The 207,682-nt window shown below is 45.0% G+C and overlaps 1 protein-coding gene and 2 long non-coding RNA genes across 6 annotated transcripts; 1 reads left to right on the forward strand and 2 right to left on the reverse strand.

The window, feature by feature from the left end:
* Positions 1-267: 267 nt before the first annotated feature.
* SKI (SKI proto-oncogene) lies at positions 268-165,079 on the forward strand. Of its 4 annotated transcripts, none has more exons than XM_075018196.1 (8): positions 268-1,285; positions 91,259-91,306; positions 147,991-148,116; positions 148,640-148,755; positions 151,865-152,133; positions 152,855-153,156; positions 156,178-156,408; positions 160,919-165,079. In XM_075018196.1, the coding sequence occupies exons 1-8, from the start codon at positions 374-376 to the stop codon at positions 161,105-161,107; spliced, it is 2,193 nt and encodes a 730-aa protein (XP_074874297.1). In that variant the 5' UTR covers positions 268-373; the 3' UTR covers positions 161,108-165,079. The 4 variants fall into 4 exon arrangements, with proteins under 4 accessions (XP_074874297.1, XP_074874298.1, XP_074874299.1 ...); XM_075018197.1 differs by having other exon boundaries at positions 151,865-152,127; XM_075018198.1 differs by lacking the exon at positions 91,259-91,306.
* On the reverse strand, positions 80,986-83,544 carry LOC142025576 (uncharacterized). The gene is made up of 3 exons (XR_012648679.1): positions 83,525-83,544; positions 83,389-83,446; positions 80,986-81,332 (listed from the first exon to the last, which is right to left on the reverse strand). It is a non-coding gene; the product is annotated as an uncharacterized LOC142025576 (long non-coding RNA).
* On the reverse strand, positions 144,889-198,696 carry LOC142025642 (uncharacterized). The gene is made up of 3 exons (XR_012648693.1): positions 198,290-198,696; positions 146,595-146,808; positions 144,889-145,874 (listed from the first exon to the last, which is right to left on the reverse strand). It is a non-coding gene; the product is annotated as an uncharacterized LOC142025642 (long non-coding RNA).
* Positions 198,697-207,682: the final 8,986 nt, after the last annotated feature.

A 207,682-nucleotide genomic window follows, 5' to 3' on the forward strand; every position in this document is an offset into this window, starting at 1 on the left:
GCCTCCGCCCTCCGCCAGAGAGGGTTATTTTTGGAAGTGCAAAAGATTTGGGCTTTGCAGCGGGGGAGGAATCGCAACCTTTTGGCCTCTCCCTGCACGGGCTTCCTCCTGCGGCCGCCGAGCCCCGGGGGGCTGGAGCGTGGCCCGGACTTGGCAAGGGCTGGGGGGGCCGCTTGGGGCGGGAGGGGGGTGGGCGCGGCGGCGGGGACAGTGCCCCGGGGGCGGCGCAGCCGAAGGGGGTTTGTGCCCGGCTCGCCCGGGGCGGGGTGGGGGGAAGCAGGGGCGGGCTGGGCCCTTGTGTGCGCCTCGGCCCCTGCGCCAGAAGCTGGGTGTATTCCGGGGTAGGGGGCCGAGGGGAATTAGGCGCCGAACGATGGAGACTGTCGGCAGAAGCAGCTTCCAGCCCCATCCAGGCCTGCAGAAGACCCTGGAACAGTTTCATCTGAGCTCCATGAGCTCCCTGGGTGGCCCGGCCGCCTTCTCCGCCCGCTGGGCGCAGGAGATGTACAAGAAGGACAATGGCAAAGAGCCGGCCGAGCCCGTCCTCCACCTGCCCCCCATCCAACCCCCCGCCGTCATGCCGGGCCCCTTTTTCATGCCCTCGGACCGGTCCACGGAGCGCTGCGAGACCATCCTGTCCGGGGAGACCATCTCCTGCTTCGTGGTGGGCGGCGAGAAGCGGCTGTGCCTGCCCCAGATCCTGAACTCGGTGCTGCGGGACTTCTCCCTGCAGCAGATCAACTCGGTCTGCGACGAGCTGCACATCTACTGCTCCCGCTGCACGGCCGACCAGCTGGAGATCCTGAAAGTCATGGGCATTCTGCCTTTCTCGGCCCCTTCCTGCGGCCTCATCACCAAGACGGACGCCGAGCGGCTCTGCAACGCCTTGCTCTACGGCGGCACCTACCCGCCCCACTGCAAGAAGGAGTTTTCCAGCACCCTCGAGCTGGAGCTCACCGAGAAGAGCTTCAAGGTGTATCACGAGTGCTTCGGGAAGTGCAAGGGACTCCTCGTGCCCGAGCTGTACACCAACCCCAGCGCCGCCTGCATCCAGTGCTTGGACTGCCGGCTCATGTACCCGCCGCACAAGTTTGTGGTGCACTCACATAAATCCCTGGAGAACAGGACTTGCCACTGGGGCTTTGACTCGGCTAACTGGAGAGCCTATATCCTCCTCGGCCAGGATTACACCGGGAAAGAGGAGAAAGCCAGGCTGGGCCAGCTCTTGGATGAAATGAAAGAGAAATTTGACTACAGCAACAAATACAAGAGAAAAGCACCCAGGGTAAGTGGCACCTGATTTTGCGGGGAGAAAGGGGGGAAATTGGCCTACCGTTTCAGGGATCCCCCGATAAACCAGATATGCTGCCCCCTTTCTTTCCTCTCAGAGGTATTCAGCGCTCTAACCAAGCTGTGAAATCCTACCCAATGGGCTGGTGTCAAAGAGCACTCTTAGAAACTGCTCCTTCCTCTCTTGTAGCCTTTTTTTTTCTTGGTGGCTTTTGGGTTTAATTTAAACAGGACTTAATTTTTATATATATTTTTGAAAGGTACCTTAGGGGCCCTATCCTGCTGCCCTGGGGCCCTCCATCTCCCCCCATACTTGGCACTGGGAGGGGTGACTTGGTCAGGACTTTGGGATCAGGTCCTGAATGGGGAGTATGGGAGCTGGGACCCCAGGACAAATAATCAGGACAAACTGCCCTGTGCAAGAATACCTACTGTTTCCCTCCGACTGGATGTGTTCGTAAATTGATCAGCTTTGGGAACGTACAAAATGATTCCCAACCTAGATGGGAATAAAAAGCAATCGATGACAGGAGTACGTAGGCAACAGTTTGTCAAAAGGTCAACATACTGGTAGCCTGCATTCGCGCCTGGCGTGTGAACGGAGCCGACTGCACATTGTCTGAATCCTAGGGCCAGGCTGGCTTTTGTGTAGTGGGTTTTGTATACATCCAGTGAATGAATCTGTCTCGAGACAGCTGCGGCAGCCTATGAGTTACGCCATGCGTTGTTGACTTTGCCTATCCAGACTGCTAAACCGCATTTATTTTAGGTGGTTTTTTTTCCCTTCAGTCTGAATCCCCAGCGTGTGGGTGGGTGGCAGGTCGTGGTGGCCCTGGCACCAGTCCTGATCGATGGGCAGCAATGCTACAGGGCCCTGAGAACTTCCTCGCAGACACCAGGATGTCTGGCTCGTTGCTGGTGGTGTAATTGGCTGGGGGATGAGCAGCACAAGCCGTCCCTGCCCCCCGACCAAACAGTGAAGTCGAATTAACTCATTCCCTGGCTTGGTGGGTGGACTTTCCCTTATTTTTATTGGGGATTTCTAGTTGGGAGGTGCACAGTGTTAAGGAGCAGCTCAGTCTCTTGAGAGTGGGCAGAGAGAGGTTCTCATCACTTCTGAAGTGATTTAACACTCAGCCCCACTTTTCAAGCTTATGCAGCGCTGTGCACCCAAAGCTGCGCTCACCCCCTCCCACCCCCCCTAGCTTTGGGAGGCCCAGTGAATCCAGCTTCTTGCCTCTTGCTTCTCGCTTTTTTTTTTTTTAAATAGTCATCAGTGACTAGACTCCTCCTTCCTGTGGTTCCCCAAATTCCCCTCCCCGGAGCCGGCGGCTCTGAGCTTTTGTGGCAGCGTTGGGCTGTAATGAGCCACATTATGGCCATAGTTGGAGGTGGATGTGTTTTTAATGGCTTGGCTGTCCGCTGCTAATCATGCGCTAGGGTGGCATGGTGGGATTGACTGACTGACTGGATGTGTGGAGCGGGGCAGGGCAGGAGGCTCTGGGATTGTCAGACGGGGGAAGCAGAACTTTTGGGGTGAAGAGTAACAGAGAGGTAGTTCGGGTAGTTTTATTCTAACAAAACAAAACAGTAGTCATGTAGCATTTTGAAGACTAACAAAATAATGTATTGGGGATGAGCTTTCGTGGGACAGACTCACTTCTTCAGATCTGTCAGATAGTGTTCACCTAATGCATTATTTTGTTAGTCTTTAAAGTGCTACATGACTGCTGTTTTGGGATTTTTTGGGGGTGAAGGGAGATTGTTGTGATTACAGTATCCTGCCCAGACCCCCTCTTAGCACTTCTCTCTTACTCCCAGAGAAGTATTTTGAATATTATTTTACCATATTGGTTGATTCCCTGACCTTCTTCCTTTCATGAATTTCAAACCTTAAGAGGTGTCAGGTTTTTCTCTCAGTGGTTTGTATGGAGTTTTATCCTACTGTTAGTAGTACTCAGAACCCTTAACTGGAGCCAGGTAGAGGAGTCCAGGGAAGTTTAAAAACAAGGGGCATTTTTCAGATATGGTTGCTGCATTTGGAATGCTTTGATTTATTGCATTTCTTTCTGGAGTGGGGCTGGACTTGAGCTCCCACCCCAAAAGGGATTTCACTTTCTTAGAAAGCTCTTAGCATTCCAGGCTCCAGATGAGGCCTGTGGGAAAGGTGCACAGCACCTCTGCCCAAAACAGGATCAAGGAGGTACAAATTGTGGCATCAAAAATAACGATGGCTACTTTGGAAAATTTTTGCACAAAATGCATTTATGCTGTGCAGTTCCCAGAGTGTCAGCCTTCTAAATGCAATGTTACAAGGGGGTGGGTGGTGTGCGTGGGTGCTGGGGATAGGGTAGGGAAGAGCAAATGTTTTATATCAGTTCCTGTGATAAGTTTCAAGGCTTTTGAGTTGTCTTTAGGGCTCCTGTATAAATACAGCAGAATCTTGTAGAGACCCTGGAACAACTTACCTGGCAGACCAGACAAAATTTTGGAGTTGCCTTTGCTCACTTATGTTTCCTTTTTCTTCAGCCTTTTCCCATCAGATGTAGCCAACTGGGTATCGTATGTTAAATATGTTTTGTAGCAGCATTTGCAGATAATTATGGAGTCAGTCTGGCTTGAGGGCTCCTAGATTGTGGCCAGAGGCAAATAGCATTGGAGTAAATTTTGGGTTGCCTAGCAAGGAAATGAAAGGTAGCTCTAGTGTCTAGCTCTGTGAGGTTGTATATATCACTGTTTGCCTGCGTGTTTGTGTGTCTCTGTAGCTGTCGGCATGGTGCTTATTTGTGGATAAATGGGTGAAGCATGTGTGTCTGTGTCACTTCTGGTTTTTGCATGTGCACGCTTGTGTTACTTTGTTTTGCCATATACTCATTTGTGTACCTGTGTGTGATACATGCCTTCTTTTGTGGCTTGCCCAAATTACTTTGTCTCCATTTCTATGCATGTAGATGCTGCATGCTTCTGGGATGTTTGGGGATGGAGGTGTCTCTTCTGCTCTTTTCTAGACAGTCTAAAGTGCCTTGGGTCTGTGTGATTGTGCAAGGTGTGGTGTCTGTGGTTTTGCTCCTCCCAGGAGTGGCTCTGGTCTAGGGTAGCTGCAGTGCAGGTGAAAGCCTCATGCAGGGACAGTGGGTAAAAGCCACAGATTTGAGGAAGCGCTGAACTCTGAAGCTCAACAGAGGAGGTCCTCAGAGTCTGTCACTTTTCTTCTGTCCCTTTTCTTTTTTGTTTTATTCCTTTTTATTTTCTCTCTAATCTCCGGTCTGTTTTCCCTCTGCACTGACCTTCCAGCTTCACATCCACTCCACCCTTAACCTTCACCTTCCTATCGCTTCCCAGAGCTTCCTCTTCTCTTAGCTCTTTCCTGTCCGCCCCCGCCCCCTCAGCCTGTGCCCTTGTCCTAGTCCCTCCCCTGCTGCCTCTCCTTGTCACCTGGATTCTCCCCTCCTTCCCTGCTCTCCCACTTCCTTCTGGCATTGTTTTCTCTTGTCCCCTTTCCTTTCCTGGTCTTCTGCTGTACAGCCTCTGGTTTTACGTGTGTCCCCTGTTCTTCTTTACTTTTTTTCCATTAGTATTTTCCCTTTCCCTTCTCACCCGCTATGTCTGAAATAGAATAATTCAGGACACAGCCACCAAGTTCTGAGCTGTATCCAAATATTTAAAAACTTCCATGGCTGTAAAACAGGGCCCATGAATTGAAAGCCACGATTTATTTTGGTAGAGTTGCACAGAATTATAGAAACATAGGCCTAGAAAGGATTTTGATAGGCTGTCTCCGTCAGTCACCTACACAGAGGCAGTTTTAGCCACCAGTGCTGACAGATGTTTGTCTAACCTATTCTTACAAATGTCCAATGACAGAGATTTCACAACTTACTTAGGTAATTTGTCCCTCTACGTAGGAAGTTTTTCCTAACATCCAACCTAAATCTCCCTTGCTGCAATTTAAGCCCACTGGCTCTTATTCTATCTTGAGTGGCTAAGGATAACAATTTATCCCCCTCCTTTTTATGTATTTGGAGGCTGTTATCATGCCTCCCCCCCGCCGCCATCTTCTCTTCTCCAGACTAAACAAAACCCATTTTTTTCCCTGTCTTTCCATATAGGTCATGTTGTCTAGACCCGTGGTGCCCGACCGGTTCTGAAGCAGAAGCCACTCTAGCGAACTATTCTGAGAATAGCCACATTATCCTGAAAAAATATTTATTGTTCAAGCCAACTAGCCACACTTAACTGGCTAAATAGCCACATGTGGCTGGTGGCTAGCATGTTGGAACCACAGGTCTAGACTTTTAATCATATTTGTTGCTCTCCTGGGCTTTTTCCCCCTCCACGTTTTCCATAACTTTCCTAAGTGTGGTGCCCTGAACGGGACGCAGGTCAGTTGAGGTCTCCTCTGACCAGTATAGGCCAGGTCTGGATTACCTGTGCTTTATGGATGATGCTCTTGCCCCATCCTGATTTGCTCTCTAGCCGTGTCTACACGTGCACGCTACTTCGAAGTAGCGGCACTAACTTCGAAATAGCGCCCGTCACGGCTACACGCATCGGGCGCTGTTTCGAAGTTAACTTCGACGTTAGGCGGCGAGACGTCGAAGTCGCTAACCTCATCAGCAGATAGGGATAGTGCCCTACTTCGACATTCAACGTCGAAGTAGGGACCGTGTAGTCATTGCGCATCCCGCAACTTCGAAATAGCGGGGTCTGCCATGGCGGCCATCAGCTGAGGGGTTGAGAGATGGTCTCTCTCGAGCCCCTGCGGGGCTCTATGGTCACCGTGGGCAGCAGCCCTTAGCCCAGGGCTTTTGGCTGTTGCTGCGGCAGCTGGGGATCCATGCTGCAGGCACAGGGTCTGCAACCAGTTGTCAGCTCTGTGGATCTTGTGTTGTTTAGTGCAACTGTGTCTGGGAGGGGCCCTTTGAGTCCGCCCTGTGACCCTGTCTGCAGCTGTGCCTGGCACCCGTATTTCAATGTGTGCTACTTTGGCGTGTAGACGTTCCCTCGCTGCGCCTATTTCGATGTGGTGCTGCGCAATGTCGAAGTTGAACATCGACATTGCCAGCCCTGGAGGACGTGTAGACGTTATTCATCGAAATAGCCTATTTCGATGTTGCTACATCGAAATAAGCTATTTCGATGTAGGCTTCACGTGTAGACGTAGCCTCTGTCTGCTTTCTGCCTTCCTTGCATATCTCCAAAATGTCTGACCTACTAAAGTCTCAAAAGGGGGCTTACAGCTTTTTTTTGACTGGTGGGCAGTCTCCAGTAGAACAGTGTGGGGTTTTGTCCTCCTGGCCCTTAACACTTTTTGTGGGTCATTGAACTGAGCACAATCTGATCATTCTTTAGTATCTCCCAGCCCTTGCATTTCAGATCTAAAAGGTGTTTGCTTGTTTTTTTGTGGGGTAACCAAAACTACATAGAATTGGAGACCAGTGGGATAAGAGAATTCTGTGTGCACACATGCGCACTACTTCCCACAGCAGCGCTGCAGTGTTCCCGTGGTTCAGGTCCCAGCATTTCTATGAAGTCGCTGGGAGCTAGAAGTAGCGTTCTGGGTATTGACATGCAAATGAGCACAGTAGGCCTTCCACTTTATTTAGCAGTTCTGCTGCTGCTGCAGCTGCACCACCTCAGAGCTTTTTCTCAGCTGGAGTAAGGTTTAGCCAGGTCAAGTGTGCAGCCAAATAAAAGGATGGAAATTATTCACGGTGAAATAATGCAGGTCTGAGTGACATTGTAAGATATCAGTGGCCACTTACTTACTTCGCATCTGTCATTGTACTGCATGCTATAGCCACCCAGAACTTTCCAGAGGCAGCGGGGATAAAATCCAGATCCCTCTTTGCTAGCGCAGGCCCCTGCTACGTAAATGGGAACCTTCATTGGCAGGAATGCATGACCTGTGGTGCTGCCTAGTCAGTGGCACCACAATTAATATATAGACTGTCACTAAATGGATTATGTAAGTCGGTAGGGAATCCTGCCTCATAAAGACTGCAGGATCAGGCCCAGAATTATTATCTACACCTTTGAAGTGGCTCATTGAATTATTGGGCTATTAAAAACATTGTACTTAAAAATCTTCAGTGAAAACCAAGATGGCCCTGAAAGTAGAAACTTGCCATAGCTTGAAGCAGTGGCTTCAGCTTGGTATCATTTTACAACTCAGAAGCTAAGCTCCAAAATAGGTATGAAGCTTAGAGCAAAATCCTGTGTAGTGGTGGTGGTGTCAGTGTTTAAGCAGGCATCAGCTGTTTTTTCCCCAGGAGTGGAAACTGATTTACAGATTTTGTGGATTGAGAAGTAAGAAAACGTGTGTGTGTAAGTGAGCATCTTGCAAATAATGAAATGAGAATTTTGAGCCAACTTCTGATCTTGGTTACCACAAATTAGTTCACCCTGGTAGGAGTCACTGAAGTTAGAGCTCTGATGTTTTTTAAGCAGGGATTTCAGGGACCTGACTCCCTTCTTCTTGCTCTTGTAAAAATCCCAACATTAAAACAACAGACATTTGCTCTGTTTATGGCCTATTCTGACTCACCATTTTTGTGGCTCACGGATGCAGGACTTGTCCCTTTCCAAGGCTTCAGTAAACTTCAGGGGCAAAGATAAACAGCTTGATCTGGATGCCGTTGCAGAGACCTAATATCTGAACTGCTCCTTAAAATTTGAACCTGGCTCTTGCTAGCAGGGGTCTAGCTTGGTCTTCTTGAACAGTGAGGGCATATTTTTTTTCTACTTGGGATCTCTGTTTAGATTGGTGTTTGCAAAGCATGCCATACACCATCTGGAGATGTCTGTACAAGGCTCCAGAGCATGTCTAGACAACACAGTGGTTAAAATGCTGGCAGCTGCTTGCACGTTATCTATGCAGCATCTTTGACCATTGCTAGAATGGTGGGAAATTTTCAGCTAACCCTAGTGTTGATGAGACCATTGAGTCTGAGCATGTTTTGACTAGCATGTTTTTTAGGAATAAAAAAAATCTGTGTTCACTCTGATTGGAGAAACCATGTTAGAATATTTTAAGTGCAAGAGTGTTGTTGAGAGACAGTTGTAGATAGCGTGGTCCTGATTCCAGTTTGAAAAGGATCTGTAATACAACTCAGGATAGGAAAAAAATGTGCATGTTTGCAGCACTGGCAGTGTGACACCCATGATGGTGGGAATTTGCACTAGTGGCTTGGCACATGCACTGTGATAGCTAATCACACACACACACATGCATCTCAGGAAACATCATTCAGATCCAGTGCTGTTTAAGCCATGTTTAATTCATTTCACAGATAGTAGTATGCTTTGAGCCCAGCTGCGACTCCCATTGAAGTCAATGGGAATTGTACAGGTTGAACCTCTCTAATCTGGCATCCTCCGGACCTGACTCCTGCCGAATCAGAGAATTTGCTGAACCGCAGGAGGTCAATATTGTCTAGCACATTAACAACACTTCCACTGTTTACTGGGTTCTTAGATGATAATTGGGTTAAATTAGAGGTAAACCACACCACAGAACACTGAGAGACAGGACTGGTGGCTGTAAACTTATGGGACCTTGGGAAACTTGGGCACACTCATAATAGGAGGACATCAGTCTAACTAAAATCATGCTGGACTGTGGCTGTTGCTGGACCAGAGAGTGCCAGACTAGAGAGGTTCAGGATCTGCCACTGTCTCCAGTGGGAGGATTTACTTACAGGGCCTCTGTCTCTGAGCTCTTGAAAAATAATATACTTAAGGAATGAATGCTGGTGACTTATATCACACTGCTTTAGTTTAGTAACAGAGAGAAACCCGTTCTAGTCTATGTACTTTCAAAACAAAAAGGCAGTCAAGTAGCACTTTAAAGACTAACCAAATAATTTTGTGCCATCATGTGCCAACAATGCCCAGATGCTTTGTATATTGGACAGACTTCAAACTCTCTTGGACAAAGACACAATGGGCACAAAACAGACATAAAAACACTCCTGATCTACAAACCTGTCAGCCAGCATTTTAATGGAGTGGGCCATTCTGTTAATGACTTAAAAGTTTGCATCTTATGAAAGAGGAATTTTCACAGCGGTCTGGAAAGAGAGGCTGCTGAACTCTCTCTTATATTCAAATTTGACACATTAACACATGGTTTGAACCGGATGGGAATTTTCTGGATCATTATAGGGGCTCTTTTGCATACTTGGCTTAATCTAATTCTTGGCACACACATGCCCCCCCCACCCCTCTGCTCTCTGATTTGCTCACCTTGATGATTTTTTTTCTGATTTGTCAACCTTGATTACTATTTTTGGTTCTCTGTGCCTTAAATATTGAGTCTGTTCTGGTCTGGCTATGGTCTCAAGAAGTGGGTCTGTCCCATGAAAGCTCACCTAATAAATTATTTTGTTAGTCTTTAAAGTGCTTCTTGACTGCTTTTTTGCTTTAGTTTAGTAGAATACTGCCAGTTGATAGGTCTCCTTTGTTTTGGTTGAGTGGCTGAGCAAGGCCCATAAATCAAACTGACCTCAAGATAAAGAAGCAGGATGTAAAAGCATAATAATTTGGCACGTTTGTGTGTGAATTTGTGAACCTCATTATTAAATTAATTTGACTGTTAACAAACAACATCTTTTTGGATATTTTTAATGATTTTTTTGATATTTTCTGAATTTGTGTCATATACTTTTAATGTTTGAGTGCAAAATTTTTGCATTTCATTCTGTTGTTCCAGGCTAAAAGCTAAACAGAAGTCTTCTGCCTGTAAAGCAATTGGGAGATAGTGGGACTGAGTTGAAGCTATGTTATTTTAACCTTGAAAAATTATTACTGAAGTGTGCAGAATTCACTATTGTTCATTTAAGATGTGCTGTGCTGTGTTCTCCCTCTACCTTTTAGCACCTTTGCTTTTTTTTCCCCCCAAAGAGCCAACACTCGCATTTTACCTATTTAAAAAAAAAAACAAAAAACCCAATCATCTGTAACCTAACGGTAGTTTGGGGCTAGTCTGCAGTTTCTCTCTCAAGCAGTCAGCCTACCAAGTAACTGAACCCTATTTGCCCACAAACCACAGAAATACTATAGTTTTATCAAACTCCTTCCTGTACTTTGACTGGCTGTTTAGCCATCATCAAGTGTGATCCTACATTGTCACTGGGGCATGTTTTGGCCTAATTAAACCCATTTGAATTCAAAATAGTTCTGCTGCAGTCAGCCACATTGGAGAGCAGAATCTGGAGCTGTGTTATCACTTTAACATATGTGCTTTGGGAATTGCAGATCAAAATGGGGTTTTCGTTTTCAAAAGCGTGCTGTGGATCTGCTCCTGAAAACATGCTCCAAAGGGATAGATAGTACTTTACTGTTGCATGTTGTCCCACTGTCCTCATGTAGGAAGGATGATGTCACATGCAGGCATCGGGATTTAAGATTGCTCCGAGAAGTCTAAATGTTAATTATTAAACAGGGATTTTTGAAGCCTAGGAGATGTGCCATCCAAAGCTGGTGTAAGGGCCACACTTTGCTTCCAAAACTAATTTAGATACCATAAATTCAAATATCGTTTTTATAATTAATTTGAATGGGAGTGTTTGGCTGATGGACACTGGCCTTTCTGTACTTGTTCTTAGATGAGAGAACAAAACCACCTATTGTTCCAAATTCAGGCTCCACTCCTGCCACTGTTCTGTAATGGAACTCCCCTTGAAACCAATGGGAATTCCCCTGGGTGAAGCTCTTAATGTTAGCTCAATCAATGGATGGTTGCTGTCTCATCTAATCAGGCTTTTCTCAGCCCAGGATGTAGTATTAAAGCAACAATCTGGATAGTCACCTTTTCTGCTAATTAAGGACCTGATCCTGTAGCTTGTATTCATGCTGAGTAGTCCCAGCAGTCCCATTAAAATAGATGGAAGTACACGTGTAAGTACATATGAGGTGTATAAGTAATAGTTGAAGCATCATACCTTAGGCCCAGAGTAAATGTCAAATGAACTAATCAATGACCTGTCCTTGTTATGTATCGATTTATGTGCAGTTACTTTTGTACATGTTTTGTGGAGAATGGGATCTCTTCTTGATTTTCTTTTCAGTAATATTTCTTCTGATTAAGAATGTGTGATATGGTCACCCCTGTTGTTAACACCACAATAATCTTGCTTGAACATTTGCATTGTTTATTTTTTGGTAGCCCAGCCTTCTTCGTACATCTTCCATGTCGACCCATTGAAGAATTAGGTGGTGTGCTAGAAGGACATGCACCTCTGCACCTTTGTTTTTTTGCCTCAGTCAGTGGTGTCAATTTAAAGAATAAGGTCATTCACTTGGATTGCTTCTCGATTTCCCAAGCCCTTTGCACCAGCCAGTTTGTGTAATGTCTGTCTGAAATGTTGAGTAAGGGCATTGAAATAGCAGACAGGATATTGAGTGTTAGGAAGTCTGGGTTAAGTATAACAGAGACTTTTTTTGGCTGGCACAAAGGGAGCAGCCCCTCTAGCTCAATTACAGAGCAGTTGCTCTGGAAACTGGAGTCTCTGGTCTAGCCCCCTTGGTGAGCACCCTTCCCACACGTAGATTTGCGTGTGCGTGTGTGTGTTGCTTTCTGTGAGGGTTGCATCTGCATTTCCTGAGGCAGATTATAGTTCTCTCTTGATGGCACTGAAATTGTTACACAAGCTGCAGTAATGTCTCTCTTTCTAAGGATTGCATAAGTTTAGGATGATTTCTCCACTGGGAGAATTATGCAAGTTTAAACTGAAATGTATTTAGAAAGCTTTGTGTGTTTGTGTTTTCTGACTGGCAATGCAGCAGATGATTTATTTGCCTCTTTAATTGGACAACATCTGCTGGCATTAGGAGGGAACACTGCTCCATGTCTTTTTGCTGCTGCAATCCTCATTCTCCCTGGCCCTTTTAATTCCATTCTGCTCTGCATTATATCTCAATTATGTCTATGTAGAACAGACCCTAATACCCAGGCAAAGTGAAGTGGGTCAATAGATTGGAGGATTGTCTGGACAGGGACCTCTTCTTTTTCACAGAGTATCTGTAGAGCTGCAGCACATGCCAGAGGTGCTGTTAAAATCATAAACAACATCACATGGCTTTTCTCAGTCTTTGGATTTTCTTGCTTTGATGGGGAGGTTGTTGTCTTTATTACTGGCATTAGCCAGAAGAGACCAGTTACTGGGGCTCCCCACTCTATAAATAAAAAGGGGGCTGGGAGATATTTCTGTGATGCTCATTTGATTAGTCTTGGACCATTCATAGAAAACTGTCCTGTTTGTTTTCATTGACCTGAAAACCTTACATGCTGCTCGTTGCTGAGTTGCAGGTAGTGGAACGAATCTTCAAACAGCACTTGTCTTGATAGAACTTTGAGGATATGTCTACACTGCAGTAAAACACACACAGGTGGCTTGTAACAGATGACTGAGGTGTGGGATGTAGGGTTATAAAACTGTAGTGTAGACGGGTACATCTCTACTTACTGGGAGATGGACGCGGTCAGAGTCGATCTTCCAGGGCTCAATTTGGTGTGCCTGCTGCAGATGTGCAAAATCAAAATCAGGGTTGACTGTTGATCCCTGTGTGCCTCATTCTTGCGAGGAGTGAGGGAGGTCGGCCAGACAGTAGATTATATATGCATTGATTCCAGCTATTGCAATTGTCATAGCTGGAATTACATACCTAGGATCAACTTTTAGGTCTAGTGTAGATTTGCCCCCACGTTTGGGTTTAGGTAGGAGCCTGGACTCTGGGACCCTCTCCCTAATGGGACCTTGGAGTCCTAAAGTTTACACTGCAATTTTATTGTCTTGCAGCCTAAGCACAGGACTGCAGCCATTGGTGTTTCATTGTAGTGGCGATGTACCCCAAGAAATTAAACTCTCTTTTTGTTCTGTTCTGACCCAGGCCCAAGGGTGTATGCTTGGCTGGGTCCAGTACTGCAGCCTGACTTCAGTGGGACTCTCTAGGCAAAAGGATCGGAGGGATTAGATTTCAGGATTGGGACTTTCGTCACTGCTTTCTCTAGCTATTTATTAGCAGCGACTTACAGCATGTTATTGGAGCTCTGGGCATCTTGAATTGCAGATGTGTTTGCAACATTTTTTCTAGTTCACTAAGTAAATTCTGTGGAGCATTAAAATGTATGTATTGCATAGGGATGTAGTTATTGTTACTGCAATGAAAGATACAGTTCTGTATGACTATCTTGGTGCTTTATTTGACAAGTGTCCTTTTAAAAAAAAAAAAAAAGATGCTTGTTCAGCTTTGGGTATTTAAACAGGAAAATAAGCTTTTAGCTTTCACTGCATCTAGTTTATAACCTAAAATTAAAAGAAAATCCTTGAAATCAAACTGTTAATTAGTGGGCCTGAAAAGCAAAATTTATAGTACAAGGCCAATATTTTATTGTGATTTTCAGCTGTCATTGATTTTAGTGTAGTTACTCCAGATTTATCTTGGCGTTACTGAGACCAGAATTGGTCCCTTTAGTATTCATGAGATGGGGTTTTCTTTTATGTCTGTCTTCCCTCTGGATAAAAGTATTCGAGTTCAAAGAGAGTAGGCTATAGTTTTAAAAATACTCAGCTGCATTATGGATCTGATTATCCATCCCTAACCTAGCAGCACTCCCAGTGAAATCAATGGGCATGATTGTCCTTTGCTTACACTGGCATTAATTAGTTTACAATGGTACAAATCTGGCATAAGTGAGATGAAGGTGAGGATGAATGAGTACAGACTGCAGCATGAGGTCCAGTATCGATACAGGAATCCCTCAAAATGCATGATTTCAAGTTGTGCTTAACTTGTGCTAAAGTGAGTAAAGCGCCACTCAAAGCGAGTTAAGCACAACTCAAAATCCCGCTCCCCCTAGACCTGGCTCAGCACTCCCCCACACAGCCCTGGTTCCAACCCCCTCCATCTCCTCCACCCAGCTCTGGCTCATCTCCCCACACCTCCAGCTCATCCCCACTCCTGGCTCTGGCTCAGTTCAACCCCTCCATCCCCTCTGCAGCCCTAACTCGCCCTGGGCTTAACCCCGCCCGCCACCCTCCCACAGCCCCAACCCACCTCCGAGCTCAACCCTCCCCAGCTACCCCCCTCACCTCAGGATTTACCTTTCTAAAGGAGCTCCAGGTGCTTTTGTGGCTTCCCTGGCTGCAGAACATGCTTTCTGCCAGGGAAAAAAGCTGCCCCCTTGATTTAGGTGAAATTTGAGTCACACAAGGGTGTGTGGGAATACAACTTTGACATAACTCAAGGGACTACTGTATTCCATTTTTGCCATTTTGTTACCTATAAGAAACATACCATACAATAAAAGACACCCATGAATTCCTGTAGCAGAAGTTGAGCTGTGCTTGGCTTTTTGCATTCTTTTGTCACAAGAGTTTAGTTTTTGCAAAATCAGTGAAGATTATTAAATAGAGGATGAGAGGCACATTTTCCATGGAGTTCTCTGGTGCAAGTTCAGAAGTAAAGAGTGTCATGAAATGGGATTGCAAGTGATAGAGGTGTAAGTTACACCCACTGCACATTTGAGCCGTGTCTACACGTGCGCGCTACTTCGAAGTAGCGGCACTAACTTCAAAATAGTGCCCGTCACGGCTACACGTGTTGGGCGCTATTTCGATGTTAACGTCGACGTTAGGCGGCGAAACGTCGAAGCTGCTAACCCCATGAGGGGATGGGAATAGCACCCTACTTCGAAGTTGAACGTCGAAGTAGGGCACGTGTAGACGATCCGCGTCCCGCAACATCGAAATAGCGGGGTCCACCATGGCGGCCATCAGCTGAGGGGTTGAGAGATGCTCTCTCCAGCCCCTGTGGGGCTCTGTGGTCACCGTGTGCAGCAGCCCTTAGCCCAGGGCTTCTGGCTGCTGCTGCTGCAGCTGGGGATCCATGCTGCATGCACAGGGTCTGCAACCAGTTGTCGGCTCTGTGGATCTTGTGTTGTTTAGTGCAACTGTGTCTGGGAGGGGCCCTTTAAGGGAGCGGCTTGCTGTTGAGTCCACCCTGTGACCCTGTCTGCAGCTGTGCCTGGCACCCTTATTTCGATGTGTGCTACTTGGGCATGTAGATGTTCCCTCGCAGCGCCTATTTCAATGTGGTGCTGCGCAATGTCGATGTTGAACGTCGACGTTGCCAGCCCTGGAGGACGTGTAGACGTTATTCATCGAAATAGCCTATTTCGATGTCGCTACATCGAAATAAGCTACTTCGATGTAGGCTTCACGTGTAGACATAGCTTTGGTGAGCATGTAGAAAGAACAATGATGCCAAGGGTGTAAGACTCACAGTATTTAGTGGTTTCATAAAGCTTCACCTTCTGAAGATTTATTTTAAAATCTCACCTTTTTTATTTAAGTAACTTTCTAGGTCTTGTGGCTGTGTAGAAAAGCTTTAAAATGTGTCCTCAGTAATGGCTCAAAAACCAAAAGGCTAACAAGAAAGAACCCCAAATCTAATGATTTCTGAAAAAGCCTCATGAGAATTTTAGGGGGCCACAGTTTTTGAATGGTTGAATTTGGCAACACGGTCTTATGCCCAAGGTGCATCTTTAAGGAAATCGAGGCTTTTTCAAGTTTAAAAAAAAAAAGTCGGCCATAATGAGTCTTGAATGAATGGCATCTGCACACCTGTTTAATATTAAGATCAAGCGTTCAGTACTTTGTGGCTTTAGCTTGAAATTCAAGTTCCCTTTGAGTCATCCCTTTTGTCTTTTGTTTGGGTGGAAAAAAGGAGTGGCAGCAAAAGGCCTGCAGCTAAGAAATGAAAGCGTTGGATTAATTTTTAGAACTAAGTTAGTCTCAGCATTTGGAGCATTGCGCTAGTGGAGATTTTCATGCATCTTTTTGTTTTCTTATGCGTTTAGTAACCCACAATTCAAGTTGAAAATAATGTCCTGGAAAAGATGTAAAACGTGACGTGGGCTGTATGGGAAGGATAGGGGAGATCTGAGCTCTGAATCACAGTAAACAGTAGGTAGAGGGAGAGACAAAATAGTTATGGAAAAGATTTACCTCTGCCAGTCAGTTCTTGCATATAAAAGGGAGTGGTGCTTAAAATAACAGGGTTCCCACTGGGCCAAATTCTGGGAATCCTCAGTTCACTTTTTACTTACAACCTTGTGCAGCTAAAAAATAAACCTTATCCACATTAGTCATGTTGTGCTGATAGAAACACTGTGTTAGGGTGTGATCCAAAAATCAGTTGAAGTTGATGGAAACACTGTCATTGACTTCAGTTGGCTTTGAATTAGACCTCTCTGTGGCATCAGAACCAGGTCAAGTGCCCTGCTTTAATTCAGGCAAACTCACATTGGATAAAATGCTGCTCTGGGTTACTTAGATTAACACTTAGAGTTACTTAGAGAGTTACTTAGAGTGACATCAATGGCATTAATCCAAACTTAAACCATCATAACCAAGAGCAGAATTTTCATTAGTAACCGCTTCAGAAATTGGGACTGTCTTAGCAATGGTTCGTAGTCTGAGTGTCAAATTCAGCTCTGAATTTACTGCTGGAAATCTAGAGTACCTTGATTTACTAGATTTACTGAGAGCAGAATTTGTGTTTGAAAGTATATAATGTAATTTCAAGTTTCCACAAATGAATACACAAGGGTCACGGTAGTTAAAAGGCATATATTCACCACGGAATCCAATTTTGTGCTGATTTGACACAATGGAGTTATATCAACCAGCCAGACCCACATTTCACACATTTGGTCTAACCGATATGTTGTTCCTTCATGCTGTCCTTAAGGAGCAGCTGACTCTCCTTGAGACAGACTTGAAAGCCCTTCTGTTTATGATGCTGTATTCTTCCTTTTGACAGTTGCATGAAAACAGCTTCTTTGTTGCTTAGAATCTTCCTCTTCTTCTGTTTGCTTATTTCTTCCACCTGAGATCATCATCCTCTCTGACATCACAATTAGTTGTTGTGGAGACGGTTGTGATGTCACAAAGCAAGCATTAGCGAGAGGAAAGGGAGAGTGGAGAAGATTCTGCTTTCATGCAAACTTTAAAGTAGAAAAGGTTTGGGGAAAATATACAAACCCAAAGCAGCTGCTCTTCAGAATTTTCCTTGAGGGCCCCCATAGGTCAGATTCTGCTCTTGGGGACATGGTGGAGTAACAATGGAGTTACTCCAGATTTACCCTGCAGAAACTGGTTTTGTAATTACAGAGAACACGCCAGTCTGGCTATCGGTGGTTCTCTTTTGGCAGCAGATTGCTTCTTCTGCGTAGGATCTCTTTTGTAGGCTATTGCTGTAGTGACAGACCAGAACTGCCTCCTTGGAAAACTTTTTTGAAGCATTGGTGCAGCAGAGCCACATCCAAAATAACTAGTTTTGCAAGCTCACAATTACCAGCTCAGTTGCTCTTCTTGATGCTTGATTGGACACCCTCATGCTCCTTTTTTTTTGTTTTTTGTTTTTCCCATCCAGCTTCCCGCTCCCCCCCTCATCTTCTTGTTTAGCTGCTCTGCCCCATTGCACCCTGGGATTTCCCTTTTGTTGAATGGGCTGCTTGTTTCAGAGAGAGGAAGTGAGGTCCCTGTTAGATTAGGAGGGGATGGATGGGGAATGTCCTGTTTCATATGCAAAGCACACTGAAACAAACAAACAAACAAAGCATTCAATAAAACTCTCCATTTCGTAGGTTAGCAGAGCAGCTGCTAGCTTTTGTGGGGAGAGCATTAATATTTCAAAGACTTACAGGGGCATTTAAAAATGAGCTGAAGGAGGCAACATCCCTTTGTTCAGTAGGAGTGGAGGGAAACCATATAATTCTGGGTACTCATGAATGGTGTGTACCGTTAAATTTTACTGCTGGGTTCCATATTCCAGCTCAGAGCTCTCATAGTGCATAGACTGTTTCCTAGACACTGCATAAAAGGGATGGACTGGAGTCCCCTTTCAGTTACATCATCACTCTTACCTCTCTTTGGGTCTGGCTTCAGTGGAGTTACTCCTGATCGGAGGAGAATCAGTCCCCATTCATTATTTACTTATAAAATGATAAGAATGCTGGACTCTGATCTTAGTTTACACTGATGTAAATCGGGTGTAACTCCTCTGAAATCAGTGGAGCTGGTGGTGTAAAATAGTGCAAGTGAGAGGCAAGAGCAGTACCTTGAAGGCATCTCCTTTTCCTAGTGATTGAAATTCTGTGATCCATAGGGTCAATTTCCATGAAACTGTGAAATTTGAGGGACAGGGTGCTAGCTAAATTTTATTCCTTGCACTGCTGCCTTCTGCAGTCATCATGCACTCTGCATCAGATCAACAGGAGATAGATTTTAATTCAGGAGGACGATTTAAACTAAATGTGCATATTTGTCTGGTTAACCAGACACTAATAATGACTATTGGCAAGTAACTATTTAAATTCAATTTTAAGAGTTCACCCAAGAATGGTTTTGTATATTATAAATATATAAAAATGTTTAATATTATATATTAAACCTCTGTTGTCTAAAATTGTAAATGCAAAGCACTGGCTGCCCCTCCCAATCACACTGGTTTAAATCTCAGTAACACCATTGAAGAAAAGGTAGTAGCATTTGTTTTGTGTGGTAGAATCAGGATTGTACCTAGTGTAATTTGGCTCCAGGTACATTAGGGTCCAAAGTTTTTGGTGCAACTGGAGTTATGCGTGCTCCAGGATTGGGTCCTTAGCACAGCAGGAATTAAAGCATATGTTCTTGGGTTAGTGGTCTAAGAAGGGAAATGATTAAAGAGCACAACTCATTAAATAATTAATTAGTTAACTAATTTTTCACAAGAACGTAGAATAGCAGATCCTGATTCTGATCTCATTTTGTGTTGCTTTTACATTGTTGTAATAACTTCAGTTTAAGAGAGTCACTCCTGATTTACGCTGGTCTGAGATCTTAATTTGCACCATAGATTTAGTCCCTGTGACCTCAAGATAGACAAACCAGATGCCTTTTTTGTGGCTTGTACCATTGCTAGCATTGTAAAAGACAAGAAGTGAGACAGTTTGGGAAATAACGTTCAGGTCGCAAAATACTGGTCACAAATTCCATTGTAGAGAGACTGGGGAAAAACCTGTTCTGCAAAGCTGTCATACACCTGTCTGACATGATGTATTTGTGGCCTGCATAGTGTGTTCAGATTCTGCAGTAACTCTGCTTTCATTTTAAACCATAAGTTTCTAGCCATCATGGCTGCAGCAATCACCTTTCGAACGTGAGCAGTGTGTAATCGTTTTATTGTCCTCTTCCTGCGTCTACAGACATCCCATGACAACGATGTAGAGGGGTGAAGTTCCATTTCCTCCTCTAACCCTACAGTTCTAAGTTGAAACCTTCAACTGGGATCGTAATTAAACCTACATAGTAATCTCTCACCTCTGCTGAACGAATTTGACATCCGTATAGTAGGGCTGTGTCCTTCAGTTACTGTTTTCCTTCCACGATATAATAGACCACCTAGTTAGGATATTCATTTATTTATTTGTGTAGCTGAAATTGTTTTGCTCTAGAACTTCTTTCTACCTTTCCCATGTGCTTCATGGAAAAGCATAGCAGCGATTTGTTGGTTCTCCTTGTCCCTCTTTTTGGAGCTTAGAGTTGAGCATGTTGCAGCTGGATCCATTGAAAAACTGCCCTCCTGCTAGAGAGTAACTGGAGCTGTATAGCAGATAGAGGCATTTGTGACTGGGAAGAGGAGCAGCAGAGACCGCTTGCTTGTGTTGCGTATGTTTGGTGAGCGCTTCTTGTATGTGGCTCTCAGAATGCATTTGAAACATGGGGTCACAAGGCATAGTACAGCAAAGGTACAGAGCAGAACGGATATTCAAGACTTCAGATGACACCTTCTAGTTCCTCCACAAGCTGCTGATGTGGTTTTTGGTTGCTCCCTGTTGATTTTACCTATATGTATCCTTTCTTTGCCCAGGGAGGGGTGTATGTGTTGCCCAAACTGCTTGTACTCTGGAGTTAAATGAAATGCAAATGCAGTCAATTAAGCAAGGGGTTTTTAATTAGCAGTTTTAAGTTCATGTGTGAAGTGCCTTGCCTTAATTACTTGACAGTTTTGTTGTAAATTTGCTAATTTTTTTTCCTGCAGAACTATCAAAACTGTGATTTTTTTTTTTTTTTTTTTTTTTTTTTTTTTTTGGGTAACATTCTTAAATACTGTGAGCGTCCCCCAGTGTATGTGACCTTCTTGCTTTTTTGTCTCCATTTCTAAAGTCTCTTGGAAGGTGTGGAGATGCAGTAAAACCCTGTTAATTGCCTCAGATTAAAGCATTTATTACATTTCTTTAGTTCTCTTTTAAAAAGAATAAATGTTTGGCCTGCCTGCACTGAGTTATGGGACTGTGTTTCAACACTTGCTGCAATTTTGTGGTGTAGTTATGCTGTGCTTGTGTAAGAGGTAATTTATGGAGTTTGAGTTGCTTTTTACAGTAGTGCATAATGTGTGTGCTTGATGTTTGCAGTGGAGCAACAATACTGCAGTGGTGCAAAAATAAAACCCCTTTGTAGCAAGCCTCTCATGTTCTGCTGATATGAAATTTTTGGGCAGTCCAGCACTGGACCATGTTCCTTGTTTCTAACACTCCATTCTGGCATGGCAGAGCCTTTGGAAGTTGTGCCATTCTGCTCTTTGGTTCTTCGAGGACAGTGTCTAACTCGAATTAGGAAGTCCGCCTTTAGCTTATGGAGGAAGAAGGCATCCTTGTCCCCAGTGATGGCTTAGAAGAGCATGGTGCAGAGGAAAATGCTCAATCTCAGAAAAGAAGAGGTGAACAATGCATATGACATCACATGAATTGGCCTTCCAGTTGAACAATAGCCTGAAAACAATCCTGCCAAACAAAGATGTCAGTACTTAGAGCCCTTGCTGACCTTGAGTGTCATTGTATTCTGAACTTTTAAAATAGCCCCTGCTCCTTCCTCTGTGCTTTTACAGATGTAACTGCATGGGCATTGGGGCGATTCCCACCCCTGGGAGGTTAGAATCCTGCCCTGTATTTGCAGAGTGTTTCATTTAAAAATGGAGGCTATTCTGAAATCTGACTCCTGTGAGATTTCTGAGTCAGGAGGGTCAGGGCTTTGTTCCCTCCTTTCTGTGGCCCAAGACTCAGAAGAGCACTAAGCTGGCTGTGTGAGTGCAGGCAGTGTCTCTCGCATGAGTGTCTCTGGCATGAGCAGTGACTTGGGCTACCCACCCAAGTACATATATAGGAGTCTTAGCAGTTTTGTATTCAGGCAGCAAGCTTGAGCTGTCTGTGCCTGCCATGCCCCCCACTGTACTGCTACTTTTAGTGTGCTGACTCGAGCAGAACTAGTGTGAGCCTGTCCACCTTCCAAGGCAGGTGGAATTTAAAGATTACAGGACTGAATATCTTACTACTATAAGCAGATCATCCAGTGCTGTGGCCACATCTGTGTGTTGGCTTTAAGAACTGCTGCAGTGATCTACTCCTTTTAGATGGGAGTGTGCACCAGGTAGGTGAGGTTTGACGTGGGAGCAGGACAACATCTGTGGCTTCTCCTGCCTCCTCTCTGAGCCCTGAACTCCCATCGACACTAAGTAAGTAAGTAAAGAGATTTTAATTTCTCAGGCACCTCTGCCTGAAAGCCATGAGGCACCTTCACTAAAATGCGGAATTAAAACTAAACCAAACTAGGCAGCCTGCCCAAACAAATACAGAAATGGGAGGGAAGCTGAGGATCTCAATGAGTCTGGCAGACATTAACACATGTAGCTTGTGGGGTAGGTTGAGCTCATCAAGACGAGAAGTGACTTGCTGTTGAGTCACTGAAGAGGGAATTCCGGTGTCCTGAGAAGTCCCGTAGATCAACCACAAGACCCCTCCTTGAGCTACTAGAATAGTTCTGGGTCCAACACTTGCTTCAGTTCCAGAGTCCCAGGTTTGCCCTCCAGAAATGCAGTTCATTTCCTCACTCAAACTTCCTGTTGCACATTACACAACATTCAGAATAGCTGAAGCCACAAGAAAACCCTCATCTATCCTTGCCCGTCAAGCAATGCCAATGTTTCTTATTGGCTTGTAATCTTGTGGATTTCCACAGGTACCTATTCTTCCTAGCGCATGAAAGATGAGGGCTTTCCAGAGCCCGAGAATTGTTTCAAACTCCATTCTGATCCCTCACGTCCACTTTCTCTTTTTGCCTGTGAGTTTTAGTTTTGGTTTTGGCTTGTGGAGGTACAGGAGTTGGTTAACAGATTTCTCACCCTCTCATATATATCCGATCTTCTCCTGGGTATTCCAGACCCATAGCCATCCTCCCAGGGCCTCTGTTGTCTGGGGTCCCTCTGAGATCATTTGAAGTTCAAACCTTCCTTACACCCGGCAACCCTGCTATAAGTCAGGCTGAGTGGCCTTTTTCAATAGAAAAATCCCCCCCTCCCACCTTTGGGGAAGGGTTTATAGCCCATCTGTTTTGATTTGCTTCAGGGTGAAAAATCCTCACGCTAGGAGGGAAGAATTTGCCTCCACCCTTCACAATTTTATGTACATTTCTTCAGTGTGTGTGTTAAAAAAAAATCATTATGATTCCTGCTCCATTTATAACGTTTGTGTCAGGCACCACTTTCAAAGGAGGGAGCTATGAAAGTCTTTTGGTCTTAGCCAGCTGGCAATTTGGGGCAGCCTTGGAGCCTTTTGAAAACTTTTTGACTGCCAGCGTCTGAACGCAAGGTAAGTGGTACCATTCATCCCTGACACTTTCCCTTTACCTGGGCTTTAAGGCATGCTTATACTTCTCTGCTTTGTACATTACTACAATAATAATTTTAAAGAATGTTAAAATTTCATCACTTGGCTATCCTCATAACATCAAATACTCAGAAATCTGCTATAAAACTGTGTCTACACTACAAAAATAACTTTGAAGTTGTTTACTTCGAAGTACAACTTTGAAGTAACCAACTTCAAAGTAGAGTATCTACACACACCCTACTTCGAACTAGAGCGCTACTCCATTCCGAGGAATGGAGTAAGGACTTGGAAGTTGGGCTCCCTGCTTCGAAGTTAACTTTGAAGTAAGGGGAAAATGTGGGTAGACTCTCTGTTAGCTACTTCAATGTAGTGCTTAACTTCAAAGTTAGTTCCTAGTGTAGACGCACCCTAAAATTCCTAGTACCATATTCTTGAGTCCCTTTTTGTTTAGGTGGGTATCAATCCAGAGTAACTCCCATTGAAGTCGATGATGTGAGCTATGTGTAAAACTTCTGTTGCGAGTGGAATCCAGCCCAGTCGTTGACTTTCAAATCTGTGTGCAAAAGTGACATGTCTGACAAGATTCACTGTGTTGTGAGTCACATTTCCTTATGATACATCAACCAATAGAACTAGAAATGCCACTGAAACCCTCTCATATGTACAGTTGACATATTCTCACATACCCATCCATCTCTTCTATACATAGATGTTGAATGTAGAGCATCTGTACTGAAATGCCATGCAGTAAGCAAGCAATAGAGCCATTCAGAAAACCTTGGAGCCCAGGTTCCTATGCCTTGTGTGTTTTCTGCTCAAGTATAGTTTTAATCAGCTCTTGTTGTTGGGCCAGAATCTGGGCTGTAGCTGGGCTACCCGCAGCATAGATTCAGTAAGTGCATCCAAAGGCCCTTACAAGCATAGGAGATACTTAGGGGGGATACATGGGAGGCCACATGTGCTGTGCTGCTTCCAATGAATGCAGGGATGGTCCTGAACCACCCTAGGAGTGGTGTAGCCCAAGAGTAGCTTGAACTTCCTAGCTTGTGCTGCTTTTGGGCCTCCCTGCCCCAGAGGGGAGGGGAAAGGCCCACACACCACCAGAAGTGATGCAGCCCATCCACAGGAAGAGGCAGGGGACAAGGAAGGGGTGGGTCATGGGCGGAGCCGGGACAGGAGTGGGAGGCGCCTGGGTTGTTAGTGGGCAGGGCAGGGGCATGTGCCCAGTGGCCCCCTGGGAATCCCTGCACTAGTCACCTCTGTTTGCAAGCTTATGTCAAAGAACAATGGAGTGACCAAATTTCATAGGGAAAATGAACCTGCTGCTAGGCAAGTGGCCTGTCTCTCTGGTGAAGGGCAGGTGTCTGGGTGGAGGGGCAGGGGAAGGGCGTTAGAGGACTTATAGAGGATAGCTATAGGGAAGTCCTAAGGAGAAGGAAAGATGGTGCTGTGGTCAAAGCACTAACTGCATTACCTTTCTAGTGCTGAGGTGTTTTATACAGGTGAAAGGGGCTTTTGCCAGTGTCATTGTTTCTGGTTCTCCATGTGAAAAAACATACCAGAGAAAAGTGTGTTTTGCTATCATAACTGCATCTATGCTAGGGCTTTTGCTGGTACAGAAATGCTGTCAAAGAAAAAAAAAGTCATGCGTTTGACTGACATTGCTGTGTTGGCAAAAGTTCCCTCTGTTGACCCAGCCCAAGTCTCTCTTCCTAATAGTTTCGCCAGTGTCAGGTCTTTAAGAGCAGACTTTAGAATTGTAAAGCTCTGCAGGCCGTTATTGTTATTTTAAGATTGCCTCTTGCCTTGGATCTCCTGCAGCTAAAACACCTACGCATGCAACTGCCCTTTGGAACAGGACAAAGTGGTTTGTAGCTTGGAAAGTTCCATTGAGAAAGTGGCAAACACAAGGAGATCCCAGTGGCCCTCAGAAATCCTTCCTCATCTTTGACAGCTTCTCTGTTTATCCAGAATGTGGCAGGATGTGTTGGTTCTGCCCCATCCATGTGCGCAGGTGTGAAGGGTGAGGATTGAGTGGTGAAAAGTCACTTGTGTGTGTTCTCCATGTAGAAAGAAAATGTGGCTAAGAGTCTGTTATTTAGAGTCCCAGGAGAGATTTCATTATTGGATCCATCTTTACCCTGTTTCTGTGCAGCAGATAATCCCACCCCTCCTGTTCCTCATTTCCCTATCAATTAAAGTACTCGCATCTCTCTCTGTGCCTCCTCCCCCTCCTCTTTTCGCTGTCAACTAAGATCCCTAACGTAAAACTCTCCCCTCCTCCAACATCCTGAAAAGATCAGATAGGCTCTGCTGGCGTTTGTAGTTGCAACTCTCTTGTCTTGAGTGGCGTTCTACCCATTTATACCAGCAAAGAATATTTTGTCCCTGTAACAGCGCAGACGTAGCAGAGCCACAACTGTTGTGAAGCAAAGATTAGCTGTTGGCGCCACTCAGCCATCCTGACCTCAGAGCAGGGCGTTGTTGAATGTTACGTAACTTAGCCAGTCCTTCTCTTCTTCCTCTCTCTTCCCTGTGCTGGAGGTACACATGAGCCCTTTAATGGGGGTAAAGTTGGAGACACCCAATGGATGCTGACTCCTTGCAGGGTATGGTAAGAAATTCTGCCTCCCACTTCCATGCTCCTGTCCTTAATTATAGCTTGTGAAAGGGGAGATAATGTTCTAATGCTAATCCTCTGACACTCCTCCGCTCCTCCCACTACGATAAGGTAGAGCTCAGGAAAACAGCTGGCTCCGAAAATCTCTGCAGGCACCAGTCAGGGTGTGGGGCTAGGGGCTGGGCTGTTCTGCTCACCTGATCTTCCACAAAGGAGACTTATTCATGATTAGGCAGATGGGCAACTTACCCTTCATCATGGTACCTACCACAGACAGGTGGATGCAGCACTTTGGCTTGCAGAGCCCCACATGGGGCATTTAGGGAGGGGTGCGTGTCCAGTGTGGCCTATGCCCGATGCAATGGTGCTGGGCAAGTCAAGGTGTATTGGGACGCTGAGCTAGACATTGTGGAGACAAGCAGGCACTTGGGCAGAGGTGGTGTTCTGTTGCTTCAGCAACTTCCGAGGGTGGTAGACCGGGCCTTATTAAAGGAAGGAGTGTTCCCCAGTTCCATCCCTCTCTGTGAAATTAGGTGAAGAGAAGGCCCCACTTTGTTTCTGTGCATTGCAAAAATGTGTAACTTGCAATACCGTATAGTGCTTATTGGTTGTAGTGAGTTCGTTTTGTGATTTTGCCTGTGTACTCACATGCACAAAAGAAAAGGGTTGTGGAATGACAACAGTAAATTGTAACTTACAAGTTAATGTATTGCAGATTCACAATGCACATTGTAATTGCATTTAAAGAATTTTGGTAACCCCTTAAAACTCCCATTGAGTCCTTCTGACATCATCCAATTAAAAATTATGCTCATTTCTCTTCCACAATATGCAAACCTCCATTATCTTTACTGTATAGTTGATGGATCCTCAGTCTAAAGCTTTTAGCCTGGAAGAAGTGGTTTCCACTAACAGAATTTGAGAGCCACATGAATTTAAAGCAAAACTACTGCATTAGTTCTGGTGACTGATTCTCACATCTGTCCGTCTCATAGGGTATAGATTTTAAATAATTTAACAAATGCACAGAGTAATGTCCACAGTAGCAGCTTTGTTAGAAACACTCTAGTCAGCAGACAGCCAGTCTGGGAAGAGGCTGGGATGCTCAAATTCAATATTCCATCATGTCATTTGACTAAGGGATCCTGTTAAAAGATTTACAATTCCACTAAATGTGGAAAAGAGTGCCTGCTATTAAAAATCATCCTGCTTAGGAGTGAAAAAAAGGAGAAAATAGAAGAGAAAAGAAACATTCTCAAACCTGAACTCTTGATTTCCTGTCTCTTCTTTTGGAAAATGGATTTTTTTGCAATAAAATCACATCACAAAATTTAACTTTAAAAACCAAAAATCTTGTGCTCCTTAGATGTGAAATTTCAGAGTGCTTTTCTCTGTTAATATCTGTAAAAATATAAAAAAGCAAAAAAAACAAACCAAAAAAACCCCTCCCACTACAAGCTGGTTCTTATTACACACATACCCAGTGGATTTTAAATATCCCTCAGAAGAGTTTGCAATCTAAAAACAATGCAGGGAAACCAGAAAGTTGAAGTGACTGCACACTAATATGAAAACGTGCTATTTTGTTTTCCAAACTAAGGAAATATCTACACAGCAAAGTTATCGTGGAATAGCTTATTCAAGAGTTGTTGTTCCAAAATAAACTATTCCAGAATAATGTGCCTACATTATAGGGAAGCCATGGAATAAGAGAACCTTATTCTGAAATAGGCTCGTATGGGAGAAACACTATTTTTAAATAGGGCATACCATGACTTATTTCAAAATAGGCACTGTTCCTCATGGAATGAGGTTTACCAATTTCGAAATAAGCCATCCACTGTTTTGAAATTAGCGGTGGCATTGTGCAGACCCTCGCAAAGTTATTTCAAAGTAGGAGCCGTTATACTGAAATAACTTTGCTATGTCAGCCTATCCGAAATGAGCTGGATTGCTATGGAAGGAAAATTTAATTTTGCTTTTGAAATCCTATCTGTTTCAATGACAGAAGGGATTAATAACAAGAGAGCAAGCTTCTGCCTTTTTTCTTATAAACTTTTTAACTTGGCAGTGTCCCTGCAGCAGGTCACTGTGCTCTCCAGGGGATCACATGTGTGCTAGTTTCTAGAGGCTATTTCTCTAAGCCTTGTCCAGCTTCTAAAAAGCAGCCTTTTATTCTGAGCAGGCTGCTGTTGTGGTGCCGGGACATCCATTCACAGAATTTCTGGCCAGCTCAGAAGAGGCAGACCTTTTGTTGGGAACAGAATCCAAAGCTGTCTCATATGCTGTGAAGGCGCTGACACATGACCTCCTCGTGCACACAAAGTACTAAATATAATGCCCCTTCCCAGACCTGTCACATTTCCACCCATCACCCCCTTTCAGGATCCCAGATGGTAAATAACAGCAGGAGGTGAAAAGGGAGCTTTGTCTCCATTCTCAGGCCTGTTTTAAGTATTCTGCCTCTGTCGGGTGCCCTCTGGCTTTCCCATTCTGTCTGGGAATTAGCCAGCCTGCTTCCTGATGAGCAAAGACAAGATGTCCATGAGCCACAGTAACATCACCTGTTCAAGATAAGGTTTTAAAAAGTCTTTGCTTACATTGCCTATGTGGCTGGAGTCTGTATTAGTTTTGGTGGAACCTTCCTGAAGCCCTGTCAGGTCGCCTGAGCGCTCACTGAATTCTGGTGGCACTGGGGCTGTTCACGTGGCGCTGTCAAAAAGCGAAGGGTTTCTGTGGCTCGAGGTTCCTGTATTCCCTCGGCGGTTGGGCTTTTAGAGTGCAGGCGCTCTCGTGGCCTCTAAGACAGCCACTGAAAGCCCTGCCTTCAGTGGAACCAGGACAGTTTTGCTGCGGGATGGGGCCTGTGGTAGTAGCTTGAGGCTTATGAAAGGGATGATACACGACCCAGCAGCACCCCAGTTATCAGATGCAAAGGCTGTGCGCAGCCCTTGGATCTACAGAGTACTCTTGAGCACTGCCTCTTTTCTCTGCCTATGCATAGGGGAGAGGAGTTGGGCCTCTGGAGGGAGGGGGTTTGTAACGGGAACTGCACTCAGCTCTACTACAACTTGGCACTTCCATTCCGTTGCTTTTTAAGTGGACCAATTTCACGTTAAGTGGTTTCTTACTGTATCAACAAGCACAGCAAAATTAAACTGGGAGGCAGATTCCTGCTCGCTAGAGAGAGAGTGCATTTCAGGGGCAGAAGAGCCCTGCCTCTGGTTTATGTAGCAGTTGGTAAAGTGCTTTGGGATCCTTTGGGAGGAGATATGCTATGTAAACATGATTTTTTTATTGCTAATATTGTTTACTTCTTAAAACTGGGCATCAGAATGAGGGGTCGTTACAGCCATACGGAACTGAGAGCATCTCTTTTTGCTTTCAGTGAACCTTGTACCACGTTTGCATCTGGGGGCCAGCTTCTCAGCTAGCGTGAATCTGGTGACACCCGTGAAGCTATGTTTCTGACCCTGTTTCTTTCCCCCTCTCACTTCTGTGGCTCCTGGCGAAAATCAGACATTAAAATATTCCTCTCCTAGTATGAGCTCAGGTACCTGATGGTGACTTAGTACAGGGCGAGCAAACTTTTTACATCGGGCCCCATTTTTCATCCCTTCAGCTAGCAGCCCCACCCCACTCCCCCAATCTGTCTAGCGTAATCCAAGCTGATGGAAATTTCAGTTATGTTCACATTTTATATATATATATATATATATATATATATATATATATATATATATATATATAAAAAAATATGTATAAAAACTTTTTGGCATACTTTATGAATTGGTATATAAATATGAAACGTGGAACATTTCAACATTTTTAATGAGATGGATGAGCCTAAGACCCAGCAGCCAATCGTGCTGTGGCCCCCCTCCTTATGAATTGTCATTTCCCCCCCACATGGGCCTCCCCCTGTTTTGTGCACCCCGTCTTAGTGTGAAATCAGCCATGCGCCCATGCTGCAGCTAAATGCAGAGTAATGACTTTCTTTCCAGTTTCAGTTCATTGCAGTTGAGCGGCTGGTGAACGAAGTCCTGAAGGTTTAATGAATTCCCTGGGCATTGAGGTTACCATTCTTTTGTCTATCTTTGTTTTCAGCTGCTGAATATTAATAGAGGGAGAGAGGAAGGGAGGTACAAGTTCTGGTTTCACGTCTAGTGAATGAAAAGGGGGTCTTCCCCCCCCCCCCCTTGTTTTGTTTTGCAAATATTGTGGTAGGAATCCTGCATGGTTGCCAGGGTCTTACCTAGCCCTTTAGATGCCATGTGAACATCAGCTGGAGGGCTGATGGGAGGGCTTTAAAGGGACAATGCCTTTTTGCAAGTGTCATGGTTCCAGAACCTAGAATGATGTCGCCTTTGAGCATTTGTTAATGAGCGTCCTGCTTTAACTGAAGGGAAGAGTGCCTGGGTGTGGGGGCGCTTTGTGCGCTATCTCACAGTGTAAGAAGGTTTTGCTCCTCATGTGCACAGGTTAGCTAACGCTTTCTCCTCTGGGATTCTGTGTTTTTCTTCAAGCCTACAGTTCCATTATGTAGTTAATACAGCAATCATCAAGCAAAACAGGTCTAATGGGTTCAAACCTGCAATATCCTAACTGCCCTGGACTCAGTGGGAGTTGAGGGTCCTGAGCCCCATAAGAGCACTCAGCACCTTACCTCATCAAGCCCCAATTCTGTGTCCCTTGGTCACATTGAATAAGGAATACTCAGAGTGAGAAAACTGAATCTTACATACTACAGGTCTTGATAATTTTTCTTCTCAGTTACACTGGATTTCTGTGGGTGTAATCTCCTTTGCTTGGATGGAATTATTCCCAGAGTAAGCCAGGATGTGTCAGAGGAAAGTTAGATTTCATGCACAATTGGAATAGGCCCATAAAAACTGCATAATTATGTGATAGAGACATGGTCAGCTGGAATGTTTTGGATTTTTTTTTTTTAAATCCATCTCCTTTGTAAATAGTGTGATGCCAATATTTAAATAAAGTGCTTTCAGTGTTTTGTTACACAAGGTTTTTCTGCTCCCCTGCTGATATTTATAAGGGCCTTTGCAGGAAGGGGAGAAACTGACAAATTGATTAGACACCAGAGGATGATGAAATTGACTATTTATAAGTGCTGTCAGATGCACAAAATAGGCAAATGGAAGTAGTAGTGTTGCTGGTAACTGGAATAGAGACAGAAATTTCAGTCAAAAGTGGGGTTTCCTTGTTTGTGGTTTACCCTATAACCTAAAAGCAAAGCAATAGATTATACATGGTAAGGACCATTCTGGCACTCAGAGATGCATGAACTAAATGAAGCTCAGTAGAGTTTCTGTGATGCCTGGAATCTTTGCTGTAGTAACATGTCCTCCTTCTTACAGAAAACTTGACCATTCAAGATTTAGGTCAGTTTCTTTTTTTTTTTTTTTTTTTAAACACCTTATTATGCTGTTAATCTAAATCAGGCAGTTTGTCGGAATACGTTTTTTAATTTTAGCTTCATCCATCAGGAGCTTTTTTGCAATTCTCTAAAATGAAAAGAAATCGTGTCTCCTCTTTCCTTTCTCCTGAGACTCAGCCCTTACAGGCAGACAGCCTCCGGGGTTCATTCTTTTTGTGTGACTAGCAGAACAGAGAGAGACACTGTCTGGGCCCTAGTGCTGTCATGAGAAGAATAGTGGCGCTATTACCAATAAATCTAAAGGGACAAGCTTGTGTGCTCATGCTTCAGCAGCCAGCATGCTGAATTAGTGGCATTTAGGTGCTGCTAAGAGGCTAATTGAGTCACTGGTACTTGCTGATTAGTCCAGCAAATCCAATAAGGTATAGATGGGAATGTTTATGTTTGGGTCTGTGTTCTATGAAAAGATACATGCTAAGTTTGTATTATCACCCAGTTGTTGGGTAGCCCCAAGAGTTTTAAAGCATGAAAACAAAATATTTTGGGAGTTCAATCCCTGTTTGTGCCAGTGGTTCCTTCTGAGCGGTTGGAAGAAGAGTGCCAGGGAGGTACAGGTTAAACATCCCAAAGCCAGAATTCTCTCATCCGGCAACATCTGCTGTCTGGCAGGACCGTGGATGTTACTGAACCAGAAACCTGGGACTGGGAGGTATGTAAGGAGAGCCTGATTGCCTTGTGCAGGGGAGCCAAGTGGACTTGCGTTTCTGGCCAGAGGCGACAGGCAGAAGGAGCTGTCTTCCACAGGGTCAGGACTGTGCAGGCAGCCTGGCTGGGTCTGCACCAAGCACCCATGAGTTGGGGGTCATGCTGGCAAACTGGCCAGTCCGGAGCCGGCCTCTGGACTGGCGCTGGTGCCTGCAGGACCAGGGCTGTGTCCAGTATCCTGGCCAGGGCTGGAGCTGGCCTTTGTAGGGCCTGCTGGCAGCCCAGTCATGGCAGAACTGGCGCACACATGGCCAGTGCTGTGTCTGGGTTTGGGGCCATGTCCAGCATGGGGCTGGTACCAGCCTCTGTGGGTGGCAGCCGGAAGTGGCCAAGATCTGGCATGAGGTAAAGGGAGGAGCCCCAGCGCTGGAGGTGGTGGGAGGGGGAAAAGAGGAGCGGGCAGCAGACTGGGTGGCTGGAGCAGGGTACATTCCTTTGTCTGGCAAATTCCCTCTCTGGGGCTAGTCAGGTCCCCAGGGTGCCTGATGGAAGGAGGCGCGACCTGTATTAAAATGAACCTCCCCCACCTGGAACAAAGAAACCCAAATTAGCCATAGTTCAGCTGTGTTAGCCAGAGCTGGGAGGTCTGCTATGAATAAAGTTGAAGAAGCACATACAGAGTATCAGATGGTGATCAGTGATCGCACACACCTGTGACAAAATGATTGTAGAAATTCTGGCAAATAGCCTGGACTATACTTAAGAATAGTGCTCGTCGATTGCTTCTAATATAAAACCTGGCAAATGCACAACCTCTCCTGCCATTTACCATGGTAACGGGGGCAGAGCAGAACAACAGAACTATAGTAAACTTTGTCATATCCAGCAGATCTGGGACTGGGCAGTTGCCAGATATTCAAATAGTCTGGATAACAGAGAGGTATACCTAGCAATGCATAACACTAAAGAAAAACAAGATTAGATATTAAGAAACAAGCAAAAATGTATGCAGAGTACTTTATTTACCAACAATAGTAGTAGTGTACACTGTAAATTTATACTGTATTTGCTGTATTTATTTGTATTTACTTTCACTCTACTCTACTTACAGAAAATGTAACTGAAATTGACTTATGGTTAATATGCCAGTTGCTTGAAAGTTCCGGATGATAAAATGCCAGATATGAAAGAGTTTACTGTAGATTTAAGTTTCCCTTTAAATAAAATAAAATTGAATAAAGTTGCACCAAATCCTGATATGAGTTCCTTATAATAGAGTTTCTAGGGATTTCCCTCCCCCCCATCACAATTTAAGTATAAATCTGTCTTCTGTATGCATGTAAATGCTTAAGTCCTGATTACTGCTTTTGGTTACAATACAGCTTGTAAATTATAGTGACCATGGACTTTAGTAGAACCTGACTCCAGTGTGACTGTAGTGCAGAATCAGCCGCTTGTGTTTTTATTTGACATGTGCAGTACTTCCCAGGACGTGGTTATGCTGACAGCATATTTCTGTTTATGTTTAATTTATTTGGTGGTTTTGAAAAAGAAAAGACGCATCGTAGACTAAGGATGTGCATGCGCCTAAACACTGTGAGAAAACTCTGGGAGACTGGTGATTGCTGAACTTTGCGAATGGTTGTGGAGAGATGGACAGTGTGGGGACACATATGCAGGGGTTGCTTTGAGGTTGGGGAGACAAAGGAAACTATAGAATGGCTGTAGACAGGTCAGAAGCAGCGTGCATCTCATTCCAGAGTGAAATTCAGGGATCAAGAAATTACATTCTGGGTGGGAAACAAACCCTGGCAATTGTCAGCTCTGGCATTCCTCTTTCCCCATTGAGGTATCAGTGCATTCTTTGATGATCAAGCCTGCTCTTGCCTTCACCTGCAGTAACAAGAAAATCTCTACTGGCAACGAGCACGCACCTGAGGGTTTTGCAGGAATAGTTGGGTTAGCCCAATGTTCTCAATTCAAGAATGTGTGTTCTTTGCAGGCAGCTCCAATGGTGGGTATGTTTGTTTGTTTGTTTTTTTCTACCCAAAGACCATTGAACTTTACACCAGTTTTAAAACCTGATTTCTGTTAATCTGACCCCAGTTTTAAGTGAAAAATTTGTTTTAATCTCTGTGTGTGTGTGTGTGTGTGAGAGAGAGAGAGAGAGAGAGAGAGAGAGAGAATTTCCTACTGGTGATGGGCAGGTCTGGTTTAGATCAGCTCTTGGGACTACACAGAAGTCCATTCATCCCTCATCTGAAATTGCTCAGGGTTTATTAGGAACCATTTGTTCTTGGAAATGGGGGGGGGGTGTGTTTCCCTCTCTAATAGTAATAGTGTTAAGTAGCGAGCAGGCTACTGAGCAAGGAGTCAAGCAGACCTGGGTTTTAGTCCCCTCTTACAATCAGTTTATTATGTACCCTAGTTCAGGGGTGAGCAAACTTTTTACGTCGGACCTTGCTTTTTGTCCCTGCACTTAGCAAGGGTCCCCCCTCCCCCAACTTGTCTAATGTAATCCAAATGGACAGAAATGTCGGTTATGTACGTATGGAAAAAAAACCTTTCAGCACATTTAAGAAAATGTTTGTAGAATGTAAAATCTTTATTAATTGCTATATTAATTTGAATACAGAAGCATAAAAACAGTAACAGATTTCAACATTTTTAATGAGATGGATGAGCCAGATGTGCCCCCTTATGAAATTTCACATCCCTCCACTCCCCCTCCCCCACCACGAGGGGTCCACCCCCCACTTTGTGCAGCCCTGGCCTAAAGCATGTCACTGTACCTTTGTGTGAAATGGGAATAATCATATTTCAGCTCCTGGCTGACTGGGGTGTTAGGAGGCTCTTTGTGAAGAACTTTGAATACATAAACAACGAGCTGCTTGTCAAGTGGAGGTGCTCGTTTTATTAACAGACTTGAGATGATGCTGAAGCTTTACCCCTCCCCTATTTTTGCACTCCTGGGGTGCTCATGAGCTCCTCTGAGTAGTGTAGAGTAGAACAGGTCAGCGCTGCTGATCTCACTGGCAATGCATCAAACTGCTTGGCACCTTTTTGATTATCGTGGTCACTGCGGCAGCTTGCTGCTGGAAACCACAGGGCGTGTCTTGAGTTACCTCTCTGGCAGAGGTGTCATTTCCTCTTGCAGAGTACTTTGCCTGGCCTCCAAGGCCAGTGCCTCTTGGTGAGGGACATCGAGAGGAAGCAAAAAAAAAAAAAAAAAAAAAAAACTAATGAGAAGTTGCTTGTTTTTATTCTTGTAGTTTGACAGCTGAGATTTGGCAGGGGAGCTGGCAGCTCACAGACACAGGAGGAGGTTACACAAGGGCTGTCTCTAGGGCGTCAGTCTTGTGGTGTCAGGCCAAGCTTCCTCTTTTAATCGACACTGCACTGCAGCTGTGTCACTGGAAGGGGTTTGTCAAGATTACCCGGTGGAGTGGGGAAGAAGGATTTGTAATGACAACCAAAGAAGTGTAAAGTGAGATTCTATCTCCAGCACACCTTCCCACTCCCAAGCTGGTGGTCATGGTGTGGATGGAGGCAGGGGTCAATCAGGGGTTTGGCCACAGCACATAGGGCTGCAGAGCTTCTGGGTAAAGCTGCAGCCAGAAGCAGGCAACTCTGGTACTACACAGGTAATTAAGCAAAAGTTTTTACAACTGCTGCCGTCCAGTTCTGTTTATCTGCCACTGTCTCAATCTGTGCCCTTGGGCAAGTCACTTGTCTGTGCCTCCATTACCATAATGACCACCTTCACTAGCTTGTTGCCCAGCTGCACATGTGAATTTTGAGCTCCTTCTAGGACAGTGGAAACTATGTTGGTGCAAAGTCATCTTTAGTCAACTTTTCTCCATTCTCTTTGTTACTGATGCTTCCCTGTGCATGTGTGCTGGCAGCTGCTCATGGTGTGGTCTGCACACAGAAAGGCAAGGCTCCTCAGGGGACTCATAGATGAAGACTCTTCACCTAATTTATTGACTAGGTAGGCACTGGCCAGGTACAAACCTATAATAGTTTCAGTTGGAGTTTGGTGATGTCTGTACCACAGCGCTACTGTAACACTGTAGTGTAGATGCATCTGACATGGATAGAAGGGTTTGTTTATTTTCTGCCAGTGTCATTAATCCATCTCTTTTAGAAGTGGTGGCTGATTTGAGAAAAGAATTCTTCCAGTGACCCAGCCACCTCTGCAACAGAGGAGGAGTTGACCTAACTGACGTGGTGTGAAATTTTTCCCAGCCCTGAGTGAGGTACCTAGATTGTACTTAACTTTTTAGTTTAGGGCAGAGAGGGATAGCTCAGTGGCTAGAGCATTGGCCTTGTAAGCCTGGGGTTGTGAGCTCAATTTTTGAGGGCCTGGTGCAGGTTAGAGTTGAAAAAAAAAAACTGTTGGGTGGCGGTGATAAGTCCTGCTGTGAGTTCAAGGGGCTGGACTTGATGACTTCTCAAGGTCCCTTCCAGTTCTCTGGTATGATGGCTCTGAGTTGCCAGTGTTCACCCATTTCCTCATCCTCATGTTCCTTGGGCACACAGTGTATTTCAGTCAAAAGCAAACTGACAATGTGAAGAAACCTATGCTATTGTAAAAGTGGTTCTTTCTCGCACACCCTTGCTTCCCTCCCCTGAGATGTACAAGAGTCCCATTTCCACATCTCTCATCCAGGTCTGGTCTGTGTGAAAGGCAAAGTGAAGTGTGAGTGTGTTATATGGGAGGATGGTGACACAAGAGCCTTTAACTTAGCGGAGTTGGTGCATGGGGCTTTTAAAAAAAGATGCATCAAACAGTATTGTTCACAGATTAACAGAAAGCACTCACAGACCATGGCCTTGGTGCAAACTGTGCTGAAAATCAGTATGATGGTTGTAATGTACTCCTGAATCTCCCTCCCCCTCTGGTATTTATTCTTGCAGCTGTTTTTACCTCAACCTCCCACTGACTTTCCAGGAGAGTTTTCAATGTGCAGGGTCCACGGATCTGGCTTCATTTAGTCCTGGATCTGCTTAGGCCATCTCCTGAGCATGTGGTTGTCCCTGCAGGGTTTGTCCTCTCTGCATTCTTATGCAGGACAGGAGCCTGGGACCAGTCTGCCTTTACAGTGCAGGGTTGATTGCTATCTCTCTGGCTGGTTAGAGGACTTCCTGCCCCGATTCCATGTTGTCTTCCCGGAACAGATACTTCAATTTACAATAGAATTTTTTACTCTGACCCTGCAGCCACCTAAGCATATACATAAATTCACTCTTGTTGACTGCAGTGGGGTTACTCAAGAGTAAAACTGTGCATGCGTTTAAGTGTCTGCAGGGTCAGGGCCCGAGTGTTTCTGTACTTAAGAAATTGTTCTACTTCGGGATTTTTTTAATGAATATATTTTTAGAGAGGAGCACACTTGCATCAGCAATTTATTACAGGCTGAACCTCTCTAGTCTGGCACCCATGAGGCCTGACTCATGCAGGATGAGAGAATTTGCCAGACCATGGGAGGTCGGTATTATGTAGCAGCATTACCAACACTTCCACTGCTTAGTGAAGAGAGTTGGGGTAAATTAGAGCTAAATAATAGCACAGAGCACTGACTGTTGGCTGGAAATAAACTTTATGGAACCACGGAAGACTTGGAAAAGTGGATGTCGGATAATTAAAATAATGCCGGTTTTCAGATGTTGCTGGAGGTTCAACCTGTTCTTATAGACAGGTATTCTTATATGATGTTAGTTACTGTCTGGAGAGTCAAATTATATTTTGGGGGAAGAAAAACGAGCTGTGTTGGAGGATGAGAGGGTGAAATATGAACTGTGGTTATTTTATCATTTACCAGTTTTTACTGAGCAAGTCTCTAGCCCTTGGGTGCTGAGTAAATTCTCCCCCAAACTGCAAGCAACATGCAGCGCACAAAAGGGAAAAGTCTGGTGGGTTTTCACTAGGGAAGGAGTTGCTGACTGAATTCTCTCTCCATTTCAAATTTCAGGCAGTTTTTGTGATTCATCACAGCTCTTTGTGTGTCTTTTTAGCCCGGACACGACGCTGATGTCTGAGTCACATGATCACAGTGGTGTGATCTGTACTGAGACAGATGTAATATAGTAGGAGGTGGTTATTTAAAAGGATAACAGATTTTTTGTTCCCCTCCCCCCATTGCTTTTTATCAAGTGGCTTGGTTCCAGAATTGCTTATTTATTTAAATTGCAGGGACGATAAATACCCCAATCCCCAACTAAACACCAACGCATTGATTAACATTCTCATTTGGTGCACTTGGACAAGTTTTCACATTACCATCATATCATGTGTACTTAAAATGCAGTGTGTTGACACTTAGAGCTTGATTCTCATTTACACGAAGGCCCTGTTACATTGCCCTAGCAGCGTAAAGGGCTCTTGGTGAAAGATGCCTTGAAATGGGTGCACAGCATATTTTCTGTCACTATGACAAGCATCCTACTGCCCAGGTAATGTAAAGGGGCTTTTAGTATAAATGGCAACCAGGCTTTCAATTTCTTAACATCAAGAGCAGGACTTGGTAAGTCTTCACATTACATTGAAATTTAGCCTTAAGCCTGGTCTACACCAGGGTTCTCTCTAATATTTTCCATCCATGGGCATAGTAAATTTTGTTATGTGCATCAAGGCATGTGGGGAGGTGAAACGGAGTAGAAAAAACAGTAGAAGTGGAGGTTGCCAGCGGTGGGTGGAGTGAATGCTCTGCTAATCAGCTGGACAGGACCAGAATCTCTCCTCAGCAGCCACCCAAGCACTCAGCTTACAGGGAACACTGGTCTGCACTTAAAACTTAGGTTGACCTAACTTGGGCATTCAGATCTATGAAAAATTTCTTGCTTTGAGTCCTGTAGTTAGGTCAGCCTAAACCTTAGGATGAATCTATACTTACCAGACGATTGACCACACTGTGGTTGATCTTATTTAGTTCAGTTTTGCTGTGTGTATTAAGATCAGACAAAATCAATCTCTCTGCGCTTGTCCTTTGACCCTGTTACTCCACGCTATCGTGTGGCGTAAGGGTTGTTAGCACGAGCCAGAAGAGCCCTGGACTACACTATGGTAGAAAGTTGATTCTGAGATCTCAATTCTAGCTATGCTAATGGCGTAGCTAGAACTGCATATTTGAGATCGACTTTGTTCCCTAGTGTAGATCTAGCCTTAGGGTAGACATGACTTTGTGGATGGAATCCTTCTGTCGACTTAGCTGCTGCTTCTCAGAGACAAATGGACTAATTCAATCAGAGGGTTGGCAGTGTTGGCACTCTGGTGCAGCAGCAGCATAACTGCCGTGCCCCGGCTGCACTGCTGTTGCATCCACAAACACACCCTTCAGTTTCCTGGAGAAGTGTTCTTATTCCTAGCCGGTTTCGATGCTGATCGTCTTGGTTTTGCTAAGAGCAAGTGGAAAACACTGATTGCCATGAAGCAACTCTTCATATGTAGCTTTGTAATGTGCTCCCCTTGATTGTAAAGCACTTTGGGATACACTTTGGGAGTACAGTGCTCTATGAAAATGTGAGACATTCTCGTTTTGAACACAAGGATTCTGGCTACATAAAGGGGCTACTTGTAGCTTGATTAAGATCCCAGAAATGTTGCACTTAGCTCTTTTGGGGGGAAACTGAAGGCCGCCTCTCTGTCATACCAAAAGTGGGTCATTATGATTTTAACTGGGTCATTTGAGTTTCCCTGGTTGGAGGCTTCTTTCTAGAATTTGATAGAGAGAATTTAATCTGTCCTGCACAGATTGACTATGGTGTGTAGTAATTCCTACCCTGAAGTGTCCCACTGAATCAGTGGTGCTGCACCTGGTAGTCAGTGATTACAGAATTGGGCATTTAACTGGTAACCTGATTCAGTCTAAGTGGAAGTATTGGCAGATGCACTTTCAACATCTTCCCCCTTCCAGGTTGCTCTTTTTTGGCTCATACCATGGCCCAGGATTGTGGGTAATTTTCCTGAGGTTGAGGGGAAGGGGTTTCAAATCAATAGAGCTGTGAATTCAGTGGGGTTTATTTAAGACAGATTCATTTCAGTAAATCTTGGTGTGTACATTGCTGTTCTGTGTGAGAAGCAGCTCCCAGAGTAAAATCGCAGGCCAGGAAAGCGTTAAGAAATGCAGACTAAATCCTGCCCTGTTAGGGGGAGAGAGAGGGAGAGAGAGACTCCTGTGTCTGTCTACCCTGAATGAAAAGAGGTAGTGTGTAAGAACCAAAACAAAACCAAACCACACAGCACAACTGGCCTCCTTCCACAAAGTAGCCCCCCATTCCCCGCCTCCCAGCCATGGTACCAGGAACACAGTCTGTTATTTAGAGGCTACTCTTGTGTGTACATAAAGCCTTGTGATTTGTCTCCCGAGCTGAGCGTCTCCTAGAGTTCAGCTCTTCTGGAACAAAATGTTCAAGCCAGTACTGTGGGTTCCAGCTGGAGGTTTAGCATTAATGCAGCGTCAGCCAGATGGAAATGAGGCGGAGTGGCTTCAGGGGGTGGGGGATGGGGAATTCGGAATTCCTTCCCTTTAGAGGGAAAAGAAAACAATAGCAACTCATACAGCATTGAGTGCTGTTGCCAGATGTATGTTTGTATCCAGCATGGTGCCAGACGTAGGTGTTGAGCATGCTTCAGTATTGGGTGTGAAAATGAATGGGGTCAGATTCTCCTAGTAAACTCTATCAGGTTTGGATGGATGCCAGAGTAGCAGAGAGCAGATGTTGGCACTCTGGCTGAGATTTGCAAAAGCACGTGGTGGTTTTGGGGTGCCCAGGTGGAATGGCCTTAAACCAGCCTGGTTTTGAGAGTGACGATTCCATTTTCTGAAGCTCAGGGTGCTGCTGACACCCCCCAAAAGGCTGGTTACTCATGCAAGTCTCCAGTCCTTGTTTTCATAGGTAAAATAGCCCAAATCCTGTCCTTTACCCCTGGGCAGCACTGCTCACGTGGAGGGGGTTGCTCAGGTGTAACAGCAGTAGAAAAGGTCCATCAGGCTTTTCAATCTGCTTTTATTGCATTGCTTCGTTCTGCAGGGTGCCTGTGACAGTAATTTATCATGTGTTAATGCACTAGGCTGACAGCAAAACATGCTTCTGACTCCCTGTAGTATGTGGGGGTCGAGGTAGGAGTTTTTGATCATTGGTTCGTGGGGGTTGCCAAAGTTTGATACAAGACTGTTGCTGGGATATCTGCAGAATCTCCTATTTAGGTCCCTATATTGCATCATCAGCATAAGGCTGAGCATGGTCAGGGGACGACAAAGCCTTCGACAGATCTGTGGCCCTGTGCCATAAACAGAAGAGAGCTCCTGCAGCAGCCTAATCCAGACATGTTAAAAGAAAAAGAAGCCAAGTTCTGAAATAACTGCTCCTCAGACTTGGCCTGTCATGCCTCCCCTGAATTACAGGACTATGTTCGGAATTCTCGCTTGGTACTGTTCCTCTTAGAGTAGTGTCACTCCCCCAGAGGTGGTGTAATGAATTTGGCGGGTGGCTGTTTTAAACACCAAGCCCGTTGGTTCTGCCTCTTTCCATCTTGAAGGTTAGTTTCTCATTTGGACCGAGCAAAAGCGGAACAACCCAAATGCAGATTCACTTGTTTCAGGCTTGAAGTACCAGTTCTGCTTTTGTAGGAAAAGGATTTAGTAGAAGAGAAAGCCTCCTCCTCTGCTTTCCTGGGTATTGCTCATGCTTTTTTCTTTGAAGAGGAGAGGTCAGCAGTTCTGAGCGAGGTCAGCTTCAAAGGCTGACAGTACTGTACCCGCAATACCAGATCCCTGCAGACAGATTGTGTCTAATGATTAATTTTAGATCCTTTCTGGAAACGCTGTAATATCCTGCCCTTAGCATTTCAGTGGCCGTCTGATTAAAATCAAGGGTGTAGTCAATATTGTGCAGCCTAGATTGCTGGGGCCCAGTGATCAGTGCTGGGGTGTCCCTTTGGGTCCTGTGCCAAATGTCATTCGACTTGCAAAACTGAGAACCCTGGGTTTTAATAGCAGCAAAAGCCTGCCTAAAATAAAAATTGGAATGCTGGGAAGAAACTCACTGGTTTTCTACTTAAGGACCTTGCCTAGGAAAGGTATAAACAAGGGGGATTTTGCTGTCTGATGGGATACTCAGAGGTCATTCCTCAAGGGGATTGGAGGTTTATAGCATCAAAGTTGGCTGCAGTTGTGTCAGACGCTGAACCGTTAATTAAATTACCCACATCACAGTTTCCCTGGCCAAAACCCTTAAAAGGTGTTCATCAACACTCTTGCATCTGTGGCCCAATATCTTCTGGGAGCAGCTTTCAGTTAAGGTCCAGTCATGATGAAAACAGATTTTTATATCAGTAGCAATGGCCCACTAGCAAATGTGATTTGTTGCCAGTGAGTTAGCCCTATGATGCCACCAACTTCTCTTCTAATCACTCTCTTTTTAAATTGTCTGAAAGCACAGAATTCCCTGGCTGTCAGCATTCACCAACTCCCCCAGCCGTGCACATTCATTTCTCTCCTTTTTGCCCTGTCAGTTTCCCTTGATTTGCCTGAGTGTAGGTTGCATGCCTACATTATACATCTTGTGCCTCAGTCTGCAGCTTCTAGACCTGTGTGGGGCTTCCCTAGAAATTTCACAAGTAAGTCTCGGATCGTATTATAAACAATTATGGATGAAGATATTGTTTATCATCTTCAGAACATCCCTCCTCCTCTTCTTCCTCTGTCAGGTCCTCACTGGCATCTGAGAAAAATACTGTGCTGGGAGAGCATGCTTGGACATGCTCTGTCTTGTCTGCTTCCGTGAGGTGACTTGCTCTGGAGCCTGATGTAGTTTTTCTGGACTGTTCCTTGGGGTCCTGCGTCAGTAGGCCTCCCTTATACAGAGTATTACTTATACATGTGCTGAAGTCCAATAGAAGTACTGTGAGGTGCTGTGCTGGGAAGTGTGTACATAGAATCATAGAAGAGTAGGACTGGAAGAGAGGTCGAGAGGCCACCGAGTCCAGCCCCCTGCCCTCATGGCAGGACCAAGCATTGCAGCAAATGCTGAATCAGGGGCTGAGCTGTGAAGCGAAGACACTGTATCCTTTTATTTAATGAGCTGGGTTTTGTTGCACCAGGGCTTCCCTGTGCCTGTGACAGGGAATAGAGAGGCTTCCCCCTCATCTCCCTGTGTCCTTCCTGAAGTGTTTGGGGGCAGGCTGCCTCTCTGATGAGGAGTCGCTGCTTTTAAAAGCAATGCCCTGTGCAGTATAGAGGCTGGAGGAGAAGTAATCCGCAGAAGGGCAGCCACTGATGGGCGAGAGGTTTCTTGTTCTGTCACCCTGAATTCTTGTCTGTTCCCACTGCTGCGGAAAGCTTATGTAACTGTCTCCGAAGCAGAAAAGGGGTCACTCGAGGCAGTTGTTTTGATCTGGCAGTCTCTCTTCTCTTCTCTAATGCTGTCTGGAAGGATTTGTGAGATTCCCTTTTCAAAAGGAGAGGCCAGACACGCACACACACACGTGGGTGCATGTGCTGATGCTGCTCTGGGGTGTGACTGTGGGCGCCAGAAGGCACGGCTAGCCATACAACCTTTTTCACAGAGCAGCCAGCTGGGCTTTTGCCTGTGTAAAGCTTTTATGTCTGCACCGTTCAACTTCGTCGTCCCATTGATATGCTGCACACAGTCAGTGCCCCCATTATGATAATACCCACAGCACTTCTCCTTCAAGACTCTTGGAGTACTTAAGTAAGTCTAGCACAGCTTTGTGAGGGAGGAATGCTTTATTATACCCAATCAACAGAGCCCAGATTAGAGTTCTGGAGACCTGACCGGGTCCCTCCTGCTACACAGTTCTTCCCAAGGCTCAGATTACAACCCAGGAGAACTGAGCAGCGTTCCCTCCAATTTTTTCCATCCATGAGTGGAATAAATTTTGTTGTTTGCAACAAGGCATGTTGGATGCACAACACATACTGCCCACTCTAAGTAGACATGGGCCCTCTGCTAATCCCTTGGGCAGTATCTGGATCTCCCCTGCATGGCTGCCCAAGTGCTCAGCTTATAGGGAACACTGGTCCTGACTCCCGATATATATCGTGCTGTAACGACTAGACCCAACCTGCTCCCAATCTTGGGAATAGAAGCCAGCTGTTACCCTGGCTCTGGGTCCCTTGGTTTGAGTAGCAGATGGTGGGCCCAGTAACCCAAGGGGAGGATGTAGCCCAGGCAGGGGTTAATCTGACAATTTGAAGTGATACAGCTTCAAATAACCTGAAGGTAGAGATGGCAGCTGATTCTGGTTTTATCCCTGTTCTTGAACACAGCTGGGATACTGTGGTTTTCATCTCCCTGCAAACTCCAGGTGAGAATGCACATAGGGGACAAGACTTAAAGTAGTGACAAATGGCATTTGCATCCCTCTGTTGTATGATGCCGAACTGCAGTCTGTTATTCACACAGCTTATGCTCAGCACCATCTGAAAACCAGGCCTGTGTAAGGCATCTCGGGCTGGAAATCTGAATCTGGAGGTCTCCAAAATCATTAGTCATTGCAAGAAAAGTTGGCTTGAAATCATTCTGCGTCTACACCATTGATATCCTGCTACCAGCTGCTTTCTCTTATGTCTGGTGACCTGTGATCAAATGGAGAGAAACTGGCACCTTGTTGGGGCTGCCTAGCAGTGTCTCCTGGAGTGCCTTATTGAATTAGATTTGGTGAACGTGATAGCTGACTTCAGAAAGTAGAGGGGAAGGAGGAGGACATCCTTTAAAGGTTAAAGTTGCTATAACAGGGGTCAGCAACCTTTCCGAGGAGGAGTCCTGACTTTTAAAATTACCAATAGTCCTACTTACATCCACTTAATAAATAAAGATGGAGAGGTTTATCATTTACGTGGTGGTTGGTAGCATTAGCTGGTCTTTTGTTAATCCACAGGCGGCACAGCTTTGAGCATGCTGCTGGCAGTGTGGGGGAGGAGGAGCAGAGCCGAGCTCCTGCCTCGAATGCCGATGAAAATTGGCTTATGTACCATTCTTGGCATCCGTGATGGGGGTTTCTAACCCCTTTGCTGTAGCCAACTAAAGAATAATCACCTCACCCACCCCAAAGAGGTGCACCCTTGTCTGCACTGTGGCTGGGTGAGAAACATAGACATCAAGGATGAAATTCACCTGTGTTCAGAGGGTCAGCACAAAGCTGATTCCTAGTTAATTTCTAGTTTTTAAGGCTTTTTTGAGCTTTCTGCACAGGGCTGAATTCTCTGCTAACATTGCAGTGGCTGCTGAGTCATGGTGCTGCATCAAAATTGTGTCCTTATTTATATATGCTAGTTCAAATTGCTTTAAAATTGTCACCTCAGTAGAGAAGTGACATAAATTAATCTTCTTTAGCGTTACACTAAAATAAAATAAGATGAGATTATGTTCATATAGCTTTTATATTGGCTTTGATTAATTTTACAATGAAAGGGATATTATATGAGAGTCTGGAAAGACAGACACATGGTTACTGTTTTTGATGAATATGCTCTTGTCTTGCAGAACTAGGTATGGGTTATCTTGTCTCGTCTCCCCCCGCTTCCCCCGGCCACTGACCCACCACACACATAGTTAACACACAGCTATAAAAATATATGTTATACATGTCACTGTACAGATCCCAATTAACAGGTGTATTGACAATTTCTAGCTAAGCTCACTTGTATGTCTCCTTGAAACTGTATGCTGGTACATTGTGGCCTATTGAGAAGAATTATTTAAGGGTTGAATAGGGGCCCTTACTTAACAGACTATCGGAACAGACTGAAAAATTAGCGTGGATTAGAATGCATCTTTTTGGATGTATATGTGCTGCCTAAAACTGTGCTCTCCAAGCCATCTGTGGTTCCCTGATGTATAATTGGCACATGACAGTCCTGTTGTTGCCAGTGGGGATTGCAGGCCAAATTCTGCTCTTGTTTACACTGGTGTCAGTCTGTTGATGTCATTGGAATTGCTATGGATTTACAACAAAGCCACAGCCTGTAGAATTTAGCCTCTAAACTTTTACTTCATTTCCATGCCTGCATCTTGTACTTGACTTTGTCTCAACTAATGTGGAATTACAACTAATAAACTGTTATCAAATTGTAAAAGTCTCTAGCTAGCTGAGGAGATTGTGGTGTTAATTGTGAGTGCTGGACAGATGTACAGAGTGATGCATTCAGCCAATTGTGCACCTTTGTGTGTGTGTGTGTGTGTGTGTGTGTGTGTGAGAGAGAGAGAGAGAGAGAGGGCGACTGTGTCTCTTCTACTGCATACGGGTTGGCTCTACCATCTGAGCCTGTCTAGTTCCAGTTAAGCAGCTGACTTGTCCCTTGGTCTTGCTAGGTGGTTTTTGGTTTGTTTTATTAGCCATATTGAATAGATACTTGTGCCTCTGTGACAGATTAGGGAACAAATAGAATGTTTAGATTTACCTCCCATTCCTCACCCTTCTGCAAAACCCTTGGAAGGATGTTAGGCACTTCATTTTAAAGTCCTGGATTTTGCACCCATCAGCAGAAGAAAATGTAGCTTTAAAAAATCCCAACAAACAAACAAACAAAAACAGAATGCCATCTTTACCCCTGCAGAATTACCTTAAATACTGATTTTGCCCTCTGCAGACAGAATAGATAAGATCCTGGTAGGGGTGCATATTGGTTGCATGGTGCATTTCTTTTTCAATCCTGAGGTAGGTGGAGAAACATTAAAGTTTGGATGGTTGTCAGAATGTCCAAAGCAGCTTTCAGAGTGGAGTTTCTTAAGTGTGTAAATTGCAAGTGAGAATTGGAACTAGATCAGCAATGGGCAACCTCAGCTGCTGAATGGGCCACTCTGGCCATTCTTCATCTCAATGTGCTACAAGACAGTGTACCATGCAAGAATCATTTTGTTAACTGCACCTGCTCACCTAAAACTTGTGGGGTGTGCAGAGTGACCCTTAGTTGCACTTTAATTGGATACAGCGGGATCTTGCAGTCCATGTGTGCAATCAGCACACATCACACTTCACATGCTGTTGCTTTATGTGTGTGTCACTTCAGTAATACCAGTAAGAAGAAAACCTTTGTGGATGGAAACCAACAGAATTTGGCAACCCTGCATGTGGGCTACGGTTAACAAAATGTCTTGTGGTCTGCACATAGAACCCTGGTAGGCCACAGGTTGCCCATCACTGTGCCAAATAGACACAGCACGATAATCTTTCCTGGATATAGTATTTACTTATAAAAGTGTCTCTCTCATTCGTTATCCTTTTTTGGTTTTTAACGTGTGGGTGGCACATGCAGTTTTGTGTATGTTGTTGCACTTCAGTGATGGCAGGACTTCCGAGTGGAACCCAGTCAGGAGGCCAGAGCACTGTATGGTATCTTTAGTGAAAGATGCTGACAGCGTGTCCCTTTTATAAAGGAGGATCTGGGAGAGAAGCAAGATGTGGAGCTAAAGGCATTGGTGAGACTGTACTTTTTGTTTTGGAGTTGTTTCGGCCTTGTGAACTTATTTGGGGTGTGCTAAAAGAGACACTTGTTAATCTGTTTATCACACCACTTGTAATTTTATCAGGGACTGATTACAAATTAATGCTTTGACTAGTATCAGAGAGGTACTCTTTGCAAAACAAAGCAAGCAGTCCTGTAGCACCTTAAATGCTAACAATATTATTTATTAATAATTTTAATTAATATTAATAATATTGAAATAGTACATGAGAAAAATAAGAACTCTTTTGGTATGCTGTAAGCTCTGGAACTACGCTTCTTACTCTAGTGAAGTGTGTGGGACATGCTTGAGTTCAAGGGAGTTGGGTTGGGTCCTGTAGATTGCAACAGGAACAGGATTTGACCCTGTGAATCCAATTCTGCCCTCGCAGTTATAGATGCAGCTGCTAATGAAGTCAGTGGGAGTTGCTGGCATTCAGAGCTTCTGAAAATCAAAATATTTTGTTAGATGCCTAACTCCTGGATAGACAAGATTGGTGTGGAAATACGTTTTATAGGGCCAACTTCTGTTGGTGAGATAGGCCAGTTTCTGAGCCACTCATCTCTGGGAAAAGTCCAGTACAAGATGCTACCTCACCCACCTTGTGTCACATATTGTGAGCAGTGTTCTCTGTAAGTGGGGTGCTTGTGTGGCTGCTCAGGAGAGATTCAAATGCTAACAAGCTGATTAGCAGAGTGCCCCCAGCTAGGTTTGTTCTGCTGGTGGTGCACATTCACACATGCCTCAATGCATATAACAGAATTTATTCCATGCGTGGGTGGAAGAGGTCCACACGTGGATGGAAAAGCTTAGAGGGAACATAGATCATGGGGCCAACACAGCTATTACTACATGGTGTATCGTGGAACTCCTAGATACCCATTTTAAAAGTGTTCATTTCATTTACATGCCTACATATTTATGGAGATTCCACTGAGTCCATTTGAGTTACTCCTGAATGCCACTAGTGTAACCGAGATCAAAGTCTGTCTCTGTTTACCTTGGTTTAAAGTCACACTGGAATAAGATGGGTTTATTTTCAGCAAGCAAAATTATAAGACACTCTGCTCAAACATACCCACCCTGATGCTGCAAGAGAGCGTTAGCGTGAGAAGTTAACAGGTTAAATGCATTTCATTTTTGACAATTTGAATATGCGTTGTGTATATGAGTTTGCTGTCAGAAAGGCTGCTGTAGCTCTACTAGTGCTGGATTTTAACAGCAGAGTCTTTTTCTATTTTTGAGGTGTTTTTCCTTCAAAATGGAGCACAGGCCACCAGCAGGATTATGGGTATTTTATATTATATCAGAATGAGTCATGTACGGGCTGGGAAGCCACCAAGATTTCCATGCAGAGCTGTTGAAAAATTGCCTCTTGTGGAGCCAAGAATAAAGGTTTATGTCTGTTCTTATTAAACCCTATGAACAAAAAACTGGTTTCAGAGAACAGCCACAATCTGACACATGCTCACAAGTCAGGGCATGGGGATCACATTCTGGTAGCACTGACACTGATGTAAATTCAGAGAAATTCCACTAAAGTGAGCTGTTCAGGTTTTATGGAAGATGAAATCTGTAGTCAGTGCCCTCCACCCCATCCCCTTTTTTTTTGCTGTTCCAGCACACACAGTGCATGTAAAGTTAGCCAGTACAGCCAAAAGCTGCTCTCATTCCCATTCCAGTTCAAGAGTTGAGTGGATGAAACCAAGGAGACAATTTGGTCCTTGTCTGGAAGTAACCTTTTAATTAAAAGGCAAAGCTGGATGATGTAAGGACAATAGGCCACAAATTTTAAATGTTAGTTTCCTAGTGTGTCAATTTGCAGTAACACCACTGAAGGATGCATTCTGACCAGTCTGAACAAAGAGTTTATGCTTTTGTTGTTCCAGTAATTTTGGCTTTGGTATTAATTTTTTTTTTAATAATTTGTAGTGGAAGATCCCCAGTCCAGGTCAGAGTTCCCTGTATATCAACCCATAAGAGAACACAGCTGGGAGTCCATAGAGCTTGTGATACAAGATGCATCACGAGTGTGAAGGAAAAGAGGTGGTAGACAGAATCAGAGGATGACATTGTTCAGTAGGTTAGTGCAGTGGTTCCCAACCTTTTCACCAGTGCGGACCCCGTTTTACCCTCACAAACCATTTGTGCACCCCCATCAGAGCCAGTTCTACCTGCTGCGTACACTTCATTAAATGAAAAAAGAAGCTGCAACATATGATTTTTTGAACAGCAATTAATAATATTATTGAAAGATACTTAATAATAATTGGTTGTAACTTTGCAGTTTATTTAAAGCTTATTTTCTATGATCATTTTTATTTATTTTTCCATGGATCCCCAACCTACGCTTGTGGACCCGTAGGGGACCCAGGGCTGGGAGTCACTGGGTTAGTAATTATGTAACTTGATGGTTCCAGATGACCGGGAAGTATTTAAACAAAAGAAATACCTTCTCCCCTTTAAAATACAACAAAACAAAAAACCCATTTCCCTCTACCCAGTCTGGCTAATTTCTTGTAGGTTCTCCAATAAGAGTGGATCTTGAGAGTCACTCTAGCAGGCGCCACTATAAAACATACCTAGATTCCATATACCCCACTCCAGAAATATTTTCCTGGCCAGTGTTAATTAACAAAAAACACCATGTTTTTCTCCCAGTGTTAACTTATATATAGGCAATGTGCATATTAAATTCACTAAATAACTTCCTGTGTTTTTATAAGTATTTTTAACTATTAGACTCTTTGGCACTATGAGATACATTCATGTGGTTTTTGTTTAGCATTGGGATGTAAATTACAGACGTGCAGTAAATAAGAAGGATATATCAGCACTTCTGCTGACCAGATGTTGGAGGGGAAAGAAAAAAAAATTAGAAAAAACCCATTTGTGCTAAGAATTTATTGGTGAACCCCAAGCGGATTTTACAGCAGACAGCAACGAGCAATAGCTCATTATGGTGACAGCACTGAAGTCTGGTGTTAGGGGAGTGAACTGTACCAACATGGGAACAGCACCAAATATGCAGCCAGACTCCTGGAAATGGGGAAAGGCAAAAAAGCTTATAAAGACAAAACTAGGTCTCCTAGAGAAACAGTGGCTGGTAAAAAAAAAATTCAGGAGCCTGTCCGTTTCCAGGAGAGGTGTTGACCTTGAATTTGTTTCTCCGAGAGGGGAGTTAGATAAAGCTCATTTAGGCCAGAATCTGGTGCAGAGGAAACGCTCAACTTACTCTGAAGGGAGATAGCTCTGTCCACTGCTGGAGATGAGATACTGGACCAAGTAGGCCTGATGTTAATCGTTCACTTGTGATTTCAATTGCAGCCCTATCTCCAGTGTGTAAAATGAGGAGTAATTGCATTGAAGTCAGTCCTGATTTTATACTGGTATAAGTTGCAGGAGAATCTGCTCTGCTCTGCTCTGCTCTGCTCTCAGGATTTCAGCTAGGATTTGTAACATATTTAGAGACCAAGGCTGCTCTTATTATTTGCAAGGCTGCTAGCAAAAGGTAACAGAAATACTGAAATCCTCTCAAGTCCCCAGGGCGCTTGTCTGGGGGCATAGACAGTTCAGGATGTGGACAAGAGAAAACATGCAAAAGAGCATTTCCACGACTATTGCATATGCTCAGATTTGCATTCAAATGGGAAATCCTACCCGTGCAGGTACAATACTTCTTTAAACAATTGTTTATTTTGCATGCACAAATGTGTGGTTTGCTGGTAGCGGTTGGTGACCCCATTTGGTCCTTCATGCTGTAATCTGGTGTGACACTATACTATTCCCGTGTGGAAGGCTTTTCAGTTCAGGGCCAACCTTATAATGCAATACAGCGTATACATGTGTATAAATATAAATCTGCCACTCTGCTGAAGTCAGTGGAATACACTCAATGTGAGTGGGAAGAAACTCCAACCCCAAATTAAATGCATGTCTCTGACTCGCAGGGGTTATGCTCTGGGTATGCCTCTCCACTAAACTTCAGTGGAGTTAGGTGTGCAGATCTCTGAGAGAAGAGAACCCCAGAGTTTAAGCTTGCTTCCTTTGTTTCTTCCTTTTTCTTTTTGAAAGGCCAAGTCTGGGTTATTTCTTTCTTCTTTTTTCCCTTTTCTCTCCCCTAATCGTTAAAAAGGTGGTGCCTGTGCTCATTAGGAGGGTCTCAGAGCAATTAGGTCTAACTGTCCCCCTTGATCACTATTCAGGACAGAAGCTAAAGCAGCACTCTGGGGTAAACAACAACAACAAAAAGGGTCAGACTGAACTTTATGACATGATGGTATGTTTGTATGGGGAGGGAGCAGGGGGGCTTTCAGTTGGACTGGCTATAAATCTCTTTCATTGCTGATGGGAGGGAGGGACACTGCATTTGGGGAGAATTTGAGGACAGCGGGGTTGTGAACTTTTGGGCTTTATCAGTTAAAGTGGCAGTGAGGAGGCAGGAATGAAAGTAAAAAAGCAAGTCCAGGTGAGATACTTCTAAATGGGACCATCAGAACAGGCATTGGGAGATCGGGTTAGAGAAAAGGAACTAACATTGTATTAACTGTGGGTCTTTCTCTTATTTTCAGCAAACCCTTTACTTCAGTAATTTTGTGTTGCTTGAGGATTAAGAAAACTCTGAGAGAACCTCACTCTTTGGCCCTGTGTTTATTACAGTCAGGGGGTGCAGTTCTGTTGGCTTCCGTTCAAGCTGTGCCCCTGTGCAGCACTAGTGTTGGATGTGTACAGCCAGAGCCCTGCAAATCTGTGGCTATCCTCTTTATATCCACAGGTCTCTGCAACCACAGATATGGATGCAGGTAATCCGCAGCTTGCTTTTCTAGATGGGGATACAAATTTTGTGTGCAGAGTCCTGCAGATTTTGCAGATACCAGCTTTATATCCACGGGTACCTGCATCTGCAGGTTTGGATGCAGTTATCCTCTGATCATTTTTGCAGATACCAAATTTGGATTCCTGAGGGGCTGCTTACATTTCCTTGAAAAACAACCAACCAACCAACCCCCCCGCCATAGGCAGTTTCTCTTAGAGCGGGCAATGGCTCAAGAGGGGCAGTTAGATTGTGTCAAGCCAGTAACCAAATTTAGAGATGCTTCTCAGAGAATTACGTATGGAGCTCTTACCCCCATTGATTTCTGCTCCTTAAGAGAGTGAATCTGTAAGATTTTCCGTTTTTCAGGCTGGCTCTTTCATTAGGTATTTGGGGTTGGTAGCCAATGCGGGATCTTGGGCCTGCAAAAACTGATAGGCTATGTCTGTACTACAGAGATCTTTCGAAAGGAGCCCTTCCAAAAGAGTGCATCCACATGCAAAAATCTGGATCAAAAGAGCGATCCGCTCTTTCTAAAGAGAGCGTCCACACAGCTACTGCTCTTTTGACAGAATGGGCCAGGGATTGAAAAATCAGGTGCCATGAGGACTGCTCTCCCAAAAGAAGAGCCCTGCAGAGCGTCTACGCACGTTTTCTTTTGGAAGATGCTTTCGAAAGGGGGCACTCTTCCTGAAACAGGAGTGGAAGAGTGCTTTCGAAAGGAGTGCCGCATTCTTTCAATTTACTTTCAAAATAATGGTTTTTGTGTGTAGACCCTCTAAGGGATCTTTCGAAAGAGCCCCCTTCTTTTGAAAACTCTTTTGAAAGAATTTGTTGTTGTAGATGCAGCCATATTGTTGCATATAAATCAGGAGTGAAGGCTCCAACTGCACCATGGAATCCTGCCTGTGTGAAGCCCCATGGACTGCCTTGGGTTGCACAAACTTACCTGAGTTGATTGCAATGCTGGGTTCAGGGTCTTAATGTCTAACTCCTCTTGTGTATGCATATGAGAGAGATGGAATATGGCTGGAGGCTGACAATGAAGGTGAAAGCCTAATCCAGATGCTGCATAAATAGAAGGTTGAGGGGTCAAGGCAAGGAAGGTCAAAAAGGGAAAAATCTAGAATGCCCTGTGTAATAAAATGTAAAGAGCTGCATGCAGGAAATGGACTCAAGACAATCATGCCTGCCCCAGGGCAGGTTTGTATGATTACCTACTCTTAGTAAAGGGCCACAGATGGGAACTCTGGACTTGTGGACTGGAACAGCTGTTGCCATTCTGCATGAGGGTTCCTGGAATAACACTCTGGCCGTGTCTACACTAGCCAAAAACTTCGAAATGGCCATGCAAATGGCCGTTTTGAAATTTACTAATGAAGCGCTGAAATACATATTCAGCACCTCATTAGCATGTGGGCAGCTGCGGCACTTCGAAATTGACGCGGCTCGTCCAGACGGGGCTCCTTTTCGAAAGGACCCCGGCTACTTCGAAGTCCCCTTATTCCCATCTACTCATAGGAATAAGGGGACTTCAAAGTTGCCAGGCTCTTTTTGAAAAGGAGCCCCGTCTGGACAAGCCGCTCAGCAAGTGACATGGCCACCTGCATGCCAATGAGGCACTGAATATGTATTTTAGTGCTTCATTAGTAAACTTCAAAATGGCCATTTGCATGGCAATTTTGAAGTTTTTGGCTAGTATAGACGTAGCCTCTGTGTGGATGCTGTGTATTCTGGAATAAAAGTATTTTTGTCTCAGAATAATTACTCTGCTTTGGAAGTACACTGGTTATTATTTCGGAATGACTGACTTCGGTTCCAGAACATTGTGGGCAAAGGAAGCTATTCTGGTTTTCACCATGTGGACGAGTTCTTAGTTCCCAGGTTGCAATCCTGCATTGATTTTCTGACTGGGCCTTCACTTAATGCAACTCCAGGAAAGAACTCATAGTATGCTCCTGATTCATTTTAGAACATTGGTGTTTTACCTACCCACCTCTGTTTGGAGAGCAGCTCCTCAGAGCTAGTACCTGGTCTCTGATTTGCCCATTAAAGCACAGCACACACCTTTGCTACTGTGTAAAATAGTAATGATGAATACGCCATCACTTTGAACTCATGGTAGGAATCCTTTTGGATGAGAGTGTAACTAGACTGATGCACTCTTGGACTGGAACCAACACAGTCAGCCTCTTGAGGTTTGCAGCCGTCCACACCCTTGTGCTGGGAGCGGTAAGGCGAGAATTGGCCCTCCCAGTGCGAGGTGGGTCAGTCACTGTGGACGACAGAAGATTTGCAGGCGGTGGAGGCTGCCATCTGGCAGTCGTAAAATGGGCAATACACATTTTTTTGGAGGAGGATGGTGAGGAAACAAACTGCAGACGATTGTCATGAAATCACGCCCCTTACCAGACACCTTTATGAGTCTTTTCTACTCTGGTTGGGTGTCTGTACTGAGGGTCAAAAGTTCAGGCTGTCCAGTCATGCGCCCCCACCACCACCAAAAAAAAAAAAAAAAAAGACAGGAGTTAGGCAGGGGAGCTGGAATGCAGGCTCTGTGAAATGGCTTGTCCTGACCGGCCACTGCTATTCCTTTCCTTCCTTCTCACGTACATTGTTGCCTGCATGATGTTATGGGTGGAGGCTAGACAAGCCTAGAGCTGATTGCTTGAAAACTTGGAGAACAGACAAATTAGACACAGTGTGAACTGTGTAAAACACTCTCATTAGACGCAGCAGCGAGGCTGTTTCATGAACAATAAATGGCAAGTTTAGGCTTCTCAGGGATTTTTTTCTTTGCGTGCAACCAGTAGTTTGGAAAAGGTGGTTATGTTGCTGTGCCAGACCTTGGAATAAAAAGGGCTACCCAGATTCCAGAGCTGTACAGTGTAGTCTTTTGCTACAGCTGTTTTAGACAGAGAGGGGTGCTGGCAGTAGAGCAGTTTAGGGGGAGCACTGTCCCCAGAACCAACATTTTAAGGAGGCATCTGGGTAGAAAAGAAAAAGGGCGTGCCCAATTTAATCCATCTCCCCAGTCTCACTCCTTATGGAAAGCACAGGTTTGGACAACTGTGCTGGATTCCCATCTGTTGCCCAATGCTGTGTCAGTCCATTCATGGCAGTGGCATTACCCCTAATTTACTGCAGCAGTGTAAGTGAGAAGAGTGTTTTTATTAAGTGGGCATGTTTGTGTTATGGGCATCAGAAGGACACTGAACTCACTGGGCCTTATTCTTATTTCCTTAATGCTGATGTAGAACAGGTATACCCCTACTAGAATGAGTGGAACTACACGCAGCCAGAGCAGGTCTACCCTTAAAGTGCTGCTCCACTGGAGAGCTTTTCCTGTCAGTTTAGTTAATCCACCACTGGCGAGAGGCAGTAGCTGTGGAGACTGGAGAAGCTCAACACAGCATTGTCTCCTGCCCAGGGGACTATGTCGCCATCACTGCAGGGGCATGCATTTGTCTAACTGCTAAGCTGACGTAGTTATGCTGATGTAAGCTTTCAATGTAGGCCTGGTCCCAGTGTAAAATCTGTAAGTAGTCACAGCCGGGCCCAGCACATTGTTTTTCAAAAGAGAGATGTATCAGGCATGTGCAGGATGAAAGGGAGATCACTTAAACAGTGTATAAAAGCTATGAACTGAAGATACTGTGAATGTGAACTGTCTGTAAGATGATGAATCAGCTTTTTCTAAAAGTATTGATAGGTGGATTTTCTCTCTCTCCCCCCTCACCCTCAATAATAAAGATTGTTTTAAAATGGAGTTGAATCCTGCTCACATGGCTCACTCTGCAGACTATTGTATCTTACAATACAGAATCTCTATATTAACCCGTTCACTGGAATGCAGAATACACATCTGGTCTGCGTTATTGTGGGCTGTGCTGTAATTGCAGAGAGCTACCTTGGGTTTTTATGTTAGAAATGTTTGTATTACACAAAACCCCTATTGCTGAGCACTTTCTATTAAAACAGCCCGTTTGGGTTCAATGCGCTGTCCTGCTGGGGCACTCAGAAGGCAGCATAACAGATGCAGAGCCTCATTCCCCATTGCCCCACAGACTGTGGGTTACCGACACACTAGACTAGGGGTGGTTACCCACACACTAGACAATGGTGGTTACCCTCTAGGTCTACACTAGAATTTGTGTACACTAGCATTTGTCTACACTAGAATTTTTTTCCCTTCCTGAAATTCTGCAGTTGTGCTACAGTCTTGGTGGTTCTGCCCATGGTAGCAATTGTGACAGGGTCAGTGAAGACTGGATACAGGACTGAATGACATGGTAGTTAAAAGGCTACCACTTTGTCTGAGCTAGCATGCCTCTGACTGGCAGTGCTGCACCTGTGGGAGGAATAGTGAGAAATTAAGGAAAATATCTGCTGAATAGGTTAGATGTGGAAGTTTTCTGTTGGTACACGTTGTATGTTCTCAATTCAGGACATCACATAGGCAATTTCTGTTCTATGGCCCTTATGATAGCACTGTAGCTATGATGCCATACAGGTTTCCTGTGTACAGTAGACCCCCGAGCTAATGCTCGCTTGAGTTGCGTGTATCTCGGGTTGACGTGGCTCTGCGTGGCAGGAAGTTGGCACCTGCAGCCAGCTCCCCTCCACTCAGTGGAGGTGGGCACTGACTAGTGCTGTGGGGAAACTGACCAGCGAGCCAAGCTGCCGCCCCTGACAAGAGTGGAGAAACTGCTTCTGTCCTGGCAGCAGCCTGACTATCAGCTGCCGCCCTTGAGAGGAATGGGGAGGCAGAGGCAAGAGTCAGACTACTACCCCCCAGAAGATATGGGAAACTGACCGCTGCTGATGCTGCTACTCACGGGAGACAGTAAACTCATCAGTACTCCTGTGCTGGTCAGTTCCCTGGTTCCCCCAAGTTGAGCAAATTGACTTAAGCAAGGTTGCGCAAGAATGCAACCCCCCGCGTAAGTCGGGGGTCTACTGTAGTTATTCTGGCAGGTGAGATCTGATGACACAATTAAACCACTCCTGTGACTGGTGGTAGGTATGTTGGCAGGAAACACTGTCACACTGACACAGCATTGTCCGTGCCAGCACTTTTGTCAGTGAAACTTAGGTCCGTCAGGGATGTTCTTCTTTTCCCACACCTCTGATCAACAAGTTTCACTGACAAAAGTGCAACTGTAGACAAAGTTTTCCACAGTATTTTAGCTTTGAGCAAGTGTTCAGTGATCAGTACCTTCCTGAATAGTAAACAGAGAGGTAGGTGTGTGAGTCTGTATCTTAACAAAACAAAACAGCAGTCATGCAGAACTTTAAAGACTAACAAAATAATTTATTAGGTGATGAGCTTTTGTGGGGCAGACCCACTACTTCAGATCTGGAGATAGAGCTGTATTGGGAAGCCCCATGAAAGCTCATCACCTAATAAATTATTTTGTTAGTCTTTAAAGTGCTACAGGATTGCGTTTTTGTTTTCCAGAATAGTGAAATGCTTTCCAGAATCAGACACCAAAGCTGGTTTTGTTCTTTCTAAAGAGTTTTGGTAGGAAGGCAGGGGTAAGCCAAGTTTGGAGGAAGGCTTTGCTCACTCATAACCTAACTTTTTCAAATTCTTACCTGGTTTGAGTAATTGGGATGTGTGTGAAAAGTCCATACCCTTGAGCTCTGTACTATGCTGACCTAAACCCCAGTGTAGACACAACGATGACAAAAGAATACTTCAGTTGATGGAGCTCCCCTTGCTTGGGGAGGCAGTTTTCCTACACCGGTGGAAAAACACCTTCTATCGCTGTAGGCGGTCTGCACTGTGGAATTATGCTGCTATTGTCCTCATAGTGTGAGTGTAGTCACAAAATATTGCTCTTCTTTACTGGGACAGGTGAGTAGGTTTGGTGCATCTCCATGGCAGTATTCAGGCTCCAGGTCTCTACTGAACTAGAAACAGTATTTTGCTCTTTCAATTAAGAGCATGTTTCCTAATATTTTTGCATGCAGCAGATCTTTTAACAAATGACACTAAAGATCACAGGACAGGAAGAGGAAGAAGGAGGGCGGATTTCTTAGCACTGTGTCAGTCGCAACCGTCTACCGGAAACCACAAAACCCTACCTTAATCTATGGAGACCTCCAGTCACAACATGCTGTGTTGGCCAAGTGGCTTTTCCTGTCCAGAGAATCCTTGTGTGCTCGAGTGCCAGGCTTTCTGTTCATATCCATTATTATCAATATGATCTAGGAAGCAATGGAGATTGTGTATAAGCATATCCTGCTCAGGCATGATATGGTCAAAAAGGGCTATCTCACAGCAGTTTTGTTTAAAGTTTGCTGTTACGTAAAGGAGCAAGGACATCAATGGACACAGAGGCTGTGCTGCTATTTCACTGTCTAGAGCATTTTTTATGTGGCTTCTGCCTGTTTTAGAGGACTGAGTGGGTGGACTGATAGATGCGCTGTGAAACTCCTCAGTGATTTTTCTTTCTCTCTTTTTTTTTTTTTTTTTTTTTGGCGGTGGGTGGTGGTGAATGTTTCCTTTGGTTTCACTTCACATAGTCTCACACTGCCCTGAGTATCACTTTGACATTTGGGTACACGATCTGGCTGCTCATGTGCACAGGTGTTCAAAGATGGAGGGAGAGCAAGGGCCTTCCAGGACATGTGCTTCTGGTAGGGATGTCGTCATGCTGGCTGCATTTCAAATGAGGGCATGACTCCGGGGCCTGACCTCATTCCCACTGACTGCATCAGAACTCTATCAAAGTGTTACATTACTCATGAGTTCTATGTGTGAGTTTCATTTGGCCCCACTTTTACAGGGATTTTGAAATTGGCAACAGCTTCCTGGCATGGTTTGTCCTGTTCATCTGAATCATCTTTCGTATTCTGAATAGAAATGGAGTTTGCAGACTCCTTGGGAGAACTTACACAGCAAGTTTTGTGTAAGGTGGTTGTTGAAATATTGCTACCTGTTTATTTTAATTTTCATGCAGGGAATGGAATGGGAGCAGGAAGGGTGAGCAGAGGGAGTCGGGGAGGGGAGAACTTGTATGCTTGTTAGCATGACAGCTGATGCTAATAAGAATTTGTGAGAAACCTATTTGAAATGCAGGGAGGGTTGAAAAAAATCAGAATATCAGAAACTTCTGATTGGATCCTGTGAAGTACTGAGTGCCCCTCTTCTCCGTGAAGACAATGAAGATTTAAAATGCTGAGCAGTTTGAACAATTGACTTGATATAATAAACATCCCGTCCTCCATCTTGAATATTGTGTTGGTTGCATAGGTTTAATCTGAAGTGTGAATTTCAGCCAGCATATTTGAACCACTACAGTGCCCTGTGTGTATGCTACTAATAATATTTTTTATGTCTAGTTTAATTTAGGAACATATTTAAATTAAACTGAACCAAACCACTCTTAAAACCAAAATAAGTGTATTTTCAGTGGCTAGAACCAGCTTAGCTTCGCTAGTTTGAAAACCAGTGCAGCTGTCCCTGTGTAGTCAAGGCCTTAGAACACCTTTCTTTAATCACACATTCCCCTCCTCTAAAAATGATGTTAAAATCTCCTGTTTGGTGTGTATCACACTGCTGACATGCATGACAATTGAATTGTGACTCTTGCACTGTTTAATAGCTCTCTTGGTATACAAAATGCATCATTTAGTGTAAACGACCTGGGTTAAATGGAAGAGTAGATATTCTCCCAGCCTCTCTTAGGTGCAAAGATAAACAATAAAGTTCAGATAACAGAAAGATCCCACAAAGCTGAATGTTACCTTTCAGACCTATACCCTGGGGAAGAACAGCCACTGTTGTTACATTCATAAAAAAATTAACTCTGTCCTATACCACTGGTGTGCCCCACTAATTGCAACCAACTGCAGTCACATGTCTATGATACTAATTTCTTCACTTTTACATTATATCAGATTACTATCAGATTTTTAAAGACATGCGTAACGTTTGTATGCCTTAGAATCTGCTAGAGCTTTATTTACAAAACTATTCTGAGCGCATTTTCTTGGCACAGATGAAGATGTGTTCTTGCTCTGTAATGCACAGCAATATCCTCATCAGCATGGGCTAATTGCTTTCAAAGCCATGGCTGAGCAGAAAGTGCTGGTCTGAAAGTTTATTTCAAAACATGTTGAGAGGCAGGGAACGCATATACCTGTAAAATAACCATATTTAAGGCCTAAATTGGTGGGGCACAGGGAGAAGTTTAGTGGGTGCGTTTAGTCATTGTGAAGAACTATTGTTCAGGTGGATAGATGCAACAGAGGTGATGGATGAATAGTAGAGGTTGGAGTGGTCACTCGGGAATGTGGGTTGGAGGAGTGGGGAGATTTTTCTGAAAGGGTGAAGGATGTGGATGACCCAACATCCTTGCTATTATGAGGGATTCTCTTCCTGCGCAGCTCCTTGACTGATGTGGAAGACATCATGAGGCAGAGGGGAAATACAGTTGATGGTCCACTTAAAGTAGCCAAAACAGGGAAGCCTATTAGGCTCGGTGAGCTGCAGGAAGGGGTGGAACCTTGGGCAGAAGCCGGGAGGCTGGGCAGCCAGCCCTCTGTGATGCACAGAGCAGGGCATGCCTCCTCCCCAGCCCTCAGAGCCACCTAGTGTATGCGGACTGGTGCTCCAGCAGATATATAAAAGGCCTGGGGCTCTGGCTGCCACAGTATTAGTGATGGTGGTGGTGGCTAGGAGCCTTGCGCCCCTGTGAATCACTGGGCCCCAGTGCAGCTGACCCCGCCATCCCTTCCTTCTCCCCGGCCACCAGGCCTGAGCTGAAATAATCTATTGTCACAATATTTGAATGGTTGAGAAGATTATCACATTGATCCTCAAATTCCCCCCTCCTCCTTGTTAATTCTCTCACTCTTTGGGCACACCCTTCAGTTTGTACCACTGCCCTGGATCATCCTGCCGTTGTGCTGTCAGTGTAATGCCTTCAGCTCCTTTTCACAGCACCCATTCTTTCAAACTCAAGGAGTTGTCTGCAGGAGTTATAACTGATCCCCAGACCCTCCTTCCTCCCTGGCTTCCCCAGCTCTGCAGTTGTAAAAGACCCGTAGTTCAAAAGGTCGCAGCCTTTTTTGTAAATTGCCTTTAGCTTGGTTCTCATGACTCCCATTTCATGACCACTCCCAACACTACCCTGGCATCAAACAGGTCAGGGATGTTATCTCTTTGTTTATGGCACTTGGTGTCTTTTAGGAGAATCCCTTTCTTATGAGGCTCATTTGAAAGATCTATAAATAACTCCAGCCATTTGACCTTTAACACATTTTTTATTATTTAAGGATAGCTGCATATTTACCTTACTTTTGAGAGGCAGGACCTTAAAACATCACAAAACCCTGAAAGCCTGCTCTATTGTGAGACTTCCCAGCATCCTAGAGTCACGGCCAGGGGGGAGTGGGAGAAGAACAACTAGTGAAAAAACTTGAAGTTTGTGTGTCAGGGTAGTTTTGCTGCATTTTTATGATGTGCTATTACAACAAAACAGCTTTGTTCTCCCAGTGAAAATTCTTTGTGTCATCTGCTTATTAATGCCAAGTAAGTTCTATAAGTGACTAGAGGATTTTTGCTTTGATGAGCTGGTGTTAAAGGAAAAAGCTAATGCTTCATATCATGGGACATGCAAATGAAATGCCTTTGATATTTTGAACAAAAACTGTGGCCAGTATTTTCCAAGCAATAAGAGCCTCGAGTGAGGCCCCTAAAGCCATATTTAGAGACCTAAATTAGTGACCTGATTTTTTGAAAGGGCTGTGCACTTAACAACCCCCCATTTGCTTCAGTGGGCACCAGTGAGTCCTGACAAACTTTTGGAAATTGATTCAGGAATTTCAGGCAAGCAAAAATCTTAACCCCCTGTTGAGTGAGTTACTGATGCTGTGTATAGGTTTGTCGAAAGCTTAACCTAAAATGTAAACTTTATTGCTAGTTAAAATCACTTTTTTCTGCACTAAGCAAGTGGAAGGTTATTTAATGGGATGTTAGACAGAGGGCACTTCTTTCAGAAAGTCTACTTAATTGTGATATACGGTTCTTTAACATGTTGCTGCTTGCAGCTTGTCTATACTTGCTGTTTATTTTTCTGGAAAAACCCTTTAAGATCAAAAATGAACACTTGTGAACAAAGCACAGCTATTACCGGCTTATGTGAACATTCTGTTTTGCAAAGCTTGTGATTGTGTGATCAGTTTTTTTACTTGAATTATTTCGACCAAAAAACCCATGCAGTGTAGACATGGCCCCATACAACCTTCTGCTTAGCTAAAATGGGGATGAGCAGGTAGCTAATATGGCCTCACTTTGGCTCACCATTATCATGCAAGTATGGCCATTCTTGAGGCGTGGAGGGTTTCCCATGCATGAGAAGGAAGCTTCCAGTTCTAATGCCTGACTTCTCTGAGGCAGTCTGTGTTGGCTTACATTCTTTTTCTCTCATTTTTTTCCCCCCCATTCCATGCCTGTGTTCCTCTCTCTCTCCGCTGGATCTTGGAACAGGTAAGTGATGTGCACTTGTGCCTTTTATTCAGACTGTGCTTTTGGCATTGGAAGCATCTTGCTAGATAACCGTCTTGCAATCTGACTGGAAAACATATTTTAGCCTCAGCATGACCTTACAAAAATCCACTGGAGCATATCTACTTTGTTTTAGATGAGCATCATGCGATGTCTCTCAGGGGTTGCCATGTGGCTCTGGGATCCCTGCTTGTTAGTGGCAGTAGTTTGGGAGGAGTGAGGGGACCAGAACTAATCAGATGATCTGTAAAGCACCTGAACACTATGACTGCCTATTTTTTTTTTATGTCAAGAGGCGTTTGGCCTGTTTTTCCTGTGCATTGTAACAAAACCCTAGTCATGACTTAGCATCTTTCCAACTCATGCAGCAAACTGTCTTCTGAACAGATCTTTTGGCTACTTAAACTTAAATGATTTGACTGTATCAGTGCATTTTTTCTGAGGGACAAAAGAATTTGCAAAGCTGGTGTTCTGTATATCATATGGAGAAAATAGTTGCATGCCTTTGAAAAAATAAGGACATGATCACTAGAATGATTTTTACCAAGGATAGAAGTACATGCTATTAACTTGTGTAATGTTGAGGTCCCTTTTCATATCCATTGCCGTTCACTTATAGGGCATTCTTTAAAGAGTTAGTAAAAGGAGTAGTCTTTTGCAAAAGTTGCTCTTCTCAAATAATAATGAAAAAGTAGAACAGATGTAGAAGGGTCTTTAGAGTCCAGCTTTCATTAAGGTGAAGAACATTCATTTTTCGTGGCTTACAGGTAAAAAAATTAAATGTATTCACTATTCCCCTAAGTGGAAAAAGTTAAGTTTATAAAGTACTGTATACCAGGAAGTGAGAAGATAAATGTGGGGAGACAACTCCCTTTTAATTGCTACTAGGGCCACCACAGGAAAGTCAGAATGTGCAGATGTCCCAGTTATCGTTTTCACTTTCTCCTTTCATGCTTACAGGAAAATCTCAGGATCTTCCTGACTAGAAACTCTGGTTTGGTTCTTTGCCAGAGTTGAGCTTGCAGGTGGCACTTAAATAAATAGCCGTTCTGACTTTGTCGGTTGAGAAGCATAAGATAGGAGGGGAGAGATGCATACATACTACATTGGCCTGTGTAATCTTAGTGTTGTGGTATTTTGGTTTTTCATTGTAACGCTGCTTGTTGAGGAACCTGGTTGACTTTAGGCCACAGGTCTTGTAATATGGGCTTTTCTGGGGTTTACCACTAGCGGATCAGATTGTGCTTCATTCATCTATGAATTTGTATATTTGAAAGCAACAAATTCTAATCTATCTGTACTGAAAGAAAGAAAGAAAGAACGTCCCAGTGCAAATGAGTCTCACTGTTGCCTGATACCAGATCTGATATCTGCTGGGTAGGTCTTTTGCTGGGTCACACAGCTGATTGGACAAGTTCACCAGAGCTGTTAGTCTCCTGTCCAGTGTTGGCTGGTGTGCTACACATAAACAGTAAACATTATGACATTTTAGCTGAACAAGTTATTTCTGCTCTACCACTGGCAGTCAGATCTCAGCATCTTTCCTCCTATTTGTGTGTGTATGTGCGTACATGTGCTTAGACTATATTTAAGACCTTAGGAAAGGTTGTGTGTGTCTTATCTAACCAAACAGTGTTGCCCAAGAGAGTGAAAGGTAGTAACCAGTGATATTTTGTTTCTGTTAGCTGTGTTGTCCCAGGACACTAGGGAGAGAAGATGGATGAGGTAATATCATTTGCTGTAAAAACAATAAGAAGTCCTGTGGCACCTTATAGACTAACAGATATTTTGGACCATAAGCTTTCGTGGGTAAAGACCCGCTTTGTCAGGTGTTCGCTGTGTACGTTTGAAAGCTTGTGTATCTCACACCAACAGAAGTTGGTCCAGTAAGAGATTACTTCACTCACCTTTCTCATGCTCTTTCCTGTGCTCTGCTTAAAGTACCTTAGAGGGGGGTCTGATTTTCAGAAAGTGCTGAGCAGTATTCCCTCTAATTTTTTCCATCCCTGAGTGGAATAAATTTTATGTGCACTAAAGCATGTGTGGATGTGCACCACCAATAGAAACACATGATACCCACTGTTGATGGCTGTAGGCACTCAGCTAGTCACCTGGGTGGCATCTGACTCTTTCCTGGGCAGCTGTACAAGTGCTCAGTTTACAGGGAACACTTGTGCTGAATACCTCCTCTCACATTGAGCATCCAGTGGCCACTTCATGAATCTTTATTGTGAGTTCACAGTAGGTGGTCCCAGGCCTGAAGAGCATGCCATTTAAGAGTAGAGACTGCTGATGAATGCAAACTTAAGTTATTCAGCCTGGCTCTTTGACTCAAGGTTTTGTAAATTAGATCACACGTTTACCATGATTAGTTTGTGAACCACTGAAAAGTGTTGATATCACTCTTTTAAATGCAGCACTATTATGTTATGTGGAAGGGTGGCGCAGTAATCATACGAGATCATAACTAACCTCCAGTGTTGAGAATGAATTTGACTCTCAGTTGCACACATTCAAAATAGGTCTCACTAATTGCACAAGAAAGCACTCTAGTGTCCCCAGTGGCTAGATGCTTGGTTGCAAGATTTTTTCAGTGAGGTGCAGACAGGACGGGTGCAAGAATGGTGGGGTAATATCGTTCAGCAGGATGAGACCAGGATTAAGTAATGGAGAGAAAATAGAAGCTGAAGTTTTGTTCTGGATTCTAAATCTGAATTTTCTCCTCAAATTCCAGTATTATCTTTTTCATGTGTTCCTCTCTTTGGAGAATTTTGTTGCAGGTTTTATAGTAAGTGGCTACTAGCATGTTGCCAGAGTAACCTTAGCTAATTCACTAATTTAAGTCTAGATAAATGGTGAAAGATTTAGTTATTTAAAAGAATGTCAGTCTGATGGTGGAATAAAGAAGACAGTATGAATGATTACGTGAACTAGTTTTCAGCAGGACCTATTTTGCTAATGAAGAAGTGGCCATTTCTAGCTGGTGGACAGCTCTTTGAAAGCTTGTTCAGGGGTTGAACCTGCAGTCTGAAGTGACTGGCAAAGTATAAGCTCTTGGAATGTGTAAAGAGGCAAACCATAGATAATGCTGAACTCTTAGCTGGAGGGCACAATTCAGTTCGTGTATTAATCTTCACCAGTAAAAGCAGGAGGAGGCCTCTTGTTGAGATAGGACACATGTCAGTCTATTCTAAATATTTAAACAAAGAATTTAGACTAGTGGAGGTGAGCATATGTTAAGGAGCAACTTTTCAAAGGTGCATAACGGAGAACTGAAGAAGCGATCTAAAACTATGCAATTAATTAAGGCGCTGTTTATTTCTTGAGAGTGGTCTCATATTAGTGTGTTGGTCTGATTTTTTTCCTTACCTTCTATGCTTTCTGTAAGTTACTGCACTGGTAACGAGAGCATGACACGTAAAAACTGATGCAAGAACAGAAGTGAGTATAGGTTGTTTCACTTAATGCGTGTGCAATAGTCTAGTGGAGATGTGTTTCCCTCAAGCCAGAAATAGTTAACCATGGCCAACAATAGCTAATCAGTAGACTGTGTCTTCAGAAGCTCTTCCTCTTGTGATGCCATTGAGACCTCAGGCAGTGGCTGTTTTGTGGAGCTGTGGCAACAAACAAACCAACAAATCAAGCTGCAAGAAGCAGTTGCGATTCCACGGGCGGGGAGGAGAGGAAGGATACACAACCACAAACTGGATATGCATCTCGTTTTGAAATGTTAGCAGTTTGACTTGTTACAATACTTTTATCCATAAGACCTATCATTTATCATGCATGTTAGGTCTGTCCCTCCTTTCATGATGTTACCTTACCTTTTTCTCTGGGAAGTTCTGGTGAAGTTGGGTGTTTGAAAGGAAAACACGGAAATGAATGGGTTAGTGTGGGACTTTTTCTCTGTAAAGAATGTTTTTTGATGGCCTTCATATGTGGATGAGGTGAATTAGTGATCTTTTGTATTGTATGCAGTGAATTGGGCTCTTTACAGTAAAGAGGCTTTAAAACTTAAGAGAAATGAATGTTGACTGTGAGCTGTGCTACATCTTGCATAGACATCAGGTGAGACTCTTTTGGAGTGGGTTGTTCCTCGAAGATGATTTTAAAGGCAGCTTTTAAAAAGTGGAAGTCAAATCCTAGTGAGGAAAATAGAAAGGAACATAAACACTTCCAAATTAAGTGTCATAATGTAATAAGAAAAGCCAAAAAAGATTTTGAGGAACAGCTAGCCAAAAATTCAAAAAACCATAGTAAAATGTTTTTTAAATACATTAGAAGCAGGAAGCCCGCTAAAAAAGCAGTGGGGCCCTTGGACGATAAAGATATAAAAGGAGCGATCAAGGAAGACAGTGCCATTGCGGAGCGATTAAATGATTTCTTTGCTTCAGTCTTCACGGCTGAGGATGTTACGGAGGTTCCTAAATCTGAGCCAGCCTTTTTAGGTGACAAATCTGAGGAACTCACTCAGATTGAAGTGACATTAGAGGAGGTTTTGGAGTTAATTGATAAGCTGAATAGTAACAAGTCTCCAGGACCAGACGGCATTCACCCCAGGGTTCTGAAAGAACTCAAATGTGAAATTGCGGCGTTAACAACAGTGGTTTGTAACCTATCCTTTAAATCCACTTTGGTACCAAATGACTGGAAGACGGCCAATATAACGCCAATATTTAAAAAAGGCTCTAGAGGAGACCCTGGCAATTATAGACCGATAAGTTTAACATCAGTACCAGGCAAATTAGTAGAAACACTAGTAAAGAATAAAATTGCAAGGCACGTAGAAGAGCACGAATTGTTGGGCAAAAGTCAGCATGGTTTCTGCAGAGGGAAGTCGTGTCTAACTAATCTATTAGAATTCTTTGAAGGGGTTAATAAACATGCGGACAAGGGGCACCCAGTGGACATAATATACCTAGATTTCCAGAAAGCCTTTGACACGGTCCCACACCAAAGGCTTTTATGTAAATTAGGTGGTCATGGGATAGGAGGAAAGATCCTTTCATGGATTGGGAATTGGTTAAAAGACAGAAAACAAAGGGTGGGAATAAATGGTAAATTTTCACAATGGAGGAGGGTAACTAGTGGTGTTCCCCAGGGGTCAGTCCTGGGACCGATCCTGTTCAACTTGTTCATCAATGATCTAGAAAATGAGGTAAGCAGTGAGGTGGCAAAGTTTGCAGATGACACCAAGTTGTTCAGGACAGTCAAAACCAAAAGGGATTGTGAAGAACTACAAAAAGATCTCAGCAAACTGAGTGATTGGGCAGCAAAATGGCAAATGAAATTTAATGTGGGTAAGTGTAAGGTAATGCATGTTGGAAAAAATAACCCAAATTACACGTACTACATGATGGGGTCAAATTTAGCTACGACAGATCAGGAAAGGGATCTTGGAGTTATAGTGGATAGTTCTCTGAAGACATCCACGCAGTGTGCAGCGGCAGTTAGTAAGGCAAATAGGATGTTAGGAATTATTAAAAAAGGGATCGATAATAAGACAAAAGATATCATACTTCCCCTATATAAAACTATGGTACGCCCACATCTTGAGTACTGCGTGCAGATGTGGTCTCCTCACCTCAAAAAAGATATATTGGCATTAGAAAAGGTTCAGAAAAGGGCGACTAAGATGATTAGGGGCTTGGAACGGGTCCCATATGGGGAGAGGCTAGAGAGACTGGGACTTTTCAGTTTGGAAAAGAGGCGATTGAGGGGCGTTATGATAGAGGTATATAAAATCATGAATGGTGTGGAGAAAGTGAATATAGAAAAATTATTTACCTTTTCCCATAATACAAGAACTAGGGGACACCAAATGAAATTGATGGGTAGGAGGTTCAAAACTAATAAAAGGAAATTTTTCTTCACACAGCGCACAGTCAACCTGTGGAACTCCTTGCCCGAGGAGGCTGTGAAGGCCAGGACTCTATTAGGGTTTAAAAAAGAGCTTGATAAATTTTTGCAGGTTAGGTCCATAAATGGCTATTAGCCAGGGATAAAGTATGGTGCCCCTAGCCTTCAGAACAAGGGCAAGAGATGGATGGCAGGAGATAAATCACTTGATCATTGTCTTCTGTTCTCCTTCTCTGGGGCACCTGGCATTGGCCACCGTCGGCAGATGGGATGCTGGGCTGGATGGACCTTTGGTCTGACCCAGTATGGCCATTCTTATGTTCTTATGATGGTCACTAAAAAGGATTAAAAAAAGAACTCCATAAATTCACAGAGGAGAGGTCCATCAGTACTTATTAGTCAGGATGGGTAGGAGCAGTGTCCCTTGCCTCTGTTTGTCAGAGGCTGGAGATGGGCGACAGGGGAGAGATCACTTGATGATTACTCCCTGTGCCACTGTCAGCAGACAGGATACTGAGCTATATGGATCTTTTGGCCTGACCCAGTATGGCTTGTCAGATTTTCCATGTGGTATGAGGTATTCACAGTGTGGAAAATATTAGCAGATACACTGGAAAGCTGTATTAAATTAACATAAACTTTTTCTAAAGTGACCTGATTTTTTTTCTGTGGGACATCTTAAAGGGACTAGATTATCACAAAGTGATGAGCACCCATGCTTTGAAGGGACTCAAATTGAGCTAGCAAAGATCCGCAAGCACAAAACTACTCTTGAACATTTAAGCCAGTATCGCATGAAAGAGAAACTGATACTTTGCCATTCTACTTTGGGCACATCTCATGAACTTGTTAAAATCTGTATATTGCTTTGTCGTTCAGATCCTTGTTTAGTCAAGCGTATCTTTCTTTTTCACATCAAACTGGCTGATTTTTCTGACACAGCCCATCATGAGCTTTCTTTAATTTCAGTGTAGGTTAGTGAAGTGGACACAGAGCCCCAGTTCTGTTTTTGACTTCTATGGACTCCTGACTTAAATCTATGTGTGTGTTAACCCATCTGTACAAACAGGGACTATAATGCTTATGTGGTTTTTATGAAGCTTTTGAAGCTGTTTAGATCATTACCATCATTATTTATTTGCATTGCTTTTACCATGGACTCAAACTAACTTTTTTTTTTTATGTTCAAAGCTTTGGAAGAACTCTATTACAAATTTAATTGTAATGTTCATACTTCTCTGCACTTCTGGTTTCCAGTTGCATGCAGCACAAGCAAGACGAGTAATGTGTAGCCTGATTGGACACAGGAAGCATGGGAATTCTCATGAGAGATGTTCAGCCAGCTTCTGAGGCCCAATAACTTTGGAGAAGCAGTGCAAAAAGCTGTGGGCCCATTAGAACTGAAATGCTGAGACCTAGGGTGCATGTTTAGAGGCTGGATTCTGCAAGGTGCTGAGCAGTGTTCTTTTGTAAGCTGTGCACTTGTGCTGCCATTCAGGAGAAATTCAGATTCTGCCACCTGATGAGCAGAGGTAGGTTTTGTGTTTCTGTTGGTGGTGCACATTTGTACCTGCCTCAGTGCAAGTAACATTTATTTCACACACGGATGGAAAAAAATTCACATGTGGATGGAAAAGATTAGAGGAGACGTTGGTACTGAGTACCCTTTGCTCCAGTCAGTGTGGGAGGGAGCTCAACATTTTGCTCGAAAGAGCTGGAACTTTGTATTAGAACATCTCAAATGAAGTAATCGGAAACGCGTACACATAGACAAGCCCTGAGAGAGAGGATTTTGGGAGCCTCAGCCATGCAGAACCCTTCATATGCTACCTGTAGAGATTATGTATTGCAGAATGGAATCCTGGGTCATGTTGGGAGTCAGTGGGTTCATTGTTAGTGCAGTCATCCGGATAGATGAGTTCTCTTCTAGCAATGACTGTATTTTGCTCTGCCTACTTCCTGCTGTGCCCAGAGCTCTGGCCAATAGAAAGGAGGAGGGAGTAGAGTGTAGGGAGGGAGCCAGGCAGGGCTCGGGGAGGTCAGTGCAGTTGCTTTTCATCTGCCTGGAAACATTTTACTTATCTCCTCCAGCCGTTCTTTGAAAGCTTGTTCAAGGTTTAAAGTTCTGGGTTTGAATAATCAAGCTAAGACCTTTCAAAGGGAAACCGTGGCTGAGTACAGCACTGTTACCTGCTTCCAGTGTTCCCACTAATTTTTTCTGTCCAAGGACAGAATAAATTTTGTTTGCACCAAGTCACATGCAAGTGGGCACTGACCATAGAAACACATGCTGCCCACTGTTGGTGCTTTGCTGATCTGCTAGGCGGCTCCTGAATCTCTCCCGAGCAGCTGCCCACATGGTCTGGTTACAGGGAATGCTGCCAGCCTCCTCAGCAAACGAAGTGGCTTGGCTTGCTCATGTCTAATACCTCCCTGAGCCCACCTGAAATGGGTGGGCTCAGGGAGATATTAGATTCCACCTTCAAAAGAGACATGCCTTAGCTGCCTGTTCTGCCCGACTTAATTTTTTTCCCCCCTTTTTCAGAGGCACCATTTTCTTTGTGTGCTGTTCTTAAGGATTTTTGTCATTATAACACAAGCTTCCTCCAAGGAGACACATTTAAAAAAAGAAGAAGCTAGGCTCCCGTCAGAAGAATGTGAACAGTTAAGAGCCACATTCTGTGCTGCCATGGCAACCAGAGTTTTAAAAATGATACAGTCAGTGTTCCCAAATCATGCAACCTGCAAGGAACATCAGGAATACTTAAGGAAACTCAGCAGCCTGCTTTGCACCTGAAAAGCGGGAAGGGTATCATACTTTCATGCTCCCATGAGCCAGCTCCTGAGTTCTTTATTCCCTGGAAATCAATGAGTGTTATGCTGGAGTAAGCACTGAACAGCAGGGGCCTGGAAATTTGGCCTCGGAGTGTTTTTCCAAGTTGGCCTGCTGAGGGCACAGCTGATTCAGTTCTTTGCCACTGAAGTGCTGGGATGAGCTTCTATTAACTAATCAGTTGTTGACCCAAAGGGCCCAGTACAAGCCTGCTTCCAGGCCATTCTGATGAGCAGCATAGTTTGGTATCCTTAGCATAACATGCACTCTCTTGCCATGTATAGGCCTTCATGTATTGAGCATCGTCCCTGTTTACACTCTGCTTCCAGTATTCTATTACCAGCAATGTATGTGGAGTAATAAAAATGAGAAGTCCCAGGGGCAGTGGATGGAGTATTGAGGAGCCAGAGGTCTTGGAATGGGCAAAGGTCACAGGTCAGAATGCTTCACTGGGAGGAACAGAAGCAGCTCTGACTTGTTAGTGAAATGACCATAATGATGCTGGGATTCTGGGTGCTTTGAGGTGGGGGGTGGGGTGGGGGAGAATCCTGACTTTCCATGAACTCTAGTGAAGCTTAACCCCATTTTTTATTGCCAATATGTGATTTGAAGCTCCCTTTTACTTTGCGTCCAAATGGAAAATGAGGTGTTTTTCGTCATAAACATGTCAGACAGCTTAGGAAAATCAGACTGAATCCTGCTCTTGCCCCAGAGAAGAAACCCACATCTGCTAATTAAACTGTTAAAATCCATAGAGCCATGAAACTTCCAACCAGTGTTATCTGCTTGGGAAGAATGAATGTGTTCTCAACTTGACGGAAAGCCATATTTTAAGATGCTCTTCCACTTATGCTTTAAATCTTGTTGCAGCCAGATTAATTACGTCTAACAGAGTTTTCATGTGCCTTTTCCTGTATAGCTAGCTGCATAACATGGTGCTACACCCTGCATTTAATGCGGTAGAAGCCATACAATTTGCCTTTCACTTTCCTACTGAAGTGTATGTTCTACTTTTTATGCCCTAACCACCTATTCCCGGAGAAGCCTTGAGAAACAGACATGCTCATTTCTTTTAAGGTTGCTTAAGGATGTATTTCTAATTATGATAATTAATAAAAAAACAACATCAGAGGTGAATTGTACAAGGGCAACCTACCCCCAGACATTTAGAGAAGAATTAGGATGATTACACATCCCCATACTGTAATTGCCACCAAGAGCTGTGCTTCCCCTTTCTCATCCCCCAATCATCCCCATCCAGAAAAAAGGATAAATGTCCCTCCTCCACTGCAGGATAATGTGACATTTCTTGTTCTTAGCAGTTAAGGGGGTGAACCTGTACACAAACCCTGAGTTTGTGCCCCAACCACTTCCCAGAAGACTAAGATTATAAGAGGCAGAAAAGGAGCAGGGGAAACCATCAGACGGGACAGATTGAAAATGTGTGTTTTACGGGCACACCCTTTCAGGTTTCTGTATCTCTCAGCCTTCATTAATTTTTAATCACTTCCTCCAGTTGGCATGTAACAGTGCCTTTAGGACTTCTTTGTGGCTGAATTCATTCTCAGGCAAGCAGTGCTCAGCCTTTATCTAAAAATCTACAGCAATATGACCTGAAAAAATATTGCATTGGACTATGTGCCAGTGTGAGCTGACTTCACAGGAGTTAGGCTGGCCTACCTAAGATCTCAAGCTGTCCTTGAAGAAACTCTCTTCGCAGAGCAAATCCGGGAATTCAGAGTTCTAAAATCATTTATGCAGCTAATTCACACATTGTGAGCAGAACATAATTATTGAACTGCTGTCCTGCTTTCAGGAAGGATAGAAAACACTGGTTCAGTGTTGCCTCCATATAGCTTTACTCACCTTTCGTTTAAAGGGTGTGACCTTGTGCATTTTCCAGTTAGCCAAGTAAATACTAAGTGGAGGGTGTACACATTCAGGACATCTGTTTATATCTTTGATGCCTGGAGCAGTGGTTCTCAACCTAGGGGCGAGGGTATTGCAGGGGGTTCGTGGGGGAGGGAAGAAATAAAAATGATACTAGAAAATAAGTTTTAAATGAATTGCAAAGTTACAATCAATTATTTTTTAAATTAAATGTCTTCCAAGAATGTTATTACTTGCTATCTGAAAATTTATGCTGTGGTTTCCTTTTTCATTTAATGAAGTGTATATCATGGCTGGAATTGACTCTGATGGGGGTCCATGAACAGTTTGGGAGGTAATTGGGGATCTGTGTGCGGTCTGCAGGGGACAATAGAGGGTCTGCACAGTGAAGGGGTTGCAACATTTAAATTGTGCAGGTTGAATTCTTTGGAGTTGTGTTTTTTATGCACAGGATTCAAGTCTTCCTGGTCTATTGAAAGGCAGCTGGACATTTGTTTGTGGGATGAAAAAAGCTCCTGTTTTATTCTCATGTAGCATTTGTGTGGCATCTTTGCGTGCCAGGACAGTGCCATTTGCTACACTGCTGATCATTGGAAGCTGTGAATTCAGGTCAGGAACCTGACAGTGACACAAGTAAAGTTTTTGGAAGATAAAGCATCTTTATTACTACTACTACTACTACTACGACTACAACTACTACTAAATTATAATAATAAAAAGGAGCAGTATCTTTAACTGAAATGCTTCCTTAAACTACTGTTCAGGGTTTGCCTGGCCCAGAAGTATCTTTTGGCACTGCAAGCATTGTTGTAGCTGTGTCAGTCCCAGGATATTAGGCAGGGAACGTAGGTGAGGTAATATCTTTTATTGGATCAACTTCTGTTGGTGAGAGAGACCAGCTTTGGAGTGACACAGAGCTCTGCTCTTCAAGTCTGGAAAAGCTACTCAGTGTCACAGCTAAATTTGGGTACTCTGGAGAGGAGTTGGGGGAGGGTTCCCTTTGGTTGAGAATCTGTATTCAAACCCACATGATTCTGTGGCCCAGCCTGACTGTAAGTCATGTTCCTTGAGACAACAGGGCTTGAGAGGATTAATTGTCTGTTAGGGGTGACCATGCTCAGTCTGTGGATTGCAAAGGAATAGGTGCATAAATGAACGCTACCAGGATGGGGCTGTGTTATTAGGTGGGCTGTTAGGCAGGCAGATTGTTAGACAAGGTTTCCATAACCGAGTGTGTTATAAAAACAATATTAATGCCTGTCGTCTATAGACAGAATAACTGTTAAAGGACATGTAATGTGCATTCTGCATACTAATATGTCATTCTGTAAAACCACATATGGATTTTTCAGGCCATCAGGGGAAACTGCATTTTTTCCATAAATACCCTACTGTGACTTTAAGAATGCCTGTGATATGCGTCAGCTACAGTGAGGCGGCAGACAAGCTGGGCAGACTGAGATGGGGAGGAAGTGGGAGGAGGGAGTGCGCACAGAGGACAGAACAGCCGCAGTCTGGGCTTGCAGCCTCCTGGCTAGACTGTAGAAACTTTATAATTGAGTTCCTGAGCTGAGCTTCCCCTCCCCTCCCTGCAGCTCGGCTGAAAAACACCCTGGCTCCTAGCCATGCCCTTTCATGGTGACCTTGCCTGCAAATAGTGCATAGGAATTTTTACGGGCACTGTGCACATGCAAAAAGAGAACAGAGAGAGGGGACACACTAGTGCTGTCCATGTAACAACAAATCACGTAAGCTGTTCCCCACCTGGGAAAGCAACTCTGTCAGTGAGCTGGGATTTCACTTTGGTGCATCAGCTCTTTTTACTATACAGTAGTCTCAACATTTGCAAGGGTTCCGTGTTTAGCACTTTTTCAAATGTTGATTTTTTTGTGAATAAGGGGGGGTGCCTAGGGCCCCAGGGGAAGCGGCAGCTGCCAGCACTTCTGCCTGGGGCCCGGGGGGAAGCAGTGGCTGCCAGTGCTCCTACTCGAGGCCCTGGGTAAGTGGTCACTTGGCCACTCGCGAATAATTGAATTCACAAACATTGGGTTCGCTAAGCGTGAGACTCTACTGTACTATTTATTGATTTTTTTTCTACCTTCTCATAATATGAAAATCATACATCTTGAGATTTTTGCGGCTCCGTAGTTTTAAGGAAGTGTTTTTTCCTAATGGCTGGGTCACGTTATGTATAGGAGTGTGTTCGCACATATAGGTCTATGTCTAGATTACAGCAGTTTGTCAACAGAAGTTTTGCTGAAGAGATCTGCCAACAAAATTTCTGTCAACAGAGAGCGGCCAGACTTCCCCACTTCACTGTCAGCAAAACGTCCAACTGGAAGTACAGCGGACAGGTCTGCCTGGTGTCCTGGAAGTCCCATTTGTTGACAGAGGGCCCCCCGGAATGTCTAGACCTCTGTGGACAGAGGCGTTGTGCCTCATGGGGAGTGGGATACGGCTGTTGACAAAAGTGCTGTGTTCTGTCAATTTACTGGGAATCTGGATGCTCACTGGGTTCTGTCAACAATGTAAGTTCTGTAAACCAAACTTCCAAGTGTAGACATAGCCTTCATGTGCTCTATCCTCTGATTTTTATACATACATACAAAATACCATGGCTATTGGCTGTTCAAGCCATGTATTAAAAATACAAGTCACCAGATTCTAGTTTCAGTTTATACCAGTTTAGCTTTGAATCCCCTTTGGAGTAATTGTTTTTCCCCTTAAAAATTTTTGGTTCTTCTGAATCACAGAATTGCTAGAACACTGGACTGGGACTGAGGAGACTTGAGGTCTCTTCTGCCTATGCCACTGTCCTGATGTGCGACCTTGGGCAAGTAATTTCAGCTTTCTGTTGCCTCTCCCATCCTGTGCGTGCATTGTCTAGGTAAATCAGTCTCTGCTCAGAAATGCTTATATCACATGCTGCATAGGCAATACGTAGGACCAAGAGTCTCTCTTTTGGTTAGGTGGTACCATAATAGAATCATCATATTTTCTGTCTTTTACAGTTTCATCCAGTCCTCTAAAACAGGGAATGAACTACTCTTGCAGCTCATACCTACCCGCCCACAGCTGAATCTTGACCTCAGTGGGATTTTGAGGGCGGTGTTCAGCATTTCACAGATCAGGTTTTTCGTAACCTGCTGCCCACTCTCGTCTGCAGGACTCGCCTGTGGCAGGTGTGACTTCAGACCCATACTAGAAGTTCACGATACCAAAGGGAAAATCGATCATGCAAAAGTGGCTTTAATTAAAACTTGTTTTTCTTGTCTGCTCTCTGGTGTTTATGTCTGTGGCACCTCACTCCCTCTAGTCAGCCAGCTTCTTTTCAACGGTTTCAGAAGTTCAGCTGCTGCAGTAAAAGGTAACTTTGTTTGTCCAAGATATTTATCTCCAAAGGAAGGGCCAAGAATAGGGGTCAAGGAGAGGACAGTATGCAGAAAGCTTAAGTGTTTCTGTAACGCTTTTCTAAGGATTCCAATCACTTTATAATGGTTTCCTAATAAAGTTTAAGGTAATTCTGTCACCTGTTTTTCTGAGCACTGCATTCTTGCTTTATGTTGACTAAGGGAGTTAAAAGAGGGTAGGTCTCAGTCAGAACAAGCGCTAATCAGAGAAAGAGGGAGAGATGGTTTAACTTTGTATTTCCATGTACGTGCAGCTTTAAGGCTTCACAATGTGTTTTATGCTTGTTGCATCTCTTGGTAAGAGACCCAGAATCTTGTATAGCGGAGTGCCCAAAGATTTGAAGGCTTTCTTTTGCCACAAGACAGGAGTTGTGTCCTGTGGCTTATGCTGAGACATATGGTGAAGCAGCACCTGTTTTATAAGTACAGGCTCAGTGCAGAGATAACACTGAGAAGAGAAGAAGTTTCGTTATCTTGTTCCCAGGGTCCCACCTGGCGGCCACCTGCTCCATTATTTAATTGGCCCCATTCCCTGTAATCCCCACACTAACCTCAGGGTAAAGGAGAGGTAGGGCAGGCAGACCGAATCAGCAAGCGGGCTGTTACTGTGAAGTAAGAAGGGTCTCTGGAAGAGTGGTTAAAACAGAAGCCAGTTGGGTTTATTGGGGGAATGTGAGAGTCATCAAGGGGTGGTGATTGGCTTAAGTGCTGTAGTCTGTCACCAAGTGTGAAGGCACATCAAGGATACTTGCCTGCCACAGCTCAGTAATCTGGTGCAAAATGCTTGGGCAATGAACATGTGATGGAAGTGCCATTGTCATCTGATACTGGTCTGGCAGCTCGGAAGTTTGTGGCTTTTTCCCCTTTTGTAACACAAAGTAAAGGTGATAACAGCTGGGAGTATCCAAGTGTAGTTGGCAGTAATACCCACACTCCAGGAATAAACGCTTCAGCTTTGTCTGGGTGTTTATCTGCATGTGGATATGACTGCTTGGTAAACTCCAACACATCTGGTTGCCACCACTGACATTTGCCTATAAAAAGGAAGGTATTTGTCTCATTTTTCAGAGACCAAACTGAGGGTGGCTCTTTATATCAGAAAGGTTTGAGAGAAATTAAGCATGTGCTAGAAATCTGTATTTGTTTTTTTTTCCCTGCTCTCTTCTGATTTTAACCACATTTTTTTTACTGACTTAGCATCACCATGAACATTGAACCATGATTTCTTCACCTAACCCAATCAAGCAGGCAATAGTAGTAAAGAACTAGCAACCCGTGAAGGAAAAATGGCAATATTTAATGAACCCATGCTGATCTGTTTTATTATCACAGCACCGGTAGAAACATTTTAGCCAGTATTTGTGTTATGGAGGAAGGAGGTCATAGTGCCCTGTGGTTTCCCTGGTACTCAGGCATCTATAAATTATAGATGCTGGACTATTGGAACATGGAAAGGGTTTGTGAAAAGACACTTAATAAAGTGTAGTTCTGATGTAATCTTTTGCAAAGCACAGTGTTCCCACTTAATTTTTAACATCCATGGGTGGAATAAAGTTTGGTATGTTCTCCAAGGTATGTGTGGATGTGCACTACCAACAGAAACACATGCTGCCTACTCTGAGCGCTCTGCCAGTCAGCTGGAGGGGGCACTTGAATCTCTTCTGAGCGGCCGCCCAAGTGCTCAGCTCACAGGGAACACTGATGGGCAGTATCCTTATCCCTGTTTTCTCAGTGAGGACACTGGGGCACAGAGATGGCAATTGTTTATATGACTTCTGTGTTAAGTTTATGAAGTATTTCAGGATCCTTCAAATTGACAGGCTTTACAGGGTCTGTCTTCATCGCAGATTAACTTGTGTTATCCACAGTGAAGTCGCTCCTCTTGAGTTAGTTTTAGACTGTTTGTGGTGTTGCTTTGGTGTAGACACTGTAGTTATTCCACCTCCTGGACTGGCATTAATGAGGTCAACAGAAGAGTTCTGTCAGCCTAGCACTGTCTATACTGAGGGTTAGGTTGACTGCCTGGCTTAGGGATGTGGCATTTTATGTGCCTGAGCGATGTAGCGGGCTCAGGTTTTTTATTGCACGCTCAACCTAACACCAGTGAGACCAGCCTCAGTGTGAAGTAAGCCTTGCACTGGTGTGTCCCCACTGATGCTACACTCACTTATGCATCATACTAATATTTCTGGTGCCCTTGTTCTTTACACTGCAGTGAACTGATTTCCTGTATAAAACTTGAGCATTTTGCTATACCCCCACAGTGGTGTGAAAATGCAACCTCATGCTGAGGTAACAGTTTTTTGTGTGGGTGGGACACAAGTTAGGGGCCACACTGGAGATATGCAGTGAACACAAACATATCGAAATGCCAAATCAGGATCCCAATTTTGAACAAGGCCTAAATTTCTCAATATCCCACATAAACTTTTTGAACTCTTCATACCTTGCCACTTAGACATGTGGAGGGCCAAAGCCTGCTAATCATGATCCTCCTTGCTTTCAGGGCTGTAAAAGGGGATAATTTTTCCTGAGCCCTCTCTAGCCTTTAGAGATGATGTGACATTTCTTACTGCTACACAGTGGGGCTGGGATTTCCATTTTGACAAGCAATTGGCTTTTGGGCCCTTGTGTAGCTCAGTGTGCAGGAAAAGGGAGGGGAAAGACTTCCAGGGGAGAAAAGTTAAACATTTTCAGCATGACTAAGCCAGAGTGTCTGATAAGTGTTTTTCTGACAGTCCAGCCCATGGGGGCCAGCAGAGATACCCAGCCAGTGTGATGCAGCTCCTGCTGATCTGTAGCATTAGTAATGTAAGCGGCTTTCTGTATTGTATCCCTAACCTCCATTCCCAGATAAGTGATGTTCACCCAGACTGCTCAGCACATATATCCATATCCACACTCCTTCAGTGGGATCCCGAGCAGTGAAGCGGAAGTGGGGCATCTGAACAAGAGGTAAGTGACCAGGGTCTATTGGATGAGAATGAATTGCCCTTGACTCTGTGCCAAAAGATTCCTTTCCTGCATAGAGAGCTGCTTAGGTGACCTTCATAGATGTAATATTACCTACCTATTGTAACAGTCATGCCAGATTTCCTCATGCTCTTGAAGGCTTTGAATTCTCTTTAATGAGTAACTATGGTGAGAGCCCCCAAAGCCTCTGTGTGCAAGCCCCAGGCGCTTCTGGTGTCACTGGCACATTTAAATTACTCATAGTGCTAAGAAGAGTGTATGGAGTTCTGTAGATGCAGGGCCCAGCTCTCAGTGTGTGAACTTTGGGATAGAATTGGGAGAAGGTTCAGATGGCTTTTACCTTGGACTCTCCATTTTATGTCTTGCATCCTTGCTCATGGGGTAAGTGAGAGCAGCCTCAGAGATGCTTTGGCTTGCACCCCATTTCCCAGGAAGCCCTACAGCCACACCACTGGCACATACCACACCCAGTCATCCCTTTACATCAGAGGCTGAAAGCAGGGCTGCTATAGAGACTGTGCACCAGCTGGACATGCATTGAGAGTATTGCTGCATGGCCCCTGTTTCAGACCCCTTTATGCTGTTAGAGCACTGGAAAGTGGCCTCCTTGCGACTGAGAATCCACTGCACAGTCACTGGCTCCAGTTTGGAGCTTGGAGATGGAAACATTAGCAACTATCAAAGGTTGCTGGGCTTCTGAACGCTGCCCTCCTCCTTCGCCCCCCTGCCCTCTTGTGAAACATCAGGGTGGTAATGAGATTCTGCACCAGCAGAATGGAACAGTAGGAGGTGACCCACTAAATTGTCTTGAAATCAGACTGCATTAAGCCATTTCTATGCCACCTGCCAAATGCATATTACTGCCGTGGCTGAGAGTGCTGAAGCCATTTACAGATAAGAAAAGATTAGTGCCCTCAAAGGAATGAGATGGTGTATGTGAAGGTGTCTGTAACAATTTAGCCAGAAAGCCAAATCAGTACAGCATCTGTATCTTACTTTCTCATTTATTTGGTTTGGGTAGGTGAGGGAAAGAACCTCATGCCAGCAGGAACACACATCTGCTGCCACCCTGGTTCAAACACTCTTGATGTTTGAAGGAATTGTTTTTTTAAAAAACAGACCATTCCTATGGGTGTATGATATATCTCCTGCTTGGCCTTGGATTGACCCTACTGGAGAAAGTTCCGAGTGCATTACAAGGGCTGGGGTGGGGTTGGGGAGAAGAAAGGTGGCCTGGTAGTTAAGGTGCTGTGCTGGGACTGTCAGGATCCAGCTTGGATTCATGGCTCTGTCGTGATCTTCCTGGTGATCACGGACAAGTCGCTTCATGTTTTCCATGACACCATCTGTACCGTGTTGGTCTTGTCTGTTTAGCTTCTAAACCAAGGTCTGACTGTCTCTAATGGTATGAGTGTGTTTTTTACAGCATCTAGCACCTTGTTTGGGGCAACTGTTATACCAACAATAAGAGGAAGAGGTCGAGGATAGAATGAGTTAATGCCTTTATTGGTTTCAGTGTAAACAGGGTCTGGCTGTTAGTGAGGAAGAAAATTCTTCCCCTCACATTACCAGGGGGAAGAAGGGAAATAAATGCACCTGCAGCTGTTGCCTTGTTGCTGAGCAAAAGGGGACATTGATTATTGACTTGGTAAAGGTCACATGTCCCAAGTACCCTTCCTTCCCAGGGTATGATGTTCAGACTCAGGGTACAAGAAGTCGTCCTGTGGCACCTTATAGGCTGAGATATTTTGGAGCACAAGCTTTCATGGGTAAAGACCCATTTTGTCAGTGTCATCTCAGGAGATCTAGGAAGAGGATTAGCGTCAGAAGAAAAAATAGACCCTGTGAGAAACAGAGACATTTACATCAACAGAACTCATGGTGCACCAAGCTAGCCTGGTTTAATGCTCAGCTTCAACAAAAAGCACCTATTAATCTATCTTTCCCCCTTCCATCGTTCTCCTCTCAGCTTTAGAGTAGGTTCAAGTTGAGGCAGATTGACTCACCTGACCCTGCCCGCCCACCAAAGAATGTGTTTAATTCACAGACTGAAGGTTTAAGTTGACTCAGCCACTGCAAGAGCTTTGATCCGTATTAGAGGACAGTGACGAAGCGAAACCAGGGAGATCAAATTGCAGTAGGTGAACTGAGGGCTTTTGCTCTAGAACATCCCCTCCCCTTAGGAGCAGCGTGTTCCCTGTAAGATGAGTGGTTTGGGTAGCTGCGCAGGAGAGATTAAAATGTCTCCCAACAGATTAGCAGAGGACCCACTGCGGGCAGCATGTGTTTCTACTGGTGCTGCATATCTGCACATGCCTCAGTGCACATACCAAAATTTATTCTGCACGCGGAAGTTAAAAATTAGAGGGAACATTAGACCATAGAGGGGACAAGAATTGGCAAGGAAGGGCAGGACAGCTTGTCAGTGGTACAGAGAGCTGCCCGTCCACCTCCCTGCAAGTTTGGACACGTAATGCAATTATTTTTTAGAAAAGTCAGGCATGGGTAGCCTAAGATATGGACAGAAACTGTCCTTCCAGAAAAGGGAATCTTTCATACGAGGGAGGTTGCTTGGGCATGAGATAACCAGGTTGTGTCCTTCAGAAGTGCTGTGTGGGAGGTGCACGGGGGGGGTCCTATATACTCACTCAGCATATCTCCCCTCCCCTCCCCCATACTCACCGCTTCTGATGAGTTGCAGCTGCACCCTTTCAGGGGTGGGGTGGGAATTGCCCCACACATGCTGGAAGTGGCGGGTGGGATACAAGCTGGGAGAGGAGGGCATGGGCAAGGAAAGGATGGGGCATGGGAGGGAAAACAGGTGGGACAGGGGCACATAGCTGGGCTCCCCCTCTGCAGTCCCTGCACCAGTCACCTCCGGTGTCCTTGATGCAGTGAGGGAGCCTGGCCTTGTTGTTACATCAGGAGATGAGAGTCATTGATTCCTGCTGCTGACTCTCTCTAATGTAGACTTCCCTAGCCACTTTTTCAGAAAACAGAGCAGAGACATCTGAGGACTTAGGGGGGATGGATTTGCTGGTCAAATATCCAGTACACATGATTTCTCTGTAATTTTAGAGCAAACCTCACCTCTGTATTTCTCTGAGTTATTTTTTATATTTACAGAACTCTTGTGGACTTTAATGCAGCTGGATTCAAGGTGTAAATAACAACTGAGCATGGGTTCCAAATTGAATATCCTCAATATTTCCTCCAGCACCCCTGCATTAGTTAAGAAGGGCCCTGCCGGAACATAACATCATTGCCACATGTCTAGCCACCACCGGGTAGTAAATGTGCCCGTCATCATGGTCTCTGAGGTCACTTGCTGTAGAGAATCCCCATAGGGATAGAGAATATTGTATTATGCCTCTTATGATTCCTGAAACCCCCAGTGTGTAGAGCTTTTGGTGGGAAGCCAAGCTTCTCTCCCCTTTCTCTCATGCACACACACATTCTCTCTCTCTCTTTCTTTTCCCTTCCCATTTGTGCCAAGAATGTGGGGAGGGGAGGAACCACACAGGAAATGCCTCCTCTTTTTTCTTAACGACATTTCCAGCTGCAGTTGGATGGGAGAATTCGGGGTGGGGGGAGGGCGTCAAATTGGTGGAAGGCTGTTCAGCTGCCAAATCCGACTGGTACGTCTTAGCTCTGGAGACAGAAGAGCCTTTTCTCCCTCATCTTGGCCCATTTTAAATGTTCTGCTGAAAGACAGAGGGGGAGAAGAAGCTGGTGACATCAGTCCTCCTGTTTTTTTATTTATATGCAGATTTCTTTTCAGAGCTAAATTGCAGCTTTACTTTTAGAAGTTTTAAGTGGGATCAGTTTAGAAACAGATTAAGAAGTGTGACGCCTTGTCCTTAAAATAAATCCATCTTGTCTATCTTATCTATCTTACCTTATGTATCTGCAAATGCATTACTGTGGTCTCCAAGCAGGGCTTTCAGATCTTCTACCTGTGAGGTGATTTGATAGTATTAATAACCTGGCTGTCGTGCTGGAATTTAGAACATCGCATTCCGAAGCTGAATCACCTGATTTTGGTGGCTTTAAGTGGGTTCTTTGAGGCAGCATTGCCTTGCAGTTTGTGCTGTTCCCAGCGAGGCAGAGGGATTAGCTGGGAAGCTGAAGAGTTGGAAAAGGTGAGCAGGGGAAATCAGGCTTTTTTTCCTCCCTCTAACATTCCTCCTCTTCCTGTTGCACAGTTGGAGGAGGAGGTTGGACTGACCCATGACACACTGAGCCTGTTGTGTTGATTCTCTGCCCAGTGTCTTTAGATCTTGTGCTAGGCTCCTTTGACAGTAAAGCAGAATGGATGGCAGAAGTTGAATTTGGGAGTGAGCTCCTAAGAAAGGCAGGGAGATTCATGGGGCCGCAGTCTTGCTTTGGATGTGGACAAGCAGCACAAAGCTCTTAGAGACCCAAACGTTGTCAAGTTGTTATTGCGTGTCATGCCAGCCATATCTCTCTGTTACAAGGTGCAGTGAGACATCACAACTCCACAGCGACTTACCTCTGGGAGGGGAGGGAGAAACAAAATGATTGTCATTAACAGGCTTGATTGTCTGTGTTCAGAACCCCTATTAAAAATGCATCATGCTGAGGAGACAGTCTAACACAGCGTGTAAAAAGATGGGTCGTGATAATTCTGTCTTGCTTTGAACTGCAGCCTCAGATGAAACAGACAGGATGGGAGGGGTAGGGGGAAATTTAAAACCCAGTGACAATTCATTGCGGAGTGTGGTGGCACTGTGCACTTGTGTGGCCAGTGTGTGACTAAGGATATGTCTTTACTACCTAAAAGGAAATTTTTCTTCACACAGCGCACAGTCAACCTGTGGAACTCCTTGCCAGAGGAGGCTGTGAAGGCCAGGACTCTATTAGGGTTTGAAAAAGAGCTCGATAAATTTTTGCAGGTTAGGTCCATAAATGGCTATTAGCCAGGGGTAAAGTATGGTGCCCTAGCCTTCAGAACAAGGGCAGGAGATGGATGGCAGGAGATAAATCACTTGATCATTGTCTTCTGTTCTCCTTCTCTGAGGCACCTGGCATTGGCCACTGTCGGCAGATGGGATACTGGGCTGGATGGACCTTTGGTCTGACCCAGTATGGCCATTCTTATGTTCTTACCTGGAAGAATTACCCTAACAGGGTTGATCTTCTGGAGTTTGATTTTGTACATCTGGTAGGGATACGTGAAATCCAGTGATCAGGGGGTAACAGTCAAACCTCTGAACTCCTTGATATTGCAAGGAGTAAGGGAAGTTGATGGGAGAGCGTCTCCTGTAGACCTCCCTCTATGAAGACGGCCAGGTAAGTTGAGTGCAGATTCGTCGATTTCAGCTAGGCATTTGCCATATCTGGAATTGCATATCTACAATTGACTTTAAGGTCTAATATAGATCTGGCCTAAGTGAGGATCACAGAGAAAGAGTAAGAATGGCCATACTGGGTCCCATTGGTGTCCATCTACTTTATTATCGTGTCTCTGATTGGTCAGTGTGAGATGCTTCAGAGAGAATGAACAGAATGGGGCAGTGCTGAGTAATCCATCCTCTGTCATCCGGTCCCAGCTTCTAGTAATTGGAGGTTTAGGGACACATGGAAAATGGGAACTTACTGCCTTCTTTTTTGAACCCAGTTATACTTTTAGCTTTCACAGCATCATCTGGCAGTGAGTTCCATAGGTTGACAGTTGCGTTGTATAAAGAAGTGCTCACTCTTGTTTGTGTTAAACCTCCTGCCTACTCACTTCATTTAGCAATCCCTGATTCTTGTGTTATGCAAAGAAGCAAATACTCACTTTCTCCGTACCCGTGATGATTTTGTAGACCTCTATGCTATCCCATCTGAGTCATCTCTTTTCCAAGCTGCAAAGTTCCGGTCTTATTAATCTTTCCTCATATGGAAGCTGTTCTGTACTCTTAATTATTATTGTTGCCCTTTCTGCACCTTAACCAACTCTAATCTCTTTCCGTCTGTCTCTGTTATGTCTGTCCGTCTTAGACGAGGCAATCAGAACTGCACTCAATAATCCAGATATGGGTGGACCATGGATGTGTGTGTGTATATCCAAAATATACTCAAGATATTTGAGTCAGAAATTGATTGCGAAGGATTACAAGTGGATTGCACAAAAAAAAGGTGATGGCACGAAAATGGCAGATGAAATTCAACTCTGGTATGTGCCAAGTAATCATAGAATCATAGAAGAGTAGGACTGGAAGGGACCTCGAGAGGCCATCGAGTCCAGCCCCCTGCCCTCATGGCAGGACCAAGCATTTTCTAGACCATCCCTGAAAGCCATCTGTCTAACCTCTTCTTAAATAGCTCCAGTGATGGAGATTCTACCACCTCCCTTGGCAATTCGTTCCAGTGTTTGATCACCCTGACACTTAGGAACTTTTTCCTAATGTCCAACCTGAACCTCCCCAGCTGCAATTTCAGTCCATTGCCTCTTGTTCTATCCTCAGAGTCAAGGAAGAACAAGTTCCCTCCCTCTGCCTTATGACACCCTTTTAGATACCTGAAAACTGCCATCATGTCACCCCTCAATCTTCTCTTTTCCAAACTAAACAAGCCAAATTCTTTCAGCCTTTCTTCATAGGTCATGTTCTCTAGACCTTTGATCATTCTTGTTGCTCTCCTCTGGACCCTCTCCAATTTCTCCACAAGGAGCAGAATTTCTCTTCTCAGTGTGCAGTTGTAGTCCAAGAAGCTAATGTTCTATTGTCAACCAATAGGAAAGGGATACACAGGAAGTCATAAAATATCATAAGGCCCCTATACATATGTATTTTATGACTTCCTGTGTATCCCTTTCCTATTGGTTGACAATAGAATGTTAGCTTCTTGGACTACCACTGCACACTAAGAGGAGGTTTTCAGAGAAGTATTTGTGATGACGTCATGATCTTTCTTCACTGGTAACAACCAGTTTAGATCCCATTATCTTGTAAGCCTAATTGGGATTATGTTTTCCAATGTGCATTACTTGGCACATACCACCATTGAATTTCATCTGCCATTTTGGTGCCCTGTCACCTTTTTTTAGTGCAATCCATTTGCAATCCTTCACAATCAATTTATGACTCAATTATCTTGAGTAATTTTGTGTCATCTGCAAATTTGCCACCTCTTTGTTCACTACTTTTTTCCAAATAATGTATGAATAAATTGGACAGTGTCAGGCCCAGTACAAATTGTCATGAGACCATTCTGTTTACCTCCCTATGTTGTGAAAACTGACCATTTATTCCTGCCCTTTGTTAACCAGATACCAATCCATAGGTTATTTCCTATCCCATGACTACTAAGTTTGCCCAAGAACTTGTGGTGAGGGACTTAGTCAAAGGCTTTCTAAAAGTCCAAGCACTCTGGATCACCATTGTCCACATTCTTGTTGACTCAATGAAAAAAATTTAATACAGATTTGACCTCCCTGGTCTGGCACACTGGGGATTTGAGTGGTCCCAAACCAGGGATTTTGCTGGACCAAGGGAGGTCAGTACTCCCCTGCTGGCCACTGACCTTGCTCTCAGGCTGCCCTTTTGGTCATTGGCCCCTCCTCCCTCCACCAGGTGCCTGCCTTCCTCTTCTATGCCCCCCCTGTGCCCCAATGCGGTGGCTGCTGCTGGCTTCTCGTCCTCATCCACGTTAGCCCCATCTCCCGACCACAAGGGCGTTCTAGTCCAGCAACATCTGTGGTCTGGCAGACCAGAGTGTCCTGGATTTCTGAGGTTCAACCTCTAAATGGATGTGTCTAGAAATTTCACCTGTGCATCCCTTCCTGAGATGTCATGTACCCAGTCCATATGAAGATAGGTGAAATTACCCATTCTTATTGCAATTTCTGCCGCTGGAGCCTCTCTCTCTACTCTCCCTAATCCTTTCACAGTCACAGTCACCAGTCCTGCTAGAGCAGTCTGATGCCTAGACTTTCTGTTCCTAGAGACTCTGGTACAATTTCAAGTCGTCATTACAGATTTTTACTTTTACTTTTGCTTTGTTTCTTAGGAGGAGAAAGGGCCAAAAGGGGATGTGATGGGACTGGTGGAAAAGCAAATTCTTCCTGATGTTGTGCTGGGTGTTGCCTGGTAGAAGTTGCAGAAGGCAGGACAGATGTGGTGCTGGACACTCATCTCACTCACAATGCTTTAAATAATGCCAAGGGAGTTAAGTTGGACCCAGGGGAGGGAGCCAGTCTCCTGCCTTATTCCTTGGGCAATCAGTGGCTGCAGAGCAGGTGCAAAACTTGCAGATGTAACTGGTGCCTGGGAGGCAGGACCGAGGTTGGTACAGTGCTACCATTGAGCACAGAGTTGTGGTCCTGATGCTCTCCCGACTTCTGTCATCAGTAGCACTCTTATGAAGAGCAAGTGTAAAACCCCAATGCTGACAGGTGCTTTCGTGGTGAGGGCCGCAGTGCTCAGCACCTTGCAGAATCTAGCCACTTGTCCCATAGCCTTTTCCTCCAGCACCCACCTTACAGAACACAGTAGCTCTGTTCCTTCCATGACCCTCTGCTCTGTTCGGGTGGAAGGGGAAATGGGCGTCTGGTTAACTCAGTCTCACTGGTGGTGTTCCACAGCCAGTATGTGGGTGGGTGTGTTGCAATTTCTGCTTTCCTGAAGACTGAATCACCACTGAACCACCCATAAAACCAGGAGTCACCAAACTTGTCCAGAATGTGTGCTTTTCTGAGCCTGCCTGATAATGCCTGTCAGTCCCACCTCTGGGATTCTCGTCCTTGGCTTTGTACTCATGTTGTGCGAGACCAGCATTTCTTGTAGGCTCAGAGGCAGGTAGCAGTGAGGGAGCTCCAAGCCTGATTTTTTGCTTGATTTGTTTTCCATTTGGTGTTTTTCCCCTGCTCTGAAGTCAGTTTGTTTTTCTCTTCCAGCGTGGTAAAGAAATAATATTGCAGGATGGTGGGGGTTTCAATTTCAAATTTTCAAAGTTTTTTACTTGGGAGGGTTGAGAGTTCTCCTCTGGGGACAAGTGACAAGCCACACCTACAAAAGAGCCACAGGTAAAAAAAAAAAAAAAAAATCTCCCTGTTGCTTTTCCTTGTATGTTTGTTTGCTTTCTTTCCTCAGTTGGTCACCTGAAGCCTTTTGAGCAATATGCTGTGTAATGACGTAATAGAGCCATGCTCACCTGATTGCATTCACAGAATGTGCCAGGCTCATGCAGAACTTGGCTGCAGCTCTGGGCACAGAACCCAGTTCCTGTTGACTGTTTAGTGTAGTGCAGTGCAGAAGACACTAAACAGTGTGTTAGGAGATCTGGGTTCTATTCCCAGTGCTGCCACTGACCTGTTTGATGATGGGCAAGTCTTTTTCTGACTCTGTGCCTCAGTTTCCCCGTATGTAAAGCTGAAATAATGAATCTGACATCCTGTATAACCCTGGGCTCCGAACAGTTCTGAAGCAATTGCTGCTATAGTAGTGAACTAGCCACATTTAGTCAGAAAATATATTTATTGTTCAAGCCAACTAGCCACACAGCCAAATGTGGCTAGTGGCTAGTATGTTGGACAGCATGGCTTTATCTCTGTGAGAGCTGGGAGTGAAGTCATATGTAAGAGCTAGGAGACATCATTCAGTGCAGAACGGTTACACAGGTGAACTGGCTGCTTCTTGATGATATTTAATTCTATTTAATTCTTACAAGTATTATTATACCCATTTTAGAGATGGGTTAGCAAAGGCATGTAGCAATTCAGTGACATACCCTAAGTCATGTACCTAGTCAAAGAACAAGTAGAATGCAGGAGCCCTGAGTCCTAGGACCACAGGCCCATGTGCTTCACTGTCCAGCCATCTTGGCTTCTAACAATGGCACTTCTGTGTTTGAAGCAAAATAAATAAATCAATAAGCGAAAAAATCATCCAAGCGTTAGCTGCAGCCAAGAAGCTTCTCTAAGCTGGGCTAGACGGATGAGGCCCAGATCAAACCACATTTTAGGGTCAGCTGGTGATTTGAAACATTCTTTCAGAAGCTTAGCATAAAGCGAGCTATACAGCTGTGAAAGGTTGAATCTCCCTGGCTCCCTGCTTTGACGGGGCTGATGCAAATGTTCTAAAAGAGCAACGAAGCTTGTATGAGAGAAACAGTCAGTGGGTGGGGTTATGTTGTTTAAGGGCCATCCAAACTACAGCAAGTTTAACATCCAGAAGTGAGCACAGGATAGCCATAAGAACCTCTTTGCAGCCCCCTTTTGCCAAGCCTGCTGTTCCCTTTCTTTGCCACAGATCCTTGGCCCTATATATGGCTGCAGTGGGGAGAAGATTTCTGTATGGGCCCCCATAGCTTTAGTAAGTGAAGTGCACAGATGGCAGATCTCATAGCTCCCTTTATCATTTGTGCCTGGGGGTAAAAGGGATTGGGAGGGTTTCAGTCTGGTAGTTTTAATGAGGGCTGGTAGCATGAAATATCTCAACAAACCCAAGCCAAATAGTCGCCAGAGGCATAAGGTGTGTCTACACAGCAGCCTTATTTTGAAATAAGCTATTTCAGAAGAGCCTATTTCAAAATAAAGCCATTGGACGCACTATGGTTTATTTCAAAATAGGCTTTAATCCCTGTTTTAGCAGCCCCTATTCCAAAATATCTGTTTCAAAATAGGTGCTATTCCTTGTACCATGAGGTTTACCAAATTTGAAATAACCCGCCTGCTATTTAGAAATTATTTTGAAATAGCAGTTGAGTTGTGTAGATACTTGGAAAGTTATTTCAAAATTATGGCTTTTATTTCATAATAACTTTTTGCTGTGTAGACCTACCCATAAAGACACAGTCACAGCTACTCTCTGGAGTGCCAGGACAGTGCCGATCTGCCGGGGGGGAGGGGGAGGTTCCTTTTCGTGAGTGCTGAATGGAAAAAGCAAGGAATTACCAATTAACTTTGTGAAAGAGATTGGCATAAGTTGTGTGTGAGAATTGTTTTTTGCATGTTACATGGAGCCCTCATGTCCTTTGTGGTGGAGGGAAAAACGCAGCAGCCAGTGGAGCTGCAGACAGAGCTTGTAGATTAAACTGTTTGTAAATGTTCTGTATTGGGCACTGGGGACTTTGCTTTGGTCTGCTCCTCTCTTCATCAGAATACATTTACAGGCAAGGAAGAGGGCCTCGCACAGGTCTCTCAGGGTATCGCTCCAGTGCAATGTAAAACCTGCAGCACCGAGTTTCAGAACCTGTGTCAATTGACTTGGGCTTTTAGGACTCATACTCGGGGGCTAATGGAGATTTGCACTTGCTTAAGAGCCTGGGCTCTGAGGTCCATCCCTCTGATGAGGTTTCAGAACCTGGGCTCCAGCCTGGAGCCAGCGGTTTCCTCTGCCATTTTAAGACCCTGAATCTGAATCAGTGTCCCCAGGCCAGCTTCAGTCTTTTGTTGCAGTGTAGATGTGCCCTGAGACCGGCCTATCGAACACCAGCCCATTCTGGTGGTGCAAATTGATGTTTATTCTGAGCAGAGGTATCGCAATCAAAGGGATTTGCCTGCTGTATGCTTGGTCTGCACTAGAAACTTTTGCAGTTTTGGTAAGGGTGTGTGTGGTGTTTTGGCATCATTTCTATACTGACAAAAGTCCTAGTGTAGATCTATTTATATTAGCCAAAAAGTGCTTTCATCGGTCTAGCTTATTTTACCAAGCGAACCAGCATAGCTGTATTGGCAAACCTTTTATAGTATACACCTGGATTGGAGCATGTGCTGACTGGCATAAGGATCTAAATAGACTTTCTATTTATTTTATATACAGATACCCCTACCAGCTGGGAAGCGAATGGTATGTGTTTCACAGAGAAAGGTGAGAGAGGTATTTTTTTGTTTTTATTTAAACAGGAGGGTCACCTTATTAAAAACCTTGCAACACGTTTGTAGGCTTGGCTACTGCCCTGGAAAGCCTGCTGAGCTGGTGTGATTTACATGTGGATACTTGATTCCATCTCCCCGACCCCCAGCCCCTCTTTACATAAGAGTTTCTCTTCATGCCAGAAGCTTGAGCAAAGACGGGAGGCGGATAAAAGCAAAACATTTCGTTCTTTTAATTGGCTGAATTGGCAGGAGGGGAGGAGAGTGCAAAATTATTTTTTTCCTGGATTGTCTGGGCCATGCTGAATAGATGGAGCTGTCACCTTTGTCCAGAATTTAGAGTGCTACCTGCAAGGATTAGATGTGGTTAGCATACTGCAGGTACCCTGGACACATCTCGCCTTGTCTCCGTCTCTCTCTTGCGTCTGCTTCAGGCCAGCCTGTGTTTGTGGAGCTGGAGACTGGCTCGAGCTCACTGTTATGTCGGTTTCTATGGAGAAAAACAACATTAGGGTTGCCAGACCTGGAAGAGTCTGTTTAAAAAAAAAAGGGGGGGGGCAGAAAAGGGAATTAAAAGGAAGAAGAATATGATCCTTGTGCACTCTAGAGGTGAAATGTGGATTCTTTCCTTGAATTGAATATAGCATTTTTACCTCTTCAGCCTGCAAAGTTAGGTGGAAAAAGGGGATATTTTGGAATGAGTTATGCTGTTCAGTATGAAATTGACCTCATATGTTTTGCAGTGTGGGGAGCAGAGGTGGGATAGTTCCCCTTCTTCTAGGATGTTGGGACACTTTGTGGCTTGGTGTTACAGAAAAAAAGCACAGGATGGTCCTCAGAGTTTTAAGGTTAGCAGCGAGCTCATTTTGTTCACACAATTCCAGGCTGTCTCTCTTCTTTGTTCCTATTGTGAACAGTTAGGATAAGGAACTTACGTTTTCAAATCACAGTTTTTCATATGTTCCAGTAGCAACCACCTCTGCGGGCTTCTTGTTAATTCAGTTGAGGTGGGTGTCTTCCATCGTTCCCATTTCCATTTAGAGCTAGTAGATGGACTTGACTGTAGGTCTTTGCATATGGGAGCTCTTGCTGCTCCAAAAGACATGGGCAACCGATGTGTCTTCTGATGGGAAGAGTTGAGTAACCAAAAACAAATTCTCTTTTCCTATTCCCAGGTTAGGGCTTTGGCCCCCTTTCCATTCCCTTGGAAGGTGCCCCCTTGTAGGCATGCTGGTTCAGAGTTGCTGTTCTTTTTTCTGTTGGAGAAGGAACTTTGTTGTTTTTGTTTGGAAACCAATTCCCATAACTCTGCTTGGCTTAGAGAAAACATCCCCATCTTGACATGCTGAAAGACAGCACACAGGTCCTGGTAACTCTGTGCTCTGGGAGCTCTCTTGAGTTCATTTGAAGTTCTCTTCTCTTGAAAGAATGAGCTCTTAGCCTGATAAGTTTGGGCTATTTTACGACTGGAGTTCAGCTCCCCAGCCTCTTGCCCAGATCCCCACCCTCCCTTCAAACTGATGTGCTCCTAATGAAAAGCCAGGGTTTACTCTCTGAAGCTTCCCCATCCTTGATGAGCTGTGTAGTATTTCCTAACAAAGCTGGACCTAAACTTCAAACCAGATACAAGTCACCAGGTTTTGAGTTTCATTTTAAACTCCGAACTTGGACCCAGCTTACTAGGATCACAAATTTTTCTTTTGGAATCTGCCTGGGAAACCTGGGAACAATTTATGATATTGGACTGGAAGCAGATGGAATTTCTGTGGTTTTGTGTTAGTTTCGGGTTTGTTTCCTTCTCTGTGAGACTGGAAGGGGATATTGACATATGAAGCAAACTAGAAACCCCAGCGAATGGAAAGTGCTGAGTTTCATGTGACAGCAATTTAACTGTTCCTCTTTACAAAGGATTTCCCTTCTTCTAAGACCTAAATTTATGTGTCTCTGAAATGCTAAATCATGACTTTCTCTGTGCAAAAGACCTTGTCGCTTTGTCTTGAAAAAGAAGAAAAATATCCAATGTTGTGTAAAACTGCCCAAGATGCTGCTTTTGCATCTCATATTTGGGGTTCAGAACATAGGGGCTCTAGGTCAACATCTTCCTATGAAACTGACAGAAATTTGGCATTCCAGAAGAACAAATCTCAAATCCCATGAGAGAGTAGCCACATGGACTCAACAAGTAATAGTCAACCTCTCTGTAATGACGGAATTTCCAGTTACAAGCTCATGATACCAACATGCTTCAAATATATAACTGCCTGTTTTCTCTTTTTTAAGGCTCTGGCGTATTTTCTTTTTCAAAAGAAAGTTGCATTTCTTGTCAGTGTGCTGATGGTTTTTATGGGGGGTGTGGTGAAAAGGGGAGAGCATGCAACTGCTCAGCTGCTGCCTTGCAACCAGTAGGCAGTACACTTTTACCGTATTTTTAAAGATGACACATACCCTGGTTTGAGGTGGTTCTCCCCCCCACCCCAGTTCATTTTTATTGAGTCTACAGATTTGATTTAGAATCTGACTCTTCCTGCTGTGAGTGGAGTTAACTGATTCTATAGAGCCCGCTGTGACACAGTGTTGGACATCTGAACAGCATCAATTAATTATCTACGGCTCAGCTACAGGCCAAATCTCAGCATTGGGAGAAGCATAGAAAACAGGGCCTGCTCCAAAGTCAATGGCAATCTCTTTTCATTGACTTCACTGGGTTTTGGGCCAGGCCCTGAACAATTTATCAGTAATTTGACCATCCCTACATTTTTTTAAATTTTAATTAATTAACAAACACCTACTGGAAAAGACACTTTCATATGCGTTAATTACAATATGGTCTTTAGAGTGAGAGCCCCCTGTGCTGTAATCCTTTTTTTTTTTTTTCCGGTAAGCTGGCTGTGGACTAGAAAAAAGAAAATCAGTTTTTTTGTTACCTTGAGGGCCAAGGACTAAACTGCACTGAAGCCTGGAGTTTTAGAGTGGTATTTGGGATGGGGGGAGGGAGAGGACTTTTGACAGAGGACCTTCACTTGCATCTAATTATGATAAATAATAATTGTTTACGTTATTGTTTGGCAGCCTCAGCCAAGGATCGCAATCCCTTTATACGAGAGTGCCTAGAAGAAGGGGTCATTCTTGGTTTGTCCTTATATATAGTACAGGATTGTTATCAATAACAATAATAATAATAATAATTCGGTGTAATAGTTGAGAAAAATCAGATGAGTTTCTGCAAGAGAAATAAAGTATTGGCTCCAAATTGCTTGCTGAGGGGGGAGGGTCAGAGAGAGTGGGGGGGGGGGCGCTACTGGCCAACAAGTCTGCCTGGAACTTTTCCACCCTAAAATCTCCCTGGTTCCCAATACTCCCCTCAGTAAACATAGGCCTCAGTTGGCAACTAAAACAGGACAAGAGTTTGTTTTTATTTCTTGGAATTCCGTAGACCTTAAATCTCTGTTAAATGTTAACTTTTCAAAAGAGACACACATCAGCATTCTAAGCCACAGTTGGTATTAAAAAGAGAAGAGTGATTGAGATCAGAAAGAAAGAGATCAGAAATGGAGTTGAATTTTCAGGCACAATCCGCCTTTTTCATGCTTCTTTTTCCCCTCCCAATCCCTTCCCACCCCTTCTCCAAACCAAGAAGATCCTCTCTGTTGTTGTATACGTCCCTGGACTAGTAGAAAATTGTGCAAGTATTGTTTTTTGCACCCATTGCTAATGATTATTTACAGGTTGAACCTTTCTTGTCTGGCATCCTCAGGACCTGACTAGTGCTGGACGAGAGGTCAATATTGTTTAGCAGCATTACCAAAACTTTCACTGCTTACTTGGCTCTTAGAAGACATTTAGGGGTAAATTACAGCTAAATAACAGCACAGAACACCAAGAGCCAGGACAGGTGGCTGAGAACAAACTTCATGGGATAATGGGAAAATTGGCCACACTCATGATCACAGCCAGTATTAGGGCCCTGTGAGCCGGGTGGTCACCCAGGGCAGCTGCTGTCAAGGGGCTACCTAAAGCCAATATGGCATGTTTGGCTCGGCTGTAGTCTTGGAAGCCAGCTTTCCCTCACGCTGCACGCTCCTGAGTGGACACTCCGCTCCCAGGCAGCCCCTGCCACGCTGCATGCTTCAGCATTGGGCCGGCTGCTGTGTGCAGAGCTGGGGAAGAGCACTGGACTTGGTGTTATTGTGGGGGCTGCCATTTTCAAGGGGCCACTGAAATTTGCCTGGGACCGTCAGTTGGCTAGGACAGGCCCTGTCTTTGATAAGTGGTCATCTGGCTAACTAAAATCATGCCGGATTTTGGAGTTTGGTGGATGAGAGAGTTTCAGATTAGAGAGGTTCAGCCTGTATTTTTATTCTTTTCATTTGGTGACAGAAAAGAGAAAGTTCAGACAGCAAAGATTCATCACGTGCCCCCTTTTTTAAGTGCCTGTGGTTGCTGGAAGACAATAGCAACAAAGAGAGTCAGTGCCTTAAAGTGTTGACTCATATGGACTGAGTGTTAAATAGGTGTTAAAGACTTTGCTGAACTCTTTATCAAGAGTGGCATAAAAATGGGTCCCTTGACTCAGTTTGGAAGCTATACAAAAAATTAACAAGCAGAGTTGGTTTGAACAGCTCTGTCCTCTGCAAGAGAAGAACAAAACTTCTGGGTTTAGTTTTAACCATTTTTTGTCCACACAAAAAGTGAATTTGTAATGAAAAGCACTTGCGGAAAGAAACACAGTCTGTGATTCTACCCGTTGCACTATTGAATTTAACCAATTCTAGGAACTTTTTAGAGTGTTTTCTTATATACGTGCATGCCAATGTGGGTTCATTTGAGTCTATGGAAGGAATCAAATTAATGTGGTGTCCCATAGTCCCATTTGGGGGCATTTGGGGGCTTAAGTTACCCAAATGAAGTGCTGACATTTTTATCTCCAGTATCCAACTCTAATATGGAGTCTCACTGTGTAAATCTGGGATGACTGCTGAAATCACTCCAGAGTTATACCCAAGTAACATGGATTGGAATCCCTTCCTCCAAATTCATCATTACCTCTGCAAAGTGTGAAGCAGAGGAAGATAAGCTACCTTCCCAATCTTACATTGTCTACACTGAAAAGCTTTTATAGCTCAGATCCCAATTTTACAGTATTATCAAGTCTAGACTTGTATATTGTTACTGTTGCTGAAGTGACTGAAGCTCTCAGTTGGGACCAGGACTGGTTGTACAAGGTGTTGTGCCAATGCATAGAAAGAGACTCCCTTTGCCCCAAAGACCTTATGGTACAAGCTAATTTGAGTCAAGGCGCAACAAATGAGTGAAACAAACAAAAGGAGGGAAAGGCAGAGGAAGGACAAAGGTAACAGCAGTCAGATTCACAGTTCTAAAGGTGCTTATTGCACAATCTGATGGCTTCTGGAGTTATTAAATATACGTACTTAAATAGAAGTAGCAGAGGTAGGATTTGAGGGTGGTGCATGCAGGAATAATGCAGGGTCAGGCCTAGCATTTATTAAGCCATATCATGTTGACAGTTAGTTAAACCTGTGAACCCCAAGTGGGGCATAGGTCATCCACAAGGCTCCTCCACCTGGTTCTATCTTGGGCAATGGCTTCAATCTGACCCCATGAATATCCCAGTTCTTGTGCTTCCGTGACTGTAGATCTCCTCCATGTTATTCGGGGTCTTCCTCGGCTGCGTTTCCCCTGAGGATTCCATTTTAGGGCATGTCGAACAATGCTGGATGGGGGTTTCCTCAAAGTATGTCCCACCCATCCCCATTTTCTCCTTTTTATTTGGATCCCCCCTGGCTCTTGGCCTGTTCGTGTCCACAGATGTTCTTCATGACTTTGTCTTGCCATCTTATTTGTAATATGTACCTCAGGCACCTATTCAAAAACGTCTGCAGTTTGTGTGTTGAGGACTTTCTGGTGCGCCATGGTTCACAGGCATACAACAGGATGGACTTTACATTTGAATGGAAGATTCTCAGCTTTGTTTCGACAGAGATGTTGTGTGATCTCCAAACTGCCCACAGAGTTTGAAATGCTGCTGTGGCTTTGCCAATCCTGGATTTGATGTCTAGGTCAGTACCACCATCTTTATTCACAACACTACCTCGATAAGTAAATTGTTCGATGTCTTTGAAGGTCTCTCCCCCTAAAGTGATGTTGTCTTGTTTAGTGTGGTTGACCCTCATAGTTCTAGTTTTACATCTACTGATTTTCAGGCCTGCCTTTGAGGCAGCGCTATCCAGTGCTGCAACTTTGCTGTCCGTATGCTCATGCCGATGTGCCAGGAGAGCAATGCCATCAGCAAAATCAATATCCTCTAATCGACGAGAGAAGGTCCACTGAATACCTCTCTGGTATCCGCTTGTTGTTTTTAGCATAATCCAATCCATAAGTATAAAGAAAAGGAATGGTGAGAGTAGACATCCCTGTCTCACACCTGTTCGGATAGTAAAAGATTCCGTCAGAGTGCCATTATGTACAACCTGGCAAGTGGAGGTTTCGTAATTGGCTCGAATGAGATTAATGATCTTCTGGGGAATGCCATGATACTGCAACAGTCTCCACAGTGTATTTCTGTCTACACTATCAAAGGCGTGTTCAAGGTCTATGAAAGTTATATACAGTGGGGAGTTCCATTCCAATGACTGTTCTATGATGATCCTCAAGGTCGTTCTCTGGTCTACACATGATCTCTCGCTCCGAAAACTAGCTTGTTCATCCTTCAACAGCCTGTCAATCTCTGCTTTCATTCTGTCCAACAGGATCCTGTTAAAGACTTTCCCAGGAGTAGACAGCAGAGTGATACCTCTCCAGTTTCTGAATTCATTCAAACTTCCTTTCTTGGGTATTTTAATTATATGTCCATGTTTCCAGTCTTGTGGTATTTCCTCGGTGTCCCATATTCTGCCAAAGAGTTCGTACAGGATGTCTGTGGAGGTTTCAAGGTCCACCTTCACTGCTTCTGAGGGAATGCAGCCTGGCCCTGGAGCTTTTCCACTTTTCAACAGAGAAATGGCCTTCCTTGTCTCCTCCTTAGTTGGTCTGTCTGTATCTATTGGTAGTGGTATTGGAGCTGAGGGTAAGTCTGGTGGATCTATTGGTGCTAGGCGGTTTGAGAGATCCTCAAAATGTTCTTTCCATCAAGTAAGTTGTTCGGCTAGATTTGACGAGACACTCCCATCCTTGTCTTTCATGGGACGTTCTACTGTCCGTCTTGCACCTGCTAACTTCCTTGTGATATTATACAGTTCTTTTAGATTCTTCTGGCCTATGGCTTGCTTGGCTTGTTGTGCTAGTGCTTCCACAAAGTTCTTTTTATACTTTTCTTCACTTCCTTGTTAGCTTCTGCGTACAATCGCAGCGCTTCTGCCTTGATAGCTCTGGTCTTGCTGCTGTTGACAACTGCCTTCTTGTCTTTTCTATCCTTATCTTCCTTAGAGTCTCTGCTGATATCCATTCTTTGTGTTGTCTTGTTCTTTTGCCCAGGATTTTCTCACAAGCTTGTTTCCATGCTGATTGAGAACTTTCCCATATTTGCTCTACTGCTACATCTTCTGATCTTAGATCTCTAAGGACTGTATATCTGTTTAACAGTTCTAACTGGAATTGTGATTTTGTTATCTGATCTGTCAGGAGTTCTGTGTGATATCTCGGCCCTGGCCTGTTTACTTGCATGTGGTGCTTTTTCAGTTTCATCCTGAACTTTGCTAAGACAAGGTGGTGGTCAGATCCCACATCTGCCTCTCTTCTTGCGCGTACATCTTGCACAGGACATCTGAAGGTGCTGGTGATACAGATATGGTCAATTTGATTTTCTGTCCGGTGGTCTGGTGAAACCCGTGTTGCTTTATGGATTCTTTTGTGTGGAAAGATACTCCTACCAATCACCAATCCGGTAAATACGCAGAAGTCACTGAAGAGGTTGCCGTTCTCATTGCTTTTCCTAACCCTTCTGTACCCATGTACTGCTCCTTTCCTGTGTTGTCACCTCTGATTTCGGCATTGAAGTCACCCATCAAAATGAATATATCTTTCCTACCTTTCTTGCTAATAATACTTTGGAGAGTCTCACAGAACCCTGTTTTAATATTTTCATCAGCATCATTTGTGGGGGCATAGCACTGTATAATCAGGATCTTGTTTATCTTGGTGTAAAACCTGGCTGTAATGATCCGTGCTGACATTGCTGTCCACTCAATTAGGGATCCAATTGCATCCTTGGTCAACAGCATACCTACTCTTTCGTGTGTGGCACGTCGTCATCCTCATGCCCTGAATAAATAAGGGTTTCACCTGTTGCTAGATGCAGGTGTCCTGATTGTATCCATCTTGTTTCACACAGCCCCAAAACTGCCAGCTTGTATTGTCGCATTTCTGCTGCTATTTGTGCTGTCTTGCCAGCCTCATACATTGTTCTAACATTCCATGTTCCAATCTGAGTTGTAGTTCTGGGTGAGAGAAGGGTCATCTGTGATGCAGCCTCCTCGGCTTTCGCTGCCCCATTTCATAATCATTCCAGCTGGATTTCCTGCTCTTCTCCAGACATTACAAATTAAGGTTTTCCTTGTAGATGTTTCTGTAACAGTTTTCTTTTTACGGGCAGGGTTGTTAGCCCTACACCAACCCCTTATCCTCGAGGAGAGGTTGGATCACTCTTTGTCTGGTCTCTACCCATTGACCTGTCTGACAAGGGAGACCCTACCAGGAGCGTAAAGCTCCAACCACATAGCTCTCTGTGTCATTGAGACGCACAAGCCCCCCAGCCATGACAAAGTGATGATCCATCTGAAGGGCGTGTTGACAGTGCACACGTAATAATCCCATAGTGTTTGGTTTCGGGCTCTGCACTAGCATTGATGGAAGGTTGTGTCCCAAGTGTTAGATTGTGGAAAAATAGCATGTACAATTTCTTTTTCTCTAGGATAATTCTATTTTAGGGGAGCATAATATTGTCTGGAAGACCTAAGAAGCTTAAACATCAATAATTCAGCAGCAGACAGCTGTATTATAATAGGGTTGAATAAATATTTACCCCACTTTCCATTGCACCCTTCTAACCTTGGGGCTGCAGTTTTGGGTACTGTGATTGAGTGTTCACATTTTATTTGAACAGAATTATTAACTCCTGAAATAGGTAGTTTATACTAAAAATATTTGCTACATTTCTTTGTTTATGTAGCAGTTCCAATGGTGCCACTCTGCTGACAAAATATAAATACATAACAGCTGTCCCGTGGTTAGCACAGACTATAGACTGCTCCTTTGGGTGTTTACAGTGCACCCTGAGGCCTCAAACAAGTTTCCTCTGGCTTGAATATCAGTTTAATTTACACAGATGTTTCTTCATCAGCCATTCTTTTCAGACTGTTGGAATGATCAACAATTTAGTCTCATTGTGCTGGATGTTTGGGTTGCAAGGCGCAGTTTATTTTGTCTGTATGTCTGGAATATTCGCTGTTTCAAGGATTTGATCCATCTCCACAGACCGCACATAGTTCAGACAGAAGAAATGGGTTTCTGTGTTTGTTACCTTGTTAATGAGTTTTTGCCTGGGATCATGGTTCTCTTCCTGGTTCTGACATTCAGTTGCTGAGTTGCTCTGAAATGGGGATAATGATAATTACCTGCTTTGTAAAGTGGTTTGAAATCGCTGGATGATGAGTTCTGTACAAGAGGTATTCTTCCCATTTCCTGTGGGACACTGAACTGGTTATTCTAGCTGCTGCTTGGTGTATAACTGAATCTCCTTGTTACATTTTCCTAAGCACAGCTCAAAATCTGCAAAGTAATAGAGGGAACATGCGTTGCCAAGCTATGATCCTCTTTGTCTATGAACACGCAACTACTGCATTTTTTGAGCGATTCAGTCATTTTGCTGGGCAGCCTGGCATGCAAACCCTGGAATCCAAGTTAAAAAAATGAGTTTGTATGGTAGCAGATCTCTTGTGCACAAGAGAATCTCTTTTGTGTGGCTTGTCAGACAAAAATCATATGCAGTGCAGGAAGTGGTTTGATAAGGATTTTGCTATAAATGAACATAAGCGTTAAAAGTGAAGCATTTCCCCATTCTTCAGGAATTTATTTTAAGTATTTGCATGGGGGGGTTGTAGTGTAATAGAGCTGAAAATGATAATTTCGATGTATAAATGCTGAGAAATTGATCTTGTGTGGGTGTGTGTTGCTTTGTGTCCTCTTTGTACAGACTATGTATTAAAGTGTTTCACTGTCTGGAGGTCTTTCTGGTCCATCTCATGCATTTCCTGGAGTAGCACTCGCCAGAGTAACATATAGAGCCACATGCCCCATGTACTTATATTAACCTTGACCTACAGTGTCTTACATTTGAAGGATATACTTTTAATGCAGTTAGTTACTTCTCTTTAGAATGATTTTGTACTAACAAATGAGCTGTTTACCTTTGTTTTTCTTTTTGTCCCATAATAAAATTAGCATATTAATTATAAATAACATGCACGTGATTCCATGATCCTGCAAATGGGCTACTTTTCTTCCTTGGAGAATTCACTATGACATTTTTACTCAGTGAAATATATTTCAGGAGACATACACATGGTATCTGGTGAATCTGGCTTTGTTTGATGGGCAGGGTAGGCACATAGAATGCCAAAGAAGCAACCAATCTTTAACAGCTCTAGTTAAAAAGACCTTGCTTTCCTTCCCTTGTTTCATAGAATCATAGAACACTAGAACTGGAAGGTACCTCAGGAGGTCATCATCCCTGATAGGTGTCTTATCCAGCCTGCTCTTAAATATCTCCACTGATGGAGATTCCACAACCTCCCTAGGTAACTTATTGCAGTGTTTAACCACCCTGACAGTTAGGAAGTTTTTTCTAATGTCTAATCCAGGCGTGTCCAGGCTGCATGCGGCCCTGGACAGCTAGTAATGCAGCCCCACAAGATCGTAAGCTTTTAACATTATTATGTGATTTATATACAGTAACGTATTATATATTTTATATGCGGCCCAAGACAATTCCTCTTCACTCAATGCGGCTCAGGCAAGCCAAAAGGTTGGACACCCATGGTCTAATCTAAACCTCCCTTGCTGTTTATGGTCATCAATTATATAAGGTAAGTGATGTGCAATGACGCACCAATCAGGCCAGAGAAACCCTTCCTCCATGGTGAAGACTTTGTGAATAGAAGACTTTATTATCCCAACACATTCCATGGAGGTCCTTGTCCTTTTAGCATGGCTTCAGTGCAAAATAACTTAGGATTTTGCAAGTAATTTCAGATAGCCCTTACCGATAAAAAAGTATGTACTTTGAATATATAAAACAAGTGAAGATTGGCTTTTTAGCACAGTTCCTAATCTGGGGATAGCTGCATTGCATTTGGTGTTTATACATAAGAGTGGGGTCGGTTGGTGGTTCTTTTGCCACGAAACATTAGCTGCTGTCCTGTGATTTAAAGCTGGATTCAAGGAGACAGGACTGGAGGGAAATGTACTGTCTCTTTCAAGGCTGCCAATTAACCTCTTCTGTTACGATTACCTTCTGTGGTGACAATGCGAGATTTCATTTATTAGCAAAGATGATTATTTGAGAGATAGGTACATCTCTCAGTTTAGGCTGTTGGACAAATAATGTTTGAAACCTGTATGCTATTCTGGGGCATTTTTGCACTCAGCTGACTCTTTCGCAGTAAAGGAGGGGATCTGGGTTTCTCCTGGGAAGGTAGGGAAACCCATTTCTACCTGCCACCTTCTTCTCAGAAGACACCCTCCTGTTTTATTGCTTGCACATTCTTGTGCTTATTTTCAGTGCAAGTGGGTATTCAGTTGTCTGGTGGTATATATTTTCCAATCAAAAAATTGCATCAGGGAGGACTTTCTCTACCGATAATTTTCATATTTTGGAGATTGCAGCTAAGTTGGAGGTCTAAAACCCCTCTGGCAGGGAATCATGAGTTGGCAGGGAATCTTGAATTCTGCAGTGATGCTAAGGATTTGGTTTTTGTTCACACTGTTGTAGGCAGTAGTGACAAAGTGACTCTTACCTGCCCATTTCAAGAACAGGGCAGTCATGGAGGATCATTACAGTGTAGGTATTGCACGTTGGACAGCATGGGAATCTAAAAGAAAGATGAAGGGGGTGTGTGTGTGTGTGTGAGAGAGAGAGAGAGAGAGAGAGACTAAAAATCCATAATATTAGAGCGAGTAACAAACCCTTTTTATTATTTAAAATCACCTCACTCCACACGCGCACACAATATTTCCAGCAATAATCTTATGAGATGACAGCTGCCATTAGCTAGTCTAATTATTTGCATAATCACGTGTGGGTTTTTTTTTTGTTTTTCTATTTTAACTGAAGGTTCATTTGAACAAAAAACCAGGGGCCATTTTGAAGAAGTCCTATAAAATACAAGACTACTTCCTCTTTGGCACTGCGTTCAGACCTTTAATGTTAAATATGGTTGACAGAAGACCGCTTTACTCACCCATGCTGTAGGGAGACATGTGACTCTCCCTCAGAAATTCTCCTACTGCTGTCTCCAGATCTGGGAGCTATGCAGCATGGAGAATTTTCAGAACTAAAGAATTTGGGGTCTGGTTGCCAAGAGGCAAGATAGGTGTGTCTGAGGGTATCTCTTGTATACTGCAGTCTGAGGGATGAAAAATCTGGAAAACCACTGCCTGAATGCATCATAATGTTGTTAGGTGTAACTGCAGCCAGCCATATTATGAGACTCTTATTCATACTGAATACAGGTTGAATCTCTCTAGTTCAGCACTCTCTGGTCCAGCAACATCTGTGGTCCAGTATGATTTTAGTTATCCAGATGGCCACTTATCATGGGTGTGGCCAAGTCTCCCATGATTCCATAAAATTTGTTTCCAGCCACCAGTCCCAGTTCTCACTGTTCTGTGCTGTTATTTAGCTCTATTTTACCCCTAAATGTCTTCTGAGAGCCCAGTGAGCAGTGGACATGTTGGTAATGTGCTAGACATTATTGACCTTCTGTGGTCTGGCAAATTCTCTGGTTGGGCATCAGTCAGGTCTCGAGGGTGCCGGATGAGAGAGGTTCAGCCTGTATAACTGAGAGCTAGTACAGGACAGCTTTGAACTTGTTCATTCCTTATTCTGTTGAATTTGGCTGTTCTTTCTAAGACTGTGAGCAGTTGCACGTCCTTCTCTTCTGTTTTCAACTTTCCAAAAGCTCCCTGTGTTCATTTTTTTTCCCTTTCCCTCTTCTTCCTACCTAACATTCTTTTCCCTCTTTCTTTCCCTCCTCCACTTCTTTAGATTCTAGTTTTTCCTCAGCATACTTAATCATAATTGAGTTGTAATGTATAATTCATCCTGCTGCGCTGAACCATGAATCTTTTGTGCAGAGAGCAGGAGAGATGGGGAAAGTTGAACAAATAAAAGGTTTTATTTTGCGTGGAAACTTGGCAGGCTTTGGCATGCCAGCTTCCCAGACTCAGCTAGTACCGGCTTCTTTTCTGTGCAGAGGATGATTTAAAGCAATAGCCCTCTCACTAGAAAGGCCACTGAATCTATTTCTTTAAATCTATTTTGTTTCTCTCACCTCTGGCCCCAGCACTGCTGTCCTCCTCCTGGTGTAATTTACAATGAAGATTGCATTTACTTGCATCCCTTGTGAGGTTTAATAAGTGTATGGTTCTGCTTATTGGCTAATAGCTTGTGCACTAATGATGCTGAAGGTAATGCAGTGAGGGGCAACCTAAGCTAGTGAGAGGGCCACTGCTCCCTCATCTCAGTGGGTCACAAAATTGTCATAACCAGAATGGTCTTCTGGGGCCAGGTAGTTTTGTTAACTGCTCTTGCATACATAGAATTTGTGAGGTGTGGTCATCGAACCATAGTAGTGCTTTGATTGGATAAACAAGGAGTGCATGGCTCTCAGAATGCTGTGTACAATCAACACCTGCTTCATATTTTGTGTCCTTTACATGCTTGTCACTTGTGTAATTCCAGTAGGAAAAAACTATGCTGATATAAACCAGCTGAATCTGGCAACCCTGTGCATGGGCAACGGTAAACAAAATGTTTCGTGGACCACACATAGATCCCCAATGGGATTCATGTGGCCCTAGGGCTGCAAGGTTGCCCACAACTGAGATATTGCCTTTCATTTCTATATCCCCTTCCATCTGAGCATCTCAGAGCACCTCACTAATACTAAATTAATGGAGCTTTACTATCTCTCTGCATCCTGAGGAAGGTAAGTATTACAGTTCCCATTTTACAGCAGGAGAGACTTGAAGGAGCTGTTGTTGACTAGCCCAAGGCTGTGCTCAGCATGAGTGGCAAATCCAAGAACAGAATCGCTTGCCTCCTGCTCTGATGTTCATTATTAATATATTTAGTATGTGGTGCTGTAGCTGTACCTGGCAGTTGTTAGACCCTTTGCCCAAAGAAAATCATCAACAGTATTCCCTGTGAGCTGAGCACTTGGGCAGCCACCCAGGAAAGATTCGTGTGCCGCTTGGGCTGATTAGCAGAGCACCCACAGTGGGCAGTGTGTGTTTCTGTTGGGGGTGCGCATCCAGACATCTTTTGGTGCATGTAACATAATTTATTGTGCCCAGGAATGGAAAACATTAGAGGGAACACTGATAATCCCTGTGGGATGTTTTACAAGTAGTGCTTCTGATTTCAGTGGAGCGACTTGCAGTATAAGGCATTGTGTGAGTGAGGGGGCCAGGAATGAGGCTGTTATTTTTAGGAAGACATAGCGTCTCATGAAGTAGAGAGAAGAGGATACTAGAGTCAGAAAATCTAGATTCCATTTCTGGCTCTACCCTTGACATCTCCATGACTGGGGCACTGTGCCTCAGTTTCTACCCGTAAAATAACGATGATAAGAAATGGATTAGGGAGTTATATCAACAATACAAAGAATCTCCATGACCAAGGTTCACTCTAATTTTCCCTCCATAGGCAGAATAAAGTTTGTTATGTGCACCAAGGCACAAGGTGTTGTGCACCACTAGTAGAAAAATATGCTAGCAGCTGTAGGCGCTCTGCTGATCAACTGAGTAGGACCTGAATCTTACCTGGGCAACACTCAGCTTACAGGAAATAATGCCCATTACACCTTTTTTAAAAACCCTCTAGGCATGAACCAGCTATTAACTGTCAATGGATAGGAAGAAGCTTTCCTTAGGAGGAGGTTATTGTAAGAGTGTGCCCTGTGGGTATATCTGCATTGCAATTAGACACCCACAGGTGGCCTGTTCAGCTGGCTCTGGCTCATGGGGCTAGGTGCTCCAGTTTCAGTCCAAGCTCTGGGATGCTCCCACCATCCCAGGCTCCTAGAGGAGCCTGTGCTCCAGCCTGAGCTTGAATGCCTATGCTGCAATTAAGCAGTCTCTTGGTGCTGGCCTGCCATGGGTTTTTAATTGCAATGTAGATCTATACTTCATGGCTGTGTCTACACTTGCATTCCTCTTTTGAAAGAAGTATGCAAATGAGGGACATTTATAATGCAAATAAGGTACATATTTGTATTTGTGGCACCTCATTTGCATATTCTTATTTCAAAATATCATCTTTCGAAAGAAGAAAACCAATGTAGACACTGCTCTTTCGAAAGGATGCCCCATTTTTGAACGAATCCTTCTTCCCCTTTTTATGGTTTTCTTCTTTCAAAAGAAGTTATTTTGAAATAGTATGCAAATGAGGTGCCAGATATGCAAATCTGCACCTCATTTGCATATTCAATTTCCCTTATTTGCATACCTGTTTGAAAGAGGGCTGCAAGTGTAGACACAGCCTGTGAGACTTTACGGTTTCCTCTGAAGCAGCTGGTACTCAACACATGCGGGGCAGGGTATACTAATCGAGAACAGCCACTTATCTGATCCAGTTTTGCAGTTCATAACTAAGCCTGTCAGAATTCGATTTTTTTAAAAAATTTTTTTACAATTTTGATGGATGATTTTGGTGTTTATTTTTAGTATTTTGTTCAGTTTTTAAATCTATTTAATTTTCACTCTTCTGGGAAACTGTGCGGCGGTCAGACTAATTATTTAATGACAGTAAAGGTTGAGATTCAAGAAAGTAGAGCTTGATAACTGTTCTAATACAAACGATCAACATCACATGTCAAATATAATAAGCCACTCTCCCTAAATCAATCTCTTAAGTTCTCAAGCAGCATTTTTCTTACCTTGTCTCTTTGTAACTTTCCATTATGATTGATGGAAATATTTGTGTTGGTTTGTGTGTGTGCTATGAAATTGACATTTACCGACAAAATCCAATCCTTCCAAGCCTCTTCATAACTTCCTTTAAAACGTGCAGATTCGTGACTTAAAACCCTTGACAGTACATGCATAGAAAGAGGCAAAATATTGTTACAAAAGAAGAAAGTCCCATTACAGAATTTCCTGCCAAATCCAAAAGCTTTTGTCAAATGCCTGAATTTGTCCCACAGTTAAATATGTAAAAGCATGTTGTAGGAGTGTGCGTATGTGTATGTTGTCATTTATTACACTGGGGTGAAATGCTAGCCCTACAGAAGACGATGAAACTTTTGCCATTGACTTATTGGCTCAAGATCAAATTCAGCTTGGTTGCTTGAAAGCAGTCACCTTGTATGGTTGGGTTGATTTGGATCATTGCAGTTGGTTATTCTCATTCTTGTTTTAAAGGAGAGGAAAGAGCCATCCTGGAGAGCTAGAAATACTTTATTATTCATTCTTTCACAGATAAAGCATTCCTAAAACATATTTGTGGTTGATTTCTCACAGGTTTTAGATCTCTGGTTTATGTGTGTGTGTGGAGGTGCCTGGCTGTGCAGGGGTGGTGGGGTGGGAGTGGCTGGTGCCTGGTTTGGGGGGTGGTGGTCATGAAAATCCTATTGGACACCACTACTTTAGATGCTAAGCACCTGCACTACATTTTAAACACTACTGGCACACTCCCCCTCAACCCCTTTCAATTTTTCCTTTAAGAAGTGGATGAACAGATTGTGATTTTGTAATATTTTCTGAGAATGCTATTTAGTAAAGACTTGTTCCTGCTGGGAAACAGACATAGTGTCAGGGTAGGAGGAAAACCCAGCAAAACCACAGAAAATATCCTGTGAAATAAGTCAGGGCCATGTCCTGCTGTCACTGAAACCAGTCATCTAACTGCATGTGATTTAGTTGACCAGGATCTGTTCGATTAACAGATAAGTAACATGTAATTCCATGTTTGATGGATAAAAAGGTCTGTGGTCTTTGGGATCGTAACTCTTCTCTGGCTCTCTCTGCATGTCTGCATGCATGTACATTAACCAACAAAATTTCTCCCTGGTTGGTGACCTCTGTATGTTGCTGCAACCTAAATCATCATCAGTATCACCATTTCTGGGCCTGATTCTCCTCAAGAAGCTTAACCTTGGTCTTGGAGCCCAAGAGAAAAAGAGTCACCCAAAGTGGTTGAGATACGATTTAGCTTCTTCCCCTGGTGTCTGGAGCAGATAGCTACATGGAGCAGGAAGCCACTTGTAGCTGCAGCTGGCTGCTGCTTGCCCGAAGTGGTCCGTGGGCCGTATCTTGCCCGTCCCCGAGCTTCCACCTTTTTAATCTAATCCATTTTGGTAGTCAGAGTCATTTGAAATATTTGGCGGGGGGGGAGGGGCTCATAATTGTGATCAGAGTAGTTGCTCATGGGTATTTTGGGACAGCTGCTGGAGGACTGTTTAGATAGACACAGGTCAGGCAGTGTCTGCATTAGCCCTTTGCCAACCTCACAGCTCAGCATTTTTCAGGAAGATGGTTTTGCAGTGTTGTCATAAGGTGGCCCTTAAGCAGTAGGAGACAAACTTTAACCTAGACACGTGATTAAATTGGTCATCGCGAGGCAGCTCCCATCAACCTAACTTCATCACGCAGACCAGGCCTTCTGCCAAGTGCATGCTTTGGTATCTTGCTGCATTGGGACTTCATATCAACAAAAGAAGGGTGGATCACATGAACAGTCATGCCAGGGCTCGCGGGCAGATGTTTCCCAATGGAAGTAAGTGGTCATAAACCAAAGATAACCCTTGGCAGGGTTAGAGGAGGGGATTGGAAGGATTATTCAGAGTGCAAATCTTAGCGTTGGCGCTGCTTTTGGGTCTCTCTCTGAGCTGGAATGTGAGTGATGTCAGTCCTTCTGGCCATCTGGTTAGAAAATCTTGCTAGGAGTGCAAATATGCAGCACTCTTCTGCTGCTGGGTGGGGGGGGCTCCAGGGTTATGTAATGTAACAGCTCAAAACCTTTTGGGTTTGCCTGATCTTTGTGGTAAGTCAGAATGGAACAAATGCTCAGGAAGGGCTATTAGTGGGAACCTCGTCCTGTGGCCAATCCATCTATTAACATTAGTAATTTGTCAGTAAATATTTGAAGATGTAATTCTGCCTGTGAGAGGCAAAGTTCAATCACAAGGCTGGGTGCGAGAGGATTCAGCTGCTGGTGACAGCTCTTCCAGTGATACTTCTCTGTTCCTCAGTTTCCCTCTTGGTGTAATGGTGGTGATCACCATTCCCTGCTTGACTGAAGCATGTAAAGAACTTTGCCAAGTAGCAAGTGATTGCTCTTATTGCTGCCTGAATGTGCTCTCCACCCCTGCGATTGTCTTTCCTCAGATAGTTTCATGTACCACCCCTATAAAATGTCCTCTCTTGAATTCTCATTAATCCTTTTAACTTACAAGACCTTCTCAGCAGGGAAACTACTACACAAGTCTAAAATCACAATGTCTAGATATATGTTACCATATAAAAGCCGAAGGAGAGTAAACCTGCATCCATTTTATTAAAGGCACTTTTAATGTCAAAACTCTTAACAGCCCAAAAAGTAGGTTATGATCCAAGAGGCCATAAATGTAGCCACACTTCCTCAGTGTTCTTATAAAACATTCCTTTTTAATTTACTCAGATTCCTAGTAAATAAACTTTCCAAGCTCAGTAACCACAATATCCTGTGTTTCATTTTTAATTTCTTTCTCTTTTCTGCAACATTTCCTCTAATTCTGGATGGAAAAGTTCGCTCGTCTTCTAGTGATCCTTTGTGAGAAGCAGCAAAGAGCAAGAAATCCATTAACTAAAACACTTTCCCCTTCATGTATCCCTCAAGCATAACTCTGGCAAATCATGTCATTGGAATGTCCGATAGAGATCAGCCAGAAAAGAGTGCTGAGAAAATGCCTGTCGTAATTTTTTTTTTCTTGGGGGCACCACAGAAAAGTAGAACAGAGAATTTATTTTGGGAGGGTGGAGTTTGCTTTTCCTCACTTAAAATCTGAAGAGGAATTCTTGAGTGTGCTTTTCCAGATTTCAGCATCCTACAGATATATAAAATTCCAAACAAGGGACAAAGGGACTACACCATTTAACTGTTCTTAAGGAGCTCCTCAGGGGGCCCCGTAGTATTTTCAAAATAATTATCATGAACAGTGAAAGATGCTGCATTTGTTTTATTTTTATTAATCTCCTACTTGAAGAAATATAGAATGTAAGCTAGATTGGTTTTACTGTGTTGAAGGGTATAATAGGCATAGTTAATTGGACTACTAACGGAGTAAGGTTTAATGAGTATCAGTTAAAAGTAGTGTTCCCCCTAAAATGAATGCCAGGGCAGCCACCCAGAAGAGACTGAGGTGCTGCCCAGCTGATTAGCAAAGTGCTGCAGGTGGCCATATGTGTTTCTACTGGTGGTACACATAACAAAATTTATTCTGCTCATGATTAAGCGTATTATGATCACAGCCTGCTCAGTGAGCAAGGAAAAAAGCACCAGCCCCAAATGCATCTGATTTCGTGGCAGACAGAAAATTTCTGCATTTTTTAATGCTAAAAATACATATTGTGGTGGGTCCACATCTTACTAAAAACCGTAATATGTGTGATGAATGGATGAAAAGCTTTAAATGGCCACTGAACGATCACCTGCACATAAAGCTATGGCACAAGAAAGCATTGCTTTATTTTTTTTGTTATAATGTACCATTTTTTGTGATTAATTCAAATCACCCATCCCATGTGGCTCTCTGTAAAAACCTGTGACTTAATGTAGCATTGGCACTTCCAAGCTTCTCTGTTCTTTATTTCCCTAAAGCAGTTCAGTACCACACCAGAAGGAGTGATTTCATACTTAAAAAAAAAAAAGTGTGGGAATTACTCAGTAGTTAGGTTTAATTGTTCTGAATCCTTACAGTGTTTCATGAGAAAATGTACTGAAGAGATATGCAACAGTGTGAAATATGATGGAAAGGTATAATTTGACCACCTACCACTAGCTGCTGAAAAGTAATTCTAAGGGCCGTATGCCTATCAAGATTAATCACCCATTTCATTATTGAAAATGACACTCTGTGTGGGGGGGGGTGGAGGTGGGGGGGCAGAAGATGCTGGATCCAGGTCTGTGAGAGGGACAGGCTCAGTTCTGTCCCCGTGATGATCACAAGCACATCCTCTGTGAGGGGCTGTTTGAGTCCCTTACTGTAGAAATGGCATTTGTAGAAGGAAGGGGGAAAGGGCTGGAAGGCTGGACCCACTCAGCATCTCATCTGTAGACTGTTTATGGCTTCCTGGTTTAGTTATTTACCTCTGATTGAACTCCAATGATGGACATGGCCAAGTGTCTCATTTGGACGAGAAAGAAGAGTGTTATTGAAAGACACTGACCTCTGCATCACCCTGCTCTGTCGTCATGGGGCCTTTAAAGGGTCATCCTTTCTCATCACCACAATATCTCCCCCTCCTTCTCACTGCCCTTCCTCCCTGGAGCCTTAGTGGGTTTTTTTGGTTTTGACGGACACCGGCTCTGCTGTGTTCAGCTCCTGCTATCCTTTTGAACCCTGCACAGAGCAAAATAATTTGCTTTGGTCCAACAGGAAAGATTGAGATTGGATTTCCTCATGCGGCTCTCTGTGGGTCTGATCCAAACCCCATAGATATAACTACTAGAAGGTCCCTCGTGGACTTCACTGGACTTTGGAGCATGCCCTGCATTCACCAAACAATCTCCAGAGCCCTGCCCTAAAGAAGGGTACAATGAGTAGCATTATCAGCAATGATGCAGTAGTGTACGCTAAGCAGGTTAATTTATTCAAAATGCCTGTTTATAGGTGGGTGAGCAGATGGATGGCTAGACAGTGCTTGATGGTGTTTTAAACATGTTCATCGTTCTGGGGTGAAATGTTCAGGCCAAAAAGTAGGTGACTGTTTCCTTAAGGAAGTCGTAGATTTATTTTTGTTAACAGAGCAGCAGCGATTTGAATTTCTTGTATTTCATTTGTACTTTTGTCGTGCAGATTCTTAGCTAGTCTGTAAAGTACCATATCTGCACAGGAGAGCAATTGTCCAAAAACAGATTGGTTTAAAAATATCTTAGACAGGTTGATTGGGTGTGTGAATTAATATTGATACGTATTCAAATGACCCTGTACTGCATTTTAAAGACAATTGACCTGTGTGAAGGACTGCTTTAGCAGCGTTTGGTGTAAACTGGGCAATGTTGCAGAGCACTTACGCTTTAATTGGAGAGGTTCTGATTTCTAATCTGATTCCAGAGCTCGGGAAAAGGCACATTTTCACAGAAGCATTTTACATGGTGCCTACAAAATTTGCATGTCTGTCAGTTTTAATGCATAAACCCTCATAAATGTATGTGTACAGGCAGGTACTTAATACACACAGTTGCCAGTTCTGAATGCATGGTTGTGTATGCACTCATTTTGTGAATTACCAGTGAGTGCCATCATTTAAAATGTGGATTTCTTAGAATGCTCCTCCCAGGTTTGACATGCAGACATAATTGTGAATTTGTGCACACTTTCAAGAGTACCCCTTCAGTATGGCCCTTCTTATTACTGTACATTTGACATGGTGACAGCTGGACATGTTGCGATGACAGTGTCTTGATGACCTGCTCTCCTCCATGTCATGCTTAAAGCATAGTTCTCCTCAAATATATGGAGTGGAACTGTGATATGCCACTCTCTCCACATGTTTGACGTCAGTGGGACTGCGGGACTTTGGACTTGAAAGCCACACAGTAGTTACAACATGGTTAGTATGGAGTCGTGTTATGAAACTTCTGCCTTTGGAATCTTCGCATTTCAAAGGTTTGAACTATGCCTTCTGGCACTTGTGGCCGGCAGGTAAGGAAACACACTTATGGAGAAGATACCTCCACAACTCTAAGGCACCTAACGCCCCAGGTCACAAAATGAATTAATAGGCGGCGGGTATAAAACAAACCAAAGCAAGTATTTCTTCACACTCTGCATAGTCAACCTGTGGAACTGCTTGCAAGAGGATGTTGTGAATGCCAGGACTATACCAGAGGTATATTAAGAGGTAGATTAATCAATAGAGGATAGTTCATTAATGGCTATTAGCCAGGATGGGCAGGGATGGTTTCCTTATCCTCTATTTGTCAGACATTGGGAATGGGAAACAGAGTCTCTTGATGATTGCCTGTTCTGTTCATTTCCTCTGGGGTGCCGTTTGGCATTGGCTACTGTCAGAAGACAAAATACTGAGTAGATGGATCTTTCGTCTGACCCAGTATGGCAGTTCTTAGGTTAGCCAAGGAATTCAAGGCCCTTAGGCAGGAACAGAACACTACAGATCATATGACCATCTCTCCAAGTGGTAGAGATGTGAGAGCAGGATCTTGGAGGTTGTTTCTAACAGACATAAGTGTAGGCAATAAACACCGACTCTGATCATGAACATTAGCCTAGAGCACAGGGCATTAGCAAACTTGCCCAATCATTCCAAATGCTTTATCTACATATGACAGCATCACATGAAAGGGTTAATATTTTCTCGGGTTCTTTCCTATGCTTTAAGACAGTGACAACCTCACTGCCTGCTATTTTTATTTCTCACCTATGCAAATTTTAATCTTTGTAGCAATCATGCTGAGCAGGTGTGAGACTTGAGGACAAGCCAACAAAAATTAAAAAGAGGACTCGGTCACCAGGTTATTCCACCAGCTCTGGAGCCACCTCCTAATGAATCTGTGGCCACATGCCAAATTTCCCTAGACTCTCTGTGATTCTGGGAGGAGAAAGGAGAGAGGATGGAAAAGGCCAGACAGAAAAATTGATTGTTACTTTAATGTGATCTGACATAAGGGAAGGTAGAAGTAGAGGACATGGAAAAGTCACAACCTCAGCACGACACTGGCAGCACTTTGGCTTTAGAGAATTCATTGGTGCCTTATTTCTCTTCTGGATGCAGATTCACAGAATCCTTTCAAAAGAAAAGCAAAACAGAGCTGGGCTAAACAAGGCCTCTGTGTGGTAGATTTTATAGCTGACACCCCTGACTGGAGAGCACCTGCAGAAGTGACATTAGCCAGGCTGGTGCCTGCTGCAGAACTGTAACCTTCCCTTATTAACACTATGTAAATAAACCTGTCAAGCTGGATAAGGTCACAGCTGACCATGGTAAGCTGATCCAGCCATGGAGCTGGAGAGTTGAAATAGTGAAACTGTAAAGTTTGTGTATATGTTTATGTGGTCACACAGTAGCACCCATTTAATGCTCACATTTAACTTCTAAGTTTCATTTTTGGCTTATGTTTCCAGGATTTGCAGGTAAAGCCAACAAGAATTAGGGCATGTCTTCACTACCCACCAGATCAATGGGCAGTGATCAATTTAGGAGGGTCAATTTATCATGTCTAGTATAGACCTGATAAATCAACCGCTGAGCACTCTCCCGTTGACTCCCATATTCCAAAAGGGTAAAGGAGTCAATGGGAGAGCATTAGCTGTTTATTTACCACAGTGAAGATATCGTGATAAATAGATCTAAGTATGTTGACTTCAGCTTCAGGTAACTGAGGTAGATGGCCCACATTAGTGAAGCCTAGGCCTTCATTTTCATTCCCTCCCCACCTACTTCTTATGTTTTCCCTTATGCTGGGAGGAAAGTGTATTGTTTATTTACTGTTCTGAACTGGAAAATAATTTCTCTGTCCCAGTGGAAAAAAGAGTCATAAAAAACAGTTGTATGAGAGCTCTTTGTTCATTGTTCTTTTAGCGTAATTCAATATATTCCACTCATAGAAAAATATATCACAAGAGTAACGCTTGACTTTCTTATGAAAGATGAGCTAGGTTGTGTAACATATAGCGAAACTTGATTAATTGACTGGCCAAGGGGCTTAGAAAAGATCAGTCAGCTGGTAGAAGTAGTCATGAGGAAAAATTCTATTGGGAATCTTGAAGATCTTTTATTGTGGTACTTTCTTACAGAGCCTGTAAAAGTGCCAGTTGGACTTACAAAGGTATTTGGGCAACTTGTGCAAGGCCTCTGAAACATGTAGGTACCAAACTTCCACAGAAATCAAAAGGAGTTAGGAGCTTAGATGTTTTCAAATGTGGGTGCCTCTTCATCTTTACGTTTGAAAATCTGGCCTGAGGTCCTCTGTGCGTCCAGGAAATGTGTTTTCCATCATAGACATAATGCTCCATTGATCTGAAGAAGTGGGTCTGTCCCATGAAAGCTCATCACCTAATAAATTGTTAGTCTTTAAAGTGCTACATGACTGTGCTTTTTTTGTGTTGATAGAATAACATGGCTATCTCTCTGTCACATTTCAAACAAGGAGAACCTATTGTATGCCCAGATCCCAGGTGCAGATGCTCTAATTAGTAATTAGGTGCAAATAATGGGCATTTGTCCATCTAGGAAGAGAAGAATTGCCACTGGATGAGAGCGGAGTTTCTTGTAGTATGGTATCAGGTGACCTGTACCAGATTCTTCAGAAAGAGACAGAAAAAAACAAACATAGCCACATGCTCCCAGACCATCAGCAGCACCAAAACACGAAGCAGTGAAGGATTGTGGACTATCGTGTCTTTGGAAATATTTCCTAGCCTCCTTTAAGTAAAGCGAGAGGGTTATTGTTGTTAAATGTCTATATGGTGTGTGTGTACATGTATAGATCTGTACACACACATATACACACCCACATACACCATACACAAAATCATCTCTTTAATGAAACTGGATATTTTCATCATAAGTGGTAATCTCTGTCCTTAGAAGTCATATAAAGCATTAACTTTTGAAAACTGGGCCCTCAGTATGTAGAAGATGTAAATCATCATTCCCATCTTGAACTGTTTCTTAGAATATAAGGTGTTTAACTGAGTGTTAACTGGAACAAGTACATAGTTTGAATTTTCTTGCACAGAACTTTGTTAGTACTACGTCCAGAGCAATTAGTTTTATTTTCAATAGTGCCTTTCCTCTGAGAATCTCAAAGCACTTCCTCAACATCAGTCACTGCTCACAAGACCTCGAAGAGATAGCTATTTTTATTTAATGAGAAATGGAGACAGAGAAATTAAATGATCTAAAACACCACAAGAAATCAGTGATAGAACGAGGACTAGAACTAATAATAATAAGCCCAAGTTCCAGGCCCTTGCACTAACCATGAGACCACACTTCCTCCATTATGCAGCACAAACTTGATTTTGTTTCTACTGTGCTTCATGCAGCGTGCTTTGGACATGCTCCAGATGTGGAAAAGCACTCCCATATAAATATGTCATGAAAACAGAGGGAGGCCATTGAATTGGTGTCAGGATGCACACACAATTACAGCTCTCTAGGACATCCTTAAATTCATTACTTGAACCTTTATCTCGGTGCTCAAATATTCCTAGGGATCAGGAAAAGTTCGGCATTTTACATTAGTAAGAGCCAGATGCAGAAAACAGCAAGAAATAAATGAACTTTATACAAGGCCATGGTCTGTGGACACTTTTTTTTTTTTTTGGTTTGGTTTGTTTTTTTAAGCCCTCCAGGCATAAAATGAACTATAGCATCCAGTCTAGTTCAGGCAAACTTAAAATTAGACTGTTCCGTTTATTTAGTTGATGCTTCTGGACACTGTCAGTAATACTCCAAAACCACATGATTTTCTATTAATGGAGACCCTGCTTTTAAAATTGTGAGGCAGTGTGGGGGAATCCATGGGTTGATAAAGATAACTCTTTCCAAGCTCTGTACCAGGTATCAATCAATGTGAAGAAGGGGGAGAAGTAAAGTTCTCTCTCCCTCTCTTGCCAGCCACCCTAAATCCAATATGTTCTGTGTTCTACAGTGGTACTCAAATGAATGCTGCCAATTGGCTGTTGGCTTAGTATCTAATCCTATTAGACAAGAGACGGATAAGCTTTAAAATGGTTAAGTGTGTGAAAAGAAGTTGTGGGGAGAATAGAAAGGTGTAGAGCATCCTGGGTGCTTGGGGTAAAGATGATGTCCTGTTGTGTTGTGAAGGAGTAGCTCCATTGGAGTGACAGGTGTCACATAGATGAATGTGAGAGAAGGTTCTTTAGAACCAAGCCCTGCAAATAGAACAAGTGTGATTGACTTTCATTGGGGACTGTGCTTCTAAATCCCTTAGGTTCCTTGGAAAATACCTCTCAGTGGCTCTGAGTCATAGGGTTGCTCAGTACCTGCCAGCTCCATGCATTTCCATAGGAGTTGTGTATGCTCATCCCCTCTGAGAATCATGCTCATAGAGATGGTTAATGATTTCTAGGAGGTGGTCTAGTGATTGGCACACAGGAGGAAGAGCCAGGAACTGATGAGATGTAGCCCCAGGTCTCATACTTCCTTCCTCCCTTGAGTGCCCTTCCCTGCCTCAGCTGTAAGAAGGAGGCTGTGGTGACATTTCCCAGGGTGGCCTAAGGATTAGTTAGTTTGTGTGGGCAAGACAACGTGAAGAGAATTCCTCTGTGTCATTATGGGCAGGAGGCTGGTTCACTGTCTGGCAAACCTTATTGATTCATTTGTCCTGTGACTGTCCTGTTTATGGAATACACAACAGACATATTTTTGGCCCTTGTAGAAGCGTGAGGAGTAATGCCCCTTAGTGTGTAGGCGCTTCTCTTTTTCTTCTCCCCTTCCTTATTGCGGTACATATGGCATCAAAGTTAGTAACAGCCGTAGGGTGGCACAGAGCACAGGACAACTCCCACCCTGGGCCCTACCCTCACCCCACCTCTTCCTCCAAGCCCCGGCTTGCTCTGCCCCTTCTCACCCCCATAGTCCCCCTTCCTTCAAACTCCCTCTCCTGAGCGATGCGCCCTGGGGGATTACCGGGCTGGCAGCAGGGTTCAGCCCATCCATGCTCACTGTAACAATGAGAGGCAGAGCCGTGCCTATGAGGCCTGCTGTGTCCCACTCCTTTCCCTCCCTTCCTCCTTCCCTCCAGGCCTGGCTCCCAGCCACATGGCTTAGGGTAGTGGAGCAGCTCAGCTGTGAGAAGGCAGAGCAAAGCAGAACAGGCTCGGGCTGGGTTGCTCGACTTCCCGGGGCTCTCGCTGATGCTGGTAAGTGTGGAGGAGGGCCCAGCCCATACAGCCAGTGCCAGTCCCTCCGTAATGCCCCAGGTTGCCCTGGAACACCCCCCATCCCAAGCACTGGATTAGGGCAGCCGCTCCGAATCATCCAAGTGGACGAGATGGCTCAGATTGTGGTATACAGCTGTTGTCTTTGGATGGATAGAAAGAACCACAGACCCACTGTAGTGAGCAAGAAATTGAAATAAACCCTGTAGATCCTATTATGGGTTGTGGCTACTTTGCAGAAAATTTAGCAGACATACAGTGTAGAAAACCAAACATCAGAAAAACCTACTAATCAAGTATGTTTGTATGGGAATAAGGCAGTCAGATTGAGTACCATGCTGAAATTATTTGGATACAATACCTGTCCACAGCCTGCCCTCCACAGCAGGAAGGAACAGAGACCCACTTCCTAGCAGAATTTCAGATTAACTTTTTAAAACGATAGTCACGAAGGACACATATTTAATGATTTTTTTTTCAGTCAAAAAATAAAAAGCTTAATGTTGCAGCTGGTCCTTTAAGGATTGTTTTTATAGTCCAGGTTTTAATCACTACTTTGACCTGATTAAATCCTCAGCCACGGGGAAATCATCTTACAGAAACTGTCTCCCTGCGAACCGTGATTCAGTACAGTGGGCCCAAATCCTTTTGAGAAGGCAGCTTGGCCTGCCTCTCACACAAAATATGGTGATCTTGTAAATTGTGTGTTACCGCTCTAACCTAGGACAGGTTGAGACCTTGCATGGCAAATGCAGAATGAGGAAGGTTTAACTATGTCACAGGCTCCTCTCTCATGCACATACATGTGACTAATCCAAAAGATAAAACCTGCCTGTTTTCATCGGGGGGGTTTTGTGTGGCTTATTTCTCTTGGCTTGGCGTCAGGAATCATGTTCAGATCAGGCAGGGAAGGGCAGAAGAGCTGTCGTATTTGGTCTGGCAGTTTGGAATCAAATGAACTATTAATCTTTCAGTCCATCTGCCCTCTTATTACACTCAATCTCCTTTCAAGACTTTACTCCAATCCACACCTGGGTGTCTCTATGGAAATTAAAGCACAAGGAGTATCCCATTGAATGGATTCTGACAGCACACAGCAAAAATCCTTGTTTTGTGGGGCTGAAAGGTAGATGTGGGACTGTGAATGCGGGGGAGATTGGTCAGCTTGTTACATGGAACAGAGTGGTTTCCGAGTACACAACAGTGTAACTTCTAGAAAACCCTCCGGCAAGTGAATAGAATCAGTTCCCACGGGTCCATTTACACCAGTGAGGCAAGGACCATCCTCCTCCTTCTTCCTTTCTTTTCCTGCCTCTGAAATGTATTTGTGGGGAGCTGCAACCCCCAATTAAAACTTGATGAACCAAATGTTGCGCTTGATCCCTTGTGCTGAGGGAATTGACTCATCTGACTATTTGTGTGAGTGAAAATGAAGGCCTTGTTCTGCTTTCCAAATTGGTGAAAAGCAGGAGTTTCAGGACCTTTGAAGTCAGTGGTGTGAAACTGAGAGACAAGAATTGACCCATGTGCCTTGCTGCTTTAGCTGAACTGGGGTGTGGTCAGTGTTTTGCTCGAAAGGTCCCGTCTGCACTATGGTTTCACAAAAATCATTTTTTTTTAATCCTTATATCATGACTACCTCAAAGCCCTAGGCAAATTAATTAAGTTTCAGAGCGCTCAAGTGTGAGATATGGAAGAGGTTAAGTGACTTGCCCAGTGTCATATAAGGGATGAGTGTAGAGCGCATAATGGCAGGAACAAAGTAGTACAGTTTCCTTCAAACTCACGCTAGCTCTGGAAGACAAAGCCTGCCAGAAGAATGGTGTTGTCTACGCTACCACACTCTCCCCACATAAATAGTTCTACAGTTTCTACCTAGGGTTCACCTCCCACAAGCACATGATCCTTTATTATTGTGCCATGATACATGCTACCATTTTAACCATTGTGTTTCCAAGACTTGCACTGAGCTGATTCCTCAGAGAGCAATAGCAAAGGGGGTGTCTAAGAAAGTGAAATTTCCAGAGACTGTCCCTGCATCCAGCCCCGTTATTCTGGTCTCTGTCTGACCCTGACTGAAGAACAAGAGGCTCCACTGAAAGGGATTGGTGACATGCATGCTAGAGTCAGACAATAAGGCAAGGGCAGGAGGGGGCCTCTTTTCTTTTTTCTTTTCTTTTTTTTTTTTTTAAATCACCAGGCTATGGAGATTTAAAAAAAAAAAAAAAAATCCCTAAAATAAAACTAGCGGCCATTCTGAGGAAGCAACCACTAACAAAGGAGACGAGAAAAGCAAGGGGACAGAAGGCCCCAAACCTATTGTTTCCCCACTCCATTCCAGATACCCATGACTCCCATGACCTCTTGGCTTGTTCTCGTCAATGAGGATTTTAGGACACCTGCCACCCTGAACAGCTGAGCTAGACTTATTATTTGCCTGCTTTTCCCTTCACTGCTCTGTTGCCCCTGCAGGAGCAAATGAGATGATAAACTTCTTCCCCATCAATTTCATCCTCTCTCATTTTAGGGAAGCTTTGGGAGAATTTCTCTTAGCCCCTTAACTGGGTGGCATCTTGGTGAATGATCTCTGGCACCCTACACTGATATGAGCCCATTGCATGGCTCTCCCTCAAAACAGAATTTCGGCCCTCATACCATTTTGCTTTCATGCTGTGGCAGCTCGATCCAGCTGCCCTGGAAGTTGGTGGGAAGATTCTCAGCTGGCAGCAGAAGATAAAGGTCTTCTGGAGCCTGCTGGGTGGGGTTATCTGTTTGCAGCATGGCTTTGCCACGTGTGTGTTAAGCAAAGATCCGTCTTCAGAGTGAATGGGGCATACAATGTGCAAACCGTCTTTGAAACCAGTTGTCAGATTTGTCTGGAAGAGCTCTGTTGAAAACCCCTTCTGAAGAGGGTATGAATTCACAAGGTTCATGCCCGAGTGTGATACCTGTTTTCACCTTTCTTATACGGTGTTTCTCTTGTGCCCTTCAAGGTGGCACTAGAAACAAATAAGGGATCTCTGAAAAAGGAAAAAATGGAGAGTGATATGGCTGTTGAGAGGTCTGTTGTTGTGACCTGCATGTCATGTGCCATGTTTGTCTTTCTCCCGAACGATAGAAAGGAGGATTTTCTCTGTACCAAGTGTGAGCTGGTAGCCATTTTAGAAGAGAAGGTTAAAGGACTTGAGGCACAAATATCAACCCTCAGGTCCATCAGAGAGGGTGAAGACTTTCTGGATAGAAGGCAACAGATGATACTACAGGAACAGCAGGCTACCCAAACCAAGGAGGAGAACTGGAAGCATGTTACCTCCAGGAGGAGAAAACCAATTCCAGTTGCTCCAATTCCAGTGGAGTTAAGTAACTGCTTTGAGCCTCTCTCCACAGGTGATACAGCAGAGATAATTGGGGCTGATATCTCCCAGGGATTGTATCTGAAAGAGTCCCCACAGTTTGGAAGGCATGGGATGCGCAGTCCTAGGGATGGGAGTTCTGTGACCACCACCCCTAAGAGAAAAAGACGAGTGGTGGTGGTCGGGGACTCCCTCCTAACAGGGACGGAGGCATCCATCTGCCACCCGGACCTAGAATCCCGGCAAGTTTGCTGCTTGCCTGGAGCTAGAATTCGGGATATTACAGAGTCGCTGCCAAAAATTCTTCAGCCGGTATACTATTACCCCTTCCTCCTACTTCATGTCGGAACCAATGATACAGCCAAGAACAACTTGGATGAGATCACGGCAGACTACGTAACCCTCGGGAGAAAGATCAAGGAATACGGAGCACAGGTGGTCTTCTCGTCTATCCTCCCTGTGGAAGGAAGGGGTCTGCAGAGGGATCGTCAAATCACAGAGGTAAATGCGTGGTTGCGTAGGTGGTGTAGCAGGGAAGGATTTGGTTTCTTTGACCATGGGATTCTGTTTCGTGAACAGGGATTGCTGAGAAGAGACGGGATCCACCTCACTAAAAGAGGGAAGAGCATCTTTGCGGGCAGGCTTGCAAACCTAGTGAGGAGGGCTTTAAACTAGGTTTGTTGGGGTAAGGTGACACAAGCCTGGAGGTAAGTGGGAAAGGAGGAGGGAACAATCAAGTGGGTTTCCTGGGTTAAGAGGAGAAAGTGGTCCGATCAGCCCCTTCTTTAAGATGCTTGTACACTAATGCCAGAAGCCTGGGGAACAAACAGGAAGAATTAGAGGCCCTGGCACAGTCACACAAGTATGAGGTGGTTGGAATAACGGAGACTTGGTGGGACGATTTGCATAACTGGAGCACAGTCATGGACGGTTATAAATTGTTTAGGAAGGACAGACGGGAGAAAAGGAGGAGGAGTTGCACTCTATGTGAGGGAGCAGTATGATTGCTCAGAGCTCCAGTATGAGGAAGGAGAAAATCCAGTTGAGTGTCTTTGGGTTAAGCTTAGAGGTGGAAGTAACGGAGGTGATGTTGTAGTTGGTGTCTGTTATAGACCGCCAGATCAGGGAGAGGATATAGATGAGGCTTTCTTCAGGCAGCTAAGTGAAGCTTCCAGATCACAGGCCCTGGTTCTCATGGGAGACTTTAATCATCCAGACATTTGTTGGGAGACCAATACAGCGGCACACAGACAATCCAGGAAGTTTTTGGAAACTATTGGGGGTAACTTCTTGGTACATGTGCTGAAGGAACCGACCAGGGGTCGTGCGCAACTTGACCTGTTGCTCACAAACAGGGAAGAACTAGTAGTAGAAATAGAAGCTGGGGGGAACCTGGGCTGCAACGGCCATGAGATCGTAGATTTCAGGATCCAGACGAAAGGAAGAAGGGTGAGCTGTAACATACAGACCCTTGATTTCAGAAGAGCAGACTTTGACTCCCTAAGAGACCGGATGAGCAGGATCCCTTGGGAAACGAAGATGAAGGGGAAGAGAGTTGAAGAGAACTGGAAGTATTTTAAAGAAGTCTTACTGAAGGCACAGGAACAAACAATCCCGCTGCGTAGTAAGAAATGCAAACATGGTAGGCCACCAGCTTGGCTTAACAGGGAAATCCTTAGTCAGCTAAGGGAAGTACGGGAAGGTGGATGGCAGCCATCTGTGGGGAAGGAACAAGTTCTGAGCTATCTAGAAAAACTAGATGTGCACAAGTCCATGGGTCTGGATTTAATGCACCCCAGGGTACTGAGGGAATTGGCAGAGGTCATTGCTGAACCTTTGGCCATAATCCTTGAAGACTCTTGGACATTGGGGGAGATACCGGATGACTGGAAGAAGGCAAACGTAGTGCCCATCTTTAAAAAAGGAAAGAAGGACAATCCAGGGAACTATAGACCCGTCAGCCTTACCTCAATCCCTGGGAAAATAATGGAGGAAATCCTCAAGGAATCCATTTTGAAGCACTTGGAAGAGGGGAAAGTGATCAAAAGTAGCCAGCGTGGATTCACCAGGGGCAAGTCCTGCCTCACCAATCTGATCAGCTTCTATGACGACGTAACAAGCTCTGTGGACATGAGGAAGTCAGTGGATGTGATATACCTTGACTTCAGCAAGGCTTTTGATATGGTCTCCCACAACATTCTTGTCCATAAGTCAAGGAAGTATGGATTGGATCCTTGGACTATAAGATGGATAGAAAGCTGGCTTGATGGTTGGGCCCAATGGGTAGTGGTCAATGGCTCGATATCTGGATGGCAGTCTGTTTCAAGCGGAGTGCCGCAAGGCTCGGTTCTGGGGCCAGTGTTATTCAACATCTTATTATTAATGACCTGGATGAGGGACTGGGTTGCACCCTCAGCAAGTTTGCAGATGACACAAAACTAGGGGGAGAGGTAGATACGTTGGAGGGTAGAGAGGGAATCCCGAGGGACCTGGATAAATTGGAGGACTGGGGCAAAAGAAATCTGATGCGGTTCAATAAGGAGAAGTGTAGAGTCCTGCACCTGGGGCGGAAGAGTCCCAAACATTGTTACAGGCTGGGACCAACTGGCTCAGCAGCAGTACGATGGAAAGGGACCTAGGGGTTATGGTGGATGAAAGGCTGGATGTGAGTAAACAGTGTTCCCTTGTAGCCAAGAAAGCTAATGGCATACTGGGGTGCATTAGGAGGAGCATTTCTAGCAGATGTAGGGAAGTAGTTATTCCTCTTTATTCGGTACTGGTGAGGCCACATCTGGAATATTGTGTCCAGTTTTGGGCCTCCCAGTATAAAAAAGAATGTGGATTTGCTAGAACAGGTTCAGCGAAGGGCAACAAAAATGATTAAGGGGCTGGAGCACAAGACCTATGAGGAGAGGCTGAGGGATTTGGGCTTGTTTAGTTTACAGAAGAGAAGACTTAGAGGTGATTTAATAGCAGCCTTCAACTTCCTGAAGGGGAGCTCTAAAGAGGAGGGTGAGAAATTGTTCTCAGTGGTGTCAGATGGCAAAACAAGGAGTAATGGTCAGAAGTTGAAGAGGGAAAGGTGTAGGTTAGATATTAGGAAAAACTTCTTCACCAGGCAGGTGGTGAAGCATTGGAATGCGTGGCCTAGAGAGGTGGTGGATTCTCCATCCCTTGAGGTTTTAAGTCCCAGCTGGACAAGGTCCTGGCTGGGATGACTTAGTAGGGGCTGATCGTGCTTGAAGCAGGGGGCTGGACTAGATGACCTCCTGAGGTCTCTTCCAGCCCTATGATTCTGTGATTCTGTGATCAGCACCTTTACAGCCTTAGGCCTTCGATCCAATAATTGGTTTCGTATCCACCTGATCCTGCCGCCCAGCTCCCCTGAAGCTAAATAATATTTGTCCTGCTACTGGCTGGTTAGATCCTCCCCTCTGCTGTGCTGGTTCTTACAACTTGAGCACGCTGTCTAGGATGAAACGCCACCTCCCCCCTTACTTATTCACTGTAGCTTGTGAAGCAGTCCTTGGGCAGTTGGCACAGCCTGCCACTGACAGAGTGACTGCTTTCACCTCAGACAAGGAGAGAGAAAAAATCTCTACCACTGTGGAACCCCTCTTCTCCCCCTACCCTCTCAGTCTTCCCCTGCTTTGTGCCCACAAGGTGATGTGTCATGGCCACACTCCCCAGAGTTCAAGATGAGTCAGAGGATATGCTGCAGACTCCATCCATCTTCACCCTGCCCCAGTGACTGAAGAAGCATGTCTTACATGGAGGCTTGAAACAGTATAGGTCACTAAACCACCCTCCAGCCTGGATTCTGTTTAGGTCTGGCTGTAGAGAAATCTATAAGACCCATAGACTTTATACCCCTCCTACAGGTAGGAGAGTTAGAGACTTGTTAGAAATTTGGTCATTCACTTGTAGTCTCTAAAACATATGGCTGCAGAAAGAATAAAGTGCCCTAGACAGTGCAATTTTCCTCCCCTTCCCCACCTTCTGGCCTGGACCTTGTTAACAGCAGCAGCATTTTAGTCTTCTTCATTCATGCTCAGTGAAACTCACTTTTACGCTGGGATGCAAAAGTGAAAGCGGGGAGGAGGTCTGGTACAGGTTCCTCTTTCTAATCACATGTTTGAGTTTTGCATTCTTCTTTTTTGCTGTTTGGGTGCCACAAGGCATTCCAGGGTCTGGTGGTTTGCAAATAAGTTGTGTCCTCCAGACAGGTTATTCTCATGGCTTTCTAAGTGGGCTTTTGTTTTGGGTTGTGTTTTGTGTGTATGGGGTTTTTTTGTTTGTTTTTGTTTTTGGGGGTTTTTTTGTTTTGCACCACTGAAATCAAACAAAACTCTGGTAGTGTAATATAAAGTGCTCTCCTGACAGAAGGACTCAGAGCTTAAATGAAACACTGGACACCAGCATGCTGTCCTTACTTCACCCTTTGTTGCTAAAATCTCTCAACAGTGCATGCTGGTACATATGTCAAAGATCCTTGATTATTTAGGCACAGGAGGGTGACTTAAGGACAAATTGTTTGCCTGGAGTTTCATGATTAGTCTGAATTTCTGTGCTCTGGTGCATTTAAGTTGGATCTGGTAACGCAGTCATTTTCATTCTTTTTTCGTTTGTGAACCCCAAAAATATTTCATCTGGAGGTTTGGAGTCCATAGAGTGCAGTCCCTCACAGAGCCACAGATTGAAAACCACTGCAGTAATACTACCTCTTATGACTTTGTTTCCTTGGAGTTTTGCTTTTCAGAATAGCATTGCACAGGAGGAAAGAAGGTGGTAAAGGTCTTCTCCTGTAGCCGTAAGGGGAGTTGACAGAACTGGACACAGTTCCACCAGCACCAAATGCAGACGTAAAGTGACCACTCTGTTCCTATTTGAGAGCTCCCTGTTTATACATCAATGGTTTGCATAAATGTTTTTGGCAACAGCTTTGTGCTGATAACTTTTGTTCACCTGATTATCCACTGCCATTCCCAAATCCTACTCCAAGTTCCCACTTCCTACCACTTCCCCTATTCTGTAAATGTGGTCTAAATTCTTCTTTTCTGTAAGTTTACATTTACATTTAGCTGTATTTAAAACTTGCACCCTGTTTTCAAGTCATCTAGATTACTCTAATGGTGACTTCTCATTATTATGTACCACTCCTCCAATTTTTGTGTCATCTACACACTTTATTAACTGGAATCACAGTCGCTCAGTGATGATTCCCCATTTACAGTTACATTTTGAGACCTAACAGCCAGTTTTCGTTTAATGTGTCCCATGTTAATTTTATAGTCTAGCATTTTTTAAACAAAAGGTGTGTCACCAACTTAAATGCCTTATAGAAGTATATTATGACAACAGTGTTACCTTTATCAGACAAACTTGTAATTGTATCAAAAATCAGATTAGTTTGAAAGGATCTATTTTCTATAAACCCATGTTGATTTCCATTAATTATATTACTCTGTTAATTTTCATTAATCAAGTTCTGGATCAGCATCTCCATTGTCTTGCCCAGAATCAGTGTCAGAATAATAGGTCTGTAATTCCTCAGATTTGTCCCTTTTATCTATTTAAAATATTGGCATAATATTAACTTTCTTTTAATCTTCTAGAACTTCCCCACTGTATTGTAAATCAACATTAACAGTCCAGTGAGCTCATCAGCCACATCTTTTAAAACTCTTGGATGCAAGTTATCTGGACCAGATGATTTAAAAATGCTGCTTAATGTCCTACTGCAATACTAGTGGAATGGAGAGTGTTAACGGTTGTAATTCTTTTTTCATTTATCCCAGTGTAATTCTGTTGACTTGAGTGGAGTGAGCACCTGTTCCAAAGAGCACTGAAGCCAACCACTCATTCAGTAGACACTGGATCAGGCTTCATTGCTGATATACACCAATGTAAGTGGAGAGTAGTGTTGGACTAATATTGTTTTCCCAGCAGGTTAGAAGTATTCACTGCACTGTCCTGCAAACTTTCCAAACATGCATGTTGTTAAATAATTTAAAAATAAAGGGTGCCTTTAAATGGCAGAGGGTGGATCTGTAAAAGCTTAAGTTTGCCCAATTCTTTTCTGGATGCAAGCACTAAGAGCCATAGGAACTATGCATGTATTCTTCAGGCAATTTGTTTCACTGCTTTCCAGCTGGATTGCTTGGAAGGTTTTTTAAAGAAATGGTGCTGCTCATAAGCTTCATTAGAAAATGAAGCCACGGCACTGGGGCTGAATTTCACTTCTCTGTTGATTCCCATAATATGTTGGATGAAACGTCAAAGACTTCTGATAATGTGGTTCCCTGAGAAGAAAGGAAGACAGACTTGGGGCTGTGACCTTGGGAATCTTGCTTGCATTGCAGTTAGTGACTAAATCATTTTGTCTTTGAAGAGGGAGAAGAAAAACCCCACCCCGTGCTTTATAAAATTAAAGGGGAATTGAGGGGGCCTTCTCTGCCCGTCTCTCTGCTCTGAGGCTACAATCCAGACTCTGCTGTGGTTTATAATTAAACCCAAGTTTTGAGGTTCTGTCGAGTTCTTTGTGCCTACCAGGTCAAGCTGAGTCTGGTTTCTATCAGAGAACATTTCAGTTCAGTCCCCCCTTGAGGATGCATGGGAACAGACAGTCCATTCATATTGAACAGATGACCATGAGGGGAGGTTTAAAAAACGTCTCTTTCTGTCTATTAACGAAGACGGAGAAGTTATGAAAACTGAGTAATAATGTTTTTTAACATTTATACCATGCTGTTTTCTTATTTTAATTTTCCAGGCAATTAAAAATAATTGAAAGTTATTGCCAAATCCCCTGAAGATATAATTTTTGTTTAAAATAAGCTTATTTCCATACTTGTGAGATCGCCAGCTATTTATTTGACCATCTTTATAGGGGTCATGCAGCTTATGCACATGGTACGGGAATGTGGAATAGGACTTGCATTGTAGCAAGAAAGTGAGGAGAGTGTGGAAAAAATAGTAAAGGAGGCTAGTAAATGTTCAGATATTTAATTATTTGAACAAAAGGCATGTATCTGATTTTGCAATTCCATCTCAAGGCCAGATTCTACAAAGCACAAAAAGTTAAGCTTGTGATTACGTCCTGTTAATTTTCAGTGGGACTTATGCATGTCGTACTTGTTTGAGATGGATGCTGAATTGAGGCCTGCAAACACTTAGGTAGGTGACATGATTTGAGCTAATTCAGATGAACAATGTTTACTCGTGTGCGTGTTTGTGGGACTAGACCGTTAGATACCATGCTGGCACCTGCAACCTCTGGAAAGCTTTGGGGCCTAATATAGAAAGAAGGAGAGAGCGCCTATCTGCCAAGCCTCTTCTATCTTTACTTTTATCCTATTAATAGAGTTGTAGCAAACACAATCCATGTGGCTGCTCAGTCACGCTGCATTGTAATATTGCTTAGCCAGTTCTCCCCCTTAAGGCTCAAAATCCATCACATTATACAAGAGCTGAAGGCTTTCTTGTGGTGTCCCAATTTCCCCCCTCATTTCCAGCCTATCCCCTTTGGTTTTTTTAATTCCCTTTTCCCTCCTCATTTGACATCATATAAATTTATATGTGTACCTGTGTATCGGCTGCATTTAAAATAATCTTGCTGGTTACAATGTTATAGGTTGAATGGCTGATGTTTGTATTGGAACAGGAGAAATTGGGGCAAGAGAGAAGAATGGGCTCTGTGTGTAAAGATCCTTTTAACTATGAGTGTCATTTCTCCTTTGGATGAGGTCACATTGCCATAGTTTGCTCTTTAGTAGCTGAGTGGCTATGTCTACACTACAGTGATCTGTCAACAGCAGTTATTGTCGGAAGGTATCTTCCGACAAAACTTCTGTTGACAGATTGCAGCCAGACAGCAAAGATGATCAAAAAAACTATCCCAGCAGAACAGCCAAATGGAAGCAGAGGAGACAGGGTTGCCCAGTGACCTGGAAGCCCTGTTGGTTGACAGAGGGGCCCCCCCGGAGCATCCACGGGACTTTTTTATCCACAGATTCTGTTGAGGAAGGTGTTCTGCCTCATGGGGGAGAGACAGAATGCTGTTGATGAAAGGGCTAAGTTCTCTCAATTTAATGTGAACAGAACACATTTTTTGTGTGGAAGCTCCATGAGTTTTGTCGACAAAATTGGTGTAGACCGTAGCTAGTATGTATGTGTCTGTTTACTGTTTAGCAGGGCGGGTTTAGGTTGATTATTTATTTTTTAATTGCAACCAGTTTTTGTCCTGCTTTAATCCCACTGGTCACACTGCTCACACTACAGAAAGAAGGCCTCTTCCAGCTCTGTCATTATGTGTTTGGTTAAGTGCTTCCTTTGTGAAATGCATGTCCGAGGCCGCATTAGTTCTGTTTAGACAAGTTGCCCAATGGAGCTTAAAATGTATTGTAGGAAAAAGTGCCAGAAGAAAAGGGGAGCATTTGAGTACCACTGCTGCAAAGGCTGAACTGAAGATCTTTCTTTCCCCACCTCCCACCCCCCTACTTCCATCCGAAGCGCAATGTCTGCTGCAAAGAGCACGTGATGCTTATTTCTAAAGGCAGCAAAAGAGGCTTTGAAAGGCTAAGACTGTAATTGGTTGTCTGGCTTTATCCTTGCAGCTCTGGGGAGGTTTCAGGAGTAGTAACGCTTACTTAAAGTAGATGAGCTTCTTGTGGGTTTCCTAGAATCATAACCTTTCTGCAGAGCACATTAGTTGTCTGGTACTTACAGCAGCTTCTGCTTGTCTTTTCTGTAGCTTTAAAAACATTTTGAAAGGAAAGAATTTGGTTTCTCCCTCTACTTTGTGTGTGGTATCAAAGGAGACACCTCCCTGGAATGCAGCATTTGCCAGTGGCCCTGGCCTGACTGAACAGAGAGGTGGGAAGTAAAAGCAGTCTCTTTACTGATTTCAAATCCTCAGTTCAGCAAGTTGTACCCAAAATGTCCTGTCATGGATAGGCACAACGTGGTCCCTTTTGTCTGCACTATAGGTTTGCTTGGGATGAAAACTATTGAAGTCCCTGAGAAACTGCAGAGATGTGTGAGGGCGTACATTGTCGTTTATTGAGAGAGGGCTTTTCCCTTTGCATTTCCATTAGGCTTAATGGGATTTGTACACATTCATTCATAATCACTGAATTGACAATATCCCTTCCTCTCTTCCCTCTCCCCCTGCTCCCCATTTAGACTTTTTAAGCAGCCTGGGACATAAACACTATATTGTCCACTGGTTAGAGCAGGAACGGAGTATCAGTACTCCTGCATTCTGTTTCTCAGGCAGGTCTACACTACAGCAGAAGGTCAAATTAAGGCATGCAGTTCCAGCTATGTTCACTACATATCTGGAGTCAACATACCTTTATTCAGGCTTCTGCACTGTCTCCACTAAGGGATGTTGACAGGAGCATTCACTTCTGTCAGCTTTTCCCTTACTCTGAACCACAAGGCAGGAGGACCAGCGCTGATGGGGATGCCCTGGAAGTTCAACATAATGCATCCTTACCAGGCCCACTAAATCAAACTCTGGAAGACCGACTGCTGCAAGGTCAGTCTTCCCTGTAGTGACGATGTTCCCTGACTCTGACAGTGACTTCCTTTGTCTTTGAGCAAGGGACACAGCCTCTGTTTTACCTTTCCGGAGAAGGGACATAATTACCCAGAGGGTTGCATTTCAAGATCTTCTGATGAGGAGTGCTGAATATGTGTGAATTATTAACACTGACACTGCAGTTTTTAATTGAAAGGACGGATTATCTGACGGGGGTCCACTGGGAACCTCCAGGATGGATGTGTGTGTCTCATGCTTTCCTGGCTCTTTGAACTTTGAAGTAATTCATTGTGATGTGCTTAGACTTACTCTTCTCATGAATCTCTCGGTTCCGTGTCTTTCCCCGCCCCGGCTGCCTGTCAGTGTCACATGTCCGTGCACATGGGCCATGGTTTTGCTGAGAGTGTTGACTGCAAACCAGCCTGCTCTAAGTATCAGGTTAAGGTGCCTGGAAGAGGAGTTGGGGAGAAGGTGTGAAGACCTAATTCTCTGCAACAGGGGTTCTTGAAGGAGGCATTGCATCTTTGTGTTCCATTGTTTAGTTTCTTTTTGTTCCATATTTTAAAATCCCAAATCGTAGCTCTGACTTTTGCAAAATGTTCCACCCATCAAATTTTCAAAATCATAACCCCTTAGCAGGCGTTTATAAAGGGTTTCATTCAGTTTTTAACTGTAGGTATCTCTCTGCAAAAACAACCAGGCTTGGGGTGCGTAAAACTCCTGCTAACACTCCAGTTTACCTGGCATGGATAGGAGACAGTCCCTCTGATTCACAGCTTAGTGCTGCAGTGGCCTGCCGATAGCATATTTGGTTCACATTGGGGGTGATCCTCGTTTAGAAGCAGACTGTTGTTAGTCTCTGCTGGAAGAATGTGATTGGGCCATGCGGGTAGTACCATGAAGACATTAGTTTAAACAGGATGACAACAAACAGCTGCCTTTGAGGAAGATTACTGCACACACAGGTTAATCAAGGGAAGGGGCATTGGACAGGTATCAGGCAGGGAGATCCTAGTGCAAGTGGAAGAAGCCTCCAAGGGAGAGAAGCAAGGAGGCATCTAAAAACAAACCAGTCCATAAGGGGGGCTTCAGCATCCTTCAGGAGCACTTCCCAGTGCCCTCCTGTGACATGCAAGCATCATTCAGATCTGCAGAGTTACAGCCAGCTGCCATGTGCAAGAAGAGGTGTGTGGGTTAGCTTCCTCTCCCTGCAGCTGTAATGAAGGGAATAGCCCAAGGGGCGGGGGGGCGGGGGTTGCAGTTTGTGGAGGATGACAGAGATCATACTTTCAGACATAGAAAGCTATCTCAAGCTTCCAAATACATTCAGGCGATGCTCTTTGTTAAGCCACCATCGAAAGACACTTGCAGGTTTTTGCCAGTTTGTTTGCAGCTGTGCTTCTTGAGCTGGGCTTGCTTGTTTAATGGTGTGGCACATTCTGCTTGTCCCTCATCCAAGATGTTTCATTGTACAGGCCAGCAGGGTGGTTGGGTGCGTGCATAAGAAGGGTGGTAAATCTGCCATACAGCATGTTGGAACCAGCTTTTAAAAAAAATGCAGAAATCCACAGCATCTTTGATTGTTTGCAGCAGAGGAATCCTGTAAGTTTGCATTCTCCAGGTGCTGGCAGCATTCCACTGTGCTCCCATTTAAAATCAAAGGAGGGTTATATGTTTTAGGAGACTGCGGGCTACTACCACAGGCACCAGAGGAATCAGAAAAACCCCAAATCAGTTCTTTTTAGAGCTTGTTAACAGTCTATCCAGATATCTAGAGGAGGGCTTAACAAAACAACAACAAAACCTGATCTGTTTTCTATCAATGTTGGGTTCCCCCTCTCCCCTTTCTGAGTTCATAAACCGTGGCCACTGAAGTGTCTTATGCATTGGATGGTATTTGAGGAAGAACAACACGCTTGCTTAGAGCCGGCATTAGCGGAAGCCACAAGGGGAATACTTGCCCTTTTATGTAAGGTTTGAAATTAAAATGAGATTCTTGGCTGGCAGAGTGGACTCCTCAAGATGGAACTTACAGGCAGTTAGAGCAGCAGATTCTGGTTTTAATTCTAAAAAAAGGAGGCGGGTAATATCTGGGAAATGCATTTAGGTTCCCAGGACAGCAACCCAGAGGGAATCTGTGCAGGGACTGAAGTGGAGCGGAGGAGGGTTATTGGAGGAGATTACTTGCTTCCTTGTTGAATCCTGTTACCCTGAAACCCAATAGTAAAACTTCCCTCAGCTTCATTGGTGTCAGAGCAAAGCCCTTAGGTTCCTCTCAACTTCTGTCCTCCCTCCTGCCCACATGCTCACAGTTTCTTTCTCTCGTGCATATACACACACAAAATATCCATAGAGCATTCAAAGAGTTCCCACACAACCAAGGCCAATAAAAACGACTGGAGGAAAAGGGGCCCTTTTTTTTCCTGCTTAGTCCCTCTGACCTGGTTTACACTAGTGTCAGCAACTGGCTCTGCTCCAGCATATATTTTTGTGTGTGTGTGTGTGTGTGTTGCTTTAAAACCCAAACCTCAGTGTCAGGAATTCTGCTCAAGCCATAGCTTTTAGTTTGCACTGGAAGGATCAGGCAGGATCTTAGCCAGTGGAAAAAGGGGCTCCAACCCAGGGCCAAAACCCAAGTACAGTTCTTACCAAAGAATCAGTTTTATTTCTTTAGAACTTCCTTTACAAAGTTTTCTAGTGAGACCACTGTACTCTCTTTGCACTTTGGGGAGAGAGAGTAGGGCTTACAGCACAGGACTCTGTTCCATTCTTATCCCCATCCAGGATTAATTCATCTCCATACTGGCTATGTCTACACTAGCCCCCCCATAACCAAATAGGAATAAGGGGATTTCAGCACATGATTGAAAGCGGCTCTTTAGAAGTGCCGCAGCTGCCATTATGCTAATGAGTCGCTGCATAGTCATTGCAGCACCTCATTAGCAGATCTCAAAGTGTCTCATTAGCATCCGCCTTTTGAAAGGGGTGGCTAGTGTAGACACAGCCAGCCAATGCCTCAGTTTCCCCATCTGTGCAATGGGAACAATAATTTCTCTCTTGTTCTTCTGGTCGTTGCTAGAAAGTCAGCATTCATCCACAAGTGATTACTAGTAAAGACTGAGATGTGGCATTATTTCATGGGAAAACAGGAAGTCTCTGATGGCTCTTGTAGATAAATGTTGGTTTCATAATGGCAGTCACTGTCAATTCATAGATTTTTGAAGGCCTGCAGGGGCCATGGTATCATCTAGTTTGACCTTTCACATGACACAGGTGTAGGTGGGAGGCTTAATTATTTAATGAATGCTTGCAAAGAGCTTTGAGATCCTTGGATGGCAAAGGCCATATGGTTATTGCAACTGTCATCCAAATAGAAGAGGGCAGCTTTCTGGAGGCAGCTGTCTGATTTGAAGGGAAAAGTCTACTTTTAAAGTCACCTTGTCACTTTGTCACTCAGTCTTTCCATACTGGGATCCCCAAGAGGCCCCTTCCCACTTAGCAGCATGTAAAGGGAAGCGTGATGGTAACCTCTGACACCTTTTCACAACCGTGAGGGGTGTGGCAGCCCCACGTTAAACCCATTCACTGACTCCCTGGACTATGGTCTCAGGCTATCTGCAAATTCAGGCAGAGATCGCTGCACCCATAAGAACCAAAAAACATTTTTTTCTAAATGCAGAGTAAGAAATGGCAAGAGAGGGAAAACCCCTGGTTCAAAAAGAGCAACTCAGGATGGGGGGGAGAGAGAGAGAGATTTTGGTAATAGAAATGTTAGTCTGTAGTTGAGCTGATCCCCTGCAGCCTATCTAGGCATTGACCTATGACGTACGTGTGTGTGTGTGTGTGTGTGTTTGAGACAACTGACTAGTACAGACTGTGAGGTTTGAGACAGGTCTGTACAACTCTCTTGAAGCTGGTAGTGCATTGCCCTATGAGGGCTGCTGCTTTTCTCCCCCACCCCCCAGGCTGGATAGCAGCTGGAATCTGAAAAGGAATTACTTTACGGCTAAAAATTAATAGAATTATTTCACTTGGTTCATTGTTTTCAGATTGCTCAGAGAGAAGTATTTCCCATTTATTATCAATACGCATACACATGCGTACACAGGCTCACATATACAGGCTGAAACTCCCAAATGAGGCATTCTCTCGCCTGGCAACATCCGTCATCCAGCAAGACCATGGATCTTGCAGGACTAGAGTCCCTAGGCTGGGAGGAGGAGGGGCCACCCGGACCAGCAGCAGGAGCCCAGGGCAGGGCAGCCACAGCTGGGGCTGGGACCTGGCAGCCAGGGAGCCTGGGGGGAGGGGGAGTTGGGGAGCCACAGGTGACAGAAGGGAGGGGAGCCCAGGAGCAAGGGCTGGAGGCCAGCATGGGGACAGAACAGACCACCCCAGTATGGCAGAATCCCTGATCCAGGACTGCTTAGATCCCGAGGGTGCTAGACCAGAGGGGTTGAACCAGTATTTACATTCATGCACAAACACACATGTCCCTATATAAAATAATATTCCACAGCTGCAGTCTAACTGCACTCACATCCCTACTCTTTTAACATGCGTTGGATTTTTTGATTGCCCAGTCCCAGCTGTGTAGCCTCTCTGGGCATTGTGCGTGTAGATGTGCGTTTTGATGTGTTTGTTAGCAGGGATCCCATTAGGGGCTGCATGTCTAAACTTCTCCCCAGATTTAGTAAACCCAGTAGGTGTCTGGGAGTGATTTCAGGGCTAAGAGCTGTTTATGTCTGGCTCAGAGTTTCTCAGAAGAGCAAGCTGAAACCGGCTGTTCCCTGCTAGTGGGACTTCTTCCCTTGTGAAGATGCGGCTGAAGTTGACTGTAGACTAAAGTTTAAAATGGTACCCCTTGCCAAGAGTGTGTGATTTGAAGGCAGTGAAACACAGAAGGGGATGCTCCTTTGCTGACTGAGCAGACAGAGAAGTGCCTCTATCAGGACCCATGTCTGGATCCAAGCAGTTGCGTAATCCTGTCCTTGCAGGGAACAGTAAACCAACAAGCTGCAAAAATGTTTGTGTTCTCTGTTAAGCTGGCTGCTGGTGACTGGCCTCACACCTGGAAATCCAGCTCTAGAGACCCACCCTTACCTCACTGATGGGCAACTCCTCGGCTTCCCTTGCACCAGAATATGTAGGATCAGGCCCGAAGAATCGTTTTCTGCAAAGAATTTAACAGCTGGGGAGGTATGGGTGGGGAGTAAGAGAGTTTAATTCTGGAGTTCACCAATAACTTTGAGCCAGTTCGACTGGTAGAGCAGTTTTGTTCTGAACATAAGTCTCAAGGCTGGAATAGCTGGCTCTTTCTACAACCCCACCTCCTTGAAACATTAATCTCAGAAATAAATACGCAAGCTAAACTACACTACAGCCTGTAGCAATCTGAAATATCCCAGGAGGTATGCTAGCAACAAATCACAGCCATTTTGTGTCTGCAACTGTGAATAACTGAAGCCAAGTTCTAACCAGTTTACTAAATTCTCAGCATCTCTGGAGTTGCTAAGTTGTATTGACCACTTTGAAAAGAAAATTGTGCATGTATATAAAGAGAGAGAAAGAGAGAGTTTTCTTCCACTGACATTTTAAAACTGTTAAGAAATTGTGCTGGGAGATTTTTTATATGGATCCACAGCTGACTGGTTGTGAGAGTAACCACCACATGGAGTCTGGCCAAAATCTTAGTTACAAAACAAACCCCAAATATTTTCCTCCACATGCTGGCCAAGGAGTTTGGAAATAGAAGCCAAGGGGTCGCTGGGGCTAAGCAAAGAATTTTCTAGAAAATAGTTTTAATTCTGCTTCACGCCAAACATTTTGTAAGAGTGGCTTGGTCTCAGAAAGGTATTTAGAGCTGATGAGAGAGAAGGAACCAGAATAGGTCCAATTCCTGGTCGTCTTTACTGTGAATCAGAAGTGAGTCCAAAAGACTTTTACGTTGGGGTAAATGAGAGGAGAATTAGTCCCTTTGTTTCCAAGTCCTTGAGATGAAGTTTCTCAAGTACCTGGTGAGCCAAACTCTGCATGTTACGCAACTTTCTTTGGAGGGACCTGCCATTTGCACTGAGGCACAATGAGGCTTACAGTCAAAGGGGCTGTCTTTCCTGGAGCAGGCAGAGTGGGGCAAGGTCAGCTCTCCATAGTAGCAAGGGGCTTTTCACAACACCTTTTCAAACCACTGTGTGACAGGCGCTCTCTGAAGCGCTTTCAACTGCGGTTTGTGAAGCCTCCCTGCAGGTCAGATGCAGGGTGACCGAGTGGCAGTCGGTGAGCGTGCTGAGAAGGGCAGGAATGGAAAGCACATACTTCATGTCACCAGGCCTCCCAAAATGACAGGGTAAAATGAGTACTTGCTGTTTCCAGTGGAGCTGTCAGGAGGGGGAAGACAGAGAGCTCTGCCCTGATTGTCTGGCCTCCTGCCACCCAAACCAGAAATGTAGGAAAAAAGGAGGCAGACTGTAGTAAGCTCTTCCTAGAACGGGTGTTTAGATGTGGTAGGTTTTTCTCTCTCAAATATATACAGTAAAGTTGCAATAAATCTTCCTACTGCTCCAGATTACAGTGCTCTGAGCTCACTCTGTTTCCCTGAGACAGGTCGTTTATAGCCATCAGTCTGCCACAGACTAAATATTTTTCTGCAGGCCATGCGAACGTATAGTCCTTGATAGAGACTCCCTCAATATCATATTAATCATCAGTGGGCCATTTTGCCAAAAGCCTGCGTGAAGCGATTGGAGCTCATGTCATGGGTTTAAAGGATTTGGATGCAAGGGAACTTGAATCTGAACTACACTGGGTTTGGCATTTTGCAGGAGTTTGTTCTCAACTGGGTGCCTGCAGAATGCGTTGCACCTGCCAAGTAAGCACAAGGGGTGTGGTTCCCTTCTTGCTTACTCTTCAACTCCATGTGTAGTTTCATTTGGCTCCACAGAGTTACTCCTGATTTGCACTGGTGTAAATCGGAGGAAACTAATCCTACATAAGAACACCAGTGGAGAAGGCTGTAACATAGGGATTATACTGAGGCTACGTCTAGTAGAGACGTGCAAAATTGATCTGTCTGGTGTTGTCAGTCTGTAATCCTTTCTGTTGTGAGGTGTAAAGGAGGTTGACAGGAGAAGTGTTCCAGTCGACCTCCCTCAGTGAGGACGGTCAGTAAGTCGATTTCAGATACATTGATTCTAGCTACACAATTGCCAAGGCTAAAATTGTGTATCTGAGATCAACTTATTTTCCTAGTGCAGACCAAGCCTCTGATTTGAATGAGCAGTTAGGGTGCTTGTTGGTAACCCTGCTTTCTCCAAACTGCTACTTGTGGCCTCCATGGCTGGGTCCTGTTCACCCTGCCATTTGGCCCATGCACCGTGTGGTCATGATAGCATGTGGAATTACGTGAGTCCACCTACAAGCCATTTCAAAGGAGCAGTGGTTATCCCTGGGGAAAGGGACTCTATATGGGATGCAGTTATTTCATTCTGCTTCATATCGCCAGCTGTGCCAACTTCCTTTCAAGACACAGTCCTTGGAAGTGGGTAAGAAAGTTAACGCATTTTTATACACAGAGGATCTGAATTGAAGTGATTGGTGAATCAGCAGCAATGCTTAAATTAGAACCGAGAAGTCACGTCTCCTAGTCCCCATCTCCGATTAATGACATCACTCTTGTCCGGGTCTGGGAGAGATCCCAGGGGGTCCTGAGTTCTGACTGAGTGACGCTTCTTGAGGCTGTCCTGTGGTCCTTTCACCAGTCTTCACAATGGCCCAGCACATTGTGGGGTTAAGATAGTTGCACTGTAGCGTTCCCTGTACGTTGGGCACTTGTGCAACTACTCGGCAGAAAAGTCGCATGCCACCCAGCTCATGAGCAGAGGGCCAACAGCTAAGTTTTGTTTCTACTACTGGTGTGCTGTGGCACATGCCTTGGTGCACATAAATTATCCGGCCCATGGATGGAAAAGATGAATGGGATCATTGTTGCACTGAACCACTTTTTGTCTCTGCTTAAGGAGATTGCAGCAGTTCTTGAAGGACCAATGCTTTCAGACCCTACATTTGGCTGGTATTAGCTGCAAGGTGCCTTGGTATGGAAGGGAGAAAGAGTTTTGCTCTTGGCCGAGACTGACTGCTCCTGGGGTTTCTGTGAGCTAACTGTGACTGCACAGGCTGTAATCGTGGAGGCTGCTGGTATCTGTTTTGTCTAGCAAAATCCCATGTGGACTTGGCTTTCCTGAATCAGCTGCATGTCATCCATGAGAGAGCCCCTCTGGGGCGGAGCTGGTGATAGATCTCTTAAGTGCTTTCTCCAAAGATTTTGCTGCAGGAGGACAGTATGACGGGGTAATCCTGATCCTGATCAGAATAAACTCAGTTTTCTGAGTCAAATAAGCAGCAGCATATTCCTGTGTTACACCATGTGCTCACTTATGTCCGCAGCAAACACCGTGCAGAAGGCTGGACAGAGAGATTAGATGCATCATTGTTGTTTAGCTACTGAATTTCTGGCTGGCAGGTTTACTTTTAAACTCAAATGAGGACTGCAGAAAATCTCCAGGGAGGCAGCTCCTGGAGAATGACGTTTCCCAGGTAGTCTCAGGATGGGTCCTCTGCAGGTGGTAATGATCAAGCTTCCCAGCCACACTCACACATTGCAGGGCTTTCAGAAGCAGCCCAGGGCCTTGAGAGCACTAGTCGCATTTGGCGTTAGTGGCACATGTGCTCATATGTCACAGGTGCATTTGAAATTTCCACATTCTGTGCCTGGCCTGTCCCATTTGGTCCTTGTCCTTTGTGAGCAGGCCAAAACAGGCATTACATTGACCCAAATGCAGTGCTTCATTTGTGCCAGGGTTGAGCCCCAGCACCTCCTGGGCCTGGCAGGTCAGAACCCTGGCAACCCCCCTGCCCAGGCCTGGCAGTCACACCTCTTTTATTGCCAGTTAAGCACTGCCCAGATGCCTTTAAAAATAAACATAAGCACCCGTCCACTAAGACCTGGAGTCAAACTTGCCAAGTTCATTTAGGCCAGTAAAAAGCCCCTAAATGATAGTGCCTGTCAGTCACTCCTGCTACAGGGTGAACTGGGTCTGTCTAGCCCCTGTTATCTGTGCCTCTCTGTCATCAGCTGGTTTTCTTGGGATAAATGTGCAAACATGAGTCAAGAAGCATTGGTGTCTCTCCTCCCCAAGCTAATATTTGCAGCCAGTTATAAACACCACAAATGTGCACTTAGGGGTCTGATCCAGAAACCACCAAAGGCAGTAGAATGATTTCCACTGGCTTTGGATCACACCCAGTTTTAGACCCATCCTTCACTACAGCATCCCAAACACCTGTGCTTCCATGCTGCACCAGTGACCTTCCACGTGTTGCTCTGTTCTTGCACCATGTTGCTGACCCATTTGGACAGGAGTCTGACACCGAGGGTGTAGTTCATTGTGGGCTATCCGGTTGTTGCTGTTGTGTTTTTAATGTATTTTAATCTTTTGGTGTCTGACACGTTTTTAACCCCGCAAGAAGTGTATCTTTGAGGTTTCTTCAGCTCAGCATCAGACTGGCATTTGGTCTTGTGGTTTTTGCCCTTAGTGAGAAATCCACTTAATTTTCTCGCCCAAAGTGAGTAGAGTAGCTGCCGAGACAGGAAGCTCCACCCTTTCATATGGTGTAACCGAACTGAGCTCTTTGCAACAGCAGCATCTTGAACAACATGATATGATGCTAGGCTTGTTTCTGATTTTCCTTCCACTGGTTTTAGGTGGCCACAACCCTGTGATTTGGGGGCATGATCCCTGAGTACTCCCATCATTAGGGAGATAAAGGATCTGATTCATACATGTACACTCAGATTCTTTTTGCTTTTTAGGGGTCACATAAAAAGATGAAAACAGATCACTCTGTGCGTGGTGGCAACATTTCAGGCTGCCAGGAAGAGAGAGAGTCTCGTTCGTTGTAGGAGCTGCTCCAAGTTCTTGAGCATAGCCCCTAGCTTCTATGTCCCTGCGGTGTATAGCTGTATATGTAGAAATATTGCGCCGCTGTGGCTTGGTCCCCTTACTTGCCCTTTCACAACCTTCTGTCCCTTCTCCAATGAACTGAATTCATTCTTGCTGGTGACCTTGGACCTTCTGGGTTCAGTCTTGTGTTAGGAGGGGCATACAGTGGAGCAGCCAGAGGATGGGATTATGAATTACAGTTCCTACCCTGTTTGCCTCTGTTGCTAGGCTCCTGTAATCTGCTGCAGGTTACTTCTCCCCTTCTGTGCAGATTCAGCTTTCCCAATGTGGGGCAGTAGTGGCCCCATGGAGCCTTCCAGCTCCCCTACCCACCCAACCAGGGCAGTGATCTGAGTGGATCAGGGTAGTGGGGAATGGTGAGTCCCCTTCTTAACCCATCTGCAGCCACATGAAGCCAGGCAGCAATCCAGCCCTCTAAGGAAGTTCCCAGCCAAGTAGGATAAAGGGTTTTCTGCTAGTATTGTTCCCATGTCCCCGATCCATTTCAAGCTCCATTTAAAAAGAAGGGGCAGGTTTGGGGGAAAGACACCTTCTGGCCTAATCAGTCTCCACACAGAACATGCTCCGTGCCTTTCACTGTCTGATTTCTATGCCAAGATGAATCAGTAACCCCATGCAGTGTGGGTCACTGCACCTGCTTGCAGCCTGTCAGATATTCTCAAAGCTACAATAGTAGCTGTAGTGGCCCAGCTTGCCCTGCATCACTGAACTCAAAGAGCAAAAGCCTGGGGTTTTCTTTTCTCGCTTGCTGTTGCCCCCTACTGGGGGTGGGGGGAGGAGAAGCTGCATTAACCCCCAACCTCCAGGAAGGACTAAAAGTCCCATGCATTGTGCAGGGATTTCCTCCATTTTAATGATAGTGGTGGGTTTTTTGTTTTTTTGGGTTTTTTTTTGTTTTGTTTTGTAGGGGGGGGGAGTCTGTGTAGGGTTCATGCTGTTTTCCATCCAAGGGCAGAATACATTTTGTTATGTGCGCCAAGGCATGTGCAATGTGCACCACCAGTAGAAACACAGGAGCCATCTGTGAGCAGTTGCGGGTGTACTGCTAATCAGCCTCTGACTCTCTCCTGGGCAGCCACCCAAGTGGTCATTTTCCAGGGAACACTGGTTCTGGGTTAGGATTAGACATCGCTGTGGTAGGATCTTCATCCCAAATGGTCTGAATGGGAACTGGAGAATTGGGTCCTTTCCTTTTGGCGGAAGGGGTGCTTCTCAGTTGGATCCCTTTGAATTGGGTGCATCCCTGTAGGTCCCAATTTAAACCACCTTGAAATTGAAACCAGCCTTCACTTTGGGCCACATTCCCTGTTAATACCCATCTGTGTTTCCTGCACCTTCCCCTGATGCATTTGCTGCTGGATGCTGTCAGAGACAGGAGATCAGAATAGTGCACCACAGCTCTGATTGGGTACAGAAATTCCTGTATTCCTAGCCAGGAATCCTCATGTTCTAACCAACCCCTGTGTTGGGTAGCTCTGTTAAGATCTTCCTGCTTGTCCACCCTCTACCTCGTTTCCCACTCTTGCTACGCCCATTTCCGCTCTCGTTTGCGGCTGTGTTGTGAACCTGGAATGAGGGGGAGCAGAATGAAACCCAATTTGTGGTGTTTGCAGAGGGTGAGTTTGGGGTGCTGCTTGGTTTCAGAGACAAGGGGAACAGGCCTCTTTGTTTGTTGGCCTGTTTAGTACAGGGTCAATTTTGGGAAGTGCACCTATGGACTTCAGCATCCCACAGCATTTGGTCCATGCTGTTGTTCTCCTCTTCCAAGTGTGGACGCTGCTTTATTTGTAGGTCTGACCTTGTAGTGGATAGCTGCTCACATTGCAGCAAAGCTCAGGTCAACCCACAAACACACAGCAGAGCACGTTCTGCTTTGTGCATAACAGAAACCCCTAGGGAGTAGGGGAGCTGGGGAAGGGGTACAAAATTCACCAACACAGCCCAGATGCGTCAAGTTGGAGAGGAAATTTCTGGTAGTCTCCTGAGAAAGCCCCTGCAAATGATCTCCTCTTGCATGGCTTGACAGCGTCTTATTCTGAGAGCTCAATTTTCATTCTGTGCTGGACTGAAAAGGAATTTTCAGGGACCAGCCTAGGCCTGCAAGTTAACTCCTGGTCTGCTTGTTTTTGTGGTGTTAGTTAGCATTCAAGAGGGAGGGGGTGTCTTTCTGAGAAGCAGCGGGTGAAGGTCACCACCACTGATTTCATGCTTTGATAATACAAAGTCGGGCTAGCATGACATGTCAAAAGTGATCTCATTTGGCAAAAATCCAAACTAGCCTGATTAATACCAGTGTGACTTGAAAAGGATGATGCCAGCCTGGTTAGCAGGCCCAAAATCTCACTTGGATGTTTTTCTGTAGGATTCATATAAACCTTGCTGTATGGTTTCCCCTTACTGAAGCCAATCCCATTGTGTCCCTGAGCTTCCCTATAACAACTGATGTATTACACCAGTACTACCAAGCAAGCCTACAATAACAAAACACTTTGCCTAGCTCTAAGCTCTCTGAGGTACCCTTCCACCACAAAATATCACCAGCTGCCCTGCGCTTTGTGGGCTGATGCAATAACAAACTAAAAGGTCTCGAGCAGCACCAGCAAAGGGGGGAAAAGTTAAGGAAACATCGTCTTGTTTGAAGCTTCTCCAAGTTTCTTGCACCAACAGTGAGGCTGGGGAGGGCAAGGTCATCTGTAAGAATGGTGAAAAGCATCCTTTAGTGCCCTTTTAAAGGCCACTTGTGTTAATATTTTATTTGTAAGTTGGCATGTTACATATGTTTAGATTGAAAAAGAAGAATTTTCATCCTCTGATCTACTACATTGATGGGCAACCTGCAGCCCATTGAAGTTCTGTGTGTGGCCCACAAGAAACTTTGTTTATTGGTGCCCCTGGGCAGGGTTGCCGGATTCCACTGTTTTCCATCTGCAAAGTTTTTTTTAACTACCAGTACTACTGCAGGGACACACACTTACAGCCCAGGCACCTGAAGTGAGGTGCATGCTGAATGCACACAACACTGACTGTGAGAGCTGTGTACTCCCTCTCTGCCCAGTCAAAGTGCTGCTGCTGTTCAGTCGGCACATCCCACAAGTCCTAGGTACAAAAACGCAGTTAGGAAGACTACCCTGTCCCAGGAGACTGTCTTGGTTACCACTATTTTGCCACTGAGATGTTGGAGAGCCACTCATGCAGCCCAGTCACTCGCCTTGTTTGCCCACTGCTGATCTGCTGTCTCCCCCATGCTGGCTACTTAGGCCGCAATGAAAGCAACCGTCAGAATGGCACTTTTGTCGATCTTATTTATTACCAGCTGAATGCCTGTCTTGCCTGGGGTGTAATCAGTGAATCATGTCGGAGGGGGAGTTGTAGTACACGCCTTGTCATAGTTTTGCATTCTGTTGTCCAGACTACTAGAGTGTTTTTGTCTTTTCCCTTCTTGTAATCTTCCACCTCATCAGTCCTTATTTTTTTAAGCTGTTTTTCACACTCACTTGTCGTAGGAAGTTCGAATGTTGCCTGTTTCATCAGCAGACTCTGGTTTGCAAAGTAAAAGCCATGCTTGGATGAGAGGCATGAAACGGTGCCTTCTCACCAGCTGCCTGCATGACCTGGCTGACATGCCTCTTGGTCACCAGTTGACCACTGTTAACACCTAGAGTTCATGGGCCTTTGACTGGTTTTTAGTATTGCTGCTGCAGCTCGGTGAGGAAGGAAAAAATATTTTCAGTGGCTGCCCAAACAGATAAGAATGTAAGGAGAAGAGAAACCAAATGGAAAGAGCGACCCACTGCATTTTGGATTTCAAGGCATTATCCCCACATCTTCCTGGGCTGTTGTTAGTGGTGTTACAGTGGCACCAATAGCCATGATTGTGCCTGATTGGTAGTCTCTGCCCTAGACAGCTAATAATCTAAGTTGACGATGGCTAAAGGACAGAAGGGGAAACCGAGGTAGGGGGAGGTGAGGCAACTCACCTGAGGTGTCACAGCAGCTTGACGTGCACAATAAACCTCAGGGCTTTCAAGTCCCAGTTGAGATGATGACACTTCATTTACAACAGTCTACATCGGCAGCTGTTTCTTTTCTCCTCAGTGTGGGTGGAGAGGGTGGTCTTGTCTCCTCTCTCCCTTCACACCCCTCCGTGCTGTTAACAGGATTGCCCATCCTGGCTCCAGTGCCCAGAGCAGTGCTGACCACAGGCAGCCAGGGGCAGGGACTGTTTTATTGGTCTGCTCCTATTTTGTGCAATTCAGGGTCCCCCTCCTCCTTGGATGTCAGCCTTGGTTGGAGCGGGAAAGGGAGGGGGTGGAGAAGAAAAAAGGAAACTCATTGTCCCTTGGAAATGCAGATGAGGTGATTCAATTTCACTCTCTTCCCACAACCCCGTTAAGTCTCCACACTTTCCTCCTGGTTCCCCAGAAGCTGTTTCATTTTGACTGGCCCCCTATTGCTCAAGCCCGTTAGGGTGCTATCCCCATGTGCGCAGTGCAGGGCCCAGCATGGCTGTCCCGCATCCTGCCTGAACAGAATGTTCTCCTGCGGCTCCTGCAGGGCAGACACGACCACAGGGGGGACACGACACACTGGTCTCCATGCTGAGTCTTGCCACCTGTTGCCTTTTTCATTCCAGGCCCCTTCCTTTCCCCTCCCCATATTGCTCACCATCCCCAGTGGAGAGGGCTGGGGCCTGCCTTGCCTGCCAAATACCGTTCTGATGCTGTCACTGCTCCTGCACGGACAGCATCTCTGGAAGCAGAAACAAACCTTTCTCCAACCCGCTGCCCTGTGCTCTTCACATTCCAAAGGGCCCCCCTCTAACTAGCAAAGGAGAGAGGGGCCAGGCCACAGCCGCTTCCAGACACGGCCCAAAGGTAGATGCAGAGCTAGAACAAGCCATCGCAGATCCAGTGACACTGGCATTTGGCTCCAGCACTGGCTAATTCTGCACTCGCAGGAGCGCTCTGCTCTGTATGGGAAGGTGCCCCAGCCAATAGCTCACCTTAGAATGCTGCAGTAAGAGCTCCATGCCGGGTTTGATGATGTTACAGCAGCAGTCAGGCCGTAAAAGGTCACAGATGAACAGGCATGAACTAGATACTGGTTGGCATAAGCCCCAGTTCTTCCAGCAGATTGTTACTTGATGTCAACATTACCTCCGCATTATGGCTGGCAAAGGGGCTGTGATTTTGTATGGCCTGGAGCTCCAGGTTTTGCTGTCAACAGAGTGGACAGAGGAGCAGACTGAGGAACAGAGAAGGGAGTTCGACTCTCAGCTCTGCCTGCAGCTCCCAATGCACACCAGATAAATCACTCAGCGCATGATTTCCAAGGATAGTAGCTTGGGGTGACTCAGGTTTGGATGCTCAGCTTGATTTTTCTGATAGCACTGAGCGCCTACCCTCTAACAGCCAGGACTCTTCCAGGGGTCTCAAGTGGGACACTCAGAATTAATAGATACTTGTGAAAATCCTGTCCTTGAAACTTGTCTGTTCCCCCGTTTCCTGATTTGTAAAGCCAACAGGGTGAAACTTACCTGCCTTTGTGTGGTTATTGCCCTGTTGTGCTGCCATCTTACTAAGAGCCTTGTTGGACCGCAGCATGGAAAAGCAATGAGTTTTCCAACTCACCAACAGAAAGTTGGTGTGTTCTTGTTTTATTATTTGTACTCTCCACGCAGAACCAGGTCCAAAGCCTTGTTTTTGCTGGCAGGGCCTCAGTCCAGCATGCCCGGCACACCAGCGAAACCAGTAGTTACCAATTTTTTTGTGAGCCACACTGGGCCGATAGGAATTTTATTTCTTGGTGGTGTTGAAGGAAAGGGGCCCTGCCTGCCAAAGGCCTTTTTTCTGCGGGAGGGTGATTTATAGGCCAAGCTGAGGCACTTGTGGAAAAGGCAAAGCAACTCTTGGCAGCACCCCCAGAATCCACTGCAGCTGTGGGGTAGTGAAGTCATCGGCATAACAACCATTGCAAACAGAATAACAAAGTCTGCTCTGTTCTCGTTTAAAATAATCTTTCCAATTCAGAGACCCCATTAAAATTTACCTTTCTGCATACAATAATAAAAAAGGCAGATACTTCTTAGAGCACAGTGTGAATAGCTTAATTATATTTAGGCTTCATTTTAGCTTTTGTATTGTAACTTCATGTCTTGCCATTTATGCTTTAAAGAATGAATGAAGCCAGTGTTGTGTCATGGAATACATTTGTCTCTGTCCCTTTGTCTCTTCCATTTGCAGCTCTCTGTGATGTAGACATGAAATGAGAGTTCTGTTCAAGGGATTGCGGGAAAAGATTAATACTCATTTTAAATATCATCTCTTATCCTGACACTAAACTGACTATGAAAAGAATCATTATTAAATCTCTGCTTTCTCTCCCGCTCTTCCTTTTAGGTCCCTTCAGATCCCCCTGCTTCCAAAAAGCCCAAAATTGATGACTCTGCTTCCCAGTCTCCAACTTCTGGCGAAAAGGAAAAGCAGTCCAGTTGGTTACGGTCCTTGTCTGGTTCATCCAATAAGGTGACTCTTAAGTAACACACTTGCCCTGTTTAAAGTAGATTGTTAGGAAGAAATTTGTACTTGGTGTTCCTGCTTTGCAGCCCATGGAACGACACCAGGGATGGCTTTGACCCAGACTTTCTAAATGAAAGATGTTCTGTGCCTTTCTATGAGGAAGAATGAGTTACGCTGCCCCTCCCCTCTCCCGCTTCCTCTCAGTGAGCAGTAGCCTGGCCATGGAATGAAATAAGCCATTTTTGATGTTTTTGCGGCACAGGAATCCTGAAAGGCCCTAGAGTGCCAGGTGGTGTCTTGCAAATCATGTGTTGTTTGTTGGCATGCAACAATCTCATCCTACTTGGCTCTTCCAGTAAAAAGCGCTAAGTGGTTAGGTCCCCCAAGCCGACCCTGCTGGGGAATTGCATTACAGAGAACAGAACCCAAGTGCATATACACATGCACAATTCAGTCATTTTCCTTTGAAAGATATACTCAGTGTTGACCAACTTTTGGTTTTCTCTTCCTATCCCTCCCTCCATTGCAGAGTATTGGCTGTGTCCATCCCCGTCAGCGCCTTTCTGCTTTCCGGCCTTGGTCCCCTGCAGTTTCAGCAAATGAGAAAGAGCTCTCAACACATCTTCCCATGTTGATCCGAGACAGGTAAGAAGACTTTAGCCCTGGGGTAGGAGGGGAGTCAGTTCTGTATGAGAGCAAGCCCTTTTGAGGGGCGGGGGTATCAGTGGCTATGTTGTTCGGTTCGAGTAATCTTCTGGCAGTACAGTGACAGTATTTGCCTCCACAGTGTTATGTGGTTCTGGGCAGGAAAAACAAGAAAGTGGCAGCATTTATGCATTCAGTAATTTGGGTTTTTTGGGGTGAAATGTCCTTCTGAAGATCATGAAATGAAGGATCTGTCCTAGTTCAGTGGTGCCAAGACAAAAGTACAGAAGCTCCACAGTTTTGCCCACCTGTCATTTAAAGATGGCTTGGCCATCAATTTCTGGGATGATAGGTGGCATCTGCCCCAAGTTGGTAGGGACCAGTTGTTACCATGGGGCAACTCTTTGGGAGCTCCTCTGGACCTGGGGGTTCTCCACCCAGGTCATAATGAACAGGTGCCCCTGTCACCAAACTACTGCAAAAGCTGATGCATTGGATCGCTTATTGGCAGTCTCTGAAGAAATTTCATAGATTGCATGGGCCTTGGAGCCTGAACCATGCTCTTGGCCATACACAGGGTGTCATGAGACTTGGGGTGGGACATCTTGGGCAGGACCATGCATGAAAGCATCCACTCTGGATGCATTTGTTGATCTTCCTTTTATATGCCACATTTAATGTGACCTAAATACAACTTTTTTAAGGCTCTCAAATCCCTGTCCATGTACAGTAAACATCTGTTAAATTTATCTCTCTACAATCTTGTCCTTTTGGCATATGCTGCTGCAGTATACTGAGATAGCCATGCTCAGACCCCAGCTGATGGCATCAGTGTAGTTTGTCCTTCCACGTATCTTGATTTCATGCTTCCTAACAAGCGCTGTTCTAAACCTGTTTTATTGAAGATACTGGTATTTCAGAATTAAACAGGCCTTCCCAGTTGCTGTGGGAGTGAACGGAATTGGCTTCTGAGGCCATGCCTATTGCTGCTTTAGTGTTTATTATTATTATTATTATTATTATTATTACAGCAGCACCACAGATTGGGGACCCATTACACTTTGGAACATGCACAGAGAAAAATCCCTGCACATAAGAGCCCGCTATCTAAACAGATAAGAAAAACAAGACTAGGAGGGGGACACAAAGATGCTAACTCCATCAAGCATATCAGTGGCAGAGCTGGGACCAGACCCCAGGGCTCCAGCATCCATTGGTCCCGTGTTTCTGGATTTAAACTTTTGGTCCCCATGCCTCAGCCCATGCTTTATGTTTCCAAGGATCCGCATCCTGTCCCTGGTAATTTTAGAGAGGTTTCAAGAACTTATTTTGGCACTGCTATGTGGTGTTCCCTGGAAGCTGAGTGCTTGGGCAGCCACCCCCGGGAGATTCAATTGCTGCCCAACAGATTAGCAGTGTTCCGACAGACAGCAGTATGTGTGTCTGCTGGTGGTGCACCTCCGTGTATGCCTTGGTGCACATAAAATTTATTCCATACATGAATAAAAAATAGAGGGAACACTGCTACCAGCCCCCTCTCATTTTTTTGCAGATCACCCAGTGCCTTAGTGGTCATTCCAACCTGGCTGCTTACATTTTTATTTCAGTCTTTTTTTTTTTCCCCACCCTTCTGCACAGTACTATCATTTTTTGGAAAGTAAAAGGGTCTGTGCATGTACAGAGGTGCTCAGAGCCTTGTGATCCCACATGCATGTGAATGTTGTTTTGGCTGTAACTGGGATAGACTCTGGCTGCACATGGTAATCTCTACTGATACCTGGAGGTCCAGATTTTCAGGGTGTTGAAGTTGTGACTGGAGCCTGTGCTTGTGCACAGTATAGGTAAATTTGCATGAGCACCCATCCTGTACACACAAACTTGGTGTTGCGTGTAAAATTATTCAGCTGAGACTTTGACTGCCATTGTTGGAAAGTTGCTGTTATGGACCTGATTCTGCTTTCACATTGTTTTTATTACCATTGTAGCAGTTACTCCTGATTTACACTGGTGCAAGCATAATCAGAATTGGTCCCTGTCTAGGCAGTGGTAATAGCTCTCTCTGTAGTTGAGGTTGCTTGACACTTTCCATTATAAGTCCTTCTTTTCAGTTATTTGTAAGTTTGCCAAATTTTAACTGCAGAGGTTGGAAACTTTTGTGTCAGTTGTCTGCCTGAGATAGAATTTTTGGAGATGTTTCAGCTGAAATGGCTGGGCAAATATATTGTTTTGCTCCTGTTAACAAATGGCCATAAGAAATTTTTACGACACTCTAGTACTCCATGTTTTGAAAAAAGTGCTTGGAATTTGGCTGGGAAATCCCATGGTTTCAAGCATGTCTTGCTGTCTCTATGCAAATTCATTCAAATTTGGCAGTGATAAGCCTCAGAAAAATCTTGGTTTGCACACGCTAAGTAGAGACTTTAACATATAATCAAAGATTGTCTCTCACTGCATATCCGCAAGGGGGGCTGAATTGAGGCTACATGGGCAACCTTGCAAGGCCAAACCACTAGCTTTTCCAACCTTTTGAGTGCTTGACATTGTAATCTTAATGTTCTTTTAACACAGTTCATTGACTGTAATATAAAATATACACACTCACATACATGTGATGTGGAGAAGTTAATTATATGCTGCAGAATGTAGCTGGCACACTATGGGCTTTTCTCCAAGCTGTGCAATTTCAAAAATTGGAAGGCAATTGTGGATAGTTAGCAAAAAGGAGTGTGGGGTGGCACCACATCTTGGAAGAATCCATAAAGCACCAGAGACAGAAATAAAGAAACAGCATTTAACATATGGGAGACTTGCGGGGTCTGGTCTCTTCTGCGTTCATAATATTTAACCCTTAATTCCTGTTCAGCTGAGTAGAGGTTACGTGTGTAAATCCTCTAGGCACTTAGAAGACCATGGAGCACTTAATGGGTGGAGCTCACAGGGCTGGATCCTCAGCTAGTGTAAAGCCAGATTGAAATAAGTAGAGGCCCACTGAGTTAGACCAGTGGCAGAGCTGGCCCTTTCAGCCTGAGGCACTGCTTTGGAGGCATTTTGAAGGCAAGAATGGGACTGAATGTTTTGCCTTTTTCCTTGGTCTTCCCCTTTCTAACAGTTTTTACTCCTACAAAAGTTTTGAGAATGCTGTGGCCCCCAATGTGGCTCTCGCACCCCCTGCCCAGCAGAAGATCGTAAGCAATTCCCCATGTGCCACAGTGGTATCACGGAGCAGTGAACCATTGAACAGCCCAGCCCAGCCACGGAAAAGGAAGCCACCTGCAGACAACCCCGTGGTCCCAGAAACAGTGGCCATCGTCACTGCTCCCGAAGAGGACAAAGAATCAGAGGCCGAGATTGAAGTCGAAACCCGGGAGGAATGTAAGTGTGAGTTACCAGCCTTTTATTTTTTTCCTGAAATAATTTTGGGCATTGGGGTTCCAGCGGAGTCCAGGGAAGTTAAACTCCAAGGGGAGATGAATGCCTGACATAACCCATGTACCCAGCTCTCTAAGGTCCCTCTGAAAATCCCAGCCATCAGAGAAATGGAGGCACAAAAGTCAGGGGTGACATTTGCACCAGAGGGCTCCCCCAGGTGTACACCCACAGCAAAGGACACGCATCAGAGACGGCCACCTAACCTCCCACTTGCATTAAAATGGGGGAAGTCCCACTTCCGTCCTCTGATCTGTGCTTAAGCAGGACAGGAAGTTAGAGCTGAACCTCTGCACAGGGCTACATTTCACCCAGCAAGAATAACGAGATATCCTGGCTGTGTTCTTCCCCAAAGTGCTGGAAATGCCCTCCAGCTGGAGAGGGCAGAGAATTGCATGCAGCCAATGAGTCCAGTGGGCTAAGCCCCAAAGCCTGAGCTCAGACAGAACTCTTGCTGAGAGTTTGATGGGAGCCATGCGGCCATGTGCGTTGCTTAGATGGGTATTTCCATTGTACATTGAGTATCAAGAATCAAATCTTTCCTTCCTTTGTGTGAGATTAACCATTGAGTGGTTCCTCCTTGTTAAAGGGTCCCATGCCATTCTCGCGGATGCCGCTGTGAATGTCTGTACAATCATTTGTCAACTTTCCGGGTTTCTGTGTGTGTTTTCAGTTACCTCGTCCCTGTCGTCACTCTCCTCCCCATCCTTCACTTCGTCCAGCTCTGCAAAGGACATGAGCTCACCTGGAATGCAAACCACAGCCACAGCCAGCAACTCCTTTGAGGTGGCTGCCCATGCTGAGTCTCACACCAGCGGGTTAGAAGCTGAACTGGAGCATCTCAGGCAGGCCCTGGACAGTGGCCTGGATACCAAAGAAGCCAAAGAGAAATTCCTCCATGAAGTGGTTAAAATGAGAGTTAAGCAGGAAGAGAAGCTAAGCGCTGCATTGCAGGCTAAACGCAGCCTGCACCAGGTAACAATAGATACCTGTTGTCGGTCTGCGTATCCACCATGGCTAGTCTCACATGGAAAATAATTCACCAGCAGTCCCTAGAGTTCTGGTTCCAAACTAAAAAGGGCAACACCTCGCACACGTAAGCCTTGTCTACATTTCACATCTGCCACCTACCTCAGTTTGAGAGAGAATCACAAATTTTTAACTAAAACCAACACACTTCCCCATTTCCCTTTGAAAAGCTGGCCAGGCCCAGCCAAGTTAAAATTGTTTTAACTTCTAAGAAGTTCTCAGGTTTCTCTCCCCCAGGAGGGGCCCACTGAGAGTTTTTGAAGGTTTTTACTCCCCATTCTCACCCTGGGCACACCTCAGCAGGGCATGGGATGAGCATGCTCAGGGAGGGAGGGAGTGAGATGAGATTGCCAATCTAGAGTCAGTTACCTACATCTGCATGTTAGTAACCAGGGACAAATCTCTTAGATACTGCATTTGAAGCAGGGCTAGCTGGTAACTAGTTGGAGCACACCTAGGTGGCTTGTACCCCCAGTTGAATGGAGCAGGGATGTTTTCTCTAACTATGAGACTTGGGATGAGACATCTTGCTATACACCAAAAGCAGATACACATGCTCCTGTCAGCCAACAAATAGCAGGTTTGGGGACCCAGTGGCTTAGCCCAGGTGTACCCTGGAATGGAAGGTCAACTTAAGGTACGTAATTCCAGGTACATTAATTACATAGTTAGAGTTGAAGTACCTTAATTCAGGCTTCTACACCATCTCCACTAAGGGAGGTCGCTGACAGCCTTCAGTCCTGTCAACTCCCCTTACTCCTAATGAGGGGCAGGAGTACAGGCACTGACACAAGCGCACTAAGTCAAGTTCCAGAAGATCGACCGTGGCAGTGCAGATGTGACCTCAGTTGTAGACTTAATGTGTTTGCACTAAGGCTTGCCACTAAGGAAAACAATATTTAGAACCAAGGTGCTCTATCGCTGTCTCCATGGCAGGAGCAGGGTACCTGGATGAACCTGATTCATATTTGAACCAAAATCTGCCCAACCTATTGGCCCTGGCTCCTGGGTTAGGCCCCGTTTTGCGGTCTGCTCACCCACCAGACATATAGCTTCTGTAAAGAAGTATTCTGTGTCACAGGTTGCAGGGCCAGTTCCCAAGGGAAGGGAGGTGCAGCGCTGTCAGCCAGAGCTGCTCTCATGCTGTGTGCCTGAGGGGCAAGCCACTTGATTTCCTTGTGTTTCAGAGAAGCCAGCTAGATTTTAAATAAAAAAGCAAACCCTGTTTACATAAACCAGGTGCTGAGCCCAAGTTGAGCTCTACGGGATTAATCAAGCAAAGGAGTGCGTCAGCCTAGAAAAGGGGATGGTGTCTGGCTATTTTAGCATTTCTGGGTTTCCGGTTCCACAGAGCGAAGGCGTACGTGCATGCGCGCCCCCAGTGTCAGGATTGAGCTAACAATGGCCTGGCTGGGAAGTGAGATTGTCAAAGGAGTGAATTTCCCATGACCTGACTGCAGAATTACTTAACAGAGGCATGTTGCTGGGAGGGTTTGCCTCTGACAGAGAGGAAGTCCACTTTCTGGGGAGGAAAAAATGTTATGTACCATAGTTCATTTAATTTAACCCTTTTAAAACCCAGATCAGAGCCAGTTTTTGCAAAGAGAAACATAATTGATTGGTGCATAGGCAGGGTGCTGAGATTAAAATATTCGTCATTTGAAAAGCATGTGATATGTAGATATGGGCATGTGTGTGCACACATTATTTTAATAACGCGTAAGCCTTTTCCTCTGTTTGTTCCCTTCCATTTCCTTCTGGTTTAATTTGATTTCATAGCTCTCACGTAGGTGACAGTTTTCATGATAGTTGTTCTTGTTATGAACTTTGATGATAGGAGGGGAAAAGTTTTTGAGTGAAACGAAGGTTAGGTTTACCTTTGCTCTTGCTGCTGGGGTTTCCTAAATGTTGCACAGCATTCCATTCTGTTGGCTACTTGGCAGTAGCCTGAGGGCTGTACACAAACATAGCTTTAAAAAATTTATTGAAGCTAATGGAAAAAAAAATACATAATATCCAGGTTGGGGAAAAGTTTCTGCACATCTGGGTCTCATGCTTAGATTATTTACAAATAAAAGTTTGCTTAAGGGTCATACAATACATATAGTAGGTAATCCGCTTAGGCGTGCAAGTTTAATAACAAAATTGCTTGGATATGAGCAGTCAAGAATTCAGGTACACCAGAACTTCTTTATGTTAGAAATTAAATATAAATCATTTATTTTTACATTCATCACAAGTATCTTCCCAGCCAGCTGGGATGGAGCTGCCAAAATGCATCTCTTGACCTGTTTTTTGCTCTTCTTCACAAGCACCAGTCACCAGCTGCACTGTGCTAACTTTGTGCACGCTCAGCTTCTTGTCTGCAGATAGTGGGCAGACAGTGGGGTTAACGCAGTTGACCCTTTATTTTGAAAGTTGTTTTCAGGCAGTGCAGCATTTGGCCCTAGCAGCAGAAGCACCAATAGAGTTAATGACAGTTAGTCATTCAGCCTTCAGCAGTGACAGCCATTTTGCTTGACAGTAAAGAGGGAGAATTTGAATCTGGTTTGGTTTTTTCAAACCCCAGTGTTCATGTCCTTTGATCCAGGGCTTTTGACTCGATGCATTAGAAAAATTGGATCATTTGCAAAATTTGGCACCAGGTTCAGATTTCAGTCTCTGGCACCGGTGTTTGAATCTTGGGGTTTGGGTTAGATCCATCTCTCCTTTCCGGTGTCACTTAAGAGCAGATACATGCCCATCCACCCTGGCATCCTGTCTTCTGACAGTGGCCAGTGCCAGATGTTTCAGAGGCAAAGAACAGACCAGGGCAGATACCAGGTGGTCCATCCCTTGTCATCCACTCCAGTCTCCACTGATGGATCTAACCTCCATGAACTTCTCATCCTTGTTTTGAGCCCACATCCAGGTTGTATTCTGGTCTGGCCCAGTTACTGTGGTACTCTAACCTCCTGTGCATTCCAGGAGCTGGAGTTCCTGCGCGTGGCTAAGAAGGAGAAGCTGAGAGAGGCCACCGAGGCAAAGCGCAACTTGAGGAAAGAGATTGAACGTCTTCGAGCTGAGAACGAGAAGAAAATGAAAGAAGCCAATGAGTCACGGATACGGCTAAAGCGGGAACTGGAGCAAGCCAGGCAGATCCGGGTGTGTGACAAAGGATGTGAAGCAGGCAGGCTGCGGGCCAAGTACTCTGCTCAGGTAAGGTGAGGCCTTGGAGAGCTGATAGTTCCCTGCTCTCCACTCTCTAGGGTGACTCTGGAGCGTGTGGGACTGAGACTTACGGAAGAATTTTCTCCCATGTTATAGATGTGGAATTGAGGCCCAAAGAGGTGAGGTGACTTGACAGGGTCACATAGGGAGCCTTTGAGAGAGCAGAGAACTGGAGCCAACTCCCATGAGGCCCAGTCCGGCACTTTGCACACAAGCCCATCCTTTCTGCTCCAGAGCTGGGCCCCCGGCAGATACTTCCCAGGTTTGAGGGAGGTCACACAAGCAGCCAGACTTTGCGATGCCGGCTGGAGACTGTGCCAAGAATATTCCTGCTGGGTTAAATTCTCCCTGGGCAGGGGGCCAGCACGTGGTTTGGCACCACTGCAGTCCCAGTTGAGCCTTCTGGGCCTCATGTGCTGCCCCTCTACAGAGGGGCAATTTCATCCCATGAGAGTAATAAGCAGAGTCCCATAGATTTTCCAGAAGAGGATTTCCCTAGCAATCACCTGCCCATTCAGGAGCAGCTCAGGCTCCATGGCCAGATTCACTGATGAGAGGGAGCTTTGCTGGTAGCTGTGAGCCAGCAGGAGTGTGTCACTATCTTACGCTCTTGGAGCTGCTAAATTAAAACTCGCACCCCCACACCCTCTCCTTCCTCCCTGCCAGAGTTCTCATCTCTCAAATTCGTCAACAGCTGACTTACGACAATGAAAGCCAGGGCCTCAAGAGCTCAAACTGTACGGCCTTAAGTCGCCTTATTGTGCTGTGGTCTTGCACGGTGTGTGGAATGCAAGGCCATCCACTGCGCCGAGCCCCCTGAAATGACCCAGCCTGACAGGCTCAGCTCAGCAGAATGGCAGCCTCTTGGACTTGCATGAGGAAGAGCTGTCAAAAGGAGCCCCCTGCAATGCGGTGAATAGTTAATAAGGGAGAGGGGTCAGAAAGAGCTTAGATCCCAGGAGCAAGATGGGGCAGGTTTCACTCCCAGGCTCAGAAGCTGCCTTCCTGCCACATTTCCTCTCCCCATACTAACTTCCAAACCATGCCCCCATCTCCATCCTCCCCCAAAACTTCAGAAAGCAGCCAGTTTTAGCATTGTTTGAAGGTGAATTAATAGTGAGTTTTGATAGCTGTAAGCCGCCACAGAGCAAAGATAACGTAGCATCTGTGTAAATAGTCTGCATTTGAACTACTACTGGAGGATGAGCTCGTGGATCAATATGTGGGGGGGGGGGTGGTTTTGGATTAGTTGCTAGTATGTTTGTACACATGTAACCCGCTGTTGGAGGCTGGTTTGCGGGTCACTCTTCCCAAATAGCAAAGCTTAAAACTGTAGCTGTTCAAAGAGTCTCTTTAAAAGGAAAAAAGAAAAAACCACAACACAAATTGGTCTAGCCCTGGCTCTCAATAACGGGAAGGGGAGTGGTCGGATTGTACTGCTCTGAGACATGCCTAGTCAGGAGACCAGAAGCAGGAAATGATGTGGGCTTCCTCCCTAGCATCAGGGGATGTCTCACTGATAAGAGGTGTCCAGACTAAACATACCCAGATCGAGTGCTGTTGCACTGGGCGTTACCTGCAACTGACTTCCACTTTGGCAACAATAAAAAAAAACAAAACAAAAAACCAAAGGTGACAGGCCATGCAGATAAAATAAATGCTTTACAAACTGGGTAGTGCTTGGCTGAGCTGCAGGTGTGTCCTCCCTGGCATTTTGCTTTGGATGAAAATTTAACTTCTTATTTTTCCTCTCTCATAATATTTCCCCAGTAGGTGGGGTTTTCAGCTACATGCATCTAGCATGGGGGATAACTAACATTTGCAAAAATACCAAAATCACTTAGAAGCCTAAGGTTAAAATTTTCCAAAGCGACTAAAGAGGCTGAACATTTTGTGGAATCTCGGTTGGATTTGCCCACGGACATGCTTTTGAAAATTTTACTCTGTTTGTCCTCGTGCCTTAAGTTGTTGCTGCCCAATTTGCTCAGGAAGCAAGTATGTGTTTTCATAATTTCTTACTCATTTCAAAGAAACCACAATTCTTTTGCCAGGTTTAGTCAGATAAACAGCATCAAGCAAGCATGAGAAGACATCATAAACCCAGGAATGGGCTTGTCAAAAGGAGTTAAAAAGAGTTAGGCGGCTGTCTCCAGAGGGCCAAATTCAAAGTTGGTGTAAACATCCTGCATCTGCTTATGACAGCTGTGATTTCAGCCATGATTTCAAGGCATTCATTTTCCTGTGAAATGCCATGAGGCTGCAGATGTTTTGTATTACCTCTGCCACTGAGCTAAATTACAGTTTACAAGCCAGTGGAGTCTTTATCCCCATCTGCACCCCTGCATGCTGGGGTTTGTACTTGCCAGGTATGGAGCCAGACACTCAGATGATGGGGCCAAAATCTTTAAGGAGCTGAGCTTTCCTTGGGGTTGCTGAGGATGGTCACAGGGTGATGCCCAATGTTGAAATATGCGTAGCATGGGCGTTCGTCTGTTTTCCCACTGCAGCATAATTAGGAAGCGCATGATTCTGAATACAGCCCCCTCCCAGCCTGCGAGATGCTAACCCTTCCTGTCTTGTGTAAAGATTCGGGAGCTGTTTGGCCCCATCTCTGTGCAGGAAGCCCAGCTGCCTTTCCAGCATCCGTTTATGGCCCAGCAGTGACTTTCAGCTTGCTCTGATCAAAAGATGAGTTTGATCAGCTGCCAGTTTAGCTTTTACTTCACCACTCTAAGGCCAAAAGGGACTGCTCTGATCCTCTTAAAGTAGTTCCCAACCTATTTACTTTACTAGGGCTGCCAAGCGACTGGAAAAATTAATTGCAATTAATTGCATGATTAAAAAAATTAATCATGTTGTTAAACAGTAATAGAATGCTGTCTATTTAAACATTTTGATGTCGTCTATATTTTTAAATATATTGATTTCAATTACAACACAGAATCCAGTGTACAGTGCTCACTTCATATTTATTTGCACTGTGAAAGAGATTTGCACCTCATAGAATTAATGTAGTGCCATCTTTTTATCCTGAAAGTGCAGCTTAACAAATAAGGGTTTTCTGTTGCTTGACAGCACTCAAAAACAAACCATTATAAAACTTGAGCGGCTGCGTGTCCACTCAGTCCTATTTCTTGTTCTGTCAATTGTTAAGACAGACAAGTTTGTGTATATTTATGGGAGATAATGCTGTGCGCTTCTTATTTACAATGTCTTCGGAAAGTGAGAACAAGCATTTGCAAGGCACTTTTGTGACTGATACTGAAAGCCATGTATGCGTCTTATATACTAAACATTTGCCTGCCCTTCAACCCCCTTCCAGAGGGCATGCTTCCATGCTGATGACAGTTGTTTTTAAAGAATTGCTTTGATGACGTTTGTGACTGAACTCCTTTGGGGGGGGACTGTGTGTCCTGTTCTGTTTTATCCACATTCTGTCAAATGCTCAAAAATAATAATATAAAGGGAGCACAGTACACTTCACATTCTGTATTGTAACTTAAGTTAATTGCATGAGTTAACTAATTAATCAATAGCCCTGCTGTTTACCATTGTGGGCCACATGCAATACTACCTGTGTGGCTCTGAATAGGCGACAAGGGTTGCAGTTGTGTGCTGAGTGGCCCACTGGTAGAGAGCCACCAGGTCTAGTCTGAGCCTTGGTGTATAGCACAGGCCTTGGTGCTTCTCCAGAGTAGTTTCTGTTTGAATTAGAGCTGATCACTTAGAAAAAAAAATCCAGTCTTGATTTTAAAAATTACCTGTGATAGAGAGTCCACCACACTCTGGTAAATTGTTCCAATAGTTAATTTACGCATGGACGAAGGCCTTATTTCCACTCCACGTGACTCAAAATACTATGGGTGGCAGGTAGGGGGTTGTCAGAGGAAATTTCAGATGGTCGTTTCTTTCTGCCTTCCGCCCTACACCTCAAACCTAGCCCTTCTACCTGACTAGCATTTCCATTTAACGTGAAAGATGTAGGGATCCTTCTTTGCATGTAAGATGTGATTGGCATTGGCCTTTTTAGGGCTCTGTCCAGCTGTTGAATCAGAATACCTTTTGGGAGACACACACACCAAAAGTGCATGCAAATGAGTCACACTAGCTAGTTAGCGTGCAGTTACACCGTTGCATGTTTTCTATCTTAAAAGTTCCATAGGCATAAGAACTGGCTGGATCTTCAGTAAAGGACATATTTCTAACTCTTCTGTGATTCATACCCTACCATTGGTCCATCGTGTCTTGTACTCATCCCTAAGAGCAAAATGCTTCCCATAATGCACATGGCTGATGAAATTCCTTCCTGATCCCTCCATTGCTACTTGTATCCCCTCTGGCAGGAGGTTACGTTACCTTCTTGTAGCCTATTCACATGACTCTTATTGATGTGTAATGATACTTGTCTAAATCTGAAAAGGCAGAACAGCACTGAATTACGCTGGTGTGTTTTAATTTCTCTCCATCCATCCATTCCCCCCCATTTATTTTGCTCCAGATTGAGGACCTACAGGTTAAGCTTCAGCATGCCGAGGCTGACCGGGAACAGCTCCGAGCTGACCTGCTGCATGAGAGGGAGGCTCGGGAACACTTGGAAAAAGTGGTCAAGGAACTTCAGGAACAGCTGTGGCCTAAACCAAGCAATCATGCCAGCAGTGAGAACACAGCAAACAACATTGAAAACTAAACAGACACCACGTCGTCTAATCCATACACAGAATGACATATATGCACAGTAAGGGAGGATGTGTGGGGGTGTGTGTGTGTGTAGGTGCATGTGTGAGTGGTGTGTGCTGCGCTGCACACATCTATAAATATGGACTTTATTATAAGTTGGAGGGCAAATGTTACTCTTTACAACAGAAGCACTGACTTACGCCTCTTTTTCCAATCCATATAGCACAACATCTTACTGTGCCTATAACACACCCAGTGTTTATAAACTAAATACTTTTGAGTCCACTGCAAATTTTCTACTGGCAAACTTCAAGGAAGCAGCATCGTCCAACTCAAACCAGAGTCTAAGGCAAGCAACCATGGCAGGGCTTTTATGGTGTCCTTGTGCTTGCTGAAACACTTTGGAATTTAAAAAAAAAAAGAGAGAGAGAGAACCCAACAAACTTTTGTTTATAAGCTATTTAAAATGATTACATTATAAAGACTTGGTATGAAAACAATTAATGAGATTTTTTTTAGTAACAAATCATTAAAAGCAAAACGAGAATAAAAAACCCTCAATGCACAATTTTTAAATGACTTGTTACAGGCTTTGGGAATCTTACTATAGAAGCCCTCTGATGACGATACCATTTCATCAGCAGTTTTCCACCGCTTACGAAGCCATCACAGTTTGACACTGTCATGTGGTTCTATGAGAATTTCAGAGTGCTTTTCAAAGTTGATTTTTTTTTTTCCTTAGTCCAAACAACCCTCATTTTCCTCTGCTAAACCCATGGAGAAAGGAGGATGGAGGGGAGTGCATGTGTGGAGAGAGAGTGTATGCTCGAGAGAGAGAGAGAGAGAGAGAGAGAGAAAATTAGCCTTATTGACTTCAGTGTTTGTAAATCTCGCCAAATTTTTAAAGACAACTGTCATTAACTGATGTGTTCAAAAGACTCACCTCATCTGCGAGCACTTCAGTTGTAGGAAGAAAATGGAAGAAGAAATAAAAGAAAGTGAATGAACTGAAGTTGGTTGGAAGATAAGCAAAAAAAGACATGCATTTTGAAGTCATTCTGAAATCTTTACTTTACCTTTTGGTTTTCCAGAGAACTTGTCTTTGTTACACAGTCTATTCATGAATTCAGTATTGATTTACGTACTTGGCGTCTTGTCAGGATTACTGTGCCCGAGGAAAGTGCAACACCAGATACTACAGACAATTAAGAATGACACTTCTGCTGCTGTGAATAAGGCTACATCTTTTATTTTTTTTAAACAATAGAAATTACTTTAATTTTGGGATCCAAGCCGCAGCCCTGGAATAAAAATGCAGCATTACATCACCTTGTCTTTATTATTTTTATTATTATTTTTAAAAAGAACTGCACTTTGTCAAAATCTTCCTCTGCATTTTATTCCACAGTTGTAAAGTTTACAGGTTGGTGATTCTAGGTTGAACTGTGCTTTAAAGACTCAAAACATCGGCCCGGTTCTCCACAGCCTGGCATCTTCTGTCCTCATCACTCCCACCCAGGCAAAGTGAATACAGACCAGGGATAGAGCTACCAAAACAGGATTTTCCATACTCATACACTAGTAGCAGTATTTTACACTTGCTTTGCATGTAAATGAATATATTGGAAGGATGGGGAGATCTGGACTTTCCCCATGTGTTTGCCATGGATATGCAGTGCTTTAGTGAACAAGAGAAAACATTTATTAACAAAAACACATATCATAGTGCACCCAAGTTTAAAGGCATAAAGTAAAATTGGACCTGGGGCTGCTGATGTGCCTTCCAGCTAATTTTTCCTTTCAGTATCTTGTAAAGGAATTGTTGACATTTTTTTCCAATTTTTTAAAGAGAGATTCTGTACATCATTATAAACAGAAGTTATTCTCTCAATGACGCATACTCCTGGTAATCTTTATTTGCTTTTTGGACATTTATGCAAACCGTGTAAGCTTGAAAATTATTTCCCAGTAGACAAAAAGCGGCTGCCAATCCTAAAATTATAGTATTTACTTACAGTGCATTAGAGAGAAATAAAAGATTTTTTTTAAAGTTTTTTTAAACACGAGCTGTTTGCTTGAATCCATTATAATAACCATTGTAACTGTGAGCATTAATGGGAAGTAAAGTTCATATATGTTTAGGTACAAAGAGAGAAGGAATATGAGAGGAATCAAATTAAGGAGGCAATGCAGAACTGTGGGGAGCAAAACAGAAATTGTTATACCAAGTAAATGACCTGAAATTAAAATTGTCCGTTTAAACAGGGGATTTTGCCTTTGTGTGTTCGGAATGGTGGAGAGTGAATTAAGGTGCAAATCTCCTCTTCTAAAGTGCAATGCAAAAGGAACATTGTTTATGCAGGGGAATTTTTTTATGTGGTTTTTTTTTTTTTTTTTTTTTTGCTTCTTTGTATTTTTTCTGCAATTACTAAAAAATCTTATGCATGGAATTAAATCTCTGCCATATGTATATTCATTAATGGGCATTATTACTGTCTTATGTAAAGGGTTTGTTATGCAGTATGCATAAAATTGTTCTCAGCCGTATGATTTCCACATCTGTATTTTTCAGTTATTTCTTCAAGGGAAACTAAATAATTTAGCTTTTGCAGAGTGTTGCATATTTTCCAAGGTCTCTCATATGCTTTACCCTGTCAAGAAATTACACAGAGAACAAACCTGTTGTTTTTCACTGTGCTGGCTTCTTTGAAGCAGAATTTTTTTATGATTTTGTATAACCTTCAAAACATGTCGTATTTTCCTTATGACCTAAAAAATAATTGTGGCATGTTGAATCCTCTGCCTGCCTCATCAGGGAGGACGGACCTTGCCTTAGGCACAGCATCCATTTCATCATTGTATTTATACAGCATGTATATAAATTGGTACAACTTCTGTGTATATGAAACCGTTTTCCTCAAAAATGAATGAACTCTGCATTTTTTTTCTTTTTCAGAGAAATAAAAAAATAAGATCATAAATAGCTTTATCAAGAAATACCCGGGAAGAGAATTGTCCATATTCGAATTGCATGCCATTATGTTTTTAAAAGTTTAATTATTTTTCACTTGATGTGTTACAATAAATCTGTTGAGTGTAATCTCTTGACTGCTAGCTTTTACTGTGCTTCAAATTAACATCAAGCACTAAGTAGGATTATTTAAAGTTGGAGAAAACTACCTAATAGAAAATCACTCTAAAGTTTAAATAGATGCAGGGAAATAAGATTAAGAATCCCACCCCAATAGTGCAAAAAGACTATGGGAACAAAGTATCTATACCAGTAGCTCCTTAATAGGACATTTCTGTAAAATGGGATTTTTTTTTCTTTACAAAATACATTTTGTGATGAGCAGTAGAATCTTGGCATCGTTGGAGAGCATGTCCTTTCCTTTTTAACGCAACACTTCTGGGCAGGGATTGTAAATCAATGTATTGGGGAAAAGGGATACCTGGGTTTTGTCAAGATCACACAGCCACTTGATTCTAGAAAATGTCTGTCAATAACGGTGCTCACACTTGTGAGAGAAACTTTGATGATGGTGGTTTTGCACTGAGGGAGTTCTATGTGTAATTTCTGCGTATGCAACATTGCACTGAAATAAAATAGTTACATCATCCCTCCTAGATGGGCTTGCTATGGCTGCATTCCATATGCTCCCAAGTCTATAGGGTGCCTAGGAATTGTAAGATTGCATTCTCTCCTTTGCATTTGTCATTTAGTTTCCTTTAAGAAGTTAAAAGGGAGAAGAGGTGTTCTATACAGGCTGTTGACTCTCCCTATACTTAAAAATATATTACCTAGATAATTGTATATTCAGTTTAATTACTCACTGTTTCTATATTGAAAGATGACTTAACGAAGGGAAAAAAAAACAACAGCAATAACATTCTTATCTATGGAGCAGCTAACTAGTATACATAATACTCTGCTTTTCAAACAGAACTAGCCAATGTAAAAAAAAAAAAAAAAAAAATTAAATTCAACATGTAAATACTTCTTTTTCATTTTACACTGTTGTATTATAAGTGTATATGGTGTTTACTTTTTCAGAACTCTTTCTTACCTGGTAGTTGTCTTGTTTTATGAGTTGTGTTTTTAACTAAGAAAAACTTTTGCTGTCTGTTTAAAAAAAAAAGAAACAAAACAAAAAAACTACTTTTGCAAGTTTTCAATGTGGTTTAACTTTTTGTCATCACTTGCATTTTATTTGTCCTTATTTTCATTGTAAAGTATTTTATTATAAAAAAAAAAAAAAGTTGATTTCCTCATGTTAGTTCATGTGCTTCAGAGGGAGGTTTTGTTTTTGAGGGGTTTTTTTGTTTGTTTTTTAAAATTCACAGAAATGACTTTTTTTTCAATTGAGGAAAAAAATCTATACATTTATAATAGCCAATAGCATTTCAGCACATTTTGTTATCCTGGTCTCTCCTATGCTGCTGCTAATGACAATATTATGACTTATTCTACTATTCTAGAACTATTTTTATGTAATTAATGTATGCTTTCTTGTTTATAAATGCCTGATTTAAAAAAATAAGAAAAAAGCTTGGCATATTTATCTATTTCGCTGTGTACCTTGATAGTCCTTTTACATCCCCTCTTCCACATCCCCTCCCCTGGAACAGATAATATTGTAAAATAAAGGACTTTATGAGATTATGTATGAAAATAGCTATGCTTATATACCACAGTGACTGAATGTACAGTGTATAGACGCATTACCTAAAATAAAATTGTTTGTCCAGAAAACAACAATAGCTAGAAGCTATATTCTTTGAATCTCTCAGTACCAGATGGTGGCGTAAATTCGCAAGAGTGGCTAAGGTCCAGCTCCTCAGAGGTATTAACTCTCATTGGAATGACCCAGACTGTTAGCTGGAAAGTGCCTACATTTCAGAAAGTGCTGAACAGCTGGTGACCAAAAAATCAGGCTCCTTTAGTATGTTGTGACTTGGGCACCCAAAGCCAGGTGTCATTCTTGATAGTTCAGGCCTGTGGATCTGCTCAATTCTCTTGTCTTTCGCACTCAATAGTAGCACACTCCAGTTTATCAGGAAACATTCTGTAGCATTTCTCTCTCTCTTCTCTCAGGATAACTGTCACAGAGCCCTTCCTGCTCAAAATGTGGTCCTAGTTGGCACTCAAGAGCCCCGCCTGTCATATGGGGCAAGTGCATCTGCAATGGGATGAATTTCTAGGATGATAGTGCCCAAGGTCCCAGTGCCTAGCCTGCCGGTTACGCTAGGTGCTGTGCAAGCAAGGCATGCTTGAGCCTGAGGTACATTTACTGAGATGACCCATTCCTCACTCTTATCTGTGAATGATGCAATGTTTGGGATCAGAGTGGCAAAAAAATCCTATTGAATTAAAAGGGCACAAGATACACCCTGAGGCACAGACCCTTCCATTAAGATGAAACCCCCCTCCCTTCTTCCAGTAGTTAAAGGAGGTGGGATCATGCCCAAAACTGAAGTCGCTAAGGCCCTTGAGATGACGTGGGGGGTCAGGAGATCAGCTCTGGAGCTAGGGCTTGATGCACGGGAAAACAAGCGGACAGGTGTTAATGTGCTCTCAATAAAAGGTAGGTGGGACTGAGGGAAGGAGCTTTTGCACAGTGCTGTTTAGCACAAAGCAGATTTTCTAGTTAAAACTCTCCAGCCTTGCTTAAAATCAGTGCCAAGAGAACTGCTAGGAGCCCTTTGGTGCACATAACCACAACATTCATCAGCCTTAGCCTCAAGCTGCACCCAAACCCACCTCCCTGGCCACCTCATGAGATGCTCATGTCATTTCTGACAGGCAGGAGTAAAAATGACAAGAGCCTATGCAGCACCCTGAAAGAGAGATACTTAGGGACAGCGTACGCACCCCATCCTCCCACCTAATACTGAGGTAGGTACCTGGCAGTCCATGTAGTGTAGCTGCTGTGGCTGTTCCTGCCATGCTCTGGTCACTGAAGAAAATGGCTGCGTGCTTCCATAATCTTGAGTCTCCCACTGCATGAAACTTGCGGGCGGGGGGGGGAGGGGAGTCATAAGAACATAAGAATGGCCATACTGGGTCAGACCAAAGGTCCATCGAGCCCAGCATCCCATCTGCCGACGGTGGCCAATGCCAGGTGCCCCAGAGAAGGAGAACAGAAGACAATGATCAAGTGATTTATCTCCTGCCATCCATCTCCTGCCCTTGTTCTGAAGGCTAGGGCACCATACTTTATCCCTGGCTAATAGCCATTTATGGACCTAACCTGCAAAAATTTATCGAGCTCTTTTTTAAACCCTAATAGAGTCCTGGCCTTCACAGCCTCCTCGGGCAAGGAGTTCCACAGGTTGACTGTGCGCTGTGTGAAGAAAAATTTCCTTTTATTAGTTTTGAACCTACTACCCATCAATTTCATTTGGTGTCCCCTAGTTCTTGTATTATGGGAAAAGGTAAATAATTTTTCTATATTCACTTTCTCCACACCATTCATGATTTTATATACCTCTATCATATCGCCCCTCAACCGCCTCTTTTCCAAACTGAAAAGTCCCAGTCTCTCTAGCCTCTCCCCATATGGGACCCTTTCCAAGCCCCTAATCATCTTAGTCGCCCTTTTCTGAACCTTTTCTAATGCCAATATATCTTTTTTGAGGTGAGGAGACCACATCTGCACGCAGTACTCGAGATGTGGGCGTACCATAGTTTTATATAGGGGAAGTATGATATCTTTTGTCTTATTATCGATCCCTTTTTTAATAATTCCTAGCATCCTATTTGCCTTACTAACTGCCGCTGCACACTGCGTGGATGTCTTCAGAGAACTATCCACTATAACTCCAAGATCCCTTTCCTGATCTGTCGTAGCTAAATTTGACCCCATCATGTAGTACGTGTAATTTGGGTTATTTTTTCCAACATGCATTACCTTACAGAGTCATCTGTTTCCAGGTTCAGAGCGGTAGCTGAGTTAGTCTGGCTCTTCAAAAAGTCCTGTAGCACCTTATAGCCTAACAGGTATTTTGGAGCATAAGCTTTCATGGGCAAAGACCTGCAGCTGACAAAGTGGGTGTTTGCCCATGAAAGCTTATGCTCCAAAATGAAGCGCTCCCTTTCACTGGGACGCCCCCACCCCCGACCTTTAAATACTCCTCTGAAATGCCCCCTCCCTCCCCCACACACACACAGTGCATCTGATGAATTGGGTCTTTGCCCACGGATGCGTATGCTGGAAAATATATTAGTCTATAAGGTGCTACAGGGCTTTTTGTTGTTCTTGAAGTTACTGACTAATACAGCTACTTCTCTGAACCTATGCTCCAAAATACCTGTTAGACTATAACATGCCACAGGATTTCTTCTTGGCTCCAGATTGGGGCTGCAGCATGGGCTAGAGGGCTTCTTTAGCACTTAGGGCCAGCATCCTACTGTTCCCCCACCCTCACTAGGTGAGACCAAACAGAGCCATTCATGCCACAAAGCAGGGCATAGTGCTCTTGTTTTCACATGACCTCCCTGTTTATGAGGTGGGTGTTCTGCTAGTTGGATTATTTTACCCTTTACCACCCGAAGCAGGATGGACATTTTAGGGCAGAAGTGTGCCCGGAGGGTGGTTCCAAGAGGGCTATGCTGTTAGAAAATGCACAGCACTTGAAGCCACATTGCTGTCTAGGTTGGGGAAAAAATGGCATTTTAAGAAACCAGTTGTGTGCCAGTGCACAAATTTAACCAGCATGTTGGCCCAGCAACACACTGGCTGGGGAGGGGGGTATCAAAGCGGCTATCAGGTTTCTGGACGGGTGATTGATGATGATGATGATGATGCCCTTCCCTCACTGGCCAACGACCTCAGTTAGCTAAACCTAGGAAGTTGGATTACAAGCCCAGGCCAAAAGCAGGCTAGTCCCAGGCCACCTGCATGCACCAACTATAGTGTCTATTTGCCAGCACATTGTCTTGTGAGTGCAAGAAGTCAGTGCACTCGTACAACACATACATGACAGCTGCTGAGGTGAGCCCCATGACCACCTAGGTACAAACTAAGCAGCTAAATGGGTGGGGTGGGGCAGGGCTGGGCTGAGAACTTTTGAAAATCTGCATGCAGTTGTGGATGCTGATTGCCTTGAAAAGTCCAGTCCATCTTCACCTCCCTGACGGTGTGCTAGGGTCCCCCCCTGCCCCCCCAGCCCTCCCATGGGTGTTGAGCATCACACAGTCTTTATTGTGTTTAGCCTACTTACACCTTTCATCAGTGAGAACAAGGCCTAGCCCCATTTTACAGAAGGGCATGAGGCCCAGCCAGAGACTGAGTGATTTGCCATGGGATGCTTAGGAAGGCTGTAGCAGAGAAGTAATGCAAGGCTCTGGCTTCATCAGCCCTGTCTAACATCTTGCCCCCGCAACCCCCCACAAAAATAAAAGCCCAGCAGCAAGCAGGTCACCTCATGCAAGGGCTCCCAGCACTGGTACAGGATTGACATCAGCAGTCTCTGTGAGTCAGCAAGGACGCCTGCCCGAGAGGGCCTGCCCACTAGCAGCCTTGTAGCCTGCATCTGAATCAACTTGCCTGGCTCCTGAGCCACTCCTGCAGCAGCTGAGTTGGTTTCGGTATTTGCAGTGTGGCTGTACACTTGAGAGCAAGTTCAACAGTGTCCAAATATGTCCTATTCCCCTGCACCAGTAATGGAAGCCGCCTGCATGCCCTGCCCCCTTCCCCCTCCCCTGGCCACTGCCCCAGGCAACCCCTTTACTGTGCAGTGGTCTCAGCAGCGGAGCTGAGGGCAAAGTTGGGCTTGGCAGGTAGGAGGGCTGCAGCATGGAGCTGGGCTGGGCCGGGGGGTGGGGGATGCCAGAGTGGAGCTGGAAGCGCAGCAGAGTGGCAGCTGGAACCAGAATTAGGCTGGGGGGGGGGGGCAGAGAAGTGTTGGGGGGGGGGTTGCATGACCTGCCTCCTGCCCCCCCCCCCCCCCCCCCGTCAGCTGTGCCACTGCACCCATAGTTGGGGGGTGGTAATGGAACCAAGCCAGGGCCAGCTGACTCAGTGCACAAGGCTCAACAAAGCACAGTGGAGGCCTTCAGCCCAAGCTGTATTCCTGGCCCCCCCCCACAAAAAAAAACTTCACCGGGCTTCTGAGCCTGAATGCAAATGGCTACACTGACATTTCTTTTTAATCCCCACAGCCCTGTCCTCAGGCCCAGGCAGGTGCGGCCACCAGCAGTACATGGCATGCAATGCAGAGCTACTGAAAGGGTAACGGCACGCGGGCTAAGCACCACCACCTGTACTCAACCCAGACAGCGTCACACACCATTTTAGCCACCTTTGTTATGGAACAATGCTAAGTAAACACCCCCCTCCCCACCCCCCCCGCTGCTGTGTATGGCTGTACTGAGGCAGCCATACCATAGCGTGCCTACGCCAGCTTGCCCATTTCAGCCAGGGAAGCAGAGTTACTACAGTACCAGTCTGACAGGATGCAACTTAACGGTGTCATCTTTGCAAGCCAACCATTAGGCCTGGGTTTAGGTGGCAATGCCATCAAACGCTTTTTCATGTTAGAAGTGGGCTCAGATTTCCTGCTGTGCTGGGAGTCTTTGGGCATAACAAAAAAATCTGCCTGAACAGGCTTGTATGTTCAAAGGCACGCATGCACACACCCCGGAGCTGAGCGTTATCCCAGCTCCCCACCCCACCCCACGGCCCCCCCCCGCCACTTCGTAGCCCAGAGAGCATCACAACAAGCCTCTACAGGCACTATGCTGCACAGCCAATTGGTTTATACCCTGCTGCTGAGCCTTGTGACTATAATGTAGGAGCGAAGACAAGACAGTGGAACACACACACACACACACACACACACACACTTTTTCAAAGGGAACATGCAGCTGAAGTCAGTCCTCTGCTGAAAAGTGAGGCATGTAAACAGATTAAAATGAATGGTTAATTTAAAACAAGAGAAACTAGAAAAATGGGCCTAGGCAGGAAGGGGAGGCTGGCAACATATGGTAAAGTATTTTGTGGCAATTCATCTTATAGTTTTTTCCCAAGGCATGGCAGCAGCATGTCCACATGTCTCAGCAGCCCTTTGTAAAGCAGTGGCAGAACCAGCAAAGGCTCAGCAGGATGGGTTGAGGGGATTGTTTTTGTTTTTTCAGTCCTGACTCATCCTTTTGTTTTCCCTCCCTCCACATCCCGGCTCATAACAGTGGGTGTAACTGGCATGGGCTGTGTAAGCTGGCAAAAGCTCCTCTGGCAAGTGGCACCCCCCCCCCAACACCTGGTATGGGATACCAATGCTGGCATTGGGGAAATGGCCACATTCTTCCCACACACCCAAGATCAACACTTCTTGGTGGCTTTTTCCATCTACCCAGCCCATGATCTCGTGGGCAGAGCATTTGCTGGACCGCTTGTTTTTTCTTTGTGCTGGGGATAAAATTTGGAAACCTGCAGGGTCTCGCCTAATTTTCTCATGTCAGTGTGTTTTTGTCATTTACCCCCAAAGCAGGCCACTGTCAGACCAATCCCCGCCCCCCCGGCCCCCCAAACACACAAAGTGCCTCCCACCTGTCTGGCTGCAGCAAAGCAGCTATCTTATATCTCATCCTGCGTTTTGGAGCCATGCGCATCACAGAGGTCCTAGTAAGGTGGTCATTTTTTTAGCAACAGGGACTTGTGGCTAGTGGTAGCCATTCTGATGCCTGCAAGCTAATTTCATTTTGACCATTAACCAACTGTTGGTTGTAACCAGCGCTGCATTCAAACCAAAATGCCTAAGCAGTGATAGACCCAGTCCCACTTAGCTATCATCACCACACCCCGTGGGCCCTGTAGGCTGTGATTATGTATCCATGCAGGAGAAATTTCGATGCCACCCATCTCATAAGCAAGGTGCCCATAGCTATGGTTTTGTTTTGTTTTTTTTCCTATTGGTGGGGGCACATTCACTCAGGCCTTGGGGCTCATAAAACAATTGTTCCCAACCTGGATGGAAAAAAATCCACACATGGATGGAAAAGATTAGGGGAATGTTACCCACAACCACTGAGGTTATTGCCCCCCCCCCCCCCCCCCACAGGCCAACATGAAGGGCCTTTGGAACATCAAGGCTTTTAGCTTTCTCTTTTACAATCCAGGCCTCTCCTCTCGCCCCACGTTTTTCATTCTCTTTTGCTAATCCTTGTCCCCAGCCAAAAGTTTCAAGGCTGCAATGAGGCATCTCTATGTTTTTGTCAGTGGTATATGGTGAGTGACTACTGCCAGTGAGAGCCAAGCTCATTAGCTGGAACTGTCCCTGTTCTATAAGTCACGTGTAAGTCCAGTGGACATTTCTGGTTTATGTGTAATGGGATCTGAATGGATCGTGTGTTCCTCCAGCTCTCAGTAGGGACGCAGGAAGAACCATACAGATCTCAGGGTGAAGCTACACTAGGAACTAACTTCAAAGTTAACTTTGAAGTTAGGCACTACATCGAAGGAGCCAGCAGAGAGTCTACACACTTTGAAGAAAGGAGCCCCACTTCGAAGTTCTTACGCCATTCCCGGGAATGGAGTAATGCCCTACTTTGAAGCTTAACTTTGAAGTAGAACGTAGATGCTGAACTTCGATGGTGCTTACTTCAAAGTTGTATGTCGAAGTAAGCAACTTCGAAGTTATTTTGGTAGCGTAGACACAGCCTCAGTGTTTGCTAAAAGCCAAGGGGGTGGTGTGAACAAGTTGCAGCAGCCCAGGAGTTTCTGTGGGGTTTTAGTTAGCTCACAGAACAGGGTAGTGGGTGTCTGAGACATTTTGATTACAGAGAGTTACCTTAAAAATAAATATTCCCAAAGCAGCAACAGCAGAATGGGACTGTGACATTAGGGCTCGCAACATTTAATTTTATGTGCCCAATATATGACCCCCCAGTACCATGAATAAGAGAATGGAGGGAAAATGGACTGCCCATTCACTGCATGACTCCCATCTTCTAGTAAAGCTAAGCTTGCTTTACCTCCGAAAGGACAGAGCCAGAGTGACCCATAGCTCCTTCCAAAGGCCAGAACACAGACAACTGCAATAACTTTTTATGTCCAGCAACACTGTGGATTAAGGCTCCACCTGCAAATGCACACAAGACTGGAATACTTCCACACACTTTAAGGTAAGAATGTGTGTGTTTGTGTAATGGGCACCTCAGAGGCCTGAAAATGCAACTGCCAAATTAAGGACAAAATAAAAGCAACTCAGGGAAATATGGCTTTCCTCCATCTCCACTACATAAACAGTTCCACATTCTACTCCCATCACATGGAGCCCTGCTCCACCCTTTACATACACAGTGTCACCGACAGGTACATTCAGTGACCCACTTTTTAAACAAAATTTGAAACTCAAAATTATAGTACTCATGTCGTCTGCCTCGTACTGAAAACAGGCTTTTCCAGTCAAGTGTGCAAATACTTCCTCCAGCTCCCAGCAGAGAGACACATACAGAACTCAGTGTTTGCTAAAAGTCAATGCTTAGTGTAAACAAACACCTTTCCCTCTCACCCCCGCCCCCGCTTACATAACTGCCTAGAGGCAGGCTTGAACTTGGGACTTCTGGGGAGGCACTTCTATAGCTCAAGCTGCATGCCTGCTGGCACTTAGCTTAGGTTGTAAAGGACACACATTCTTTCTCTGTGACGTGGTCTAGGTACCACTACCTGGGACAGTGTGGGTTACATTTAGATAAACTGCTAGTTTGCTTGAGATTAAAAATTCCAAACTAGAGCCGTGTCTACACGAGCCGGCTACTTCAAAGTAGCCACGCCACCTTTGAAATAGCGCCCGCCACATCTACACGTGGCGAGCGCTATTTCAAAGTTGAAGTTGACGTAAGGCGGCGAGACGTTGAAGTCGCTAGCCCCATCAGGAGATGGGAATAGCGCCCTACTTCGATGTTGAACGTCGAAGTAGGGCATGTGTAGGCGATCCGCGTCCCGCAACATCGAAAAAGCGGGGTCCACCATGGCGGCCATCAGCTGAGGGGTTGAGAGACGCTCTCTCCAGCCCCTGAGCTCTATGGTTGCCACGTGCAGAAGCCCCTTAAAGCTCCACGCTCCTGCGTTCCTGTGCAGGAAGCTGACAGCGCGTGCAGGCGACAGCACAGCCACGCGGCCAGCCTGCACGTCTCTCTGCAGCCCCAACCCACCATCCCCGCAGCGATGGCAGCCAGCCAGCCCACCGCCCCCCCCCCCCGCCCCAGTGCCCCCAGGGCACCCCCTCCCCCAAGGGGAGCCAGGGCTCCCAGGCTGGCAGCCAGCCCAGGAAGAGGAAGCAGGGCCCCTCCTGGATGGCGGCTGAGATCCAGGACCTGCTGGGGCTCTGGGGCGAGGAGGAGGTGCTCCAGGTAATGGGGAGCAAGAGGCGGAACGCGGATGCGTTCGCTTGGCTGGCCGAGGGCCTGGCTGCCCGGGGTCACCGTGCCCGCAGTCCTGACCACGTCAGGAGTAAGGTTAAGGAGCTGTGGCAGGGTTACGCCCAGGCCCGGGATGCGGCTAGCTGATCTGGGGCCGCCCCTGTCACTTGCCCCTTTTACAGGTTGCTCAGGGAAATCCTGGGCCCCCGGCACACCTCCTCCCCCACGGCCACTCTTAACACCTCGGCCGACGAGCCCCAGGAGGCCCCGGAGACGGAGTCCGCCCTGGAGGCAAGCCCTGCACCCCAGGGGCCCCCCAAGGAGCCCACCCGTGGGATGCCGGAGGAAGAGGAGGAGGGGGACTCCTCCAGCAACAGGGGGCTCCAGATCGCCCTCCTGTCCCGGAGCTCCAGCAGGGCGTCCGCCCAGAGGGTGTCCCCAACTGTGGGAGCGGACCATCAGGTATGTACCCTCCCCGGTGCACACGCCCGGGCTTAAGGGGCGGGGACAAGAGACATGACCAGGGCCCTCCACGTGCCCAGATGACCATGGCCCCAAGGACAGGAGTGGCATATCCCTCAGAAGAGTCCATCAGCCCCTGCCCCCGCAGCAGGACAGCGCCATGCTCCCATGGGGGGAGCGGAACCTAGAGTCCCGCCCCGGGGGTGTGGGGGGGTGGACACCCATCATCATCATCAGCATCTCCCGGGCACGGGGATGGGGAACCAGCAGCAGAGGGGTTGGGGGAAAAGGGCCACGGGTCGGGGCCCCCACTAACGGCTGTCTCCACTCTTCTTCCCCCGCCCCTATTCCACAGCTGCACCATCGGAGGGCCCGGAGAGCACCGGCAAGGTGTCCGTGGTCCCGGAGAGCTCACTGGGGCCATCCCAGCAGGCCAGCCCCTCGGATGGGGCCGACGGCGGAGCCACCACCAGAGGACGGCCACGGACCCCCCAGCTGCTCGCGACCCTCCGGCGTCAGCTGGAGGTGTCAGAGCGGCACCTGCGGGTGGAGGAGCGGTGGCTGGAGCTACAAGAGCGAGCACTGGCCTGGTGCCAGGAGGCATGGTGGGGGGGGCCTTCATGCGCACATTTGAGCTCATAGCGGAATACCTGCCCCCCCCCCCCGCCCCATGCCGCACCACCTGCTGCTCTGCCCGTCGCTCTGCCCGCTGCTCCGACCGCTGTCTGCCACCATGGGGCCTGCCGCCAAGGGGGATCCGGGGCCTGCAGACACCTGCCGGCCGTATCTGCCGGTTCGCCCAGCCCCCACCCAGCCTCGGCCAGGGCTCCGGCTGAGGTGAGAGTCGTGCCCTCCAACCCCGGGCGCCGGAGAGTAGGGGTGCGGGGCTGAGGACATGGGCCCCCCCCCGCCCCCTTTGTACATATCCCCCATTATTTGTATATAGTTTGTGTTGGACCCTGTTCTGTTATGGTACCTGCCCCCACATGTAAATAGTACCCCCCCCTTTTGTTCTATATATATATATATATATATATATATATATAATTAATAAGACATTTCACTGCTTTCAAAAAACAGGTCCATTTATTTGCAAGAAAAGTGTGTGTGTGGGGGGGTGTGCTCTTGGGTGCTCTGTGGTGTGGGCATGGGGGCAGGGAGTGTTGTGGAGGCTGGGGGGGGGGGGGGGGTGCAGTGGGTGGCCTGCCAGCGTTCACCCCGCGGCCTGGTCGAAATGGGCCCGCAGGGCCTCCCAGACCCGGATCCCCTCGGGGTCCACCTGGCGACTGGGGGCAGCGGGTGGCTGCACGTCGGCCCTGCCAGCCTCCACAGCCCAGCCCTGGAAGAATGCCTCTCCCTTGCTCTCCACCAGGTTGTGGAGTGCGCTGTATGCGCCCACAACCTGGGGGCTGTTGGTGGGGCCTGCATCCAGGCGGGTGAGGAGACACCTCCAGCGCCCTTTGAGGCGGCCAAAAGTACGCTCGACCACCTGGCACGCATGGTTCCAGCGCGTGTTGAACCGCTCCTGGCTGGCTGTGAGATGGCCCGTGTAAGGGTGCATGAGCCAGGGCAGGAGGGGGGGGTACGCTGCATCTGCGACGACGCAGAGGGGCATGGTGGTGTCCCCCACAGGGATCTCCCGCTGGGGGATGTAGGTCCCCGCTTCCAGCCCGCGGCACAGGCCCGAATTTCTGAATACCTGGGCGTCATGGGTGCTGCCAGGCCAGCCAACATAAAATGTCCAGGAAGTGGCCCCGGCTGTCCACCAAGGCCTGGAGGACCACCGAATGGTAGCCCTTCCTGTTGAGGAAGTGTCCTCTGCTGTGCTCTGGGGCACGGATGGGGATATGGGTCCCATCCAGAGCCCCAAAGCAATTTGGGAAGCCCAGGCTGGCAAACCCCACAATGGCAGCATCCGGGTCCCCAAGCCTCACGAGCCTGTGGACAAGCAGGGCATTGATTGCGCAGACAACCTGCATGGGAAGGACATGAGAGAGCACCAGTGAGGGGTATGCAGGGTGTGTCTGGCCCTCCACCCCAGGGCTCCCCCCACCCACCCTGGTCCTCTTACCTCCAGGAGGACAGCCCTGACGGTGGCCTTGCCCACACCAAACTGCTGCCCTACTGATCGGTAGCTGTCTGGAGTGGCCAGCTTCCAGACAGCGATGCTGACCCATTTCTCAACCATGAGGGCACATCGCATGGAGGTGTCCTGGTGCCGTAAGGCAGGGGTGAGCCACTGGCAGAGCTCCAGGAAGGTCTGCCGGCTCATGCAGAAATTCTGGAGCCAGCGGTCATTGTCCCACTTGCCGAGCACCAGACGCTCCCACCAGTCGGTGCTCGTGGGGTAGCTCCACTGCCGGCAGGGTGTGTGGCGGGGGCGGGGGGGGTCAGAGGGCAGCAAGGTCTGGGGCTGCTTCCTCCTCCCCTGGGGGCAGCTCCTCTTCCGCGAATAAAAGGTGGTCAGCTGCCTCCTGCATAGCATTGAGCAGGGCAAGCACTGCTCCTGCAGGGGCGGGTGTGTGGACCTCTGGCTGCTGCTGCTGGGGGTCCATACTGCTTTGACGAGGTGTGCATGCCTGTGGCTCTGCAGACCGCGTGCTGTGCAGGCTGAGTGTGTCTGGGAGGGGCCCTTTAAGGGAGCGGCTTGCTGTTGCCCTGGAAGTGCTAGTCTGCGCTGGACCCTGCCTGCAGCTGTTCCTGGCACCCTTATTTCGATGTGGGCCGCTTTGGTGTGTAGATGGTCCCCTGCAGCAACTACTTTGATGTAGTGCTGCCCAACGTCGACGGCACCAGCCCTGGAGGATGTGTAGACGCTATTCATCGAAATAGCTTATTTCGATTTTGCTGCATCAAAATAAGCTATTTCGATGTAGCGTCCCCGTGTAGACGTAGCTATAGTCTGCAGAAACTGAGTTGTCCAGTCTGTTCAGGCAGATAGGTTGGGCTTTTAACAGCCCATCAGGCTGCCCTGGTCTTGGAAGTTCAGTATTTTGGGTGAAAGAAAATGTTTCCAAAAAACAAAACAAACTGTCCCCACCTTGCAGGGAGTAGGAGTCACTTTACAGACCTCTTAAAAGCTTCACTAGCTCATTTTCTTCCCATGCAGTTGTACTTTTCTTGCAGTGTGGCATATGGGGACACGTTCTGATATTTACTCTGGTGCAAAATTCAGCCTCAGTCCAGCTTTGCAGTGGCATAGCTGGATGCAGAATATGGTCTACACCAGGGGTTCCCACCAGTGTTTCTTGTCAGCTAAGCTGCCTAGGGTGGCTGCCTAGGAGAGATTCAGTTGCTGCTCCGTTGTTTAGCAGAGTGGCCACAGACAGCAGAATGGGTTTCCACTGGGGGTGCACATAAAGTTTATTCCATCCATGGATGAAAATAATTAGAGGGAACACTGGTTATCACAACACATTTTTGGGTGGCCAAGAGTGCGGCCGCCAACTCTTGCTGATGGCCACACTGACCACTTTTCCTCAAATACTTAATTAACTTTAGGAAAAACAAATACCCTATGTACATACACGTGTCCAAATCATTGCAATTTATTTAGTTAGAGTATTTTGCAGACTCAATACATTAAAAATAATGTACAGTTTTCTCTCTTCTCTACTGGCCCAAAACAGAACAGAGACAAATAAAGTGCTTTGCATCTCTTGGTTTTTTGTTTTGTTTCGTTAAGATTTTAGCCTTTCTATCTAGGAAGTCTGCGTCTGTGAAAAGTGATGTTTATACATTTGTTAATATCACTTTTCACAGCAGACTGACTAGCTAGCTGGGAAGCTGTGACAAATGATATGAACAAGCTCACTTTTTCACACATACTCAGCCACGGAAAGCTGGGCAATAAATTAATCCCTGACTGGGGAGGGGTGGGAGATAGATGGGAAACAGTGGGTGTCAGGGGCAATAGCCCAGAGCAGAAGCCAGAATCTGAAGCTCCATGTCTGGGGGCTGGAGCCTGCTGCTGCACAGCTGGCGACAGGGCCACCAGCTTCCATGGGTTGCCAGGCAATGTGTAGGGGGCGGGGGCTGTCTCATGGCTCCCCAGAAGGGACGTGGCCTCAGGAGTGAGGGGAGAGGTGAGGTGGGCATTCAGCAATTTAAAGTGGCCCAGGGCTCTGGCTGCTACCACTACCACAGACAGCAGTGGTAGCAGCCACCAGGCCCAGGCCCCTTTGAATGCTGCAGCAACTGTCCTCTTTACCCCCACCACCATCAGCGGGCCTTACAGCCAGAGCCTACCACTCCTCACTCCAGGGCTGATGCCTGAAGCACAAGCCCCATCATCCCCAGGAAGGAGGGGGGATTAGTGCTCCTATAGCATATGTGGCTGCAGCAGGGGACAGGAAGCAAACCTGCAGGAGGGGCTACTACTTCCCCCTTCCCCTCCCATCGTTGCCCAGGAGGCAGTGACTGCAAGAAAAGCTCCTAGTGGCAGTGTTTGAGAAACGCTGGTTAGCTGCCAGTGAGTCAAAGAGGCTGATCCTTCCATCCGTACTCAGGGCTGGCGCCCTTTGGGCTGAGAGAAGAGGGTGGATTTAGGCCAACGTTCTCGCTGCCCCAGGTTGGCTGCATGTGTCCTGTGCCAGAGCAAAGCAGTTTATGCTGCAGTGGCCTTCCTGGCCTGGAGATAGAGGTGCTTGACTGCCAGAAATGCATGCACACAAGTCCTAGAACACTAGCTTAGTGTGAGAGAGACACCTGGTTCTTCAGCAGGTTTAAGCTACAGTCAGAATTGGGCCCTGCTCTTCCTGGAGTCTGCAAAGGCTAACAAGGAAACCAGCCATTGGCCCCCGTACAGAACTCTCCACTCTCTGTAGCTGAGCGGCGTTTTGCTTTCCAGCTACTGGGCACTTTGCACTTGGACCATCGCTGCTCAGCTTTCCCAAATTCATGTGGCTATATTTTATTCCACAAGCTTTTATTAAACTGACCTAGATTGCAGACACATACATGGAGCAAAAGAACTGTGTTTTTCATTGCCTCCCCCGCCATCCTATGCTTAAATCTTTTAGAAACAAGATGCATATTTGATGCCTATGACAGATGTCCCCAAAGTTCAGGCTGATTTTTGAGCTGTAGGTAAGTTTTGGCAGGCTCCTGGAAGCAACCCAATTGCCATTAAGATGGGATGCTAACTTGCTTGGAATCAGCAGCAGCACAGCATAGGGGGGAAAAAATCATGCCTTTAAGTTGCCTGTCATAGCTGCGTATCTGGGGTGCCAATTTCATCTGATGCCCTGGGCTAGGATTTCAAAACTGGATAGTGATTCTGAATCTATAGCTGAAGACAGTCACAAGTGTTTGATTTGTCAAAAGGCAGTTCCTAAGGACCTTCAGAAAAACAGGTTCCTTTAAGTTGTCTCCAGCTGGCTACCAAAATGTAAGGCACCCAAAACTACTAATCACTTGCGAGAATACCACTTTCTCTCCACCCCAACGTAGCATTTGTTCCTTGGATTTTATAGTCCTGTTTCTAGCAACTAGCTGATGAGGATGAAGATCCAGACACTACTTTTTACTTCATCCATGTGTTACTTCAAGATGTCTGTACAGAAAATCCAAGAGCAAGAAAACTGTTCATCTGACATTGGCCACAGTTGGAAGACAGGATATTGGGTTAGATGGACCTTTAGTTTGACCCAGTGTGGTCACTCTTGTGTTCTCAAAATACCAGATAAATTAGGCATAATCAATGTAGAAAACTGAACAAACTGACAAATCCTTGTAAATTCCTTTGGCACTGAGTGTACCAATGATTAGGCAAGACAACATCTTTCAAATGAAGTGGCAGTGTAATTCCAGAGGAATTCCTCTTGCAACTGAACTTACACTAAGCTGTGCTTGTGACCCACTGAGGAGCCTGCCTGCATCCCAACGTGAAACAAAACAGTGTGAGGCATTGAAGAGTTGAGCCCTTTCACCCACGCCAAGACATTTTCTTCTAGCGACTGCATTTTCATACCGGCTTCTTGGCAACAAAACCCAGATTTAGAGAAGTAATTCTAAGCAGTGTGGTACCGAATCATGTTATGTACAGCCAGCCACTGAAGGGCTGTAGATGCAGCAACAAATATTCGGAAGCCCTGCCATGGGAAAGAAAATCACCACGTCATGTTAACAACCATGAAAACCATCAGAAGTAACTGAATTTGGAGAGGGTCACTCTGTCCCAAACAACTGTGGTAGTAAAGTGATCATCAGAAGGTTATCTGGGTTGCTCAAAGTACTCCAAGTTGTAACTATGCTACATCCCCAGCCTTACTTCAGCTTTAGTACAAGTATAACTTTCTCCTGTAGTGATTGCTGAGAAACAGCAGTGCAGCTGGCCAATCCTATCAATGTTGCGCTCCTCCAAAAGCAAAGCATGGGTGCCTCTCCCACCAGTAAACTGGCATCACCAGTCTTGACCTTTGACCACAGAACTAGAGTCTTAGCACTACTGGGAAGCTCTCTCTCATGAAAGCAGCACTTCAGGACGTATTATACACCGTGCTTGGCAAGTTACTATTGTATGTTACCCACACTGCAGCACCACAGGAGGACTCCGATCAAACCAGGACCCCATTGTTCTAGGAGCTGTACAAATGTTAGTGGAAGGATGTGCCTGACCTAAAGAGCTTCCAGTCTAAACAGGCTTTACAAACAAAGGAGGGAAAAGAGAGGCAGCGAGGGGTGATGTGGCATCGGCTCAAGGTCACCTCGATGGTCAGTGTGGAAGCCAGGCATAAGCTTGAGAGGTCCTGAGTGCCACTCTCCTAACATCCTACCCATTAGATTGCTGCTATGTGGACACAGGTGGAAGTCCTGCCCAGGAGGGTTATGGTTCAAGGGTGATATTCTGCAAAATACTGCCTTTGTGCACCCAAAGTATCACGGTGAAATGGATGGGCATGCCCCAACCCACTGGATTACATCTTGTTTAAGTCAGTTCTGTCACATGCTGTAGCACTCGTCTCTCTGTGACAACAGGTATGTCTATACTGCAGCCAGACCCATGTTAGTTTCATTGATCCAGCTTGCTAAAAATAGCAGTGAAGCAGCAGAGACATGGGTGGCAAAGCTGGCTACCATACTGCTGTCCTACCTGGGACCCTAGATGATGCCTATGGCATTATACATGTCCTCTGCAACTACATGGCTATTTCAAGTATCAGAGGGGTAGCCATGTTAGTCTGGATTCGCAAAAACAATGAGAAGTTCTGTGGCACCCTATGGGCTAACAGATTTATGCATGATGCTGCATGCATCCGACAAAGTGGGTCTTTGCTCACGAAAGCTTATGCTCCAATAAATCTGTTAGTCTATAAGGTGCCACAGGACTGCTTGGTCAAGCAAGCTGGCTTGGTCAAAGCTGGCCAGGGTCTGTCTACTTGTGCCACAATACTGACTGCGGCATAGACATACTCTAAGGTATAGGGCAGATAGGTATGAGCGCAGGAAGAGCTGAATTCATCTCTTAGTTACACTAGAGTGCTTGCTGAAAACCTCATGGTGTAATATTATCTGGCTAACATGGAGTTATCCTCAGTTTGCAGCAGTCTTAGTGAAAACAGAAGTTGGCTGAAAATAATAATCGTATGAAGAACTGGATGTTTTATTGCTTAACTCCACTCTGGCTGGAAAGGTAACACATAACTATCATTTACTAGCTGTATTGCCATAGGACTGATAGCCCTAATTCAGGGTCAGTGCACCAGTGGTCTCGGTGCTGTACAAATGCAGGAGCATATTGCTTGTGTGAGGAATGCTCTGGATCTTCTTTAAAATCTGGGAAGGATTCCTCCATAACATCCTTTGCTTTGGTTATTCCAAAATCCTGGGTAGGACCAAGGAGAGGACTCTTTATTGGGCACTTCAATCTGAGGCCATCAGAGGGTGACTGCACATTATTATTTGAAGCTGTTGGCTCCATATAGTGGGCGACGACCTAATTAATGTGATTGGCAGCAATGTGGAAGGCAAGAGCTGTGCAAGCAACCAGTGATACAAACATATGACTATGTCTAGATGACAGCTTGACACATGTTAATTTGCAGGGTCTCATCTCAAGCAGGCCTTCCTCCACAAATCCACAGCTGCACGGATGGAGGAAAACTACAACCCAAAAAGCAGAGGAGTTGTTAACATGGTGAGAGCCCCTCTAGCAGTTCAGGGCATCCTCACCACATTTTTTCCCTAGCTGCCATATACATCTGTTCCAAGGATATTAAAAGAAATACATTTTAGAACATCTGCAGGGAAGGGATAAAACTTGCCGAAGATGATAGAAAGCGGGGAAGCAGTAAAAACCCAGGAGTGTCAGAGTTAATGATGATATGTGAGTAATCCAGTTATAAAGGCGCTGTCAGTGGGAAGGGAGTGCAAATATAATAAAACACAGCTGTATGACGTACACTCCAGTGGAATTTTTATTAGATGGTTTATGTGCACTCTAAGTATACCTGACTGCAATGCAAATTCCCACAGACTTGCATTTGGAAGGAAAAAAGTTTCCAGGGGTCCCTGTATTCATCTGATCTAGTCCAATTGTTCAGCACAGCATGGACATTTTGTTTGGCTTATTAGAGCATCAGGTTTGTTTTTGTTGAATCAGCTCTAGTGTGGGACCTTGGGGATCTCTCTCACTCTTCTGGAGCGCATTCCTGCCTTGGAGCCCCTTGTCCTCACCAGTGACTCTCATACCCGCTCCTGGTCTGCCCAAACTTTGGATCAAAGGCAAAACCTGGAGGGGGAGCCGGGGGAAGGAAAATGGGGAATGGTTGCTAGCCTACATGGCTCTAAAGCAAATGTGTGCAATGACACCTCCCCCTCCTTCCCTTTACAGGGGTGTAAGGGGTCTTACACATTGTCTGCTTTGTTAGTTCTGAAACCAAACCAGAGGGGATAAAGGTTGAGCAGTGTAAGACTGGGAGAGCACCTGAGTATTCTGTGCTATCTTGAGTTCTTGTAACAACCATCCCTCCCAGGGACATCTGCAAGGTTCAAATCCAGGACCTTCAGCATCACTCTCTACCACTTCAGCTAGAGGCATCTTATTTAGCTGGTTGCAGTAGTGGGCTGTTATTCTGTGTATGACCTAGCCACTGAAGAGGGACATGGCACACTGCATTAGCAAGGGTTACGTTCACAAGGCTGATGGTCCCACAGCTGTGTTTTAAGCCAGTTCATGCCTGTACAATTACCTTGTCTAGAACAGGGGCTCTGAATCAGGGGTCCAGAGTCACATCATCATTTCCCTTTATGCCTACTGGCATGTAGGGCTGTAGCAAAGGTCCCCCACTTGTCTGGCACTGGTCAGCCTCTGAATAGTGCCCCATGTGTGATTCATGCTCTTCATTTCTACTTCAGCAGTCCTGCACATTGTCCTGGGTCATCTTCATTTCCTCTTCCCTTCGGAGGAGTCCAGAGCACTGCAGTCATTGTGATGGAGCTTCCATCTTTCCTGAGCATGTGCCCGATCCATTTCCAGTGTCTTTTCATAATGATGATGGCTATGTCATCTTGATTGCACCGTGCAAGCAGGGCCCCCTGGGGTGTTGCAAAAAGGTTTCAGCGTGTCCACCAAGCAAGGGATAGCATTTGACTTGCTGGAACCCAGGGCTGGAAACCAAAACCCCCACCAGATGGAACTGAATACAAAGCCTAAGCAACTTACCTTTGCAGGGGGCTCCTGTAGCATGGGGCCCTGAGTAATTGCCCTGCTTCCTACTCCTTTATGATTGCCCTTATTTTCATATGTTGTTGTGGGATGGATGGGCAATGGAGTTTTCACAGCATGTTAGAAGGGCCTCAGAAAGGAAGAGGTTGAGAACCCCTGTGCTGTGTCTACACTACAGTCCCCTTTCAAAAGGGGAATGCAAACGATGTAAATTGAACATGCAAACGAAGTGCTGGTTTACAAATCTCATACTTCATTTGCATAATATTGCATGATCTCCTGAAAGAGACTGCTTTCAAAACAAAAACAGCAGTGTAGACGGGATTCTTTAAAAAAAATTCCATTTTCAAAAGCACCCTTATTCCTAATTTTTTTCAGGAAGAAGGGCTCTTTCGAAAACAGAGTTTTTGTTCAAAAGAACCCCATCTAACTGCTGTTTGTTTCAAAAGCAGTCTGTTCTGGAAGAGAGATCGTGCAATATTATGAAAATGAAGTGCGAGATCTGTAAATCAGCACTTCATTTGCATTTTTTATTTGCCTCATTTGCAGTCCCCCTTCGAAAGACGACTGTAGTGTAGATGCAGCTCTGGTGTATATTATCCCCTGTCGCTGTTCATAAGGACCTGCTTTTTGGTCTTTTTTTCATAAACTGAGTGTCTCCAGAGGTGATCTGGTGGCTTTTACAGAATTGATTCCAGAAGCAGCAGGAGAAGGTGTCATTTTATAGACAGCAGTTTTACTAAGCACTCATAAATACCTCTGCTTATCTACCTCCCGGATCTCACCAGCACTTCATCAGAGAATTAGTCTCCTACAGACAGAAAATTAGGATTTAATCACATCCCCATCCAGCCCTTGAAACAAATAGGTTAGGTGAGAGAAACACCAGAGGTTTCACCAGTACCTGGGGTTTCCCTGAACAGAAAGCCTGGTGAGCGTCATACGAGGGCACTGACACAGATAGGTGCAAGCAGATGTCCTTCACCCCAGCAGCAGCAGGTGCCCTCTCAACAAACTGCAGAACTAATAGTTGCCAGCAGTAAACATTTCAAAAACATCCAAATGACGTAGGAGGGCAAGCCTCATTGACTTTCAATGGGCCTCTACCCAGCTCTTATGCATAGCTTTGTATTTTTTGTACTAGTATATTTATATTAGTACAACTTGTTGCCTGGACGAAGTTATACTGATATGAATGTTACTATGCCCACATGTTTTCCATCTGAAGAAGTGGGTTTCACCCATGAAACCTCACGGCCTAATAAATTTGTTAGTCTCTAAGGCGCCACAGGACTGCTTGTTATTTGTGAAGCTACAGACTAACACAGCGACCCTTCTGAGACATTACGCCCACACGATTCACACTCCTTCCAGTTTGAGAATAAGCTACACCAGCATAAGCAGTCATGTGTGTATTGCTGCATCCACACCAGGGTGTTGCTGTGCCTTAGCTGTACAGATATGGTCAAAGTGGTGCAGCTCGCGTGTAGACCAAAGTGTAGGCTGTGAAGCAGCTAAATCACTTTTGGAAATGGCACTTGGGCTCTAAGTCATTGTTTAGACTAGGGAAAGGCACGGCGGGGCCCATGGCATCGGGATAGGACTACTAGGGCCTCCACTATACTTGGAACACACACTGGCTTAGCCACCAAAAAAAAAGAAAGCAGTCAAGCAGCACTTTAAAGATTAGCAAAATAATTTATTGTGTGAGCTTTCATGGGACAGACCCACTTCTGGTCTGGCTATGGTCTGAAGAAGTGGGTTTTTCCCACGAAAGCTCACCTAATAAATTATTTTGCTAGTCTTTAAAGTGCTACTTGACTGCTTTTTGTTTTGAGAGTATATAGACCAGCATGGCTCCCTCTCTGTTACTGGCTTAGCCAAGTGAGTAACTTTAGCTCTGTCATGGCCAAGGTGGAGTCTGCTCTGGAGGCAGCTCTGATGAACCAAGACAAGACCCATGCAGGAACACAGTAAGGAAAGCCCCTTCCACCCTAGGGCCCCCCATTTCAACCCATCCACTGCAGTGAACACACACTGGAAGATACAATAAACTATAAGAAAGGGAAATGTTTCCCTGCAGAGGAAGGAAAAACAGAGGAAAACGGGAAAGATGGGGGGAGTGGTAAAACAAGGTTGCATTTAACACGAAGCCCCATGGGCCAGTGCTATCACAGTGAAGGGGCAGACACTAAGCAAAGTTCAGAAATCCTCCACAAAATTCCAGTCCACTGGTGAGTCTTCGTTGTTCCAGGTCATTTTTGGTGCCAGTAAACTTTCCACAGCAAACCCCTCTGGCGGCCTCTTCTGCAAACCCACACAGAGCAGGCCTTCCCTCTTGATTTGTTACAGCCTCTCTCCTGACCCCCAGTGCAGTCATGAGCCTCAATTCTCGGTGCCCAGACAGCGCTGGCAGCAGTGATATTGGGTCCAGCTCCAGTTTCTCCTTCTCATATGATCACTCCCTGGCACAGTGCTCCCCAAGGCTCCTGTCCCAGTGTAGCCCCCTCCCAGCATCAGGAAGGTCCTTGGCTAGACTCTGCCAGAGCCTGCTTGCCCCTCACCCTGTTACTCTCCCCTCTCTCTGCACTCACCCACACAGCACTTCCTCTGTCTAGAACATATCATCACTCCCCTCCCCCCCGGGCACATGAGTTAAGGGGACCCATGCTCTCTAAATCCCAAGGAGACTGCATGGGAGAACAGACATCACACATAGCTATGCTCAGGTCCACCAATGAGGAGACAACAGAGGCAACTGCCCCTGTCCAGCGATTCAAAATGGCCTAGGGCTCCAGCCAGCCACCACTGCTCATTTAAATCCCCACCAGAGCCCCGTGTGGCATGCTGGCTGCCCCACCATGCCCCTTCCTCCCAAGGCCCTGCCCATCCAGGGAGCACAGAGCTGGCCTCCCTGAGCTTGCCCAGTGACCTGGCGAGTCTGTTGGGTCCCCTAGCTATGCTTGTGCACACACACACACACGTGGACACAAGCAGGTTGAAAGTAGAGCACTGCTGTTGGCATACTATGGTTCAGGGAGGTGCTGTTACTGTGCCAGAACTCCTACTTCCATTGGTATAGGGCGATCTGAAGTAGGCAGCTACTCTGCCATAACCTCTGTAGTGTAGACATGGTCTTGTACTGGGAAAGGAAAACCAGCCATATGAACAAGACAAGCTAAACCAGTAAACACACAGCTTTGCCAGCCCTGCACTGCCTCCACTAGGAAGTGTTGCTAGCAGAGCTTCTTCTGTCAGGAATCAACCCTCAATCTTGTAAACAGAAGTCTGCAGCACAGACCGTGCCTGAGTCCCTCTGATGTTTTTGAAAATGTCACCCCTGCAGCCTCCATCACCACACTGTGTACCAATAACCCAAAAAACCTTCTGACTCATCACTCTGTAGCCCAAATCTCTATGGTCCTTTACACTGATGTTTCTCAACCAGGGGCATGTGTACCCTTGGGGGCACACCGAGGTCTTCCAGGGGTACATCAACTCATCTAGATAATTGCCTAGTTTTACAGCAGGCTACATAAAAACCACTGGTAAAGTCAACACAATCTAAAAGTTCATTCAGAAAATGACTTGTTTCTACTGCTTCATATGCCTTACGCAGAAATGTAAGTACAATATTTCTGTTCCAATTCATTTATTTGGAAATATTGTAGAAAGTCAGCAAGTTTTTAGTAGTAGTCTTCTGTGACATTTTTGCATGTGTTTGTAAGTAATTTTTAAGTGAGGTGTAACTTGGGGGCATGCAAAACAAATCTGACTCCTGAAAAGGGTACCGTAATCTGGAAAGGTTGAATGACACTTGTTTCAAGACCTCAGAACCATATTTCTCAACTGGTGGTATGTGTACGCTTAAGGGTATGTGAGAGAAGTTGGGGGTAATTTTTTTTTTTTAAAAGGGGTACTTTATTAAAAAAAGGTTGAGGAACACTGCTTTACACTCACAAAAGATTGTGGTCTCTGGTGCGTGGCAAGATGTTATGCTCCAGTATTAATGATCTAGTAGGAAAGAAGAAATGGGGCCTGCCCACCTTGGAACCAGGACCAGGAGCCTGATGATTAGCGCAGACCCCAGTCCTGTTTTTATTTCACACTCTGCTGAGCTGAATGGGAGTTTCTGAATGCAAATGTGGAGTCGGTACAGAGGTGACCTGCCTATCCTGTGAGCTGAGAGCACAACCTGCCGCTTCGCCTATCTCTGACTTTCACAGTGTGAAAAGCAGGGATCCCAGCCTGCTTAATTCAATCCGGCAGATAATTTTGGTGGAAGGCATTGATTTTTGCCCCTTTACTCATCCATCAATTTGCCCAGATAAGAGGCCTGTGGCTCAGTCCCTGCTGGTGACGGATGCCCTATAATTGCTTCCAGTGGATTATCACCCAGACATCTAGCAGGCACTTACTGTGCTGCAGCTGTAGCGAGATACAATGTCTCGCCAAGTACATAGACGTGGAGGAAGAGGTGGAGACAGCTGTTTCCGTTGCCTTTGTTTTGTCTCCCAGTTCTTTTTTATTTTAATTTAGTATTTATTTACAAAAACAGGCTTTTTATTTACATTATAGTTGCATCCAGAGTCTGCAACTCAGGGTCCAGGGGTGCTGCAGAAACTCCAGGGAAGAGTGTGCCTGCATCATGGAAATTGGAGACTGCAGCAGTTACCTGAAGGCAAATAATAATTTACCTGTGTGCCAAGCACAAAGGAGGAATAAAACGCAACCGTGCTGATCTGGTAATGTTGTACAGCCATTTTGCAGAGGTGGAGTAAGTAACTGCACACAGTACTGAGAATCAGACCCACAGAGCATGGGTGGAGGGGAAGGCAATCCCCAGTGCGAACTCCTCTGCCCCATGGCCCAGACTGTTCGGTAACCTTCCACCACCTCTCACCCAGCATGGAACCTAGCTCCACCAGATCCAGCCCAATCCTTCCTGGGCACCTGGGGACCCAGCTGCTGCACCACGACCCTAGCCTTCCTCGGCAGCAGGGAGAGTAGGCAGTTTTGGGAAGGAAATGCCTTCCCTTGCTTACCTTACCCACTGCCCATGCCCCAGAGTTTAAAAAGACCATGATTCTTGTCAACAGCAAAAGTTGGCTTCCCACAAGATGTCACAAAGGACAGCTCCCTCCTACCCACCTCTTGGACATGTTTATTAAACCAAGAGCTTGCCTGGTCCAAGAGTTACACCCAGACGACTGCTGCTGGTTTCCAAGACACCCTATCTTAATCTAGCAGGAAGCCCTGTGGACTGCGAGATATGAGTCTGGTGGGTCTCAGCCCAGTGCTCAATGGATAGGTGTTTTCACTGCCATTACACTTGGTACTAACTGGCCCCTTCCTGGCTATCAGAGCAGAGAGGCCAAGGACTGAATTCCCCTCTCTCTGCTTCACTGGTGGTCTCTTCTGCTCACGTGTGAGGCATGCTGGCAGGGGAAACAGCCCAACCTGTATCTTTTTGTACACAACTAGATGCCTTCATTTTCTGGTGCCCCCTGCTCCGGTGATAAATTCATGCAAGAATTCCTGCACCAAAGCACATCCCTGAAGTTACTGGAATTACAGCCAGTGATGGATTTGGCTCTTCAGGTCTCATTCAAGAAGCTAACACTTCTCGACATTTCCCAGGAGGGGCAGTTAGCATCCCAGCCCATTGTGCACCCAGATGCAATTACACTACAATTCTGCACAGCAGAGGGACTGTGTTTGCAGCCTCAAAGAGACAGGAATCGGACATTTTCATTCCTTATTTTCTTAAAATGATTTTTTTTCATGCTGGTGCCAACCATGGTGGAGAAGTCTGAGTCTGTGCTATGAATGAGCAGTAGCTGAAGTGCATGAGGAAGAGCACTGTCTCCAAATGCATAGTACATTTATGTGGCTGGGAACAATCCTCACAGGCACAGATCCTAAAATGTTTGATACTGTACATACAAACCTCAGCCTCTGCCACTTTCTAATCAATCATAACAATGTGGTCTTTCAGACCAAAAGCTTCTCTGCTACCATCAGAAACATGGTGTGATTTTTAATTATAGCACATGAACATTATAAATTAGACACTGTTGAGTACGTGCTTAGATTGTCTGTGGTGGCCACACTGATTTTTGCCAGCTGAGGATCTGGCCCTGTATATCTGTTTTGACTTCTCTAACTAGTGGTTATCGGGTCAAGAGATGCCAAGTGCCCTTAGCCGCAGAGGAAAGTTGCTTAAACCCTCTCAAGCTAGACGTATTATATACACTAAAACTGATACAATGCACAGGAGAGGGAAGAAATGTTTTCAAAAATAAAATAAAACAGCTGGGTAAAATACCAAGAAATGTGCAAACACTGAGCAGGGAGGAAGGGGACTTTGGATCTGGTAGCATACATACCCAGGATGACTCCACAAGGTCTATGCAACTAAGAGATAACATGCTTTGCAGGTCATTGGCTTTTGAGCACTGTGTTATCTCACCACAGCATACACCTTGCTGTATCTTCCTGCTCACTTACAGCAGATACGCAGGCCCTAATACGGCTTATCATTAGCCAGAGGATGATAATTACCATTTAAGATTAAGCTTTTTTTCTTACCTCCCCCCACCCAAGTCTATCCACAATGCCACTTTGCTCAAGAAAAGATTTGCATATGCAGAACAAATCTGAACTCTAACTGGTTATCTGCTTGCCCTGATGATTTAGAATTTAGGAGAAAAGCCTTTTTGCGTTTTACACAAAATGCTACAACAACCCACAAAGCTATTGCATGGAGCATGCCAGGTCAGTGGACCAGCTACACTGGGATGAGTAGTTGTAGACGATGTTGAATGCGGCTATGTCATGGTCTTCTATAGGGGCAGAATCCAGACATGGTGGCATCACCATGGACATCTGAGGCCTGCCTATCCCGCACTCCACAATCCTCCCTGGTTCATCCTCTTTCCATGACTCCATCCTCTCTCTTCTTTCCCTGCCTTTCCCCATTCCCTCAATTTCAATACAGCACCCATGCCATAATGCCAGTGGTCCAGAGCCTTAGGAAATACTATGTGTTGTTTCAAAACAATTCCTAAGTTATGGTACATTTACAAATTTAGCAAAGCACTGAAGCACATGCTTTGTCTGAAAGCTCTGTTTCACACTTAAGTGCTTTGGGTTCAGAAGTAGATGTAGTGAGCAACTAAAATCGCATGAGACCCGAGGGTTGCTGGGAAGGGATTTTGGGAGGTGACACAATTAATGGAGAAGCATAATGCATGAGTCTGCTGAAAGTGAACTGTCATCGGAGCAGGCAGGGCCCTTGTTTGGCAAGGGACGGAATAGTCTTTTTCTCAGCTGCAAATACCCAGAAAATGTAACTATTAGCTACAACATTTTACGCTAAATGCCAAACAACCCCAAAAGACCTAGCCATTGACAACCCCAATAAAGCTTAAAGGCTGAGCAATAACTCTCTTTCTGTAGCTTGGTTAAACATTTATGAGAGTCCCTTAGAGCAAGGAATTTAGCCTCTGAACATAAACGTGATAATATACAGTGGCTCTGACTCCTGAGGTCACAGGTCAGCAGTTTAAATCTCCTGTCCTGCAGTTTGTCAATTCCCATTTACCCAATCTGGCTCAGTGAGAGGACCCTGACGACATATAAATCTTTCAAAAAATGCCTTCTGATCTTTCACCTATCGTAGATTAAAAATAGCCCAGAGCAAAAGTGTTAGCATTTTGTCATCACCATTTCTCCATCAAATGTGATAGATAACCAACAAAAAGAGCCTGGAGCCCAGATAATGAGAAAAGGCTGATTATACCCACAAAAGCCAGGACCTTTGGTCATGGTGGAAATCCCCATTTAGCTTACTCCAATGACTCCAGGTACCGCAGCATGGAACTTGTGCCAAAACCCATTACATATTTAGATACTTTGGTCTGATTTTTCTCTTGAGCTACAGAATGTATTTAATGGTCAGAATGGACTCCTGACCAGTGTTCCTCCTAATTTTTTCCATCCGGGGCAGAATAAATTGTTATCTGGACCAAAACATGTATGGAGGTGCACCACCGATAGAAACATGTGCTGACTGCTGTGTATGTCTCTGGGTACTCTGCTAATCAGTCAGATGGCAGCTGAATCGCCCCTGTGCAGCAGCCCAAGCACTCAGCTTACAGGGAAGACTGCTCCTAAGTTCCATTCTTTGCTGTTGCTTTGAGTGACTTTGGTTACAACACTTTTTTAAGAAAGGCTGCTACTTTGGGGAGCCCATCATGACACAAATTCTGCTTGATTTAATGGAGGCTTTCAATGCTTATGAAAACCAGCCTCAAAATCCAGCTGTGTGCCTTCCTGTACAATAGTCTAGTAATACTTACCTACTCCCACTCCCAACTAAAAAAATTGTGAGGGTTAAAGTCCTTTGGGATACCCTGAGGCTGCCATTGCTCTGGTTTGTAAGCACCTTGTCCAGTCTTGACCAATAGTTTAAAAGCTCTCAGTACAAAAGACCTTAATCTACTTACTAGAGAATCCCCCAAGTGATCCAGACTGAGGCTAACACTGGCAATTCCTGACCACTCCTGAACTAGCCCCAGACAATTCAAAGATGGGACTGGTTCAGATCATACCTGTACTACCATGAGTCACTAAGAGAACCAGTTGGGAAATTTTTTGTGGTACAGATTTTCATCAGAAAATGCCAATTGGTGATCAGGGCTCTCAGCTGGGATGTGGGAGACCCAGATTGCAGTTTGTAAGTGCCTGATTCAGACCATGGATTCAACCCTCAGTCTACCATCTCTGAGAAGTGAGCCCTAACCACTGGGGTGGGGGAGGCCCCCAGTTTCTCCTGCTGGAGATGTTCCACTGAATAGATAATTAACTATTTATTAAAGCAGGGATGAGAATTACATCTGCTACAGCCCAGGTAAGTGCCTTACTCAGAATGGTATAGAGTCAGTCTTGCTCCATAGCTCATTGATCTATAATTATTTATATAAAGTAAAGCAGTTTCACCAGGAGCTAGTGACAGACAGAAGGACACAAGGGGATTCTAGAGGCTGGCAGTTAAGGCAATCACCTGCAATAATGTAAGTCTTTGCTCCAATCACTAAACACTAGGATGTAAAACCTCCTCCAAGAAGATTTCCAACCCTCCTTATAATAATTAACTTTGATGGCTCAAACCAGAAATGTGTGTTATATTTAGGTCCCAGTTATCACAACATCGTGGTCTAAAATAGGGTTGGGCAATAAAAAAAAAAGTGGTGGGTCACCAGAGTTAGTCCCTGGCAAACCACCATTTCCCACAGCTCCCATTGGCTGCACTAGGTCTGACTGCCACCATGGGTGCTGGGGTATGGTGGGAGGGGGCCATCTCTGTGCCTGTGGAAGGGGTCAAGGGCAGAAGGAGCAGCGTCTAGGGTAGTCAGTCTTCTCTGTTGTCCACCCCCGCTCACCAGCGGCCAAGCTGTGCTGCCGTGGTAGTTCAAAGGGGACTGGAGCTCCAGCCATTGCCAAAGTAGCAGTGGCATTGGCTGGCTCTGGGCCCCTTTGAAATACTGGGCCCCAGGGGCAACTGTCCTCTTTGCGCCCCACCCCACATCAGAGAGCCTGATTGGCTGTGAATTACTGTTCACAGCCAATGGGAGATTCAATCACCTGATACCTGCAGAGGTGCAGGAAAATATAGAGGTATGGGCCTACCAGGTACTAACCCTCGTGGACCAGATCCAGCTTGCAGGCTGGTATTTTCCTGCCCTGGTCTAAAAGATGCCCTACTATGGTCTATCTACATCAGCCAGAGCACTGTAAGTTATCTGAGGAACTGTGGCTACCCAAGCCACTGCCTTCATATCTGCTCAGAATGATGCACACTTTCCTGGCAGCTTGCAGATAATGTAACATCTGTCTACCAGACACCTTTATGACATTCTACCTCTTGGAAGAGTGAGCTAAGATTTAAACAGTAATCATGTCAACTTTTGTTGAGGTGCTAAATAAACTGCACCGAAGAGGCACAGATTTGCCAGCAACCATGGCCAACCCCTGCCCTCTGCAGAGAGACCATGACCCAGACATTTCTCTAATGTGAACCATCCAAAAGAAACAGCTCCAGAAACTATCTTGTGCCAGACAGCTCTGGGATTCTGCTGCTCTCAGTGCAATGCAATATGTCCACTTATTTTCCCAGGAAGCGTCTGAGACTGGAGGAAGAGAAAGGGGCACTCTGAAGAGTTTGCTGGAAACCTTTGGGAGGCTGGGACTTTACTTTCCTTCTGAAATAATCCTGGACCCTCCTTCACTTTTTTGGATTGGCTGCTGACCTCAGGCACGCCTAACTCGCTTCCTGTCTTGTATGTCCAGTAAGGAAGAATCAGATGTAGATTTTATAAAGCAGCATTTCTTCCAAATATTGCCACTCACATTCAGAGAGGGGCAAATCCTGGAGCATTTACAGCCACGATTATTATTCCCAATTTGCCAAATGAGGATCAGAGGCAAAGAGACTAAGTGACCTAACCAAGACCTTGGTAACCCAGGGAGTCTATGGCACAGCCAAGAGCTGAATTCAGCTCTTCTGAGGCTCAGGCCAGTGCCTTAACCACAAGATCATCTTAAGAACAAGGCAGAAATACTTAATACACCTAAGCCCATACCTGTGTGTGGATAAACTAGATGGGGTGAAACACTGGATCTTGTGAAATTAATCAGAGAAGAAAGAGAGGGAGGAAAAACAGACAAACCTAGGAGTTCAGTGTTGTTAGGAAACAAAGTCCATGCATTTGAAGATGAGAAAGCTATCTGGATAGTGCCTGTGTTCTTTGAAAGCTCCTCGACAAATGGAATTTATCAGCTTATCCTCTTTTCTCTCTTTCTCGGACTTGAATCAAGTATTTCTCAATGTTGCATTCTCTCTAACCACCACTGGTGGTAGGGCGTTAGTTTTCACACATGAGGAGAGGGCAGTTGCATGTAGCTCCAATATAAAGTGTTTATTGACCAATCTCAATAGGATTTTTTCTTAGCTCAGTCAATCCATTTTGTTCGCTGACTGATTTCCAGGCCAGCCAGCAGTGTGAATGTGCACACCTGAGTTTTAATTACACCCCCTAGAGAAGCTCTTAGCTTTAGGAGAGGTTTTGGCATTGATAACAACAAGAAGTCTTGTGGCACCTTATAGACTAACAGATATTTTGGAGCATAAGCTTTCATGGGCAAAGACCCACTTCATCAGATGCATCTTTGCCCACGAAAGCTCATGCTCCAAAACATCTGTTAGTCTATAAGGTGCCACAAGACTTCTTGCTGTTCTCGAAGCTACAGACTAACATGGCTACCTCTCTAATATTTGTCATTGATGTTAGAGATCAGCTCCAGTAAAGCCATCTCCAGAAACCAAATGGACAGATTGCATTTGACCCTGGGACGGGAGCTAGTGAATCACAGGAAGAAATGTATCTCCCCCGTCCTCTAATTTTAAATGTATCACATGTATTTTGCAAGCACCAAAGTTAGGTCCAAAGTTAAGGGTGTTGGTTTTTAAATGTTATGATTGCAAACTTGGATTTTGAGAGCCATGCTGACAGGTTACAAAAGATATTTTCCCCTTGTGATAAATATTTTTTCCCTTCATGCTTGAAATGAGTCATCGCTTAGCCACACTAACATCTAGCCTGTGGTTAGAGCTAGGAAAGTGACTTGGTAAAAACGACAAGTGTGTGGTTTATGCCCTGGATGAGCCAGATCCTAGAATCCTATTTCTTCCTTTGAAGTCAATGGGAGTTTGTCCATGAGTCACAACTGATTAAGGACCACGGAATTTGACATGGTGCTTTTCAGATTACCTCAGTTTTTCAAAGCAAATTATAATTTTGCTGGGACTGTGCCTACAACCAGGCAGCTGGGACCTGCCTGCCTCTTTTGTCATCTTCATCGGTAACAATGGCCCCATTAGGAATGAGTTGAGAATTCTGATGGTGCTCAAGAAAGAATAGAATCCAATGCATCTGAGGAAGCAGGTCTTTGCCCATGAAAGATTATACACCAAAATATCTGTTAGTCTATAAAGGTGCCACAGAACTTCTTGCTGATTTTGAAGACAGTTGGCTACCCCTCTGATAGAATGCAATGTGCCTTCCCCAAATGCCCAGACCAGCTCTTGCTATGGAGCAGGAAATATGAACATATCTGACTCAAGGACATTTTTCCATTGGCTTTTCCAATGCCTAAGGGAGATGTTCGCGAGGCTGAAAAAATGTCATCTCATCATCTTCTAAAGGGGTCATCTTGTTTCAGTTCCTGTATGGGTGGAAATGCCACAAGAAAAGTAGTCCATGTAATTCCAGCCCCATAAAGGACCCCAAGGAAGGGTCAAACCCCATGAGAAATAAACACCAGTGCCAGGTTATTTGGGTTTATTCAGATTTCACTGAACACTGAGCTGCCCTTTTCCCTTGAGCACTCTCAGTTTTGTGCAGAAGCTGAGTGCCAAGTCTTACATGCTCCCCTTGTCTGAGATAATCACAATGCAGCTTTCAGCATGTTTGGCTTTGCAGTGTTTTCTGGCTCCCGCTGCCATGTACAAAACTGTCTGTCATAGAGGAAGCTGTAATATCACATACGGCGGTGGTGAGAGAGAACACATGAAAGGAAGGTACAGCTGCTAAACTTCACACCAGAACTGGATCCAAATGGAGAAGGAGCAGATGCTTCAAGCCAGCCCCAGAAACATCATCAAACAGAATGAAAAATGAAATCAGAAGAGACCCAAGCGAATGAGAAGTGTATCGAACAACCTTGCTGATGATTTAAATTAGGATAGCACGCTCACCACTGAGATCATGACCCCATTAGGCTAGGTGCTGTACAAACCCAGAGCAAAATGCAAGCCCTGCATGAACGTGTTCACAAACTAAACAGGCAAGCTGGACAAAGAGAGGAAAGGGAAAGAGTGAAAGTGGCTTGCCCAAAATGACCAGCAGCAAAACCAGGAACAGAATCTAGGAGCTCAGTGCGACTCCCTACATACTGCACCTCAGTTTAATGCCTGGCCCATCATGATAAGCTCACATGTGCTTTTATGCAGTGTGCTCATTGTTCATAAGCACTCATCAACTCTGCCAGCTGCCCTATGTTCACATGTTGCTCGATTAGTGCAGCAACAATGCCTGCCTCATCACACGCCCGGTTTACCTTCTCCAAGGACCATGAGTCAAGGGGAGCTGGGATAATCCCCTTTAGCTCTCTATTATGAATTAGTGGTTCAAGCCCTGGCTATCTTGCCCACACTTGCCCCATCCCCAGTAGAACCTCACTCCCCTTTACTCCTCAAAATCCCCAGCAGGTTTTCCTCGCACCAGTCCTGCTCCTTTCTCAGCAGGTGTGCCTGACAGGTATTTGCTCTGTATAGATATCCCAGCACTTGAGTCTCTATTGTCTTGCATGATGGGGAGCCATTGACACCAAAGCAAAGCAGTTGCTAAATGCTACCAGGTCAAAGGGGTGTCATTTTACACCCAATGTGCATGCATATAAATGAATGCACAAATGCACAGAGGAAACAGTCAGGCCTTTAGGTTTTACTGGCAGCCTACGGCATGCCTGTGCTACATCTGTGCCTATCTTCTCCCTCCTCTGCCACAAAATTTACTCTCCAACTGTTGGCAAGAACAACATGACAACTAGGACTGAACCCGAACTGCTTGGCGTACCTGTAATTCCAGTCAGTACTGGCTCCTCATGGGCTCTTTCCCTTCTCCACAGGTATGCACAGCACTTTAGAGCAAAGGTGACGGTGCTTATCAGCTCGGCCTGGTGCCCCAACACAAGCAAGATTGGTTCCTGGAAAGCTCCTTTGTCCTTTTCACTGCTGACCTGGTTTGTTTCTTGCTGCAATTCTGGGGAGCTGGCCCCCTGAGCTACTTTTATCTGGTAGGAATCACCAGGGCATGTTTGCCACTCTTTGTCATGGGTCATGACCTACAGCTGCAGTTGAAGGTCTGGGCCTTTCTTCCTTCCTTTACCTTTCCCAGAGCAGCCTTGATTGCAAAATTGAAAAATCCTGTAGCAAAGGACTGCCTGCTCCAGGGCTGAGTGTCTGTCGCCTGTGTGAGCTCACACAGCGTAAGAATTCCACAGTTGTTGTTTCTCTGTCTATCTCAATTACATCAGCGATTAGCGAAATGCTGAGCGGTTCAGGCTGGAGGGCAGGGAACAGGTGACCTCCTGTTCCTTTTGCTAAGCATATGCCTGGAGTGCTAATTGCACAGGCCACATGGGCAGGGAGCTGTGGTGTCATTTCTGGGCCTCAGCAGCCCAAGACACACGTGAAACGTAACATGCTGCCAATAAGCAATCAGATGTGAGGGGAAAAATTATCAGAATTTACCATAAGGTTGTCCCTCTTCTTAGTCTCTCCCGAGCCTGCTCCCTCAGATGGGAGCATTTGTGCTCCCCCAATACAACTGTGTTAATCTGCCCAAAACCTATTTGCATGGATGTGTTGGCTGGACTGTCTGGGCCTCTGCTATGTGTACCAAGCATAGGTGGGTGAAAGCATAGGCGGGATAAAATGGAGGCTAGCAGAGACTAAGCCCTCCCAAACCCCAACCACTGGGGGAGGGGCAGCAGTAGATTTGGGGGCTCCGGAAAAATGTCCTGCTGCCATGGCCTCAGGGCTGGAGGAGCTCCTGCTCTCCCCTGCAGCCCTGTAGCCATGGCAAGGCCACAGCCAGAGGCCAGGAGGGAACAATAGGGGGCTGTACCTCAGGGCGAAGAAGCAGCGTAGGGATGTAACACAGCTGGGGCTGTGGGCGGAACAGGGGTGGGGCTGCCTGGGTAGGGGGTGGAATGGGGTGAGGCGATGGGCAGAAAGGGCTGAGTGATGGAGTGCTCCAGGGTAGAGAGTTCTGCTGCAGTCCGAGCAGAGTCTAAGAGCTCAACGCCAGGCAGAGCCAAGTTCTCAGCCCTGTGGCCCCCACTGAGCTCTGAGCCCCCTGCCTTGTCCAGAACCATGGTGAGCGCAGAGATAGGGCATGTGGCCTGTGTTTTTCACATGCTACAAAACTATTTGAGATTTTCTACCCACTCGTAGACTCAGGAGCCTTGATCAAGCCAGTTGTGCATGCACAGCTGAGCCAGCCTAAGAACCTTGTTAGTGTGCACACCTGGTTTGACAGCCGTGCCCTAACTATTTCTTTATGGACACAAAGGGTATGCATAGAGTCACTCTGGTTACAAACCAGGGACTTGACTGGAGGATGCACATAAGGCACATTTTTTACCTTTAAGCATGTGAGTAGCTACATCACCTCCAAATGGGAAAACACTCTCTTAAAATTAAACCAAAAAAGCAGTCAAGGAGCACTTTAAAGACTAACAAGTATGCAAACTTGGCTTAATCTAATTCTTGACTCCCCCCGCCACCCTTCTGCCCCTCTGCTCTCTGATTTGCTCCCCTTGATAATTTTTTTTCTGATTTGTACACCTTGATTACTATTTTTGTTTCTCTATGCCTTAAATATTGAGTCTGTTCTGGTATGCCTATGGTCTGAAGAAGTGGGTCTGTCCCATGAAAGCTCATCACCTAATAACTAATTTTGTTAGTCTTTAAAGTGCTACTTGACTGCTTTTTTGTTTTGATAGTATATAGACTTGCACAGCTTTCTCTCTCTTACTCTCTTAAGTGTGTGCTTATGTGTATTCTGGGCGGGAGCATTGACGATAATCTAGAGAGAGAGAGACCATCAGAAGCTGGTCCAATAAAAGATATTACACCAACCACCTTGTCTCACTAACATCCTGAGACTAACACAGCTACAAGACCACAGTGTACAGAGTAGACAAGTCTTTAACGTAGCTCAGTACAACCCTGGATACCCAAGGTTAGTGTCCAAATGCACTCATGCTTGTCAGGCTGATAAGACCTAACCACTCAGGCTGCACGTGTCAAGGGAGACAGGGTGTAGTAAGTGGATGTGCCAGGGAAACTGCTTATCTGACAGAGAAAAAATGAAAATTCATCTTAACAAAGGACCCAGTGCTGTACAGATAAAAGCAAGCACAGCCTTTTAGGCTGGACACTAACAGCTGAGGTCCTCTGGAATAAACAGAGGCAGCATAAATATACTGCATGGACTATTAAAAGATTAAATGTCTTGTTTTTGAGGTGCAATCTAACAGCTAATGTAGTAAAGAAACACCCCTGCCCCCGCCGCATATCTACACTTACTTTTCAAGGGATGCTAAAGTAAACTGATCCACAAATTGAGGCTTGGGGTAGGCAAAACACCCACAAAGTAGAAGAGGTTCATAAATTCAGTTAAAAAACAGAATTGTTGGCATTAAACTCAAATATATCAGTTTTATGCCAATGCTTTGGTGACCCAGGAGATGAACGTGATTTGTATTAGCTGGGATGGAATACAGCTGCGCTGAAAATTTTTGACAAAATGTGTGAACAAAATTTGGTTAAATTTGGGGTGTAGGTGGGGAGGAATCTAAACAAATTGTTTTAACTTTCTTGTTTTGTTTCAATAAGGTAAAAATATTCCAATTCATTTTATTTAGACTTTTATATTATAGCAAAATATTATTTTAACATTCTATATTGGTATATATCTAATATTTTAAATATTTCACCATAATATAAATATCTAAGCAAAATCAACTGACACTATTGCAATGCAACTTTTACCATAGATTAAATTATTTTAATGCTATCCAAATAAAATATTTATATGGTTCCAAACTGAAGCTTTTACAAATTTTCATTCCATAGAACCACAGAACTGGAAGGGACTTTGAGAGGTCACCAGGTTCAGTCCCCTGCTCACGTGGCAGGACCAAGCACCATTCTAGCCTATTTCTGACAGGTTAACCTGCTCTTAAAAATCTTCAGTGATGGAATTTCCACAACCTCACTAGGCAATTTATTCCAGTGCTCACCCCCAGGGTAGGAAATTTTTCCTAATGTCCAATTTAACCTTTCCTTGCTGCAATTTAAAACCATTGTTTCTTGTCCTATCCTCAGAAGTTAAGGAGAATAATTTTGCTCCTGCCTCCTTGTAACAACCTTTTAGATTGGGGTGGCCAAAATATGGCTTGCACACCACATCTGGCCTGCCAAACATTTGACCCTCAGCCCACCAGGGCCCAGCAGGACCCTCAAGCAGGCTCCCTGGCTGCCATGACCCCACATGCTGTTCAAAGCAGCCAGCTGCTATTAACAGCATGTTTGTCTCTGCACTGCATTCCCCTTGAGGGAGTGATTTTTCTGCACACTGCCTCCTGCCACCAGCACAATTCTCACAGCTCCCATTGGCCAGTTTCCTGCTAATAGGAGCTGCAGGAGCAGCGCTTACAGGCAGCATGTGGAAAATTGCCGCTCCCCTGCTTCCAAGGGGCATGTCACACAGAAACACATTCACTGGCCCCAACAGCCTGCTGCTTTGAATAGCATATAGGGCCATGGCAGCCAGGAAGGGTACCTGAGGGTCCCATAATTGCCGCTGGCCAGGACTTGCCTATCCACTCCCACACTCAACCTCCTGCCCCAGGTTACAATTTCCTCCTGTACCCAAGCCTTCTGTACCCCCTCATGCCTCTGTGCACCAGGTCACAATCCATTCCTGCACCCAAACTCCTTCCACACCCTGCACTTCTTCTTACATGACCCCCCACCACAGGTCTGAATCCTCTTATGCACCAGCCTCCCTCCAGACCCCCAGACCTCTTCCATTAATATCACAGAAAAGTGCAGCCCATTGCCACTTACAAAATTCTTAGAGTGGTTTCCCATCAAAATTTATTGGCTACCCCTGTTTTAAGTATTTGAAAGCTGTTACCATAACACCTTCCAGTCTTCTCTTTTCCAGACTAAACAAACCCAGTTCTTTCAGTCTGCCCTCACAGGTCACGTTTTTCTAGACCTTTAATCATTTTTGTTGCTCTTCTCTGGATCCTCTCCAATTTGTCCACATCTTTCCTGAAATGTGGCCTCCAGCTGAGGCCTAAGTAGTGCAGAGGAGAGTGGAAGAATTATTTATAGTGTCTTCCTCCCAATACTCTTGTTAATATATCTCAGGAAGATGTTTGCTTTTTTTGCAATAGTTTCACACTGTTAAATCATATTTAGCTTTATGACCAATAGATCCATTTCTGCAGTACTCCTTCCTAGACAGACAGACATTTCCCCTGGGAAATTTCAGCACCCTGGACTAAGGTGCAGGGGCCTGGGGAGCTGTGCTATCCAGTGGAGAGGGCAGCCCATGCAGAGAGAGGCTGGGGAGTGACTGTGGCCAGGGTGGGGTGGCTCCCTATTGTTCCCTACCAGCTCTGTGCTGCAGCTGGCCCTTAACCTGCGCCACGCTCAGGGCGTGGTCTGCACAGCCAGAGATGTGGGCTGGCCTGATAAAAGGAGTAGCTGAGAGCCAGCTCTGGCAAACCCTCAGTGAACAAAGCCCGTAGCAGTGGTTCTCTGAGCACTCCTGATGTCTGAGGTGCAGCTGCTCCTGTGCCCAGGCTGCAGTCCTGCCATGACACCCAGCAGGTGCATGTTCCATCAGTGGCAAGGTGCACATTTACCAAGGAAACGGCTGATCTTATAAGGCGCTCAGCACCTGGTGTAGGAGCAACCCCCTGAGTTGTGACTGTCTGCTATGCTCCTGTCCTGCCACGCTCCCTGCAGTTACAGCTCACTGCCAAAAGAGCTCTGGTTATTGGCAGGGTGTTTCTGGTGGGGTGGGTGCCTGGCCCCTGGGGTATTGTGAACAGGCATAAGACGCTGGCTCAGGTGGAATGGGGGAACTGAAACACAGCTCAGGAATTGCAGGCTTAACACCACTCTCTGGGGAATGCAAGGGCCTAGCACTGGTTGTGGGTTGCTGACCTTGCCACTCCCCTACCTGAGAGCAGAGGGCTGAAGGAGGTGGGTGAGGAAAGGGCTGGTCCTGTTTCTGCTTTCTCCAGTGAAAAGGGATGAGGAGAAAGTGTCTGCAGCATGTGCAGGGAGGAGGAGAACAGAGCTGCATGACAGGAAGAAGCTTTGCTATTTGCCAGTGAGGACATTCTATGCAACTCTCCCGTCCCCAAGCAAGAGGGGTGAGGAGTCATTGCTTGTTGGAATTAATTACTGGCCTAATTTCTCAGTGGAGGCTTCCCACACTGTCAACCCCTTTCCTTGGCTTCCCCTGTCACTTGGGCAGGTCAGTTCCTTTGCAGGGGCTGGTGCCCTGCCAGTACTTGCTGCTCTTGTGAGTCAAAGGTTTCCTCTGCTCTCTCCTCCCTCTCTGCCTCCCTCCGACCTGGAGAGCAGACTGGGGGTGCTAATAGCACACTGTGCTATGGTGCTAGCCTACTAAGTCCAAAGCCAAGGCCTGCTCGGGAAATGAGGCCTTTCTTATTACTGCATTGTAGCCAAGAATCAAGGTTGTACCTGTTTTTCCTGCATAAAGGGTTTGTGGCACTGTGTCCAGAGGATGCACTGAGGGAGATTGGAGTCTTGCCATCCAGATGTGCTGTGATCTTCATTGCTTTAGAGTTGGAGCACTGTGCAATTAAGTGTCCTCCCTGCACACCTTTGAGGTGGATTTGCATTATCTACCCTTTTGTATAGTCAGTGACCTAGTGCACAGACAGATCAAAGGACCCACCCGAGATCAAACAGTTGGCTTGTGGCAGAGATGCAAGTAGACCCCAGATCATCTGAGCCCCAGCCCAAGACCTCACCCCTCCAGACCATCACTTCTCTCTAAGATCTGGGAGTCTCAATTCCCAGCTCCCAGCTTACTGTTGGGTATGTCACTGAACTGCTCCGTGCCTCAGCTTACCCAGTAACTAGGTGAATAAAATAACTACTTCCTCTCCATGCACAGCAGCTGATGGCTGACAGGGTCTGCTACAACACAGCCTGCCATGATATTGTTGCTGCACTACTCAGTTTTTGTGCTAGTGACTGGGGGGATACTCTATGATACTCAGATGCAGTGGCCCAGCAGAAGTCCCCTCCCCATGCTTCAGAATGATTCATAATGGATCTGGCAACACCTCAGAGTGCCAGGGAAATGAACTCTCTCAAATAGTGTTAAGCCCAGCTAATGAGCCAAAAACACGGCAGCAGCAACTGAGTCAAATGATCTAACCTAGAGTACCACAGTGAGCAGCTCGCTCCGGTCCTGCCTGGATGGGAATGCAGATAACACCCTTCCAGACAAACACCCTCTGTTGCCTTCGACTGGATTCCCAGCTAGCGCTTGCTTGCTCACCTGCCAACAATTATATGCTCAAACGCAGCCTCTCTCCAATTCTGAGTAACTGAAGAAAGGGTAGCAGACGCTGATTCCTCCTCTAGGTCCCTCCCAGAAAGCCTCTACAGAAGCAGACAGGACCTGAATGACCATCCCTGATTTCTGTGGGTTTTGGATCAGGCTCACAGTCACTAGCAGCATGTGTGCTCATAGTTTCTCAGGTTGGGCACCCAAAGACATCCTCATTTTTTAAAGTTTCAACCCTAATATCTTTCCACAGGATTAAGAAGAGTCAGTTGTCCCTTCCTTGCCATCTTTAGTCAGCCTCCTCTCTGGGCTTGGTCCCAGCTGTGCTAAAGAGCTGCCTCTATTACCCAGTGCACTGCAGAACACCAGCCTCCTCTCCCCATAGCACTGAGATACTTGCATTTGCTGTTTTACATATCCAGGCAAAATGTGTTGGTTCAGTTCTCAGGGGGATTGTTTCCCTCAGCTGCTGTGAACAAACCTGAAAATTCAAAGCAAAACTTCTGTAATTTCTGATGCTTTCTCAGTGAAATAATTGCTATTCCCTCAGCCTGTGCCCCAATGGTAAGGTATTCCCCTTAAATATGGCTAACATTCGTCAGAAGGTTTGTAAGATCTGATGAACCTATCAAACTGAAGTGGGCCACAATTTGGATTCAGATCAAGACCAACTAACTTTCTTCTGCTGGACTTTACTGCTATGGCAGTTTTCCCTAACTCTTCATGGACTAAACCAAATTCTATTTTCAGAGCCTGAGATGAGTTAAGCCTTGTTCAAAGCACAGGGCAGATTCCCATGGAGTTCAGGGTGCTGCAGATCAAGTCCTAAGTGAGTAATTTCAGAAGTTACCTGCTCTCTTGCGAAGGACTCAGTGCAATGTGCTTTGTGGGGAGGACTTTCTGAGGGCAACTATCTTCCCCAAAACAAAGACCGGATGGGGTACAGATGGGCAAATTCCTATTAGGCTTCTGGCTCAGCAGCCATCTAGCAGAGCTTCAAATTCCTGTCAAATGAGAGGAGAGTTTGCTGCCAAGTGGACACGGACATCAGACCCAACTCCTGCCATTTTTTTTAACTGGGCCTGGTGTAATTGCTGAGGTCAGCGCATTAACACAGGAGTGTAACAGTCACCATGGAAACTGGCATCTGCTTGATGTCTTGTTTTGAAGGAGCTGAGAAGCAGCTTGTGCTCAGGGGAGAGACCTCCTGCGAGCGTGCGGTTCCCATCATTACAGCACTTACCTCTCCAGTGTCTCAATTATATGTCCTGCTTTCCAGCCCTACCCTATTATTGGAGCATAGTACTCTCTAAACGCAACAGCCAGTCCTGTTTCCCAGGATCACCCAAACCCATTAGTTCCCTTCCCCCTCTGATACTGGTTGTAAGATCATGCCAGAGACAGGAGTGAGTCAAGTCCCCTGAACCCAATCTGACTCTCTTGACGTTCAAATATGTGAATGTCCCTCTGTAACTTATACTAACAAATCAAACCACCCCTATCTGTGAAGGAAATTGTAAGAGCTGGTCAGCCAACAGCTGCCCTCAGGCATCCATGCAGCAGTTATAGTCAAGGTAATAAATTAAAAGTCATTCAAGAACATGGGGTTACAACACCTTTGAAATGTTCTCACAACCACATGGAAAAGTGAATTCCTTCAGTCTTACTCTGCATCAGGACTCCTCCCCTGCCCCATTTGTTTATTCTCTCATCATGTACCAATGGCTAGGTTTTACGAATAAATCTGTGCATGAAGTCCCTACATCTATGTAGAATGCCATGGGAACGTAGGAGGTTGAACTCAGACAAATTAACTTGTAGGTACTAAACTGTGAGATATTTAGGGGTCAGGAACTGTGTTTATTTTTCGTGTACCGCCCCTAACACAATGGAGCCTGATCCCTGACTAGAGCCAGTAGGTGCTACAAATACAAATAACAAATAATATCATCAATCATCACCACCATCATTCTAATGACAAAATGCTGCTTTCCTATTGGATTTTTAAAATGTATTTAAGATCCTGAATCACATTTTATTTTACTCTTTGTCACTATGGATAGTGACTGGATGCCTTTCTGATTACACCCCAGTGTTCTTTGAAAAGTGTTTTCTTGCATGGGACTACGGAGAGAAGTGTAACTGCAGTACATATGCACACAAAATTCACAAGGACATGTGAAATAACATAGCATTCGTGATTTTTGTATTTCAAATCCACAAGGTGGTTCTATTTTAAAGGCAGAGTCATTGCGTTTGGATTCTTTTCTGACTCAAGGTCCCCTTTTGAGATTTGTGTTGACACAATGCTAAAATTCAAAATTCTATGTTTTCAAAGTTAAAGTACCCCTTTAGTCACTATTGGCAGAAAAATAAAAATAATCTAAGAGCAAAACTTTCATAATACACACCTTCATCTACCTATACACACCATGTACATACGTGCATGTGTGTGCAGATTATATGTGGCTATTTGTGACATCTATATGTATATATGCATATACACACATACACCAACACATACCAGTAAAATGAGAATATATATGCAGTTATATATTATAGAAGTTTCATTCCCCAGTGATTTTAGTTTTATATATAAATCATAATACACTTTCAGCTAAGATCAAAACAAAAAGCAGTCAAGTAGCACTTTAAAGACTAGCAAAATAGTTTATTAGGTGAGCTTTCGTGGGACAGACCCACTTCTTCAGACCATAGCCAGACCAGAACAGACTCAATATTTAAGGCACAGAGAACCAAAAACAGTAAGCAAGGAGGACAAATCAGAAAAAGATAATCAAGGTGAGCAAATCAGAGAGTGGAGGGGTGGAG

This window comes from Carettochelys insculpta, chromosome 23, assembly GCF_033958435.1.
Source record: "Carettochelys insculpta isolate YL-2023 chromosome 23, ASM3395843v1, whole genome shotgun sequence".
In the NCBI taxonomy this organism is placed as follows: Eukaryota; Metazoa; Chordata; order Testudines; family Carettochelyidae; genus Carettochelys; species Carettochelys insculpta.

Excerpts from the sequence above, each read along its gene's own strand:
- SKI (XM_075018196.1), top strand. The coding sequence starts at position 374 with ATGGAGACTGTCGGCAGAAGCAGCTTCCAGCCCCATCCAGGCCTGCAG. Across the intron at positions 1,286-91,258 it reads ACAAGAGAAAAGCACCCAGG|ATACCCCTACCAGCTGGGAA; the intron begins GTAAGTGGCACC and ends TTTTATATACAG. Across the intron at positions 153,157-156,177 it reads CTAAACGCAGCCTGCACCAG|GAGCTGGAGTTCCTGCGCGT; the intron begins GTAACAATAGAT and ends TGTGCATTCCAG.